Source organism: Phaethon aethereus (genome assembly GCF_964289735.1).
Source record: "Phaethon aethereus genome assembly, chromosome: 19".
Taxonomy (NCBI): domain Eukaryota; kingdom Metazoa; phylum Chordata; class Aves; order Phaethontiformes; family Phaethontidae; genus Phaethon; species Phaethon aethereus.
The window spans coordinates 8,629,589-8,917,946 of NC_138595.1; the positions used below are offsets into that span (position 1 = coordinate 8,629,589).

Below are 288,358 nucleotides of genomic sequence, written 5' to 3' on the forward strand. Positions count from 1 at the left end.
GAACAAATCCCCAAGGAACCGCGTTACGATGACCCAGGTCCACACAGCTCCGTCCCCAAACCCTACGCCAGCTGTCCAGTAATCGCACTCTTATGTACAGGAAAAAGAAAGCTACGAAACAAAACAAAATCAGTATTTTTCTTTTCGACGATTCACCCGCATTTGTCTGATAGTCGGACACATGCATGTCCTGCTGGCTTCTAGCGATGGTCACGCATGCAAGACTTCAGTCCGAGTTACAAGTTAGGGATCCTTTAGTTGGGAGCGTTTCCTTTGCGTCGTTCATTTCTTGTCCTCTTCTCCTGAAACGAAGGGGGAAAAAAAAAGAGAAGAAAAAGTATTGGCGAGGGTTCAAAAGCAAACCAGCTCCCTATTTTTGTTGTCGATGTTGCTCCGGGGGTGATCCCCGAAGGGACCTGGGATCCCGACTGCACGGAGCTGGCCTGACTGCGGCTGCAGCAGCTCAGGCTGCACACGGAGGAGGATGCTGGTCTCCGGGCGAGGAAGGGCTCAGCACACTCAGCCTGCAGGAGGTAGGGAAAGGGGTGAGCTGGAGCCATGCAGGCAGGAACAGCGGGAAGGTGAGCAGGCAGGGATACCCCTTTATCGCTCCTAACGAGAGCATCGGGGAGCACCCAGGGAAAGGCAGTGGTGCAGAGAGGAGGAAGCTCACTGCATCCCACCACCCATCCCGACGCCCTGTCCTGGCTGCAGCCAGACCGATGGACACCGCTCCCTGGGCTGACACCACTTACACACACTATAAACATATATATATTTACATCCGTATAGCCCTCCCGGACAACTAGCAAGGACCAACCTACCCATTGCACTTCCACAGCACCTTTCAGCCCTGGGCTCTGCAGGTGCCACCACATTCAGCTTTGCGAGGCTACCCGAGTCCGTCACCCCCTCTGTTCTCCCGCTCGGGAGCCTGAGGCACAGCCATCGGGGCCACGACTCCAGCCCCTCGGCAAATTGCAAAGAGCATGGGAGAAAACCCAAATTTTCTAACTGCCGGCCGCCGTCCCAGCCGCAGGGCTGCCCTCCTCCCTTCTCCCCACCCCACTGGTGGATGGAGTGGGACGTGGAAGGTAACAGGCAAAAGCGGCCCGAAGGAAAATTAGTGTTCAGCTTGAACTCGGTGTGAGCAGCCTTGAAATCTCTGCCAGAGCTTGACTCACGCCAACTAGAGCCCCAGTTGTCAAGGAGTCAACAAGCAGCATCCCCGGGCCCCCCGAGGCAGCAGCTACTCTTCAGCCCGGGGGTCGGAGAGACCCCGCTGCCAGCTCCTCTGCCCAGAACAGTTTCTTTCTGAAAAAAACAACCCATAAGGCAGCACTTTCTCAGAAAAGTTAGAAAAAAAATCACTTATCATGAACGTTTCGACCCTATTTCTCTATCTTTCATCGCTGCACGCATCACCAAAGGCATCTCGCAGAGGACTGCTGTTACTGCGCTCTTGATAAATAGGGGTCCTGCCTGGGGTTACCAGCGAGGCTCCGCGCCCGCTGCCAACCCTGGTGCCGACAAGCTTCCAGGGGAATTAATAAAAAACAGGGCAGAGAGAGAGAGAAAGAGAAAGGAAAAAAACTTTTTCGCAACTTCTGCCAAAATTTCTTTCCAGCGCTGGCTGGAGAGCCCAGCCCTCGCGTCCCGAGATAAAATTGATTGCTGCAGCGGCAGCACCCTTCTGGCTGTCCTCCGCGCCGCCGCCTTCAGAGCGAAGCGGGGATGCTGGTGACCGCGCCGCGTGAAATCTCATTGCAACGATCAAAATTCACCCCCTCCGAGTTTCAGGGCTGCCTCTTCGGCAGCTCCGGCAGCTGAGCAGTCCCCGCCGGGTGACACGCCGGCGGTTATTTACCAGCCACGGCGCTTCCCCCAAATGCTTGTGGTCGTGCAAAGGGGGGGTGGCCGTGCCATACGGCGGGCAGGGGCAGGACGGGGACACGGCTGCAGCGCCGACAGCGAGCGTTTAAACGTGGCGGGCGCTCCCCGTGTCCTGCTTGCAGGCACGATGGGGCGGTCGCGATCCGTCTGCATGCCGCCTCACACTGCCGAGTTTCTCAGGGCTGTCACAGCCCTTCGGCTCTCGCAAACCTGCAGCCGAACGACGTGAGCTCATCTCCCACAAGATCTGCTCTCCACCAGAACAGCCGAGGCTTTTTGGGAGGCTTTTCCTTATTGCTTTTGGCGTTCCTCTTAACGGGTTGCTGCAAAAGGTGATGCTGGAGGGATGCAGGCTCCAGCCGCCAGCCCGCATCACCCCCTCCGCCGAGGGAAACGCTGCAGCCCTCGTAGCTCTGAGAATTGCTCCCCCATTGCACCGGGGCACCCCGAGCTTCAGCCGGGACCCCGGGCCCCAGGAGAAAACCGAACGGGAAATCCTCCTCCCATCCCATTGCAATATGGGGACAGCGGCACCGAGAGCTTCCCTCTGCTCTCCCATTTCTGAAGCACACACACACACACACACACACAGAGAAAACCAAACAGGGAAGAGGCAGAAATAAAGAGCAAAACAAAATGCAAGGCAGCAGAGCTGCAAAATCCCATCTGGATTGGTTCCGGCACCGAAAGGTGCGTTGCCGCTCTCCTTCAGAGCATCCCACAGCTCAAGCGAACGGCTTGGCCCGTGGGGACGCATTCCTCGCCCGGCGCCAGCGCCCAGCCAAGGTAGCTCCGTGCAGAGATTACCCTACAAGGGCAGCCACGGCCGCTCGCTCCGGCTCTCCGCCGCGCCGGGAGAGGGACGCCCGCCTCCTCCACAGGGAACGCGGGCGGCTGCAGCAGCCCCTGTGCTCCCGGGGTGGCTTCGGGGGCTGCCCTTGTCCCCGGGTGCGGGTGCCCGGGGCAGATGAGGGCCGACAGCTCCTTTTCGCTATGTGCCGTAGGGTTTTTTTTGTGGCGGGACATGGAGATTTTGGTCCCTGCGGAATTCAGGCCGTCTCGGAGGGACGCGGAGCCGCAGCCGGCCCTGGCAGCGAGCGTGACGCCCTTGTCACTGCACAGCCACCCCCGCCAGCTGCTCTCCCCTGGGAGGATGTCAAAGCATAAAGATGACTTTGCAGATAAGAGGCCAAATCTCGGCAGGGGAGACGCTCACCCGAGGGGCAATCTCGCCCGCACATCAGCTGCGGTGGCAGGAGGCTGCGGAGCACCGTGCCGCCCGCCGGGGAGGGGACAGCCGGGGACAGGCACCAGGGGCGGCCGTTCTCACCGGCTGTAAGGACAAGCGGCTGCATAAAGGCTAATCTGCCACAAAACTCGCCAAGACAATTCTCGTGCCTCAAAATTTCTGATTTTCAGCGCTGCCGCTGCTGACGGGGCAGTTGCGTAGCCGTGCTGCCGAAAGCAACCTGGCCCTGCTTTTACCACGGCACGGGGGAGGAAGGGCACGCCGGCAGGGCCTGCTGCCGAACGCGCTGAAAACAAGCGAAACCCCCACGCGGGCAACGCCGACACCCGCGATGGGTTTGCTTCAGGACGGTGAAGATGAGGAGGCCCAGGGTGGTGCGGGAGGGCGGGAGGGGAGCGGGATGGCCGCGGCAGGCCGAGGGCGCACAGAGGGGCACGAGTGTCCTGTCTGGACTTTGCACCTTTTGAGAAGCACTCGGGCAAGAGAATTCTGCAAGGTCTCGGCACAGATGCCTGGGAACCTTCCTCCTGCCTGCCACGGGACTCAAAGCAACACACTTAGATGCACAGAGGACAAGAAATATTAAAAATACTAAGGCAAGAGGTCCTTGAGGGCATCTGCCCTCGTGAGCCTGCCAGCATCTATGTGTGTGACAGACACCCGAGAGGGCCTTGGAGGACACCTCCACGTTCCTGACCAGAATATCTGCAGGTCGCCCCAAGCCAACCAAGCTCGGCCGTGCGCTGTCACTCGCTGTCTCACGCTCACATTGCCTCCCAAAACCGAAACAGCAGAAACCTCAGAGGGGCCAGAGACGGATGAAGGCAGCGATACGTGCAAAGCATGCAAGATGAGAGGTTGGAAGTGACCGGGGTGATGGGGAGAGGAACGTAAGACACTGAGACCACGGCGAAACCTGAAGTCTCAGCTTTCTGCTGCTTCAAGGGCAAAGAAAATCCAACGTAATGGAAACACGACTTATCAAAATCTGGTCAAAGGAGAAAATTTTCCGTGCAAAACCTGAATCAGCAGAATTCACAGCTAGACATTTGCATCCCTCAACTGAACACCCTTGGCCATCCCTCAGATTTTGGCCTCAGAAGATCCCATGCTGGAGACCATCCCCAAGCATTGCCTTGCAGAAGCCAAGCAGTAGCCTGGCCCTGGCCAGAACTGCCACGCGGATGGCTGCTTCGTGGGATTTTTAGACCTTATTTTGAAGCAAAACACAGAGGCCAGTGTGAGAAAGGAGGCCCTGTCTGGGTACGGGGTCCCTAGGCTCTGTTATCGGCTGATTTTCCAAGCCACGTTCACCCGGACATGACCCAAGCAGGTCCCCCCCCACAAGCGAGACTTTGGAGGAAGCAGGGGAATAAGGCATTCGGGGATGAGACACGTAAGAAAGCCAACCCTTGCTCTGGAGTCCTGCAGGTTTTCAACTGGTGCTCCCTGCTCCACATGTGTCTTACCGTCCTGAGAATGCCTGGTAAAAAAATCACAATACCACATTTAAAAGTGGCTTTTTGAGGTTTTTTGGTTTGCTTTTCAAAGCCCAGAGGAATTAGGAAGATGCAAGATTTCAATTATTTCTTTCAAATGGGATGATTTAAGCGTGATTTTGCCCCTTAGCCGTGACTGAATAGCTGCATGGGAAACCCTGGATGGATGAGACACAGAGCGACCTGTGAGCATCAGCACCACCGTGACCATGGGGATGAGGGTAGCTCAGAGGACCCGGCACAGCATGGGAGGAGGAGGAGGAGGAGGAGGAAACACTCTGAGCTGGTATGATGGGACTCAAAAGGACTGTACACCTGCCAGAAACCCTGCTGTGCTCGGAGCTGTGCTGGCAGAGCCAAAGAAAAGCCCTTCCTCCAACAGCGCTGAGTTTTTATAGAGAAATGCAAAGCGTGGGAGAAAGAAGGACTCGTCCCCAGATCACAGATGGTGAAGTGAAGACTGAGAGCATGCACGGGATGCAACAGCCAGGAATTAAACCAGCTCTCCTACGCCCCAGCCCAGTGCCGCACCGTAAAATTGTCGCTACAGGCTTGTAATCGTATGATGCAAATCACTTACTGGTCTGTTGAGAGATGCAACAATTAAATAAAAATAAGCTAGAAACGATCTCTATCTGGTCTGTAAAAACAGGAGCCCCTGCAACTCTGTTTCTCAGCGGAGGCTTTGCTGAGGATCGCTGTGGTTATGCATCAGCTCGCCGCAGAAAGGAAAGCTGCCGTGAGCACCTCCAGTGCACCAGGAGCCGGTGATGGGGAGCGCAACCAGTTTCTGATCGTTTCCTCCTTGCAGTAATTTCCCGTCTCGTATTTCCAACTTTTTGCATGGTTCAGCTCCGTCAGAAACCAAACAGGGTTGTTACAATGCCCCAAATCCCTCCCTGCCAGGGATGGATGGACCTGCCTTCAGCCCTGAAATGCCAGAATGGCTTCGCACAGTTTTCTTGGGTCATTAATAAAGGGTGAAGGCAAAAGGGCGGGCTTTGCTAGGATGTTGGTTGCTTAAGGGGAGAAAAAAGATTTGAGGACGGTGATGCTGTGGAAGGACATCCAGTCCCCACACTCAGGTTGCTCATCTGCCCCCCAGGGCCTTTACATCTTCCCGGGCAAGGATGGTGTCCCTCCTGCCCTTCCTCTCCCTGCTATCACTGTCGGGGCAAACACACCTAAAAATGAATCAATTCTGTTTTCCTGAAGAGGGGCCAGCCCCACGGCAGGCTTGGCAGCCACGGCCCCACAGCCGCTGCCGGGAGAACCTGCAGGTTCAGCTCAGTGCCGAGATCTCACCCACAGCAACATCTTTTGCAAGAAACGAAAGAGAAGATGATATCATCTCTTTGGAAGGCTGCCGAAACACACGCTGTGATTTACAGCACACGGACCAGGAGCTCACGGGAGCCGCTACCCCGGTATCACAGGAGCTGCTTCTCCTCCACATGTGCCACCGGATGGATCCTGAGAGGTGCCGGCCAAGGGCAACCCCATTAAAAAACAGTTTCTAACACATTCAGCTCTCATTTGATCTTAAAATAGAGGTAGAAAATACAAGACAAGGATGGCCATAGAGGGGTGGAAAATCAAGGGAAAAAAATTAAGGATTCCTGTTAGAAACCAGTGTTAGATTTGTTTTGCTTTATAAGAGAAGGGATCCAGCTCCCAGAGGTTTGAGAGGAGCTGGATAAACACACGTGGCAGGTTTACCTAGTGCTCTGGCTCCTAGGGGAGTATTTCAAGCAGATGTAAGTAAGTACCAACTGCTCTGCCTGGCGTGGCACCCGGGAAGGATGGGGGTAGGAGAAAAAAAAATCCCTTTTTCACAGCAAAGGCGGATGAACATGCAGGCACAGACACCCTGCAAGCGGAGGAGGTGAGCGAGGTGTCCGCAAAGCCACCATGAACCCCAAGCAAAGCGCCATAACCCAGCGTGGTGCAGACCATGCTCACCGTCCAGGTGGTTGCGGGAAAGGTACTTGAGTCCTTCGTCCAGCAGGATAACGGGCAGGGAGATTTTCATTACAACCACCCACTGTGGCCAGCTCAGGGGGGTTACCTGGAAGATGAGCTGCAAGGCAGAAAGGATTGGACATGTCAATAGGGAAGGAGGTGGGACTTTTCTGGGTTTTTTAAAGGTCAGATTGTTGTGTGGCACACGTTGAGAAAGGGTCATCCCAGGTACAAGGAGGGAGGATCCAGACAGCCTGAAAAGCAGCATTTCTTCCAGGTCTATCATGATCCCAAGGTGGCTCTTGGCCAAGATGAGTCAAAAATTACGTCCTTCACCTCTCCTGCAGGCAGGGAAGGTGAGGCACAAGATAGGACTGTAGGCTCCTGTGCTCATAGCCGCTTAGCAGGGACAAGGGGCAACGTAACCTCCTGGGCACAGCGACCTGCTTCATCTTAAGCACCCTTAGGCATCAACTGAGGCATCATCAGCCTTGGGCTGCAAAGGGAGGTGATGCCTCTAAAAAAGGGGCTGAACCACCTTCTGGAGATATCTACACCCCTTTGCGTTGCCTATATGGAGAGATTCTGGCTTAGGTAAAGGCTCATTGGGGCAGGGTGACTCCCAGTCCCCACGTTGGTTCTAGCCACAGGACCTGGTCCTGAGGGCACATGCTGGGGACTACCATCCCAGAAGCTTCCAGACCCAAAGATTGCTCCAGGGATGTTCTCGCCCACAGGAGGAGCTCCTTGGGCTGCGCGCAGAGGTGGCAGTGGGCACTCACAGGCATGGGCTTGACATAGAGGATGAGGAAGTGCAGAGCCATGGACATGACGATGGCCCCCAGCAGCCAGATATTGAGCCACGGTGGCATCCGCAGCAGCGACTGGTTCTCAGAGACACTGTGAAAGAGAGGGGACAACATTAATCCCAATAACCTCCTGCTCCCCACGCCTGCCCAAGCTGAGGGTTCCCACTCTTCTCCAAGGTACAGGGTACTTGTCTTCCAGATGGTTCAGGCTTTGCTGTGATTTGGATCTGGACACCCATCTCAACACAACCAGCCAGGGCCGAACTGCTAACGGACGTGTATCCAGTCCTTCCTCCACCACTACCGACAGCAGCACACTGGCTCGGAGGAGTTTATCCACAGCAAGCCCAGCAGTCCCTGTGAGGATGTTCCCAATGGCTCTGCTGAGTCAAAGCGAAGCCCTCAGCCCACCAACAGATGCTCGAAGAGACCCTATATGAAACCGGTCATGTGTACAGCATATAGAGCGATCCTGCGGCCATCCTACCTGTTCAGGGCATTGCACATTTCGATTGTCACCAGCGCGGACAGAGCCATCGTGGTCGGGTATCGGGACTCGAAGATCTCACAGTCAATTCCTTCAAAGATGGGATTGTCCTCGGTGCACCTCATGAAGTTCCTCTGTCGGCACAGGAAACCGCTGGTAAATACACGGCAGAGCAGCAGTGTAGGAAAGGCAGGAAAGAGGAGGAAGAGGTCGACTGGTTGGGGGCACATGGTGAACCTTGATTATTTGGGGTGCAGTTCAGAGCAACTGATAAAATTGTCTAAAGGGACCCAGCTTCTGCTGCAGTTGGGCCTTTGGGCAGTTATGGCTGGACAGTGGCTTAGAGATGTTCATGTGCCGTTAATAAGGTGTTTGAGCACATGCGCATTGCCAGCAAAAATACATCTTCCATTGCACGTGACACTGGGGTGCAATGGCACCCGCTTTCATGCCACCTTGTTCAGACCTACAGTAATGTAAAAATTGATCCCTTTCAATGTGATCAGGTACAGGAGCTACTTTCAGCTCCTTTGGATCAAGTTTTCCCTGCCATGCTGGTTGCTGGCAGAAGCAAGGCTGGAAACATGAGCCTGAAGGAGAGAATTTGCTTTTATTTTAAATTATTGTCTTCTCCTCCAGGAATTTGGGAATGCTACGATAACCACAGAAGAAAGGCAGAGGAAAGACCCCAGTGCCTGAATCCATGCCCTCACCCATCTGCTCAGCGTGTCAGCCCATTCCCCTCCTGACTCACCAGCTGATGGAAGGAGACCTGCGGTCCCTCGGCATCATACAGGAACCACCAGGTCGCTGCACCCACCGTGGCCAGGCCCACGTACACTGCAGCCGAGAGAGACACCCTTACCCCCAGCACCTGGCAAGGAGCCCCTTACCCCACGGCACCCCATGCCCGTCCTCATCCTCTGCCCACTGGCGCCCACGAGGGCTCACCTCCGATGGCCAGGTAGCGGAAGAAGAGCCAGCCGCTGATGAGGGGCTCCTTGGGGTTGCGGGGCAGCTTGTCCATGATGTCCAGGTCGGGGGGGTTGAAGCCCAGCGCAGTGGCTGGCAGCCCGTCCGTCACCAGGTTCACCCACAGCAGCTGCACGGGGATGAGGGCCTCGGGCAAGCCCAGGATGGCCGTCAGGAAGATGCTGCGGGGAAAAAAACAGAGATGCCAAATTAGATGATCTCCGGGGCAGCCAGAGAAAGTGTCTGTGTCATGCAAGGGGCAGCGAGTAGGAGCTCTGGCTCCAAACATCCCAAACTGAGTATTGACCCAAAGTCCTGCAGATGAACCTGCAGCCCCCGAGTCAGGAACGTGAAGTCCAAGGCTGAATTTTGCAGCTAAGTTTCATTCCTGTTGCTATTAAAATTCGCTTTGCAGTCGAAACCTGACCGTTGATGTCCCCACGGCCACGCGGGTGCCCGTTCCCAGCACAAACACCCCTGCTGAAACGCAAGGGCAAAGGATGCCCAAGTGCCCCCAAGGCTGTGCCCACGTTGCTGAGGCCAGCACTGGTTTACTGGGAGGAATGGGCAGGAGACAGGGAGAGGGAGAGCTGCCCAGGACCTGATGCAACCGGGTGTGACCTGGTGACAACAGCCTGTGCACAAATATCTGCACCCATGGCAGACGCTGGCATGGGCTTAAATAGGTAGTGCAGTAACAAAACTGGGGGTAGTGTGTTTATAAAACAACAAAAGAAAAAAAACCCCTATCCCTGGGGAATGAGACAAGGCATAGCTGCTCCGTTTGGTACCTGGGGTTACAATTTTGGGCACCGCATGCTGCCCAGGGCAGGGGACACGGACAGGACTGCAGATCACCTGCCCCAGGGGACGTGTCCCCACCGCTGCTCCCCCCAGCGTGGTGCCCGGTGCGGGGGGCTCTCACCAAACGACCTCCCCGACGTTGGAGGAGATGAGATAGCGGATGAACTGCTTCATGTTATTGTAAATGGCCCTGCCCTCCTCGACGGCTGACACGATGGTGGAGAAGTTGTCGTCGGAGAGCACCATCTCAGCGGCTGACTTGGCGACGGCCGTGCCCGACCCCATGGCGATGCCAATCTCCGCTTTCTTCAGGGCTGGAGCGTCGTTGACGCCGTCGCCAGTCTGCATGAAGCCGTGATTAATGGGGTGCAAGGGACTGGACCAGGCAGAGAGGAAGGGACTGGTGGGTAGCGGGGCATCCCCAGGGGACTCACCATGGCGGTGATCTCATGGAAGGACTGGAGATACTCAACGATGCGGGACTTGTGCGCCGGCTCCACACGGGCAAAGCATCGGGCATCGCGGCATGCCTGCCGCTGCGCCTCGGGGGGCAGCTCGTCGAACTCGCGGCCCGTGTAGGCTTTGCCGGCTACGTCCTCGCTCTCTGAGAAGATGCCAATCCTGCGGCAGATGGCCACCGCTGTGCCCTTGTTGTCGCCGGTGATCATGATGACGCGGATGCCGGCCTTGCGGCACATCTCGATGGAGGAGGTGACCTCCTTGCGGGGAGGGTCCAGCATCCCCACACAGCCCACGAAGGTCAGGTTGTTCTGCAGGGGGGACAGCCCCGGGCCCACATTAAGCCCCAGGAATGCAACCGCTTCCCTCCCCGCTGTGGAACCACCAGGATTTCCCCTGGGAGGAAACTTTCAGGAGGTTTCCTACCAATCACCCCATGGAGGGACCCTACAGCCCCCAAAGCAATGGGACGCTCCCATCCCCTCTGCTGCTCCTCCCACCTTTTCACTTCGTTCCCCCGCTCCCCGCTCCTCTCGGTGGTCCCCGGCCCCCCTCAGCAGCCACCCCACAGGGATAGATGCTCTGTGGGACAGGGCTGTTGGCCATGGGACCGGCCCCACTGCATGCAGCTCTGCACCAGGGTTTGCAGAGGAGGAGCTGAGCAATTGCACTGCCCAGTGGCCGTGGAGGAAACAGAGAGAAAATACTGGTAGAACAGCTGGAATTGGGTGGAAAAACTTTGGGAATAAGGGAAAAAAGCTCCTGGAGAAAGCCCCTAGTGCTGTACCTCGTAGTGGACGAAGGCGGCTGAGTCGTGCAGCTGCATGGTCTCCCTGCGGACGGGCGCATCATGGGTGGCCAGGGCCAGGCAGCGCAGCGTGTCGATGCCCATGCCCCAGTCCCGAATCCTGCCCAGGATCTTCTCCCGCACCGGGGCCGTCAGTGGGACCCTGGCAGTGCCCACGCGGACGTGGGTACAGCGCTCGATCACGCTTTCCGGGGCGCCCTGTGGGGGAGCGGAGGGTTTAGGAGCTGGAGTGAACCTGGAGGATGAGCATCCCTTGACAGCACCAAAGGAAGTGCCGGAGGGAGGGAAGGCACCAAGTTTGGGCAAAGGAGAAGGCAATCTCCCCAAAATTCTGGCACGCACATCCCGGCACTGCGGCTCGGCGCGCTAGATGGCAGCCTCCGACCGAGCGCACGGGGACCGTGGCCAGGAAGGACCAGACAGCAGGATCTGCTCTGCGGGGGATCTGCAAAACCTCCGTGTCTGCCCGGAATACTCCCGCCCTGCAGATCCCCTCTCAGTCTTGGACGGGATTAGGGCCATAAGACTCCACCAAAAAAACACACTGTAGGATGCTCAGTGGATGCTTGCGATGCCTTTGCGACTCACACGTCCTTTAGCATCACAGCATCTCACCCCACCCCTTCTGACCTTATAAAGGTCCCCTGATACTGCTCTTTAATATAAAACTTGCAAACACTCTATTGCTCCTTTTAAGAAAGCTTGCCCAGGAATGGCAGGACCACAGATGCGATGGCTCGGGAGGGTCCCAACCAGGAGGACAGAGTTCACCCACCCAGAAGATCTCCCAGTGGGAACAACAACGTACAAATCTTCTCGGAGTCAGCGGGGGGAAATGCCTGCTGCATCTCTTCTCTTGGGAACAAAATGCCCTTTAAAACACTATTTTATTTCTGGTTACAGTGGAAAGCTGGATGACGCCCTTTGGGCATTACTGGTGTGCGGAGGCTCCAAGCCTTTAATGAAGACAATTGCCCAAGTTTTGCACAGGGGCAGCTCTCCCCTGGCCCCAGCACCAGCACACTCAGTGCCTTTTCCTCCCTCTAAATCATTTTACCTCCTTTTTTTTTCCCTATCAATACTGCAAAGGTTCACCTCCTCTCTGACCACACCAGCCTGCCTGCGGGCTCCCGGCCCCCGGACAGATAAGGAAGGAGACAAACTGCACAGCATCACTGCCCGCTGCAGTGAGGGCCAAATCCTGCTGGGGCATGCATGGGGAAGGGGGGTCCTGCAGGCTGCTGAGGACCTTCTCCCCTACCTTGACGAACATCTTGCTGCCGGTGGAGTTGTGGCCAGGGCCGGTGGGCGTGCAGTACACTGACATGGACTTGCGGTCGCGGGAGAACTCCAGGGTGCACTCCTTCCTCATCAGCCGCTTGATCACCTGCGGGGACAGCGTGGGGCTGAGCCGGGCCATGCCGGGGACACAGCAGCCAGCGCTCCCCGCCTTGGCTAACAAGCCTGCCGAGCCGGCACAGCACTGGTGGTGGGAGGAAAAAGGCAACCACAGGAGCCAGGAGGGACGGGACAGTGCAAAAAGCAGAAGGACCTTTCCCTATGCAATTTTTTGGGAGCATTTTAACCCCCCAACTACAGCATCGCTGCGCAGCCCACAGTGTGCCAGACCTTTAATGTATTGACATCCCCCCGGAATGCCAAACAGCTGCTACAGCCCAAGGTAAAGCCCCGTTTGCCAGAGAGATGGGGGAGAAATTCCCCGCACTGGGCTGCAGGAAGGGGAATTGCATCCCACGCATTACAGTCGAGGAGTTTGCCCTGACTCTGCACCCACAGAGGCCAGTGAGAGTGGGAGCACCAACATCACCTGAGGCTGGACTGGCTCCCATCAAATTAACCAGCTCCGGTAGCTGAGGCTCTAATTAGGCTCATTTCAGGACACGTTAATCACGCCGAGGACTGCCGGCTAGGCAGCAATGATCGCGCAGATGGTACCTGCGGGTTTGCAGGGCGAGGACAGAGCAGGGGCTGCCCCAGCGCGCGGACGCACGGCACGCTCAACCCGCAGACGGGTGCCTGCGCCCCAGCCACCCCACCACAACCCCGCCTCTACTACCGCTACTAATTAATGATTTAAGGCGCCCAACGAGGTAACAGCCAGCCCTCCTCAGACCGATCCCCCTCTCCCACATCCACATCAGCGTCATGGCGGTGGAGCCCAACTCCCAGGAGGACACGTCTTGTCCCAAAAAACCCACTTCATAAGCAGGGCATCTGGGGCTAATTCAAAGTATTTCCCGGACAAGGCAGCAGGGATGTCGATGCCAGCCTCGCTCACCGGAGCCTCTGTGGGGCTCCGCTGCTTATACGGTTATTTTTTGTTGCCAGGAGGGTGTTGCTTGCGATGGGGACACGAGCAGCTTTTTGCACAGGACTTCTACTGCAACTTAAATCTAAATAAATCAGTGAAGGGAGCAAAGGAAAAGAAAACTCCTTTTGGGGTAAAACCTTGCAAGTTCAAAGTTAAAAGGATGCTGTACTGCAGCGAAGCTGTAAAGAGGATTTGCCCCTCCAAAATGTGGGCTGCCAGCGGACCTGCTCGCTGTCTGTGGATATACCGAGCAGGCAAACACCGAGCGACTCGCAAAGGCCAAACCCAGCAGAGGGTACGAGTGCAGTGACCACGTGTAGGCGGGAAGTTTTGTGCCTGCAAAAGCAGTGCCATCCCTGCTGGGCATTGCTCAGTGCAGCGGCAAGGACACCCGGGAGCAGCCAGCCGCTGCGGAAACCCCCAAATCCCGCTGGAGGCTTCAAAGCACAGAGCCACTAGCAGAAAAATGTCAAGTAGTGAAGAAATGCTGTCAGGAAACTCCACAGAAGGGTTTTTTTGTCCCTGCCCAAACAAAAGGATAATGAGAGCAGCACAGGCGACCGAACCCAGCCTGGCATCCGAGTGGAAGGGCAGTGATGGGCGCATGTAACGAAGCAGCTACTGGACTGATGGATGGCTGGGAACTTCCATCTCCCTTATCAGTGAGGAGTCAGGAGACTTATTAAAACCTGCTCGGACCTTTCTGGGGAAAAAATACTGGAAAAAAGGGCCCTTCCTTCGAGCAAGTAAAAACATTAAAAGATCTAATGGCACGATACCAAAGCTGAATAGATCCAGACATGAAATAAAGTGTATTTTCAGCAGGAGGAGAGAGAGCCACTGGAGAGCCAGAGAGGGAGAGGATTAGCCAGCACGGGGTATTTTCACATTCAAAACAGACTTTCCCAAGAGCAAGCTCCATTCAGGCAGGCACGGCCCTGTGGAATGGGGTTTGGTCCACGCAATGGAGGACGGTTGGTCCGCACAAACCGGGCACCTAAAGGTTCGCTGCGGAGTTACAAAACTCCAAACCTCCTTATCTGCAGCCGGAGCTTCTGGCCATCACTGAGAGGGTCTCTCCCAGCTGAGCAGGGACTGGGCTGAGTTTGAGCCACGCGGATCGCCCACTCCGAAGCTCCACATGGACCCAGGTTAGTCCCCATGGCCCCGGAATCAGCCGCCCCAGGGCCGCTGCATGATCTGCTCCGAAAACAGCTCAGCCCGCGGCGAGCCAGGGAATCGCATCCTTGTGGCATATCAGTCCCTTAGATCATTGCAAGAGGTTACTGCTCAAATAACAGTCGTCCCAAAGCCCTCCTCCCCTTCCTGTCCCCTGGCACCAGCGCTCACAGGGGCCCCCCCACTCACTGAATTGCAGGCGTTGGCTCGCTCCACCTTGGAGAGTTTGCTGGTGTCGGTGTTGAAGACGTTCATCTTCTCCACCAGGCACGTCAGGGCTGTTTCGGTGGCTTCCCCCACTTTCTCGTAGACTTTTTTGGACTAGAAGGCAGATAAAAAAAGGAGCTTAAGCTTTAGAGCACGTCCTCTACCTGCTGCTCCGACCGAGGGTGCTGCACCACTCCCAGAGCATCGCCCTGGGACGAGCTGACGCCAGGGCAGGGGATCCCAAGGGCCAAACCTCCGCTGCAAAGGGGCCCGCAGCGAAGGGAAGAGCGTCGCCGGTGCCCCCCACCGCCCCGGTGCCCCCCGCACCTCGTTGTAGTCCAGCGAGGAGTCGTTGCAGAGGGCGCAGATGGTGGCCAGCTCCACCAGCCCGTCGTACTGCCCGCACGGCACCGGCCGCTCGTCCTTCAGGCTGCGGGGAGAACACACCCCCCAGAGCCTTACACTTCACCAGCTCACACAGCCACGCGACGCTTCGCTTCTCCTACGTATCTGTCCTGGTTTCGGCTGGGATAGAGTTCATTTTCTTCCCAGTAGCTGCTATAGTGCTGTGTTTTGGATTTGAGTAACGTTGCTAACACGCTGATGTTTTGAGTCGGTGCTTATGGGATAATTTACGCCTTGACTGAAAAGGCGAGGATTTTTCAGCTCCCCGTGCTCTGCCAGCGGGGAGGGGCACAAGGAGCTGGGAGTGGGCACGGCCGGGACGCTGCCCCGGCCTGGCCAGAGGGATATTCCCTGCCGTGTAACGTCACGCTCGGTATAGAAACTGGAGTTGGCCGGGAGATGGGAATCGCTGCTCGGGAATGGGCTAGCGATCAGCAGGTGGTGAGCAATTGTTGCGCTGTGCATCGCTTGGCTTTGTGTATTCCTATTATTTATTATTATTTTTATTATTATTATTATTATTATTATTATTATTATTATTATTATTATTATTATTTCATCTTCCTTTGCTGTCCTGTTAAACTGTTTTTATCTCAACCCACGAGGTTTTTCCTCCCATTCTCTCCCCCATCCCACCCTGGGGGCGGGCAGCGAGCGAGTGGCTGCACGGTACGTAGTTGCCGGCCAGAGCTAAACCAAGACAACAGCCCTTGTAAAATTTTCTGAAAAGAGGGAGAAAGAGCCCAGTTATAAAGCCCAGGGCTTGGCAATAAACACTTGGGTTTGCATTTTGTGCTTTACCAAACGGGGCAAGACTAGTTGCAAATAAAATATCACAAGAGGCAAATAAATTCTGGAAGTGGTCCAGAATAAAGAGGGCTGCAGAGGAGCTCAGAAGAACCCGGATCTGAAAGCAGGGGCTGCCAAAAGGCTGATTATGAAGATAACGGCTGAGAAAAGGGGCAAAGAAACTCCAGCCAATGGCCGCTCCTCAGGGGTCCCCAGCTCCGGGGATCCCGAGGAGCTGCAGGACTGGCAGCAAGTCCCTTCCCCTCCCCGTGATGCTGCTTGGCACTCCGGGGAGCGGGAGGGCACCCAAGGGCGCATTTAAGAGCGGCAGACAAATTTAATAACTACATTGCTGTGGCTGTTTCTAAGCAAGCAGCAAACTGTGGCCTTTGCTTCCTAAATAACAGCTCTTTGCTATGTAAAGGAGCACAAACGTGGCTGGAAAGGGGCAGCCCTGAACACCCCACTCAAGCCAGACGCTGCTTCTTGCCCGGTGGCAGAAACAGCAGCAGTGGTTTTCAGGGGAAATGAAAAAAATATCCCAACTCCAGGAGAGGTAACTGCAGGTTAGAGCTGTATAAACCCAGCCGGTCATCTGCTTGCTGGAAAAATAATTTGTCAGGCATTTATTAGGATCAGTTTATTCCACTGCTGGTTCCCAATGGAAAGAACATTTTGGAGCCCTTGTTACAGCTCAGGGGCGGAAAACAGGGAGCGGCCAAGAAAATCTGAAAAATCTGTTTGCTGAGGAAGAAGCCGCCGTGCTGGGCCGCAGCGGGCAGGGGAGAGCCGCTGCCTGCTGCCCAGAGGACGCTGCCCGGCCCCGGCTCACGGGCCGGGGGAAGGCAGCGGGTGGAGGCGGCAGCCTGCAGGCAGGCTGCGTTGGGCTTTGGGAAGGTGGAAATACCGGGGATGGCTTTTGCAGCCTGTGATCCCCTAGATGTTGTTGGGAAGGGACGGGGGGATACGTCCCCACCGACAGCCGTCTCTGCACGGAGCCGGGCGAAACCTGCGCGCCGGGAGAGGCATCAGCGAAGGCCCTGCTGGATGGGTGCTGTGCAGGGACGCAAGCAAACCCAAGGTCAAGCGGGCGATGTCCCCCACGCCGAAGCCAGGTTAAAGCAAAGCAAGCGCTTCAGTCCCACCAGCACTGGGGGAGCGGGGGGCTTCTCTCTGCGAGCCCTCGCATCCCCCTTGATGCGCAAAGGCAAGCGTGGGGCTGAAGCAAAGCTCGGCGGCTGCGTGAATTGCCTGCGGAGCCTCCCTGCAGGCAGTCCCTGGCGCAGAGGGACGCTGAGCTCCAGCGTCAGCAGGCACGAGATCAGCCCCTCAGTCCTCCTCATTTCACTGAAACGGACTGATGGATACCAGCTTATGACCTGGCTCACTTTTTAATGGAGATTCCTAGCCAAGGAGCAAATTGGCTCTGTAAATATTTATGAAATTAAGCCTGAGGCTGGGATGAATTATAGTCACTCCACAGACGAGCAGAAGGGACCGCAGTAGAGAACGTGCCCGGGATCCCACAGCAAAGCAAAGGGGAGCAGCGAGCGCTCCAACTGCCGGCTGAGCTTCTCACCTCCCTCCTTCCCAGACCTTCCCCACGCTGGGGAGCATCTCCTCCTTTCCACGGAGGGGGAATAAACAAATGCCATGGCAGAAAATCCCACGCATGTAATAAGGCGCAGGGAAAAGCCCCTGGCTTCCACTCCCCGCCCCCGGCTGCAGCTCAGCGAAGCCCCCACCTCCCCCGAAATGCGTCCTGACGTCAGCGGGATCGCGACCCAGGCACAGCGGCCATCTCGGCCAGCCCTGCCGAGGATGCGGGGCTCGGGGAACGCTTTGCGACCATTTACAAGTCCCTCTGCTCGTCACCGGCAGCACGGCAGTGGGATGAGCTGCCGGACCCGCGTCCTGCTCGGTGCGGGGGTGACGGTCACCGTCCGATAACAAAAATGCGCCAAGCTTCCAAAATTTGGAGGAAGAGCATATACTGCAGAAAGCCTCGTTCTTCGTTATTCCCACACTTGCTGTCCTCTCCATTTCAAAAGCGGGCTCGTTTTATCAGGGTTGCTAACAAAGGGAGAGCGGAGCGTGCAGGAGCCCCTTTGCCGGGCACTGAGCAGCGGGACGGCGGCAGGCAGAGCCGGGGCGCGCGCACCCCGCAGGAGCTGGCAACGAGGGGTGGTGAAACAATTGCCCCGGCTCCCACCAAAAGTGAAGGGTGGCCACCCAACGCTTGCAAGCCCAACGCAGCCAAAAGCCGGCACGCAGAGGGGATCTCCACAGGCAGCATCCAGCGTGGCTGCAAATCAACACGGAAAACCCCCTTTTCTCCCCATGCAGCGGGGTGAGCCAGGGGTTCCCCGGCCACGGCCACAAGCTCAACGCTCTCGCCTCCGCTCAGCTGCGCTGCCGGCCTGGGGCCGCCCCGTACCACCCCCGGAGCGGAGGGGACCCACACTCACATCTGTCCCTCGGGGGCGTAGGTGGAGCCGGTGACGCTGAACTCATGCAGGCTGCACTGGGTGCCCTCCACCCTCTCCATCACGAACATCTGCACGGGGGAAAGATGGAGACGGAGCATTAGCAGTACGTATCATTAGCATTTTTCGGTACAACCCGCATGCCCAGCCTGGAAACCCTCCAGCCAGTACTGTCCCAGCGATAGCCCTGCCAGCACCGGGCTCAGTCCCCTCCCCGGGCGCCCACCGCTCCTGGCCGTCCCCAAATCCTCCCAGCTCTCCTCCTCCTTCATGTTCGCCTCCTCCAGTTCTTTCTTCCATCGGAGAGGAGGGATGCTGAGCCAGTTCCTAAGAAGGTGCCCATGTTTTTCTTGGGAGCAGAGACGGAGCCAGGTCTGGGTTTCTGCTCTTGCCCCGGCCGCCCTCTGTGGGGCAGGATCTGGCCAGCCGGCCCCGCCACCCTTCCCCAGCCAGCTCTCGGCCACCAGCTCGCCTTGCGCGTCACTGGGATCGCAGCTCGCTCCGGGCACCCGCAGCTCAGTAATAAAGCCTCAGGAAGCCATAAAAGTCCCACAGGCTCTATTTTCAGTGATTTTTGCCTTTCAAACTCCTTCCAGTTTCTTTCTTGCTGCTATAGTGAGAGCAGCAAAACCAAAAAAACCTAAAATGTAATAAAAATCCCCCTTCTCCCCAAGCTCTCCCACTCCCCCCTAGCACAGCCCACCCTTTGGGGCAGCCTCCAGCAGCAGCAAGAGCAGCACCCGACCCCAGCGGGGGCGACAGTTCGGCGACATTCGTTGCTGCTTAATTGTTATTTATGACATGTACTGAAGCCAAAAAGCAACATAATAAATAAATAAAATTGGTTGGATGAATACGTTTCGCCGGCCATGATCCCCCAGCCGCAGGGATGCCTGCAGGGAAGTGATGCTCTCCTCAGCTCCACGGACCTGCTCGGCAGCTCCAGAAAGTGGGTGCAGAGGCAACTCTCCCCCTCCACCCTGTCTCAAACCTTTCCCCCTCCGCCCCTGTTTATTTTCTTCTGTTTATTGGAGATGTTCCCCAGGAGAGGGAGCGATGGCTGATGGAGAAATCGGGAGGCATCACTCGGCACCAGAGATGCTACAGCTCCGGGTACCATCTACTCCTCTCCCCTCCATGCTTCCTCCAGCAACTAACAGAGGTTAATTTACTACTATCATTAATTATTGTTAGTAATACAAGGACACTCCGACAGTGCAGTCGCGTTGGCCGGTGGGTACAAGATGTCCCCTTGCAGCCCGGTATCCCCAGGTGCAGGCTTAGGGCCAAGCCAAGCTTAAAAAGGTCAAGGTCAGGGAAGCACGTTTACGGCAGGTTTAGCACCGGGACACCTCGGCGTGTTTTCTCACCTCTGTATTTTACAGGTTTAGGCAAACCAAAGCAGGAGGTTCAAAGCGTATGTCTCCTATGCAACTGCTTCTGAGCCCAGAGCAACGTCCCATTTGCAGACACGCCGCTTGCCGGGCTGCTGCCCTCAGCTCCCTTCCCAGAGCCCATCCTGGAGGCCCCTCCGCATCCATGAAGGGATTCAAAGAAAATCACAAGCCAAAGGGTTGCAGGAGGGACGTCCCAAGCGCTCTGTGGAGGCACTGAGCTCGTCTGGCAGGAGATGCAAACACTAATGCATGGAGGACCTCGGTAACGAGAGCCAAAACGCATCCTATCTCCTGCGGCGACTGAACCTCCCCGAGGTGACGGACTCCAGGAACGGAGGCGAAGCGTGGTGCCCAGTTTGAGACAAGACCGAAAGGGACCTTTGAAGGCTGAGCATCCTTCATCTGTTTTTGAAATGCCCAATGCTACCGGCTTCCTGAGAGCCAAAATCTCCCGGTCCCTTCAGAAAATGGACTCCTGCGCTCAGAAAGGCAGACCGGACTCTTATTTATTAAAAAAAATCTGAAAACATCCACCCCAACCACCGGTGGTTTTGCCTGATACGGGCTTGTTTGTTTTCAAAGGCTCACGGCTACAAAACAATTACTACTTTCACAATAGCAACTTTCTTATTAAAAAAGGAAAAGGGAAAAAAAAAAAAAAAATCATTCCAGGCCCTTTATTTTTTCCATGCCTATTTAAAAAGGTGCCATGTAACCCACAGCAACCAGAGGTTATATCAAATTTCCTGCCTGCTCCAGGCTTGCGTGACCGGCAGAGAGAGGGGGCGGCCGGGGCATTGCAAAGGTGTTTGCAGGCGTGATGTTTCAGCAGATTTCCAGGCTGAAAAGGGGAGAGCTTTGCAGGCAGTGGAAACAGTCTGGAGAAAATAGCTGTGTCTTAAACCATAAAGACGATAAGTAAGGTTTCCATCCCGAAAAGAATACAAATAATAACAAGAGCAAGATAAGGAGGTGGCAAAGCTGCATGCCGCCGCTCGGCTGCGCGGTTTGGGGAGGCTGCCAAAGAGAGATGCTCGCAGGGGGGCTGCCCGAGCCCCTGCACGGCCACGGTGAACACCAGCTCCAGCATCCAGCCAGACCCCCCAGGGCTTCCCCCTGCTCACCCCCTGCCCTTAACCCTTTTAAAACCACGCCGGCAACTCGGGGTTTTAACGCGACAGAGAGGAAGGAAAATGTTACTACGTGCTTACGAAGAGCGCGCCCCGCTCCGAAAGGGCTTCAGCCATCGCTCCTCCTGCCCCGCAGCCCTCGCCTGGCCCCGGCGCTGCAGCACGCAGCCGGATGCTGCCGCTTGTGTTTTTTCGAAAGCGAAGGGCACTCGCGGCTGCACCGACCCCGAGCGGCACGGGGCGTCTGGCTGCAGGCTTGCGGGCCGAGGGACGCGAAGGACACGTCTCCGCATTTCTGGATTTTCTTGTAGGATCTTTAAAAGAGCTACTCACTGGAAGGCAGGCGAGGCAGGACTGCTGTCTGGAACAGTAAAAGGCTGTAATCGTCAGGCATTCACCCATCAGTCAGCCCACGGATCAGCATCGTTCTCCTCCTGCGCTGGAAGCGGCCCTGACCGACGGGCACCCACCGGCAGCCGGCACGGCCGCCGGCTTGGCCACAGCCCCTGGGAAGCCCCCAGCAAGGTCCTTCATTAATTAGCAACTGGTTTAGACAGACAAAACCGCCATATCAAGGCACAGTGTCCTGGGGATTAAAAAGCAAACAGCACCCACACAGCTCCTGGGTGGCTGCACCGGGGATGGGAGTTTGCACATCCAGGCTCCGCTACAAGGTTTATTGAAAATAATCCCCGTTCTGCTCTTGCTCCCCAGAACAGCAGCCATCTCGGGGACAGCCAAACGTCACCAGCCACCTCCCTCTGCCAGACACGGGGCACCAGCACCTCCAGCCCCGTCCCGCTTCGCCCCACGCAGCGGCAGCCCCGAGCCCGCACAGCCACGCTCATTTCTCCGCTTCGGGTCCCGACTTCCGAACGCCTGCCTCGTGCTCCCGGTGCATAAAAGGGTACCGCAACCTTGAGCGGACTGAGTTAATCGTGCAAGAGCGGAGCCGCAATGCCGTCACTCCCAGCCACACAGTTATTTAACGGTTGGGAGAAGGGTGGGCTGGGTGAGGTGGTGGAGACCCTCAGTTGACTGTGAGGTGAGTGACACGAGCCACGGGTTTAATCTGATTTACTGGGTGGGTTTGTGGCTTTATTGCGTTACTGCAGAGCTGTAACCTCTGGTGGGACTCGAGGCCAGAGCAAAAGCACCGAAGTCGCAGCCACCCCAGATGGACGAGGCCCCCGGCACAAAGCGCTTCAGCCCACAGGCATTTGGGGGCACCGCATTGCCCGTGCTGACCGCGCGGCATCCATACGTGCCCTGCTGAGCCGGCTCAGCCACGAGTCCTGGGTGCCGAGCAGGACCCAGAGCCAGCGGCGCAGCCCTTAAAAAACGACTGAGAGTGTTTTCAAACCGACTCGAAGCCTTTCAAGAGTCACTTGACAGCTCTACAGACTTGATGTCGGCAGCGAGACATAAAGGGCAAGTACCACTCAGCAGCATACCCTGTGGCTGAGCAGCTGCACTCACCCAAATTAAATGTGTGAATTAATTAAATCGTGCTCAATTAATACATTTTTCCAGGTTATCGATAGGCTTTCGTGGCTTTTTCACCCCCACGGCTGAGCCGGCCGCTCGATACGGGAGCGCATCCAGGACACCCCAACGGCTGCCCAGCGCAAATATTTACCCACCCGCCGCTTGGCAGAGCTGCTGGCAGCCTCCGTGCTGCCTGCGTCAGCGCGGGAATCCCCGCCCGTTAAACATTAACGGCCGTGTCGGTGCGTCCTGAGGCCAGCCCAGCTCTCGGTATCGCACCCTGGCAGTCAGGATTCAGCCAAGTGAATAACATGGATATTGGAAGGGGGTTGTGGGGAGATAGGGTGGAGGGATATATTGAATTTTGAATTGATTCCCCCCCCGCAAAATGTATTGCCTTGCAAATTTTAACTTGGGCCAAGTTGAGGCTGATTGATGCTAAAAACCTCATGAGCGCTGCTGCCCTACTCTGTCCTCTCCCTGTCTCAGCATCGCTAATCCTGCCTCTCCCAACCGCACCACGCTGTGGGAGACGGTGGCACTTCTGCCTCAGTTCAAGGAGTAGATCCTCCGGTAGGAAGTGGTTCGGGGAAGGCATGGTCATGTCCTACCTCTCCCTCTGCAGTCTGCTGAGCTAAAATGACCCCAGACGCTGGGTCGCCCTTTACGCGCTTCCCTGCATCACCGGGGCAAAAAAATGGACGGTGGGAACCTCCTCCTCGTGCAAGATGTGGGCAGCTTGGTCACTGCCTCGTTCCAGCAGTGTCTCGTTTTAAATCATTTACAGGGCAGAAATATCAGATGTTTCCAGTCATCTGTAGTTTGTGCTGAGCAAGCCAGTGGCCAAAGTCCATGGCCAATCTGCAGCACGGTCACGGCTTCCCACCACGCTACCTGAGAGGCGGGATGGTGGCCAGGTCCATTTTTCCCCACAGCAACACATTTTCCAAGGTTCTCCTATAAAACCAACATGTCAAGGCCATGAAAAAAAAAGCTTTCCTGAGACTTGAGGATTAATGGGCAAACTGAGAAGTACTCAGACAGTCCAGGCTTTCCTAACAAGTCACCTCTCCATACAGCCAGGAACATGGAAGCAAAGCCCTCTGGTAGACCAGGAGCCTTCAATCTCTTCGCCAAACCACCCCACTCCCTCCATCAGAAATTCTTTTCAGTCCAAGCGTAGCTGCACGCAACTGCTGACAGCAGACCTTCTGCCAGGCGAGGACAGGTCACCGAAGCACCGTTTCGACAGGTCACCGAAGCACCGTTTCACCAGGTCATGGGCGTCTTCTCTTAACCTCTGGATTTCTGCACGAGCTCGTCATGGACAGCCGGACCCACACATTGCACTGACCCTCCAAGTTTTGGCCTCACAGTCCAGGCTTTGTATTTTTGAGGACGGTCCAGGATTTCTCATTGGTTTGGTTAAAAACAAGGGGAAAATGGGCAAGAGAGCAGAGGAGGCTGATTGCATCGGTGTCTCCAGGAGCTCTGCCTCAACACCACATCCCAGCAGGAGGAAATGCTCTCTGGAGAGAGAGACCTGACATAAGTCTGCAACACAGCACCTCCAAACTGGTGTGCTCATGAAAGCGAGTTTCCTAATTACAACCATGCCAAGAGAAGCCATAAACCTTACTGACCCTGGCTGGGCAGAGAGGAAGCCCAGGGCTTCCTGCAAACCATCTTCCACGCTCACCTTCAGATCCCTAATACGACACAAGTCTGGTGAGGACAGCAAAGCCTGGTACCCCAGGATGGGGATGGAGTGATGCAGCGTGCTCAGGGGGCTTACCGAGCGTCCCCCCTGCACCCCAAAATGCCCCCGGCACTCACCCGGCAGACGGACATCTGGTTGGTGGTGAGGGTGCCAGTCTTGTCGGAGCAGATGACGGAGGTGCAGCCCAGGGTCTCCACCGAGGGCAGGCTCCGGACGATGGCGTTCTTCTTGGCCATGCGGCGTGTGCCCAGCGCCAAGCAGGTGGTGATGACGGCTGGGAGGCCCTCGGGAATAGCAGCCACCGCCAGTGCCACCGAAATCTTGAAATAGTAGATGGCTCCCCGAAACCAGGAGCCACCGTGGACAGGGTCGCTGAAGTGGCTGACATTGATGACCCAGACGGCGATGCACACCAGGAAGATCACTTTGGAGAGCTGCTGGCTGAACTCATCCAGCTTCTGCTGCAAGGGGGTCTTCTCGGGCTCAGTCTCCACCATCTGGTTTCGGATCTTCCCAATCTCGGTGTACACCCCTGTTGCAATGACAACCCCTACAGCCTTCCCAGCTGCAATGTTGGTGCCCTGGGAGGGAAGAAAGGGGACAGAGTAGATACGTGAGCATGAAACGTCTTGGCCTCAGCAGGGAAAGGGGTCACTTGTTGTGGAAGGAGAACATGAGATCTTGGTTAAGGGGAAAATGAGACATTCTCGGCTTTTATACAAACCCACCCTAAAGCAGCGGGAGACCCCTCCTGAGAGCTCTCTTGCTCCTTGAGGACTTGACTTCTGCTGGGGAGGGGCATGAGCAAGGAGGAGACCCAAACTTGCAATAGCTTTTAAGGGCATCATGTGTCACAACCCAAAAGAAATCCCATGGAAGCGGGTCCCATTTTTATGGATTTGGGGCTCTTTTTATGAATTCGGGTCTTTCTCGTGCATCCACTTCCTTTCACTGCTCAGAGATCTCCCACGTCCATCAGCCTCTTCACTTGGCGGCTCTTTGCAAAACCATAGGAGAGGTGGGGACAGGCATAAAGGACTTACGGAGAAAAGCATGTTCTTCTTGTCCTGGTTGACAGCCCGGGGGTCGGGGATGGGGTCAGCATGTTTGATCACCGACACAGACTCCCCTGCCAAGACAAGAGGGGGAAGATGAACCACCCACGTTTCCTCTCCAGCTTCTGCTCAATGCTGTCATGAGCCTGCGTCACAACCCCCAAAGCAGCACTTTGCCACCAAACCACCAAACCATCCATCACGGGGATGTCAGAGCTGGGCCAAGGCGCTCTGAATATGAGGGCTACAGAAAAACGACCTGCGTGGATCGCTAGCAGCGGCGAGCTGCGCAGGTTTGCGTGGTCACATGAGGTTTGTAGGATAGCGCAATAGGAAAGATGCCCAAAGCCCTTCTGCTGAAAGTTTGTATTTTGTTTGCAGATTTGCCCTTCTGCCCTTGGAGAGATAAGTTAATGCAAAGCCACTTTTCAAGGAGACCAGGCTCCTTTCCCAATGTTTTCAACATTTTTTCTGATCGATTTTCTTCCCCTGCTGCCGTCTCCTAACTCGATATCTTTACAAAACCATGCAAGAGAGCTGAAATACCGGAAGCCTTTTCTGTTGTCTGATCATTCACTGGCATTCCCTGAGAGCAGAGGGAGAATTTTTGAAATATCATAGATTATCAGCTTTAAGGGCTTTTCCAGTGCTTAAGAAAAAGCCTAAAATATTGTCACCTCTCCCTGAAGTCGTGCGGCCTCCCTCGCGCACCAGCAGTCGTCGTGCACAGGCTGCGCCCGGCAGGCGTGGGCAGGGACCCAGCAGCCCCTTGTGAAGCGCCACGGGACAGCTTCACCTTTTGCAGGAGGGATGCCCAAGTACCGGGTGCATCTTGCCTGTGCCATGACTTTGAGATGATGCTGGCACCTCCCCAGGTCCTCAGTCTCATTCTCCCACCCATTTCCCACCCCAGCAAAGCGCTTAGCCCAGCGTCAGCCCCAAAATTTGGCTCAGGGCAGATGGCAGAGGGAAAGCTCTGCCTTCAGCAGCCGCCTCCCCCCCATCACGCCTGCACGCACCTGTGAGGATGGACTGGTCGACCCGCAGCGTGGTGGACCGGATTTCGATGATCCGGATGTCCGCCGGCACCTTGTCACCAACTACAAGGGCAAGAGCAGAGCAGCTCCGTCAGGTGGGACCGGCAGCACCCTCTGCCCTGGGGACGGCAAACCCCAAGCGCACCAGCACAGCCGGGCTCTGCCCCAAGGCTCAGGGCCACCGGTTTGTGCCTCAGTTCCTGCTGTCTCCATTTTCTATTCCAATTGCCCGGTCGCCAGAGCAGGGACTGGCTTCTGCTGTGAATCACCGTGTCCCTACGTGACGTGGGCGCACGGCAGCACGCAGCCTGCCACAACGAGGGGTCCAGCCTGTGGTAAACCGGTGTCCTGCCCTAGGACGCCTCCTTTCTGCATTTAAAGCTTATTTTGTAAAATTTAAACATCAAAAAAAGAAAGATGGGAAGAGGCACTGTCGGTTGCATTTGGGCAGTGCAGTGATGGAACCTTGAGGGATTTCTAATTTTAGAGGATTACCTTGCACGAAAGCAGCCAGCGTGGGGAGCGGGCAGCAGCGCTGAGGCCGAGGGGTTACCCGTGCCATGCCAGGCGCTCTCCACCCTCTCCCACCGACCGACTGCACGTTCCAAGCATCACTTCCCTCTGCAGAATTCAGCAGGAGCGAGCGCTGCCCCGTCCCCGCCACCCGAGCAGAACTAACTGCGGTTCGAGTCAGGTTTGCCGGGGCAAGCAGCAAAGGTGGGAGCTGTGGGTGAGCAGAGGAGCCGAGCGGGCTCCCAGCGAGACCCGCATCCCGCCCACCCTGGCTGCGCTGTCGCAGTAACACGCGTTCCTCCGCCACAGCTGGGACCCCCCTAACCATCGCCGGCAGTGAGCACCCGCGCCCCTCCTCCTGCCGGCGAGCGGGCAGGAGCACAGGTACCTTTTCTCTTCTTTTTGGCACGGAGCCGCCGCACTTAGAGGCGCAGGCTCAAGCATCCATCACGGTCTCTGCCCCCCAGCCAAGCCCCGGCGCGGCCCTGCCTGCCGCCCCACACCACCTGCCCCACCACATCCCTGTCTCTCCTCTTCTCTGCAAAAACCCCAAAACATCCCCATTTTGGAGCAGCCTGAGCCTCCCGATGCCACTCTTTAACCCCATGTCAGGGCTCCATGGGCCAACTGGAAGCTGTTGACACTGCAAGACCCTTCGTGGTCGAGACAAACAGCTGCCCGTGGGTGTCCTGGCACAGCACGGTGGTTAGGGGTGAAACCAGCCCCACCAACCGACAGCCGCCGATCGCTGCCCACCGAGACGCATGTGCTTCCTTAAAAAAAACTGATTAAAGCTGCTTCTCCCGCTGAGTTTCCTCCTCCCAGCTCCTTGGCACAGAGCGGCTCTTCCTCCTGCGCCCTTATCGGCTGGACACAACCGCGCTCCAGCGCTTTGGAAAGACTGAGGCAGAGAGAGCCCTGGCTCACGGCGCCTTACATCACGTTACACAACGCTGCCGGCTTGGCCGCTAACGAGCGTCTCAAATCCCAGACTTTAACAAGCGCTTCCTCCTGGGGCTCGTAAAACCCCCTCGAGTGCAGTGGGAGGGGGGCTGGCATCCTTCCACCGCCCAGCCATTTATTCCAGCTGCAGATGCGAGCACTCTCGGATGCGGCGCGCAACATCTGCCGTCCGGCCGGACCCGCCCCGCTCCTCACCGCGCCCGTTTTGGGGAGGCTGAGCTGTGAGGTACTAAGCAACAGGCACTCACAGGACACCCCCCAAATGTTTCCCTCAGACTTTGCGGCTGCTCAAGGGAGCCGGAGCACCTTAAAGGGAGCAAAGAGCTCCAATTCCCCCCAGGAAGGGGGAGGAGGGTTTGCAAATATGAGCTCAAACTGCAGGTGAAAAATCTGTTGCCGGCATCCAGAGGCAGCGCCGAGCCGCAGGGGTAGCACCCGCTGCTCAAGGGCAGATCGTGCGACAGCATCGCAGGCGACTCGCACGGCGCGGGACAGACGTCCTGCAAGGACCTGGCGGCGGCCGTTAGCCAGCTGTAGGACATGCGCTGGTCACCCAGGCACCGCGAGCCTCCCCCGGGCCGAACAGCGAGGGAAAGGGGGGAAAACGGGAGGCGACGCTGCCTGGCCGCGGCCGCCGGCACTGCCCGAGCAAAGCAGGAGCGGGCAGGTGCTGCAGCACCTGAGGTTGCTCCCTGGGCAAGGCCCTGCCCGCGCTTTTTGGGCAAGGCAGAAAGTTGGCGCTGCAGCCGAATTTAATCCCCGCGCAGCTGCCTGCACAAGGACTCACCTCGATTGCCTTGTTACAAAAGGGCAAGTATCAGCTGGGTTTAAACAGCTTGCCAACTCGCAGCTCGCGCCCGCCGTTCTCCTCTTGTCGGAGCGTAGCAAGTTCGCTCCCTGCTGCCAAATTTACTGCGTTCGCACACGCAAGCAGCAGCCAGTCCCTCCTGCTGTCCCCGGGATGTCACCTGGAGGCCCACTGCACGTTCAAAGCCATTGCTCCTGGTGCGCCTTCCTATCAGGCAGCCTGACAGCACCCTTGCCGCTTGCTATTACCTCCTACACTCACAATTTGCTAATTAATTTGCTAATAATTTGCAAGCCCCTCCAGAGAAGAGCTCAGCTCTTTCCCTCCCACTCGTGATGCTGATTGTGCCGTTAAAAAGTAATATTCGGCCCTTGATGGGCAGGCAGCAAGCACTTGATTTGGGGAAAGGTGGCAGAATTTAATTAATAATGAATTAATTTAATTAGAGGCCGGGTCAGCAGCAGGAGAGCATTGCCAGAGCTGGCTTGGGCAGCTCGCCCAGCTGAGGACCTGGCTGGCACCCTTCCGCTTGATCCTCCCTGCATTATTTTTACGTTCATCTTCCAGCTGAAGCCCAACTGGAAGACATAAATAACAGCGAGCTGGCTGGGCGCAGGAGGGATTGCAGCATGTTTCCACTAGCAGGGCCACGAGGAGGAAAGGAGAGGATTAGTTTGGCGGCTCTGGGGGTTTACAGCATCGTTTAACGAACAAACAAAATGGGATAATTGAAATGTATCCTCTGGTGGGGCAGGCAGGAGAACCCCAGGCATCCTTCGCGGCATGCAAAGCCCCGACAGAAGGGTTGGGGGGACAATCCAAGCGGGGACCAAAAGCAGGTCCCCTCTGCCTCTCACCCTCCCCAGATAACAAACCCCAGCTACCGAGGGAGCCTGCCCACACAGGCAGGACCAGCGCCACTGCCCGCGGGACCGAACCCCCGCACTGGCAGCGACGCTCGCCGGGCACCGCCGGCGCGGCACCCAGCGCCGGCCCTTCTCCTGCGCCCGCTCTGGGGGATTCGCATGGGACAGCCGCTTCCAAAGAGAGGGAATCTTGCCGGAAAATTAAAAGTTCCTTCAGAAAATAAGCTCAATGGGAAGTGCTGGAGGAAACCCTCCCGAGACACAAATCCTGCACCAGAAATACACTTTTTTTTTTTTTTTTTTTTCCTTCTTTTCTGTTGTTCCGTACTGAATATGCACCCTGCGCTCGGGGAAAAGCCTCCGCAGGCTGATGAGCCCCAACTTTGGCCCAAATCATTTCACATCTCTGGATTTGAAAAGAGAAACTACAGTGTCAAGCGTGCAAACCGAGGTGACTCGGTGGCCGTGCCTCCAGAGGAGATATGCCCAGATGCTGCAGCAGAGCCCTTGTCTGCTGGCCGCAGCCAGCAGACCACAGGGTGCTTGTCACCGAAGCCCCACCACCAATGGTCAGCAGTGGTCAGTGGCCAGCACCACCTCCCCATCCCACCCCATACCCTGGGGTGATGGCACCCTACCTGCCACCTCCACGATGTCCCCAGGGACGATGTCCCGGGCGCGGATGCGCTGCACCCCGCTGCGGTCAGCACGGATCACCTTCCCCATCTCGGGCTCGTACTCCTTCAAGGCTTCAATGGCACTCTCGGCGTTTCTCTCCTGCAAGCAGAGGAGGAACAGAGCTGCTGGTCGTGGGGTTGCTCATGCCAGCAGGCTCCTTCCCACCCGCTGCGAAGACAGGATCACCCGAACCCCAGCCCTGACTTTGGCGTCCATTTGCACCGTGGATGGAGCTGCCATGTCTTCTTCTTAAGTTGCTCTGAAATGGTCCCTGCTGGCTTAAATCACACCAGGACACTGCATAGACCTTTGAGCTTGATTTTCTCATTCTTGATTTGGGAAGCAGCATATCCCACCCAGATGTATTTTTCCCCATCCAGCAACCCCAGCTCAGATCAAGCTGCAGATAAATAAATGGCCTTAAAGTGAATATACACAAGAAAAGGAGCATCACTGGTCGAGGAGTTTGCTCGTCCCCCAGCAGGGATGCAGTGAGGTGAGGGGCAGCAGCCACTGCAGCTTTCTGGTGGATGGGGTGAAAAGTTTCCCTTGGAAAATGCATTTGGCCGCAGCCAGGAGACAAGCAGCGTTCCCCTGGATGGTGAATAAGAGCAGGATACTGAACTCAAACTGCAAAAGTTGCCAAAGAAAGGTTGAAGGAATGAGCCAAGAGGCAGCCAGCAACAGAGCATCTGCGCTGGGGCATGGGGCAGCACGGTCGACATGAAAATTGAACCTTTGAGAAATGAGTTTCCAGTGGCAAGAAACACCTGGACCTTCAAATGAAGCATCTCAGCCATGCAGAGCTGCGGGGCAGGTAGAGGGGGGCTGCGACTTACCTGCCACACGCCTACCACAGCGTTGGCAATCAGGATCATGATAATGACGATGGGCTCCACAAACGCCGTCGTGGTCTCTTCTCCTTCTTCAAACCAGGCCAGGATCTAGAAGGCAAGAGAAGAGAAGGACCACAACGTGGTTGAAACAACAGGAGCCAAAATTTTAAGAAGAAAAACCGAAACGAGAGTCAACCAACACATGGTGTTTGCTGGAGAGAAGACAACCCAGAGTGGTGGCCAGCCCCACGCGGTTCGCATAAGGTGTGGACTTGCCATATCCCACTGCTGGCGCTTACCTGAGGTGCCTGCACCCTTCTGCTGTGCATTACCTAATGCCTCGAATGAGCAGGGCTGGAGCAGAACAGGGACTGACCTTGTGACTTCTCACCACCCCGAGCCCCCTCTCTATCCCACAACGACCCCATACCATACCACAAACGAAGCGTGCACGCACACACAAATATTTTCACTCCATTTAACTGCTTGTCAACCTCCTCTGTGTCAACATAGCAACACCTCGCTGCTCTGCGGCGGAGGCATGGGCACGGAGGACCTCCGACACAGGGGTTCATGCGTGCTTTACCCATTAGTGGGGATGCTGTGGCAGACTCGGCCATCAAGCAGATTGCAGCAGCTCTGCAAATTCACCAGCAAATGGGTCGCTACACGTTGTTTCGGGAATATATTGAACATCGCAAGGGACCAGCCTCTCTCCTCATCGGCCCACGAGTCGTATCCGAAAGGAAGGGACACGAGGCTCAGCTTTGCCATCCCGCTGCCAAACACCCTGAGTATACTCAAAAAAATAAGTATTTCTCCAGTAGCTAAGTGGGAAACATCTCCTCATGCAGAGCTGCTCCCAAGGTAAATTGTGGGCAAAACTGAGCTAACGGCTCAGTACGTGGGCACCACAAATAAGGCTCAAATCAGCACCCGGGGAGCGAGGAGCTGCTGGTGACGAGCACTTCCAAGGCACCACAGGGTGCAAGTACAAAGGGGTTCATACTGCAATGACTCAGTGCCACCCATAAAGGCAGCTTTGCTACCACCTGGACGTTGAGTTTAGCTGATCCCACACGACCTCTCGGCATTATTAAGCGTGGAGGAGGTCAGCAGCGCTCGCAGGCGCCGGCGCACCGAGCCTGGTGATGCGCCCGCCGCCGGCTGGGAGAAGCTGCTCTGTGCTCACAGGAGGTGCTGGGGGTGAATCATGGCTCCTCCTGGGAAAGGCACGGAGGGATGCAGCCTCTCCCCCGGGAAAGGTGGGAGAAGAGCCCCACTGGAGATGCGCCGCTGAGGAAGGACATGGTTGAAGATGAGCAGTAACACCCTCTGGGGGAGAAGCAGCTGGATGGTACCACGCTGAAGGCACCACACTGCAGTGGCAGGAGCAGCCCGGGCTGGGCTTCACTCCCTGCTGAGCACAAGGAGAACCCAATCCTAACGTGACATTACCCCAACACAGCGTCACGTTTTCCTGCTGCATGACGCACTGGGAGGCACTTTTTGTTCAGCGGGCATTCTCCCTGCCCCACACGTTGGCAAAGGTTTAAAGGGGAGCCACACGCCCTGCACTCTGCCCAGCCGTACCTGATAGCTGCCCTGAGCATCACCAGCTTGGGCATCACCAGCCTGGGGTCTCTGAACCCTCCCAGCCATGTGGCCATGAAGGGAAGGCAGCAAACAGCAGGCAGGAGGCATCTCCCACACAGGCAGCCGAAACACTGCCAGTCCTGCTCAGCCAGCGGGAGGGGAAAAAAATTTGAAAAAATTAAATAGCTTGGATTTTCATTTTTAATTGGAAAATGAGCAGAAGGGCACTGGGATGGGGACTTCACTCCTAGGAGGGCAGCCACGCAGGCTTTGGAAACACTCCCAGCCCTGTCTTTGCCTGCCTATGCAAATGTGCACACTTTAGGCAGGTGCCTGCCCCGCTGCCTGCACCCCGACGGAGGTGAAGGTGGTACGTGGAGATCCTGAGTGGGCTTTAGGCACCTGAAGCACTGCCCTCACCTCTCAGCACCCAGAACTCTGGCCAGGAAGAGTGGGTTGACGGTGGGACTTGATGATCTTAAAGGCCTTTTCCAACCTTAATGATTCTGTGATTCTATGAAAAATCAAGCCGTGTGACGTCCTGGCAGCCTCTCCAGGCATGCAGGGAGGTGGTGCCGGGACGCCCCAGCTCCCAGCACCTCGTGCAACCCTGAGGACACACGGCTTGGCCATTACACTGGGAATGTATCTGCACCGTGGACAGGCACATCTCCACATGTCAGAGACAGCGTCCTCTGTTCTGGCGGATCCTGACATGGATCTGGTCATGCTGCAACTTAATACTTTCAAAAATATCCAAGGGAAAAATAAAGAATGGGGTAATTTTCCCCTTTCTGTTTTACCATCTACACAAGTTGAGGCATGAGACATATTTTACGGGATGGAAGACGGGATTGAAAAGCAATCAGTAAGAATTGAAATCAGAGAAGGGACTTGCAAATAGGCAGTTTGGGTCCTAACTCAGTGAAGAGCCTGAGCACAGATCTCAGTCCAGACACTGGCCATGGCTGCACGTACCGAGGGCAGGAAAGCTGACAGCATCAAAAATGATGAAGGGAAAACATATAATGGATTTAGAGGGGAGCTAATAGAGATAATAACAACAGTACCTTCTAAGCTAAAAACATAGGAAACTTTGTTGATAAAAATCTTGCAGTGAGGTAGAGACCCATCCTAAGGACCTGCGCTATCTCAGGTAGGGTCTGCAAACAGTAACAGAAAACTATGGACCACAGGAAAAAGCAGCCCAGGACTGAAAGCTTTCAGCTCACCTGCCTTTGGCAGCCCTTTCACAGCCCCACTCTCACTAGGGCTCTACGCTTACTCTCTCCAAATCCTAACCCTAATCCTACGTGGTGCCCAGGGCCAACACCCATCCCACCAAAACGTGCCCAGGACTGAATGTTTCCAGGGCCCTTTTCTGCCTTTGTCTGGTACAGTCTTGGGGAAACAGAAGAAAAACCAGGTAGTTGTTTGATAGCACTTTTGGGTGGATCAGCATTACTTAAAAAAGCCTATTGTCTCATCTTTTAAGTAGATACAAGGATATTGTCACTGTGCTCCAGAAAACCACTTCTGGTACATCTCCTTCATCCAACATGCACCTTCCTCTGGCTCCTTTGCTATTTGGCTGCCACCCGGGTCCGTACGTGCCCCGGAAGGTGCCCATCCCCAAGCCTGGGGTACTTACGAATGACAGAAAAGCTGCCATCAAAAGGATGCGGACAAGGAGATCTTCAAACTGCTCCAGCACCAGCTCCCAGAGGGACTTTCCTGGTGGGAAAACATGAAGCCAAGCAATCAGTGCTCAAAAAAACCCCAGAAGACAGGTAATTTAGACCACTGAGGCCACTAAGACCAAGAGGACCCTGTTCACCGCTTGCTCTGGCACCCGCTGGCCGTGGGCATCAGCGAGGGCAGCCGGTGCTGCAATGAGGGATTTTTCTCTCTAATATTATACACCTTCACTTCTGGCATTGGCCTGGGTTTACTATGTCCATTTTTAACTACAGAAACCAAATCCTCTGTGTTTCTACTCACAGCTGGTAGCCTTGCTGCCAGAGGAAAGCTCTGCTGTCCACCCAGCTTTCCCTGGGATTAAAATAAAGATTAAAAGACCCCAAGGACTCCCCCCTCCTCCGGCAGCCTCATCCCAGCACTGCTCACCCGGACTCAAGGCTTGTACCCACCCTCCCTTCCAGCCCGTGACTTACCTTCTTCTGCAGGGAGCTCTGCGGGTTTCCATCGGCAGCCCAGCAAGCGTGACAGAAAGTAGAAAATTATAAAAATAAAAAGATTAATCAGTGATTTGGGACCAGACTGGCAATCCTTTCCCTTAGACCCCCGCAGTCCATTCAGTACCCCAAGATGCAACTTGTCCTGGATGCATCACGACAACTTATCCTCGAACTTCACAGCCTGACACCCCATCATTTCCCTGCTGCAAGTGGCTCTGGCAGCGTTTATTCTGCACTCAGCCTGCCTGAAAAATACTCGCCCCCCAAAGAGCTGAGAATCCTCAGGAGCTAACCTCTCCAAATCCAGGACACAGAGGTCCAACCATCCCATAAAACGCCCTGCCAGAAACCCAATATGGACCCGCTGGGGACTGTAACTTTCAGACCACGTTTCCTATTAATCGGTTGTACTTCACAGCCTGCAGCGCTCTAGGAAGAAATCCAAGGCTGATGCTCAGCTGGTCCAAGCTGTCCTCCTGAATCCGCGCCGGAGGGTGCGGCGCCTCCATCCACGCTGCTCCCAGCCAAACCCAAGCCTGGTCATCTGCGCAACCTCAAAAAACCCCACGGGCTCCTGAACACCCGCCACTGTCTCCCCGAGACTCCCACGTCCCCGCGGGATGACCATTACCTTCACACGCCACCTGCACCGAAGGGACCCACGGCCGCTGGGCAATGCGCAAACCGCGGGACCCGCCGAGAGCATCGCTCCTGCTTCCTCACCCGTGCAGCAACGGATGCGCTGGCCCTGCTGCGGCAAGGCTTGGCCAAGGACTGCAAGGTCCTGCGCACAGGGAGGTCTCAGGAGTGACCTCCCTCCAGTTTTGGCTGCTGATGGGTGCTGGCATGGGTGGGTGTCTCTGCACCCACTGTTTCCGCATTTGCGGTGAGCCCTTTGGCTGCCCACAGAGCAGCTCCCAGGGGAGCTGGCAGCTGGACCAAAACCTCTGTCCGGAATAGGGACGCTGCAGCTGCCTCACGGCAAAGGGAATCCGGGACCTGCTGAGCACAGCAGAGCTTGCTGGGGATGGAGAAACCAAAGCCGCAGCCTCAGGAGGGCTGTGCTGATGGCTCAAAGGCACCGCCCAGCGCTGCGAGGGCCAGCGGGGTACCAGCACCGCGGGGACGCGGCACCAGGGCACTGCCACCGCCCCTTGCGGAACACGGGGACGGAGGCGGCGACAGGTACCTGCTGCCTCCATCCTTCGGTGCTCCAGGGCAGGAGGGGACCAGGCAGAAACCCCCAGTCCCAAATGGGGAAGAATTCAGGCAGAAACCTCCTGAATCGCTGTCCCAAAGCCTCTGCTGCCTGCCACCTACTTCTGTGCCCCAAGGGGTGATAATAAACCGAGATGTCCCTCCAACTCCTTGCATTTCTGGGAGGGAATAAGGGACCGGCTGAAATTCCAGAGGAATCGGCTCAAGGCAGACACGCTCGATGCCCCATCGCTGGGCCAAAGCTGGGGTGTATCCGGGCACCCCCGGCACAGAGCCCTGAGCAACAGCAGGAAGCGAAACCTGCTCGGCTGTTTTCCACCATCTATTTTCATTCAGAGAAATGATGAAAAAAAAAAAACAACAGAAAAAAAACCCGAACCAACCACCAAACAAAACTAAACCAACCTTCACTGAACAAACCAGCGAAAACAAGAAGCCTGAACGTGTTTACGCTTCAAACTGCACCAGCTCCTCAGTGCTCACGGAGACACTTACTACGAGGTTTTTTAAGCCGTCCTAGAAAAGGCTACTCCGATCCCCCGCCATCACAAGGAGCAGACAGACCAGTACGTAATGCCTATAATTATTCCTATAGCAAAAAAAAAAAAAAAAAAAAAAAAATCTTGGAGTGGCTTCAACGTTTCGAATCACTCTGCAGAGCACGTCAGAAGGAAAGTGGCTCTTCTCCCTCTTGCAGCCGGCTCCTCTCCACCCCCGGCTTCCTCTCCCCAGCCCAGAGAGCCACCAAAATTAAAAGTAGAAGAGATCTGCTGCTGCTATTTCCATCCAGGCTCCATTTTAAGGGTGTGAACGTGTGAGGTGAGAGGGCTGGGGGCAGGTGGGTGCCCCGAGGGAGGCGGCTGAGGCTCCCGCAGGTCTCGGCTCTGCCGGCGTGCCCAGGGGTGACGTTCCACCCCAAGCAGCCACCCGAAACGCCGTTTCGGTCCTCTCGGTGCTTCTCCCGTGAGGCGTTCGCATGAAGAGCCGCAGCGATGCCGTTTGCAGAGCGGGGACTTTGCATGAGCTCTGGATTAAAGCATGAAAACGGGTTTCTGTGAACTCAGGAGGAAACACGTGCAGCGGGGCGGCCAGCCGAAATACCGCCGGTGGCAGAGTGACACGATGCCATCGCTTGCACCAAATCCCAAACATTAGCAGTGCTCCTGCAGGCATCTCAAAAAAAACCCAATTCTGAGTATCCTGAGAACGAAGCACCTCCCCTGCCATCGATGACTCCTTCCACTGCCTTTCACGTAGCAGCTCAGCGCCCAATTTTGCGCCAAATACCCAAAGAAAAAGGGCAGAAAGTCACAATAAACTCACATTTTTGCGTCTGAATCAGCCAAAGCTGCCAGAAAACAGGAACATTTTGGGGCTGCAGCCTTCCCCTCTCACTTCCAAAGACTCACTAGAAATAAGAGGGCTTGCCACTTGCCGAAACCCAAGTTTTTCGTGACCTAGCCCCGCGGCACAGGCAGGGCAGCAGAGCTGGCACCGCTGCACCGAGCCGCGGCACTGCGATGTCCCACCCCGCCGGGAAACCTGCCGCAGGCAGGGGACCAGCAAATGCCCAAATCTGCAGTGTCCTTGGGACAACACGGCGAGCGCAGACAGGCCGAAATGGAAACTCCCGGCTGGCACTTGAATAGCCCATTTTCTTCGGCCGGCGCTCAGAGCTCAGCACAGGGACCCCGCTCTGTGCCCAAGCTCCCCAATATGGCCAGACGACAAATCCAGTAACACCCCAAGGGTAGAAAGCAATAACAGTTGCTCAGATTATCCCAAAACGGGGCCACCCACTCGCACCGTAAATTTCCAGCTTCCCGAGCTGAGCAGTCCCGGTGCGGGAGCTGCGGCTTGCGGGCGCGTATCTGCGGTTTTGCCGCTCCTGCTCTTCTGCATCGCGGCTTTGGAGGGAAGTAGAGGGTGATGGGTGCCTGGTGGCAACCCCCGGAGGGAACAGGGCCATTCCCACCGGTGGGAGAGCACGCTCTCCTCCGCGCTATCAAACAGCACAGGCAGCCCCGGCTTCAGCCACGGAATATTGATACGAGATGCTCTAACGGCACGCAACGGGCAGACGTGGGGCTGGCGTCGGGCTATTTTAGCTGGAGGTTAATCTCCAGCTCCTGCCAACTCAAACAGGGCTGGCAGCTCACAAGCTGGCACCCGCAACACGGCGGGGCACGGCAATCAGGTGATGAAAAGGTAAATAAACACGGGTGCCACCCGCAAGCGAGGCGACACGGGTGCAGGCTGCTGCCCCGGGGCTCTGCAACAGCCTTCGTGCCCTTGGGGAGACCCTGCGCCGCTCTCCGGGCCAAAGCAAACAAATAAAATGCGACAGGGTGGTGTTGGGCTCGCTTTGAGGAAACGTTTGAGTTTCTCCTGCTGTAACAGGATCAGAAATCCCCAGGGCAGCACAGCCCTGCAGCAGCCAGCGTTTCTCCATTGCGCGCTGAGGTATCGCGTCCCATTCCGCTTTCGGGGAAACTGAGGCACGAGGAGATACTGCCTCCGAGGTCGGCGGATAGCAAAGCAAACCCTGGTGCACACTTGGACCCAGCATGCCACCCACAACAGCAAACATCCTGCAAGGTGAACACCAAAATACCATTTTCCTCACCAGTTCAGGAGCTTCCCTGGGATAAGATCAGATTTCCCTTCTGGGAAACACTTCTGCCACCAAGGGATGTAGGAAGGGTAACGGCACGGTGCCCGCCGCGGGGCGTAACGGCGAGCGTCGCGCCTGCGCCCAGCTCTGCTCTCTGCGCCACGTAATTTCTATGTTGTGAACTCATTTTATTTCTTTTTTCCTGCCTTTAATTTCTTTGTCCATATGCAGGGGAAATGGATGGGCAAACCAAGGGACGCAGCCGATTGCCAGACTTTGCCGACAGGCAGGAAAAAGGGCTCAAGAAAGCAGGGAAACGAGTAAGAAAACCCCCAAAATACCCGCAGCTGGGAGAGCAGCCCTCCTCCTGCGACATAAAGCAGGAACGCAGGCAGGGCTGCTCTGGGATCCTTCCACCGTCCCGCAAGACACCGGGCAGAATAAATTGTTATTTTAACTGGCTGCCTTTCCCAGGACTGGCTGCACTGGAAGGATCCCATCCCGGAGCGACGTCTGCTCTGCTTCATCCCCGGTGACGGCCGGCACCGCCGTACGTCCCCGGCGCGCTGCAAACTGCCGGGTTGGGCAATGGCGAAAGGCTTCGCCGGGTCGTTTTAACGCGAGCTCAGCCCGTCGCCTGCTTGCTGCGACCCTCGCCGGGGGAGGGAGAGATGGAGCTGCTCATCACCTTGCTCAGTCGCACCGGAGCTGCAGAAGTGTAAAAAAACCAGCGTTCCCAAACTAATCCCGGGCGTTTGAGCGTTGTCTGGGATGCCAAACGCTGAAAGGCTAATGGTGCTGATGCTAGCTGATGTTCAGGGGACAAGGCGCAGTGATCTCGGCTGTGTATTACTTAAATTAACCCACACGTTATTTGCTTCACGCCTGAGCTCCCTGAACGCCGCTGCGTCTCCGGAGAGCGCCCGGCACCTCGCGTCTCACCCGGGCCCCGAGCACGCGCCGGGGCGGCTGAAGCTCAAGGGACTTTCTGAGGTTGTTCCAGCTTCTGCAGAACAGGCCGGGCTGCGGCCGAGGTCTCGCCCTCCACGCGCCCCGGCACCCCTTGGCCTGGCTGGAGGGGAAGCCGGGCCCACGGGCACCACGTGCCGTTGCAGCGAGAGGGGGAGATAAGGACGCTGCGGAGCCAAGTTCGGCGTTTACCCAAAAAGCCCCCTCCGAACATTAAAAACCCCGGGAGCCAGCCACCCGAATCGCAGCGGGGCGGGGGCTGCCCCGGGGCACCCCCACGGCGGCGAGAGGGGCCGAGGCGAGGGCAGGGCCGGCGCAGCGGCAGCTGGGTCGGCCCAGGGGAAGGGGCAGAGCGGCGGCTCGCGCACCCCAACCGCCCACGCGCGGAAATGGCGTCCCCGGGGCGGGCGCAGCTGCGGCGGCCGCGTGTGCGCGGCGCGTGGGCCCGCCCGGCTGCGGCAACCGGCGCGTACAGCTGCACCGAGCCCCCGTGACCCCGGGAAAGCGGCAATTCGCCACGCACCGCAAAGGCCCTCGTGGGTGCAGGCGCGGCGCCGGGAACATCCCCGCCCTCGTGCCGGGAGGCCACGGCCAAGCTCTGCTTGGCAGCGCGACGCGCGCCCGGAGGATCCGGCTCTCCCCGGCGTCCTCCATCACGCCGGAGGAGCTGGTCCCACAGCCACGGGTGCTCTCCCTCCCGCGCGAAGGCAGCGGTGGATCCAGGCGTGCCGTGGCGGGGGAAGCACCCGCGGCCCCCGGCACCCCATTTGCTTACGGCCTCGCAACCGCTTCTTCCGGCACGCTGGGTGAGGTTGGGCTACGCCGGCTGCCCGGCATGGCCGCTCGCTGGGGGCCGCTTCGAGAGGAAGAGAAAAGGAAGGAGACACAACCCCCCGGCACGGCCAGCACCGGCGTTTGCTGTTCCCGTAACTCCCCGGCACTCGTCCCTGCTCGAGGCCTGCGCCGTGCCCCTCCCGGCTGGGGGATCCACAGCCCCCAAAATACGCAAATTTGGGGTCAGAGGAAGCACTGAGGATGGCGGCAAGCGGGGCGGCACATGAGGATGGTTAGCAGAGGTTTAAGGGCCAGAAATGCCCTCGCCGTTTTCCAGGCGATGCTTTAGGGTGATGTGATCCAACCGGCTTTCCGGCTGGCGCCCGGACGCCGTAAATGGCTGGCAGTAAAATTGGCCTGAAAAATTTCTGGCTCGGGTGACAGGGCTCGGGCCTGACCACTCGTCCTGCCCTCACGCTGCCCTGCCAAACCCACCGGCACTGAACCCAGCCGGCGCCATCGGTCCCTCCGGGATGGTGACTGGGTCCCGGGGGAGAATAGGGGCATTCGGGCACCCGCAGCCCCGCTGCTGTGGGCGGAGGGGAGAAGCTGAAAGGCTCGTTTGTTCCTTTTCTGGCCAGCTAAGCTTACCTCAGCAGGTCAGGGAATGGGAAAGGCAGTTATCCCGGAGGTGCCCCTCAACAGCAGCAAAGCACCGCGCAAATCCGGCCCCGCGGTATCTCCTTTTCCCCGGAAAATCAGCACGTCCCCATGCTGAAGGATAAGCCACCGCCACCATGTCCCACTGTCTGGGTAGAGGGAAACGGGGATGGAGGTGGGAGCGTGGCATCGGACCGACGGTCGAGGAGCAGTGTGAACCCACCCCAAACTCCCTTTCCTTTATTCTTGGAAATGGCTGATCCCCAAAAACGTTGGATAGCATGAGCTTCCCTCCACCACGGTGCAGGGGGTCCCGGCGCGGGGCCACGAAGCCCAGCTGGCCCCGAGCATCCTCCCCCTGTGCCGTGGTGAAAAGCAAACCGTTTCCCCACCGATAAGCCCCCTCCTTTTCTTAATGTTATGAAAACAAGGGAGGAAGATTTTGCCCATTTTGCCCCCAAAAATGAAGCCACCGCTCAGGCTTGCAGCTCCGGTCCCCACGTGGCATTTGCAAGAATAAAGTATTGGGGAAATTTAGGGGGAAACCCCCAGGGAAATGGGGCTGCAAGCGGTGGCCGCGTCCCCCCCCATCCCTCGTCGGCACCCGCAGCGGATCCCCGGGATCGTTTTGGGAGTGGGAGGGAGCAGGGCAGAGGAAACCCGTGGCTCCAGCCTGGGATGGATTATTTGAGCAAACTAAAAGCAGCGGTTTGTTCCCTCCTGCACCAACGCAGTGGAAAGAATTTCCAGCTCCAGCTCCCGAGTGGAAAAGCTAAAAATTTGCATTTAAATAGTAACAGGTTTTGGAAAAAAAAAAACAAAAACCACCAAAAAACCACCACTACAGGAGCGTGAATAAAATAAAGCTTACGCTGGGGTGTTTTTATTTAGTTTTGGGGTTGTGTTGGGTTTTTTTTAGCTTCTCCTTATCTCTGCTTTGAGCAGACCCTTTCCGTAACATCAGGGAAAGACAAGGGAGTGACTCTGCCACATTTGGGAACCTTCTGCCACAACCCCAACCAAGGGGCATGCTGCTATTTCAGTATATCCTCTTCTTGCACTCTAGAGATACCATTTTATTTCCTCCTTTATTGCCCTAAAGCTATTTTTCAGCTAATTTCCCATTGATACACCCAGTGGTAAGCGTTGAATAAATTGGGGGTTTTTTTGCCATGTCATGTTTTTTCACCCTTTTGGGCTCCTGCCCTCGGCCGTCCGCGGTATCACATAAGATGCCCGGATGCCACCCCGAGCCAAAACCCCACCGATGCAGCGCGGTGGCAGAAAAGCACCGGCCAGGCCAGGGAAAAACGCTGCGGCGAATTTGTAACCCCGTCCAGGCAGGACGGACCGCCACACGCCGCCCCAAATAAGCCACTCGCAGCGAGTCCAACACCCGGCGACAGAAAATTTAATAACATTTTCCTGGCAGCGCCGGGGAAGGGTTTAGGAAACCAAACGCTGGGAGCTGCGGAGGCGGCAGTGCCAGGAGAGCCGGCGATGCCGGGTCAGCTCGGCTGCCAGCACCCGGAAAAAGCGCACGGCCCCGGGAACCTTCAAATGCCCCAGGAGAGGAATTTGGGGTAATTCCCAAAACTTGGGCTGTGCCTTTCAGCTGAACCCTGTAAGGCTTGGGGAAGAGCAAGGAGGGACTGTGTTAGGGTTTGGGGTTTTTTTCCTAAAAAATAGGAAAAAAGGCATATTTGGGCTGAAAAGGCAGGTAAAAAAATCAAACAAGGATGCATTTTCAAAATAGGGTGCATTTGCTCCTGGAGTAGAGATGCTGCTCAGCAGGCAGCAACGGGCTGCTGCGGCTCGGTGGGGGGAATAGCATCCCCCAAAACTGCCTCCCCGAGGATGGGGTGAGTTTACACTGAGCCGAGCATCTTCGGTGAGGCCGCAAGCAACCCCTGAGGGTATCACGCTTGCACGGCATACAAAAATAAAACAATCAAATAAAAAATAAGTAATAAAAATAAAAGATAATAATAAATGTAATTAAAGTACCAAGCGCCAAGCCACGAGCCAAGCGCCGTGGAGAGCGCGGGTGGCTCCTGGTTGCCGCGTCCAGCGGCGGCCGAACCGCTCAGGCGCATCCCGCTGCCGGCCGCCCTGCTCCGGGGACACTTCTTCCAGCGCCGCGGGGGGCTCGGGGACCAGCCGGGCCAGGGGCTCCCAGCGTGAGAGCGGCCGGCACCCCCCGCCCCGAGGCGGCAGGCGGGGAAGGGGTTACCTTCCCCTGCGCCGTAACCCCCGCGCTCGCCCCGTCGTTCGGTGCCGGCCTCGGCGTGCGACACCAGAGCCTTCCGGGGGGGTTTGCAAGATGAAACCCCTCAAAAAGCGAAGCCCCAAACCAGTTACATCAATTAAAAAAACCAAAAAAACCCACACCAAAAAAACAACCAACTACAAGATATTGCTTTTAAATCCAAACAGCATTTTCTCCCCTTCCCTGCCAACATGAGGAACCTGCTCACCCTCACCTGGTATTTTGATAGATTTTAAAATATATATATGTTCATAAAGAGATACATTTGTTAAAATGCATCTATTTGTTAAAATACATCTATTTGTTGACAGATCCCGCTGCCACCCGTGGCTGAGGCACGGCGCAGGAGCTGGGCTGCGTATTTATGGATCGGGAAACCCCAAACTCTGCACACTGGGTTGGAAGGAGACCCTGCGCCAAGCTCGGGGCTGAAGGGAGCCGACTCCGTCCTAAAAGCACAGAGGTCTGGAGGTGGTTGAGGTTTGGGGTTTTTTTTTTTTTTCCTCCATTTGTTTGTTTTCTGGAGGAAATGCCTCTGCCACGGCAAACCTTTGTGAAATCGGAAAGTTTGAGTACGGCACCTCAACCCATCTCCCATCTGCTGGTAAATAAAACCAGGCTGATAAAACGCAGCCCGTGGATGTGCAGCGTGGTGCGTCCTCCGCCCCCGACCCCACGGGCGCCGATGAGCTGCTTTTCAACTCGATTAACTCAAACTGAGATGTTTATTAATTTTTTTTTTGCAGAACCGCTTGCCCCGGCTGACCTGGCTCCCCTCCCCTTGCTTTCTCTGGTATCTGTTCTCAGAGCACGGTCTATTTTCAGCAATCCTCTTGGATGGGTTTTCATGGAAAATGAAGTCTACACTGCCCTTAGTTTAGATTATATCAGAAGAAAAAAATTTCTGTAGGATAGAAAAGATCTGTTCTTCTGGATGGGAAAAAGGAGCAAGTCGGACAATTAATACTTTTCATGGATGAACTCTCTGGGGATCACACATCTCTGTGTGGTCGAAGCAGTTCCCTTCCTGCAGCCAGACACTCGGAGATCCCTGGAAGCACGAGTCCCATCCGGGCTTTTTCCATAATCTCCTTCCAACTATGTATAATATCTGTTTGCGTGTCTATAAGGATGAAATATTATATATATACACACACACACAGAGATATATAACATATATATGTGTGTATATATACACACACACACATAGATACCTAGATACATTTGTGTATAAGGATGAAATCTTATATATATATAATATATATATGAGCTATATATCAATATATATTGGAGATAGATATATATATATACTTTTTAGCTATAGATATATATAGATACAGATCTCAATCTCTCTCTCAAAACATTACTGCTTCTCTGACGGGGTTTCCATTTACCTGCAACAGAAGGTCCCTGACCTCCAAAGTGTGCAAAAGCCCAGAAAACCTGCACAAGCCGAAAGGACTCGCTGCGCCGAGGGGAACGCGCTGCGCCGGCCGCAGCGGGAGGGCAGGGACGCGGCTCCGTCGCTTCCCCCCGCCACCCCGCACCGCCGTGCCGGCCTTTTTTCTTTTCCCACTCGCTCCCCACATTTTCCTTGGTTTAGACCTGCTGTTGACTTGGGGGTCGCAAAACGGAAAAAGAAAAGCGCGAACAGGCAGGGAAAGGGAGGGTGATCCCGACCCCGGCTCCTGTCTCCCAGGGGCGGGCGTTGCCTGCTCGGCAAAATCCAGCGGAGCCGACGTTTTACGGGGCAAATCCTTGGGGATTCGGCCATCGGCGGCTGCCAGAAGGGCTGGAGTCACCGCTCAGCTAATCGGGGTCCTCCTCGAGGACCTCTGTGCTTTTGCTCCCCGCAGCGAAGGAAGCAGAAGAGAGAATCTCCCCCACCCACACACCCCTCCCAAAAAATGACTGATTTTTATCGGCAGCAAATGCAAGAAAAACTGTTTCCAAATGAGAAGAAGAAAAAAACAAAATTAATAAAACGCCATAGAATAAAGCAAATATATAACATACAAAACACAGCCCTTGCATTTGCTCGGAGGGCAAGGACTCCAGGGATTTTCCCCAGTAAGATGAGGGGAAAAAAAAAAGAATTAAAAAAAAAAAAAACGAAAAAAGGCATTTTGGCCATCCGTGGCCATCCATCCCCCCAGGAAGACGTGGGGACTGGTCCCAGCACAAGGGACAGCTTTCCCACCCAGCTCCCGGGAGCGGTACGGCCAGGGCCGGCGGCTTTGGGGACCACGCGGATGCGCCGCAGGTGGTTTCGTCGGGACGGAGCAAAACCCGCCAGCGCCGGGGCTGCCCCCGGCACCGCGTCACCCACCCGCCCGGACCAGGGCGCCCGACGCAGCCCTGCCCTTCGGTCCCAATGAACTCACATCCCTTCCCCGCCTCCCCCCGCACGCTGGCTTAAAATACACTTAGTGGCTAAATAGCAGGAAACACCCAAAGCAAAAATACCGCGGACAGGAACCCAGGGGACACGCAAGAGCAAGAAGCGGATTTCCTCCCCAAAACATTGCACCTCCAACGCCGACGGTGACCCTGCCGCGCGGCTGGGCCGGGCCGCCGGCGCGGTGCCACTCGTCCTCGAGCGCCGTCGCCCTTCGGCGTGGATTTGTCAGCTCTCGATAGGGAAAAAAACATCTTTTTATCGTCCGTGTTTTGCTTCCCCCTCCGTAAAACGGTCCAAAATAGTCAAAGGCGTCCAACCGTGGCTTGCAAATGTTAGTGTGGGGGGAAAAAATATTTTATATATAATCTCGACTGGGATACATATATATACACACACAAATAATCTCAAGTGGGAGATATATGTATTGATAATCTCAAATGGGTTCATGTGGGAGCACAGGTGGCAAAGCCAGGACCTGCGTCGGCACATTCCGCCGGATGCTGAGCACTTCCATTTTCAGAAGGTTTTGATGATCAGAGCGGAGACACCTGCATTTGGGGGTACTATAGGTCTAGACTTCAAAAATAGGTACAAAATCTCTGATTTCAGCCACCGCGTGCCCTGAAGAAGCCGGTGCCTGGGGACGCGCTGGACCGCGCGGCGCCGGGGTGCGGACCGTGGCCTGGGAGGCGGATGAGGTCGCGACCAAACCACAGCCCAACCTTGGACTTACCACCTCTGCGGGTGAGAAAGAGAAAAGGCTTTCGGAGAGCGACAACGAGCAGCCAAACCTCAAGAACTGGGAGGTTCCCAGAGCAAACCAGCAAATGCTAGTTACAGCCGTGGGTTAATGGCTGGCGAGGATTAATTCGACTTCTCTTCAGAAGAGCGACGCTTTGGACCCAAATCCGACCCTCCTTCCATGAGACGACTAGCTCGACCCCGGCAAGTCACCCACCGAGCCATGGCTTGGAAAAAACCCATTAGCACTAATTGCATTAATCCCAGCAGGAATAACGAGTCTCCTGTCCCAGCACGGCTCATCTCCACCTGCACGGTCATTGCTCAGATGCTGGCAGAGCAGGCAGCTGCCTGCAGCCCTGCCTGCGAGGGGTTAACCGCCCACGGAGGAGCCTCTGGCGCACGCTCACGTCATGGAAATACTCAAGTAACCACAATTTTCTCTATTGCTTTTTGGCTCCAGTTCTTCAACATTTCTACACTTCCAGCCCAGATCTCTGCTACCTGTTTTCCAGCGAGGTAAATCGGTACCGACGGGAGCTCGACCGAACCGCCGGTAATTTTTTTTTTTTACTATAAGTTATACTTTCTACCTCCACTATTACTGACACTAAGATATTAAAAAAGATTGTGAGTCACAATACCAGAAAAAAAAGAAATTAAAAAAATCAGGTGCACTATAATGAACGGAGGTGGGATGAGGGGTTGGTGCTTTCCGGGTTTCGCTGAGTATTAATATTGCACTGGGTTGGACTGAGCCCCAGACTCTGTCCTGCTGCTGCTTGCCCACCCGCAGCGGCCACGGGCCCCTCTCCTCCATCCCTCACACCTTGCCCAGTCCTCCCAGTCTCCCCAGAATCCGCTGTTTCTCCTGCCCGCGGTGTACAGACCGAGCGGGAGGGGCTGCCTTCGACGCCTCCACCCCATCTGAGATGCAGCGGGGGGTCATCCGGGAGTGCTCCGTGAGAATCAGGGGAAGGGGAAGGGGAAAAAAAAAGGGGGGAAAAGGCAAAAAAAAGAAAGAAAATATTAAAAAAGCACGCAGAAAACCCCATGCCTCTCCTGACAATCACAACCTGCCTTAATGCGTCCACCCTGTAACCGAGACCGCGAGTGCCCGCAACGCTTCCCGAAAACGTCAGCCCGGCAGCTCCGGTCCCGGTCCCGCTCCCATCCCGCTCCCCAGCGCCTGCCCCTCCGGAGCGCTCCGCCAGCCGGCGACGGAACCAGCCCCCGTCCGACCAGCCGGGAGACGACGTCCTGCTCCTCGCGCCGCCGGCTGCGACGGCGTGCCAGAGCCGCCCGCGCGCCTTAACGGGCTTTTCGGGGCGAAAAACGGGAGTTTTAGAGCATCCTTGCGCAACGTCGGCACCCAGCGCCCTGCTCCAGCCTTACCTGCCGAGAGAGGTTTCGCCATTCTCCTTTAGTGCCCCAATTCCCCGCGGAGTCCGGCGCAGGTGCTGCTCATAACTTCTTAATACTCATTTTAACAGCCCTGAAAACATTGAGGGGGACGGGGCACCCGCTGACCCGCCGGGTAAGCTCCACGTACCGAGAGAAGGATTTTGTGGCTGGTCTGGACGCGGCGATGCCTCGCAGGGAGCAGCGGGGCCGGGCGAGAGGCGCGGGACGCACGCGCTCAGCATCCGGCTCGAGGTTTACAAAGAATAAACCTTAAAAAAAAAAACCCCAAAACAAAACAAAACAAAAAAAATCCCACATTTCGGAGGGGCCTCAGCGTCCCACCCGCCTCTGCAAGTGCTGCGTGTTAGGGGAAAAATCAAAGCTGGCTCCTCCAGAGGTTTGAATATGTGGAAAAGCGTCAAAGAACCTCATTTTTCGGGACCGGGAAAACGAAGCGCCCCGGGGCCGCGCGGCGCCCCGCGGGGTTGCGGATGCTTTTCCATAACCGGCTCGCACGGCCGCCGCGGCTCGCGGGAGGGCGACGGCAACGCCGCCCCGGGCGCGGGGTCGCGCAGCCGGCGCTCTGCACCCCTCCTCGCCACGGCCACCCGAAAACAACCCCCCTCCGCTGCAAGTGGCCCGTGCTCGGCCCTGCCTCGCGCCAGCACGCGAGGGTCCGTGCCGGGACAGACCCGACGCGCAGGACGGGTGGTTTAGCGGCAGCCGGGAGCCTCCTGCTTTCGCACCAGCCCGTTTGCAGGAGGAGATCGAGCCCAAAGCGAAAAGGCAGCGGCTTGGACGCTTCTCAAAAATTAAGATTCTCCCCGGCGGGCAGAAAGCACAAGCGACGCCAGGCGCCGGGTGACTCTTTGCACTCAAGAAAAATGGTTTTTTAAAAAAAAAAAAAAGAAAAAAGAAAAAGAAAAAAGAAAAAATCAAACCATACTTGCAACATAAATACCAATGGTATTTTTCAGAGATTTACCCCAGAGAGAGGTGACCGTAGAAATGGGACTCAATAGCTTAAAATTGGGTCTGGTGTTTGGGGAAGGCTTAGAACACGCAGAAAGACCCAAGCTGCTAAAAAGGCGAAGAGCGGGCAAGCGTGCGGCTGCGCGGGGACGGCCCAGCCGGGCCAAAACCGCTGGGCGCCCGGAGCGAGGTCAAACAGGCACCTGAGCCGCCGGGGAAGAGGATCAGCCCGGGGGACGGGGGATATTTTGCTGCTAAAGGTGCTTTTGGAGGACCCGCTCCAGCCCCTTCCTGGAAACGGCGCATCCCAAGCCGGCATCCGGGCACCCACGGTGCAGCCGACTCCTCCGAAACCGGTGTTTCCCGCCGCCGCCAGCTTTAACCCCGGCAATGAAATAAAAATATTAAAGAAATAACACTTGTGCCCCCGGGGAGGCATCAGCACAAGAGCTGCGCACAAATCCCTTCCCTCCCCGCGCCGTCCCGGCCTCTCCTCACCCCGGAAACGTTCCCCGCCGGATGCCGCAGCATTTTAAGAGCAGACATCAGTTTTTCTGGACGTTACTCTTTATTCACAATTTTTTTTTTTTTAAAGGTAGGTATGAAAGCGTGTGACCTCAGAGGTCGGCGCAAGGATGAAAATCCCGACTTTCCTCTTGTCCAATTAGGAAAATTTTGTGTAGTCTCTCCCCAGATTTGAAGGCGCTCGCAAGGTTCCAATGCCTCAGCCTTTCTCCTGAGGGAAAGGATTTGGAGGAGGAGAAAAGAGGGGGGGAAAAAAAAAAAACAACCCCGTAGCATGTTTATGAATCAGACCGTTAAGCGTGTGTTTCGGGGGTGGAAAAGGTGGGCGATGCGCAGAGGAACAGAGAGCAGAGTTAGATGAGTCAGAAAACGCTGCTTTTCCTCTCCTTGCTGGCATCTCAGATATTTCAGCATGAAATAGAAATTTAATTTTTTTTTTTTTTTTTTTTAATTATTACTTTTTTATTGTCAAGGGAGAGTTGGAGCGTAACCTCGGCTGGCGAGCAACCGCCGGCAGCTAACGCACCGCGACGAGAGTACGCGCCGACGGACGGGCACGCGCGCAGACGGACGGGCACGCGCCCGCGGCCCTGGGGAGAGAGCTGGGAATAAATAACGTATCGATGGGGTTTATTTTGCTGTTGCTTCTAGCAAAACAGGGGCTCGGACCCGTGCTCGCGCCGAAGCGCAGAAAGCTGCGCGTGAATGAGCCTCGGTGGGTTTGGGAGGGCGGCGACACCTCACAGGCTGGATGGGGCTGGGGGACGTCTCCTCCTCCCGCCCCGGCGCGCTCGGGCACGCGCGTGCGAAAATACAGCCGAGAGCTGCGAGGTCCTGGAATAAAGCTTAGGGCGGCGCGGCGAGGCGCGCTGTGAAAGCGAAGCCGCTTCGGTCGTAGGCTTCGAGCTCGCCCAGCGCCCAAGCTGGTTGGAATAACACTTAAACCAGCCGCGACGTAACCGCCGTTACCGTTGCGCCTCGCAGCGAGGAGGTTTCGAAGAGCGTCGGGTACCGCGCCGGGGGTCAGCGGGGGTAAAGCCGAGGACGGGCGAGACCCCGAGGAGAGGTTTCCAGCCGGCGGCGGCAGCGGGGCTTCCGCTTCGGGGCGGAAGAGACGAGACGCGGGAAGAGCCGAACGCCCGGGTGCCGCAAGCAGCCGGGCGCCTGGCTCCGCGGACATCCACGGCCCCTTTAGGGCACCGATGAAGCCCACAAAATTAGGCACGGGCATTAACGCCGGCAATATCCCGCCTGAAGCGTACGCTCGCTTACCCGCCAGCGAGAAGAGAGAAATCAGAGCTACGTTTAAAACGGAAAAATCACTTGACTCTCCGCGAGGCAGCTCCAGTTGACGTCCCTCATTCCTCGGCGAAACCGAAATCACTTCAGGGCGAATTCTGCCCCTGGTTTTAAATTTAGAAAGAAAACCGGTTGCGCCCCTGCATCCTCCTTGCTCAGTCTATTATCAAATAGGAGATGGGCACTGTTTGCTCTTGTATTTTGGGGTTTTTTTAAGTCTTGTGCTCTAAACGCAGCCTGTGGAGCTCGGTGCTGGTGGATGGGAGGGATTAGAGGGCAGCGGTTTTTAGTTTAAAATTGACTTTGGAGATTCAGGATTGAGAATCGCCACGGTGAGACCGAAACGTTCCGTGGCTTCTCCAGTTTCCCTGGCAAGTGAAATGGCCATGCTGACAGCGCCGATGACAGATCTGAAACTAGAACACGAGCTCTTCCTAACGGAGAAATACCTTCCTCCAGTCCAGTAATCTGCATCTCGCTGCCTGGCTGCCAAGCCGCGAGCTGGCGATACTAAATAATCAGTATTGCTCTCTATTTCCTCCCGCAAATGCAAGCTGGAATTGAAAAAGCAATTTTAGGCTCCAAAAGAATACACCCACCCGCCCCAAAATAATATTTTTTTTTAATATAAAACATGCCAATGGCCATTGCTTCTCACTTAACGTCGGAGCTCGTTGCAGCTCATGTTTTTTTTAAATGCATCAACACAATAAAAAAAAAAAAAGCAGGCAGCGGCTCTCTGAAGTATGTCGGGAGGCAGTTTTTAAGAAAGATGATGCATTTTAGATTGTGATTCGCAGCCACACTGGCAGTTTGACTGCAGGTTTAGAAGGAAATGAATGAATGCGAGACGGGAGGGTGCGAAAATGAAACTAGCTGGAGCCGAAGGTCTGCTCTGTGCTTTCTGTGCTTCAAGCCACGCAAGATTTGAATTTTCTCCCCCCTTCTGCGCAAGCTCAAGCGAGTCACCAAACTGCCCCGCACTTGCGCCGCCCAAGCTGAATTTAAGCCTAAATTAAAACGCAATTTAATACAAGCCACCTCCACGACCCACACTCCTGCGCAAGCCCAGCTCGTCGTCCCACGCTGCTCCCCGCGGCACCCTCATCCGCAGCAGCTCTCCCAAACGGGGCACCCAAGGGTACCCCGGCGCGGACGGGGAGGTCGGCTCCTGCTGCCACCACGCAACCTGCACGTCCTCGCCGTGCTGGCAAAAAGGCTGTTTGCTTAACATCGAGGTTTTAAGCCAAACCAACCGCAGAGGGTCCCATTCTACATGACTTTATGTTGTGCTAATCTGTCCATATTTCATCCCCACCATGAGAAAAATATAAATACTGCATAAAAATTGCAAAAAATTCAGAATTCTTAAAAATCTTCGCCCACATTTTCGCTGATGGCTGCACCGCCCACGTTACAGCTCTCCACGTCTGCGCGCATCTTCGCAAGCTGCGCCGTACAGCAGATGCGGAGCTCTGCTTTGAAGGCGAAAGCCATGGGACATCCCAAAGCCAGAAGCTCTTGCGAATCAACAGCCTGCAAGAAACCCAACGCCGGATTGTATGGGAAGCAAAACTGTAGAGAGGGGCGAGCACAGAGCTGTTGCTTGCAAGAGGGGGAAGGAAGGAGGAAAAAAAAAAAAAAAAAAAAAAAAGACAAACTAATTGCCAGCACTAACCCTTTGCTTTGCACCTACGTCATACGTTCGAGCTACCTTTTCAAGGCAGAGAGCCCGGTGCCACCGAGCAGCCATCGCGCCTGACGCAGCGACGGTGATTCACTTGGGCAAACAGGAGGATGAAGCCACCGTGAGCCCCGCCGCGGCGATGCCTGTAGGTGACGCGCTGCTGCACGGCACAGACCACCCGTCAGCCCCGCGCTCCCGTGGGGCCGAGGGACGGCGCGGGAACGTTGGGAGCAGTTATACCCCGAAATCAGGCCCGCGTGCCTCTTTGTTAAGGATGAGTTGTGCGTGCAGCCCCCAAAGCAGAGGGATCGCTCCCCTCCCGGCCAACCAGACGGGTCCCCAGCTGCCCTCTTCCAAAAACAGGCCTGGCGAGGGCAAGAGCGACGCTCCGTTGTGTGCGCCTTGTGCGGAGCGCTCTGCGGCGAGAGCTCCCGGTCCAGCCCTGACCGCGCTGACTCGGGGAACGGCACAGAAGCTGCCCGGTACGGGGCAGGACGGGGGACCCCCAGCACAGCCCGGCACACGGGACTGCTCCCGGCAGGGTTTGTCCGGAGGAGGCACAGCCCTCCCAACGGAGAAAGACGCAGACAGCAATCCCACCAGCATCTAGTCTGGCTTTCCTTGGCCTCCACCAGGAGGATCAAGACGCAAAAAGCCTCGGAGGAAAGCAGATGCAACAAGCTCCAACCCAGGAGAGAATTTACACGCTTCTCTTCTTGCACGACTTCAGGAAAGGACTTGCTTCTCCAAAGCACGGGAGCAAACCCCTCCGAAACCCTCCTGTTTCCCGACACGGAGTTAACGGCCTGTCGTCACCGCCCCAGCCCACAAAACCACTATCTACCGGGGTGTGCTCCAGCACCCCGGCAAGTCCCTCCCGCGCACCCTGAGGGACGTAAACCACCAGTGATGTAAACCCCGAGTTTATACCGAACCCAAGAAGATACCCAGCTGCCCGAAGAGGGCTCCCCGGGTCCCTCGCCCTGTCTCCCCCCGCCACCCTTTCCCCTTCCACAGCAGCACCCACAGCCCAGCCAGGGCTGCGGCGAGCCGGCAGCAGGGTGCCCCCACCGCGACACCCCTCGCCCCCATTTGGGGGTTTCCTTCCTTCACCCACAGGCAACGGGGAAACATCCCCTCCCTCTCTTTCCTGGCGACATATCCACATCCCGCCCGCCGCTTTCAGACGCTCCGCCAGAGCAATTATACCCCCGGTAACTGCCGCCCGAACCCGCACGAATCACGCCGGCACCGGCAAACTGTCCCCTAATCAACAGGTGCCCCGCGGCAAATCCCCACGGCTCCCCCGCGACCCCCGGGGCAGAGGGAAGATGCTCCGGAGGCCCCCAGGGCAGCACCCCAGCCCCTTCCCGGTGGAGGGGGGGGGGTCCCTCCCGACGAAGCGTCCCAGACGCCCCCGGTGCCCTATCAGGGCTACACCCCCCCGCGCCGGGATCCTCAACCCCTCCGTCCCCACCGGCAGCATCCCACCGTCCCGTTCCGTTCCGTTCCGTTCCGTTCCGTCCCGTCCCGTCCCGTCCCGTCCCGCCGCACTAACCATTAGGGCCGTACTTCTCCCGGCTGCGGCGGACCTGCTCCGGGCTGAGCCCGCAGCTCTCGTTTACACCGAAGCGGCGGAGGACGTCGAGCACCGGGAGGCTGTGCGCCGCCTCCATGCCCCGGCGGCGGCCCGGCCCGGGGGGATGCTCGGCGGCGGCACGGAGGGCACACGGGGCGCCGCTGGCACGGCGCTGCCTCGGCACCGCTCCGCCCGCCGCGGGAAGGGGCGCCCCGCCGGGCCCGCCCCCTGCCGGCGGCACCGCCCCCCGCCGCTTGCCCCGCCCCCTGCCGGCGGCACCGCCCCTTGCCGGCTCCGCCCCCCGGCGGCACCGCCCCCCCGCCCGAGGGCCCGCCCCGTGCCGGCGGCACCGCCCCCTCGCCGCCTGCCCCGCCGCCCACGCGGGGCAGCCCCGGGGGCCGCCGCGGGCCGGGGGTGCGGAGCGGGGTCCCCCCTTGGCAGCCCCGCTGGCCCTCTCCAAACGTGCCTCTTTCCCCGCCCTTTTCCTAGCATTCTTTTAATTCTTTCCAGACTTCCCGGCAGGGACGCTGGCGGCCGGGGAAACCCCCCCGCCGAAGGGGAAACATCCCCAGGTGGCCGGTTGCGGGGTCAGGTGCTGGGAGATGTGGGAAGGGGACGCTCAGCCCCCGCCCAGGCGAAGTGTGTCCCCTCCATCACCCCTCTTCCAGCCGGAGCGTGCCCCAGCCCCCCGCCTCCCGCCCCATGGACGCAGCCCAGGCCACGGGATGGGGGGCAGCGGCTGGGGGCAGCGGGACCCCTGGAAGCAGGAATCGCCGCCTAACACTCGTTAAAACCAGCACCGACGCCGCCCCCACCGATGCTCCGTAGCCGGAGAGAGGCCCCTGCGCTGCGCCGCCTTCGTCTTTCGAACCGTGAAATGTCCAATGCCACCGCGGGAAGGAACCGAGGCACCGCGCCCGTGGTAAAACCCGAGCACCGGCCCCACCGTGCGCGTCCGGCACATCCCGGGGCATCACGCTTGACGCTGCTCGGCCGCATTCGAGCAAACGGACTCATTCTGGAGTCACTCATGGTTTTGCAACTCTTCAGCACAGCAAGGCTGGCCCTGACCCTTCTCGCCACCCTATTTAATGGGGTCCCCCGTCCCCTTTCTGCTCGGCTCAGGAGGGGCCGGCGCCCCAGTTACGCAACACAAGTGCTTTACATCACTCTTCTGCAACACTTCCTCGCAACGGGCTACTTAAACGACTGTTTCTAGCAGCAAAATCGCTGTTCCTAGCAGATGGCCCATGCAGCAGAGCCCGGCAGCAGCAGCCCTGATGTGGTTGCCCCAAAAACCCACGGATATGACTCAGCTAAGGGTCCACCACGCCCATCTGCAGGACTTTTCCACGGGGTGCACCTAACCGGGCTCTTCACTCGAGCAGTTTTCTGTGACGCGGCTAAAACTCACTCCCACTGACTGTCCCCATGTGAACAGCAGCTTCCGACTTCTCAGGTGCTTCCAGTTTTCCCACTGCACCCGCCGCGGGAAGAAGCGTGCGGCTGACGGCGACTGGCACCGCTCGCCAGCTGAGGGTGCAGAGGCGAGACAGCTGGGGGGTGACAAACCCAAGTGCTGCAGAAACGAACCCGAAACAAAGCCCGGAGACGGCGGCGAGCGCAAGGAAGTGGCAGCAGACATCTTGGGGAAGAGCTCTAGCTTATTTATGTCTACGTAGATTAATTTCTAGAAAATGCTCCCACCGGAGCAGGGGGTCCTGAAGGAAATGTAGGTTCACTTTTTTCGTTTGTTAAACTCTTTTTTTTTCTTTTTCTTTTTTTTTTTTCCCAGTTCACCGCAGCCGACAGCGCAGGAGGCGGAGGGGTGCTCTCGCTGAGCTGCGGCGCGGCGCGCCCCGCAGGAAGCAGAGCTCCCAGCCTTGCGGTCTGGCCTCACTTCACGCTCTGCCGTTGTATTCATCTGCCTCTCGTGACCATTTTGGGGGAAAAAAGCGGGTGTTTTCTGCCGCCGAGCCCCCCGGGCGATAGCGCTGCGCTTGGCTGGGGTCTGCCCTGGGACTCTCCAGCTCATGGGGCTGAGCGGTTCCTCCAGGTGCCTGGGGAGAACTAATGCAATCTGGTAGTATTAAAATACAACATGCTCTTGACAAGGTGCACAGAGGACTTAACGCAATAGGTCATCCCCAAAAGATCATCCTCCAAGCAGCTGCTTTGGCTGGGGGTTGGATCGGGCGCCGGCGTCACCCAGCCTGGGTGGGAGCCCGCTTACAGGCAGCTGCCTGCTCCTTGTTACCCTGCTCCAGGGCAAATGCGCTGCCCATAGAGCAAGGGTTTTTTGAAAGAGGGTTCTTCGTGTCCTCCTGGCTGTGACTTGGGGATGCCCCAACGCCGCAGCCTGACAAACCGCCTTCGCCGGCACCCGAGAAGATGTGCAGGTGAAGAACCGAGGTCAAGCTGCGAGACCGTGTGTGTACAACCAGGAGACCCTCATTTCTTTCCCCGACGTCTCCTGGCCCCTTTATCACGTTCCGCAACCGCAGCAGTTCAGACCACGGGTCCCTCCACCCCGGCAGTGGCTCCCCGGCGGTGACCCACCCCACGTGTGAGCCCCTCTTACGGGACAAGGTGCGGGCAGACACCTACAGCGTTTTCCATCGGCACCCTTCCAGCGTTTGAGCATTTTGCTCAGTAACCCCCAACGATCTCTCCTCCAAGCCCTTGTCTCGGCCGCCCTCAGGCACGTGCCACCTCCCTGCCCACTCCGTGCCCCCCGGCAGGGCACCCCACGGCTCTGCTCAGCACCGCGTGAAGACCCACTCCTGTTCCCGCTCCTCCCAGTTTCATCGGATGATGCCAGTCCTTGTACTGGAAACGAGCGTGAAGACGATGTCCCCGCTCCAAAAGTCAACGTTTGGCAAAGTTGGGAGCCATTGAGAACAGTTACAAGGGGAACATCTGGCAGCCCTAGTCATAGGCAGCACCATCCACCCCCACCTCTAATTAAGCAATCCATGAAAATTATTAGCGACTTGGAGCCATAAATTAGTCAGTCCAACAATCACCAGTGAGGGAAAAAGGGTCTGGAGTGAGAACACCCTCAATATTGTAAACAAAAAGCTCGAGGCCACTGGAGCAAGTCGGGCTGGGGGCAGTGGAGCCCCATCCCTGGCAGCCCCCCGGGTTTGGGGGATTCGCTTCTGCAGCACCTCAGCCCTGAAACGAAAAGCAAACCTCCTTATTTATCTTGGCTTCCCCCGTGGTAATAATTTTTGGAGGTAGACAAGCTTAAGAGGGTCATAAAAAGAAGAAAGGAGTGGGTCTAACACCTCCCAAGCTTCAGCAGAGGTTTTTTTAGGCATGGCTGCAGTGTGGGAGGGAGAGCAGAGCCCAGCTAGCGCTGCCCAAGCGCTGTCCAAGGCGTGGAAGTCAACAGCCGGTTTTAATTTTGGTCTTGTTTCTACAGAAGAAAATTGGGACTAATTCTCCCGAAAGCCGCGGCTTTGCACGGCCGTGCTCCTGGGCTGGGGGCGAGGGGAACGGGACGGCCGGAGCCGCTCCCGAGCGCGTCGGAGCCGGCAGCGCTGAACAGGCGCCGCGTTCCTCGCCCCAAGGGTTTTACAATCCATGGAAGATTAATCTTTTGCCTCTATTTTGCTCCTCGGAGATGGGGAAAAAATTATGTTTGCTGGAAAGGCTGAGAGAGCAACTCGTCTGCTGGTAACCAGCCCCCAGGCTCCCGCTCCGGCTCCGGCACAGCGGTGGATCACCACGCTAACCGAGCCTGAGCACGGGCTAACCAGGGCTTTAAGGACTGTCAGCGGCAATTATGGCTTGAAGGATGGAAGAAAATGTACGGGGCTTTCGGTCGACTGCATTTCATCCTCTTCGTTTCCGCGGCACCACGGTTTAGGGTCCACACCTGCACTCCTCGCGCAGGTCAAATGCGTCTTAATTGGGAAGGGAGTGAGGAGCGGGTGATAGCTGCGGGAGCCAGCCCTTGGCACCTGCATTTAACACCATTCCGGGCACCTCACACACCTGCAGCGGCACCGGCGTGGCGGCTGCTGGCAGCAGAGGAGCTGTGAGCCCCAACAGAATAAATTCCGGGTTAACAGCCCCAAACAGAGAGGCTAATGCCACAAAGGAGGCGCAAATCTCTTCTGTCAACAGCTCTCACCTTCAGAAAGCAACCCGGGGTTACGTGCAGCCGCCCCAGTACAGCTCCAGCACCCTCCCCTGGCTCCGGGGCCGTCACGCGACGTGGCATTAATTCATTCAAGGTGACCGTGCCACCGCCATCCGCCGTCCCTCGCCCAGGCTTTCGCCCTCCGCATCCCCCCGGTTCACGTGGAGCGAATCCCCATCCACAGGGGAGAGCTGGGAATGGCTTTTTTTCCCGCGGCAGCTTTGATATTTGCTTTTCTTATGGAGAAAAAAAAAAACCAAAACAAAACTCCTTGAAATAACGCTCTGAGGCTCTTCTAAATGTTACACGCCGGCCGACCTTTTGGAGCCAGGCTTAGGGGTTTATTTTTAATCCCCCAGCCAGGACTCCAGGCAGCCGCAATTCTGCTCCCCGAGGGCTGGGTCCAGAGAGGACTGAAAACGGGACGCCAGGGGCCGGGGCTCCGGTATTTCCACCCTTGCTGGAAATACAACCCCTGGGCTGCGTGTGCCGTGCCCCTTAGGGCGGTGCAGGAGCGTGGCTGCCGTCAGGATTCGGCTTCCTGGAGCGCGAACGCAGCCGTCGGAGGTGTGAGGGAAGCGGCAGCCTTGCCACGCACCCCGCCGCGGCGCAGGCGGGATGCGGGCTGGTAGCCCGGGGCCGCGGTGGTCCCGGCCCTGCAGAGCCCGCCTGGGGCCGTGGATGCCGGGAGCTGGAGATCCCGGCAGCACCCGGCCGGCACGGGGTGTGGGGGCAGGCAGGAGGCTACGCCGAGGGAAAACGAGGAGGAACGGCCGGTACGGACAAGGCTTTTCTGTTGGGAAGTGACACCCGGGGTCGTCGCCCCGTTTTCCAGCTCTGCTCCCACTGCGCGTGGCTACACGGAAGAGGACTCCCAGTGCCAGGCAGCATCCGCGGTGGCAGCTGTAACGCACGGGCGCCCGGGGTGCCCCTGCTCTCGTGGCCACGTCTGTCATTAAGCTGGAAACGGGGCTCTCCTGAGCGCAATTCCCCAACCGGGGCATCTCTGGAGCCCAGCTTGGAGCGAGGATCCCACGGCGTTTCCAAGCTCCCCGGAGTTTTCCCCGCAGCCAGCAGCAGCAGACTTAGGAGCCTCCGTTTATGAATCCAGACCTACACTGGGCAATTATTATTATTTTTTAAAACTGTATTCCGATCCCTTTCAAAGGCAGGAAAATACGTTAACGTCCATCGAAGGGGGAACGCTGTGACACTCGCGCTGACGCCCACGTGGGTTTTTCCCTGATGTAAAACACCTCCCGGAAAAAAACCCCTGCCTTTGTGGCGCGCCGTTCCCGGGGGTTTTGCTGGAGTTTAGGAAACGGCGAAAGCAAATAACACAACAGGAGGCTCCAAGGCAGCGCCGGGCAAGCCGAGAGCCGTACGCGTACCTGGGGCTGGGCTGAGGTGGTTAATTCAGCCCTCTCACCACGGGCAAAATTTCCCTCCGCGTTTGCCTCCAGCAGAAGCGCAAGCCAAAAAGGGAAAAACGTCTGGTTGTAACCAGGCAGAAGGAGCGATTCCGGCTCTGCGTGGGAACGCACCGTCACCAAGGGCAGGGTGCGGGCTGGCCGGCGCGCTCAGCGCTGCGCCGGCGTCCGGGGGGTTTGCCTCTCTCACATCTGCGACACCTTTTCTCTCTCCTACCAAGAAGGAATCGCAGAGTATCGCAGCGCCAGGAACCGGCCCCCTCCAGCCGCCGCTCTCCCTCGGCAGCGGACAGACACGTCGCGGCGGCTTGCAAGCCGAAAACGCCCGCGGGAGGTGGCCCCTCCAGCCGGAGGGATGCGCGCCGGCCGCGGCGCTGCCCCGCGGGATGCCCTCGTCCCTCCCGCACCCCGGCCCCGCGCAGCGGAGCCCCAGGACTGCCCTGATCTCAGACAGCAGCCGAGCTGCGCAGGGGGGGAAAAAAAAAAAAAAATTAAAAAAAAAAATTAAATATTTTAAAAATTTAAATTAAAAAAAAAAAGCCCAGGGGAGGCCAGGCCCCGTGGACCGGCCAGCGGGACGCCCTCCTCGCAACGGAGGAAGGCAGCGAGGACGTGCTAGCTTCGGCTCTTCAGCTGTGGAGACCCCACCACGGCCACCGCACCCCGACCCCGAGGAGGGGACCCTGGGCCTGGGTCTCTAGGATGGAAAATAAAAGCCAGGCACGGCCCGCAGCCGAGCTCTGCAGGGCGGCGAGCGACCCGCCTTTCTCCGTGCTCTTCGCTGCCTCCAAACCACCACGACTGTGCCACGAGGGGACACGCAGTGGCATATTTTCGGCGGCGGGGCTTGGGGAAGTGACCTTCAGCGGGGACGGGAACCCCAGCCCAGCTATTTTTAACCGAGCATCAGGCCGAGCGACGGCGGGTTTCCTTCCTCTTTCTCTCTCGTGAGCGCTGAGCAAGGGAAAACCAGATAAACCTCCACAAACCCTCCGCTCCAAGGCAGGGAAACCCACGAGAAAGGAAAAAAAAAAAAGGTATTTCTGTGCAGCAGTGACTCTACTGGTGCTTTTTTAGCAAAAAAAAAAATGCAAGCAGGGGTAACAGGGACTGGTTTGACTGGGGAGTCAAGCTGGAAGGAACAGGGGAAAATAAAAAGCAGCAGCATATTTTTTTTCCAAAAGTCCCAGGATCTTGTTCCAACACTTCCTCAACAAAAAAAAAAAAAGGGGAATTTTTCCCTTTAGAGCAACGTAAGTTTAGCTCTATTTAAGATGGGGAGGAATCCAAAATGATAAAAATGAAAGGTTTCCTTTGTTGTAGCTCCCTTTCCCAAAATTTTTTACTTGATTTTTTTGTCTTGAAAGGAGAAGCCAAGCCACCACTACCCCAGTTTGATGCCCAGACCAAGAAAATGTCTCAAGCATCTGAAAATTTGCCACAAACCACCAACGCGCACCTGCAGCTCCAGGACACCTGATTCCTCTGGGTGCATCAATCCCTCGAAATGCCTGGACCACGTCCCTGCCTGCAGGATGGGCAAGGCAGGACCGAACCCCTTGTCTTTCCCTGGCAACCACAAAAATGTTTTACATCAAAAAGCTTTAGAGAATCGGCTGCCAGTCGCTGGTGTCATGACTGTGTTTGCAGCTTCCGACAGCGTCTGTGTTTACAGGTAGTCTGCAAAAAAAGTGGAAACGTTATGTGGAGCGAGATATATATGTATTTATCTCTATATAGCTCGCAAATATATTGAGGGCTACCTACGCACAGCGTAAAAGAAATTGTTTGCCAGATACTTAACATGCTGCTGTCGGCTTCTCCGATTGTCTTCCCTGGAAAAAAAAAAATATATATATATCCTACATTAATCAGAGAGCAATTATATAGCACGACAGGAACAGCAAAGGGAGAGCACGTGCAGTTGCTCGGTGCGTTTCGGTTTGGATGCCGCGCGCAGAAACGCTGACGCCGGCGGCCTTTGCGGGAGATGCAAGGCTTTTTTCCCACCATTTTTTGCCTTTTTTTTTTTTCCCCAGCTTGAGGAATCGGTGATGGTTTCCTGGCTCAGGCGTCATGCCTGAGCATCCCTCCAAATCAAGTCGCTGTAGTTGGTCTTACCTTCTCACGGGGCTTGGACCAAGCGGGTTCAGGCTGTGCCTGTGCCCTGCGACCAAGGGCTAAGGAGGTGAAAATGAAGAAAACAACCCAAAACCTCCAGGCCTTTGAAATTCTCCTCTTTGCGTGGCTCCAGGGACCAGGGCTTCGGGAGCAAACACATTCCTGAGATGCCGGGTAGCGTCGTGAGCAGCAGCCCCGGCGCTGCCTCCGCGCCCGAAGCCCGGCGGGGGTGACCCGGGGCGCGCGCGGGCGGACGCGCCAGCTTCCCGCAACACAAGCCGCGTCTCGGCCGCGTCGGTGCGGGCCCAGCCGGGGTCCCCAGCCGAGGCCACCGCTGCTGGGGACGCTTTGCCATCCCGCAGCCTCCCCGCCGAGCCCAAATCTCATGCGAAGCCGCTGTGGCTTCCCCAAGGGGAAACTCCACAACTTGTCCTTCCCGAACCGTGGGCTCTGCCTGCTTTTATTTTTTTTTTAATTTTTTAAATAAAGGCACAGCTTGCTTTACTCTCCTCCGCTTGGTCGCCCAAGCAGAGAGGCTCGTGCGGCTGCTCCATCCCCGCAGGCTCTCTCCATTCCCAGCTTTTCCCCCAAAATAGTTCTCATCTGCACAAAACTCCCGGTCGCGGCACCGCGGCGATCCCGGGAGCCGCGGCCGCCGGGGCCGTGCGTGGATGGAAGCGGGGAGCCGGCGGCCAAGAAGAAAAGGCGCCGGCCTTCCCCTGGGCGATCGAGGGGCTGCAAAGCAAATCAGCTGCCAAAATGTCCCCTCAGCCCCCGGCCCGTTGGGCAGGGCTGAGCGGGGACTCTGGGATGGTGGTGGGATGGAGCCAGGCTTCGCTCGCCGCCCCCGGCACCGGCGCGGCGGAGGCTGCCCTCGGCGTGGCGTCACCGCGGTCGGGACGTCGGGAACGACCTTGCCACAAAAATGGAAGCCGGGAATCTGAAAATAAAAATATCACACATGATTTCAGGCTTGCTGAAAGCATGATTGACTGTTTAATTCCCCCCCCACACACACACTCCTTTCCTCCTAACCCGGGTGACTCAGCGCTGGCACCGCCGCGGAGGCTTCTCCTGGCTCCTGCCCTCGCCGCGAGGGCGGAAAACGTACCCTCTCGTAAACGCCGGCGGCGATAATCGAGCCCAGCGCTCGCGGGGCCGACCGACTCCTGCCAATCAAAACAGAGCCGGCGGCGCGCTCCCACGCTCAGCCCGGGCGGCGAAAGCACCCGCCGCCCAGACAACGCTCTCCGTCGCCCCGGGATGCTGCCGCCCAACGCCAAACCGCCGGGGCGAGGGTGCCGAGCGGCTTCGCGGCCGGGCCCGGGCATGCGAGGCGCAGGACCTGGTGGGGTGGAAAAGCCAAAAGCGATGCTGCTTAAAATGCCACGCGGCCAGAGCGCCGCCGCCGCGGGATGGCCGCTGCTTCCAGCGACGGCCGTGGGAAACGCTCCCCGTCAGCCCAGGTCTGCGCCGGGCTCCGCGCTCGGCCGGACCGGGCACGACCGGGAAATCAAACCCCAAAGCTCAAGGGAAAAAGATGAGACCCGTGGGATAACTCATCCCCCAAAGCCGCTTCTTTTATTCCTGTGTAAAGCTGCGAAGAGGAAAAGCAAGGCGACCACGCGAAAAGCATCGCTCCCGCACCGAGGAGCCGAAAAAACGCTGTTAGAGGAAAACGGGCTCCTTTGGGGCTGACCTGATGCTGGGCTGCCCGCTCGCGGGGCCAGCGGGGCCAGGATGGTTATTTTTGGTATCCATAAGTCTTCCTCACTCACTAAGCTGGAGGAGCCCGCTGCGGGCAGGGAAATACGCCGGGGCTGGCACGGCTCCCCTTCCCGGCGGCGAGGGGCCGTCAGAGATTTTAAGGTTCACCTTTTGCCAACGGCTTTGCTGCTGCCGAGCGCAACCCCAGCGATTACACAGAGCCGACCCCGTCCTCATCCCGCCGCTCTTCCACTCACAGCTCCCGGCCGCAACGCCGCTGTTCGAGTTCCGCTCCCTCGCTCGTGCCGGCGCGGCCAGGAGGACGCAGAGGGCTGAGCTCTACCCACGGCCGCCACCGCCTTTCCCCGCTTTCGCCGCTCTGTGCGTGTCCCCCCCGTGCCGGGGTCAGCGGCGTGGGACGCCCCCCCCTGCCCCCCCGCGGCTCACCCGGCGTGGGTCGGCGCTGCGCCCCAGCACGCCGCAGCCCCAGTGCGGGATGAGCGGCTTCGTGCGCGTCGTGGCGTGCTGCGTGCTCGCCTGCCTCTTCTCCTGGAAGCCTCTCACACCGATCTGGGCTTTTACGTTATTTTTACACTCCGAGTTTCTAGCTGTCGACATGCAGCGAGTGCTCTCCAACCGCAAACCCCAGAATTCATGCAGTTAGAATCCGGGATTTATTTAAAACGCCCCCAAATTCTTTGCTCGAAGGCCCCAACTCAGGGCTCTGGAGGAAGGACCACACCGAGCATCTCCTGCTCCCGGTGGGATGCGGCCGTGGGACTCGGTCCCCGTCGAGCTGCGGTGGCCGGCGGGCGCTCGGCTGCGCTGGAAGTTGCCGCGTCTCCGGGAGATCGACGGGAACCTGACCTTGACCGCCCGCAGCTTTCCACAGCGGCAGCGCGACGCCGGGCTGGGAGAGACCCTGCGGGCACGGCGGAGGTTTTCCCACCGCGAGTGGATTTTCCCGGGGGCGTTACTGCAGCAGGGAGACGTTCACGCAGCCCCGGCCAGACCGCGCTGCTCTCCGCAGGCGCCTGAAGGCACGTGGCTCTGCACGACAAAACACCCTCCAAAACTCGAAAGCGAAGGCCGTGGTGTTTCCTTTCTGCTTTCCCAGCCTGTAAAATGACCCTTGCCTATTATCAAGCTTCCCTGTGAGGCCGGGAGCCTTCTCCCCCCAGCCAGCCGGATCACACAAGATCACAAGTCCCCAAGTAAAGTGAAGTAAAACACAACGAGCCCAATTTACTTGTAAAACATAAGCATCCCAAGGCGCGTGCAGCCTAAGAGGGTTTGCAAGCCTCCCAGCCTGCATCTCTGCGAAGGCGCAGCGGAGCTGAGCCCTTGTCTCCCACATCGGAAGCAGCCTGTGATAAAAAGGAAAGAAAAAAAAAAATCAGTCAGAAGAACATTTGCTGCTGGAAACTGCTCCCGTCTGGAAGGAGCCCGTGCACACAACGTGCGCCAAGGAAGGGGACGAGATGTGACGCCTCCGCATCCGCGCTCGGTGCAAGATGCAAAGAGCATCCCCCAGTTCGGGGCCACTCTGGGCTCTCGGCCGGGCACCGCGGTGCCCGTCACGAGCACCCCGCACACCGGCCCCGCAGAAGCACAAACCAAACAGTTGAGTTAATTTAATTTTATCTCGGTGAGGAGGCGGCTCTCCGCAGATGGCATCAATACCAGCTTCGCTGCCAGCTCCATGGTGTGTCATCGGTTCTGCTCAGCCTTAAGTGATACAAATATAGAAAACAATGTCATTGTTGCTAGGATTTTTGGGCTCCGGCTGCCTGGCCAGGCTGCGAGCGCACGGTGATGCTGGGGAAGGACGGCCACGAGGAATGGTGTTATTGCAGAGGAAGAGGAAGATGAGTAACTCTTCCAAAGGTTGGGTCCCTCCAGTGCTTAAATGGCTCGATCTCAGCTGTCAGTAACGCTCTCGGCTCGCGTGGGCCTCAACGACATCGAAGCGTGGCTCTGCTGTGGGTTTCGTGACGGTGGCGAGAGCCACCCCGAGTGACCCAGCGCCCTGGGTTCGCTCAGCCCCAGCCCCACCCCAAGCTCACAGAAACATCTCAACGTCGATGCGCAAAGCGACCCGAAATCGGTATTTACAAAACACCAGACGCGCCTATTTCCCCCTGAAACTCTCCCCCGGCGCCAGACCGACCACAACGTCAGGGCCGCAACGAGGGGCAAGGCCCCCTTAAACCCCCGCCACGTCACCGCGCGGCCGACGCTCGGACGGCACCGGGCAAACGCCCCAGCAGCGGTGACCCCGCTCCCAGCGGCGCGGACACGGGGACGGTGGCTTGGCCATCGCCTTTGCCGCAGCCTCGCCTCCCCGCATGGCGTCCCTCCTGCCGCGGGAGCCGGCCCCTGCCCCCAGCTTTCCCGGGGCGCTTCCCGTGCCCCTCAACCCAGGGGGGCACGGAACGCACCCCCCGCCCCGCAGGGCCATGCCAGCGAGGCGGGTGCACAGCCCTGGGCTCCGGGCAGGCTGAGGACCGGCGTTTCGGGGCTATTTAGGCAGCCGCGAGGCTCGCCGCGCTGACGAGGCTCCGTCTTGAAGCGCCTAAAGCACCTGCGCAGGGTCCAGGGGAGCTGTGGGAGCCCAACCAGGCACTTCCCGGTCCCCGTTTTGCAGGGGGAGTTGTGGGCAACGCCATCACCCCACTGAAAAATGGGATTTCTCTGGTAAAAGCTCTGTGCCCGATGACTACCGGCTTCAAAACCACTCAGGGCGGGGGGCACTCGCCCCACGCTGCCCGTGGCAGAGCCCCTTGCAGCGCAAGGAGATGCCAGGAAAACTAATTTCCACCTAATTAACCGAAGACCCCCTGTGCAGGCTGGGAATAGCTGTCAGAGGCTACTTTGCCTGGGACCTGCAAACCGTCTCGCGCCATCCCGCGGCAGCGGGATGCGGGGCGTCCCCGGCGCGGGGCCGAGGGATGGGGATGGGGATGGGAAAGGCGAGGGGAACGGCCCCGCACAGGAAAGCCTGCGAGCGCTGCGCCGTCCAAACCAGCCCCAGCCCAACCACCTTCTTGTCCGGGAAAATACACAACCGTGACCTATTTCCAGGGAATGCGAGCGCCCATTTAAACAAATCCCTGACAAATGAAGGGAAGAAACCATTTCCTCCCTATTTCCTTCCATTAGAAACGAAACACTGCCATTAATCACCAGTAAAGAAATAAACCCCCTGAACGACCTGCTAGCGACTGCACCAGGCAGGTCCCCCTCCTCCAGCTCGCCGCAGACCTGACCCCAGGCACGGTCGGGCTGATTCTGGCTGTGCTGAGCCAAACCATCGCTCTCTCCTGCCGTCACTGCGTTAAAAAAAAGAAAAAAAAAAAAGGAAGATCCGTAGCTGCTGTCCAGGGGATGCCAAGTGCCAGCGTCAGCTGATGCTCAGCCCTGTGTGCGCCCCTGCTTTATTACTCCAATTAATTTAATTTTTTACTCCAATTAATATTATTTTTTCCTCCAGGAAAGCTTGTGTGCAAGAGGACCTTAGGAAAAAATCAGGCCCCACGTCAAATATTAGGGTCTTTTAATAAGAGCTGTTGTTTTGCGAATCCTCCGGCCGGCTCCAGCCACAGCGACCCTTCCAGCCCGCTCCCCTCTAAAGGCGAATCCCACCTCCGAGACGGCAGCGAGCGAATGTCCCGGCGGCTGCGACGGCATTAACGGGGGAGCAGCCGATCCCCGGGACACCGTGTCCTGGCCACGCGTGGCCGGGAGCAGCTTGCCGGTAGACGGAGCAATTATCTCCGGCGAGGAGGAGGGCAGGCGCTGCTTTCCAGAGGGTGCGGGAATTTTTCCTGCGTTCGCAGGCTCGGCTCGCGGCGCTAACTTGGGGCTGGTTTGCTTTTATTTGAGCCAGATTAGGGTCTTCCTTGCGCGCCACGCGCGGGGCCATTTACTAATGGGCGCAGCCCGCCGCAGCCCGCGGGGGTGGGTGGGTGCAGCTGCCGACGCCGGCCGTGAGAGAGGGTGCAGCGTCCCGCTCCGACGTCAGCGGCGGGGCCGGCGGGGCCAGAGGGGTCTTCCGCGCCCCAGCGAGCGCCGGGCGCTGGGGCATCGCTCGCTACCCGTGCAAAGCGGGCGGAAGATGCCCTTTCCCCAGGCGGGTGGGCTACCGGCAGCGGCGCTGCGGGCACCGGGCGCACGGGGACGTCCGTGTCCCTGTCGCCGGTCAGGGCGATGCCTGCGTTCCCCTGCGAAACGGGGGGACTCGTCTCGCGGGGGTGAGCGCGGCACAGGCCGCGGGGTGCTCACGCCACGACATTTGCCTTTTGCCGGCGGGGTCGCAGCCGCGAGGGATACGTGGCCGGCGGGTGGGGATGCTGGCAGGTGCGGCCCTGCCTGCTCCTGCTGCCTGCCGCATCCTCCGGCCCCAACAGAGCCGTTCGGGGACCGTCCCCAGGAGGAGACCTCGCAGGGGAGCAGGAGACAAACCCCAGGGACATCCCCACCACCACCATCTTGCCGGCGAGGAGCTCGGGCGCTGCCCGTCGGCTCCCAGCCCCGCCGTGCCGAGGAGCCAAAACTCGCTCTAGCCCAGGGCAGCACGAGCCGCTTCCTGCCCCGGCCCTTATCGCCGCGGCCAGGCGGCCTCGAGGAAGCCGAACGCCCTCGCTTGCGCTGCGTCTCGGCGGCTGCCGGCCAAGGGTGCGCTTGCGTTTTGCACAAACGCGGCGGGGCCGGGCGCCGCGGGCACGGCACACGGGGCTGGGTCGGCGGCGGCCCTGGACGGCGGCGGTGCCCCCGCCGGCAGCACGGGCCGAAGATAAATATTTTTGACCTGATCGTGCTCTTACATCGCGCAAATCCGCACGGACGCTTCCTCGCCAGGCACCCGGCGGTCCCGGCGCTCCCCCGGGGAGGGCCCTTGGGGGACGCGCTTCGGGGCGTCGTGGGTCTTGCGGTTCGGCAGGGCCAGCGTCCCAACCCCCGTCCGCTTCCCCGCGCCCGGTCCCTCCCTGGCCTCCTCCTCGCGAGCGCTCCGGCGGACGCCAGCGACGGCTGCGGGGCGCAGATCTGCCACCGCCGCGTCCCGGGGGGGCAGAGGGGTCCCTGGAGAGACCCTCACCCAGGGCACAGGCAAACCCCCAAAAACCCCAAAGCTCCTGGGTGAGCGCTCTCGAGGGCGAGGAGACGACCCGGCCCGCGTTGCGTCCCGCATCCCCCGCTAACGAGCTCCACGACCCACTTCTCGGCGGTCCGGCAGCGTCGCCCAGACCTCGGGCAGCTCACGGGTCGCGCGCCCGCAGCGCGTGCCGTAGCCCACAGGTGGATCCCGCATCGACGACGTGCCGAGCCCCTGCTCCCGCAAAGCAAGGCTTGCTCTCCCGGCGCAGGCGCCGCTTACCTGCCGCACGTGTCCGGCCTGCGCCCAGAAACCCCTCCTGGGAAATGAGCTCGGTGCTGCTCGAGCACGTGGCAGCAATATTACAGCGGCTCCGACCGACGGATGGACTGACGGCCACGGGGAGTCCCCGGGGGTTCGGTCCTGCCTCAGAGCGCCGGGTGTCCCCAGCCCGGGGTGGCTCCCCGGCGAGGCCGGCAGACCCTGCCGCGAGCTGCTGAGGTCTGTCTCGAGGTCGTCCCCGGGACAGGGCGCCGGAGCGGCCGTCCCTGCCGACCCCCGTCGACGCACGCGCGCGTTGCTGCGGACAGGGTGGGAACGCCAGCAGGAGACGTGCCGAAGGCAAACCCTCTGCTCTGCGGGCGAGATCTGACATTTGAGGCGTCACCCCCGGGCAGGCGAGTGACACGGGGCTGCACCCCAAGCTGCTGCAAAGCCTCCGGCAACCGGCCACGCGCAACAAACGAGCACGAGCCGCTCGGCAAACCTCGGCTGACAGCTCAGGGACGGAAATAGGGAATTTGCTGAATAGATTGTACCGGGAGCCGCTTATCTCCGTTAAAATAACCACGCACAGGGGATGCACCCCTGCAAGGGTCCCTCGCCCCCGTGCCACCGGCGTTTTGCGCCGCGCGGCCGCCCCCGAGGCGGGAAGAAATGCCAGGAGCATGCAAAACCTCGATGAGGTCAGCGGGTAGGAAACACGGCCGAAATCCTTGGGTCTCATCAGGGGGGTTGACAATAGCCCGGCCAGCTGCCAACTTTCCTTTCACGCACCGAGCGACAAGTGCGCCCGGAAACTTCAGGCTCTCGGCAATGAAAAGAGCTGAAAAGAAAAGAAATCCCGCTGAAGGAGGGAGTTGGGGGAAGGTTTTCTGAATTTCAGCTAGTTTTATTGCGGGACGGTGAGAAATGGCCCCTCCAGCGCGACCGAGCCGGGGGCTGCCCTTGCTCGTCCCCAGGTCGGGAGGGAGCAAAGGCAACAAATACCACGAAATGCAAGAGCAGAGGGGAAGCACAAAGTTTCTGCCCCAAGATTTAAGCCTTGCTCTAACCTCCCAGCTGCAACGTCTCCCACCGCAGCCGGGCAGCTTTTGCATTTCAAAGTTGGGATTTTCAATGCAAATGCTGCTGAGCAGCCAAACCCGGGCCCTGCCGTGGGCCGGGGGACTGCGGGTGTAAGGGCACCCTCGGCTCTGCTGGCCACCGGCCATGGGTTTTGCTCGTGGGGAAATCCTCAGTCCTGCCGGAGCATGGGGTGGAGCTGCTGGAGCATCCGAGGAATTTGCTCAGGGAGGTGCTCTGGTGAAGCCGTTTCTGGTCCCTAAGGGAGATGGGGAGCTCCGAGGGTTGGAGCGGTGATCGCACCGCTCCGCTGCGGAACAGGCAGCTTTAAGCCGAGGGTCTTTAGCTAGCAGCAGAAATGGGTGGAAAAAGAAGCGTGTTTGGGAGCTGAGCTCCGCAGCAGGTTTGTGCCCTCATAGCAGCCCCAGCCCCAAAGCCCCGGGGGAAGCATTCGGGCCCCTGGGAGGATGCATGGGTCCCGAAACCCTCCCTGGGCTCCCTGGCTGGAGGCATGACCTGACTTTTTGGGTAGAGCCAGGAATGGCCACGGGGTCACACTGGCCCGTCACCCCCAGCGGGGACGGGCGTCCCATCCCGCCCCTTCCCCGGGCGGCAAACAGCATCCCCAGCCCTGGCACTTAGCGTCCGCACGGGTCGCTGGGCTCGCAAAGCATCTGGGATTCGCATCGGATTCAAATTAAGTGCTAGGAAAATAAAGGCTCAGCGGGTCCTTGCTGCCGCGGGGCCAGGGCGAGGTCCAGCGGCGTGACCGGCGCGAGGGACAGAGTGGAGACGGGGAGGACAAAATCCCCGAATTTGCTGTAAAGGGGGGTGAGGGCAGGGGCTGGCGCCGGGCCGGGCCCCACGGAGGCTGGACGCCAGCCAAAGCAAGCACGCCCCACGCTCGGGACGACGCGCGGAGCTTGTTGGGCTTTGTCCTCTCCGCTTCGGCGCAGAATTTGTATATGGAAAAAACATGCCAGGCGCAGGACAACAGACCCGCTGGGTCTGGATAAATCGTTAACCGAGTAGTCAAAGCAGCTGGTGCTACGAAACAGCTGCTGGGACAGGAGGCAGCGGCGGAGGAGAAGCGTCGCTGGAAAAATTGGGCTGGGAGGAAGGAAGCGCTGGGGCGAGGGGATGTGCCGGAGGGGAGGAGGGAACAGGCTGCGGCAGACAGCCCCGCGTGAGCCGAGACCCCCGGCACTGCCAGGGCACCCCGGTGTGCCCCCCCCGGTAGCCCACCTCGGGCTTTGCCGAGCCTCTTCCCCGGAGCATCCCGAACGGGAGTGCTGGCGTGCGCGCCCCTGCCCCGAGCACGGGTGTCCAGCTTGGGGCTGCCCACAGGGCGACGGCGTGGGGTGCCCCGCTGCAGCGTGTGGGCGCACGGCAGGAGCCCCTGTTCACACCCTGCCCCTCCAAGAGCTCGCAGGGCTCCCAAGGAGACGGGCGCTGGGTGCAGCTGCACCCAGGGCCCCCAGGCGGGTGCCCGTCTGGAGCCCTCGGGCGGGGCAGCATCCCGAAGGGCTGCACAAGGATCCAGGGGTCTAGAGAAGCTGCTCAGCGGGAGGGTGGGAGGCAGGAACGGGAGATGCAGGGCGGGCGCGACGCTGGAACCCCGGGAAGCAGAGGGGGAGCTTGCTGCTGCGCGCCGTGCACCCCGGGCAGGACTTCCCCGGGGACGCCGGCTCCTGCGGAGCGCCATCGGAGGGAGCAGCCCTCTTCCCTCCCCACGGACCAGGCAGGGCTCAGCCCTACGCCGGGCACCTGAGCCAGTCGCCTGCACCTGCGAGCCCGGACCGGCTTCCCCCACCTGATGCACAAAGGGCCCGTTTTCACCAAAAGGGAAGGTGTCACCAAAAGGGAAGGGTTTTTTTGACCTCGTGGTCAGCGCGCTGCCTGTCCCCAAGCCCCACAGCCCTAGGGCAGACGCGAGCCGGGAGCCGCGGTGCCCCTCGGGGCTGGCTTCCCCGCAGCGGCGGCAGGCACAGCCTCGCCGGCCGGCACGGGCCACCAAGCAGCTTCCGCAGGAGCCGGGCAGCCCCGGGGAGCGCGGGTCGCCCCGGCCGTGACGCCCAACCGCGCGCATCGCTCGCCGTGGGACGGGCCCAGCGCCTCGGCGGTGACTTTTCTCGAGCACGTCCCCAGGGACAGGGAGGTTCCCGCTGCTGAGAAGGGGCTGGAGCCTTGGCGTCAGCTCTCCCCCTCCCCAGACCCCCTGCAGCAAAGCTCCCGGGGGGGACGGCTCCGCAGGGTGAAAGGGACGGAGCCTCCCCTCGCCCATGGGTGCCGGGACGTGTCGCGACACGCTTCGGTGGCGGCGGGAGAGAAGTTAGGGCCGGAGGAGTTCGGGTGCGCCAGAGCCGAGGGAGATTTTGGGAAGGAAAGGTGCGGCGAGCATCGCAACCCCGGGGCCGCGGCCCCGGGGCCACGTGTGGCATCACGGATTTTGGGCTGCGAAGTACTTGCGCCCACCTTGCTGCAGCCCGCAGGAGGGTCACGGGGACACAGTCACCTCGGTGGGTCTCAAACCCACCTCAAAGGAAAACCCCAAGCTGAGGCTGGATTTTGCCCTGACGTGGTATCGCGTGGCTGTCCCCGAGCCCGCAGCCTTCCCGCGACCTCGCCCACCCTTCACCCCTCATCCATGAGAAACGTGGCACACGTTCCCGGCGCGGGCGGGGACGCAGCCGCGCAAGCCCTGGCCCGGCCCCGGCCCTTGCGGTCGTATTCCCAGCGCTGATTCCCAAATCACTCCCACCCTCTCCCGTGCAGGGGAGAGAACCACAGCGGTTCACCCACCTGGAAGGAGGTTACAGCTTCCACCGAGGGAGAAAACGCACCGCGCTCGCCCAGCGAGAGGCGGTTTTGCAAGAGGGAAAGATTTTCTTTTCAAATGCTACTTGCGTGGTCTCCAGGCGCTACCTGCAGCGCTCGTTTATTAATGATTTCTAATTGATTTACTAAATTACAGCAATGCCACCGGCGGGAGCGGCAGATGCTCCGGGTGGGTTTGAGCAGTGGTAGGAAGCGTCGCAGACGGCTCCAGTCCTGAGAACCCGGCAGCGCGAGAGCCTCGGGGACGACGAGCATCGATTTAAAAATTATTAAAAGATTTATTAACCCTTCAAGTATTATTATTCTGTGCTGTAACGGGGCAAACGGGGACGGGCAAGAGATCGCTCTGAAATTTCCAAGTTGGAAAAGGTCCTGAAATGTCAACGTTCCATGGGAAAATTAGGAAAAATATAGTCATTCTCCTCTGGCCAAAACATTGTATTTCTGCAAAATCACTTTGTTTTCATTGTGATTTTTCAAAGCGTGGTAACAGGGTGCAATGTAAAACAAACGATTTCCAAACAAGAGTAACTTGAAAATGAAAAAAATGTAAATATTTGTCCTGACGGAGTGAAAAGGACTGCTCCAACATTGTCAAGATCTTCCCTCAGCCCTGCTCCCCCGCCCAGCGTGTTTTGCTTTAGTTTTTGTGAGAAATCAACAGCTGGAGAAAGCTTTTGGATTTTCCAATGGAAAAGAGCTGGAGGGACGCTTTTTCGACAAGTTCCGCCAATTAACGCCTGGCTCCCCAGCCCCGCAGCTGCTGTGAATTTTCCATTGCTGGAAATCTTAAATATCAAAACTGGATGTTTTTCTAAACGAGAAATCCGACTGCGGGCAGGTCAGCAGCCGCTGCCGCGCCGCACGCTGCGCTCCCTCTTCCTTTACAGAAATATCCAACCGAGCGTGACCGATTTCTCCTGAAAAGCCCGTTTTCCGCCCAAGAGCAGCTTGGTTTTGTCTGACCGCAGGGCGACGCGCAGCGGGAGAGCCAGACCGTCGCTGAAATGCTCCAGCTGTTCCCTCTGCCCTTCCTGCTTACGCACCCCAACGCCGCTCCGTCCTTCCCAGAGCAGCTGCCCAGATGTGCCCGCGCTCCAGATGTGCAGCACCCCTGCAAACCCGTGGCAGCCCTCGCGCCCGTCCCTGCACCGCGGGCGTTGGGAACGTGGCTCCTGTTATGGCAGAGCCTGCGCGGTTCGGCTTTCAGGCACGCTGTGAGCTGCGGCGCAGCGCTCGGGGTCGGCACGAGCACGGGGGGATGCCCAGCGTGGGGCCGGACGAGGTGCCAGACCTTAGCGGCGTTGCTAAACCCAGCCTTCTTCTATGAAGAGCATTGAAGGGTGGGGTTTTGGGTTTGTTTTTTTTTGTTTTGGGGTATTTTTTTGCAAATGGTAACGCGCGCACCACGTACCAAATACATGGCGTCGATCAAAAAAACAATTCCCAGCACATTAAATATTTAGAAGCGACGCCAAAGCAGCGGGGCAACAAATAGCGATAACAGGCGCGTGAAATAAGGAGGGGGTTTCATTACGTCGTCGCCAGCTTGCGACAAAAGTAGGGCCAAACCCCGGGAAGCTGCTCCCTGCCTCCAGTCCATCCCGGCACCGGGGCCATCACGCCCCGGTGCCTGGCTGGGGCTGCGCGTCCCCGGCGGCTTCTCCCCGCTCCCATCCAGCATCGCTTTGGGTCCCGGCGGGAAGGACCGGAGCTCTGGTGCGGTGGGATTAAAGCTCGCAGCCCGGGGGTGGATTTCTCCGCCTGGCTCCCGAGGTTTCTCGGCCATCTCGGCATGGCGGTGAGTCAGCCGGCGGCGGAGAGCGTGACTCAGACGCGCCGAGGTTCCGCGCACGAAGCAGGGAGAGCAAATACCGGGAGCGTGGCTGTGCCGAAACGGCGAATCCCGCAGCCCCGGTGCCAGGGACAAACCTCAGCTGCATCTGGTGGGGGAAGAAATAAAAGGCAGGAAGACAAAAGCAAGATCTTTATGGTCAGGTTGCTCCAGTAAAGATCAAGATAAGCCCTCTTTGCTCATGGAAATGCTGCTGATATCCATCGCAAATCACCGTCCTGAACCTGTGCAGGGGCAACACCCTGCGCAGCGGCAAGTTTGCAAATGAAGGGAATTCCCCCGGGGTCATTCCCGCCGCTGGGCGGTTTTCTCTGGGCACGCAGCAGCCACAGCTCATGAAGGCAGCGTGTTTTCTGTGTTTTCTGGTTTTAACGGCCCCAAAGGGTGACGCAAAGCCCTGGGAAGGCTCCTGGTGCCGGGGACAACGCAGGGCCAGGGTGCCCGGGGCGGGGAAAGCCTTCCTCCGTGCCCCCGGAGCTGCGCCAGCTCCTGCTGCCCAGGCAGGTGCGTGAGGCCAATACCCCCAAAGCACTAATTTTGGGGGGTTTTACCCATGGGGGGAAAAAGCATTCCGCGAGAAAACCCCGTGGTGTATCTGCGAAATCCCTGGTGACAGGCTACCGGGACGTCACCGTTCCCTGCCCTTCCCAAGGCGTCCGCTTCGCCCTGGGACCTCGTCGCAAACCGCGCCGTCCCCAGCCCCGCCCTGCCCCAAGCACAATAAATTTGTGGAAAAAACCCAAAATAGCCAGAAAACGAAGCCGTAGCCAGGGGCTCTAGCCGAGCGGGCCGGTTGGGGCCCGTTGCCTGCAGAAAATGAGCCCCGGGGCAGCGAGGAGTGTCCTGGGCCGGGAAGGGCGGCCGGGGCGCAGGGCCGGGGCAAGGCTTTTCTCAGGGTTTTTATTCAGGTGGCAAATAAATCTGAGGGCACGAAGAAAGGAGCTGGAAAAACAAACAGGCGTGTCCGGCAGCAAAGGGGCCGCAGCTATAGCGAGGGGACAGGCCCTGGCGACAGAAGGCCGCACAAAGGCCCTTCTTTAGAGGCGAAGAGGGGTTTGTTAGCTGCCGCGGCTCCCTGGGAAGGCCGGGGCTGGCACCGCGGCCGCTGGAGCCCGCAGCGGGAAGAGCAGGACGGGAAGGGGGCCCGCGGGGGCTTCCTCGGTGGTCTGCGGAAGCGGGGTGCGGGGGCACGGGGCTGCTCCGTCGCCGCCAGTGCCGCAGCAGCGTCCCGGCTCCGCAGCAGGCGCCCCGAAGGGAACGGCTTATTTTGGGGATCCCCCCAGCTCTGCTCAGCAGGACGCCGCTCTTCCAGCGGCACCGTGTGCAGTCGCAGCCTGGGGCTAACGCCTGCTGGCTTTTAGAGGTCTCCAAAGAGGGGGGGCGGATTTTAAGCGCTCTGCGGGGTGCCTTACCGGGTGCCGTGCCCTCGAGCCTCCCTCGCTCCCCTCCCAGGCAGCGGGAGAGGCCAAACGCCCGCGCTGGGCCGTGCCGCCAGAAGGGAAGGCCGGAGGGCCAGGCTGCACCGTTGCGAGGGCAGAGCAAGGCTCGGGGAGCCAGCGGCTTGCTGCCGGCAGCGCGGGCGGTGGGACCCGAAAACCAGCCTTGGCCCAGAGAGGTTCACGCCCGGGTCGAGTTTTGCCGCAGGTGAGGGCTCCTGAGGGCTGAACTGAACCGCTCACAAGCTGGGGCTGAGCTGCCAGTGACTGCTTGGGCTTGCCTGAGACTTGCCAAAAAGCCTAGTTTGGGATTAAAGCCGCGGATCCGCGCTGACAGCTGCATGACTCCGCACGCAGCCGCTCGACGCCGCGTCAACGTGTCTGCAGCTCGCGGCAGCCGGGGGCAAGAGGCTCACCAGCAAGCAAATTTTCGATTTCAGGGCTAGTGTGGGAGCCTGAGGGATATTTGAGAGAACAAGGCAGTGGTGGTGCCTCTGCTTTCAGGACCTGGCAGCCGGAGGGCTGCCCGCAGCACAGCAGCTCTCAGCGCCAGAAGATGCTGCGTGGGCAACCGCGGGAACGTTGCGGGAACCGGTCCCTGAAAGAAAGAGGAGACCACAGGCAGCTTTATGGGTGCAGCAGGGATTTGCCGCCTTCCCCCAGGAGCCTCCCAATGGCCTTCTGCAAGGGCGGTGTAAAAGCCAGAAGTCAAGTTGAGATGGTCACCGGCAGCTTACGCCTGCGTAAGCGAAGCGATCCCCGTGCTCTGGGCTCCATGAGCTCAAGCCGGGCCCAAGTCTTGCTAAACCAGGTGAGGCTCTGCCGTTCTCTGAAACCCTCAAAGGAGAAAAAGTCTTAAAGGAAGAAAAAGCCAACGGCTGCCTTGGGCAGACGACGGATCACAGGCGTCGGCAGCCCGTGGTGGCATCGCGGCTGCGTCCATCGGGGCAATAAAATGACCGCCCCACGGCGGACCCTGGGCAGCGGCTGCTGGAGCCGGGCAGAGCTGGCAGCGTGCCCAGCGCCGCCGGCAGCCGCTCCGGGGGCGGGCGGGCCCGCCGAGGCCGTATGCCACGGTTGTCGCCGTACCAAGAACAGGCTCTTCCCGGTCCCCGCGCCGGGACACGCTGTTCCCAGCCAGCCGTCCCTGGCGCTCGGCTGCCTGGCAAGGGCTGGGGATGTGCTCGAGGCAACGATCTGGGAAGTAAATGCCTGATTTTTTTGCAGAAGCAACCCTCTAAGAGCAGCAGCCGCCGCTCAGCCGGTGGCAGGCGAGAGCAGGCACAATCCCCCGAGGAACCGGAGGGATCTTTTCTCGTGCCCTTCTGACACTGATTTTGGCTGGGAGGAGACCTCGTGGAGCAGAGCAGCATCTCTAATTCCTATAGCGCATGGCAAGCGCAAGCGCGGGGTCGGGCAGCGGGACCTCCTGGACGTCGGTCCACGCTCCTCATCCGTGGATCCCCCCCTCGCCTCCGTGCAGACTTGGTTAAAGAGAAGCTATAACCTCTCCGCAGCAGGCTCAGCTGGTTTGAAGCATTATTAGAGCAAAATTCAGGAGGGATTTGCTTTACTCTCGGAGAGCCTTTGAGTTTCTGGTAAATAAAGCAACTATTTTCAGCTCCCCGGGAGGTTTGCCTCCCTCGACTGAATGAAAAGGCAGACGCGGCAGCAGCGAGCCGGGGCGCTGGGGAAGGTGGTGAGCAAAGAGCTGAGACATCTTCTGCAGGAAAATAAGGTGCCCAAGATCAAAGGAATCACGCTGTATTTCGAGACTGGCAAACGAGTGGAGGAAAATGCAATTTTTCAGAGCAACTCAAGAAGAATAGTTATTGAAGGTAAAGCGATGTCGTTTAAAATCCAGCAGCATATCCAAACTTGACCCCACGTAGGATGAAACACTCTTTTCTCTTTAAATATTAACACTCACAGTATGCAGGAAGAAAAACATTTTAAAAAATAGAAAAATACAATTGGCAGGGAGAAAAAAAGCCCAACCTGCTGCTCTGAGGAATATAAAACCCAGGGTGTGAGCAGGGGCGGCTATTTCTGTGAAACCATTGACACTTTTGATTAATGAGTTTTCTGTGGGTGGTTTATGTAAAGGAGAAGGGTAAGGAACGCAGACGTGACTTATTCGCAAGCAAGCCGATGAGACTAAAGGTCTCTTGACTCAACAGTTCTCCTGACTGAAGAATTCATCTTTTTTTTTTTTCTTTCGCCTTTGCAGATTTTGCTGGATGCAAGAGAAAGCCATACAATTTGTGAGCTTCATATCAACGGTGCGATCGATTTAGGCTCCAAAGCAACAAAACCAATTTAAAGCCTACCTCTAAATGCTTGACTAGATGTGTTTAAGATTACATGTTAATACTATATTTAATTTAATCTAAGATAAGCACCATGATGAACTGAAGTCCTAATAAATGTCGAGCTACATACGCATATTGCAGTCCTCCTATTGTAGGGGTCATACCATAGGCGATGACTTATCGGAGAGAGAAAAATCTGTATAGGGTGCTTTTGCTGATTATGAAAATCAGCAAAAGAAAATATGAAGTCATAAAAGGAAGCATTTCCCGTGATTCCTCAGGCATTAACATGGGATCTTTCACCCAAAAAGTCAGACCGAGCTTCAGTAACCTGCGGTCAATGGCCGCAGCCCAACTCATAGCCGCAACCCCCCCCCGAGCGGTGCCCAGCAGCTACCCAACAGCACAGAAATAACTCTGTCACACCGTCTGAGGAAACTTACTGGCTAAAAAACACACAGGGAATATATTTAAATAAAATCATTACCAAAACACGCTCTGCATCACTTTGCCTCTTGGTTTAGTGGGCATGGTGGTGTTGGGTTGATGGTTGGACTTGATGATCTTAAAGGTCTTTTCCAGCCTTAATGATTCTGTGGTTTTCACTTCGTTTCACGTTTGTCCACGTTCCTGATGCAGCAGCAATGCCACCAGATGAGCGGAGCAGCACCTCCTTTGGAGTCCAACAAGGTGTTTTTGTCGGTTCCTAGAAATTTTATGTCGTCAAGAAGGTTAAAACCTTTGGGTGTCTGAAAGGCAGCGAGGTGAGATCTGAGCTCCCAGCCCACCTCCACAGAGATGCGTTAAAGATACGGGGAATGACTCATTACGAAGAGCTGAAATTGATTTTGCCTGTCAGATACTAGGCATGAGGAGTTAAAAAGGTGTGATGTTTATCACCGACCTTACCAACACCTCCTGGAAGAGAGCAAACACCATCCGAGCGCAGCAAAGGGCCGTCTCCAGAAACCACCAGAACACCCAAGCTCTGGTTCTCCCTGTATCCCCAACACCCCACATCTCACCTCTGCCAAGCGAAGGAGCCACGAAACGCGGCTTTGTGGCAACTTGCAGCAAAGCAGGTTCCAAAAGTAAGAGACAACTGAAAATGTATTTCTACAGTCACTGCCCAGAGCCATCACAGAATCACTAAGGTTGGAAAGGACCTTCAAGATCATCAAGTCCAACCATCAACCCAACACCACCATGTCCCCCAAATCATGTCCCGAAGCGCTGCATCCACATGTTTTTTGAACACTTCCAGTGACGGTGACTCCACCACCTCCCTGGGCAGCCTGTGCCAATGCCTGACCACCCTCTCGGTGAAGAAATTTTTCCTGATATCCAATCTAAACCTCCCCTGGCGCAACTTGAGGCCATTTCCTCTCATCCTGTCGCTGGTTACTTGGGAGAAGAGACCAACACCCACCTCGCCACAACCCCCTTTCAGGTAGCTGTAGAGAGCGATGAGGGCTCTATCAAGAGGAGGGAATACAGTTGAGCTCACCACAATTAGCCAAACCCCAGCCTTTGGCAGGCAGGGACGCGGAACGCTCCGTGCCCGTGAAGGGAGGAGAGGGCGTTCGCTGCCGGACGCGGTCCGCACCGTGCATGTGAAACAGAGTGTCTCGTCTAGCACGGACTCATGCACACGCAGATACCAAAACGGGTCAGGTCAGGCACCAGGAGATGCTAACAAAGCGTTTCGGAAGTAAGCCTGCGAGAGGAGCTACTGCTGACAAATATTTGCACGCGCTTTAATGTTCTGTTTCTTTAGTTTTCATAAAATGGACTTTTTCCATGCAGTGCATGCTTAAGTATTTGTTATTTGCACCGCAAATGTTAAAAAAAAAAAATGCAGTAAGACTTATGGAAAGTCAGACAGCGAGGTGGGGAATGGAAGCAAGAAACCAGCTTAAAAAAAATCGTTAAAGTTGTCAGAAAAGCATTAGTAGGCAATTTGCTGGGGAGTTTCTCCTAACACTTAGGAGGAAAGACCTTCTCTCCAAGACATCCCAGTTATCCTTTCTCCACTTCTTACCCTGTGTTCCCTAAATCCAAACATCCTCAGCCCTTGAATATAAAAAGAACAAACCTCTAAAAGCTACGGACCACTACAAACCATCCGAGATTTCCGTCTATTTATCAGAAATGCTTGTTGATGTTCCCAGGTGGAGGAAATAAATGAGGTTTTGTTTGGGTTTTTTTAAGTGTTTATTCCTCCTTCGACTGCATACCCATTTGTGAGCCCCACCACAGCACTGCAGCCCGGGTACGAGCCAGGTACCAGCTTTTTATCATCGGTGCTCTCTCAGGTAAAAATCAGGAAAGATTACTGCAGACTAGACCTGATTAAATTAGACCTGACCGTCACGGAAAGAATGAGCTTTAATCTCATTTCCTTCACCTCTTACTTAATTCCTTCCCTATTCACAGTGGATTTCTCTCTTATTCTCTTGAAGCGGAATTGACTTTGCTTTAAATTCAGAGGTGGGCCAGATTGCCGTTTCCCCCGCAAAGCCCAGCACAGTTCCCATTTTTCCAGGCCATTTTACCAATACTCATTCTTTGTTCCGGTTATTCTCCAGCCTGACCTCCTACAGACTAACTGGCCGAGGGTCGAAAGGCATCTTCTTCGCTCACATTAATGTTTTCCAACGTTCTAGTAGCTTTAGCTGAAGACCAGGTGACGCTTGTTAGAGGCTCCGCTGGTTGCGGGTGGTGTTTGTCCCCTGAACACAAGGTACGACGCTTGTGCTGATGGCTTCCCCAGCAGATACCCACCACCACTCATGGTTGCAAGACACCAGACGCATCATTAGAAAGGGAAAGTAGGGAATGGGGATGACTGGGCCTTGCTCTGCTCCAGCGTGCCCCGTTGATAGCAGGGTACCCGCAAGGATTTGCGGACGGTCATTCCAGATTTAAAAGGGCAGGTCTCGTCCCAATGTTTGCAAAGACACAAGACCCACGGGAAATGCTACTTCTGAGCTCGGCTGTGAAAACTCAGGGCATTGCGGCCAGTTCTGTTTTAAACATGTGGTGTAGCCTTTTCCTAGAAGTAGGTTAAAAAAAAAAGTCACCCACTTGTAAGGGAGCTTGCAGCCTAATTTGGAGCAGTTGGAAGAAGACAATTTCATGAACTGGTTCTGAAAAACAGTGGTTCCCAAACATCGTGGTGATGACCTGTTACATTCCAATGCCTCTGACCACACTAAATTTAATCGCCCATTAAACTGAATTTGTTAGATTTATCACCTTGCTCCCACCGGCTGAAACATCAAACCTGCTTGTGTCAGGGAACGGTCCCCACCCTCCCACAACTTCACAATCACACAATTCAGTCGTATTTAATAAAATTACTTAATAAGACCATTCTCTGAGCACATGGAACCAGTGGAAACAACTTACAGCTTTAGGTAAACAGAGAAAGATGTCAACCTCCTCACTTACGCTTCCCTGAACAACCCTCCCCTCGAGCCAACCCAAGGTAAACAAGCTTTTAAACTAAGCCCGTTGGACGAGGCAGGTACAAGCACCTTTCTGGCAAACACCACTAATGAGAATGAAGAGACACTAAGACAAATCTCAGCTTTACGTGAGACCTCTGGGGCGACCCCAGATGTGTTTCAGATGTGAAAGTGAGCAAACACAGGCACTGAAACCAATGGGTATCCGCAGGAAAACTTCATTTTTAGGATAAGGCCACTGGAATGTAAACAGCAGGGCTGGAATTTAAGAGACGACTGCAGAAGTATGTATCCTGCGCAGTTCGATACCGTACCAGATATACACTAGCTGCATGAGGAAAAGCAGGTTTGCTTACAGGCATTAAAAATGAAGATTCTTAAAAACCCTGGATCAAGGATTTAACATTCAGTGAGGAGATGCGAAAAGCAAACAAAAAAAAACCAGACACTGTGTTGTACTTCTTTGTTTTTATAGAATTTTTACAATATATTTATCTTCATTTGCATATTTTACCCACATCTGTAGCTTTCTTTTTACATGTTGAACTGAACTGGAATAAATCTAAAGGTCTGATATATTTTAAACAACTGATAAAAATTGCAAAGTAGTAAACCCGTAAGAAAAGAAATTATAAAACTTTAAGTGTTTAATGAAGGCAAGTCAAATGTATCATTAGGAACAATATGGTTTGTCTTAATCACCTATGACGTGTTTCAGGCAGGACAACTTTTTGTTGGTTTTTTTTTTTATATTAGGCACATTTTTTTTCAGCATACCTGTTTTCTAGACAGTTTTATTCTATTCAATAGTATCATCCACATCTACTTGAAATTGCTGCAGGATTTTAAAAATGTGATTGATCATGAATATTCATGATTGGTATTCTCTTCCTTTCTTTAAAACTATCAGAAGAAAAAAAAAAATCAGTGTTTCTTGTCTCTTAAAAAATCCATAATGAATGATTGAGTTGTAAGGCAGCAACAGATTCAGTGTCAACTCAGGTCATAGTCCTTCAGTTCCATCTAGTGGGTAGAAATTATATTTAGGGGACAGTGTCCCTAGACAGTCCCTTCAGGGCAAGGTGACCAATTCACAAGGCCAGTTACTGCTGGTAGAGTAAGTTAAGTGGTACACCTAGCAAGGAACACTGGCCACTCCTGTGTCATCCTTGCAGCCTCATGTCTTCATACAGAAAGCAAAAAGACAGTCCAACGGGAAAAAAAAACGTGAATATGATAGAGCCATGACAGGTTCTATGAATGGTTTATTTACAGTCTTCATCCCTGATGTGACAAAAGAAAAAAGCCTTCTTTGACTAAAACAGGCAGATCTCAGCAGCATGCTATATGCCTTAGCAAGTCAGCCCATCGCAGATCCTTGACTGCTTAGCCATGGACTCACAGAGGCAGTGAAGAGAAAGTCCTACTGCTCAAGAAGAGCAATCTCCAAACGCTCACCTGTCCCATCAATACAGCTCCCTAAAGTAGACTTAAGAATGTCTCATTTTGGTGGAGCAGAACCTGTTCACGCTATTAGAACGTGTGGAACAGTTGGTTCCTCAGGGATCTCTCAGACACCCCTGCAGTGAGATTACAAACTCAAATACATTACTTAGATTTGGGAACAAAATGATCCACGCATTAAGGATATGCCTCAGCTTCGATAATTCCCTTCCCATCGTGATCTCGTTCTGGGAGGGAGGAGGGCTTTAACCTTCCACTGCAGTATACTCGAGGAGGTATTTCAGAGCACTATGTCTATGCCTCCTTTCAGTCTTTGATAAATAGTACAATTTTCCTGAATTTTGGCACTCTCATTTGCCAAGAGGGCCACTCCATTCCTGAAGGCAATGGCTTCAGCATCATGCTTCTTGGTCTTCGGTTTTAAGTCTTTCAGGCAGAATAATCACATTCTGATTCAACATTATCCCCTGAAGAAGCATTCACCTTACACTCACCTGGCTGAACAGAAAGAAGTCAAAACATCTTTAACTGCAGCACTGGAGGCCATCCCGAAAAGGGCTGTATTACTGCACATTTCCCTCTCAGGAAGAGCGTGGACCACCCTTAAAATTCCAGCCCCAGCTGATAAGAGCATCAGTTCAGAGGTCATCCCCCAAAGCAGTGCTCCTGTGCACATTGCACATTGCTATTTAGGCACGACTCACCTTTTGGACAAGCAAGGCCAATAAGCATATCCCTGCCTGACAGGGCCACTGCCTTTTCACAACTCACATTTAGCTATCACTAAAGCTTTTGGTTGCCTTTTTTTCACATGCTAATGTTGAGGTGAGGAAGGGAAGGAAAAATAATTAGCTCTAACTTCATACCTGACAAAACCAGCTCTACATACTGTATAACGATATACAACATACACGCCCAAATCCTTCTATGTTCTTTTTAACTCTTTGGAAAGCAAATAACCAGCATAGCTGAGCAGGAAGAAAGCCAATTTATTTCAGCATAGAAGGTCTGCAATTCATTCCATGTGCACTAAGAGTTATGCAGTTATTGCTCTATTAGGTAAGACTGGATTGATCATTAACCCTCACCCTGAGTGCTGGGAGTCTGGGTTCCCAACATTGCCAAGAAGGACTTCCTAAGCCAAGAGTATCAAAACAATTAAAAGAAAAAAAGCCTCATGAATAATTTCTGGTAAAAGACGTGACCTTCGAGAAACATGGAAGTTCCTCAGTTCTTCATATTACCACTGCTTTGTGAATGGAGGCCAGCCTTCGCTCTCTGCACTAGAATGACGTATTATTTAGAATAACACTTTGGAGATAAATTAAGGTAAGAATAGATGATCCAGCTGATCAAATCAAAGACAAGGAGAAACATGAACCCCTTGCACAAGAATGCTCTGAAACTGGAATCCTCTAACTGCTATGCGAATCACCCAGAATTTGTTTTACGACCTGTAGTTTAGTAAGAATTAAAGTTCTTTTCCTTGGGTAGTAGCCTTCAAAGCGAAAGCAAAACACGACAGGATTCAAGTGTGGACCATTTCTGCACCAGCCCACCAGATTCTGGTTTGCCTACTTCACTTCAATGATATATAATAAATGCTGCTGACGGCATTACTCTGAGTTCAGCAGTATTTTCAGAGCTGTCATGTTCCAATCAATCAAGTTTCCTTGGGAGCAGATGATACCAACGTAGGGGCCTTCCATTCTCATACTTCAGCTACCTTCTTTCCTTTACTTCCTCTGAATAAAAAAAATATTGTTCTGTTTACTCTAACATGCTACAATATGTGCATACATAACTGTAGGCGACGCGTGAGTTACTTCAAGATGTGCTTTTTCATTGAAGTGCGCTTTTACTTTTACAAATTCTACATCAAGGTGGAAGGAAGGAAGGCTGCAGAGTGCTCATACGCTGAAGCTGAAGGAACTTTTCCTGAATGAAGTTAAGATGTTTGTTCCAATGTCCTGTGGACAAACTACTCTATCCCATGCACTCCGGCCTGAGCCAGTATTAAACATTCCAGAAACTTGTTGATTTGTTCGGATAGTTAATGGCAAGACTGATAGCAGCAATGTTTTTCAGGGCCTAGAAGAGAGAAGTAGAAACCAAGTCACATCAAAGATTCTCCTCAGTCCAAAACTGTAAAGCTATCCTTGTATGAAATTAAGCAGAAATAGATAAATAACCGTCCTGTTTCTGCCTGGTTATCTCCTGGTAGTGCAGCAATTGTCACGCATCCAGGCAGTTTCAGCAAGGCAACTGCACTTCCCGTTGCTGAAAGATCATTCCCCTTCCCTGTTTCCATGTTTTGGCAGCTGAGAGGTCAATTCAGTAAAACAGACACACCCGATTACACCCAACAGCCAGTTTGTAGCATGTCATCTGACTACTAGAGGAGAACAGCACTTGTGCATAGTTCATTCACAAGTTTCAGACGCCTGTCATGGCATTGTAAAGCCCAAGTACGTTTGTATCTATTGTATAAAACTCCACTGGACCATTAGGAATCGTTCATTATCTCTGTCTGCCAGGAAAGTATTACAAAACCACACATCTCTGGGGTTGTGCAATCTTATTACCTGTGCTGTGCAGCGATGCAGATGATCTTCAGTATTTAAGGCAAGCAAATACTCTTGTAGAGATCCAAGCTCCTGCAGCCAGAAAGCATTCAGTGAACACCAACGTCAACATTAAAATGCTGATCATTATAGCAATCCCCAAGAATCAAAGGTACCAGAACCACACACGAAACTCTCCTGGACACAGTTTGTGACCACAGAAATCCGTTCATTACAGACCGTTCATCTGCAATGTTCCAAATCAACTCAAGGAGAACCACATACAAATACCTTTAAATTAATTATTAAATCAGCATTCCTCTCAGAATAAAGAGTGGCTTTAGGGCCTACTGCCTCAATCACACAAGGAAGAGCCATGACTGACTTAAGGTCCCATGATGGATAAGGCAACAGTATGCCCCTCTAATAGAGTTTGCTACCAGACTCCACCAGAGAAAGTTGTTAATGTTTCTGAAGCATCTAATGTTTCTAAAGCTCTGATGAACTTCGCCAAGATAAAGGAAAGCTACATTTACTTTAACACTGAACTGCGTATCATCCCCAGCACTGGAATGTAGGAATACAGGAATACTGCTTACGGTAACTCTGTTTTCTGTAACAAAGAAGAGTTCTGCAAGCGCACGATGAAGAGGAAGGAGAATACCAGGCTTGGTCATGTCATGACACAAGTTGTTTTCCATATGGGTGAAAAGCTGCCAAAGTGGCTTCAATAAGGTGAGGTCACAGTCCCTGAAAACCAAGTAATTTAAATGAAATGGTGAGTAACCATGATCTTACACCTTTGGGGAGGGGGGAAGGGGGACCAAAACCAAAAAAACCACCCACAAACCCCCCGAAAAAATTTAAGAGAACGAAACCATACATCTAACTGTCAAAACTGTATAAGTGAAGGAAGAAACACAAGAAGTATTTTAAAATCTAAATTCAGTCAGGTGTTTCAGCACAATGAATTTTATTCTGAAGCAGTGAAGTGGAAAAAACCTCATACCCATGAATACGTCTAAATGAATTTTCTGAAACTGAGTGGCCTCCTGAAATGAGGACTTTAAAATAACTATATACATCACTTTGCTAAATGCTCTGGCTCCACGGCTTGAAATTATACAATACGGAACTACAGTACTGATGCCCTTGTATAGGGCATACAGACAAAAATTAATATATAGCTTTACAAACAGTTCCAACCCTGCCTCCTTCCTATTCCTGAGCTAAAGCTAGCTAACCCAGATTTCACTTATCATACAGACAGGATGACAAATATCGTTCAGTAGGAAGGAAACTCAATTTCAGAACCTATCATCAGATTAACACAAGAAAAATATTAAATATTATAAGCACAACAGAGACTTGATTTTTCAGCAATTAAATTTGTTGTCCACATGACAAAGCAGACATTGTCTGATGAAAAAAAACTAAGAGAAATTGAAAAAATAATATATCTGTGATTATAAGTAATACCAAAATCAGTTTTTCAGACTTGGATGCAGATTGGTGTATCTAAAATTTACAGAGTCAAGCAATAGTTCTATGTAATTGTCCACTTTTATTACTACATATGAATATACTTTTTGGCTTCTCTTTATCAAAGTAAGCTAGTAGGATGCTGTTATTTTCATGATTTTGCTTGTTCTGAACTAAAAGGACATAACTGTGATACGTGTCAGAGTTCCTGCATTGTCGTCTTTGTTTCCAGCATTTCTACCGAGTTAATGTGACTATACACACTTGCAAAACACTGTAAAAGCTCAACGTTTTTTTGAATGCATATTTTCTTAAGAAATGCCCATGCCATACATACCTAAGCATTAGCATACCTATCCCTTCTAAAATTCAATCACAGTCTTAGTGGTACAACTAAAAAAGTTATTTATTTTATAGAGAATCAGATCATCTTTTCACCAGTTTATTATTCCATCCTCACCTTAGTTCTGAAGTACGACTAATACAGAGAGAATAAATTTCTAGAAAATTAATTTCAATCTCTTCCTCGTCCTGTTGTGGGGTGATTTTTTTTTCTTTACAACAATATTTGAATTCACTGGACCTTTTTTAAAAGCCAAGAAAGAAAAGTTTTTTTAAAAAAACCCTTATAACCAGTTTCTGCTATCACGGCAGTGTGAATTGTATCCGAAATGCAAATTAAGAATACCCACTTCAAATCATGGTTTTCTGGCTTTGAAATAATATCAGCTTAGTCACTTTTTCTTCTCCTGCCCTTTGTCTTTTAGTGTACAACTTAGAACAGTGCACTCACCTCTGGGCCCTGCACTGCACTATCTTCAAGAGCAAGTGAATAGCCTTCAACCGCTGGTGACCAGTCTGACGGCACGCTATCCCCACCTGCCACTCCCAGATTTTGGCCAGTGGGAGGTGAGGAACTACCCTTTCCTCAGAAAGCATCTGCTTTAGAATTTCAAACCCTGCGAAAAAAAAAAATCTGAATAGATCTTACTTTTGTAGGGACCCATTCTGTTCATATATTCACTTTTCCCTTTTCCATATACTAAGTATCACTCTGGCAAGCAAGAAATAATCAAAGAAAAACACCAAACAAAAATCTGAGATAAGTCTAGGTTACATCCTGACACCAGAAGTCTTTTCTGGGGCAAAACTTAAATAAAAATTAGAAAGAATCCTATCTGAAATTAAAGTTTTGCCCCAGTAAGGCAAACAAAACACAGGTCCTCACTATTATGTGGTATGCAGTAGTTTTGCTGATTGGAAATCATCCACCAGCCTCAATTTTATTAAAAATGGTTAATCTCTAAAATAAACTAACAAAACCTTTCATGCTATACCTAGAAATTAGATCCAGAACCAGCCTATTTTAATGGATAAGTACTTTTTAAAAACACAATTACAATTATTTCTGTTTCCAATTACAGCGCCTTGAAGTGTTTACTAAATTCCGTGCGTAATTACTGTCATGTAATGAGACTTTGAATGCGAATACCATTATCATCATCATTGTTATCTCCAAGTCTCAGATTTGGTATTTCTAGCATAAAGTCACAGCAAGTAAGAGACATTAGTCAACTTTCAACTTGGCCAAAACTAATCGCATCATTTCCAAAACACTGGAGAAAGCAAATTCTGAGTCAAAAAAAAGGGATAACCTCAAGTCTGTCAAAACTCGGCAAAATAAATCCAAAAAGTCCTTTCCAACACACTCTGAGCAGTGCCTACCTGTCTGAAACCTTCCAAGATGACCCGCTGTCACTGTAAACTTGTAGCCCCACTCGGTGTTACTCATGTCAGAAGTAAATCGGTAATAGAGCGTGTCTCCTGTGTACAAGGGAAGGAAGAAAATCCGCATTACTACCTTCTGAGTTACTTTGGCTATCACAAATACAGCTCAAATGAAAAGACTGTCATAAATTACCCCAAGATACTGTCATTCAAGAGATGCGACCTTTTACTTTTTGGTAATTGTGAAATGCTCAGAACAGTACGATAAACAGAACTGCTTCCACTGTATAAAGATACTCACAAGGATAACGTCTCTTACATTTTTGTCACCTACATAGAAGGGGGAATTAAAGAAACTCTATACTGTACACAATTAAACTTCACTTTTCCAATTGTGTTATGGATCAGTTATGATTTATAAAAAAAGAACCTCCGCATAGGCAGCCAAGTTCACAGTCCATTAAACAAAAGGTTAAAAAAGTGAAAGTAAAGTTGCACTGATTTTACATGTCAGAAAATTAAATCACACTCTTCCACTCTAGGAAACAAAATTGTTAAACTTCATGACTTAAAAGTGAGAGAATGATCAAAATGTTTGACCATTTTACAATCAGGCAGTAGAACACCCAAGAAGTTCTTGTCATTGTAGCATCTACAGATTCACAGAGACAAACAGTGGCAGTTAGCTGTAATGCTAAACAAAACATATCCTTACCTACTGTGCTCTGTAATATTAGATCTGGTTAAAATTAAAAAAAAAAAATTCTGCAAAATTCCCTTCTATTCCATGAAAAATCCTGTCACCCTGGGCAAACATGCTAGTTTTCATTGGGAAGCAGAATTTTCAAAGTTTCACAAAGAAGAAAAATGTTTGAAAACATTTTTTAGGATTTAAAAAATAAAATAAATATTGAAAAACGTGTTCCCCTTTTCATCATGAAACTGAGCCATTGCTCTCTCCTACTCCTAGAAGTCTTGAGAAAGCCCTGCCATCAAATGAAAAGCCCAGAAGCTTTCAAATGCCTGGTTTCAGCTAAAGCCTGCCGAGTGAAATCAAGAGCCATAGCCTAGACAGTCTTGGCTGGAAATGAAGTTTCACAAGGTGAAACTCAAGTTTCACAGCCAAGGCTGCTCCAAAACAATGGGCCTCAAAGTTCAGTTTCTTGGCAAACCTCTGCAACTATTTAGGAGGAAAAGGAGGACAGAAAGAAGTACATAAAAATCCGAAAATATTTCTAGAGAGCACACATTTGTTTTTAACTAGCAACTTGTAACCTTTTTTTTCGCTAATAAAGTTCCTAAATCTATTTACAGCTACTGACAGTACTCGAAGTCAAAAGTTTCCTGCAATGCCATGGCGCTCAGGCAGTTAAAACAACCTAAGAAGCATGGGGCCATGTAGTCCTTCAGCTCACTGGCATTTGCTACTGCATTATCAAAAATGTGCTTAGAGAATATAGGTTGAAGTTGTCAGTCAAACGACTGATTTTTTCCAGCTATGCTCTGTGGCAACAACTGGAGACAAGGCATTGGCACACACTCTTTATTTGCTCTAAGCACTAGTATAGCACAGAGACAACAGATAAGCCTATCTTGGGTTTTTGTTGGTTTTTTTTTTTTTAAATGTGCTTCCTGTGGAAAGTAAGACAAGGCAGAAACAATGTAAGTGAATATTGTGCAGAACAAGGACTGTGCTGGAACAGAGTCAAGATCAAAATTTATTTCCAGTAGCTAAGTTCATGCTTTGACTGAGGTGTGGAAAAAAAAAAGGTCAAGTAGCAGAACAACAGATAAGCCTACTTTTAAGAAACAAATGCAAGAGCAGCACGTCAGAGCAAATAGACTGGAACAAGAAAAGGAGGGTTTCTCCCCACTGCTCCATCTCAGGAACGTCCACATTTAACTCTCATCTTTCAGTTGTTTCTCTCAAGAGTCCCAGACATTAGTAACTCCCCACACATTTGCACTTTGAAACACTGCATATTCACCTGGAAGCTCAAAATCATTCCATTTCTGTGGAGACCCACTGAAGCTGTGCCGATCCTGCTGGAAATCACTGCTGCTGGACATGAGCAACTCATCACAGCCTTCTTCTGTATTACACTGGGAGTCAAACTTGATTGAGAGGTAGATAGCACCGGGAATGTGAACTTTATCCTGAGAAATAAATATATGAACTTTGTATACCGTATACCGTGTTACCAAACAGCTACTTAACTGTCACCATACAAACAAGGGAGATATAACAGATAGTACAGCAACCCCATGGGAAAAAACTTTGTTATTTTTATCAGAAGCTAATTTAATAAATGTAAAGCATGGCCTATGGTTTGCATTAGCTGTTAAGAGTGTAAAAATTAATTGCTAGCAAAGCTTTGCTTTTTTAAAAGCAGTAATCATTGCCGATATTGATCTCATCGCCATATCCTAAAAGTTTATACACATTTAAGAAAAAAAATCAGAAGAGTAAGAGCTGCAGGGGAAAAAAAAAAAAAAAAATCTCAAGACTGCCCAAAGGCAATAATTACTTACCGAAATATATTAGAAAAATGCTTTCAAACTATACCAAGAAAAGAAAAATCAGAAGCTGCTTGTGTCAGAAGATAGTCTAAAAGGAGGAAGACAAGACAGGCAGACTCTACTCCTTGCGTCTAACAGCACAAGCAAGTAACAAGCCAAGCAAAACAGACCTTTGGATGAAAGGGTCAAAGTATTTGCTCATTAAGGCCCTGAAACCATTTAAGTATACGATCTGCTTTGAACACAAGCATAGGAAAATGATTTAACTTACACACTTTTCACATAATTGAATCAGGACTACATTAGAGTGCCTTATTGAACATATTTCTTTACAGGGCAAGGCTTCAGTCATTTGGCATCAGCCTCTTCAAAAGCAAGACTGAACAGGTATTTCAGAGCTACTTCAAGCACAGAAGTCCCACCGGGATACACATGGAACACTGTGAGACTTCTGCTCCAGCCACCTTGACCTTTTTCAATTAGTCTTCAAATCACGCAAATCTGCTGCACTGCAATACATGTATAACTTACCTCAAAATTAGTATTGTTGTTGTAAGGGTGTTTAGATTCACGCATCTGGACTGCCATACCGGGTTCCTCCATGAACTGGCAAGCTGTCAGTGCCATTGTTCCTAGCATGCTCTCACTGCACCCATGCAGTACTTTCTGTAGAATCTGGGGAGAAGCAACACGTCATGTACATACAATTTGCTATCAAAACATTTACAACCTTACATGCTGATGACCGAGTCATTTCTAGCCACACATTTTGGAAAAGAGAATTGAGCTACTAACAAGAAACTAGACAAATGCACAAATGATGTCTGCAAGTGTCATCTCCATAAGATGTCCTCTGTTTCAGATCTTTCAGTCTTTATCTGATAAAAAGAATGCCAGCTATTAGCTACATCTCTTTCCACAAATGTTAGAATCAAGGTTAATCCATAAGGTAATTATCAGTAAACTAAAGCTGTAAGCAAGGAAGATAAACAAGTCTGTTAATATACTAAACAGACACCTTTACCTTCTATACCTACAGGTTTTGATTTGAACAGAACATGTCATGTTTTAGCCTTCAAAAGGTACAATTCAATGTATAAAAAGCAACAATCAAGTATCAGTTAAGCGGCCGCAGTGTTTGAAAGCACTGGATGCATGAGCTCTGTCTTTAAAAATACAAATAAGTGTCATTTAATTTATCAGGACACACTAAACGATAATTCAGAACAACCCTTAGTCTCAATTTTTTTTCTTAATTTACAAAAGTGCAAAAAAGCTCCTCGTGAGGAGTCCTGCTAGTCGAGGCCCTTTACAGGTCATTATAGCAATGTATTACATCTCTTCATCTGCAATTTTCTCACTCCTCCTATGTAACGCAAGCTCAGACCGAAAGGTTCATCTCTGCATCAGCCAGAAACGGATTTCTTAGGGAAGGGAGATTAAAAACCAAGAGGCAGTATGCAGCATAGTTCCCTGAATGCATTCTTTGCCTCCACACACTTGCAGAATAGCCCAAGACAAAGGCTATGTCTTTGTATTTAATATGCTTTAGGAGATTTTTATTACATCAGTTCATCCTGTCCTTTTCTGAACCTACATAAACACCCTGTGGCAACAATCTCAATGGCATACTGTGTCCAGAACCAGTTCTTTTGGTTTGTTTTGGACCTGCTACTTACTACCTTAATCCGACACTCCTTTGTTTTCTTACTGGGAGGGACAGTGAATAATACTTGCTGTTTAACTTCTCTATGCTGCTTACTGTTTTAAAACTACAGAGAAGGAGGCACAGATTTTTTCATTACTCCTCCTCCTCCCTCCATGCCCACCCCCCAGGGCAAAGATCCGGGATGAAGAAAACTAGTTGGTTCCTCATACTGAAGTTATTACATGGTTATAATAATTCCTGTCACTCTTCTCCAGACCTCTTCCAGTTGTACTGCATCTTTCCTTTTTTTTTTTTTTTAAATGAGATGAGGGAGTATGGTCACATGCTGTAGTCCAGATGAGAGCACACTCTTGGTTCAGTGGCATACCAATGCCTTCTGTTTTATTTTTAATTCCTTCTTTCAAGATTTCCAGCATTTGATTTGCTTTGACTGCTGTGAAGCATTGAGTTGACATTTTCATTGCAACATTCTATTATAATCCCAAGATCACTTCCACCACGGTAACAGTCAGCTCAGTGGAGTAGCAGGTATTACAATACACACACTGAGATCTAACAAAAAGCAGCTCTCAAAATGGGACTGCCTATTTTACCAATTTCTCTGTAAGGTTTATTTTCCCATATAGCCCTTTCGTAACTGAAATTGTCTCCAAGGAGCCAGTCTTCCCATTTTCTGTTAACAAAAGCGGTACATTAACACACTGACAGATTCCAACTGCTTCTTCAGAACTAATTTAAATTTTGGAGTTTCAATTTAGTTAAAAAAGGAACAGCAAGTCTTTTTGTTAGTCAGAGTCTCATGGCATGTAGGCACAGGGCTTATTCGCATGCATAAGTGAAATCCACTTACTTTTTCCCATAACTGCTTTTCCTCTAGCTGCATAAGCATGTCCAGTATGTACGTCATATGGGCTGGGCCACTAAGATCCAGGATTTCCTCATTTATTGCCACATCATCTGGCCACTCAGCTAACAACGACGCCAGCACATGCCTGGCATAAAGAACAGCAGTTGCTTCATTTACACGATACAGGTAGTCCCTCACAGCCTTTTTACTTCTCGAGTCCAGCTCCTTGTGCAAGAGTATTGAACTCTTAGTGCGACGTTGCTTGGCATAACTAAGCTGTAGATCACTCTCTGTATTGGTTATAAGTTTCTGGGCGACCGGATTGGTTTCTTCTGTTGCTTTATCACAGAGTGCAGGCTTTGACTGCAAAAAGAGAAATGCAAGTTTGAAAATAGGCTCTCAACAGTTTACTTCCTTCTGTTTCAATATCTGACCAGTCCATTGGACAGAAAGCTGAGCTTACAAATCATAGGATCATAGAATAGGTTGGGTTGGAAGAGACATTTAAAGGCCATCTAATCAAACCCCCCAAAATGAATTTGTCTTTTACATACTGAAAATCAGATGCATCAAAGAATACAAGAGTGTGATCACTCATGCACCTACGGGGACAGAATTCCTCAAAAAGACTGTTTATGTCAGACTTCACTGCACACTGACGCATTCATGACTGTACATATGAGCAGAAACAGCAGTTAAATTAATGCTTCAGGTTAGAAATCTAAGCTGACCTACAGAAGTAAAGCAACAAAGTGTCACGCTATTTGTGACACAGAATGAGGCAAGCTGGAAGGGACCTTTGGAGATCATTTGGTCCAAATCTGGCTTAAAGCTGAGCCAACTTCAAACTCAAGGCCTTGTCCAGTTAAGTTTGGAGAATTTCCAGGCGTAGGTATTTTACAGCCTCTGTATAAGCTGTTATAAGGCCTAATTTTTTTTTTTTATTTTTCTTATAATTACGTGAAGCTACTTGAGGAAGCCCTTGATCCAGTTTGCTATGCCAACTGATAGACAACTGTGCTGGTGAGGCCAGACAGCCAGGAATCAGCACCCAGAATAAAGCAAAGAGCTGTGGAACCATGCTGTTGAATGGAAAACATCAAGCTTGCAAGTGCAGTGCCTACTTTACAAGACAAATTCATTGCTTCCTTGTTCTGCTGAAGTTACTGTACGATAACAATAGTATGGTAAAACAGTAACACTTACGGCATAAGCTTACAGTAATTAGATACAATCTCTCTTGTATAAGGAGAGGAAATTACAGCATGCAATCACAATTTGTTTTCCTGATCTGAGAATCAAGCTCTCTTACCTCCTTAAGGAAGAAATTACGAGGAAGAAATACTTGGTCTTCTTGTACCTGCTTATTCATTTTGACAGAAAATATTAACAACAGATAATTTCAGATGTCAAAAAAACCCCACTCAGATTTGAAGTTACTAAACAAAACCAAAGTTATTCAATGCCTAATTCTTTCACAACTACTTCTTTTTGTTGAGACGTACATACCAAACAGGGTAAGATGATCATATCTGTATCTACTGCTTTTGAACTCTGCTCCTCCAACTTCAAACGCTTGCTGGGTTGCCACTTCTGAGCCAGTGTTCGGATCCTCTCATCTGTTGTAATTACATCTCCATCAAACCTTAAAAGAGGCAAAAGAAAAAAAAAAAATACACAAACGTGTTTTGAAAGTAATGCAAACTAAATTAGTGCAATTAAATGCAAATTAATCTTCCCACCTTCTGTTTTAGAAAGATTCATTAAACTCTACCTATTTTTATCATATTATGTTAACTAGCTTCCCTGTTCTAACACGTAAAAGGTTTTACATGTTATAAAATTGCTCATCTCTGAGGACACGGTGGCTCCATGACATGCTTTGATTACTAAAAGCCACATGTAAGCTCTCCATTCTTCTTCACACAGGAGTTACCATACTGAAAAGAACGTGCAACATATTTCAGAAGATGGTGACTTTTTTCTGTAAATGCAGCTTAGGAGTTTATTTCCTTACTTTTTCACACAGGAAAATCAAATCCTATCCTTGGAACAATTTCTATTCAGCACCTATTAGATTTTAGGTTATTACTCACACCTAGTAACCTTGGTTTTCTGCTGGACCCAGACTTTCACATACATCTTACCTCTTTTGAACTTCCAGGAAAAAAGAATCTGTTCTTTTCATTTGCAGCTCATACATGGCTCGAAGAATATGGAGAGGTGCATTAAGCGCATCATGTGTCATCTGGGCAAGGAGAATTAACAAAAAAAAGACATTACAGAGGAAAAAGACAGACAAGTGCCTTTAAGGATGACCTAGGTATTATTTTCCCACCTATCATAGAAGTAGAGAATTAATGAGCTTAATATCTGGATTAGTAAAAATGAAAAAAGAATTTAGCTAAAAGCTTTACAATGACTTTGTAGTGTTCATTACTGTAGTCCCAGTATGAAGTTCTATTTCTTTTAGATAACAATACATTGAAATTATAAACCCATATTCTGTAAGTTTAGAAGAAAATAAGTCCTATAAGCTATCAAATATTTTATGCAACCAGCAAATTCACAGTAATTTCAGAAGAGATAAAAACAAGTACCAAGAAGCATATTTTGGTGGCTTCATCCAAACCCTCCAGTGGATCAAGTTTGTTCTGCTCTACATCAACAGGACCAACAATGAGTTGCTCCACATCTTGATCTTGCTCCCTTTCTTCCAGTTCAGTATCCTCACGTTCAGCCAGGGAACTGATTTCTTTCTTTGAGGAATACAGCATTATTGACAAAATCTAAACAGAAAAAAGGTGGCATATGGTGTGACAGCTGTAGATATTATTAGTGTATCTGCAGTCAGCATTTTATAAGAACATTATAAGACTTGGACAATGCTTAACACATGCTATTCTAAAAAGAAGCAGCACCTAAGAAAAAGGAAAACAGCCCAAAACACAAAACCAAACCATTTCCCACATGTGCTGGTTTTGGCTGGGATAGAGTTAATTTTTCTTCAGAGAAGCTAGTATGGGGCTATGGTTTTGATTTGTGCTGAAAACAGTGTTGATAACACAGGGATGTTTTCGTTATCGCTGAGCAGTGCTTACACACAGTCAAGGCCTTTTCTGCGTCTCACTTCACCTTGCCAGTGGGGAGGCTGGGGGTGCACAAGAAGTTGGGAGGGGACACAGCTGGGACAGCTGACCCCAACTGCCCAAAGGGATATCCCATACCATACGACGTCATGCTCAGCATATAAAGCTGGGGGAAAAAAGGAAGAGGGGTTGTTCGGAGTTAGGGTATTTGTCCTCCCAAGTTACCGTTAGGCATGATGGAGCCCTGCTTTCCTGGAGACGGCTGAGCACCTGCTGGCCAAAGGGAAGTTGTGAATGAATCCCTTGTTTTGCTTTGCTTGCATATGTGGCTTTTGCTTTACCTACTGAACTGTCTTTATCTCAACCCACAAGTTTTCTCATTTTTGCTCTTCCAATTCTCTCCCCCGTCCTACTGGAGGGAGGGAGTGAATGGCTCTGTGGGGCTTAGTTGCCAGCTGAGGTTAAACCACAACACAACGTCATAAATGAGTTACAACTTCCATACTGCTACAAAGACAATTTAAGTGATTAGCCAAAAGTGTAAAAAATTGAGAAAATAATTATTTAACCATTTCAGTACATCAAACGTTTGAGGATTCTTAGACAAGGACAGAGCAGAGATGACTATCACCAAAAAGCCAGCGATGCCCCTACACACTCTTCTCCTTTGAAAACATACTTTTGGCTTCAGCACAGCCAACAACACTAGCACTCGTAACAGGAAGAAAATAATGTTACACACTTCCTTGATCCTCCAATTTCTGTCAGCCTCTGAGGAGTAACACGGGCAGAGCTACGGTGAGACATTACAGTGCTTGGGGCAGACCACTTGGTACGGTGCTGCCCAGAAGAGAGGAAGGTGGGACACCTCCGAGTCAGGGCTGGGTCTCTGGCTGTAGGTCAGGAGGCAGCAAGATCCCACAGTCCAGATCTGACTCTGCAGTATTTCTAATCAACCACTTTCAGAGGAATTCCATTATTTTCTCTCTCATTGTTGCTACAGTCCTAAGTATGAATTAACACAACTCTTGCCTATGATAAAATATAACTAACAGTTGAACCACACTTATCTTCCAGCAATTAATGAACATTCAGAAAGACTGTGCCCACATACACATTGATCTCCCCATATTGCACTGTGGTAACACTCGCATTACTCACTGACATGTACAAAGTAATGTTTTTCTTTGAGATTAATTATTGTTTTTTAAATTGAAGAATGGAATTTTCAAGAACAGTCTAAATAAAATTCATAAAAGAAACCAAGTAGGTGATTAATGCCTCATCGTGCAAATTTCTTTCAAATACAATCAGATTAATTAAAATCAGCGCCTGCTCTAAAGAAGCTAGACTATTATCTACACAATTACGATGGACAGAGAAAGGCAGATGCAGGGATACAGTTAAGTGATCTTTTTTTATAAAGATGAATTAGAAATACTCTTGAGACTTTCTTCACAAGAGGGAAGTGCAGTGCCATAACCTTTCATCCCCCTGTGTGAAGCCTGACTTTTTACATAACGTAACTTATTTTTCTACCTCCAAGTCTCTGAGAAGCCAGGTCTTACTGAAGCCAGTTCCTTTGCTACATTTCTTCACTAGAAGCTTGAGTAAACCAGACTGGAGAAAGGCAGCTTGGATTTCCTTAAAACCATGAATCTATACACACAAGCAGACAGAAAGACACAAATAAATAAATAAATAAAAAGGGAACAATGCATCACAATGTTTGCATGGCCTTATCACATGGCCTCACATAAAATTCCTGCTCACATGAACTATGGTAGGAATTATTTTTTTCTTTCATTCCCCTAAAAAAACCCACCCCAAAATATAGACCTCCATATACCTTAAGAGTATCATCTATGACATACAGAGTAGGACCTAGATGTTTGTTTTGCTCTGACAGTCCAAAAAACACACAAATTCCCTCTGCAAATATTTCAGCTGTAAGAAAAGGCTAAGAAAGCTTCACTCCATGAAGTGTTATCCTGATAAATTTCTTCTTCAGCTTTCATGAATGGTCCAGCCCCCCAAAGGAAAAGCAATCCAACTTTCAACTCAGACTCAAAAATGTTACTTAGAGCCTAGCAACATTTTCAGCCAACTGCGAGAGAAATGAATGAACTTGTGTTAGTTTCTTGATGTGCTTAGTCAATACTTAAGTTCCTGTTGTGCAAGACAGAATACAAACTTTTATTTATCTATTCTATATTCTATGTGTCAGGCAAAAGATACCTTAAGCGTTCTGTAAAGTCCCTTTAGAGCGAGTGACAAGACCCAAGTTGCTTCCACTGCCTCAGTGTAGCTACTGTCCATGCTGGTTTGCAGAAGGTGTGTGGATATAAGAGCAAAGTGCTGGAGGTACTGTCTCAGCTGGGTCTGGGAATCACTGCCTTCTTGCCCACACTTCTGAATCAACTGATAGTCTTTCACTGTAAGAGAGAAAAAACCATAATTCACTAGGTTCATCCTAAAAAGTTGTGAAATCATCTCCTACCAGTAGATATGAGTAGGCTGAGACACAAACATGATCCATATGTGAAGTACATTCCAATACCACAGTCACACAAGAAAGATTATAAAAGAACTCCCTTATCTGCTTTGCTGTGGCAAAATTATGCTCTTGTTCTGAAATTATCTCAAATTTCTTGACTATTCAATGAAATATTTCATTTTTCAGTGCAAGTTAAAAACCCCTTGGGTAACTTCTGGCAACAGCTGACTGCCTGCACATATTTGAACATAAACAGCATACAAAACAGCACGTGTTGTATTTTACAATTAAAATGGGGAAAATTCTGACCTGCAATTGATATGCTGAAATGATGAAATAAATCTTGCTGATCTTAACATTTAAAATGTCAACAGTAAAAAAAAAATAAGCTTTTATATTCAAATCTTTCTTCAATATCAAAAGGCAGTTTAGTCTGTTGATTTTTCCAAGTCTCTTTTAAACAACTTCAATAGTCAAATCTTAGGACAACCTTTGTTTTAGTAACTTCACAATATTAGGTCACGTATGCCAAAGCTGAAAGCCCCTGCTTCTAGAAATCCAACCGATTTGTTACATGTTGAACGTTTGGCTTGACTGAACTTTTAAACAAGGTGAAATACAGGAAGAAAATTCTCCCTGGTACTATGAATGGGACTCAGGAAACAGCATCTAGCTTTGGGTTTTTGTTGTCGTTTTCTGGTAGGTTTTGTTGGTGTTGTTTGTTTGTTTTTTTTAATAGCCTTTAGACACCATAAAAGCCAACATATTCTACTGATACGTCCTAGAATGGATTACTCTAAAATATCCACACACATTTCCTGGAAGATACTCTATTCCATACTGTGTAACTCTCTTTAGACTTTAGTCTCAAATTTTAGGGGCATCCAAACTATACTGAAAAGTTCTTTCAGACAGGACGAAAGCAGAGAAGATAGACTCCTGACATTTTATAAAGCACATGATTAAAGAAGTTAGGCCTGTCCTCATGGCATACTTTTTTACAGGACTAGGAAAGTCAGCCAACACAGCATCATTTCAGAAGCACCCAGACAATAAAGGGTATGTTTGTGTTTGTTCTTAGTCTTCATTTGCCAGTAGGTAGCACTTCTTTCCCACAGATGGAAATAGGCACTTCATAAAAATGCAGAGTGTTTCTGGAGCAACAAAATGGACCATGCCAAAAATGTTCAGGCTCTGAGTACCTTTCCTTTATGTAGCAGCACTTAACTACACAGAGGCAGCATGTGCATTTTTTAAATTTGCATTTGTTTTAAAACATTAAGCACATGTCTGTAAAGGAGAAAACACAAGCAGTAAACAAATCTCAAAATAGAAACAACTGCTTAAAAGCCTATTTCGGAGATTTCTCAATTAATAAAATAGTCAACAGTTTCCTAAGTCCTTTTCTGAAGAGTTTTAAAAAGAAAATGAGTCTCTACAATCTTTACTGCAGAAACTTCACAATTTGGTTTAACCTACGAGCAGAAAATCAGGTGACTTACTAATAATGGAATTCAAACTCTGCAGACCTGCATAAAAGCAGTCTAGTCAAAATATGCTTTTGAGTATCCATAAGAAACTGTAAGGAAATACTCTGTGATTCTTTGATAAAGTAAAAATGTCACAGAACCTGTTTTTCTCTTGCGGGTTTTGATGTCTACAACAACTGCCCTGTTTTTCTCCGTGAAATGCTTCAAGATGATCACATTATGAGGCTCATTAGCATTATCCACGTACACAGAACGAGTCCCCATACACAGCACCTGAAATTGCAGCAAAGCTTTCAGTTATGATTTGGAATACTTTTTTGTAAATACACAGTCATCTTTTATATTGGTTACATTTGCTTACTGTATTTTTTAGCTGAACAATCTGCTCACTGCCAGGTATTTGCTGATCTTTAGAAAATGGCAGTTCACTTCTATAAAAAAATGCCTACAACCACCAACTTAATGCTACATAGGCAATATATCAGAGTTATTACTACCAAGAGCGAGACTGGATTGTTTCACTTGTATAAAACACCCTTTTTAATACTCAAACATACTAAGCTGGTTTTCTTGTGTTAGTTGTAAGTAGCACTCAAAGAAACGCAAGGCAAAACCAGCTACATTATTCTTCATTAGATAAACATTAATTGTGCGCAAGTGGAAAGATGTGAACTCTGACATACACCGTGTTTTGACAGTTTATAATGGATGTCCCCAATTGATGAAATCCGTAATATTTAGAAATAGAAACCTAAGAGCTCTAACCAATTTCGTGTCCTTTAGTATCAATAGGCCACTTACCTCAGGAAACCCAACCAGCACCAATAAAGTGAAGATATTGGTGTGCTTTAGCTGGAAGGGCAGTTGCTTAATGCAATGGTCAGTGAAAGCAGCGATCACATTATGCCACTGCGCAGAAGAGTTCAAAGATCGAAGAATATCTGCCATGGAGCTTGCCCAGTCCAGACCTACACGACTGGAAAGCAAGAGCAGTCTGTATTAGGAGGGCTGACTACAGACTTACCTGAAACTATTTTTCCTCAAGACAGCGTATCGCTGTTAATCTGTCATAGCTATAGCTTTCATATCATTATATAACAATTTTTCCAAATATTCGGAACTTTCATTGTCAGCCAACACATGAATTCTGTTTTGTTTTTCATCACTACAGCATAAATACTACCCTGTTTTCTTAAAGGGTTTACAGTCCCAAATCAAAGTGTGCCTGAACATTGTTAATCCTTAATTCCTAATTTTAGTTTAGGGCTCAGAAGTTTTTCTTCGCACAACCGCGAATGGTTTATTTACCACGTATGTGACTACCTGCTCTCTCTCTCTTGGACTACACAAATAATCTAACAAGACTGGCCTCCTGGCTCTAAACCTAGTCTTTGAGAAAATCCTTTCACTCAGCTGATCTTGTGGATATTCTGCCTTTAAATTTCATATACTTTTCTTATGGAAGAAAAGGCTTATGGAAGCCTTAAGAACTTACGGAAGCTCTTAAGGAAGAAAGGCTTACGGACCTTCCCTATAAAACATAGCTACAATGAAAAACAACACTGTCATATTTTGCCGTTTCCAGTGTAGTTTTACGATACAAAAATATCTTTCTCTAATATTCTTACATAAAAGGGCCAGATCCTAAACTCAGTACCGGTGATAGTTACCACATGACACACTCTCCTCCTTTCCCAAGTTACACAAGAGATAAGTAACTCAAGGGAGACAATTAATGCCATACAAAAAAAAAAAAAACAGGACTGTACTTCGCTTTTCCTTGAAGTTTCAAAACCTTACTTCTTCCACCATAACATGCTACATAGGTAAGCACAGGAAATCAAGTCACTCTTCAACAGACAGCCTTCTTTTGGAAGGAAATTAAGAGATTCTCACTGTAACAAGGGCTGCAGATGCTAAGCCCTGCCCATGATCAAGGTACGGCTTTAATTGGCCTTCTATTGAAAAGCCCCTATGCATGAGGCACACGTGAAAGAAAATCAGTATTAGTCATCAGAGGGCAACTAATAGGTTTAAAGTAAAAAGCACCTGTCTAAACACACAGCTCCCAAACTGAACAGAAGATGAGTTGTCTTCCAGCCTTCTGGCACCGCAGATCCATCTCCTGCCGCAAACAAATTATGTTTGGCTGAAAGGACTTTAGTCACTGCAGCATCCACTTCTGCAGGCGTAAGTCTCAGGATTAACTGGCCCAGAAGTCCCAATGTTAAATGATAAGTTTCATTTAGGTGGCCAGCATTTGAGATTACAACCTGAAACATCAGTGGAAGTATTTGTTCCAGGTTAATCAGAGACATTGTAGAGCCCTGTGGAAAAAGAAAAAAAAAAATCTCAGTAAGGCAGGGAAAGAAAACGAGACTTTTAGTCATAGAATTATAGCACATACAAAAATCTTCCATTCTAATGCTCTTTCAAATGGGACAAAAGGAAGTGAGAAACTAGGTTCCTACTTCTGTTGTTGACCTGTTAAGCTGACCTGACACAAAAACCCAAGCTTATGGTTTAAACTTTGCAGGTGTTGAACACTCAAGATAGACTGCTTTAACAGCTAAATTAAAATTCCCTTCCCTCTCCCCCCATGCAGGAACGAGCCCTTACATTCTTTCGTAATGTGAAATGTCTTACGACATTATGATTTGCATTTTGTAACATGTAAACAACAAGAGCCCACCTCCCACATTTAATTCGCTATGAAGTTTATTCATGTTATTTGTGATATCTAGAAAACCACACAGATTGAAAGTAAAAATAACTAACTGATTTCAAAGGTGGTAACATAGCTGCCAGCAATCCTAGAATCCTCTTCTGAGAGCATTCAGCAAACACTTGCTCCTGGCTAGGTATTAAAACCTTCTCTGCTTGCTTCTGGGCTAAATCTTCGGACAGGCAGTCATCTGCTTTTTAAATTAAAACAAAAGAAGACAATCCCCAAAATGACGTTAAAAATCAAAAAAGTGGTACCTTACTTTTTATAAGTACAGTCTAAGCATAAAAGCCCTTTTTAAAAAATGATATTAAAATTTGAAAATCAAGTCTTTATAAAAGTATATAAACGATAGTAGGTAAAGAGATGTACACCATCTATTAAAAAACATGAAGGACAGTACTATGGACAGATCCATTTTACTATCATAATTCTAACAATACTAGTCTTTATAGGACACTTAACTTCTGGTTCCAAATACAAGTATTGTATTAGACCAACAGGAACTATAATCTCTATAAACGGATATATAGTAGTGGAATTCTGCTCCCATTTCCAGCATCCTTTAAACTAATTGCAAGGTAGCAGTTGTTCACAGCAGTATGCTTGGCAGGTTTTTACAAAGCAGACAGCTCACTTGCATTAAGGACATTTGCAAATACACAAAAATGAGTTAGGAACAAAAAGAAACAGCTGTTTGCTTTGCATATGAATTTCTGTGACAGGGAAAGTGAGAAATAATCTTTTACCTGTTGGAGAAACATTATCGTCCACAGACAAGTCTGACTCTTGTCTCAAAACAGCTTTCTTTGCAAAGACAGCTTTGCTTCCATTTCCTTGTTTTCCTACTTTATCTTCTTCAGGAAACTGGATTTCATTGTGAGCATCTCCTTTCCCCTAAAAATAAAACAAAGGCACTAAAAGATTAAAACAAAACTTAATACCTGCAGAAACAGCCATGGAAAGAAGCAGCCAGTCATCTGCATTCGACAAACGTTTTTCCACAAGTATCAAAACCCTTTATTGGTTAAGAACTTCTTGATGTGTACATGTCTTAAGCTTCCATACAGTGAAAATACATTTTTCTATTTTTCTCATATCTCTATGCATAAAATTATTACACTGTAAGAGTTTTATACACTGTATAAAACTGCAGGAAACTAGTTCTCCTACCTAAACAGTGCTAACAACTAAGGGAAACAACAGTCCTTCCAGAAAGTATGTGCTTTGCCCCTTCCCTGCAATGCTCTTGTGAATCAGTCGCCTGTAAGAACATAAGGTGATGCCTTCGTCTTTGATCAGCTGGATCTAAGAAAAAATGAACCAACCAACAACTGTCCCCTTGCCCCCCAAATTAAACTACACATGAAATCATTATGATCCATTATTTCAGTTACGTATCCAGAATAGGATGCTTGAGCTTCTGAAGATCACACATCTCATTGATACCAGGGGCTCTGTGAAGAACGGGTACTTACATTACAATGCATAAGAGAGCCTGTGTTTGGTTTCTCATCCCTTCCCTTCCCTGCATTATCACCAGTATGACTTTTTGGAGCATCGTCTGTGGGAGGACTGACTGAAACAGTGGTGTTCTCTGAGAAGGATTCACCTTCTGGTAACATGCAGAGGAGAGCTAAATTTTTCAGACCTGAAAGCAAGAAAGATATAAAAGCCATTTAGCTGTTGAGTGGCAAGATAGGCCAAAAGCAGAACTGAAACATTTTGAAAGAGAACTGCAAACTTCCCCTCACATTGCTTTTGAATATCAATTCTACCAAAAAGATGTTCCTCATCATGTTCACTTAATTATGTAGTTCAATTAAATAATATTGTGATGAACAGGTGGTGACATTTTCCACCTCAAAGACATCATCCGGGTAGAAGTCTTAATTTAAGAAAATGTTAGAGATATGTTTAATTAAATTAAAGTTCATTAAATTATGAAAGGTAAATGAAATTTGTCTTAGCTTTTAATCTTCTGACCACTTAAATATTTAAAAAGTAGAACTGTACAGTAAAAAAATCAGATTAAATAATGAGTACGCGTAAGTATTTGGTGGTGGTGGTATTTCAGCTGTATTAGAGCTGATCAAAAAACCCACTAGTAAGTTTATTTGAATTTGAGCCTAGAATTTTTGATATATTCAACACAGGCCTCTATTGTATCACCCTATTTTCTGTACTGGGTCTTAGTTCACGGAAATCCTCATTTCCAAAGGGACATCATCCCCAGAAACTTCTCTCACACCACAAAAAAGGTTAAAAAAAAAATCTTGCTAAGAGATGCAGAACAAAAAAACATTTTCCACCAAGTTATTTGCTTTCCTTTAAGTCCTTCAGTTGCCAGTAACACATCAGTAACAGAACGTGAAGCTATATTGATTGATCCCTTTACAACATCTATGATGGAAAAAAAAAAAAAAAAACACACCAAAGAGTTGCCAAGTTGTCTTCAATATTTATGTAAGCATAAAATTAATTTTCTCAAGCACCCTATTTTCCATGTTCCAATGACCCTGAACAACACTTGTTCTACATTTGCTTTCTACATAAACAGTTATTCTCAGTGAGGTACACAGTAGCTTCCCCTTTCCTTTGGAAACTTCAAAGTGAGTAATGACAGACTTTTCTGACACTTGCTAGAAACCATTGTTTCAGTGAAGGAGGAGCTGACTCACCTTTTCCGTGCTGTGCTTTCATCAAGCAGTCTCCGATGAGCTGTATGCACTGATGTTGCAGAACTCTGGCATGACGGAGGACCCGTGAATCTAGTTTCTCTCCTTCTACTTCCTCCCCATTTGCCAGATCTGCACTGTAGAGAGTCAGAGCCGCAAACAACAGCCAGGAATAATTGTGGACATATGGCTGGATGAGCCTCTGCCGGTCACTGATTCGAATAGTCACCATCGGATACACTGTGATGCTGTGAGTGGGCAAGTGACTGAAAGAAGAAGATATATAATTTTGAACTGCAGCCGCTTTCTTGCTAACCAATGTAGTTAGTAACACACAACACCTTTACAGGAAACTCTGAAAAACCCAGCATATTCCGGAGTTTCAAACTGTAGACTTTTTTTTTTTAAAGATCTTTGGTGTCAAGCACTGAAACCTATGCTGTTAACCACAGCAGTGTTCACTACTTCTATCCTGTCATTCAGGGTTGATGACTCTCCTCCGGCAATTTTCATAGCCATGGCTAGAAAACAAGTGCTACTAAGTTACTTCAGAGGTTGGGGCAGGTTTCCAAACTGCAGAAATTTTTGCTGAACTGGTCCTATATTCGCTATGTTTCCCTAGATGTTCTGATGTCAGACGCAACCTTGTGAGAAGCAACATGTGAATGACTGATTGTACTTAGTCACTAATTATTGCTTTTCTGCCAAGTGAAGTGGGGGGAAACAAAATCACTTATTTAATACCTGTCAGAGTATTTCTTTGCAGAATAGCATCCATAGCAAAGGTCAAAGTCATCACACACGTTGCAGTTCATTCTCCGGCCTATGATAACTCCTTGACAGTGATCACAGGCATACTCCATGTTGACCATTTCATGGTCATCCTCATGTCCTTCAGGTTTAACTCCACCTGTAAAGAAAAATGTAAAATTTCCTGGTACATCCTTTTTGATATAGGATCTTTCTTAATTTCAAGTTCACATTCAGATTAGGAAAAGAAAAGCTTAACATTTCTAAAATATCCAGAAGAAAAGATTTTCACCTTATTTTATGTATAATTTAGAAGACACTGTTTTGCCTTCAAATATAGGGTTTTGAGGGGTTTTTTAGTGATTCTTACCAAGAAAACAAGTTTTACAAAGATCCATGTCATTGCATTGCAAACAGCGGTAGCGATGCCACGGTGCAATTTCATCACAGCCATCGCAGGATATGTCCACATTTAACAGGTCACAGTAACGAGCAACAAACATGTGCATCTAGAGCAATATACGAACACAATTTACTTGAGTATTATCTTCTGACTTTGAGAAAGCTCTTTTTAGACAGAAAGCAGAACACTTTCCCCTGCCAAAAAAGGATGGGGATCTTTTCATCATTTTAGACTTTTGAAGGCCTACAAAGGAGCGAGGGATCCAAATCATTAAAAAAAAAAAAAAAAATCAGTTTAAGCAGGATTCCTTTCTCTCCTTTAGGCTTTTAAAAGTCTCCTATTTACCCCTTCTGCAGGTAAATAAGCAAATCATGAGGTCACCTTTCTCTGCTTCTCTGGGTCAGCTTGAGCTATCTTTTCATACCAGGTCTCAAACATTACATCCTGACATTCATCCATCCATTCACAGTTTTGCTTGTAGTCTGCAATTTCATCTTCTTCACTCCACTGACTAAAAGAAAAGCAAGCTCAAAATCATGTTTGAATGCAATCAGGCTTCCCTCTAATATAATTGGGGTACTATTTTTTTTTTTTTAAAGAAAGAACAATGTGCTATAACATCTTAATAAAAACAGAATTGTTGGAACTCCAGTTCACTTGGTTAATAAAGGACCATATAGACAAGTGCTTCTTGCCTCTGTGACAAATTCTTAAACACATATGGGGACCATAATGCAAAAAAAAAAAAAAAAAAAAATCTACTTACAAAACTGCTTTTGGTAATGCTAGCAGATCAGGTAAGATATTTTAAAAGCATTTTGGGCTTCACATTTGCGCATGTGTAAGAAGTACAACTACCACAAAATTGCAATATGCAGGCGTTAAAAACATTTGATATTTATCAAGAGACAGCATTACCTACCTCCTGCTACACTGCTAAACAAGTGAAGTATTCCAGCAGTAATCAGGTTAAAGATAAAATTTTAATAGTTTTTGCACTAGTAATGCTGCAAAAAATTTCAAATACTTCAGTTAAGCCCTTGGATACTGGCCAAAATTATGCCATACTTGTTAATAGTACTTTTACTGCTTGTTCCGGCACAAAATTCAGGAGCCTTTCTTGGTAAAAATAGTGTCAATAGTCAGTACTAAGTGAAAGTTGCATTCCTCCTGACTCACCAAATGACACTGTCATGAATACTTATGTTTTCTTGTGATGTAGCCACAAGAAGATGTGGTAACTGAATCTCAACAAAGAAGGAAAGATCACTCGGTTCCCAACTCATATCCAAAAGGTGAAGGAGAGCTGTCTGCACACATGATAAGGCAGGAAGCAATGATCTAAATAAAAAACACAAGACAATAAAAAAATGACAGCTCTAACCTAAAGTTGAAATAGCGTATTTGGGGAGCAAGGGCGGACAATCACTGGACACTGATTTCCAGGCATTACTCTGCATTAAATTAACTACATGGCAGAAACTCAGGTTTGCTAATGCATAAACTTACAAAATTTAGCAAGAAGCATAGCCAGTACAATTTGAAATAAAAATGCTATCCTCTATGGATCCAGCTGAAACAGAGCTCATGCTATAGCCTGAGTATTAGCAAGAGGGTCTGTTTCTTCTCTGCAGTACATTTTCTTGATACTTGCAGGAACTTGCTCCCTTCGAAACCTTTGCCATGTTCAGTTTAAACTGGACAAAGGACTTGGAAATTATTAGGAGGGAAATGGACATTATACTCACAAGATTCTCATTTCTTTAGGACACCTGGCTATAAAGCCAAGCAATTCTAACCAGAATGTTACCAAAACATGAGCTTTAACGTTAATTCATGGTTGCAGAATTGTGGTATTTCTTGTGGCGTTATGCTCACCAAAGTATTCCACAATTGCTGTTTCTAGTATTGTACCGCTAAGCTTCAGAAGCACATCGCAGAATGACAACTGCAAAATGCAGTAAGTCAAGGTTTTAACATTGATAAATTTATTGTGCTTTCCTGCATAGTATTAATAAAAATGGAACCTGGCATTTTTGATCATAAGATCAAGGCTCCTTGTTTAGTTCTGTAAATAATGCAAATTATAGTCAAACTTAATTAAGGAATTAAACAATAAATAACAAGTTACATGGGAAGACGTGAGGAAGAACAGAAAAAAAGAATCTCACATAAGTAATGCAAGCAATGTACTATACCTGTCATTAATAGTACTAAATCCCTTCACAGAATTTACCAGGAACAAAACAAGCTGATAGTAGGACTCTCGAATCTCTTTGTGTAGCTCAGCGCCACAGCCTTCCAAGTTTCCAAAGTAGCTAGAAATTAAAGACTTAGTTTAGTAGTCTAGAATTCACTACATTTTAGGTAGCATGGTTTGTGCAAGTTTTACAAAACAGACAACCTTTTAAACACTCCCCACAAGTGGGAAGGATATTAGTTCTGTTTAAAATGCAGTCTGCCACTTCCAAAGAAAGATAAAAGAATCCTGTACCAGGAATCAGAAGTTAAGAAACAAAACAGGCAAAGGGAATATTCTCACGGCACTAATGAAAGAATATTCCTTCAAATTAAAAAGGTGCTTTACAAAAATCTAATCAATATCTTAAAGGAAATCAGTGCCATAAAAAGCTCTTGGGAAGTGAGAAAATCAGCTGACAGAGTTCAGACAGCACTGTCCAGACACACAGCAGAAATCAGACCTAAATTCACGAACCAGACAGCATAGTATTAGCTCCTGCTTTGAGATAGTGCTTTCTAGTTGTACATAAAATTTGAAAAAACTTTCAAATTATCTTTCCTTGCTTCAAACAACAGCGTGCATATAATTGACATGATTTTTTTGCCTCGTGTGTGTGTGTGTATGCGCATGTCCTATAACTGGCACATAGCTAATAGCACTGCAGACCTTAGCTCTCATGTCCGCCACTTTAGCCTCTGGCACACGAGTGGAATGTATCACCCCACAATAAAATTTGTCTTGTACAGGTATCACATCCAAAGTTATGAAAATTTATGAATAAGCAAGTGCTTGACTAACAAGATATAACATGCACCATCCTTGGAGCTTAGTTCTTCTGCCAGATAGACATTATCTTGATTTACAAAGTAAGTTCACAAAAATTATAAAGAAGCTATGCTACATAAGTAATTACAAGTTCAATGTGTTAGATCACTCCAGCTTTACTGGACAAGAAAGAAACCAGTCTAGAATTAACAGGAACTTAAACTAAAGCAATAATGGAAGATACTACAATCTTCTTGAGTTTGTTGTGATCTGGTTGGAACTGTAAAGATACTTCTATGTAGCCATGCTGCGATTCAACCACATGATACCCACTGGCATGAACAGATGTACAACTAAGTCCCGCTTGAAAATATTTCTTTTTTTTTTTTTAAAATGAAGCACAGAAGATATGCATAGCAGACTAAAAACTAATCCTCAGGTCATATTTTTATTATCCACATGGATTAAAACCCAATAACTTTCTACCGCTTTCAATATACATGACTGGGAGAACACAAAGACTAATAAATACTAAATCACATGGTTGCGGCTTGTCTAAATAATTACTTACTTTGTAAAATCTTTCTGACAGGCTAGAAGTTCTAAAAGAAAAAGTACACACGGTGGATGAAAACAGTGTGGCCGCCCAAGTGAGTCTAGGCACCGGTGAATTATCTTGAGCACTTCCATAATACTCTGCCCTTGGGATTTTCTCAAAGCAAGAACCTTTAAAACACTACAAAGAACAAAAAACATCTATGAGGACTTCAAAACATTGTGCTTAAAATAACCCAAATAAATCACAATACAGGAAGTATTTGACTAGTTAAACAAGAGTTTGGTATCTAAATTTGCAATACACCAGTGCTGAAATACAACTGAAGTTGGAGTGAGTGATAAAGCTTCAACCAGAATCCAGCACTTCCTCCACCAGTCCAAGTTTGACAGCCTAAAATAGACAAGCTGAGAATTGGAAATCTCTCTTGATTTACATTTTCAGAATAACCAGTAATTTAGTAAGAGATGCAACTGCTCTATATTTGGTATCAAGGATTTCTTGTACCGCTGTACCATGTCTTCGCTCTTTGTAGATCAGAAGCACAATGCCACTGCAAACAGATCTCAGAAAGCAAGACAAGTAAGAGCCAACAAATTGTTTTTCATATTCTGAACGTCTACATGGTAGAAGCGAATCAAAGGAAACAATACTCTCTACACAACCCTACACACTTCTGTATAAAACTTCAGTTATTCACAAGTCTGACAACTATTTATATACAAAATGATTTTCAATGCTATCTTGCAGCTAAAAGATGTTTTATTCCACATGAAGAGGTCTGAAGACAAGTTTCTGTATTTTATAATTGGCAACATTTTCAATTTCCTTACCTTTCATGTGAAAGTGATTGATCCTTAATAAAGTCTAGTATGTTTTTCAATATAGGATATTTCTCCTTCACAGTAGGCACAGGTCTTGGCTCTTCCACTGATCTGAAAGACAGCAGCCTTAGTCTTCCACGGCTGAACTGAGATTTTCGCGTAGGAGTGGAAGGAGGTGATGATATATCTTCTTGCTGTGAAACTGTATTCTCAGCAGGCTTAGTATGAAATGCAGATGCTTCTTCTGTTTGGAAGGGGTCTGGAACTTGTTTAATCTTCGTATCGTATTGTGTCAATTGTCCCCCCTCTTTCGAAACAGGATGAGTTACTCCATTGAAAGATAATGAGTATGCTGCCTGGAAGTCCGTGTCCACATCAGAATCTTTTCTTTGGCATTTATCACTGATATAGTGTTGGACATAATCAATATCTTGGGCTTCTAGACTGTCTGAAGCGGAATCTTTCGTCTTTGCTCTTACTGGCAAAAAATTCAGTAACAAAAGGCTCTTCTGCATACAAAGTCTTGCTGCAGCATAAAAATTGGAAGAGTTAAAATCACGACAATAGAACACCAAACTTGCTATCTTCTGCTTAGGAAGAAAGTGATTTTATCTTGTTTCTTCTGAGCCAAGAGAGCTAGAAAATACTGTTTTTCTTATTATATTGATCAAGATGCTATCAGTTACATAATTATAGAATTCCAAATGCTAAATTTGAATAATCATACTGAACCATACAAAGCACACAGTAGTCAATGAGAACACATTTTATTCTAATAACAATCAGCTACTATTTTAAAATCAGTTAGTTGTGGTAACAAGTATCTACAAAAATAGATGAACCTAAGTTGAGAACCAGGTGACCCCAGTGAGAGGTCACTCCCTGCAGAATTTTCTCATGTACTATTTTCTGCAAAGAATAGCAGAACATGATCCCAGACAGTTCATGTAATGTATACTAGTTTATCTCTTAAAGTATTAAAAAGTAACCCTAGTTGCTAACTTACCTTTTACAGCAAAAATAATGACTAAGATTTACAAGGCAATGCTCTGCTAAACTGCCTGGAATGCGAATACATTTAGAAAGGCAACACTTACCAAGAGTTTCTGGGTTCACTTCACTTGCTTCTGTGTTCTGCTTCTCCTCAGTGTCATTTCCCCTACCCATCAGGGACTTCTGCTTCATTTCCAGCTGTAGACAGGATGTTACAATAGTTAAAATATGACTCCCCCGATACATACAGCAATGCAGTATGTATCTGCATCACGTTAAAGGAATTTAATCTCAGGAACAGATGACAGTATTTACTACTCCCTACTGTAGAACAAAACACACAGTAGTCTAAAAAGAGCAGGGCCTAGACTATCAGAGCAGATAACCCAGCTTCATACTGAGATGCTCTAAGTTTGTAGGCTGAGACCCTTCCCTGCCTTGTGACTGGATGTGCACCAGCCCTCCAAGAAAAAGGCGGCTTCCCCTTTAGCCCCACCTCTCAGGAAAAGATATACATCTAGTCCTGAGATAAGATTCTCCAAAAGCATCGTGTCATCTAAGTAGCAAGTAATGTCAGATGCAAACATCACCCGTCATGCAATGGGTACAATGCAATCACTCATCTCCACACGTATCTGCACTCATTGCATCTCCTGCGTACCAAGCTGCCAGGAACTCTTGCAGGCAGAAAAGAGGGAGGAGGTCACAAGGTACTAGAACAGGTAAGTTGGCTGGCCCAAGTCTGAAGGGCTCACAGGAGTAGCAGAAAAGCAGGCCATAGACTGAATTAGCTGTTCTCAAAGGCCACATATTTTTTAGCATTTAGAAACTCCTGCAGACTAGTGAAATCTAAATGAATTTTGGTCTCTGCAGCTGCAGGTGATGACACAGACACCTCTCACCAGGCTGTGAGCTGATGGCACCAGCTCTTGACATAAGGCTTATGTTTCAAGGAAAATGGCACGCAAAAAAACATACTCTGAACTGAAGCCAGTTACTTGCTTGTCAAAGTAGCAATTATTTCCTTTTCTGCTAGCACTGTATTACTGTGAGAGTGTTGTTTAAGACAGATTTCTTTCTATGCTGTATCTCAAAAGAACTCCAACTGCTATATAAGAACCCTCCTAATTAACAACACACATTCTTGCTGAAAAATAACAGAAATTTAACTGATTTTGAGTCAAAGTCAGTCCTAAATACTCATAATGACACATCTGGGGCTGAGGACAGGAGGCAAGTGTAAGAACCCATTTAGATGTTTAAAGTTCTGAAGTGAATACATGTTCTTCCTAAGTAAAAACAGTTGACCTAGAATCACTGAAGAAAAACACAGTTCCACCCAACTCCTGAACATTGCATTATAAAATATTAAGGTAAATGACTTTAATAGATATCCTCCTGAGTGATCTTACCATCCATATTCTAATTGAATCAGCCAGGGAATATACTTGTGCAAACTCATCACTCAAAGGCACCTTGCCTCCACTGTTGACTGAAAATGAGAAAGAAGAGTCCTGTTTATTTACAGCTCCATTTTTTACACAACTCGACTACTTAACTAAAATTATGCTAGAGCCTTCCCCTTCATCCCTTAGTCAATACTTGGAACTATGCCTGTAAGAAAAACAGGGAATAAAACCTGCGAACTTTCAGATGCCTTAAATACATAAACTGCATCTTGACAGAGTTATTTGCAAAGTTAAATTATGAATATCTTTCATCTCTTCCCAAAATTGATGCCTGCAGTGATGGCTGATATCAGAATAATCAAGAAGTGCTTAGTATTAACTTAAAGCACTATATATGTATTTAGTTATCCAATTTTTTTTCCCCTCTTGTTTTATGCTATGAATTCTTGGAATGGACTTTCAAGGTTCACAATCAATTTACAAAAATTAAAGACCTGACAAAACAGTTTTCATCAAAACTGGGCTGACAAGGACTACTGAGAAAAAGACATTCCTATTCAGGGTCTTCCCTCTCCCATTCCCCCTTTTTTTTGATTCTTATTTTCAGCATCATTTGTACGTGAACATGGTGTTCATGGTGAACATGGGTCCTGAAATCAGTCTGCCCCAGCAGGATCAACAGGTGAAGCTATTAACACAACAGTAGGATGGAGATCTTACCCACTCATTAATATCTTCCGAAGCTACCACAGTTTTCAATTTTACTTACAAAATTAGATCAGTTGTTAGACATAGACAAAATGGCTAAAGGCAATAACCACTTTAGTCATCAAGTCAGTCTTTGTGAGCTATGAAGTTATGAGTAGAAATGATTGACACAATGTAAGATGTTTAGCTTCAAAATTGTGACTGAAAGTGAAATCCTTCAAAACCAAGTAACACTTTATTATCCAAGACTTCAAACGTATCAATAAGCTTAATGGAAGCATGGTGCAAGTTAAAAAGTTTTTCATTTTACCTACTGAAAATATATAAATTGTAATACAATGGACATTTTACAAGCTAGAAACAAAACATTACCTTTTATTTTAAAAAATATATATGAATTTTTAAAAGATTACATATTTTGAGGATGCCAGGGTTAGTTTCTGCAGTATACCATTCTGTGAGGCAATTCACACCTCCTCCAACTCCAGCATTTAAGAACATATATAAGTTGGTGCTGGCTTTTTAGAAAAGATACAATGAGTGGAAAATTATATAAGAACCTCTAATCACTTGGAGCCACATTGTTCCGATTTAAAACCCCAGAAGATATCACTATTCTCTTTGGGTGTATTCTTGTAAGGCTTAGTCAGTAGCTTATGATGGTTATTAGTATTTGGACAGACCTCAGAATATAAAAGCATATATTAATAAAAAATAAACACTCTAGCGATAAGGCTACTTAGAAGATAGTAGACTACAGAGAGTCTACTTAAACGATTACTTCTTTATATAGAACACCTTTTTAAAAATTGTCACAGTAAACTGATCTTTCAAAGTTTATAAACTGAATTACAAGATAGCTTTTTACAAACTCTAAGTCTTCATTATTAAGATAGTCTGATATTAGAGTTACCGTATTTTTGAAGCTTCTCATATAAATCTGGAGTGAGATACACCAAAGCAGCAAATGTTGAGTTCACAGCTTGATCAACAGTAGAACCAGCAACCGTATCTGTCTTTGGGGTCTGTTTTTCACATGCCTGTATAAGTCCTTTGAAAAGTTCAGATTTTTGCCCACTGAAGTCCTGGGCAGTATCTGATTTTGCAAAGTCGACAAGAAAGTTACGGCAGTCATCTTGGCGAGAGCTCCTAGCCTGGAAAGAATGTTAGAAAACATTTACTTTAATATTAGCTGAAAAATTGGTGCAGCTCATTTCTACAATTAAGTCAATTAGCAGTATATGTACTACAGTTGAGCAACCCGATCTAGTGAAAGATGTCCCTGGCCAAGGCAGGGAGATTAATTAGACGATCTTTGAAGGTCCCTCCCAACCATTCCATGGCTCTATGAAAATGGAAACTAGTAAAGGGCACAGAACTACAGTTTCTTTCCTCCTTGATACTTGAATTAAACAGCACAAGTGATGACAACTTTAGCACAATAGCATACGCTTAAGGACATATCAACTAATTAAGTCTGAATGGAACTGTGTGATACATAGGGATTTCATGCCAATGAGACAAAACCAGGGGTGCGAGTACCTCCTTTTTATCTTGGTGCAGTCCACTGCTTTGACTGGCTCCCGGGAGTGCCTCAGGACACATCTGATGCCTGAAGACAGGTTTCCACAGAGGAGAATTAAGAACTGATGTTACTTTCAAAGGAGGCAAGTCTGCTTCACTGCCTACTTCTGCAAGAAATTCAGAACAGATACTTCAGTTACTAAATATTTTTGTTCTTTTTTACAGATGAATGAAAATAATAAGTGTTAAACATCCAAAGGGGGGGAAAAAAGGTAATGCAAATAGGCTGAACAAGTAGTTTAGTAACATTTGTTAACTTCTGTTTCTCTAATGTGGTACAGAAAACTGATATACCCTTTCTTTAACAATAGCAACAATATCTTATCTTACAGTGACAATACATTACATTGTGGAAGGACTTGAATTTAAACATTTTCACTGTACTTATAACCATAGAAACTCCCCAGTTTGCAAGAGAGTTTAAAAGCTTTTTTCCTACTAAAGACATAATAATTTGCTATTTGTAAGCATGCTCATATTAAGAAAGGAAAAAAATATTCTATGATGAGAACACTTCAATTCATTCTCTACGTTCACAGGTAAGTACCTGCCTAATTTTCCAAGTTAAGTCCTGACCACCTGATTGCAGCATGAACTCTTTAACCTTGTTTGATTTCTCCAAAGTCATGAATGAATTCAGATTTAGGAAGCTAGATAAAAGCGTTCTGGTTTTGACCTCTTCAGTGGCCAAAAATCCCAAGTGTACTTAACTTCTGGAATTAACCAAACTTAATTTGTGAATTCAAATTTAAATCAATACCAAATGCTCATGGGAAACTAAGTAATTTGTGTTCCAAGCTCTTTTTTTTTTTTTCTCCAGTTTGCTGGCTCCATATTCACACCACCAGTATTGGGTGGATCATAGAACTAGGGAACAATTTTAAAAGAAAAAAGAACAGGAAAAGCAGAAGATTGGGCAAACTCTCATATTACTTCACAAATGTAATTCAGCCTAGTATGATTACTTCCAGGTGTCCATGTCTCCCTAACATTGGCTTCTGAATATTAGAGCAATCACAGTGAGCCCTGTGATATTCTCGGAGTAGTCCCACAGAAGAGCAGGCAGGCTTGCCACAAGAAGGGGGTACAGCTCAATGCCCAAACTTTGTTAAGTGGTGATACATCAAGTCTTCCATCTTCGGTCAAGAGATAAATCAAAAGGAACTTCATTTTCACAGGGGAATTGAAACACAACATCTTTGTATCTCCCTTTTTTTTTTATACAGCATCACAACTTCTGGAGCTATTAAACGCACTCACCTCGTAGAGATTTCAGTGCCATACTTCGGGAAGCCAAGCGCCCCATCAACCGGGATACAAGAAGCTGTAAATCCAGGCCCCAAGAAACAGCAACATCTGGTAGGCCATAAGCAGTGACGGAAAACTTGTAGCCCCACTCATTATTACTGCTGTCAGAGTGAAAGAGAAACTGCAGCCGTGGGCCAGCCTTAAAGGTCACTTTCTACAGAGCAACAAAACAGTCATTTTGCCAAATATACATGACAGGAAGACGTTTCAGGGTAATGAATTTCCTTCAGCAACTGCGGTTTTTCAGTACTATGTTCTGTCCATAACAGATCTAATCTCCCCCACCACCTGAATGAGAAACCCACAATACTAAGCAGGTAAAATTTCTATTCAATAGCTTAATGAGAAATTTTATAGATGATTGAGCTTTAGAAGTCGGAGCCATAAAACAGTAGAGCAGCATCCCACTTGAGTAGGTGTCATTGAAGAAAGAACGTAGCTGCAGGAAGCATTATGCTTGTCTCATGATGTAAAAAGTTGTGAGGGCAGAGTGTCAATGACTAAGTTTTACCCATGTAATTACTGGCAGCTAAACATGATTATTACTTTTCGTTTTGACTGACTGCTCATTTGATAACCAAGAAGGATTCTTTGCTCATTCACTCCTTTTATTTGCATCACTGCAGACTTTCTTCCTCACCTCCTGCCCCCCACCTTTGAGAGGGAACACACACACACACACAAGCACACATCCTTTTAGACAGTGGGTTTTCCACAAGAATCATAAGTTTCCTAAGATGGGATATATCGCTTAGTTCAGAATTTTAAAAGGTGCTCACCTTAGGCCACTTCTCAGTGCCAACCTTTGTATCGTAACGAGTTTTTGCACCTCTGGCATCAGTAAACTCGAGGTAATCATACCTGTGAAAATTGCAATTCATTACTTCCAAATTTACTTTTGAAGTTTTGGGTGAAAATGTTTGCTTTTGGATTGTCACATGTACTGCATCTCAGTGTACCCTGTCACATCTTTCTGAACCGCACCTGCATTGCCTCACGTGACTGTTAAGGAACTTATTTCATGTTTCAATGTAACAGTCAGCTAACACAGACCTGCTTTCCTGCAGAACTTTCCCACCCTTCAGAATTGGTAGTGGGTGCTAATTTTAACACCTGGCATATGCCTTAACTAAGCAGTAGCCTGCCATGCTACCAAGAGCAACCAAGCCAATAGTTCTGTCTAAAGAGGGCAAAATAAATACCACAAGCACAAACTGTGGGGGTGACAGCAATATTACAAAACAGATCAAGGCCAAAGGAAGCAAAATTCACACAAACAGCATGTCTGTATATTTGCCAGAAGCGGCTTTCAACACAGGAAGTCATTCAAAATAAACACATTGTATATTACACAGGCAATGAAAAAATTAAAATGGCATGCTTGGAGTGCAAGAAGTATTCCTTGCACACTGAAAGATGAATTGCCCCTCTGCAAACAGATACTGGAATCTAACACAGCACAAGATTAAACTACCTCCTTTCAGTTTCACATTTTTCATCGAATTCCACCTCAAAGTAAGTTGCCCCATGACATAGGAAGACTGAGACCTCATGGCAATTATTTTCATAGTTATGAGGAGATTCCATTGTCCATGTTCGCAATACTACAGGCTGTTCTTGCTGCCAGCTTTCCATTTCCACCTGCAGAACAAAAATGTATTCTTGAGATACAAATGTAAAGCATTTAAAAAGAATTACCACACTAGGTTTTCATGTCTATATTTTCAAGTTGCCAGATGTACATACAAAGTGGCATTTAAAAGGCTACAGCATTGATTTACACCTAAACTAGTTATAAAGACACCCTTGATAATCACAGTAAGGAAGCTTTAGAAAGCAAAACACTCATGTAGTCTGCTGGGGGAGGAGACAAGTCTCACCCCAGAAGTGCCTACAAGTCTCCAATGACAACAAAAAGAGAGTCCGGGTGACTAATGCAGATTTAAACATCTACACTACAGACAAACAGATTTTTACTTCCATCACCACAAGCCATGAAGCTGAAAATGTTAAGCGCATACTATTTTTAATTTATTGTCCTCTTTGTCCTCAGAATCCTTCCTTTCTATCTACCTTCTAGGGTTCTCATTCCAGTTGCACTTTCTGGTCACTTTGCTCATCTTCCGTATCAGTTCGGATATATTTCTAGTTCTTCACTCAACATTTCATTACACATCCCATGCTTTTAGAAGCTTTCCAGCTCCTTTCAAATGCTCACCAAACGAATCACTTGAGTTTTCTATGTCTTTCTTGCAATTTTGCTTTTGTTTCGCTGTACTTAATAGTGCCTGTATCTTTAGTTACCTTATGAGGCTCACTACAAAGGCTTTTCAGTGGTTCTATCAAAGTGCTGAACCCCTGTAGCAGAGTACAGTATGGAATGTCTAAAGTGCAAAAATCCAGCAAGAAGACGACCTAGGAGAAAACACAGGTCTCATGAAAATGCACGTAACCATAGCCATGCTACCCGGGAAGAGTACAAAATCCCCATGTTCACTTACCAGCTGACGAGTTGCCATAGCAAAGACAGAGTTACTTATTTTTTCTACTACTGTTTTGCCACTATATTGAGATAAAAGTGACTGCAAAATCGTTCTGATATTTGACAGGAACTGGCCCACATCTAAAGAGAAAAAAAACCCTTAATAGCCACCTTAAGGATTTGCCACCACAACCTGCTTTATCAAACACTTAAATGCATGGTGATGTGCACAAGAAGAAAGACAGCAGGAAAGGCATCTGCTGCCCCAAGGCAGTGACACTCAAAAGTGAAAACAGTTCAGAGAAGTTTTCTATGATATTTCTATTGTGGAAACAAGTCATGCTTATCAACAATATTTAAAGAACACAAAAGATGAGTAATTTAATCAAACACTCCAAGATTGTTCCAACAATCTGCGTACCCAGTAGCCTCCCTACATAACTAAGAAATGCAGCTTAAGTAACATGTGAGACTAGTAATTTTTAGCTATAGCCTTATGCCATTTTTAAATGTAAGACAGGAACACAAACTTATTTATACACAGATACTATAAATATGAAGTAGTTTTGCATAAAATTACATCTCCGTTAAGTACTTGGCCCAATCTAACTACTTAATACTGAGCTGCTACATTAAACAAACAAACAAAAAACCCACTGTAGCAAAATAGCCCTTAGAAGCACCCAGCTTCTTAAGAAAGTTCCTTTCTTCTTGCTATCACAATCACCTAGGGAAATACATATCACCACACAGAAGCTTATAAAAACAAGGGACATTTAAAGAAACCAAAATGTTCAAATTAAAGTCTAACTTTGTTGTTTGGATTTGGGAGGGGTGTGGTATGGTGGTTTTTTTTGTTGTCTGTGTGTGTATGTCCCGCCCCCAGCATTTGATAGCCAAAACTTACTGAAATGTTCTATGAAGATTGTCCCAACATAAACTTATCGGTGTGGCTAACATTCTCAGTTGCTCAATATGCCTACAAATTCCTTCCTGGAGAGATTAGAAATCCTATGACAGTTATGAGTACGCCTCAGGCAACCACCGGTGAATGCTTATTATACTGCAATTTGCAAAATCACATTTTAAAGTCTGGTATTACACCATACTTAATTCTGTATTCAATCCCAGCACTTACAGTTTTTAAGTATTTCTACAGCAAGATCCTTGGCTGAATTATCGCTACCCTTAAGTTGCAGGTAGCACCATGAAAGGAGGCTACCTTGAACAGACCAGAACAAGGAAGACAAGACTGTGCCACTCTCTTGTTGTGCAACATCCAGCATCATCATTTCACACTGAAAAATAAAGAATGTAACAAAAGGATATCTTCTGCTGCTGCAGAATGACACACAATATGTACTAAGCAAACTGTGATGGACATCCCACTCACCCCACAAAAAAGATTAAATGCAACTGAGCAGCAGCATATAACGCCATGAAGCAACTAATGTATTTTGTTTTGATAAATCACAATTTTATGCAGGAATAGCTACATATGAGTCACTCTGTTCTCAGCACATTTTTTTCTGCATATGTAAATGACCCTCCTCCATTTACACCTCCCTTAGTGGCATGACCAATTCTAACCTCTCAATATGGGATGATTACTTCTGCTTCCTAGTGTTCATAGGTGCTATAAAGTCTTCTCAACGCTATGGAAAAATACCATATCTCATACATTGCTTACGTTAAGCATTAACATTTCATAGTAGAAAAGTAAAAATACCTCAATCAACTGGAAAAACCTAACCCTACAGATTTGAGCAGCCATGAATAGTTTTATGCAGAAGGACAGGAAAGCTAGTTCTTTAGGATACAGCTCAGGCATGTAGCTTGTGTTTGAACGTATACAAAAATCATGGCAAAGCAGGAAGAGGAACAGTGCAAAGACAGTTACCTCTCTTGCTGCCACCAGCAGAAGGGTATCCATAACCGACAGCACTTCATTTATGTCAAAATTTGCAGAAACTCCTTTCTCTGGTAATAATAGGAGTCCACTTGGATCTTGATCACTGCAAAACAAAGATCTTGCTAACCAAGAAGTCGCACACAAGGTTCAAAACACAAATTTTGTTATCTTTGTGACTAATCTGTAGAGATCCTACTGTATTTCTACTATACAAATCAAAAGTTTGGATTCTGATGACTCGACTGATCAAATCAACACCAACCATCACCATGGACAATCACTTACAAAATTGGAAGACGGCCTAGGAGAAGCCTAAAAGCAACATACTCTGATTTCAGCACCAACCTTGGCCAACGTTTTATATAGCTAGTCAGTTAATAAACATGTTCAGTAGTAGTATTCTCCCTTCTAAAGCACAGTCAGTTGATTATTTTGGAGAATTATTTTCCAAGGCAATAACATTTCTAAAACGGACTAAATATGAGCTTATTAACAGATGTGGGATATCAGCAATTATTCTCAATTTCAGGACCCCCTACCTGAAGTGGGTACACAAGGATCTGAAGACAAGATGTACAGATTGCTTATGTTCTTGCTCTGTGATGTTTTTCTAGAAAAGGAAAAAGATTTATTTTTATGATATGTTCTGTTTCCCTCCTCTGTGAGAAAGAATTCTAATTTCTGTGTTCTACTATTCATTTTTGGTAAGAAAGGCAGGGTTAGCTCCTCTTTCTTTGGATAAGCTGCAGAAAGAGAGAAGGGGGAGGGTAAAAAGAGGCAAAGAAAAAAAAAAAAGATTGTTTTTACTTTAATGGGACAAAGTATACATTATTTGACGACAAGGACTCAGATTTGTCCTCTTTCCTGCGTAACAAAAGCAGGTACTAAACAATCAATTTCTCATTTAATGGTTTACCATCATGGTGAAGAGCTGGTGTCGCCTGGTCTGTCTATCTGGGAAAAAGATTGCTGCTCCACCGAGTAAGGTGTTCTTAACTTCCTCTTTTAGCACTTTCATTGGCATGAAGTTACTGTCCCACATATCCACTACTGCTCACACAAAAGGAAACAAAATTACAAGTCCAAATTAATACTCCATCTAATAAGTTAGAGGCATAACTGAATTAAATGTGTTATTCTACACAACTTCAAATCCTTGCAATCCCATTATACACACAGATATGAGGGAAAACTTTTTGACTTCTAGCAAGAAAGATTTTTCCAAGGATATATTTATTCACTGAGTAAATCAATTCTAGGAACATTAAGACTTGACAACTATCAAAGCTAATAAAGTCTTCAAGATGTGACAGATTCTATATAAACTGATTTATCTCTAACTTGCTTTTCAGGAGACCGTCAAGTAATTAACAAAAAAAATTATACTTGAATAAAGAGGGTACCATCCTACTTGCAATGAAATTTATTAGTGCGTAATTCTCATTCTCTTCACTGGCTCCAGAATCTTCCCTGTGTTTCTGTAAACCTTACAGGCTCCTTGTAAGACCATTTATATTAAATATCAGAAATTAATTAACTGCAGTGACACTATAGCTAAAGGATCACGCTCCCCGCTGGTTCAAGCGGGTGACACGTTTGAAAGAAGAAGTTTTCTGCTGCAGCTGTTTCCAGACCACACGTTGTCAGAAAGTCTATAAAACCATTTCGTAGGGTCAAGGAAAGTATCACTGTGATAAACTAATTAGCACACTCTGACCTGAAGAAACAAAAGGCACAGTAGCTGACTCAGCCTGTAGGAATAAATATCTTTTCCCAAATTGTAACTATAACATACTTGTAAGCCAGAACAGACAAAACAGTTAATATATTCAATAAAAATTACCTTCACACAAATGTCTATAAAGCTCTTCTGCAGCTTCTGTGTCACCAGATGTTTTGCTCTGAGAAGTTTCTTGAGGTTTAGCAGTTTTATTGTCTCCAGTAAGCACAGAGAAGCAGCTCTGGAGAAGCCGCAATAGCATTGTTTGAGCAAAGATGCATTCTTCCCTTCGGCTGTAAGAAAGCATAGAACAGAAGCTAAAACTAGAAAAGAGATCTTCTGCACCAAACAGATAGTGCTACGAAAGTCATTATCTCAGATGGATTAAAAAAAACACTGAGTAGAGAGCACATAGCCAAAAAAATTATAGCTACCAGCTAAATTAATCTACATCTCAAGCTTCTACATAACATTATAGTTAAAAACACACATAGCAGCAGTAGGAAAATGTTATTTATGTAAATACGTAGTTTAGGAAGAAGAAACCGCTGCAACTAAACTAAGCATAGTTTATTTATACATACACACACAGATTCATGCTTCACCACACAGTAAATAAGTGACTTACTCTTGGTGAAGTTTATTGTAAAAATTCCAGAACAGCTGCAGATCAAGGCCTGTGAAATCTAAAAGCGACTTGTATTTTAATCCACTCTCCTTCTGTTGAACCTTAAAAAGGCAAAGAAAATGCAGGATTGGAAAATTAACTTTATATAGAACACATTTATAAAAAGTAAACCCCTGAGCAGCCTAGTTTCCTATAAATTTGCAGCTAACGTGAATTCCAGTGTAAGTTCTTTCATGGCTATTCCAGTGTCTAAATGTGATAGTTCATGCTGAGACCTTCCCCTTCAGAGCTATTAATAAGGACTCCCTCTCCTCTTTCCATATGTCTAGTCCCCCATCCCTGTCCTCCACCACCAAAAGGCTTTACAACCTCTACCTGTTCTTCTAATTTGACTGAAAGTAAGTAACAGCCAAAATGAGACTGCCCACGGCTCAGAATCAAAGTTGAAAAGGCACAGATGTATGCACTGTATGAACAGCACATGCTTTTGACTTATATCCTCAGAAGTAGGGTACATCATGCTGACATACATCAGCACATACCAGCCATATGTCTTAACTGTGTACGTCTCACCCTAGATATTTACAGAATTATTTCAGATAAAAAGAGGACATGTTTTCATCTATGGAACTCGTCTAGCTACCTCTCCAAACAGTGTTCTCCACGCTTGCTTCAGGAAGAGCTACGTTATCTAATAGACAGTAGAGCATCTTTCTGTTGCACGTACTTCACCCAGCACTGTTAACATGATGCTGAAAAATGGTTCTTAACTCTCTTCTGGACCCAAAGGGAGCATATTCCTAGTCAACTTCAGGAAACAGACAGAGAATGCCATTTTTCAGAAACCGTTTTTTCTCTCACAGCACGGTTCTAACAGCTACCCAGCAGCAAGACTCTTCTTTATCCATTGACAATTGCCATTAGTATAGCCTTACTGCTTTTAGCATGGTAAATACACGCTTAAAAAGAACTGAGAAGTAAAAATACCAGGTCCTGTGCCAGCTGCTGGATGAAATTAAGTGTCTTCAGGAGAAGAGTTGCGCCACAAACTGTATCGTCACCAGTTTTCCCGCACTGCAAGCAGTTCATGCTCCTATTGGGCTCATTTCGCATAGGCCGAAGATACCCAAGAATATTCAGGCCTTGAACTCCGAGCCGTTCTGCTGTGTCTTCTCTTGTGCACAAGAACTTTATCATCAAGTACTAGAAGGATATACACACAGCACAAAAGCTGGTTTTAAAAGTTAATACAAATTTGGCTTTTAAAAGGCAGGAGTGCACACGTGAAGATGGGGAGGGCAAGCCTCATTCCCTGTCAAACACACCCAGAAGTTTAAAATACTGAGCCTGAGATTCAGGCTAAGCTTGAACTCTCCCCATATCCAAAAAAGTCACAGTGATGGTTCTGTGACCTCTACAAGCATCTGCAAAGTTAGTTAATTCATTTATCAGTTTCATTCATTCTGCATACTCTGTTCCTTGGCTCTGTAATTACAGCATTTTTGCAGGTTAAAAAAATATTAGCTACACTTAAAAGCAAGCAGAGGATCAATTTGTAATATTTAAAACATACTTTTATGCAATCTGTCCAGTGAGGTACAGAACACAAAGCTGATGGGAACAGCAAGTTCTGCCATCCAGATGTACCCTGCACGCTCGGGAGTCTCGGGGACTAAGGGTTACACAGACAACAGCAGAATGCCTGAGCAAGCGGTGACAGTTTCAGAAAAATTCCCAGGTGACTTACAACTGTGCCACCACCTCTGCTAATTTCCACAGTACAAAAAAGGGCTGAGGATCTACACAACGGCTGACTCCAAAAACAAGATAAATGCAGGGTCTGAAAAGCAAAGTTTCCTACTTAAGCACTACAAGTCAAAACCCATATTGTGCCACTCTTGAAACAGAGAAGTCCCATATTCCTCAAGGAAATCAACTGAACTGATGGAACCGTTTAGTAATTTTTTGTTCCTTAAAACAAGGGTTGAAGGACCTGACTCTGAAAGAAGAAGTGCTACAACTATGCAGTAGTTAATTTGGCTAGGTATTAGAATAAAGCAACAATCATGTCATCCTTTTCAGAAATATTTCTTCATGATAAAACCACTAGTCTGCACATTATCACCTAATATTGCATTCAATTTGATCCTGAAGAACCATTTAACTGCAGCTATACATGTGTACATACAGAGAAAAAGACTAAAACTCAGAGGACAGAAGTCAAATCATTCATTTAACTAGAAGCCCACTGACTTCTACCTCTAACCGGAAGAGTCCTCCTTGCACAAAAAGTTGTGGGTTTTTCAACTGGCATTACAACAACGCACAGAGATGAGCCTCTGCTCACTGAGACTGGGCCAATGGATTTTCATGAATTCTTACTTGGGAAATTCGGCATTGCTGCATTTTGACATCAACTTCATCCCATTCTTCTTCCACTTCAAACCAGCCAATAGGATCATCATCTCCCAAATGATCACAGGAAAAACTGCTCCTATGTATAAAAGGATGTAACAAACTTCGTAAAGAAAAAGTTTAAAGCAACTGTAAAGCTGTTGATAGGCTACCAAAATTTGTTTTGCACATTATGGCTATAAAGATAAGAGAGATGACAGAAACTTTCAGACACCCGAACTCCAGCACATGCAAGGTATGAAAATTAAGGAAATCTTTTTAGTCATGGTCCCTAACCTCCCCTCACTCCTAAGCAACAGTTTTGAGAAAGTAATTTAATAAAGGCTAATTAACATATGATCTTCCTATAAATTGTTTGTTATCAGTGACCTGCCCCTCAAGTAGAAAGTTTGCTATATCCCTTTTTAAATAGGTCTTTAAATCAAGAGGCCGAAGACAACAGCTATACACATATTTCCTCAAACACATCGCATTGAGGCTCATTAAAAATCAAACAAGTAACAATTAAATGATGCATAATTTAAGTCATTTGGAACAATTCTCAGTAGTTCAAATGGCATTGGAAAAAGATTTAAGATAACATTTATTTTCCATGTATTCATTCCAACAAGTCCACCTATACCTGTTATTTAAAAATTCTTTGAATTCCTGCAGCTTCCATTTGTCATAGCTTTCAAATCTTTTGAAGTGTTCCTCTGCGTGGAACTTCTCCGAAGTACTATTATAAGCAAACACCAGCCCACACTGGGCCCCAATGGCACCTCTTCGGACCTAAAAGAACAAATACAGAGTAATGTATTAAAAATTTGACAATAAAAGGTGTTGCTTTCACAGAAAAAAAGTTGTTGAAAGTAACTGAATACTGACAATATTGATCTCTGTTATGAAAACTTTTGTAACCCACTGAACCAGGATCATGTACATGCTTAAAATTTGCTACATCTATCACTCTGCTACATCTATCGGCCTGCTAGCACCTTAACATTAACTAGTTCTACCTATTAATTCTCATTCTAACTTTGTATACTTTATTTAAAAAAAAATAAACAAAACTAATATTGTGTATCCCAGTACCAATATACTACAACACAGCTTAGCTGCCTCTCCAGCTCCAGTTAGAATTTACTTGCCAGAAGTCCATCCATGTTTAATTCTCTTTGATATTGAAATGCGCATCCTTATTCCAGGAATTAAATTACTGCTTTGTCTTAAATAAAAAAATTCCGCTGCAGAAATCTCACTGAAGTTTTGTCCCAGACATGAGATTTAATCACAAGATCTTGCTTTTAAACCAGATAAAAATCACACCAAATGTTCAAATTACAGTGGTGTCTGTAAATAGAATTTGAAAGACCTACATTTAATCTGAACTCACACGCTATGTATCTTGAAACCTGCTATTTACAGAGGCGAGAAATTATTTTAAAATGTAAGATGTAAGATAGTACATGTAAATCCATGCTCTTTAGAGAGAAACTATGCACCTAAGAGTCAATGGCTTGAGTAGATTGCAAGATATAGAAAAAAGCAACATAAAATAAATGTCTTCACTATATGCTTGTGGCACCTTCGCACATTTTAAGGCCTCCTTTTCCTTAAGTTCCCTGTGACACCAGAGTAAAACCCTATACTATTTCATGATGAATTTAGAGTTTCAGTTCATAAAAAAAATACTCTAATTTAACTCTATCACTAGGGGAAAAAAGCAAGCCTTCTACTTCAAAAGCATACAGGAACCACATACCTTTATTCTAATTTGGGTCACTTGAAATGAAGATTCAGTTCCCGTCGAAAGGATGATACTTGCTCTGGTTTTCCCAGTTTCAGTGAGAAAACCTAAAGCAGGAATTGGAATAGAATGAGGTTGGAAGGACTGCTAGTGCAAGCTGTTTGAAAGAGAACACTAAGATTGTGGACTAAAGGGGGGGAAAAAACCCCCACAATGTTTTTCTAGTAAAATGCTCAGTAGTAAATGTTTCCAAATAGAATAACAGACAGGCAAAAAGACTGTATTATGTTAGTATACGCTCCCACAAAAGCATACACTGATCTCTCCAGCCAGTGTCTCTCTGGCACCTGCAATATCTGTAGCAGTTTCAAGAGTGTTTCCCCATTAAAGGTTATTAGTAGCTCCCAAATATTACTTTGGCTTGTGGCTTTCTTCACTGATAGAACTCACTGTTCCCCAAACCACAGAACAGAAGACAATCCCCAAGATAACTAAAAAAAAAGTTTAAACAATACACACGAGCAGAGGGGTAAAATAAGCATTTAGAATATGCTATATGGTTTTTCTATCACAGTAGCTTTTATTTACCAGTAGCGCTGCACAATTTTTCTAAAAAAAATTAGGTGGCATTTCACTAAAAAAGGTCAAGAAACACAAGTCTTTGTTTAGGTTGTATCCAGTACATAAAAACATTGCATTAACAAAGACAGACTTTAAAGGAGAATTAATTGTTATGAGCAGCCAGTGAAAATTTCAATTATTTCTACCATATCTCTCCATCAATATTTGGGAAACTAGCAGTAAACGATTTATGACTTCGACCCACAAACCGTGCTCTAGTATAATTTTCTTTGTGACAGCTCATTGCTGAGTTCCACGTAGAATATCAATAATCCTCCCCAAAATCCAATGTTATGTTTTTGTTTGTTTTAATCTGGCTCCTGAGAAATCCATCTTGTTGTAAAATAGAATTTACATATGGGTTTTTTTGGATTTCTAGTTTTGTTTTTTTGGGGGTTTTGTTGTTGTTTTGCTCCCCCCCTTTTTTTTTTTATAATTACAGATCTTCTGTATCTTAAAATTACTGAGTAGCACCAAATATATATAAATATATACGGAACAGCACCACAGCCTTGTTAACAGCTTTTGTGTCCGGTTGAATACTCTGGATTTTAAGTCCAGGCTCTTACCGTCCCCAGTCCATGGCTCCACAAGGAGGTTTTCAGGCCCTGATTTATCTTCTTTTCCCTTTACATCACATGCTTGCAGAGTTAGTTGTAAGGGTTTTGCTAAGTAAGAAAACCAACAGGTTTATCAAATCCATTAAAAAACCTGGAAAATATGCTTTCTAAAGTTCTTCATACAGAAAACAAATGGAAAAAATTACGATGCTGTAAGATTTTTACCATTGTCAGACAAAAAAAGGCAGAAGAAATTGGAGTGTAAGAAATACGTTAACCTAAAATAGCTTAAGTTTTCGATACTGACTGAAGGACAAAGAAAATAACAACAATCAGTGTTCCTTCAACTGTCTGCACACTTTGGAATTCACAATACATGAAATACCACTCTCATCTTATAAAAAGCAGCAGCTACGCCGGGAAAAACAAAACAATTTTCAAAACTTTTGAAAGTAAATACTGATATTATAATTATAAAATAATTAGTGTATTATTCGGCAGAAGCAAAGAAGTCCTGACAAGACATACTAAAAAGGCAAACAAAGGAGAAAATTCTTCATGAGAGACTAATGATAATCTCAGAAGCTGACACCTGAGAAAATACAGATTTGTCAAACAAGTATAGTCAACACAGCAAAATCTTATCAGATTTACTTATGCCAGACCATGCACAGCTCTACACTTATGACATACTCTTATTTTCACTTCTGTAAATTAATCTAAGAATTGTAAATAGATGCTAATGATGTTACATTTAAAACACATCTTAAATTTGTACACATGTCTGCAAGAGAGACCACTTACCGAGGCTAAACATACAAAAAAGTGTGTTATTGGAAGAATATAAATAGTTGATGTCATTCGCCTTTGCTACAATACAAACACTATCACCGTCTTGATATAGGGGCCACTATCTACAAAGTTCACGTTTTCTCCCTCAAGGTGATGCCGCCTGGTTCAGTTCTTAGATCACAGAAAGCTGACCTAGCCAACTCTTAGGGCAGTTCAGCTCCTTGGTAACAACTGGTAATTTAGAAGTCTTGTATAATTTTAAACCCCAGCGGGACAACAAGTAAACCAACTCACAGCTGCAAATTGTCCTAAGCATGGACAGTAAAGGATGAAACAATTATTCATTTACCGTATTTATACAGCAGGTTCTGTCTGACTGTCGCCATGGAAGCGATAAGGGATGAAGCCTTGTACGGAGTGTCCAGATGATCAGTGATCGTACAAAGAGAACTTAGCACTTTAGCAACACTCCCCCTGGCTAAGGCAAAGGCCAAGAGTGTAAGTTCAACCTCTGGAGTAGTACAACAACTGGAGAGGGGAAAAAAAAACAACAGTATGAAAACAAAACTCAGGACACTTCGTTTTTAAATAAAGACAAATAATGCTCACATGGAAAAATCTAAAGTTGCCTGTTTCTTAATGCCTTTGAATTTTTCAAGATACTAAAAAAAGAACAGGCGACTAAAAATGAGATGAATTTGCTACACAAATTCTTCTAAACCATTTTCCACTGCATCAAAATACATGAACACAAACTCACCTTGTTATTCTTATAAGGAAGCTATCTACTTCTTCCAAAACATTTGGAGACAAGAAGCTTGAAAAATCTATAGAGCCCGGTGTTAGGGATAGAGGTGGCATGTGTTGCAGTGCTTTCCTAGTAAAAAGGACAGAACACACATCAGAAAACCAGACAGAATCAGAGAAAACAGCCTTCTAAAATTAGACATTTGAATCTTCATGCTTTTTGTAAGCAGGTCTCTACGAATACCTTCTGAATGCAGAAAATCTCTTCAAAAAGGTAAAACCAGTATTGCATTCCAGGCAGGGAGAGTTCAACGACTGCTAGGTGATCTTGAATCGGGTCTCATAATCAGATTTTATGAGACAAATAAATCAAGGGGGTTTGAATTAAATCTGTGACAGCATTAGAAATAGCGTAGCATCCAAGTACTGCTTCATTTTAAATAGTTCTAGAATTGAGCAAGAGTCCATTAATAAAGGGAAAATTGCTTTTAAATTGTTAGCTCAGAATTTCGGCTTGATTCCCGAAGACAATGTAATAACCACTGAAAATAGGAATTCTTAAGCAGTTTCATCAGTCATTTTATCCAATACTAAAGTTTGGGGTTTTGCTTTATAACTCCAAACACTGAGTCTGTAATTCCTGAAAGCATATTTTTAGTCAAGATTTCTCCATTACAACTTTCTTAGGCTTTATTGACTCGGTATTCATGTTATATTAAAAAAAAAAAAAAAAAATCTCTAAACTGGGAAAAAACTGCAGGCCCTCAGTTTTAATAAAGCTTGCAACTATGAACCTTCCTCAGACACAAGCATATATAAAGTTATCTAAACTATAGATGTTTCACAGATGACAAATTAAGAGACAGGCTTAATGGACTTTAGCCTACAGTATTCATTAACCTAATGACAGCAGTGCTCTTAAGCATGGTGGCATCATGCTAACTAAGCTGCATAAAAGTTGATGTGGGAGTGTTGCAATTTTATTAGGATTCCAATCCTTCCAGTCATCGAGCAGAAGTGTTTGGCAGTCAAACAAGGAAACATTACACAGAAAAAACAGCCAGTCACCACAAGCAAACATCTGCACAGAGAGATTGCATATACCCAACTATACCCCCATGTAAGGCATCACAAGGCACTACACAAGCAAAAATTTACTGAAAATTAAGCTAAATTAAGGTCCAGTCATAAGTAGGTGTCCAATATTCATAATCAATAAAATCAATAACAAAAATTAATTCATTTTAGGCTTCTCAAAATTATTACAAGTCAAAGAATAGGGAAAAAACGTATTTTTCAGTCATGGCTTAACAATTAGATTAGATACAACAGCTAGGAGAATTACACTTGTTCTAGTATGTACAAATGGATAAAAGAGAAATAGAAAAATTTAAACAGCATGATAGCTAAAAAGACATTTAAACACATTAATGGAGGGAGTGGAAACCAGTTACACAAGGTAGATTAGTTTGCTAAAGCTAGAAGTATTTAAAAAAATAATAATTAAAAAAATTAAAAAAAAAATACACACCATAGAAGTTTGGTACTTACTGAGTATTTTGTAAAATAGTGTGAACGAATGCTGGATTTGTTTCCATGGAAGCTGTTACCAGAGAGGTCAGCAGAGACCAGTACCAAATAGCCGAAGCATCGCACACCGAGACGCCCACCTTCTTGACTCTTTGATAACCGACAGCCCTGAGTCCATGGATTCTAGTGTCACATCCATCACTAAGGCAACGCTTGATGTTTATCTGTACATCTGTCAAAACACAAAAGAGATGATTTTTTTTCCCCATTTCTTCTGCTGGATTAGATTTAGAAGAATCCAGATATTCAAAACAATAATTACTGCAAAACCTCTTAGAAAAATAGCAGCAGATATGTAACAGTACTCCCACATATAGACAACTATACACATGCGTTTCTTCACTACGCACCCTACGATTTGGAAAATTTAGCCTTTGAATGGCCTGTGTGATCCATTACATATTGTACAGCTACAAATTAGGATTAAAGTAGTAAAACACCCTGAAAGCGGAAAGCAGATTATAGATTATTTCACTAGTACCTTTTTACCTACATACGTAGGAAGTATCTTGGGAGTGGTAGTGGAGAACACAGGAAAAAAAGAGGAAAGCCTAAAAGCAAATTTTTAAGTTACATAAAAATTTTCACGTATGTTCTTGACCATGTTGCATAGCTAACGTCCTAGTTACTTTTGAGGAACAATATCCTTGCTGCCTGCTTCTGTGGCAGCAGAAGCTCAGCTTAGTGAAAAGTGCCTATTTGAATTGAAGGGAGAAAATTTCTGAACCTGCAGAAATCATCTTAGGAAGAAGCAGCTTTTCTCTGCTTGATTCCAATATAGCACCCACAGATCCACCAGACTTAAAAATAGCACTACTTAAAAATCCTTACCATAAAACCTGCTTTACAAAAATCATCTGACCAACTTCAGAGTTTTGCTACCAAAAAAAAAAAAAAGTTGCTCAGACGCAGATTTTTTGCTAGATACTATTATCCAACATAGGCTTCTACTCTGCAAGCAAAGATACTTTTAAATCACCCAGTGCCTTCAAACTGAGAGGCTAAAACTGCATCTTTAGTCATTCTAGCTCTTCAAACATTAGCCCAAGTAGACAGATGCCATGGGAAAGACTCAGGAGACTCCCTTACAGGCTAAAAATCAAAACAAATTTTCTGACTCAAGGACAAGGTCAAAAGTTTCTGCTCTCATCACTGACATTTCAACACATCAGTCTATGATCTACCCAACCTTTCACCTTCAGAAAAGCAGCAAAAAATAATATACCAATGGTATCTTTATTGACTCACACATCTGACTAATGTTAGCGTTTTCCAACAGTGTTACGTAGCCAGTGATATTGCTTGGAATGTGAACGTCTCGGACCTCCTGAAGACTGCTGGCATTCCTTCCCACCGCCACTGTAACTTGCTGTGGCATGTAACTCTGGTCATTAGCTGCCACCGCAATGGACAGATGTCTCAAAACAACATCTGGTTTCATCTTTAAACTGCAAAGCAAAGAAGATAAAACAGTTCTTGTAAAGAGAAAGTAAGTCAAGCACTTCACTTTTAGCTAAGCTTCACTCAGTTTCCACTTTTAACACACACAAATAAATCCACTAGGATTTATTAGGAAACTACCTAATGCGTCACAGGCATTACCACCCTCGTATCATGGTGGATGAGTTAGAAAACTTGTTATTAAGAGACAGTCACCTCCAAAAACGAGAATATAGAATTTGCTGTTGTTCAGCTTTTCAACTGAAAATTAATTCCTCAGGAATAAAAATGTAGTGTCAAACGAGATGTTTGGGTTTTTTTTTTTTAAAGTATACATTCTACACATACTACCAAAAAAACATTAAACATTTCTATATCATGAAGCAGTAACTTCCTAGACAGTGGCAAAGCACTTCTATTCAAGTACTAACCACTGCATCTATGATACAGTTTGGAAAGCTCAGCTGCAGAACAAGGGTATGTATCAGCATGGAAGACGCACACCATTTTACAGGTGAACCCTTTTACTTGGTGATTAGGCCTTCAAACTTTATGCAGAGATTAATGACTTCTGCTTTCAACTATACTCATCTGTCACTCAATTCCACAATTTTTTTCAATTACACCTCAACTGGCTGTAAAACCTAAGGGACTAACTCTCCCAAACCTCAGCTGTATATTGCTGTGTCGCTCACCGTATCCAGTGTGAACGAGCACTCCCATCCGACTGCCAGAAGGATGTAGTTTCTCCATTTATCATTTTGTCAATATCAGCAGAATTGGATGAGGTTTCTATGTGAGTGTAGCACTTTGTGACAGACTTCAGTTTGTCCAATTCCTGATTCCCACTTAAGTCACTGGGGTATTCTGCAAAGAAATAATTCATAATATTCTTCTTTTGCTTGTTTTGAGAATTGTTATACCTTTATAACAACTATCCCGCATAAATTAACTTGTCAGCCCAGGACACAGCTCCTGGAAACTGCTTCTGACAGAAACTAGAAGACAGCAAAGTCTCATTTCAGGTGAAATTGCAATAATCTCTATCTACCACTTGCAGTATGAAAACACCTATTTTGCCTGGAATTCAATAGCCTGTATTGCCTCCTTTCATTACTGGCCTCATCAGTGCTTCAGCTTTATTATTATTATTATGCCAAAACACAAACAGATGAGAGGAAAAAGTAAGATACAATGGAGAAAACCTCAATTCAGCTATTCCAGGGCAGGGACAAAGCAGACTGTTTCCCCAAGTAATGTCATCAATTATTTCACTAGAAGGGCAGAGATCTGAAAATACCAAGTCAAGCTGTGAAGAAAAGGAGCCCTCCCTCTAGGGACACCACCAGGACAGTCCCATCTGAAATACAGTAAAAGATTCACTACCTCCACCCCAAAACAATAAATTATTTTTTAATACACAGTCAACTTCATAAAACATTCACCTCCACATGGAAACTAAGTTTCTAGCGACCGGTAGAGATATTTGACTGAATAGAGAATACCAAAAATTAGTAATCATCATTCTGAAACAGGTCAGGAGAAAGATGAAGAACACCCCAGTGTGTTACTCAGATTGCTAGGTAGTCAGGAAATCAATTTATGCACCTCAAAAAATCCCGCAAAAAACAAACACAGAAGCATGGAGATCAACTTCATAAAGAGTCGTGTCTGTTAAAGATCAAAAAGTAACGAAAGCTTTTAATTTTACCTGTAATCTCTTCAAGTTTTAGTTACACTACTATCCTAAAAAAAAAAAAAAAAAAAGGGATATTTACATACCTCTCTCTCTCAGGAGAAGTCGATCTAAAGAATCCTTCAATACAGAGGACCGCATGGTACAGATATTGTTGAAGTACTCCAACACTGGGTAAGGGATGGCAGTACTAGAAATCCGATTCCGGTGCAAGAACCTCAGTATCATCGAAGCATGAACACCAAGACGCTCTTTTGACTCAGAAAATATATCAATAAAACCTAGAAAGAGACTTTATTTCTATCTTTGTTGCAATATCTGACTTGACCAAGTCATTATTTTTGCCCTCTACATCTTATGGCTAGGTAAATCCAGATTAGGCATGGGAGCCAATACTGGAATTCCACCATATGAAGCAGCTCAAGTTTGCAACCTTTACAGCAGGACTGTGAAAGGTACAGGCAAGTATTTTTGCCAGTTACTTTAAATGCCTGAAAGGGTTCAAAACAATTACCAGAAATCTTAATTCTTACGCTTATTTTGGCATCCCAAAAGTTCCAAACTCTTGCCTTCAATATCTAGGTGAAACAGATACTGCTTGAGCTGAGGTACTCGTACCACTCGCCTTCAGCAACGCTATGCATCTCGCTTTGGCGTTGTGCTTCATTCCTAAAGAGGCGCCTAATGCTTTCCACCAACTTAATAAGAAATTTCAGAGTACAACTGTTCCAGAGCTGAATCACAGTGCATTTAGGCGCATAAAATACTACCCTGTAAGTAGTCTCTTCTGGGTTATCTATTAGCCTACTCTAACACTTCTTGTCTGATCCTCTAAGGCAAATCCCCTTTAGCCACTTATCATCAAAAGCTTGGAAGGAAAGCCAGTAACCGATACTCATCCCAGAAATCAAATTCTGGAAACCAACACTTTCCAAACTACATGCTATAAAACATTAATTATGTTTGAGCAGTATTTCAAATGCTAAATGACAATGTAATAATAATAAAGTATATGACTCGTCACCTGAAACAGACTCAATGGAGGATTTATTCCTCCAGTTATCAAGTACAAGACTGCATTAGCTAGACATCAAAATTTTGCAAGGAACTGTTTTCTGTCTGTGAGATAAGCCAAACAAGGATAAGAAGCTCCCCAGTCACACAGAGAAATAAATATTGGTTATTTATGAAAGTAAGTTAGATGGATGTAATTATGAGAAGTTTCTAATTTACAGCAACTTCACTTGTTTGATACTAGACAAGCAAGAATTATCTGGACTATGGTTTTGTGAAGATTAGTGCAAACAACACTATTAAGGCAACTTGTTGAAGCAGCACTCATTATATAGTGCAGGACTTAGGAAACCATTTGTTTTGTCACTCTGTTCTCATACCTGGAACTAGCGAACAAGCTTGCAGTTGCCTGATTACATGGCTAAGCTCCCCTTGGAGATTCGCTCCACTAGAATTCTTCAGGGCTTCCAGCATATTCTCCACATCTACGGTGCCATCTCCTTCAGCATCAAATTGTGCAAAGGCCTGAAGAGGAACAAAAAAAGAAAATTTATTTCAGCTTATTTACTTCAAGCAGAAATTCAAGGTATTTCATAGACACTGTAGCAGTAAACATTATAACACCATGAAATAAGAAGCAAAAAGAATCTGTTTTCCATAGTATTGAATTTATGACAACAGGAAACAGCCTGCTGGGAAATCTGCAGTCTTTAGCAAGTTTTAAGGCATTTGCACTGCCTGCCTATAAAAGTTAACTGTTGTTATGCTTAGGTGGAGACAGCACATCATCTATACCAGTGAATCAGCAGTACCCATCCACTGACACCTGGGACTATGAAGAAGGTGCTCAGAAAACATTAAAAAGCTCTTCCATTAAAGGGTGAATTAGTTCTAAAAGCCATACCATCCACTAGTCATTACTGCTGCAGCCATCTCACATTGCATCCGCTCAAATTCTTTCAGGTTTTAAATATTTTCTTTATTTAAGAAGCAAAATAGTTTTTAAAATTTGTTATTTCCTTCCATATACTGTCCTCCTACACAAAATACCAGTTTAACATAGTTTGTTAAAGTATTTTTGAAAGCAATGGAGAGAGTTAAAAAAGGTTTTTTTCTTCTTATTGAAGGGAACCATTGCCAGCTTTATTAACTTTGACTGTAATATAAATTTTTAATATCAAAACTTGTGTTGAGCATGTATAAAAAGTAACTCACAGCTATGCATTTGACATCTTTGTAGTAACTAAAGTACAAGGAATTGTAGTAAGTACAAGATATTTGTATTCAGTTAAGGCTATAAAACAGAACCAAGCTCATAAACGTAAGTTTTTTTAACTCGTTGCTTCAGACAACTCATGATCCAGTGACATGCTACTATGGAAAAAAAAAAACCTTAGCTATATTTTCACAATCATATTTCATTTTGAAACAAACTTCTGTTTAATTGCAAAAAAAAAAAAAAAAGAAAACGAATGTACCCCAAAAAGAAATGCAATATTTCAGGAGCGCCCATTTTTCTCATATGAATTGGGAATGCACTTACAAGAGATATTTCTTAACAAGCAAGGCTTCAGTCTCCCAGCCCTGAACTTGGTATTTCAAGTTCAGCTACGTAGCCCAGTAAATGTGGCCTCTAAGAACAGATCATCTCACAAGTGCCGGACAGACTCAAGAAATCACTGTTGTTCGGGAGGAAGCGCATGCCCGAATCTCTTCGTTTTCTACCTGATTATCAAACTTGATGTACCATTAAAAGTACTATCTTACAGAGAAATAATCCAGAATTATTAGATCAAAATAACCAAAATAAAGCCAATTAACCATGACATAATTATACCACTTAAATGGGAGCAAAGATCTCAGAAGACAACAGAATCAAAATGCCATATTTTAGCTGACTAAAGTGCCAACGACACCTCTGCAGCACAGAGCTGAATTTTAACTTAGTACCTTTATAAACTCTTGTTAAACATACAGCTGAACCCATGCTAACAATGACCACCTTTAAAAAAACTCATTCTTAGTAGCGAAGAGGACCCGTGCTGGGCACCAGGTAAATACCGAAGCAAAAAACTAAGACCTTTGCTCGAGGACAACAATACAGACAAAATGAATTTTAACAAACACAGTGCAGTTGCTAAAACAATTCAACATACAGTTTCGCACCACGCCACTCTTGCCATTATGACTTTTTCTCGTCATATTTGAAGTCAAACTGTGCAATTACTAAAATATGAAGTGAACATGACAGCAAATTTTGTGATGTTACTTGTGAACTACTCGTGAGATACTTTAAACCAATTTCTTATACTTTCATGTAAGAAGAGATTACCACATACGTGCTTTCCTCTGCATCTTAATTCAGTATTTTGTTATTTTATTTTTGAACTCTTCCTATAATCTCAGGAGATTGCACCAATCCTAGAACTCTAAGATTATTTTTTTCACTGTTCAGTATAACTTAAACTCTAATATTTGACACAAAACATACACAATTTCTACTGCTCAGACAAGCCGCCCTGTGCAATGAGGGTATAAGCAAAAGAAAAAAATCAGTATGCAAACCTGTACTCAGAGCTTTTGAGTTGTGTTCATGACTGGGACATGATACAAACACAGTAGCAGCTCTACCACAACCCAGCTACGTTCTACTCCTAAATAAAAGTCCACACACTTCCTACCCAGTTCAACCCTGAGCACGAACAAACATAAAAAAAAGGTCTTTCCTGGGAAACGATGGCTAAGGCGATCACTAGGAAACACAGAGCGTGGACAAACCACCCCTCATCTCACAGACAGCTCAGGCATTGGACAGCATGACAGAGCAGCTGAAGTGGGACTGAGGAAAACTCTCTACTTCATCCTTTGCTCTCAGTAGAGCCGCAGCATTAATGTTTCAAGCGAAAGACGGACACACTGCACGATCGCTGCTGAAACACTAACGAATAAAAAAAAAGGAGAGGTTCAGTTTATCTAGAAAATAGATATTGCATTTAAACGACGGTTCATCTTGCCCGTAAAGCATTCAAAGTATGTGTTCACAAGCCGCACACTGAGAATAGAAAAACTCAATGGGCAGATCAGAACTTAGTCTGTGCCAGACAGGGTTCTATAAACATTAAGAAGTGAAACCTATTGACTTGCCACCCACAAACTAACTTCTCATCAGTGTAAAATACACCCTGGAAATCTAAAATACTACAGCCCATGGGCTAGCGCCAGTTACAGAAACAATGACGTCAAGGTTTTCCACACAACTCACAACATCCCAACTCCGCAGGATAGACTAGATGTGACCACATATCCGTATTATGATAAATCCTTTGACAAGTTTTTTTCCCACTCCCGAGAGCAGGAAAAACACCAAAACAACTACATTCTTCGTGCAGAGGAGGATGTGCAATACAGACAATCCTGAAAATATTTCTGCAGCCTGCAAAGCTCAGTTGTTTGTATTAACAGAAAGAACCCCGATGTACTAATTTCACTTAGTGGTGTTCTATTCTGGCTCTTGTAAAGGAACTGGAAATGGAGGCAGCATTTTAGCTTCTTGTAAAGGAACTGGAAATGGAGGCAGCATTTTAGCAAGCTACTTAGAACAGTCTGGCATAAACATATGTATCTGTGTAACAAAATTAATCTCTTCCCAGTTTCCAGTAGTCTCGCTAATACATCAGCACTGATTTCAAGGAGCGTATGTGCGATTTAACAGTTTACCAAGTTATTCTACTATTCGGGAGCAATATGAAGACAGAAGGAAGTCACGGATGAGCCTCAGGAACTGCATGCAGTAAGAAATTCAGACACAACCACTTTCTCAATTGAGTGTGAAATTCCCAACAGGGTATTCTATTGCATTTTTAACGCCAGCTATACGGTAAAGCTAAAGCTTAAATGTTCTAGATGTTAAGATCCCCATATCTCTTCCCAAGCAGGAAGGAAACTGTCCTCTCTTCTACCATTAAAGTCTTAAGACCTTCTGTCTGCGGAGAGGGAACTCTGTTACATTACTTTCTTACAAGTTTTCCAAAGCTCTTACTTTACAGTAAGTAATGGGATACCAATGAAATACCTGACAACTTCGCTGCTGATTTTGAAAAGCAGCGATAAAATTAAGTCCAGTAAACTTAGAATTGCTGATACTGTTAAGAAGTATCTCAGAGGAATTACTTGTACAGAGTTTCCTACCTGTGGCACCACCAGATGAACTACCCATAGCAACAGCAGAAATATTGTTGTAAATAACCATTTTATTCACAAGTGGCTGTCGAGCACGATCACTGAAAACAGGCATAAATTTAAAAACAGAGATACCTATACGTTGGCAGCCTGCCTATCAGGAGCGGTAGCCACTTTTTTAACGTGCTGCAGAACCCTCTGGCCCGGCCTTGCCCCAGTTACCAGGAAGGGGTGACCGAGGTCTCCACGGTCGTGTCAGAGGCCACGCTGCTCGGGCCCGCCGCCACACTGCAGGCCCGGGAACACCCCCGGCTCCGGGCGACCGGCCTCCAGCAGCAGACCCCACCGCCGGCTCTCCCGCCGCCCCTGCGCCCACCCCCCTCAGCTGGGCGGGCAGCTCTTTCGGGAGGGAGCGCTCCTCGCCGGTACCCGCCCCCACGCAGCCCCCTCCCCGGTTGCCGCCTCACCTCCTCGCTCTCGCCGCGGGAGCCGGCTGCCAGGCGGGAGACGCTCTCCAGCACCTCGCAGAACTGCTCCAGGCTGACGGCCTCGTCGCCGCGGCTGAGGCGCTCCTCCAGCCAGCGCACCAGCGTGCTGTGGTGCCGCGACACCAGCGACTCGGGCAGCGCCGCCTCCCGCAGCCGCGCCGTGGCTTCCCGCAGCTGGGCCTGGTCCAGCAGCACCTCGGCCGGGGGCAGCGGCGGCGCCGGGCCGGCGGCGACGCAGGGCAGGAAGGGAGCGCCCGGCTGAGGCGCGGCGGCCGCCCCCTCCATGCCTTCCTCGGCGCTCTCCTCCTCCTCCTCGCTGCTGTGGCTCGCCGCCGTCCCCATGAGTCCCCCAGAGGCGCCGGCGCTACGACCCAAGGCTCGGCAGAGCCGCTTCTCCTTCCCCTCCTCCGGCCGCCGCCGCCGCCCCGGCTCCGCCCGGCCCGGCTTAGTCAGCAACTTCCCCGCCCGCCGCACCTGTCAGCTCCCGGCCGGCGGCGGCCGCGCCACACTGCCGCCAAGCGCCACCCGGCGCCGCAAAGTTCCACCCCGCCCCGGAAAGGCACGGTGCAGACGTACCGCGCGACACTCGCCGTAAAGCGGCGCCGTGGGAACACTCGTCCCTGTCCCACACACACATATACACCGCGCTGGCCACGCTGCCGTCAGCCGCCGCCACGCTGCCGTGCGGCGACGAAAGTGTCGTGAAAGAGCCGGGCGCGTTCGTGGCGGACACGTGACCCGGCCGGCGGGCTGGCGCGGCCCCATGCGGCGGGGCGCGGCGGCGGCGGCGGCACTTCTGTGCCTGGGGGCCGCCTGCCTGCTGGACCCCGGGTTCGATCCCCGCGACTGGCTGCTGCCGCCCCGTCACCGCCTGCTGAGCGCCGCCGAGCTGGCCCGGTACCGCGGGGCGGCGGACGAGCCGGGACTCTACCTCGCCGTGCTGGGCCGCGTCTTCGACGTGGAGCGCGGCCGCAGGCACTATGGCCCCGGCGGTGCCTACAGCGGCCTCGCAGGTACCGCTAAGTGGGGTGGGGGGGCGGCCGCCGGGGCCCTGGGTTTGGGCCTTGTTAGGGGCTGGCGGGGGGCTCACCGCCTGCCTGCCCCCCCAGGGAGAGATGCCACCAGGGCGTTTGCCACGGGGGACTTCACCCAGGCGGGGCTGGTGGACGACGTCTCGGCGCTGTCGCCGGGCGAGATGCTCGCCATCCGGAGCTGGCTCTCCTTCTACGGCGACAACTACGATCCCGTGGGTAGGTGGCTCCGGCCGGGGCGCCCTCGCGCAAGGGAGACGCGGGTGGGCGAGGGCCGGCCTGCGGCGCGGCGATGGAAGGCGGGGGGACGCTGCGCTACGACACGTCCACCTCGGTGAGGGTCTTCCACCCGCACTGCGGGTGGCCACCGGAGACCAGCACACTGGAACCTGCTAGATCGGACCTGGCCTGAGGTCTGCGTGCCTCTAAGGTGAAGCTTAACCGTTTTTCTGCCCTGCTTATGTTTGTCTCTACTGAGCAAAAGGGATGGAGCCAGCGCCACGAGTACTGAAATTAGCAGGACTCAGGACGCTGGAGGAGCAGGAGTGAAGGGAAGCTATTTTGGGGAATGTGGTGCCTGGGTGGGAAAGACTTCTGGGTTCTGCAGCTGAAAGTGGCATTGACTTTCTCATCTTTAATGAGTCTGTGCCTAAGCTTGTCCTGCGTGGATTTATTAATGTGGGTAAATTGTTGTGTGATCCAAGAATGGATGTAAGCTGAGTTCAGTTTTAAAATCGAGTCATGGCGAGATCCTCCTTTTTTTGTCTTTAAATAACAAATCTAAAAAAACCCAAAACAGAGCTATTCATTTTCCTTGCCTGGAAACACGATGGTCTTAACTGATTTTCTCTCCCAGGGAAGCTGGTGGGCAGATTCTATGATGAAAACGGGGCACCCACAGAAGCCTTAAGGCAGGCCGAGGCTGCCATTGAGGAAGCTCTGAAGTTCCAAGCAGAAAGCGAGCAGAAGAAGCAGCAGTTTCCACCCTGCAACTCTGAATGGAGCTCTGCTAAGGGCAGCCGATTCTGGTGCTCCAGACAGAGGTAAACTCTGCCTTCCTGCCATCATGCTCAGACCCTTTGGAGCAGAGCATTTCTGCTCTTTTTTTGGATGCTCTGAGCTTGATCATTGCCTCTCTTAGCAGGAGTGGCATAAGAAGATGTCCCAGCTCCTGCAGCCACCGCATTCTGTAGTCTGTAGGTGAGCTCTGCTGACTTCTCTGCAGAAGGGCGTAGGTCCTACTGTGCCGAGTGCTGTCACGGCTGGAACATGCCTGGCATGGTCCCTTCCCCTGTCTGCATTCCTCAGGCTGTGCTTTCTGACAGAGGCAGGGCCAACCTGCAAGGAGCAGCGGTGCAGTTCGCCCTGTGCCAGGTTGAACCGCTGCTGCTGTGTGAATCGGAGTCACTAGATTTTCTCTGCCAGTACGGCAACCGCTGATAGCCTCCGCCCAGTCTGGAGTTGCACAGAGGTGTAGGTTGGGCTAGCGAAAATGTTTTCCAGTCTGAGGTAGTGGAGGGGAGCTCTGCTCGCTGACCTGGTGAGCAGGTAAAAGGAAAAGAAGGTTTCATTCTGATCGCTGATACTTTTAGGATTTTATTTCTGAGACAAAAACTCTTCTGTCACACTGGAATCAAAATCAGGTTTCAGAGTTTGCCACACGGGCACGTTAATCCTCCTGTTCGCAGGAAGAGAGGACAGAAATCCCACTAGGACCGTCTGCTGCATTTGAGCAGGTTTTCTCACCTATCAGGATGTAAGAATTAGCTGATGTTTTTCACGCAGTCTCACAGCCTGTCTCACAGGCTACTGCCACAACAGTTTTTACTTAAAACCACATAAAAATGAGGTTGAACTTTAGACAGTGATTTCCTACTTGTAGTAGTTAGTTGTATCCCTCTCTCAATTTAGGGACTATTTTGTTTTAAAACAAAATCATTTCACAGGCTACATCGCAAAATGCTTAGTCTTGATTTCGGTACCTCAGTACCACTGTGTACCTTGGGGGATCTGCTGCTATGTGTGAGCGAGCTTGGGTGCAGCCGTGGGACTTGGGTGCTGTGTGGCAGTCTCTTGTGTAAGCATTTACAGGCTTAAAAGATGCAGTAGTTAGGGGAACAGGCAGGATTTGGCCCATAAAGAGACACTATGAAGTAGCTGAGGAAGTAATGGAGACTTTTTTTTTCCTCTTTTGCCCTAGTTCTCAAATTCACTGTGTTCAGTCATGGCACAGAAGGCGGTGTGTGGTTATCTATGAGCAATTAGCTACCTCAAAAAAAGCATTTTGCCATCAGACACGCTGTGCTACATGAGGCTATGATTCCTTTTCCGGCAACAGAAGCAGAAGTTGGTTGCCCCGAGAAGGGTGAAAGCATGTAGCAGCACTGACGAAACGAGGTTCAGGCCACAGGTTTCTGAAGCACAGCCCATAAAAGGGATCAGAAAGCTGTGGGATGTTGGCTGACGGGAGTGAAGTCTACCTCAGTGAGTGTACTGTTAGTTCTAACTCACCCAGGTTGTCTTGTTTTTTATCTAATGATTCCTAAGTCGCTGGAAACATTTGCACAGATTTGAATTGTAATTTATTTTAATTTTCCATTCTTAGTGGGGGAGTGAAGAGAGACTGGACGGGAGTCCCTCGGAAGCTGTACCGACCTGGTTCGCATGGGAGTCACTGTGTGTGTGTGAGGACTGCTGGTCCCCCATGGGGCCAGCCAGACTCCGCCGAGCACAGCGACAGAGGTGATCTGGATAATCCTCACCTGGAGGAATACGATGGCTGCCATCCGCTGGCCGAGCAGTGTGTCCTAATGGCATGACTCTGAGTGCTGGGTCCCAGGCGGGCGTAGAGGCCTCCAGCGAAACGTTGCACTTGGGGTGGGCAGTTGCAGCTGCAGCTCCGTTCCCTTCCATCTGTCTGCGCGAAGGGAGCGGTAACAATTATCTGTGACTTTTTTTAACATGTGGAAATGGAGTTGAGAGAAGGAAGAAACACTTTAGCCAAGCTAGTGGCTAAAAAGTCAGTAACGGCATACTTTCTTAGCGCTTTATTCCTATGGTGCTTTTACATCTGGCAACAAACTGTAAGATGCACAGCCTGTATTATATCTAAAAACCGATTTCTTGTGCAGTCAGGAAGCAGATGCTTGCGTGCGTGGTGGCGGGTGCAACGTGTTGTGTTGTAAGGCAGCAGGGTAGCGAGCACAAGACCTGCTGCAGCATTGCCGACCTCAGTTTATGCACGGTCCTCCAGTCGCTTGAACTCTGCCTACTGCATTGTAGTGCTAATGCTCCTTCCCAGTCGCCTGGTTTACTCCAAAGAGGTTAAAGGTAGCAGGGAGAAGCCCGAATTTCTCCTACAATTAAGTATGTAGTATCTAGGAACTTGTGCAGTACCAAAAGCAAAGGTCACAGCTGTATGTCCTCATTGAGCGTTTGTGTTGGATACTCTCCAAAGAAGATGTTGGACGCTACCTGTGAGGATCGTTGTTTTATATTAACCCCACCATCCTGGTCCTCTGATTCACTGCTTTCAAACTACTCAGATCAGGAATTGGTGGTTTATAAACAGGCAATAACAAAAGCTACATGACAACATCACCATCACTGCTATAACCTGGCTATTTCCATTCTGGTATATGAGCTACTCGCGTCTGGTACGTGTCCGTCAGACTATAACCTGAGGCAGGAGGTATCCTCGCAAGGCCCAACTCCCTTAAAATCCATACGTATTTTATCCCAGCAGGCGACATTTGGTAATACGAGTGACTCCCAGAAGAGCCAGGGAAGTTATCACCATTTCTGTACAGGGCCAAAAAGGACAAGGGAATGCCTGCGTAGGGCCTAGGTGCTGTAAGCCCCAGGCTGCAGGGAAGCAGTTGCTGGTTTGCTACGTTCTGGTGTAGCTGCAGCCTTAAGAGAGACACCCCAATTAGAGTCCAGCTTACAGAGTCCAGCTGTGGCACAGATCCATGCTGAGATGTGTTCAGTTCTTTAAGGCAGCACCTATTTATAAGGCATTTATGAACTTCCTAGTTTTGAGCTACTACCACCTCTAAAGAAAGTCCCACAAATCCAAGTAATGACTTTATAACTAGTAAGAATACAGGAGACCTGGCAGCATTGCTGCAAAGCAAGAGTAATCACTTCATTTCAGTGGCAGCAGGACACATTACAGTGCTTTCCACCTGTGATGTTAGATGAGGCTGCAGCTGCCATGGGTGGGAGCCACACAGCCATTTAAACATACATATGCTTATTGTAATAAATATTTGAGGGTTTGTGACTGTTGGTTTTGTTTGGGTTGTTTTCACCTGCTTCTGTTGCTTCTCTTCCACAATAATCTGGAAGATTTTTTTTCAGGCAGCTGTGCCAGCTCTCGTTGGTCAGGGGAGGCTGGATGCGTAGATGAAGGGCAGCGGAGCCATCATACAGCATCAGTCACGCATTTAGACATGGAACTGGGCCACGGGCTTGTGCCACCCTTGGGATGGGAACAGGCTGCTCACTTCACGTAACAACCCTACAGATAAGGCTGTGTAAAATCTGCAGGAACAAGCTGCAAAGCAGCACTTCATTGTCTCAACAACTTAGCAGGCATTGCAAGTGCCAGCATGTCATTTGCTTTTGGACACCCTCTTCTTTAACAAGAACTTCTATTTAGCAGTCAAACCATCCCCAAGAACTATTGGCAAGTGTCTCTAAAATAACTTTAAAAGTTGCAGCAAATTCCAGATCATTAAATACTCTAAAAAGAGCAGTCTTTTAAAAGGTGGAGTCTTAGAAAAGGTCTATCAGCTGTGTACCTTCTAAGGAAGTTTCATCTTGCTGCATGCTTGAGGGGAGGCCTACACCACATGATAGCAGCTGCAAGAAGGCAAGATGGGATAGTGTTGCTTTCAGTTAAAAGTTAGTTGAAAACTAATTCACAGCTTATTGCTCAGTTTAGTGCTTGGAAAGACTGCAGGGTTAGAGTTTGTCTCACACTAGGAATAAGTCACCTATTAAAACAAACAAGGGCCTCCCTTACTGACCTGAAGTGCTCCAAGATTATCTTACTTCTACTCCAACTCCAAAGCTCAGTTAGATTTGCCCATAGTAGTACAGGGTGAGAAGAAAATAGTGACATTTACACAGGCATCAAGTCAACACTAGACAGTGCTCTAATAAAGCTCACCATTCAACGCTTTAGTAAGTTTTATTAATGAAAGACTAACGCATCACAGTCTCACCAAGCTGTTTTGGTCAGTTTTGCTCATGCAATGAAGCTTTCCTTTTCCTGAGGTAAAGCTGCAGCAGTTGCATGCTCTTGCAGGAGGCAAAGCTGCCTACTAGCATACAACTGAACGCCCAAGTCCGCTTCTCCCTTTAAATGCATCCAAGCTGAGAACCGATTTCCTGCATTAACCAGCTCTGGCCTGTAGGAAGGACTATAGAGTATGAACTAGAACACCAGACCTTGTCAGCCAAAAGAAGAGGTATAGCAGTTCCACAACATTCAGATGAATACCTGGAAGAATTTCAGGACAAAGAATGAACTTGTCATGCCCAAGTGAGTGTTACAACCCTAGTTTTCCTTGTGGCTTGTGAAGGATAGCTTGCAGAGGGGCAGCTATCGCTGCAGGAGAGGATACTTTCTTAACAAGGTTTGCACCTCACAATGCATTATCTAGTTATGCATTTTATTACAAGAAGAATCGTTACACAACAAAGTAATGCATATTGGAAAAATACATTTTTACAATGACTCCAGACAAACATTGCAGATAAAATGCCATTGTTCTAAGACTTCCTTTTCTATTTCACAGAGGGTAGTAAAAGGTTCAGAGTTCTTTGTCACTCATACAAGCTTTGATTTTTCTAGAGACGAGTTCCCAACTGCAGTACCCAACTTTGCTGGTTACAGGAAAAAGAGGACTTGCCTATTAACATCTCATGTAAAAAAAAAAAAAACAAAATCCAGCCTTGGCCTCCCATATTGCTACATGTTAATTTAAGCACTAGGTGAGAAGTTGAACAAGCCATTGGTCTCCAGCACAGGAAGTCATTAAGGCATCCATCAGCTTTTAGCCAGTGACTTGCTATGCTCCGACTTGCTATGCTCCGTTAGTACCTTTAACACTAACATTCTCACTCCACTTAGTGGTGTGGAACAGCGACTACACCTTTTTCAGATACACAAATTAAAACCCAAGCCAGACCACATTTTGTGCTTGTGTAAGAGTGCTGGATGACTGCAAGCAACAGGAATCCAGTCTCAGAACAAAAAGCAACAGTAGGAACCACCACAGACTTTCCACACAGCTCTGCTGAAGCATCTGAAGCCTGGTTTGACAGCATCACTTCCCAGGGACAGCAGCTAGTCTGTTTTCCATACACCCTTTTGTTCAATGCTTGTCAGACACGAGTCTCAAGTTAGTATCAATACCACTTAAAGACAGCAGGGATAAGAGGGGTGGGGTTTTTGGTCACAACTGTAGCATGCTACAAAAAGGAAGAGCCGTTGTTTATGGAGTTAGAAATGTGTTGACCACTACTACATTACCAAGTGCCTCCATTCACATTCATACCCTGCAGTGGAGCATTGCCAGCAAAACTCCCCAAAACTGAGAGGTCTGAGTGTTCAGACCACTACTAGGCAGAGTGCATAAAGGACTGAGCCCCACCAGTTGCTTGGTGGGGTCAACCCCTTTAGTTGACCTAGAAGAGAACTAACTTGGGTTTTGGTTCAAGTTGTGAGCTTTTTCCCCTTTAACTCTGGCAGAAAGCTATTTAGAGTTTCCTTCCAGCCAACTATGTCAAAGGCACTTTAAAATGATCAAATTTTCTGAATTTACTTGCTTTAAATTTAATGAACACTTCAGGCTGTACATTAGTTTATCAATAACCTTAACTTTCCTTTCAGACTTCAGTGAGAAAGCAAGCTGGTACAGTATTTATTGGCTGTAAAAAGCAAACTAGGAGCATTACATGTGATTTCACAGATCTCTCCCAGAGTTTCAGGCTGATTTAATTAATATTCTACATTTAAAAAGAGCAACTAGCCAGCCTTAAACTTGCCATTCAGTTAAGCTGAATTTTCACAAGATCAACATTTTTCATCATTTAAAAGGTTGCTTATTGTGTTAGAACTGAGCTCTCTGTTCCCTTGCCCCTTCCATCAGAGAAGTCACTGAAAAAGTGATGTTTAAATGCTTTAGCAATTACATGTTTTCCAATGAAGTTGGAAGTCCATAGGCTGTGGCCTCAGAAGAACACTCCTCTACCATTACCTTTCTGTATTCTGAGCACACACTTACCACTCCACAGCACTGCAGCTCCAAACCAGGAAGGAAGTCAACATGTTACCATGGGATACACTGTAGTCAAGACTTCTTTCACCAAATGCACTTTCTCTCCATCATTGTTATCTTTTGCTGCTAGAGACTTGCAGCCAGTGATATTCTGAAATATCAGAAAGCAATGGACTAGAAGTACAGCGTTTTCCATCATCTGTTTCATTCAGATTCATTCATAACCAAAACATAGCTTGCAGTTAAATGCTTTAGAAACCATGATTTTCCACCTCATTCACCTAAAAGCCTAAAAGGCAGTATACAAAGTATTATGCCAGAGATGCACTGTTTGTATTAGTAACTGTGTTAGAGACCAATTGTGTTACCCAGGGCATTCTGCTGGAACACGACAGCAGCAGACATTAAAGAGTGTGACAAATCTGTATTATCTATTATTCTTCTGTAGTGTTACAAGGGTGAGATTCCAGTTATAATATATGCATGTTGGAAGATCAAAGTGCAGATCAAGTGAGACCTGATGTGAAATTCATCGTGCAAGTGTCAGCAATTACACCCTCTCCCATCCTTTTCTTGTACCAGTTTAAGAAAAACCCCAAGCAAGTTTCCCATAAAAGCTGTGTGGCACCAACTTGTCCATATTGTACACTGGAGATAAGCCATTAAGTGTTCACAACAAACTTCATGGAGTAGAGATGAGGACTGCTGAGTTGAGTCTAAACTAGGTTCATCTCTTGGGATGAAAACAGCCTTAACATGGCATGTAGTTTTGCTTAAGTATGTTTTTTTCCTGACTGAAGCCTTTGCCCACCAAATCGTAACCTCATCTATCTGCAAAGTACCTTCCAGTTTACCTAGACAACGTGGTGGTGTATTCTTACAGATTCAGCATGTTTAAGAGAGCACAGCCAAGCTGGATTAAAATACTGCAGCTTAATCCAAATGTCTGCCACCGCACTGCCAGTTCAGAATCCTTCCTTCAAGGCCAGAGGCTTACTGTTATAACAGGAAGCCTCCAAATACACTCCCACTCACCAGCAATCCTGCTGAAACTGGACCCAAGTTTAATGTCTAGAGGTGCAGTATATTCTATACTGGTAGGGTTACCGCCCCTCCTGCAGCGCTTAACCAGGGTCCTTAAACTAAAGGAAAGTGCTGCTGTCCCTCATGGGATTCATAATGCACTTCAGCATTTATTGCTGTATTGAGTCAGACTACTTAACCAGTTTTAGTGTTTCTCCATTTAGGGTATGCTTAGGCCTTTCAGCACACTTGAGTTCTTTCCTACCAGTTTCACGAATTGGAAGGACTGGCAATGGAAGTATGAAAGTGCAACAAAGTAGACTTTGACAGCTCTAGCAGGTATGAGCCAATCTCACACTTCTCTTGAACATGCTAAAGCTAATGAGACGTTTACTGAGGAGGTATCAAGATGTGGATCTGCAATTCTGATTGCTTCGCATCAGATGTTGTAAAGCTTTCTGTTGTAAGGCCACAGTTCTTGAGCTATGCTTAGAACTACCCCCTCTTTGAAGAGTTTCTTGAAAAGAACAGTGGTTGCAACAGCTCAGTCTAGCTTCACAAGAAGTCTTCTCTGGAGAAAGGGAACATTTATCTTTAAGACAAAGCAGAGAAAGATACCTGGTTACCCTGAAACTTAATGCCATCTCTACTAAGAAGCCTGAAAGCCACAGGACTTAATAGAGTTGCTCAGTGCAAAGCACCATGTCAAAGACAGACCTGTTTTATGTCAATTCAAACATCAGCTTCACAATTTTAGCTTTCATACCCCACTGCAACTAGAAGAGGGTCTAAATTCTTTTGCCACTTGGTTCCAACAATCCACTTGAATTCCTAGTGAAGTCTATCACAGCCCAATACATTTACAGTCATACAAAGTCATTTATACCAGAATATATCATAACAAGGTCCTTAATTAGTTCAGTCTATTGCAGAAGACATGTATAGGCTTCCTCTTCCCTATCCAGAGGGCTTGTAAGCAGAGCTGTTGTCAGGAGCACTGACTGGGAATCCCTTTACTTCCACAGCGTACTAGGAGACTCCTCCCAGAGTCAGGACATCAAAGCAGATGTTGCAAACTCTAACTGGCTTGTTCAGATCAAATTTTATGATAGGAATTTCCTTTGTTGAGCACTTATGGCAGAGCAAGCGTCCACAGTGTCGGCTGTTGATAGAAGAGGGGTGGGAGAAAAGGTGAATTCACTCAGTGAGCACCAGGGTTTTACTGTTCGATGTTCTTTATCAATGATAGTGCCACTACACGGGTACAGTAGCAATTGAAAAGCTACATTTTTCTTGTATCTTCCAGTATCTCTCACGTAATAATTGAATACTAATGCCAAAACCACATACAGCTTCTATACTAGTCAGTCACCTAGTACTACTTCAACTGATGTATGCGGTTTCTCTGGAACATTGGGCAGTCTCACCTGTGCTAAGAGAGAAATCTTGGCTTAAGATCCATCTAACCCAGCATATTTTGTAGAAGTTCAGACTAGTTAAGAAAAGGCAGCTCATGCCTACACAAGAGCAACTTGTGCCTACACTTCCAGTCATTTCCACATTACAAACAGCACCCTTAACCTAAGCTGGCCGTGGCTGCCCAAATATGTCACCTGTTTCAGAGCAAGTCAGCTCCACTACTGAAAGTGGGCATCTAAATCCTCCATTTCACTACTGGAACTTTAACATGATTTCTCATTTTCAACAAATCAGAATATTAAGTACAATTTGCTTAAGATGTGATTTTAGTCAGACCACAAGTTACTGCTCTCAACTAGGACAGGGTGCAATGTTTGAGCTGGATTACTTGTTATACACCTATGTTAACATGGGGGTTTCCTAAACCACCAGAAGGGACAAGCCTAGCTATGTTTGGAAGACATCCGTTTCCTTGTAAGCACAGCAGGATCTGTCATATTACCAGTGATGCTTTCTTGTTGTGACCCCAAATTTGGCAGTGCATTCATAGCAGTTGGAGCCATCACACCAGGGGGGTTCTTTGGTCAGCATATCTGTTCAAAGCAAAAAAAAGCTACATTTTAATTTTTTTTTTTTTTTTTTAAACAAAATGGGTTCAGGCACTTCTTGAGTACACTGTAATGTTAAGGAGGCTTTTTTCAAGTTTTAGGTTGCACCCAGCATTTAAGTACTCGTGCAGTAGCTGCAGTCTTGTTTGCAGACAGTGTATAGTTGCTTTCACCAACATCGCGTTACCCACAGCAACTATACACCACAAGTTAAAAAGCTCTATCTAGGTTTTAAACTGTATTAGACCACATCAGCCAGGATTCTCCGTGTCTATTAATCCAGAAAAAGTAATATTTAAGTCTGGCAGGTCTGCATTGGGGAACTTTTCAGTTGATCATGAGAAAAATGAGTATTTCTATCTACCCCTCACTTAAAGCAGTAGAATATTCAGAAGTTCAGTCCCTCTGGAATTACTGTCATCTAAGTCAGATGTCCAGAGTTCTTTTCTTCCACCGAAGTATGTCAGAAGCATAAGCTAAAAAGACTTTCCAACAGCAGCAAGTAGTACTTACCCAGGAGTCTGAAGAGAAGCTGTTTTGTAGCAACTTGGTAGTTGAAGATATTGACTCCTTGATTATTGTTAACTCCAAGACGAGCCCCAGCTCTCACTATCGCACGACACAAGTTAGCATTTCCCTTCATGTAAGCCAAGAGGAGCACTGAAAAATGAAAGGCAGACACTCTCCAGTTAACAGAATGGTAGGTCTTGTGTTACACTCAGTCCAGAGTAGAATTTCTAGTACTTTTAAGTAATGTTACTTAAAAGTTACTAAAAAAAAAATCTTACTGTATTTAACATACTACTGCAAATTATTCCAGCTTTAAAGGTGACATACCATTAATATGACTTGAGTGACTTTCAAGTTTAATAGCTCTTGAATCTCACCTACCTGTGTTTCCTTCAGCATCAGGTTTGTCTAGAGGGTATTCTGGCATACACTCCAAGAAGAGGTCACAGATGGCTGCTGCATTATCTTTCCCATATTGTCCCAAAATATGCATTGGTGACTGGCCTCTGGGGAAAGGAGTTTGTTATCCTGATCAAAGTCTGCTGCTACTACAGTTACTCATTCAACTCTCCTTGTTTTCACATTAGGTCTGGTTCAGACTTAAACAATGCTAAAGTAACTCAGTACATCATACAGAATGTCTGTCTACTTTAACTTCCTTTTCTTGGTATACACAACTTCCACACAATTTCGACACAGCATGCTCTGCATGCTTCACTGTAAAATTAGTGTAGAAATACTATAATCCAAGTCAAATCTTTGATTTATCTAGTCATAGAAGCACACAATTTAAATTACATTGTAGTTCTTTTAGTCTGTTAAGACTACACTAATTACCTAATATTAAAGGCTTCTGCATCTACATTGCACTCTGTGAGGAGGACCCGGATATTGTTTAGACGGCCATGCATCACTGCCAGATGAAGAGCTGAAAAGTAAGAGAGAAGCTTCAAGAATCTGAAGGAGTTAATGTCAGCAGTAATTACGGACTGATAAAATTAGCACTGCCTTTCCGCTTCCCCCACCAAAACTCCTTCCACCAGCTTTGATTTCCTGGACTTTCATTCTTTTTCATCTTTGAAGAGTGAGCCCATTCAGTGGGCTATCTACCACTAGGAGATATCATTAACAGACCTACTGAAGTCTTTACATCTACTTGTAGAAATTCAGAAATTTACCATTATTTCCATTTTCATCTGCAGCTGCGAAGTCTACTCCATTTTCCAGAAGGACTGAACAAATGGTGGGCAAATCCTGCTGGGCTGCTAAGTGAAGAGCAGTCTGACGATGCTTAGTCAGTTCATTCACCTGGGCACCTGCAAGCAGCTGTCAAGATGCAAGAAGGAATACTTTCAAAGATGTTTTCAGGACTACTAGCCAACAGTTTATTTCTGTGAATGAAGCACACAAGACTCCACTGTACAGAGATATTTCTAAGCCTCCAGCATACATGAGCTGCTATCATTACTGAGCTGCTGCAACTTGTTTTCCAATCTGCAGAAAACACAAGGTAAGGCTCTTCCTCTGAAGTGAGCCACATTACCTAGCAATTGCTGCAAATCACCATGCTCCTACAAAGGCTACTGATGCAGCTCAGCTAACAATACAAGCTAAGGGAACCTTATGCAAGTCCGAATTGTGTTTCAGAAGAAGCGGTGTCACCTTCAGCTGACTTTTCCAGCCTACAGGCAATGTGCATTAAGGCAGAACATGCATTTTTTAACTAGAGGAAAGATGACTCTCCACTACATACCAGATTACGCACAATGATCTCTGAGCCAGCTTGTACAGCCAGGTGGAGAGGTGTTAGTTTGGAGGCATCCTGGACCCGAGAGTTTACATTAGCCTGTACACTTATCAGAAACAGCACACTCTCAATGTCTGAGTTCTGAACAGCTACATGTAGGAAATTCCGACCTTTATTATCAACCTGTGGCAGAAAGGGCACATGAAATGAAATCCATTACTTCTGTAGAACAGCAAGTTGTTATGCAGTAGGACATTTTCATCAAGTGAGACTTGGTGAGCTGTAGGGTCTTGTTCCTTTCACTACTTAATATAAAGAGACTTATTTGATAGAAATGACCATCAAATAAACTGAATTGTAAATTATCAGCTGCAATGGCTCACTCTAGTCTGCTTCAGACTACTTTATTTCTACTGCCTAACCTTGTCATTTCTTGACCATACACTGTATTATGACAGACAAAAGGTCAACAGCTGTTGTAGTAAATACTGAGCCACAGTTAACAATAAACTCAGTTAAATGAAACAAACTTGAGTCAATCCAGCAGTTAACACCAGAGAAGGAAGCAACACAAAATCCTGGCACACTGATGGAAAGTGTATTCATCTTTTGACTTAATACCAAGTGAAGAAACTCCTGAACAGCTGCCTGAAGTGTCACACCAGAAGCCTGAAGATACAGTTGGAGGTTTTACAGTTCAGCAGTGCAGTGTAACATCTATTATTCAGTTATTTTAGGTCAGGGTTTCTATTTTGAATAGCTTTGGGAAAGCTAGGTAATACAATATTTCCACACTAGTCCAGCACAAGACAAAAGTAAGAACCGTCTCCTTATATACACATAGGCCTGTTTCTCAATGTAGTACTGACAAGATGAGATAAGGTTTGACAAGACACTAACCCTTGATGTTCTTACTCACATACAGCAAGTACACACCTATGGTTTCTCAAGTAAATCCCGCTATGGAAAACTGGCACCTGGCAAATGTCATTGCATCTAAAGCCACAAAAGGATAAAGCAGAATTTGCTTGTGGAACACCTGTTACCATGAACTAGTTGCAGTAAGACGACCAGCATGCTTTGAGTACTCCCACCTTACCTGTTCAGCAGCTCCTGGTTCCCTCTTCAAAATTGCTTCAGCTGCTTTGTTATTTTTATACGTCATAGCACATGCAAAGGGAGTCATTCCTTGCCTGTCACGTACATTTAGCTTAATATCTGGATGTGAAATCATAAGCTGAATGATAACATTATGTTGGTTGCTAATGGCAACATGGATTGGAGTTCTTCCTTCTGCATCCTAGAAGGAAACCAGGAAGTTTGTTATATGAAGATTCAGTAATACACGAATCCTTCCCTAATTTTTAAGAATCGAGGAAACTTATTAGTTTAGTTGTATGACATACCCAGCTGCCTTTGGCTGGGACAACAAATAGTTGCAGTGGGAGTTCAAATCCATAGTGTAAGTGAAGCAAATTGGTATTTGTTTCTCCAAATAGGTTGACCTCAATCCTGTCCTATACAGCCATTTAAGTAGCTCAGAGTAACATTTTCCATGTAGTCAGACATTTTGGAAGCAGAGATGAGCATTCAAACTTAAGTCTAGCAAATTCAATTAAGGTGTTTAATCACTTGTCTGTCTCAAGCAGCAGTTTACAGCCATGGCTGCTTTGTGACTGTGTTGTGTCATTCATTTTGATGTCATTCTCAATAGCATCAGGATGTAGAAGTGTTACGCATTCATTTCTTTTGTTGCTACTTGTCAAACTTCTGTTTAAGGATTACTGTGTAATGAGAAGTGAAGCGTAACTCATACTTGCATCACCTCAGTTTACTCAGTAACTGAAGACACTTCCCAAACATACTAAGTAGGGTATTCTGGAGTTTTAAACTCCAGCTTAAAGTAGTAGTGATTAATTGCAGCAGAATTTAATTTTTTAAGTTAATTCACACTAGGGACAGAAGAGTTGAATTCCAGTCATTACAGAACTAACGCAGCAAGAAGTTTTCTGTATCATTATTTTCCCTCAGTATAGCTTCCTGAATTAACCCATTGTATGGGCAGGTGAGCACTAGATCTGGTAACAAGGGACAGGAAAGAAAGTAGAACTGAAGGCCATCATCACACATTGGCTCAGCCATAGCAGAAGGATGTTCTTTTTCCTATCAAGCAAAACACAATACCAAGAGGGAAGTTTGTTTTCACTGCATTGGAGGCAAAGAATCCACTCCAAAGAACCTGTGCACAACTCTTCTACATACCTGAGCATTGACATTGGCACCAAACTCCAAAAGGCACTGGATCACCTCTTCTAATCCCCAGCAGGCTGCCAGGTGTAGGGGCGTCTGTCCATCATGAGCTTCCTCTTCTCCTTCTCCATTTGGGCCTGGCTTTCTTGGACTATTCACATCACAACCACTAAAACAAACACCGTACAGTCAATTTAATACATTTAATCCAGACTTAAACAACTCCAAATAAGGGTCAGAAAAAAGTTTACAAAAGCTGATCCAGCAACTGCGGACACATTCTACATAAACACAAGTTCCTGGTTTTAGTTGGACTCTTGTCATCAAGAACATGATGCTAATATAGATAACAGAATGCATCTTTAAGATTAGTCAGAATTCTGTAAGTGCAATCCACCCACCAAAGTCTAACAAAACACATACCTGTTACCGGCTCAAAATAGCATTCAATTAATTTATACCAGGAAAATAAGTACATGCACATTAGAACATTTGTTTTTTAGAAGGGGGTCTGACCTGCGAATAAGAAAGCATGCTATTTGTTCACTGTTTTCATCAATAGCTCTATGAAGAAGAGTTTGTAAGCAGCCACTTGGTCCTGACCCCCAACAGGTTGAATCACAGCCGTGCCTAACCTGGAAGGAGAAGCACAGTGAGGCAGTGAGATTTTTTTCCTCTGTCTCCAGCAAGCTCCAGCAAGGACTTTATATAGTCCTTGACTAATGCTTCTGAAACATTATCCTACCCTTAGAGGTAGAATTTGAGATGCCTTATCTAATCTTGTGACAATCATTGAATTTCAGGAAGCTACTTTCATGTCTTCTGGACTGATGTTTTACTGGTCTAATACATAATACGTTAGCATCTACTAACAATTCAGATATTGACCCATATACCCTGAACAGACAGATCTATTTGGGTAACAGTTACCTCACTTTCAGCAGTGACAACCACCTAAAGCAAGTCAAGTAGCATCAGCAGGCCTTGTCTTTGAAGGTCTGCCCCATTTACTTGCTTTCCTATACATTCAGTTAAAACAGAGATAGAAATACAGTTCCTGGAAAAAACTAATATTTACATTCTTCTACTACAGAACTACTTACTCAACCAATGTGGCACTTACATAGGACTTGTTCCACTCCACAAGCTATTTACAAGGTTTATACACTAGTAGTTTCATTGTTGACTCCATAAAGATTCTTAGCCAATACCAGCACAGTCAAGTACGATTATAAGATGTATTTCTCAGCTCATCAGCACAGCTTTCAAATAGTTGTCTCCAGCAGACAATAACTGGGTATCAAAGACAAAGCTTTCAAGTAACTTGCTTATGAAGGAGACATAAGGGGGTCTACTTATGTCTAAGAAGTCTCCTGCTGGATCACCTATGCCTGAAAGTAAATAGTCTTAAATATAAGCCTTTAAAGGCCTTCTTAATGGAACTTTAAGATACAATAAAAACCAGCACATACTCTAAAGCATGTTCAGTTTTATTCAAGAAGCCTATCATTACACAAGTCTGGTATGCCACAGACTGATGTTTTCAGTAGGTCCTTACTCGTTCCAGGATCAGGATTCCAGATAGCATATTCTATACCTTTATTACAGTGGCTGCAAGATATTTGGCTGTGCAGACTACAGTGTTTCTAAGAGTCTTCCCAAGAAAAAGGAACTTCTGGTGAAGAAAAACCTCTAGAAGTTAGTGGTATAGGACTATCTCTGGAACTATACTCTGTTCTTCTCATGCATTGAGCTTGGTTTTGCTGATGAGCCCTTTGTTGCTAGCAAGACGCACAAAAGTGGAACTAAATTGAGTCAACGGACAGTCTTACCAGAGTTGATGCAATATCTTCCAGGTTATTTTCTAAGGCAAGCCATAACGGAGGATTTCCTTTCTCATCTGGCACAGACATGTCTGCTCCCCTGGTACAAATAGCATCAACCACAAGAGGGAGCTGGTTTTTTATAGCTAGCTGTAAGGCAGTCTCTCCATCCTGTGTTCTGTAATAGGTACAGTTTGAAGTCTGTTACTACTGCATTATAAAGTTAGGCCTTGCGTTACAGTAGTTTATTGGCAAAGCCAAGAATTATTTCCTCATGTGTATTTTTGCCTTAGTAAGACCATAGCTCTACAGCCAAATGCATCATGTTAGTTTTTCATCACAGCTACGTAGTTTACCTTTCTCCCCCGCCCTTTAGTAGGAAGTGATTGATTTCTAAAGTTTGAAAAGCACATTAGTTTTAGCAGCTCAGAGACACTGCATTTCATCATTAAGTGCAGCCATTATTTGAACAGATTTCCTAAAGAGCGAGTCTATTGCCACAGAAGTAAACAAGTTTGTCTACACTGTGGTAACACTTCAAACAACAGTCAGAAGTACCAACTGTTAAAAACCTGAAGTTACAACAGCAGCATTTGGCAGTTTGTACCCCTGACATTCATTCATTACAATATAGCTCGCCAAACTTCAAAGACAGCCTGTCAATCACGCAAGCAGATGTCGTCTTCAGTCAAATGTCAACTTGTCCAAGAGATACTCAGGAGGCAAGTTCCACTGTCAGGAGGCAATCTGACACTTGAATCTTGTTGCTGGAGCTACATCTAATTGGTTTAGGTTGTAGAAAACCTGCAGCTCCAAGCTGACAAATAGATGAAACTATAGAAGTTCAGTACCATGCCTCTAGGACTCTAGAGTCTGAGGACTTGAGGAGGTACTGCCCAAACGTAGGTCCAAGTTCACATATGTAATCCCTCAGCCATAAGTAGTGCCATAAAAAAAGCATCAAACACATAACTAAGCACAAATCATGATTTGAAACAAAACTTCAAGTCATTATATAAATAAATGGCAGTCGTCACTACCTGCTCTTAAATACAGATCCAAGTGAGAGTTGTATCAGTTAAGATCTTACCTGACATTTATATCTGCCTGATGTTCCAGCAAAAAGAGCGCACTTTTACTATCTTGTCTCTGTATTGCCATATGTAGTAGAGTCTGTCCGTCTGACATGGTGTCATTGATGGATGCCCCAGACCCAAGCAACTGAGCTGCTATTGTGTGCATGCCTAAAGAGTTAAAACTAGTTAGTATTTCACCTTCAGTTCTATACAAGAGACACTGAAGATTAACAAATAAGCTTCAAGCTTCCAATTTTCAGTAATTACAGTAAGAGATGCACTGAATCAATGCTAGAGCGTATTAAAATTACATACATGAGCTAAGCCAACTCATGACTTTACCGAGCTTGAATATTTACTTACAGACTTACTGAATATTGATTGAGTCTCTATGTCTTTAAAGACACAAGATACGGTCTGGTATATAGCACAGCTTTCCCATTAGTTCTGCCAACCTAAATGTAGTAGAGTCCTCCTTAACCATACCTAGCCTAGTCTTTCATATCACTTCAGACTTCTGTCCAACAAACATATTAACTTTGGTACTGTATTCATAAGCTACTCCCTTGAATATTACTATATTAGATGTTTAGCTTAGTTCCTCCTTTATCTCACAAGCAGATAAGGGCAATGTCAGAGAGAAAGCTACATTTTGGTTTCCTCTCATTGTTAAGGAAAGTGAAAAGCCTGGACAGGAAAGACATTTGTTATGCATGGATGACATCTTGCATTCCTGTACAAAGCAACATCACTAAGCATTCTGCCTCTGAAATCCAGAGTAGGAGTAGTCATTCCCTAAACAGTTGCTTTTTCTATCTCAATAGGACCATACTTAAATTGATTCAGTAGTGACCACAGCACCTCTTTTGACAGTGTGCTAATACTGTTGAAACATCACTTTGCTGCAAACAAAAATATCTAGTTTTCCCCTAATCATTCCCCTCCACATTTCAGACAAGAAAACATCTCCTGAATCAGTATTTCAAGTTCTATTCCCCTTAACAGCTACTTACAAGTAGCTCACCTTCCTTTTGTAAAGGTCAGCATCACAGTATTAAGCAGCGTCTACAACAGAGTTAACCACAAACAGACAATATGGTGATCCAATATGAAAACTACCAGGGAGTTCACAGTGGAACAATTCCACAGAACTGCACATACAGTTGTGGGCAAGAGGCTTCAGGCTACCTGCTAGTGAACAAGGGAAGCTATAGGGCTAGAAGTCTTATCAGTACATCAGATGTGATAATTCACTTTTAGAAGCTGAATAATCATCTAAAGCTCTCCTTGACAGCTTCTCACTAGCAGCACAAGCCAGGACGTGAATACACAACTGCTGTTTTGCCTTTAAAAATCTTCTCTGTGTCACAGCTTCCATACCTGTGTAAATTCTCATCTTGTTTTGAAGGCACATACCTGTCCAAAGAGCCAATCCCAGCACAGTCTGGTCCCTCGAGTCCTTTAGACTGAAGTCAGGAATAATTTGCAAGTTGTTGGTAGCATGAAGAGCGTTAGCTAGAAAAGAAAGCATGAGGAATTAAAGCATTCTTGTACTTGACCTGCACATTGAAAGCTAGCAGGAGTAGCAATGCCACATTTTGGAGGCTGTTCCTTGAGCAGTCAGTTTGAAAGATCTGAGCAAGATACCTTCAGTTTCTGCAGATATGATACTGCTTTGGATTCAGGTAGTATTGCCACTACTGCCTGATCTTAATACTTACACTAAAAACATTCAACTTTCTAGCTAAGAGGCTTAACCTGCCCCCTTTCTACCTCTACTTCCAAACAGAGTGGCCTACACAAAGCTCTGAGAATGAAGAGTGTAGGCTGTACTGCAAGATGGTGGCAGCATCCCTCCTCCTCAGCTCCCTGGGATGGAGGATATTCTCCCCAACTCACCTACTCCCTCTAAATGCCACTTATGGTAGGAGACAAAATGGGCCTTGCTTCAGCTGTCAAACTCCTGCTGCTAGGAAGAAGCTGAACTAGTAGCATTTAATAAACTGTCATCTGAGACTCAAGTCTGCTACAATACTAGCATCACTCTGTACAAAGTCCTCTTACTGAAAGAGTTGAGGGAGGCAGAAGTCTTAACCATAGGAAGATGCCTTTATCTATATTTGATTCCAGCATTCACCTGAACCAAATGCTTTGACAAGGAGAGAAAAGGGATCTCAGTTGTACAGCTAGAATACAACCTGAGGCTAAGTGTTCAAGTCCATTAGCTACAGTGGAGAATTTATCAAGATTTATGGGCAAATTAGATGATTTAAGACTATGTTTATCCAGTCTCATTAACTGCTGTCCTTAAAGTTTACAGAAAGACATGCTTTATTAGTAGTTTGTCAAAACACAGTTTAGAGGCCATCTTGACACACCGATCAACTACAGCATCAATACAGTCTGAACCAGAAAAAACCTACCTTTTTGTTCCAGGATGACTGACACCACATCTGGGTGATTGTAAGCAATAGCCATGTGAAGGGGAGTTTGCAGATAAACGCTCTCTGCCATTGGAGAAGATGCATCCTTCTGACCAAGCACTGCTTCTGCAGTCTGGATATTTGGATTGGCTCCTTGTTGCAGAAGTTCTGCCGTCAGGTTTGCTAGGCCATGCCTACAGGCTGTATGCAGTGGTGTTTCTCCCTTTAATAAACAGAATACTAGGTTGACTGCTTGAGACTAAAAGCTACTTCTCTTCGGGGTTTTATAACTACTGTGCCCACAAGAACTGGTGCAAAGAGCTTGTGTCCTAGTAGTTGAAGCTCCTTAGGACTGTCAAACTACATTAGTTAGCATATATTAAGGACTTTATTACAACAGGCACTGAAGGAAGTGTTAAAAGCATGTTAACAACTAGTAATGCTGCAGGAACAGTGCCATGAGAATTGCAACAGTTATCCAGCCACTACTAAATACCTGAAAATATGCGAAAGGCTCAGCAGGTGTTCCAACTTGCTTTAAGCTATAGTTAGCAATGAGAGATCTCTGCTACCTTATTTCTGAAGAGAAATAAGGAAACTTTCAGACTACAGTCTACAGGTTTCTGCTTTTACCCATTTGTTTTGGTGGTTGACTTTTGCTCCATGAGTTGCTAGGAAGAGAGAAGCTGCCTCATTTCCTGCACCAGCTGCCCTCTGAAGCAAGCAGTTTCCTACAGAAAAACGATGAACACTGTTAGAGTGCTACTCCAACCACACTTTGATACTAACAAGTGTGCTAGTACCTTCCCCACTACCTTACAACATTAAAATTTGAAGCCAAGGAAAACCCTACCTACTAGTAGTCCCCTTGCAATGCTGGACTGTCACACGCACTACCATTTAGGAATTACACATTTTGAAACTGTAAAGGGGATGTTAGGACCTGGCAAGGAGTCCAGATTTTCTGTCCCTTCCTGCAAGTCAGGCTCAGCTTGGGACCTGTCAGCATTCCAGCTCTGGGTAAAGCTACTACCACCTACATTTATTATGTAGCAAGTGCTGTTGAAACCTCATTCAGCTCTTCCAAGTGCAGTTAGCATTAAGCAATTAACTTACAAGCCTTCCACCTACACAGAAATACAAAACTCTGTTTTACCTGTTACTGTGTCTGGAGCATCTGTATTGCTGCCTCGTTGGATCAACCTTGCTGCAAAACTGTTCTCATCAAATGAGGTTCCATTTACAACAGGGGCATCCTCAAAAGGGTTTACAGATTGATCAGACGATACAGTGATATACTGAACTGCAAGCCACAGTGCCGTGCTTCCTTCATGATCCTTCAGCTCCAAGTCTAGTCTAAAAATAAGAGTTAATGGTCCCCAGTTTATACCTTAAGAAGTGGTCCCCAATGTAGCTTAAGTTTCAAGTGTCTCAACAGGTGTACTAGTTTATCTAATACCTCACTGACAACTTTTGCTTGCCAAGAAGCCTACTTGAGTTACTTCAGAGAATTTGTGAATACGCTGAAACAAGCGAGACACCTTTTAGTGACTACTAGATTTAAGCTCTTTGCTCCTAGGAGAAGCATGGACCTGGTACATTTGGGCTCCCACTAAATGTAACAGACACACATCCTCTTGTATTTGAGTAAATTGTGTACAAAAACTGCAAATTCAACTACAAAAACTGAGACAAATGAAGTATTCTGCTTCATCACCATAAGCAGTCGCTTGTATTAGCTTTCAGCAGAACCCAAGTTGAACTCAAGAACGTATTCAGACTTTTAAGAGTCTTATTACTGCACTTAGCTCCACTACAAATAAATTTATTGCTACATTATTTCACCTGGCCCTCTGAAAAACACTGAGATACAGTTTGCTTCCTCTTTACAGTAGGGCAAAAACTTACTTGGCTTCTGGCGTTGTTCTGGCATCTTAAGTTATGCAAAGCTTTTATGCTTTTGCATCCCAAGCCCACTGCTAGCCTTATAAGGCAAAAAGGCATAGAAGAGTTGTTAAACCAGTTTTCATATCTTTGGTGTACAAGGTAAGCTCGGTGTATTTTACATTTAAGTGAGACTTACTGTTTGCACTGGAGAAGTTGACTGAATACAGGTTCATTCCTGACCACAACTGACACATGTAATGGGGTCCTGCAATCGGGGCAGAGTACAGTTACATTAGTAATAAGAAAGATGCTTAAGATTTTGTCCATGATCACCAACATGCCCCTACAGATTTATGGGGTTATACCTGCTTTCAGAATAAGGGTACAAGCACATCTTGAAAGAAAGAGCAATCTACCCTTTTAGTGGACATGATACCAATTAACTTAGTAGTAAGCAACTCTTTACACTAATGTAAGAGCTAACCTTCAAGCAAAAAGCACAAGAGCTTGACCCATCAGAATTGAGTAGCTGATATACACAAAGTCTTCGATATCACTTTATGTACTTGTTCGCCAGCCCAACCTAACCTGTAAAGCAGTTTACAGGCCCTACACTTCAGATAAACACACTGCAGATAGAGGCTCCTTGAGATAATTTCAGTTTCACTGATGGCTTCAAAGAGAAGTACCTTTCAGGAATACTATTTGTCATCTTAGTTCGCCTGCTTTACTGCACAGTGATTCAATAAAGGCAAATTAACTGTGTGCCACGTGTTCCAACACAATCAACTCACTCCAGCTTTCTATAGCTGGGCTATGCTTAATTTGCCATGACAGGGTGCCATTCAGCCTGCACAGCTTTCTGCTTTGAGTGCTACCCACAGGTCTCAAACTGGGTCGATGAATTCACCTTTCCTGCTTCCAGTATCACCTGTGCTTTGCTGACAAACCTCAGCAGGTTCCCAGGGGGCTGCACCTAACCACTATGGTTTTATCTGTTAAACTGGTAGCAGAGTTTACTTCACCCGGTATTTACCTTCCTTTGTTGTCCTGCATATTCGGATTGGCTCCTGCCTGTAAGAGGGACTCCGCTATCTGCGCCATCTCTGCCATGACATCCGGCAAATGCTTCTTGGGGCTGTATGATGCCACAAGGTGCAGAGGAGTCTCCTGGTCTGCCAATGTAGCAGCATTCACACAGGCACCATTTTTAATGAGAAAGTTTGCAGCAAATTTATCTCCTTTTGTGAAACAAAACAAAAAAAGGGTTATTTATGGATATGCTGGAACCCTATGTACTTTATAGAAGTCCAGAAAATAGATACACATGATTTCCCTCTATACCATACAATCATTCCAATAAAAGTGTCAGCTCTTAGAATGCCTTAGCAATAGGTAACTTCAAGAACACCTCACTGTAAAGTCAGGATTAAAATATTTCATAGCAACCACTTGGAAAAAGTGTTTTGCCCAGAGGTTACACGTGACTCAAGTTCACACACTAGTTTACTTGTTATGGTGATAGTGACTTCGCTAGTTCCTCTATCAAGATAGATCCATCACTGCTTTAATGCACAATTGGACAAATTGTGAGACTAAACGAACAAGTAGTTTTTAAACAAAAGGTACTATTCCAGGGCATCAGTCCAAAGTGTGTAGTTGAAGGTAGTCATCATCTTTCAGTATTGCTACATAAACAAGCAGTAACACAGCCCTTGCTCTTGAAAGTTTAGGCCCCATTATATATAGGGTAAGGGCTTCAACAGTTAGGACCCACCATGCATGGAATTCCCAAGAACGCCCTCTTGAGAGCTTCTCAGAAGTCAGAACTTAGGCTCACTTCACTACATGAAACCTTGGACTTGAAACACCAAGATGCAGAGACTGACTTCAGGATAACACAAATCCCCCTTATTCCAAAGGCTACTTTGAATACATGTATTCACAAGTTGCTTGTCCTGAATGCAAGACTGGACAAAGACAACTGTTTCCCTGTATAAGCTATATATAATATAGACTGCTATATTACCTATACCAGCAAAAAACAGAATCCCATTTTCTGATTTCCATATCTGGCATTCCCCAACTCTCCAGTGATCATAAGAAATAAGAATCATGTGGCAAGTTCAGACAATTTGCTTTAGCTCCATTTCCAGAACATGCGATTGTTAACAGTGATTAATCCACTGAAGATTTGGTTACTGAGAAGCAAGCATTCATTCTCAGAGCTCTAGCTTAAGACTGAAAGCAGACACTAGAACTAGAGGACAAATGCTAGTCTTAACAACAGCCTGCTCCAATCTTTCTAGTGCTTTACAGGGCTGCAGCCATCACAACACTGACCTATGCCTAGAAGGTCTCCTACTCCTGCTGCTGAAGTTTCCTTCACAGGATCAGACACCAGCATTACGCTGTTTAGATATGTAGGAGATTAAAGGAAGAAGTCGGGAGCTGTATTTTGAGCTCACAAAACTTAAACTAATTTTAATAGCAAGCTCTTCTGGACTCTTAGAAGTAAACTTATGCTTTTAATTTGTAGCACTACAATATCCATGAGGTCCAGTCACCGGTAAGGTTCCTGTTTTGCATGGCTTTCTGGAACAGAGCCAAAGATATGATCGCGGGCAGCTAGCAGCAAGAAGAACCCTGTACAGATTTTTACCAGACCTTGGTCATAGGCCAAGATGCTGCTCCAAAGCCTTCAGAGTATTGTGGCCACAGCAACCAGGTCTGCTTGTGCTCCAGTTCTCACAAGATGCATTTTCCACTCTAAGGTGGAGAACAGCTCAAGATAATAATGTAGTTGTACTCAGACACCATCCTGATAACCATGTACTATTCACCAGAGCTTCGGAGATATTCAGACTGGCATAGAAGCATCTCCACCTGCTCCTCATCTTCTTCCAGGCAGTTTTTCCTCCCCTAAAACCACTGTCCAGTAGCAAGAACCCTTACTGTTAACCATAAACAAAGCACATGCTGCATTCAACCAGGTCTAGAAAAAGGCTTCATCTCTATTTGACTAGGCTGTCATGCTTGATTCAACTACATCAAAAGACATTGTGTTGTCAAATTTGAATATTCTCAGTATCTCCCTACATTTCTTCCATTAACAGACAATACTGGATTGCTTCAGGATGTCATATAGTGTAAGTTTAGCTCACCAGCCAGCAGGCTAGCTTTCAGATCCCAAATAAAAGGTTGTTTGCTTTTAAGTTTAAAAAAAACCAAATAGGACAGAGTTCATCCTTACCCACAGTTTTCTAACTGAAGCATCAACTACAAAGTGATACAGGAATACCCTTTGGAATATATACTCCACACTGGGAACAACTGCAAACTAAGAAGGCTTCATATCCCATTTACTTACCTCTCTGGATGGCTTTATGTAATAGACTCCAGCCTCTCTTGTCTGCCCTGTCTACATCAGCCTTGTAGTTGACCAGTGTAGTTGCAATACTCTCCAATCTTTGGGCAAGGGCTAGATCCAAAGCAAGATCTCCATTGTGATCCAATTCATTGAGCTTCCCAGGAAGCTACAACAAAAATTCAGTCAGCTGACATCAGAGGTATGCTCACCAGCCCAACATAGTTTTTTAACAGCCTGTTCCAACTACCATAACATTAGACCTTCATCTCTAATGCTAAGTGCATCTTACACAGGAAAACAATTAGAAGACTAGCATCACTACATGCAAGCCTACCCAGAGGACTGTTCAATGAGAAAACAGGAGTTCTGTTTGCAAGCCTTAAATCACAGGAAGCAAGACTAGTACACTCTTAAAAGATGCTGGCTATACAGGCATATTCAACCTAGTACTAGGAAGAATTATTCAATTACTCCTTGAAGATACTGGAAATCCCAATTAGATTAGCACCTAGGGGTGCTAAATACTGCTACAGTCCCAGCTTCCAATTAGAATCTGAGGCATCTTAAAGCACTAATTGAAGAGTTCTTGATAATTAATACTTGAATAATTCTTCCTTCCCCCTTTTTGGGATACCACTCATTTGCTACTTTAGAGTGTTCATCCAAACAGAACAAATGCCTGTTACTTCAAACATTCAATATAAGAAGAAAAACATTTGTTCAAAGAAGTAATGCTTCCTGAACTGCCATGAAGCAGCAAAGTTGACTGTTATACCATTCAACTTTCAATGTGCATAGCAATATCATAGAATCTTTGGGTTGGAAGGGACCTTTAAGGTCATCTACTGCAGGTATTAGATTTTATTAGATACAGTGTGCTGCATGCAAGATGTTTTAAAAGCATTAAAAATGACTTTTGAATTATGTGTTTATGGAGCCGTTACCATTAGACCTCCACTACATACACAGAAGTAGCTATAGCAATGACAAACTTTCAAATAAGAATTAGTGACAAAAATCAACAATAAGGTTCAGACTGGTAGGTAGAAACTAGTTATTTGAAACACCACGATGACGACAGATCAAGTCAGTCTCACTATACCTGTGAATCCATTTCAATAAGATACAAAAAGACTACATCTTCTCTCTCCACTTTAATGGCCTTATGCAAAGGATATTCCGTCTTTGACTTGAACATTTTATACAACAACTGAGCACTCATGCTGCTGAAGTCTTCTTTACGCAAGTCATCCTAGAAGAAAAAAGAGGCTAAGCAATAATCCCTACAAGGCATTGCACAATGTAATTATGAAGTTCACAAGAGAAGTTAAAGCTCCATTTTGATAACATCACAACAAGCAGGCACAATCCAAGATAGCCTTTCAAGACCAGGAAGAAACACTCAAGAAGTTTTACATCTTACTTTTTACTTTCACGATGAGTTATGAGATTTTTCTTCCCTTTTGTCTACAGACATAGAAAACTAGTGTTTTACCAGACGTTACAGTAGATGAACATCTAGTCTCTAGAGTAATTCTCTATCTGGACTTCAATCAGATTAGAGTTTTCGGACAAAGAGGCCTACTACTACTGAAGAAGGACAACTCCACAGAACTTTGAAATAAACTCTGAATAGAAGGAAAACAGAAACTTAAGAGTATAAAGACCTTACAGCTGAGTTAGTGCTTATTTGACTAAGCAGAAACAATGTCATTGCCAGGTAAAATACAGTGTCAAAAGCTAGGAGCCAGAAGCAGGAAAAAAGGTACAACACCTGACCTGCAGGTTCAGATACAAGGATTTTTTTTTATATATTCAGATCAAAGCACTCCCCTCTGTTTTGGCATTAGTCAAACAAAGGAACCCCTATACCTGGATAATGCATTTTAGATTTAGAATAACATAAATCATCAAGCACCAGTCTGCTGTTGACAAAAGTCTTATTTCAAAGGCTAATCCATTAGACAGTTAATCAAACTTTCCTTAAAATAAGCAATCAGAGCAAATGAGACTTGCCACTCCCTCCTTTACACAAGATAAACTCTTCCCTGGATTATTTTTAGAAGTAAAAATAGGCCTGGGATTTGTGATCCGTATGGAACAGACACCAACTATGAATGAACTTCTAAACAATTCCAAGCCCAGATCTGATAAACAACCCTCTTGCTTATTAGAATACAGTTCCTTTGCTTTGGCTCAATGTTTAGGAAAGTAACATGCTGTTTACAGGGAAGTATTTCCCATGAACAGAACAGTTCTTCAGGCTACAAGCTACTTCCCCCCCAACTCAAGACATTCACACCAAGATAGACAATGGACATAACCTTTAAAAGACAACAAAAAAATCTTAGAGAAAGAGCCATTTAATGTGCTTTGTTTCAAATATATAATAAAGAATTAGTATTGTAGAGAATACCAAATAACATTTATCTTATAAAGATAATGAGAAAGATGGGAAGCAAAAAGTCCCTCCAGTCTCAGAAAACCACCCTTCACTCATTTGGGGCAGGACAGGCAGATTTGACAGCTTTAACACTGTCACTCCTTGCAAATATGTAAGGGTCAGCATAACTTCCAGTGACTAAGGTGACCTGTTATCAGGAACCCATGTAATCCCCATCCCAACTAGAATGCTTGAACACTAGCATACCAGGAGATACAGTAAGTTAAGCAATATTCTACTGATGAAGTTCCTATACTCTGCAAACATTTTTCCTCTTGCTTCCTTCTGACAGTACTTACCCAGTGACTAGCAATTATCTCAGCACAATAGTTCAGAAGAGTGCCAGCATTGAGCTCCTCAGCAGTCTGGTAGAAACGAATGCAGTTCCTGACATTAACTAGTGACATAACTCCTTTTTCACATCTGTCAAAATAGGAAAGTCAGTGTTCAGTAATCAGGAGACAGCTTTACTGTAATCACTCTCCCATGCTTTAACATGGTTCTATATAGTCCTTTTCCTAGATGTCAGTAGAAAAAGGCTTGGCTTTGCTTTACTGTAAGGCTAAGCAACATAAACATACTTTAATCTGAAGCCCTGTAAGAAACTGTAAGACAGTTTCCATAAGAGCAGACTGCTATTAAACTAGAATCTAAGCTAAGGTCCCATGAAATACCACATACTGCAGAAGCCTGCAAGTGGAGACAGACATCCTAGTTCTCCAATGGAGCAAACTGCAGTTCATTCACTGTTATGAAGTAGGGAAGATGTCTATCCGTACAAGTACTACAGTGATCACAATGAGCTTTTGTGTCAAAGCTAAAAAGAGGCATGCCAAATACAGACATTTGTTTCATGAAGAGAAGAGACAAACTTTGACAGCAGATCCACCAAATCTTTACAGGTGTTAAGCTATTAGAGTTGATGGGAAGAAAATCCAAGTACCTCAAAATGAAGATGAAGTTAAACATGCCAGTGACCTCCAAGCAGATATTAAGACATAAAAATGGAAATACACATTTCCAAGTGCAGATACGTACCAAGACGTCTAATAACTACTAGTAGCATACTTTATGTGGACTTGTCACTAACCATGAACAGACAGTGAGGAATGCTTAGGTAGTACAACATGAAGACAGTTTTAGGCTGGTACAAAGCCCAAAGGCAGTTTTAGCATTGGCCTTACACACGTCAACTTCTTTGATTAGAAGAACTGACAGCAATTTAGTTTGCTTCACATTGAGTCACATTTAAATCATAGATTAAGAGTGCTATGTACTGCTACAGCCCCAGATACCCCTTGGGCAAAATATTATTCTATCAAAGGGTACTGACTAAATTGAAGGCTTTGAAGTTGTACAAAACTTGAAGAGGTTTCAATTTGTACACTCAGGCTTCTCACCAACTCTAAATGGTTATTTAGGGCACTCTATACATGCAAGATAACAGTCTAGCCCCTACTAGAATGGCATAACCATAATCTCCTCAAAATGGCAAAGTACTGTACTGTTACATTCACCTTCTTTATGGAGAAAAGTTGCCACCAAGACACACAGAAGAACAGCTGTTTAAGTTAAAATGTTTTCACCTGTGGCATTTTAATACTGCCAGCTACTTGCCATTGACTCTTCCTAGCATTCTCTAACAATTCCTTCCTTGCAACTCTCCGGAGCTTGTTACTAATATACTGATCTCTACTTCCTCTCAATGCCAAATTAGGGTTATTAGCTTGACTGGGAGAGGAACTAGAAAGTGAACATAAAAGCTATGAGAAAAACTGCTACAGTTTAACTGTAGTGCAAGCTTCATTTCCTGTGATCAGCTGAATGTCATGCTGTATTACTGAAAACCTCAAGACTTTGAAAAAAGCAAAATTTTATCCAGTGGCCAGCAGCTATCACATTTCTATTCAAACAAGGTTGAAGAGTTCAAGAAGATTCATTTTATTTACCAGGACTCACCTTTCCCTAAGCAGCTGGAGCTGAAATTTATTAGCTAGTTTCATAAGCTCTGTCAAGAAGATATCATCTTCTCTTAGCTCAAGTTCGTCTGTGTAGATCCAGTGCAGCATTGCCATGGTTACCTCTGGGTCAGCATCTGGTACAGGGAGCAACAGGGTTTAATAAAATACTCAAAGAACAATCACCTATTCAAGTAGTTGCTATTCCTCTGACTGTTAATGTCACAGCTACCATCAAAAACGATAGCCTTTTTGAAACTACACTGCTTTAGTTCAATAGAAATGTCAAGACAGTGGCAAAACTGTCCAGAAGTTGAAACAAGTAGCATTGCTGGCACCTAGCAGGAAAACCTTTTTTCCATTGGAACACTGTGCAGAATGCAGGGAGCCCTATAACATCCCCTACTTGCTACACAAACATTGCATATTTATGGGCCAGTGATAACCCTTTAAAGTCTTTGGTCTCCCACGTATGGCTAAATCCACATCTACATTTGACAAGCCCAAATCCCCTTTTCAATTTAAGAATTCTCCCTCTTTTATATTATAGCCATAGGTTATGAACTGTTGCATTCCAATAAAGGTACTTACACCTTGGCAATGACTACAAAACACTTAAAACTGCTGGGAACCATTTCTAGGAAAGGTGCAAAAGAGTCAGTACAAGAAGCTGGTTAGATTTCAGGTGTTTACAACACTGACCAGAAGCCTGATGTTTTTTTACACAGCAAGAAAAATAGAAACCTACATCACAGGACACAAGACACACAAGCCCAGTGGCCAGGGACCTTTATCACCTAGGCAGAAGCATAGTGACAAGCCTACTTACAACTCCACAACGTAAAATCAAACAAATTACAACAAAAAGTACCACTCATTTAGAAAAATAAGTACCTTAAGCTGGTTGGTTTGTTTTAAAAACAAACACATACATGTTTAAGACACTGAAATACCCATCCTAAAACATCTCCTTTACATGGAGGGTTGCCTCAGATTACTTGCAGAGTACCAGACAGTACTTGGCATAGCATGTAGACTGCCTCCTAAGAAACAGGAGGTTTTAGTAAGGCCAAACTTGAAGTAATCAGAAAACCTACTTGAGCTATAATATCTGCTCTGCCTTGGCAGAGATAAGAGCTCATTTTCTTCCTCCCAACAAGAGAATCTGTGTTCTTCTCTTTCAACTTTTCTTAAAGAGCAGAAAATTCTGCAGATTACATGAACTCTAAAAACACTCAATTCTAAATGCTGCATGTATTTTGAAGTTAGGATTCAGGCAATCTTAACTTGCAAGTTCTTAAGAAAACAATGACAGATTTTAGGGAACAGCTTGCTGCTTGCTACAACTATTTCATAACCTAATCTCTGTGCCATTTATCAAATTTTCTAAAAAAAAAATCAATTTTACACAGCAGAAAGTATAATTTACTAGCACTTATTTTAAGCATCATTCTGTAACAGGAAATATTTGCATTGTTAAACATGCAAGACTGCAGTTACATTTGAGATTCTCAGACTAGCTTAAGTGTGGAGCTCAAAATGCTATGGGCTGCCACTTGCAACAAAACTACCATTAACAGAGCTTTTTGGTAATAATCTGCCATTAGCATAGCACCAATTTTAAAAACTCCTTGGCATCTGTCTTCTTGTGGCTGCAGAAAGGTCCATAAAACCTTTTACAAGAAAGCCTATGCTGTCTCATAAAACTAGCTTGCTATGACTTGCTTCTTTCCAGTCTGTCTGTGCCTAGGATTCAGGATAAGATTAAGCACAGAAAGAGAAGCCAATGCTGAATATTCAACATGCCAGCCAGTAAGCCTGCTTAACTTCATGCCTGTTTTTATTGCTCACAAATTATCCATATAAGACTCTTCTATACTGTTAAGCACAGAAGAAAAGCCTGTCAAGGGGTTCCACCTGCAGAAATATTGCCCAGTATTACACACACATGCAAGAAACAGCTACAGCAAAACAAACAGTCCTAACAGTCTTTTAGGAAACTTCTTACCTATTTTGCAAAGGTATCAAAGTGCCAAAGCAAATAACTTTTTAATAACACATCAGTATTGGTATTCTTTTTCCACACACACTCTGTTAACAAGCGGCAAGGTATTTCCATGACACACTTCAGAGAAATTATGCACACTACCTCAAAAAGCCCTGTCCTTAGAAAGGAAGAAGTCAAGCTCCTCCATATAGATTTGTTTTTCATTATGTTTAGTTGACTCTAGAAAAGACAAACAGGCCACCATTCTCAACCCCTGTTCATTAAAGAGAAAGAAGGTAGGTTATTGATTTAACTAGCACTAGCACCAAGTTCACAAGCATACTACCCTGTTTCAGAGACAAAGCTCCCTAATTAATAGATTAAGTACCACTTTTTGTGGATAGTAGTAGTCTGAAAGGTACATAAGGAACCTCTTCCCAACAGGCCCTTTCATGAGTCACCCTAAACACAATCAAAGCATCGTACATTACTAAGCAATAACTGACCTGACAGATCCAGCTCCTCTGTTGAGGCAAGGCTGGCAAGACTCCATGTATCACTGCGTGCCGCCAAGACAAATTTGTGAGCACTGATGTGCTTGTCCCCAACCTTTATCTTCAGATCACTGATCGGAGAAAAAAGCATATACATGTGTAAGGGGCAGGCTTCCCCTGTGCTTAGATATGTACAGATTCAGCATCTTCATAGTATCTATATCACGATACCCACATTTAGGTTCAAGTTGTTTGAGACATCAAAACAAATTTAATTAGTTAAGTAAAACATGTTGCCAAATGGCACAATTCTTATTTTTCTAGGGAGAAATGCAATGGGTCAGTAGTATTAAAAGTGTTTGGGTTTGGGGTTTTTTTAACCCTTTTGGAATAAACTGCAAGAGAATTATTGTAGAAGACAGGAAAATCCAACAGTCTTGGGGTTAAATATTTATGTTGCAGTGTCCATACTAATACTGTCAGCTAAGCACCAATGTTTTCAGGCAAGACCAGCAAGATAATAAACGAAGTTTGACAGTAGTCCAAGTACAAGGCAGACTCCCAAGAATGCCCAGCTGTCAAGAATACTGATTTCATTCTGACCCCTTTAACACCAGGTTATTCTTTGTAGTTAGAAAGAACCTGCCCTGTTTATTTTTAAATCCCGTAGTTTGTAAGTGTTCTGACTGTGTAGGTGTATTTTCCAGACTGTTTTCCAAATCAAAGCACTGCTATAAACTGAAGTACAAAGTACAGATATGTTACTTAACAAAGCTTGCATTAGTACTTGCTTCCTTTCTCCTTTTATGACTAGACCACTATTGTATGCCTTAAACTCAAAAGCTGAACAGAAATCAAGTGATCCAGTTCTCCTGACATATGCTACCTAACAAATCTTTTACCCAGTGCTGTAATAAGTTCTTGCCAGACACACAGCCTTTTCTCACAGAAGCTCATGAAGAGATGTTAGGGGAAGGAAATCTTAATCAAAACTATGTATTTTCCCCTTACATGACTGAGTTCCTATACTACATTGGCATTGCTTTCACTAATAGCAAAGAAATTGGTGTCATTGTAGTCTCAGAACTACATCAGTTAAGGGGTCTAGAGTATTGAAGGTGATCCCTCATGTGCCTATGGAAGAGAAAACATTAAATGTCATTTTGTGTTGAGATTCAAAGATGCAATATCATTTATACCACTAAGTCACACACATCACTGTCTAAGATTTGTTACATCATACAACCAGACAAGCCAATTTAATCAGCCTTCTTTACACACAACAGGTGAACAGAGTGACTTCAAGGACAAACCCTTTCAAGAAAGGAGGGCTTTCCAGTTATTAGAAAACCATGGTGTAATTCACCAGCTAGGTAGAGATGAGTTTAAAATTACTTCTGTTCAAAGAGAGCTTTGTTGTTGACAGTGAAAACTGTCAGTTTTCTTTAAACTTGTCTTAACTGTTAGTCTCAAAGATGAACTACTTAGAGCCCTTGATTCAAGAATTGGATTCAATATGCTAGATCTTAGCACACTCTTTCAACTGCAATTGCACCTCAGAATCCTATTCATATCAGGCAGCAGAGAAAGAATTTTCCTTGTCTAAGACTAGTACCTACTGCAGTCAATAAAGTCAAAGGTTCCTGTAATACCCCTTTCCCCAAAGGAGGATTTCTTACCTGTACTGCTCCTGCTGATAGAGTTCAGCTACAATGGCAAGAAGTCGACTGATGAAGGTGTCACTGGCACTGTCTTGGTTAGCCTGGGCAGCCAGAAGATTGCATCTCCTTTCTGTATCAGCTAGTTTCTTCTGCAGCTTTACATACTCCTGGCGGAGAAGCATCAGGTGCTTTTCCAGCTTGGCCACCTCCTCTGCAGAGGCACGCAGTGTTATTACAAAGTTGAAACGTGCACACCTTTGTTTTGCATCTGAGGGTAACTTAACCCCACAAGCACATTACACATCTAGTTTAATCACAGAACACTCCAGTAAGAGTCTCTCCTCTTCCACATTACTTGAGCACCTCATCCTAAAATATTAAACATTTTATTTATATGATTGCTAGCCAGAAACACAACAAAAGTCATCAGAACAGTGATAGAAGCCATTTACAAAGAAAGTTCCTGAATCCTCTCCAGTCAGGAATACCATAAGCTTTCTAAAACCATGGAGTCCATGATTGTGGGAATCATGGTGGGGTAGAGAACTAACTCTTCAGATCTTACCTACTCATTCAGTTTAGTTAAGATGCTGTTTGACTTCACAGCTGAGGCATCAAGCATAAGCAAGTATTAGAACAGTTGCACATACCGTATCTACCTCAGAGTACTTAAATGACCCGTTTAGAACTCCTTCACTGCCAGCTAAGAAACTCCTTAAGAAATGGCCAGAGTGGAAAACAGATTCATCCCAGAAACTGTTTTAAAGGCCAGTCAAAAAATATATAGAGGTCTGCTTACCACTGGCACACACACACACTCCTCCACTGCAGGCACTGCACTTGACAAGGCATCGCTACGCAGAGTCAGGCCCATGGTGGCTATTTCAATTCAGCAGTAGCACCACTGCAGCATCTGTGAATTTGATCCCTGACCAGACACTTCCATCCCATTGCAGAACCTGCTTTTCTGCCACACTTAAATGGTCACCCCACAACACGTTGTGTTAAGTTAGTTCACTGAACTCAACCCAGGCCACACATACAAGAAACCTCTGCTTCACTGCTGGAAGGAAACAACTGTACAAGTGCTTAAAAACAGTACAACTTATGAATAGCTTATTCAAGTAGTCCATAAAGTATGTAGCTATGCTTGTGCTTAAGTGTTTATTCCCCACCATCATCAAGTTGGTTTTCCAAACAAGGTACACATCCAAAACCAGTCCTAAAATGAGAGGGGGCAGGGAGGAGAAATTTGGAAGTTAACCAATGATTTTAAGTGGGAAAGTTCTTACAAGATTACTCCGTACCAGCCAGGAATTCGTTGTTCAACAATTTTTCCTCAAATATTTACTAAATGTAAGTCACTACTACAAACAATGAGAAACTGAGCTCTGTTGACCCATGTTTTCTACTTTCTACTTCTGTAGAAAAGTTCAACAGCAGAGCTGACCTTGGCCTTGCTCCAACTCAGGTCCCCAGGGCAAAGCATCCTTCTCTAGCTCCACTGAAGACAGAATGCCTCATTTAGTCTTTCCTCTATGGACTTGCTGCAGCAAATGCTCCCTCATAAGTCTTTTAAACTTAACTACTGTAACAGATAAACAGAAGGCAATTTATCTATTTTACTCTTCAGTTAATACTACTTAAACAGGTTTGGCAGCACACTTCCTTCAACAGCCATTTACTTAGCTTCATCCTTTAAAAGTTAATAGGTATCACCTCCTTTGGGATACTTTCCTTAATCTATTGAAACACACTATGATTTCAGAATTGTGCTACCAATACTACACTAAGCCTCAAAGGGGGTCTAAAATCTGCCCTGGTATTTCTTTCTATCTAAAGATAAATGCAGTTTCAGTGTTCCCACAACTAGAAGCACATGCCTCTTGAACAACTGCTCCTTCCCAGTTGATTCATAAGGAAGGTATCAAGGGTAGCACAAAGCAAGCCCTACTGTTAGAGCAGGGAGAGCAAAAACGATCACCAAAAGACACTTTGAGAGCAACATCAAAATTAGTGTATGAACACCAGCACTGTTCATACAGCGAGATTTTTTAGGTGCCACACAAATTTAAATGCTAGGAACAAGAAGTTGCCTGCTGAACCCCATAGCATACATCATCCTAAAGAAATACCACATCTTCCAGCCAAGCAATGAGAGTGTGAAGGTGGGAATAAAGAATCAGTACCAGAAGGTAACAGCAAGTACTCTCATTTTACTAAAGTCAACTCACTGGCTCCAGATTACTCTGAAGTCAACAGGACACAATGCAGAGCTACCTTAAACCCCCAAACAGCAGCAGCTTAAGCTTCACGTATAACTGAAAATCAAGTTTGTTACTGCTGCTTCCAGGGCAATCCCAAGACAATCACTGCTGGCAGTGAAAGTACCTCAAAGAGCTGAAGTTTTGAGAAATCTTGTTTTCAGATTGATGGTATATGCCTCCTGTAACCTCAGGGGATTGACAGGTATTTGCTTACTGTAAGAATTACAAACGTTGTAAAAGAGATTCTCTTATTCTACACAAGAACATGCACACCAGTTGTTTAATAGTTACTACTGCACACTTGAAGACAGTATTTGATCTTACAGCACCTTTCAGGTGCACGTTCAAGAGAGCCCTCAATGTCCACTTAATCAACATACACTATAAAGGAGCAAAGCTTCAAGTTTTCCCTGTACACTGTTTACAGCTCATATTGCACTGTTGCATGAAAAGCAAAACCTGCTCAAACTCAGGTAACAGCCTCAACCTCTGTTTAAACAAGTAAACCCGGAGTTGTGGTGCTACTATTTACAGCCCTCAAATTTGGAAAGGAGGGGACGGGGGGACAGGACAGTGCTCATCACTTTAAAAAAAAAAAAAAAAAAATCAGTGTAAAGTGACCACTGTATCTCCAAGCTGACAATCATTTTGACAGAGCACATACTATTGCCAGTCCACATTAAGTACAATCATTCCTATGGATGTCTTCAAAGTACAATGTACAATTACTACATGCATACACACATCTAATGAAGATCCTTGCATGAAGACACTGAAAGGACAGCCTCATTGGAAGATACCAGTAAGTCTCTGGCTAAATATTAATCCACATGCATCTGAAGAGGAAGCCCGGGTTCAGCAGAGCGCCATACACAAAATGACTCCTTTTCTGAGCCCATAGTCCAGGTATAGAGTTAACAGATGGCTAGACAAGAAAATAAAAGCAGTGTTAACAGCTTTCTGGCAGCTAGGCTAGCATCCCATGAACTGGCAAAAGTTTATGTTCTGTATCAAAGACTTTAAAGAAGATTTCAGAAAAGGCTACTGTCATTTTCTCATAGAAGGCAAAAAAGTTCTCAAGAGTAACTAGATAGCTGAATCCAAAGAGATAAGTAGGGAGGCAACAGGCAATGGGGTGACAGATAGCATGTACCAAAAACTAGAGGGAGGGTCTAGTGGGATCCATTACACTGCCCATCCCACTCATCAAGAGTGGTCACAGCAGCAAACTTTTGTTTACTTATCAAGGTGACCAAAGTGAAATACTTCAGAAAAATACATTATTTCCTTACCTCCTCAAATTAGGCCCTTTATCCACTGCTCCAGTGACCCACATCTCCCCAAGGCTATGCAGCTTACTGCTTTCTTGTTCCTCCTCACTTTTGCACATTTATGCTCTTTACCCTGACAAGCATCCTAAAGTACTACAGCATACTTCCTGCTGCTCTAGCATCAATCATTAATCCAACAATTTTTAGCCATGTCTGCATGTAACCTCTACTCTCTGGTATTGATGGTACAAAACTCTTACAGAAGTTACAAAAGCAAGCTTGGCTCTTATCTTTACCAATTTGTAGCTAGTAATTGCAATAAATCTAATTCAGACTTCCGCACACGGAGACAACACTTCCATAAAAAAAGCACCCAGCTTCTGAGCAGATGACCAGCTTGACAAGCTCTCTTTCTTAACAAGCCTTCAGTTTTCAACTGATTGTATTGGAGTCAGCTAATACCATTAACTAGGAAAGTGTTGCTACAGATCGGAACTTTGAAGGGACAAAAGGAGCCCTCTTCCCAGATACCATTAGCAATTGGAGAGCTACAACTCCAGCTTATTACTCCTGTTCATGCAGCATCACTCACTCATCACGTGCTTTCTTTAGCCAAAAGATCAGAGAATTACTTAAATTAGGGAAGAATCTTTGATAAGTACACATGTCCAAAACAAGACTTGCATCAATTGCATGTTCATTCTGCAGAGCAGCACCCTGAACCAGAGCCTCAGATCCTTGAGGGTCTCAGTGGGGAAAGTTTCATCAGCTGAAGAGGTCTTTGACTTTGAATGCTCACCAGAACTGCCTCATCAAGGCTTAAAAGCAAGCCTAAGAGGCTGGTCAGCTAAATATGAAACAGCAGTACTTCAGCCCAGAGTTAGAAGTTGCTCTAATGATTTATTAAACCAGCTTGACTGCAGCATCCTCTCGACAGATGCACACCAGATCAGCATCTGACACGTCCTAGTTAATCTTCCACAAGTGGTTTTAAAATGCTACCACTGCACGAGAGTTGCACTTCAAGAGTTGAAAGCTGTGCTTCTAAGACTAAAAGTTAGCGCCTCTGTTTCCTTTGTAACTCGGGGCAGTTTAGCTCAGTTTGCCGACTCAGTTTCCTCCAGGGAGGAAAAGAGGAAGCTTCTGCCTTGCAGAAAGGCGTAGGACTGTAAAGATCCAAGTATTTTTTTCAAATTCCATTAGCTCAGTTACATTAATTTTTGAATGGTGTAATTGACAGCCTCCAAGCAAAACAGAGGCGGTCTAGTTCTGCTGATCTCTTCAGAGCCCAAATTCGACAAAACGACTACCAGCTGCAAGTGGCCAGGAGGCTGCAGCACAGCCTCTCCCGCCTTACTCTACGAAAAGCCGCCGCCCGCAGCGACTCCGACAGACCACGGAGGGCTCTCCCTACCCCGGCAGCCCCGGGACAGGCAGCAGCACCCACCGCAGCTCCCGCCTGACTGACCAACGGCGGTGAAAGAGTCGGCGGGGTGTCCCGACGGGCTCCCCACCACCCACAGCAGCCCGGAGCCACCGCCACACCCAAAAACCCTACTCCTGTGGAGTCAACGCGCCCGTGCCAAGCCCATCCTACGCCGGGGGAGTTAGCCCGCGGCCTCAGGTAGGGCAGAACCCCCCCCCGCGCCATTTCACGTTCACCTCGGGGGCGGCCTGCCCCACCCGCCGCGGGCAGGGCCGAGACAGTCCCACAGAGGGGAGCACCAGCAGCCCCACACGGAGACTGCCCCCAGTCCCCCACGAGTGGAGAAGCCACCCCGGCCAGCGGCGTTCCCCGTGCACCCGGCAGCCGCGGCCCCGGCCCCGCCCGGCCCCTCGCCCGGGCTCCCCCCCTTACCTTCCGCCATGTTGGGTCTGGGGCGCAACTCTCGCGAGAGCCGCCGCCCGCCCCACAGCCCGAGCCCTGGCGCTCTCGCGAGATCAGTGCGGCACGGCACAGCACGCGCCCCCCCCCGCTAGCCGCCGCCTGCGCTCAGCGGGAGCCCCGGGTACACAGAGCCGCGCTGCGCGCCGCGCTGCTTTATAGCGGCGGCGCCTCCCCGCCTCGGCCGGGGAGCGGCCTCTGGAGCCGGCCGGCGGCCCGGCCCCGCCCGCTCCCCGCTGGTGCTACGGGGAGGGGCCCTCCGGCCCGCGGCTCTGCGCCTGAGGCGTTTCGCCCGGGAGCGGCGGGAGGCAGCCGGCGGGTGGTCTTAACCGCCGTGGGGTTTCTCTTCCCCCCCACCCCTCAGATAAGGCGGCCTGCCCGGGTGATCCCTGCGGGTGCCTCCTGTCGGCTGCCGGAGGGCGCGACGGCCGCGTTTGCAGCAAAACGCCGACAGCGGAGCGGGAGGGCTGGGACGGGCTGAAGGGAAACGCCTGGCCCCGGGGTAACGCGCACCCGGGGGCCGGAGCGCGACCGCGGCCTTCGCTTCCGCTGCGGTTCGACCTGCCGGGAAAGCCACGGCCACGCACCGGCTTTGGCACAGCCCAAAAGCAACGTGCGCCTGTTTGCCGCTCCGCCGGCCCCGTACTGCTCAGGGACGTGCCAACACGGGCTTTCAATCTGATGGGTTCTCTTCAGCGCACAGTTATTGCTGGTGTCGTCCGTCCTTCAGCTCCTGCACGTATTGCTGTTGTTTCGGAGTCAACAGTCCTGGCGACTGGATCAGTGCCCGGTCAGCAAGAAGCGTGGCTGAGAGGCGAGACAGGCAACGACCAAGTAACGGTAACACGATCATTTTCTCCAGCCATGTGTACAACATAGCTGACCCTCCACTGTTTTCACTACTCATGTCTTTCCTGCCTGGATGCAACAGAAATAACAAAACAATTCTACCGCTGATCCAACAGCAATTTTTTTGTTTGCTTTAAAGAGCAAATTTCAAATAAATGTTTGAACACATTATGCACAGTATGGTTTTACAGACATAATTTTCTCCTGACTTTGCCAGTAAGTGATCTTTGAAAAGTTGTTCTGTCTCCTATCTTGGTTTTCTGTGCCTGTGGATGAAACAGTGAAACCAGAACTAGGCCTAGACCTAGGAGAGCCACAGACTGTAGTTCCTAGACATGCCATTAAACACGACCCGTCTCATTTTTCCCAGCTCAATGACAAATGTGTACAACTGCTACATAGCTAACTTACACCCCTGCCTTATGGGTGCTATTGGTCATCTTGAGTAACTGCGAGGAAACAGTTATTACTGCCTGACCGGATTTAGTCTTAGCTGAATGTCTGAGTAACAAGAGAGATCAGATTTCAAACTACTGCTGTGTTTTGCATCTGGGGAATCGGCAATCTCATCTTCTGTTGAGGATTTGCCTGGGCAGGAAGCCATGTTATTACAGCCTCTCTTTAAAAGCCAAACACCTTCTGGTTTGGTTTGAAATCACTCGTATGTGCTTCGGAAGATGCGCAGAATTTGTAAGACTTGCGGTGCTCCATTTGCATTGTGATGCACCATACCAAGAGCAGTGCACCAGATGGTACAGACGCAATAAGACGACCACCCCCCATCGGCCTACAAAAAAAGCGAAATACACTTAAAATCACTTCAGAATTAATGTTCTCCATTTATTGATCATGTAGTTTCAATAAGCATTTTCTAGGCATCACAGCAGGGAAGAATTTTAGCGTGACAGCTGAACAGCCCTTCTGATTTTTACAGAGAACTTCTCTGATGCATAAGGGGCAGCATGGAGAAATATAAAAAAGGAATCAGGATGGCCGTACTATTTTGATATTTATTGAAATTCCATGCTTTTTTTTTTTTTCCTTTACCCCCAGTGATGCAGTTATCTGCAAAGCAGGCCACCATGGGTTGGGGGAAAAAACAGTCACATGTGGGGCAAGAACAAACAAAAAGCCAACTGTGATCACAGAAAAGTTAAATGGGCCATTTCCAGGCCTGCCAGAAGCTTTCAACGACCTGGACATTTGGCACCAGACCCTCAGCTGCCTCTTTCGTTAAGTCACTGGGCATTAGCCATACCTGCAGCTTGTACATCTTAACAGCATCCCACAGTAATGCTCCTGCTTTTGGAATATCTGGGTCATGTGGGATCACAAACCATACGGATAAGCCAAAAAGAAGTGGGTTTATATCTGAATAATTTACAAAGAGGTGAACACACACTGCTGTGGAACTAACAGTTCTTCCATAGAACTGATGCAAGACTAACATTTTCCCTTTAAGAACAAGCAAGCAGCTCTTCTGGAGAACAAATGAGAAAAATAAAGCCTTAAGTTATTTTGTCAAGTTTACAGATGAGTCAGTTGTGAACTGTATGTGTTACTTAGGAAGACAAAACAGAGAACACTGTTGAACTTGCTGAAAGCAGCAAGTACCAATTATCTTGAATTGCTGCCAGCTCTTTAGATATACTGTGGAACGGGAAAAGGGCAGCCTGTGGTGGAAGAATGCCACTGCTAGGTTTAGGAAAGAATAGCTTCTTCCCAGTGTTTTGTTTATGGAAAGAATGGCACCATGCCACCGAGACTCTGCACAGTCCCACTTCTTAGATAAGGGCAGGCAGCTGATGGGCAAGAAACCTCCTCTGAAGCAATTTTAGCCAAGTACTCAAACAGGAACTAAAATCAGCTACTGTGTCTGGGCACTAATAGCTCTGAAGTACTGCACACATCTGCCTACCTACATGAGCAGGGTATCCTATTTAACTAACGATTTCTCAAAATAATTAGTTACAAAATATGTGTATGTGGACATTAAACACATTTATGGTTATCTAAACAACCTGTAGGAGGAAGTAGTACCTTTGCTTGTAAGTCATCGTAGACTTACTAAATGGCTTTTTTGTCCCATGTGGCTGTCTTGCCACTATTAACTGTCATCTTCCACCCCAGCCCACCCCTCAAGAACCCTGCTGTTTAGTATATGCAACCTGAAATGAAGTCCAGCCCGCTAGCAAACTGGTACTGATGGCTTCTTACAAGATGACTCTCTAACCGTGGAACTCTTGCTTTATTAGTGGGTTACTCTGTGCTGTTCAAAGCTGTGGTAAACCTGCGACAGAGCAGAGAACAGTCAAGTAGTTGCAAGTTCCTCTATAAAGTTTCTTTGGCAGAAAGGTAGTTCAGGCAGGCTTGGAAAAGTCTTGTTACCAGACACTCCAACATTAGTTAGCTCACTGGTGGGCCAAAGATGGTTACAAGAGGAAGAAAGGTGCATGTTTTGTTTGCTTTAATTATTTCAAGATGAAATACAGTATGTCAAATTCAACAAACGTGTCCTGATGTTATGTTGTTGAAGATGTTCAGGTAAGTTGTGCTCCAACTGCAGCTACCCTTCCTATTTAAATACTCAAGACAGCCAGTTTGACACATCATTATTGGAAAAAATTATATTTTGGAAGAACTCACTACAGAAGGTGACAGAATTCCAAAAATCAAATTACATGAAAATATACATCGCAATTTTCTTTGTACATTAGGTAAGGAAAACTCTGAAGTAGAAGGCAAAGAATATGAAGGGCCACAGAAGAGAGAAAAGGGAAAAGGAAGGAAACTATTTCTGATACCAAACCCAGAAGTTAGTCATTTGAAAGCCTACAGATGTGCATGCTTGAATTCAACCTTGAGAAAAAACAAGCCTCCCACACACACCCCCCCCACAAACAGGCAATGAAAAAGGCAAAAAAAAAAATTTCGCCCATAAAAAGCAGCTCATTCCTATCTTGGACTAACTTAGTCAACTGAACTTCCAAATGAAAGCGCTCAAGTGCCTTGGAAGTTAAAAATCCAGCAGGCTGCTCAAGGGTGCTCCATGGCCAGTTTTATTGCTATACCCAATTCAAGAAGTATGTGCAATTGGGTTCAAAAATAGGGGTGGGAAGAAGGGGGGGGGCGGGGAGAAAGCACCTTTGAGACTACAAAGGTCATCATAAAAGAAGACACAAGTAATTGACAGCAAATCCTTTCAAGATTTAATTAGGAAAATTTTAAATTCTGATGGGGGAAATAAAAAGGGAACATTTTTCAAAAAAGAAAAGATATACTAAGCTTTAATAAGCAAGAGATTTGAATTAAGCCTCAGTGGGTCAAAGGAAAATTGAACTGGGGGGCAGGCGGGAAGCAGAAAACCCCCAAACCTTTATCCTAATTGGTTTTAGTTTGACATGCTTCATAAGTTGTTGTGGTTGTTTGGTTTGTTTTTTTTTTTTTTTTAAGTCATAGGAAACAATGAATAGGGAGAGAAAAACCTGCTAAAATCTTTAGAATTTACACGATTCTATTCCTAACTACAGACAGCATTATTTGGTACAATGTGTATTTGTGGATGTACATGAACAGTATATATATTATCCGGATCATGTTGTGCTATGTACACATCTTTACAATTCTTCCTGAAGGTTAAAGCAGTTCATTAGATTTCAAAATGCGTAATCATCTTGTGTTGGCACTTGTTAGGCTCTTGTCAGCATTGATAACTGGCATGTTTTATTGCAGCCCAGTTCCAGCCAGTGTTTGCCAACTTGTAATAACAGAAGTCCAGCAATAGGTGGGTAGAGTGCAGGAAAAAAAACAGTGCCATGTTTCTCAATTGGAGACCTACGAAGAAATCACAGGTATTAAAATAAACTCCTCATCATCCTCAATTATTTTAGACACGTTAAATAGTGTTTCAAGCTCAAGGCAGATAATCATTACTTGTTCAAGAGCTTTACATACCTCTAACCAGAAGATGCATAAATCCAAAAATCACCTGAGAAAGACTTGAGTTAGTTCAGAATACTGTGTATCCAAGCTCAACTATCAGACTTTGAGGCTCCTGTTAATCTTGTTCCTTGTCAAGTGCAGAGTGTAAACGTTTGATTATGCACACATAGGGCTACAAACTTTTAGATTTATCACTGAAACTTCCATGTATCACTTAGGTGAATGATGGATGCTGCTTCAATAGCAACGTGCAGTACAAAACAGCATAGCAGTGCTTCATTAAGCCACCAAGTCAGACTGCGCTCGTTTGAAACCAGCTATATGGCCCCTCCTCATCCAATTCATCGCCCTTCACTTAGAAGGAGTCGCCAGGACTTAGAAAAGCTTTCACCTTCCAAAAAAGCAACACAGCCAATTACTTAAATGTTCGTCATGAGCATTGTTTCACTATGGCCAAGTTCAACATGGCAACAGAGCTGAGGTTAGTTAAGGGTACTCTGGAGTGTTACTCAGTTACTCCCTTCCTCTAAGAAAAAAAACTGTCAGCGGCATTAACAATTCTCACACTGTAGTTATAAGCAGTTGTACAAGACATTCAGTTCCTTTGCTTAGTCTTTTTATTAATGTTAAGCATTTTTCATGCTTTCTCTGTGGAGAAAGTTCTGTTCTATCAAATCATTTCTGCACAAGAGATACTGCAGTACTAGTTTGTCACAGATGGAGCCTTCCGCCGCCCCCGAAATTCATACAAAAGTGTAAGGAGGGGAGTATCTCCTGTATATAACTAGCTGGAGTATTTAGTAAGCTGTTCTAGTTGTTCAGACAGTACAACCCCTTTAAACTACATGCAGTGCCATATTTCTCCCCCCCCCAAGTTTTGTATGCTGAAGCTAACTAGTACATACGGTTTTGGGCTTCTCCAGCCAAATGGGTAAGAGTAGTTTATTTGCCAAACCAACTGTTAAGAACAGGCAGCTTCTACATGAAGCTGTTTTGCTTCAAAAAGCAAGAGTGGGAAATTATTAGCTAGTTGAGGAAGTTTTTCCTTGACATACCAAGATTAAAGAGACCAAAGGCCAGGTATTTAAGGGCCATGTTTTAATATAGAGCTTTCTACAAGAGCTTGTTGTAAAGAAAAAAAGAAAAAAGGTCCCATTAAAACTAGGATGGGATTCTTCAAATTAGAGTATCTTAAGTCAGAAGCTCATTTTTAACAGGCTGGCATAAAATGTAAATACCGTATCAGCTACTCTCAAGTTAAAACTTATCCAGGCTGTCAGATAAGCTACAGTTCAGTTTCTAAGGAGAATGTAGCTGTTTTTCTGAAACTATTCCTAAGCCTTCCCCAGTAAAAAAAGTTTTTTGGGCTGCTGAAGAGAACACTACCTTTCTTGATATTATCAATGGGGAACATCTCAGCTTGATCCTTTCTGATATGCTGGTAGACTTTCTACTAAAATTCCCATAGACACCTGAAGCAATCCTTTCCAAATGGTTCCTAACAACCTCACTGAAGTCTTATTTAAAACCTACATGCAGCATGCCACCCACATCTGCAAGATAAACTCCATATATATACACACACACACACACACGTGAAATTGAGATAGCAAGACAGGATGCTTTTAAGATTCAAACAAGTGTTCTTCACAATAAGGAACATGAAAGACTGATTACTCCCTCCTATTACAGCTCTAATAACCCTTAAGCACTATTAATAAAGCAAGATGAATACTGATAAAGATAATTTTAACTTCTGAACAGCATAAATGCAAGAGCATTAGAGAAGTTCCCCAAACTTGGCAGAAGGGGCTGTTACTGCATTTGGAAACTCTTTTAGTCTTCAGTATTGCATACAGCCAAAGAACTCCACTGAGACCATGCAGCTGAGAAGAAGAGTTTGGGGTTTTTGTTTGCTTTTGAGGAAAAAAGAAAAAATTAGTTCAGCAACACTTAGGCAGGAAATCCTCAACTCGGGTAACTGACTTGTCTTTAGAAGGATACTTACCCTGAAAAAAAGTGAAGCTACTAGCTGCTGAATAAGTGTCACTCAAAAGCAGTTTCTTGGCTTTTTCTTACACAGCGGGCAACTTTTCTTTTAAATTCTCCATTTCTGTCTTCTCTCCATTCTTTCTGTAATTGAATAGATAGCTTTCAGATGTCAGTCCTATAACAATGTACAAGTTCTAGGAAGACTCTTGGTGTTTATAGTTTTAGACATTAGCCATCTAGTCAACACCTAAATTTGCTTACAGTCGTTAAGCTAGTCACTGAAAACCTCCGACATTGAGGAATTCTGAAAGCTTGCTCTGGGTTTCTACGCAAGCTGCTCCCAGGACAGTGAGGACGCAGTCTTTCTCCCTTGGATTTTAGGCATTCACCAAGGATGTTGCTACCAGTATTTCACAATGTCTAGGCTGAAATCTATTTACTCCAGCCCACAAAGTAGTAGCAAACTCAAACTGTAGACCGCAAGCTGTTACGGGTTAGAGAAAACATCTTTAACTGCAGTGATGAAAAAAGGTACACAGCTGCTATGGAGCCAGTAGTTATTCTGAGACTTTTAGGACAGTTTCAACCTCCGCTCAATCTAGCCAGGACACTTCCAGGATAGAAATACAGAACTCTCAGTATTCAGAAGAGGCACAGCAGTGTCCTTAGAAAGAAAACACCTCCTAGTTAGATATGGCTGAAAGATACTGGCTCCATGAGAAAGACCTTAACAGAATACTCAGCACACCTATGGGGACGGTCTCTGTGACAGGTATCTGATTTCAGAACTGTATAGATGAAGAACCAAGATAAAGATGAACAGGAAGATAACAAGAGGTAAGTCTGAACCCAGAGATGTGCACACCATGGTATCACAAAAACCCACAGGAAAAAGTGCAAGCTAGTTTGAAGTTTTTTGTGGCAGCCCCATGACGAGCTCAGATGAAAGCACAGAAGCTTGATACAATATAACTAGTGTTGGGTGCTGCCATATAGTTAGGCACAAAGTGGTGGGAAAATATGAAGAACCCCTTATTTCATGCAATAAGCCCTACATTTCTTAGGTTTATGATATAAGCAATATCTTGTTACTGCAGGGGTGAGGACAGGGGTTAAAAAAAAACAAACCCACCCAAACCACACTGTTTTACCTGAAGTAACCTAGCACAAAACACTTTTTCACCCCCTATTTGGAGTGAAAGTTGTAAACTGGCATACCCTAACATTCACCACCTCCAAGCTCACCCAGCCAGTCAGCATGCTGGAAAGCCCAGCATGTCTTAAAGCACAAATAAGGCTACTAATTAATTTGGTTTTTTTTCAACAATTAATACAGCAAGCATTTGGTTCCTTGGACTGGGACATAGGACAGCTTATGCAAGATGGCTCAAGGCCAAGAAAAGCACTGAATTTGCGCTCTCAGCTTCAGACTCTTAAGTTTTTGTTTTTACCTTTTACATTTGTAGTTCTATGAAGCAAGTATTCAGAATTGCATAGCAAGCGAAGTTTCCAATTTGACAGCAATCTCTCCAAAACTCTTATTTTAGTTCATGAACTGTTCTATCTGCTTCTCATAATATGTATTCAGGCTCCCATCCCTCATTTTTCTCCCCCACTCCAAGAGACAGTACTCCAACACACATAGTTCATTTTTCCAGGAAGCAGGTATATCCCCTGCTCCTATAATGCTGTGACCTGCCTGTTAACACCCCACTCTCTAGACTCACTTAAAACCAGAAATTAATGAAAGCAAAGCATCTTTTAGTAACTGCCAAAGACTGTTGCTGCAGTAAACTCATACTTAATAAACCAAATAGAAGACATCTTGACAGCAGCCCAGAATAAAGCACGAGCTGCTGATTCTTCATTACCCTGATGAGCACGTTCTGGTTAGTATGAAGAGGACACAGTCAACAATCCAGCATGAGATGCTAAGCTGCTCAAGCAGCACATTAAGTTTAAGAGTTACTTGGAACATCTAATACCTCTGCCTTCAGTCATATTTGGATGTAAGTTTTTGTGCTCTCCAGCTGGGCTAGAAAATGCTGTGCTTCCTTAAGATTTTGTCAGCCTTTACCCTAAGGTTTAGGTAAACAAATGTATAGTTTTCTATATAACATCTCTGAGGCAAAAAAAAAGCCCAAACAAACCACTCCTGAAACAGCTGGCAAAAGTAGGGCACAATACAGAAAGATTAAAAAGTTTGGGATGCTAGGAAGGTGACAAGCATAGCTAAAAGTATAAGCTTTCAAGCTACAGAATTCTAACTGTACTTTTAGCACTTCATTAATAACTTGCTCCTTCCAGTGCTCTCAGGTTGGTTTGCCAGCAGAAAATGTCTATGTGTCCTGGGGATTTGTTTCCACCAGTAACATGACACTAGAAGGGGAGGTCCAATACTCAAAAGAATGTTAAGTGGGGGAATTCTTCACTACAGCTTTTTGAGTTTTTCTTCCCATTAAGTTTGATCCACACAAGACCATTCTGATGATGACTTTTGAGCAGAGCTGAACCACCTTTGGAAACACTAACAGCTTTGTAGATCAAAAGCTTCAGGAAACTAAACTCTCACCCCCACTTTGGGAAGGTACAGCTAGCTTGACAGAGCAGGTTAACACTCCTCTACAAAACTTTGCACTTTCTGTTTACCATCTCCCTTTTCCTCACTCCCCCAGTTAAAAGACCCAGAAGTTGTCTTTTGTGAGAGAATAGCATTTATTAGTCACTGCTGAACTGCAATTCAAGAGTAATTACAAGGAAAGTACGTTAGTGTATCGCAGATGAATGGGTCCTCAAGTCTGTTCCCCTACCCCCCTAGAACTGAGAATTTTTTCCCTCCCCACCACAAATGGTTATTAGTCTAATTGCTATTCTGCGATAAATGCAGCTCTTCTAGACAGCTGATAGCTGTGTTTATACACCCACGCAGAATAGGCCATGCTCCAGAAACACTATGCTGCATGAAACACTTGCATCTCACTGCTGACAGAATCCTTACTGAAGATTCACCCTGGTCTTCTACCTTAAACCAGGCCATTCTTCCTCACTCCTTCACCAGTCATTCTGGCCTGGGACAACACTTCCTCCAGAGTTGAAGGCCAGATGCCCAGTGAAGCTTTCAAGTACATTCTCAAACCACAGACCTACAGTCAAACCTGCTGCTTTATTCCATGATCCAGGAAGACTGCTGTAGAGAGGTGGATGTAAAAAGTCACAATATAATTATACTGAGGGACCTCACCACATTTTCTCCTTCCATTCAAATCAATAATCTGTTAAAAGGTTACATAATTACCAAAACAAAAATTTTGGTGTGTTATACTAATGACATGCTAGGAGCCAAAAAAGGTTCCAGAATACATTAACTTCTGCAGCTAAACTTAATGGCAGTTGTAACTGCTGTATGTATATAACCACACAGGATTTTACAGCCAGCTTCCTTCAATTTTTTTTTTTTAAGACTAAAAGAGCAGAAGTTTATCCATTAAGTATCTCTGTGCAGAAGCCATTTACCATAAATAAATGCATTATTGCATAGGAGAAATTAAACCACTACCTATGATATTTGACAGCATTTTTCCTTTACAATCTGTATGATACTTCCCAGGGCTAACTAGTAATTCTGTTTCACAATATGATGCTTTTCCCAACAAAAAGGTAGCCTTAGCCTGTGATATAAAAGGTTCTTCCAAAAGTTACTGCATTGTTTGTCCAACTAGAACCAAAACTCCATTGCAAGTTTAGGTTTCTACACTGAAGACAATTGGCAAACCAAGAAAAATCTTACCGCTGCATCAACATTAGCAGGAGAATCACCATTGGGATCTGCCAGCATAGAAATAACACTAATCATTATAGTTTCCACTGTGTGAATGGGAAGCCAGCGTTCCTCAGGTTTCTCATAGCCATATTTGTCTTCTCCAGGCTCATGAAGTATTGAAATGCAGACATCGCCATTCTTGTCAACTACAAAATAGAACAAGGCATAATTCAGTAATGAACAACATGCTGGCATTTCTTCAGGATAGTTATGGACCTGTTCATCTTCACTCCAGCTAGTCTGAAAACACTTCATAAAAAAAGCAAAGTAATTAACTATTACAGAACTCAATCTGTAATAAATAGGGCTTGGTGGAACTCTGTTAACTATGCCTGGATTTCTGGCAGAGAGGGCACGTGAGGAGAAAGAACTTAATTCTAATATCATGCTGCACCTTTCAAGGCTAGATAGGCTCCCACTAAAGCTTTTTCTGTTAAGTTCAGCAAACTAGAGTGACTTTTTTTTCTCCCCACAACACCAGCATCAACTGGATATTACCGCAATATATTGGAATATGATTTAAGCTGCTGGAATTAGAAACTGCCTGACAAGTACTCCGGTTTTTCCAGAGCTGCAACTGACACAGCAACAAAATATTCCCTCTGTTCCTTATGATGGGAGCACTGTGCTGGTCTCCTCCCAGCTTTCAACATCTACAACTTCAGTAACAACTTTAGAAGCTGAAAAGCATTCCCCCTTCCTATTCCTAAAAACTCCTTCCATTTTATTTTGCCCTCCCATCTATGTCCAGCAGTCGATAAATAAATGAAACATTAGGAGTCATCGTCTTTGTAGGGACTAAGAGATGCTGTTATTCCTTTCATGCTTCACTGGAGAAGGACAACCTTGGGCATTCTGTACTGAACTGCCAGGTTAGTAATACTAAGATGAAATATTTGAAGGTACAGTAAAAGGCAGCTATAGAAGTCAACTTCCTCCTCAGACCAGGATTTCACACTTAGCGGGGAAAAAAAATAGCCCTGAACAGTAACCAAGAATTCAGTAGCTTCTGAAAATACTTTAGGAGCAGTCTCTCAGAGCAGCACTATTAAAAACTCTGCTATGGTTATTACTTCTTTATGAAGTGAAGATTGTAAAGTAAACGCAGAGTTTCATATTTCTAAATTGAACAGAAATGTATCCATTTGTCTTCACCACATTTTAGTTCTTAATTGCAAAAAGAAATTGAAACTTTGACATTTCTTACCATTTGGATGCCAGATTTCTGTGATGAATTTCATTTTTGGCGGCCTCAGTGGATAGTCTTTTGGAAAAGTAAGATGAGCCTTGAAAACACCACCTTCACTGGGGAATCAAAAATACCTTAGTAGATTTTCTTGTAAGCTTAAGCTGAAGACTGGAACTTACTGATGTATCAAAAGCTCTAAGTTTTACCCTCACACAGCTTAACATCATGTTGGTAATTAACAGCACCAACATTTCCATATGCAGTGAAAAAGTTTCTAGATTGAGAAGATCCTGTCACAAGATACTGCCGGCTCCCCAACACTGTATCTTTTTTAGAATTCGGATGATGTTCCAGAAGGGAAAAACCACACACACACACACAAAAAACTGCCAAGGCATTCACCATCGGTAATTACAACTTACATTTTTCCTCCCAGTACTTTTATTAATAGAAAAAACACCCAAATATTACTAATAACTCCCCTTCTCAAGTACGGCCCAGCAGATACCTATTTATTTTCCTCCTTTAGACACCTCAGTCCTAATTTCTTGACATCAGTCTGCAGCAGTGAGCCTCAGTGAAAAGTTACAGAAGACTTTATACTGTGCCTATAGCATTACTTTGTAAAAAGACTTCCTATACTACCTTTGCAACACTAAGCTAAAGGGACTGAGACATGACAGTGAGGTGTTCTGCATTGTAGTTACCCACTGAACTGGAAAACAGTAATAAACAAGAGACATTCAGTTTTTATGTGGCATTACAGGCCCATATTTAACTAAGGTAATGGTTTGTTGTTTGGTTTTTTGGGGGGAGGTTTGTTTTTTTTTTTTAATAACTAGGTTTCAATACCCAGGAATAGTCCCTTTTGAAAAATGTGAAAGCCTTATAGGTGGAATACTTCACTAATGTAAGTACTGTAACATTTGGCCCTGCTGCTGTCATGTCTTGTAATTGAAGTCTGTAACAAAATTTGAAATCGCGAAGGCAGAGATTACAAAAACTGGAACATAACCTCCAAAGAAAGTGGCACAAGATGGGCAGTATGACAAGCTACTCCTCAGTAGCCATGCAGACAAAAAGAATTGGTGTAGTAAAGACAACGCTGTTCAGTGCAAATTTTTTTTCCTGTATTTGTGAAGGAGTAGGAACTAGCATCCAAAGCCCACAGGCTACTGAGAAAACAACAAATTTCACCACCACTAACCACAGATACACAATTCTAGCAAGTGTCTCAAAAAAACCTCCCGAACCCAAAAAGCACTAGATCTAAGTGACTTTGCTCTTAAAGCAGCTGAGGGGATCTGAACCCACAGCATTCATTTTCCACAAGTTTTAGAGAAGGCAGGCAGTTTCCAAAGAATCCTTGATCCTGGAAAGAGTAAGAATTCCAGGAACACTGGCTATTTCAACATCCATGCAAGTCAAGACAAAGGAGAGTTAGATTCCATTTGTTGACAGCCCCAAACCAGTTAAGGCTTTTCTTTCGAAGTGAAAAATTTCTTCTTTCAGTTTTTCAAGAAGCAGATCCTAAAGCCTCTAGGTTGTATGGCATCTCTAATTGCCCCTCATCAGCTACATATAAACACTGCTCTAGCTGGATACACATTAGAAACCAGTTAATGAAGTACAGCTACACATTAAGGGACATTGGTGCCATTTTTAGCAATACTGCTGATAAAGGGGTCTCTGTCAGTAGAGTCATGCACTCAGTCTAAAGTCTTTTTAGGCAAGCTCAGAATAAATAAAGTGGGACCAGGAATGAGACTAAAGTTAGAAAATTTTGAACTGCCTGGTTAAGTTAAACCATTATGTTCCACTGTCATCATAAAATGGACCAAGGAGGAAGGATTCAGTATAATACTACCTTGAAAAGCAGCAACTAGGGACTGCAACAGAAGAGAGCTTCTTAGCTAGAAAGCCTCAAAACAAGCTCAGCACCTTACTGAAGTGGGGAAAAATGCTATTGCAGTTGTTAACATATAAGAGGTTCAATTAGAAGCAGGTATTTCTTTACTGACAGTATTTATAAAATGGCCATGAGAATATAATGGAGCTACTACAAGACTGTTCAAAAGAGGTCAACAGAAGTTGGAGAATTCATCTATGCAAGACTTGAGAATCACAATGTAGTGAGCTTAAAGAGAAGCAAAGCAATTCAATTACTGTGCTTAAGTACTTGTTCAGATGTCTGCAGACAGAGGTATATAACAACTTCATGTTGGATCCAAAATGGACCTCAAGTAAATGTCACTAGGCTTTTTGTATCAGTAATTTACCACGGGAACAGCTTAATGAAGAGAAACAGGGTTCATCTTCAAGAGCTACACTTTAAACTGACCTCTTCTAGGCATAGAACTTTTTCACAGGAGCTAGAGTAGCTGATCATATATAATCTCTATGAGAAAGAGAAATCATTCCCTCAATTAGCCAGAGTTATGCCTTTTTTAAAAAGACAAGAAATGCACTGCATGTGCCAGAGTTCTTCAGTTATATAGCAATGCAAAAACCGCAATGAACATGAAGTCCAGGAAAAGAAGTTACTGTATCAACTGCATAGTTTTGTGTTCAAATGCCAATTAAAGAACCCAGTCCTTAGGATAAAGATAAGCTTTTTGAAGCCCACTGTGCAAGATTTGCCAACAATTCAAATTTGATCAACACTGAAGTACTCTACGTCACACTAGGAAGTTCTCCCATCTCAAATCAACAGGGCTTGAGGCCAATTCTATGCTCTGTTGCAGTTTCCCCAACTATATCCCTCTTGAATATTTTCCTACAATCATCAGCATGAAGTTGTAATGGTTTAAAATTGTATTATCAGCTGAACTAGGGCCTCACAGCAGTAACAGCAAATAGTGGATTATACTTGCCTTACTTAATTGCGTAAGAAAACAGAAGCTGCCTCTACGTATAGCCTATTCTCTCTCATTTCTACACAAGTTCAAAGGGATCAGTGTTGCATTTTCCAAGGGGAGCAAAGCAGTTTAGAACTTCTATATAGCAAATTCAGCTGTTTACAGGTATTTTACTAGCAACAGAACAGCATTAGCTAACTTAGTCAGTATGAAGATGTAGGTTAACTTCTACTCACTTAGACCAAACTAGAACTAGTAAATCCGAGTTCACTTAAGTTTCTGAATAAGTATCAGTACTTACTATAGTGTATCTGGAGGACCAATAATAAGGACTTCCCATCGATAAAGATCATTGTCATCTATTAAGCCCGCTGAAAAGCCTTCCACTGGATTTTTGTTGAGCTCTGTGTAAGAAAAAGAATTTAAGAGTGACTTCAGGTGTCTATGATATGCATTCGCCGTTTTTGCTTATGCCTCTATGCGCAACCAAAAAACCCCATGACTTTCAGTGATTTGGCACCTACTGATGGCCTTATGGCCTGGTCAACTCCCTACACAAACAACAGCATGCTGCCAGAGCCGAGACCACCAGTCTGACTAAAACTATCGAAGTACATCACGAGTAGGAGGGCCAGAATAACTCAGAACTATGGGACATGGTCTCCTAAACTAGGCACCAATAGGGGTGTGTGTGTGCACAAGTCACAACACAGATTTTCTACAAATAAGAAATCCATTCTGCTTTCTAAGAACCCCGACAAGCCAGATTAAACTAAAGTCTATCTTTAACTCTAGGAAGTGTTAACAGAAGAACAAAGTCACATTACATTTTTATTTAAAACTAACATCCTACCTCCCTTAAATTATTTTTTTCAGAATCTGAAAGCATTTGAGACTTGTGCCCAGTACATTCTAGAGATAAATTATTTACTACATTCTGAACTACTAGAAGCAAGCATAGAAGATAAGCTGTTATGCTGTTTAGATTTGGTGATTGCTTCTTGGTTTCTTTCTCTTTTGTTTCCACAATTTTATCCACTAGTGATCAGCAATACAGGGTTCCAAGTTTATAGGCTAGTTCATATAGTTACTGCCAGATAGAAGGCTTATCTGGAAATAGCTATGCAGAAGTCAGACAAGATGTAGACTCCACTGAATGTCTGTTTTCAACCTACTCCAGGAAAAAGCTAAGACTTGGAAATAAACACCTTGAATGAGTTCTGCCTAAAATTCAACTTGGGGTGAAGGGAGGGAAAATGTCTCTTAACCAATAGCTTCATGTCAAAAACTAATTTAAATACTGTATTGATGCCAAATTGAAATTCTTGATCCAGCATTTCCAACAGTACATACAAAGTCCTGATGGATCCTGGGTATTTAAGGTAGGGGAAGGGGAGAAAGTTATTCCTGCACCTGGTCAGTAATTTCCAAATTAAGTCAGGGATTTTTTGTTTGGTTTTACAATTATTACTGCACTTATTTAAATCCTGTCACATATTTTACAACCCCCATGATTATATTCTACAGTACAGCTAGTCTACATAGTCCCTCTCTGTAAATCAATAGCTGTATTTTGTGTTGATTTCTAGGCGTTACAGACTTAAAGTTCAGTGGTCCTTATAATGTCCTTACATACATGCAGAAGAACTTCAGGTGAGAACCTCATACCTTTATGGAAAAAAGGCTACATTAAGTCTACACTGATTTGCCCATAAGCTTGCAGTCACTGTTTGCCAGATAAGAACTTAACTATTTAAAGCATGGTTAAAAAAAAAAGGCAAGAACAACCAATTCAAGCCCTACACAGAAGAGTAAGTCCACAGAGGGAAAAGAAAGCACTCTCCTCACATGAAGGACCAAGGTACTGAAGGGGTAGATAGCAGGAATACAGACTTTGTTTGGCCATAGGTAATTCAGTCAAATTTATCCACATAAATGACTATGCTAAAATATCAAGAAGAGTATTGGAGGGGCTTTTCTTAGAAGCTACTCAGCAGGGGTTTAGTCAACAGATGAGGTCAACCATTCACTCTCCAAGTTGCAGGACAAAGACTTAGGTATTGAACCAAATCATGTTTTCTCAAGACAATGCCTGAAACAGAAGGTAGTATCACAGGCTATTTAGCCAAGATGCAAGCTTCAAAACCAGAAGTCTATAGCACGGCCACACCTCCACTAGGCAGACCAGTTTTCACCCTCTGGCAACTATCTATGAAACTTTGTGGAAACAGCTGCATGAGCTTGAGTAACAGTTCTATTTAATTTTACATGAAAGGGGCATAATAGTTAAGCGTCTCACATGAAGTGAGGACTTCACCAGTCCCTTACTACCTCCCTACTACACACATTCCTCCAGCATCAGATATTAAAATATGCATCACATTAGTAGTTAAACAACATGCTTTTCATGCAGGATTTTATTTAAAAAAAAAAAGGCTATTGCTTGTGCAAAAAAGCCACCTCCATTCAGGACACTGTTGTGGTTTAACCCCAGCTGGCAACTAAGCCCCACACAGCCACTCGCTCACTCCCCCATGGTGGGATGGAGGAGAGAATCAGAAGAGTAAAAGCGAAGAAACTCATAGTTTGAGATAAAGACAGTTTAATAAAGAAAAAGCCACACATACAAGCAGAGCAAAACAAGGAATTCAATCACTACACCCCATGGACAGGCAGGTGTTCAGCCGCCTCCAGGCTCCATCACACATAATGGTTTCTTGGGAAGACAGACGCTGTAACTCCAAACATCCCTCCACCCCTTCCTCCTTCTTCATCCCAGCTTTATATACTGAGCGTGATGTCATATGGGATGGAATATCCCTTTGGCCAGCCTGGGTCAGCTGTCCCAGTTGTGTCCCCTCCCAGCTTCCCGTGTACCCCCAGCCTTCTCGCTGGCAGACCAGCATGAGAAGCTGGACTGTCCTTGACTGCTTAGCAACAACTCAAAACATCAGCACATTATCAACCTTTTCTCATCCCAAATCCAAAACACAGCCTCACACTAGCTTCTGTGAAGAAAATTACCTCTACACTGGTTGAAACCAGGACAGACACTTAAGTCATCCTTTTGGATTTTGTATTAGTATTGTTAATACCAAATATCCAGCATAACAACTATGGGAGTCAACAGAAAGAGTGCAAGTACTAGATTTGAGTATGTCACCTTAGGACTTTCAAACTTGAATTTAAGGCTCCAAAACACAAGTTCTCTCATTTCTGCATTTCCACAGGGAGAAAAGGGTTTATGCCGAGTTCTGTGTAAACTGCTATGACTTAAGCATTTTCTTCTTTAAGTCTTGATTCATGCTTTTTCAGTGTCTTTTTACATCTGTCTCAGCCTCCAAATAACTTTTTTTATCTTTAAGTCCTCTGAAGGATTTTTCATGTACTTGTTCCCAGTGAAAGCCAGCTCTTAGACTCTGACTCATACCTAAGACCTTGCAGCACTATATTGCAAGAGACCTTGTGAGAAGGAATAAGATAGTTGGATGCCAGCTCTTGTAATGCAGAAAACCTGTCAACTGTATGAAAAGGATAGCCACCAACAAGAAGCTTCTGTTACAGCAGCTATGGAAATTTGCTTAGTGGATGTTGCCTATACAGCAAATAGCTACTTCTTTTACAGGAGGTGGTACTGGTCTCTGCTTGTAACAGGTTCTCATTTTCCTTCCACAGTAGCGATACTGAGCATGGTTCAAATGCTTGCACAAATATTTTAACTTGAGGTAAAACAATGGATATAAGCTCAGGCACCTTCTCCACTGTATGTATGTAGAATTACTACAGGCAAGTTAAAATGAGCTTTTCCATCCAGATTTATGATAAACTGAACATCAGCTGCTGGCTGGTTGGCAGACAAAAGGGAAGTCTCAGGGAAGTTTTGCACTGGGACATGAAAAACATCATCCTTGGCTGCTTTATCATGGATAGCTAGGAGCTGCTACTCTTTAAAACTTGCAAACACCAAAGCCTAGGGTTTGTTTAGTTTTGGGTTTTGCCCCTAGATATAGCCAATGCTGCATATCAGAAAAGTTAACTAGTAGCACCACCTATCCCTTCGTGATTTGAGACTCACACAGTAGTGGAATTGACGCACCAAAATCCCGAATGAGGAATGATGCTGCCATGGCAAGAAAGGAGCACGCACACACTATGCTCAGCCACAGAAGGCTGCTGCTAGGCAGAGGGACTTCTGCCCACCAGCCGGAGCCTCTGGTGACACTGACACTGCACTCCAGAACACGGGACACCTGTTCTCCGCATCTGTCATTCCCAACCAACTACAGCAGTTAACTACTTGCAGCCTAAACAGGAGTTTTCCTGGATGAACGCACAGATGATGAATATGCTTCATAAAGCAAAGGATTCAATTGACTCCTCCAGGCTGGGAGGAGAACAAGCTCTTGGTGCAGGTCCTCTACAGAGCCCTGCTGAAGAGCTAGCCCACAAGTCCTAGAAAAGCAGAGAAGTCAGACACCTATAAAGAACTGGATCCTTCCACAGTGTTTTTGCAACACTTAGTTTTCCCTTGAGATTTCTAATTTAGCTAAAAACATATGCTGTAGCTTTTAAACCTAAATGAGTACCTTAACACATGTCCATACCTAAGTGCAATTTACTTGCTACTACGACATATTACACTCCATGGTTTAGTATTTTTGCCAATATTTTCTGCATTTCTGATAGTTTAGTATCATAGAAATTTTTCTTCCCAGAGAAAAAAAAATTCTTACATTCAGTCTAGAAGCAGTTTCAGGTAGAGTCCTTCGCAGCTCAAGCAGCAGCCGACAGCCAAAGCAGCACAAACCTGGACAGCTGCCAAGCAGCCACATACTGGGAACAGAATCCCGTGGCTGCTTATAAATTAGACATTCAGTTCCTTTAATCCCAGTCCTGAACCAATACCTGATTTGGGAGGTGCGGAAGACTAAAAGGCCCATAATCCAACAGAGTTGTTTAAGTCTAGAACGGACTTTAATGTCCAAGGCCTACCCTCCCACACGCTCTGCCAACACACAGTGCTCCTTTAGCGGTTTAGCTCTTACTAAAGCAGAACTAAGTTACCATTGCCTTAAACTTGAGCCAACACAGCACCATAAGCTGTGCTTCCAGTTTCAGTGTTTAGTTTACACCAAGCTACTGATGTTCCCATACTCACTAAAACTGCCTTTATATAAGCCAAGAGACTTTCACCAATCCAAAAGCAAAACAGCATCAACAAAAATGACTAAGCAGAAAGAGCCCCATGGCTACATGTAGCAGCTATGTATGGCATCTAGACTTTTCAGCTTGATGTTTCACCCAGCCAGCCATCACATGTGAACAATTTAGAGTATTTTAAGCTACATGACAGTACAAAGTCTTCAAAAAATATAAGCTTCTACATTATTTTTAACAGCAGCCTCTGTAGTAAGTTACACAGTGGTTGAGTTTGGTGCAGCCAGTGGGTTGAGTCCAGCACAAAAATCAGAGACCAGGCAGCCTAAGTCCTAGCTAGGGCTTCTGGAGAAATCATCTAGCTGACTTACACACAGTTCCTAAAACAAGAAGGCCGTACCAGAGCTTTACATTAGCTACACATAAGGCTTGTTTTTTCTTGGTTGCTTTTTGTGAGTCTCGGCAGTAGTCCAGGAGCTTCTAACAACCACACAGGCTGAAAATCCTCATTCTAGACTTCTCCATACCTCAAGCTGTGACTTCCATATAGTTATATTACTTAACTGACGTCAGTTATGATTTCTAAGACTTTTCTTTCTGCCTTGCAGACCCAGCTGGAAGTCTCTGATTCTAGAAGATTAGGGCTGAGATAAAAGTAACATGATCTCCTTGCACAGATGTATTGCCAGAGCTCTCCATATCATCTACTTTCATCATGTTCTGTCTTGCTCCACAAGCTCATCCCAAAAGTTCAGAGAAAGTGTAGAGTGATATGCACACACTCCTGGTAGCCACTTTGGCGGTGACAAATAAGCAACAATTAAGACAGAACAGCTTTAGTCTCAGAAGGACACTGTAATTATTTTTGGAGTGAGACTGAAACAGTCAAGACAAACGTGTCTCAAGAGATTCCACGAGCCAGTTCAGTTGCAGCTTTAGGTTTGACTCTAAACTTTAGCCTGGCAACTGATTTCCAGTGCTCCATGCATCATCCCCTGCTGGTAAGGGCAGCATTACAGACTTCTGTAGATATAATTCTCTTCTCAGTTCAGGGAACTTGTAGGGACAGTTGTATAGCGGGCATTAACAGGCAGGTTGCTCACAGAAATCATCCCAATGCACTGCTGTATCAACATGCTTTGCTTGCCATCTCCTCAGCTATACCCCTAGAGCCTTCCAAGGATTTGCACAGTAAAGCAGGTTTTGGAAGGATAGAGGACAAGGTTGGGGGTTTCTTGTTTGATTTTTGTTTGTACTCCTGATCAGCTTCCTAGCTAGGGCCACAGCTCAGCTCTGCAAACAAGAGGACAGCAGCACTAGCCTAAAGCAGAAGCTCCTCTAACTGACACTATAGGTCTGTGGATTATAGTACCGGAGAAACTTGACTAGATAGAGAATGGAATTCTTGTACTAGTAAGGTGTCACATTACTCCAGACATAAGCTAAGAATAGAGTTTCTTGATTGTGTATGTTCTGTAGCTCCATGTTCGCATGAGTTGTGGCATACCTGAAGACAGACAATTGAAAGTTCACGTTAGCTACTTAGTTGAAAACTGACTCTTAACACACTAACCAGAAGCTTGCAGGTCCTTTGGTACCATCTTGGTTCTTAAGGAGTTCCCCATAGTCCCTGAAGTCCACAGAGGTGGCCACCAATAGACATTATCAACACTCCTTTAGACATCGATCTCAACTTAAAGGTCTCAAAGCCAGCTCTCACACAGCCTCAATTAGACCACAGATATCCAGCTACCAATCTGACCTGGCAACCCAATTTACCCAGCCCACAATCTGTTCCCATGCACCATTTTACCCGAGAGTCATAAAGACAGGCAAGAATAGGGATGACCTATTTTGAGACATTTGTTCTCTGCAGCACTCTTCATACATTGAAGCCTTCTGTGTACACACACTCAAACCAGTCTTTTTCCAACATACCACACTTACCACACACGGAAGGAAGGTCTCTTTTCCCCTCCCCCTGATGTATTTGCCATTAAGCAAATGCCTGAACTCAGTAACTTAAGTAATTGCAGACCACAGTGTGCCTATGAAGCCCACAAGTCTTTTCTCAAGACAAAGGTCGTGTTCCAGTTACTTTCTTGTCTGAATCTGCTTCCGCAAAACGCTGGAAATACAAAACAGACCAATGAAAACCTTTGAATTCCATAGTATTGTTTAAAGTTTTGAAATAGTTATGCTTCCAGAATTAAGATTCTCAGCAGTAAGTTTACAACATTAATATCAGTTCAAATTAATAGGACATGTAATTTTGGTAGAAATTGAGAGAAACTGTTTCCTCAAGAGCCCTCTTCCTCTACACTGCTTGAAGCATGCCGTGTATCCCATCACACCTGAATCTAGCACAGTTACATCACCCACGTTAAAATGGATGTTGAAGAGGTTTGTTAAAAAAAACCACCCCAAAACACAACATTCCCACTAAGGAATTTTTGGGGGAAATAGTATGAAGAAGGGAACAACAACAATAGTTAAAGGGATTAGAAGAACACCGATTCTGAAGTCCACATCTGAAAGAAAGCAAGTATCTCACCAGGAAACATTCAGTGGTTTACCCATAAAGAGTCAATGGCACTACAGGTCCGTATTCATCTATCACACTCACTAGACAAGAATTGCCACCTTCATTTTGTTCTCAGTGTCTGAGGCATCTTTCCACTCTTAAGAGTCAGGCAAATATTAGTTAGGTGGGTACAAGCATCTGCCTGTACTTGAGATGGTCACCCTCAGCAGCATTCAGTAGAGAACTCACCAGGATAAGCAGCTCCTGAGACCCCATGATCATCTCATCCCAAAACAGATATCAAAACCAAGTCAGATGGATCACACTCTACACATACATATTTCTCGCACCTACAAAGGAGCCTACAGAGCTTCAGATGCCAAATTCTAGCATTTGTATGCAGTAGACAAGTGTCATCCTAGGTGCCAGTTGTATTACTGTGGTTGAGTTTAGAATGGACAGCAGGAAAGTTTATTTCTTAACAGCTGTTTGCAAGTTACCAACAGACTAAAGCTACAAAAAAATTCCATTCAAGTATCTTCTGAGCAGTCATAAAACAGCACTGCTGAACAGAGCTAAGAGCTCTAGGGTACGTGTGGTTTACATACAAGAATAAAACACGATTCTAGAAAATCCACTAGAAAGTCTGTATCACAAGACTATACCACTGGGAGATGTTAATGTCTGAAGAGTTCATCAGCTTTCCTCATCATATGCATAAGATGTTGTGCAAGTCAAGGGTACTTTCACAGCTTGTTTTTCCTCTCTTGCTTAAAATATGAATAACAGGTCTGCATATCCTAATTTCAGCTACATTGTTATTCAGAATTGTTTTAAGACATTTGTCTTAAGTGACTCCTGACAGCATCATCTTTTACATCAACACCAAATGCAAGCCAGCTAAAAAAAAAACAGCCAGCTTGACCTACTAAGTGTAGTGATGACTGCATGGAAATAGGTTTCCCTTAACCAACAATTCACATACAGAAAGACTGTATATGAAAGCCTTTACAAAGGGTTTCCATCAAAGAGTCTTTACTATTATTCTAAACCTGTACAAGTACTACTAACGTTCATGCCCAGGAGAGCAGTTATTTTTACAGAATCCTATTTCAATTAGATTGCTATACTTAGCGTTCTTACAAGGTCTGGATATCTGATCTCTGTTCCAGCTGATATGTCTTGGACCTGAAAGTAGGAAGGAGAAGCAAATATGAATATTTGCACTTGCAGGGTGGCCTAAAGCTCAGACCTACTAGATTCCTTAAGTGAAGATCTTGCCAAGATCAGTCTACTGAGATATCCACACACCACTAAAAAACGAAGCACAGAGCAGGTGCAACACAGTGACAGCACAGGCCTGCGCATGAAGCGCTACCCAGATTCTGTTCCTGTATGCTGGGACAAAAAGCAGACAGTGCGAGTTTCAAGAGTCGCATGCCCTCTTCCTCACCCAAGCCACCTGCTCTTCCTCCTCCAGGCACCTAAATTTTCACACTCATTTTAGTATTTAGTTAGTTCACACTCTCTCAGAATGGCAACGCCCTTTCAGTTCAGTTCCACTTCATTAGAACCCAATCTCTATGCTGGAAACAAAATGCTGTATTTTAGATTAAAACAGAGGTTGCATTAAACACATTAGAGGAAGAAAGTTCAGCAGAAGGCCTATTAAAGGCAAACAAGTTTTACCTACGAAGTTCACTTATTTTCAAACTGTTTAGAATAGGGCTTCGGGGGAACTAAAAAACAACTCGTACCAACCATTAAAGGCAGTATGTAATCCTATCTGAGTTGAATATGCATGTACTGTTCCAAGTCTTTCTTGCATTAAAAACAAATAATCATTAAGAGATATAGAAGAGTCAAAGCAGAATCAGTTATCATTACAAAATGTGATTTTATTTGAAGACTATTCACTCTACTTGATTTATCCCAGATCAGTTTCTCTTAAACAAAAAAAAATTCTAGCAAATAACTTAGTATTAAAGAGTTATCTGCTGCAGAACTGTAAAGTTGGAATCACCATCAATCACACAGACAAGATATTTCAGCGAGATTTGGGTGATTTAGTATCTCCAAATAAATACTTTTTTTCAATAAAGTATTTTCTCAATAGGTATTAGTTTTGCTCCTTATTCCACAAGATCACCAGCAGCATTCTCCCATTCCACTATTCTCTAACTGAACAGAAAGAAACCACTTCACTGTCAGAACCACATATGTCCATACTTTGGTGTAACCTCCACTACCTTGTTTGCAGGGGAAGCAGGGAAAGGAAGAACTCATAATTTATGGTAGGCTTGGTTCTTTCCCTGACCTAGCCAGAAACAGCTGGCTGCGACTGTAGCTGCCCCATCAAGAAGTAAGCTTCTAAAGCAGGTTGTTATTGCTTCATCCTGTTCAAGCAACTGGTTGAGTCATCAAGCCCCTCCATTCTGAGGCTTAGCTAAACCTCACATTCCAAAACTGCCAGCATCCCTGAATTTTTGCTCTTGTGACTGCTGTCATAAATACTCTTTTCTTTGAAGAGGCAGAGTTCAGTTTATTTCTGCAAGAGGAACATTTGAAAAACTAACATGTGCAGCTAGTAAAGCTTGCCACAAGTCACATCCATTATGTCATTTGCAGTGCCACAGAAATTCAGGCTGCTTGTACTGCTCAGACTCTAGTCACTGTAGCAAGGCATGTGTTTTAGCAATGATATTATCTATGAAGTCAGCATGAGCAAGGTAGCTTTGATGATTCTGTCAACACATCCTTACAAGAAACAGGATTATCTTATCTGCTATAATGGGGCCCTACACTGCAAGAGTGTTAAGGTGAGTGGTACACTCATGCTGTACCTAAGCATCCCAAAAAGCATCAGAGCAGTGAAGACTGATGGTTATTTAAGAGGACTCTCATATTTTTAGAAAGCATGCAGGGAGGTTATAGCATTTTAAGTGATACTGAGGTAAACTTTGACATGTGCAGGACCTTGGAGTCTTAACCATTCAGAATATTACTGACCATACAAACAGACCTCTCCAAGGAAGCTAGTAGGCAGACTAGCATCAACTTAATACTTCAGATCAGTGCCACTCAAATGATTACCTTGTAGACAAATCTACTGTAAGCCAGTAAATAGCCAGTACTCAACTCTAAGCAAAGGCTTCTTATACCACCAGCCACCCAAGAGATATGCCATCTCAGCTTCGACCTATAAAGTGATTTTAATTCCATAATTCCCACAGAATTCACTAAATATTTTAGAAGTAAATCCTATGTAACTCCCAGAAATTCAACTAGCTCAACATTACACTGCAAGATTTTTCCACACAAGGAAGTAAAACTTGTTGAACTGTCATATTAAGTATTTAATGCAGTTTCCCACCTTGTTAATTTTTAATTAGACATTTTTTACTTTGAAATAGGAGCTGTGTACACTTTAAATTGAAATAATGCCATGTTTCTCACGTTTGAGAAAAAGATTGGTGTGGGGTTTTTCTGTATCCTAAGCTGGAGAATATTTACAACACAGTACAACTTTGCCCAACAAAGGCATGGTTATTCCCCTGTTTTCAGTGATCCATGTTTATGTTAAAGAGGACTTGCACTTCTGGTTCCACTGTGCGCTACCAATTTAACTGCATCCTCCCTACATGATTTTGCTGGTTGAACTAGACAAGTCTGCCTACTCTAACAAGCCTCTGTGTCAGCAAGGATTTGGCAGAAAGATGAAATAAAAACATTCAGAGAAATGCCCCAGTCCACAAAACCCTTGGGACAGCTCTGGAGACTTGAATAGAAGCTTTACACTCGTTTGTCTCCTGCCTCTCTTTAAAGAGCATAAAGTTTCGGGGCTCTACAGAGAACACAGTTTATCCTCCCCCCTGCCTCCCTTGGAGGGTGAACTCTGCTAATCTAGTGATATACCAATCAATCTAGTGATATACCAATCTACATACTTGCTGTTAAACTTTTTTAGATGTTCAGAGGCACTTCATTCTTTTAGTTTTCCCCGCAACTTACCCCTAAGAAATGGACAGGCCATGGCTTCTATTTCACATTATTACCACTCCACAAAGTGCCTTTTTCCTCAAAAAAAAAAAAAGGCTATCTGTAAGAACAAATATGCTTATAGAATTTTAAGATATTTCCAGAAGCTGATAGAACTTACAATTATGTTGATTTAAGAAGGAATAGCCATTTAGCTTCACAGATATCCATTGAGAAGAATGTCCCTTCAGGTCTAGCCACTCTAACTGGCTTTGGTATTCAGAGATCCCCACTTACTACTTCCTTTAAACACTTGGAAAAAAAAAAAAACCACACAGAAAACAAATAAAGACTACCCAAAGTTTATTCGAACTGTTCTTGTGCTTAAATGGGGGCAAGCACATGTCAATAAAAACCCCAGCTACTATACTAATTCCCTGATGATATAGCTCAGTATTTGATTAGCAAAGGCACTGTGAAGCTACTTAGTATTAGGGGGCAGGGGAAGGGACACCAAAACAAAACACCAATCCACATCTAACTCAAAGTCATATTTTGCAACTGTCATTGAATATGCCCTTCTCTTAGAGCATTATTAGGACCCAAAACACGCCACCTTAAGTTGACAAGCATGTTGTATATATGGTGTTGTGGTACTAGTTACCTGCTCAAGTTACAATACAAGCCAGCTTGCTCCAGAAAAAAAAAGTCTATCTTCATATGCTTATTGGAGCAACCTGGGATTACGTTGTCAAGTTTTGTTCTGTGCTTTGATAAGACCCTTGGTTTTAAGTCTCACCAACAACCAAGACGACTTACCAGTTGACCTCACTTTAGCCAAGTCTAATGAGTTGTTCTAATTCTTGAAAAGTGCTACATGCCATAGACACCTATTCTCCCTATAATGCCTTCAATTAAGAACCAAAGCATATGGGAGACAAAACAGGTCATCACTCTGAGAACTACTGGTTTACATTCCTTTCTCCTCCTGTCATTGTTTTTTTACTCTCGGCATTGAAGAGAGCCATCCAGGGTCTCACCCATTAAAGAATTTTTATATTCCTCAACTGCTCCACCATTATATGTGTTTCAGATTCCCCCTTCAACCTCCCTCCACTTCTGGATGTCTTGCTCCAAGTCCAACAGCTCCAACTTCAGATTTCTTGTGCTTGAATAACGCCAATTCGACAAGCGAGTGATCTACAGCAATTTAAACTAGTTTACATCACGTAACTCAGTCACTGCCTGTTCACTGTCCTCCAAAACCCAACCACTAAGTACAACCCAATGACTCACCACACTTGATATAACGCAAAAGCTGCATGTAGCAGAAGGACTGAAGCATCAGCCCCACCAGGGGAAAGAATACCACAACGTTGATTTTTGTTTTGAGGTAGAACAAGTAGTGTGAGTGTAAACAAAGGGATACATTGGAGCAGCTGAGACTTGGAAGACGACAGCAGTAGGGAAGGAAAATCAGTCTCTGCATTGCAGCCTGCCATCAGAAAAAGCAGTGTCAGAGTCTAGTTTCAGCTCAGTTAAGTGACATCTAAGGTTATCACATGTAGAAAAAAAACTATTTTCTTTCTCAGACCAGTTACTCCAGATAGAACTTTGGAAGAGTTCAAGACTTTTCTTCAGTACTCACCACACACTTCAGTATCCACACTCACAATCACTGTTTATATGGTTTCAATTTTTTTTTTTAAGAGGATACCAAAGGCACTAATATTACATAAAGCAAAAACCCCACAAGAGTTGCATGTTACATGCAAAGGTTTACAGTACAGTTGAATCAGTAATAGGGACAACTGGAAAACCTTACCAGTTTTTACCATGAAGCCTTCAGAGAAGAGTGAGCAGAAAGGTAAACAGAAGTTAACGCCGAAATCTAACAGTCAACTTACATATCCAACCAGTCTGTGATTACAGAAGGTCTTATGACCTCACCAGACAAGTAAAAAAAACTACACAACAGAAGCTGACAGCTAGTACTTATTATTGAGAGACTTCAGCTAGATGTCAAACTTTCTCTCACAGAGCACAATTAGTCGGTTAAAAGAGAAATTCCTGACAGCCAAAGAACTATATTAGGTTACTAAATGCTCATTTTTATCCATTTAGAGAGCAACTGTCCTACACTATTGCTTCCCTAGAGGGATCAGTTATTAGGAAAGAGAAGCTTTGCATCAAATACAGTCTGGAGTTCCTGTAGCCTATACCTCGTGTTATTAGCATATCTGAACATGCAGACACCTCACTGAATGTCAGTAACAACTTCAGTAGTTACTAAAGCATCAAGAGGTGCATGCTTATGTTCAGAGTACAGACACAGTATATATGGTTTGGGTTTTTTTCTTTTAAAAAGAATGTCACCTTAAAGGGGTAAAAAAAAAAAATCCTGTACTAACAGTGAGCTATACTGAAGTTTCTCAAACTTACCATCAACTAAAGATTGTGCTGGAAATGCAACAAACACATCACCTAGCTTACTATACCTGGTTACGCAACTTCACCTCTTAGCTGCTAACAACGTCGTTTTCCACCCTTACACTTTCAGAGACATTACTGAAGTCTCAGGCCAAAATCCTCCTCCAGGCATCCCTGTGCCACTCAGCGAACCCGTCCCTTTGTATGGCTACTCATCAAACTCCAGCCAGCGCTCTATTTGCCCGAGTTTAGGTACACCTAGCACACATTTCCTTATCTGGGTATGAAGCAATTTTTACGTAAGGGACAAAAAAGGCAATCAGATCCACCCAAGGTGCCGGGCAGACCTGTGCGATTTCTCCAGGGGATTACTTTATGCCGGCCGCGGAAACCCAGCAGGCAGAGGACGCGGGGGAACCGGTGGGAGCGGGGAGGGAGTGGCGGCAGGCTTCTCGCCGCACCCGGCTGCCGGCTCGTTTCTCTTTAAATCTGGCAGCCAGCGACACATGGAGCTGCATTGTGCGCCCCGCCGCCCGGGCGGCCCCGCGCATGCGCGCCACCAGGCCGGGCCGGGCCGGGTCCCCTCGGCGGCGGCCCAGCGCGCCCGCCCGCCCGGGACAAAGGGAGGAGGCGGGGGCGCGGCGACGACTGGCGAGGCCGGAGCCAAGCTGCCACCCCGCTCCCGCCTCGGCGGTGCGCCCGGGCCCGGCGCTCCAGCCTTTCCCGAGCCCAGGCTCCAACTCCTCCCTCCCCGCACCCGTCCCGCCCTCTCGCCCCTCCCTGCGGGCTCCCCCCGCAGCACGCGGCGGGCAGGGCAGGCCAGTCCCGCTCGCCCTCCCCAGGGCCGGGTCGGTTCCTCCGCCGCCCGGATCCCGGTGCTGCCCGGTCCCGTCCCTGCCGGCAATGCCAGCAGAGCCCCCGGCTCGTCTCCTGACAACAAAGGGGGAAGCGGCCTCCCCCTCCCGATCCGCCCTCCCCGGCGCGGGGCACGGGAGGTGAGGGGGAGCCGGGGAGGCGGGACGGGGGCACCCCGGGTGCCCCCAGGAGGGTGCGGGCCGTGGGGCGATTCACCCCGGACCTGAAGGGACGTTTCCAGGGTGGGGGGCAACCCCTCCCTCCTCCGCTTCTTTTCGATGCCTGGCAAACATCCCCTCGCAGCACGGAGGCTTCTCCGCACGCATCCCCCACGCTGCGGGGAGGAAAGCTCCGGCTGCCTTCTCCCCGCCCCGCGAAGACAGGGCCGCAAGAGAGATCGGGGAGGCTGCCAGGCACGGGGCGGGGGGCACGCACACACACACACGCGCGAACACGGCCGCTGCCAGCCCCCACTTCCCTGACGGGACGGGGGCAGCGGAGGAAACGCTCCCCCCCGCCATGACGGCCCTCCGCACCCCTCCCCCCGGCTCCCCTGGCAGCGATCGCCAGGCAGGCTCCCCCTCCCCCCCTCGGCCTAGTTCCCTCCGCTCCGGCTGGGCAGCGGAGCGGCGGGGGGGCCGTAATCTCCCCTTCGCCCTCACACACACACCCCCCCACCCCGCCGGCCGCCCGCCCCCTCCCAGGAGCCGGCACCCTTCCCCCACCGCAGGCCCCGGCCCCGTCCCCTCAGAGGCCGGCCTCCCTGCCGCTCCCCCACCCCCCGCGGCGGATCGCCTCTCTCCCTCCCCCCGGCGGCCCCCAGCCCGGTACCTGCTAGCTGTCTCCGCAGTAGCAAGGCAGACTGGAGCTCCGTCATTCTCTCCCTCTCTGCCTGGGGAGGGAGTCCCGGGGACGGCGCGGCTCCTGGTGCTGTGAGCGCCCGAGGCGGCGGCGAGTGGCCCTCAGCCCGCCCGCACCGCGCCCCCCGGGGGTCTGGCTCCGCGCCGGCCGCCACCACAGCACGCAGGGTCCCTGGCAGGGGCGCGCGGCCGTGGCTCCGTGCTGCCCTCCTCCTCACCGCCGCCACCTCCTCCTCCCCCCGCCCGCCAGGAATTTCACTGCACTCCGGGCCGCGGCGCGCAGGCGCACTCCGACCTGACCGCCGGCCCTTCCGCGCCGCCATCTTGAGAGGGGATGTGGGGCGGGGAGGCGGGGCGAGCCGTCTTTCGGCCGCCATGTTGAGAAGGTCCTCTCCCCCCTACACCCCCGCCTCTGTCAAAGCCTTAGCCTGCAGGGAGGGAGGGAGCGAGCTACCGCTTAGGAGAACTTTCTTCAGGAGGGCCGTAGCGCGCTGTCCCTCCACAGCACTATGGTTGTGCTGCTGGCTGCTGTCCTGGCTGCCTCTGCTTGGCACCTCACTGAGGGCAGAGGGGCTTCGGAGGGTCGGCTGGCTGCTCTCTGAGAGAGACACGTCTTCCCTCAGCTACCACACTCCACAAGACTGTTAGATATACAGGGCAGTAAGTAAAAAAGCTACCTGGGCATTTTGTCCCTCCTCAAAGCCTAAACAGAAGAGGCTAAAAAGAGTTGGCAGCTGCTGGTTGAAAGTTGCTCATGCAGGATTGCTGCAAAATGTAGCAGATTTTTGTCTGTGGGTGTGATGGGGATGCTTGTGTGAGGGGGAGCTGCCGCTGTGCTGAAGATGTTCCCCGGAAAGATTAAGGAGGCATAAAAAGCCTAAGTCAAACCCCTCGTTGTGCTTGTGAGGTAAAGGGCCTTACCTGCATTAGTTTATCCCTGAAGGACGTAGGCTTGATTTTGGATTTCCAGCAAAAGCCTTCAAAAAAGGAGCTTTTGGAAGATGACTGCAAGTCTGGGGAAAGGCACTGTTGAGAGGAAGAGCTAAAAATTAGGATAGTTTATCACAAAGAATTAATTAATTGTCCAGGAAAGGACTGACAAAAATACAAATTGTCCGCATATTCATGTGTTGACTGTGAAAAATACACTGTCATAAACAGTTGTGTGAAACTCTAAAATAAAAGGTGTGGGCTGCTCTGCTCCTCTGCCATAGGCTTTCAGTGTCCTGTTGGATGTTCAGAGTTTACATTTTAATTCTCAGGGAAATGCAGTTTCTGCCTAATTGGATCAACCGTTATTACCAGTGACAGAAAGTAGGAAACTCACTGCTCTGTTGCAGAAAGAAGTTACTACAAAGGGATTTATCCTGTATCAGTTTGCCAAAATGTTCAAATCCTTTAGAAAAACAGCTCTCTATTTTCTCTACTACAAGGGGTTTATTTTGTTTGTGAACACCAAACTTGGCTTGCAATGAAGGAAAGAGGACTAGCCTATAAGAGAGATGTTTTTAGTTGGCAATGCTAAAGTCATTTCCCATGTTGCAATTTAGAAGGCCTAGTATAGTCTGAGAGTTTCATTACTATGGTAGTACAATTAATCAGAATACTATTCCCAGATATTCTTGCAGTTCTGATTAAATCTGTGTCCTCTTCAATGATTAAACTAGGATGATACAAGACATCCCACAATGTATGCTACTATTACTGAAATTCATCTCATAAATTGTGTTCTTAGCTGAAGACAGTACTTGTGAAAGGCTTTCTGCTTTGTAGGTTGACTCTAATTCCTAAATGTATTTTGTATTTGTATTTTGTATTGCCTCAGTCAGGTTCATTCAATCTTAAAAAACAATCTATACATTTAAACATAGAAGGCTATCATGTGCAAGTGCGTTTTGTACACTTATTAAGCTAAGAGATAGTCACCCAGATTGGAATTCAGGCGTGTTGATGGGAAGTGACACTATTGTGGATGGTATTTCTCTTTCAGGAATAAAAGGTAGGCTTTGTTCACAATGTCAGTTAAGCCAGCACTAAATTCACTCACTCAACTTTCTGTACCTGATGTCAGTTCAAGCATGAGTATGCTTTTGTGACAGCTCTATTAATAGAGGACCTAACTACAGCATTGAAGACTGAAAGGTTATATGAAACAACTCTATTTCTTACATTCTATTAATCAAAATCACCCTGAACTGCTCACCATTAGGTCGCTCACTGGCAGTCATCTTACTTAAGAAGGGAAGTTTTCTATGGTCTGCTACGGCTTGTGTACATTTTCCTTGTAAGGAACATAGGAGGCTGTGGGTTGGGAGAGAAAGGATATGGTTTAAGCTGGCACAGATGACTTGGATTCCTTTATTCTGGCAGCAGATTCAACCCTAGTTTGTAAAAGTAACATGTGTTTCATTACAGGAAGCATTGGCAACTTAAAGTACTCTAACCTTGCTCTGTCAAATCACCTTATGTGCAGCTGCAAAATGTAGAACATGGCTACTGCTGGTGAGGGCAGGCGTCTGACTGAGACATAAACTAGTTTAGTGTTTCCTTACAGCAATAAAGGCTCCGTGGAATCCCGTCATCAAAATGAAGCCATCATGCCACAGCAGAGTGGGAATTGTTGGCTCACAGTTCACATTCCCTGTCCTTAAACACAACATGGCATCTGAAAAGAGCTAAAAGCCTTTTCCTGGATAGATGAAGTGATCTTCTTCTATGTTGATATCTACTTTCTGTACTCCCTATGCACAAACACCTTTTTCTACTGTGCTGAGGCAAGATGCAGTACATTTTAGGAAAAGATCTCAAGATAGGAGAGATTGTTTTCTTAAACTTGTTTTACCATCTCTGTCATGGAGCCTCTCTGCAACCATCTCTCCCATCTCTGCATTAAATGGAAGGGCAATAAGAATTTAGATTACTGTCTCTTTCCTGAGACCATTTCTTGTATAATGACTGTTCAGATCTTACAGCCATTTGCTGTGGTCCTTACTACATTAATCTTTTCCCCTGGCAAGGGTGTATTATCATAATTGTTCATCTTGTGGTTAGAATAGGAAATCCTGGAAGTTTTTCTGTCACCTTAAAAAGGATCAAGGTTTCACATTCAGCATCTTACTTTGCTTGGATATGATGTCTTTCGTTTGACTTTCTCCCCCAATTCCTCATTCACGACACAAATCACAGATTACACTAGTACATAGTTCAGTAGAGAGTCTTCCAGCTGGATTCACACTGTTAGCAACATCTGTTCCCCTACTTCAACTTCTTGGTAAAAACAAAGAGCTGATGGTAAGACAGACATAGCTCTCTATAACGTGTTCTGCAATGTTCATCTAATTTAAATGCTGGAGTCAGTGAAGAGATATTTTAAATGGTAGCAACGTCAGGTATCAGTTTTTTGGCATAAAAAAAGTTCCTATTGGGCAAACAGGGACCATTTACATCTTTATTATAATGTTTGCAGGCTTGAGTTTCTTGCAGTTTCTATCTAGCAAGCAAGTTGTTTTCTTGACAGTAAAGGCTAAGTATTTTTAAGGGCTTATATTCTGGATCCAAACTGTCACCAGGAAAAAGTATCAGTTTGCTGAGCTGTGATGTACCAGTCTACCCCCTTACACTTGTTTTTGCTGTGCACTCGCTGATACAGAAGTAGTTTGCCCTAAAGAGTCTGTCTTTGAATGAGCCTTGACTGAGTTTGCTTGTGAGTAGAAAAATCCAAGTTACTTCTTCATATATTGTATGCAAAGGTAACATTTGGCTGCTACCATGGACGGGTATTGTAAAGGCAAATGCTCTGAAAATTCCTTGTTAAGAGAGAATTTGGGAAAAAGGAGACAGCAATTCACTCTATTTTGTCTTCAATTCATAGCTCCCTGCTGGCTTGAGTAAGAGCATAACAAGGACTAAAAGCTGTTTTGTTTCCAATTAGGTATAACCTATAAATAAAGTAGGGGACTAAACCTGGGCTGAAGACATCAGTCTGTCCAGAATTATTTTGCATATGTTCAAGGCTAATCCTTTTTCAAAAGTTTAGCTGTTTACTCAGATGTTGTTGGGCTCATGTTTCACTGGGAAGTGGATGTGTGTGTGAAGAAGGGGAGTTTCCTGGAAAAAATGGACCAGTGAATCAGTTGCATGGCAAACAGAGAGAAACCTGGTACAGGAATTGCTGCAGCTGCTGCAGCACATCTCTTCAGAACATACTTCCACGCAGAGTATGATGAAAATGTTTATATTTACTTGTATTGTAGCAATGTTTAGATTCTCCAACTAAGATCAGAGTCCCGCTGGGGTAACACTAATCCTGGATTATCTCCTGAAGAGGTAAGGATCTCCATTCTTCTGTAAGAATACAAATAGTTAGGATGGACATGTGTGGCAGTCCATGGTGCTAAAACGTCTTGCCCAAGATGCCAGAGCAAGCCTGTACTGGAGCCAGAAATAGGAGCTGGTCCTGACTTCCATTCCCTGATACATGAAACCACAATGGCTTTAATGTTCAAACCTCGCCATGTGTCTGTCTGTCATTCCTTAATAAATCCAGCAGTATTCCACCTAGGTCACTGACAATAGATAAAGGTTTCAGTTGTGGCATGAAGCGTGGAAAATGATTGCTTGAGCCAGGGAGACGGTATGTAGATGTAGACTAAGTTGTTCACTGAAGGGTGACACCTAAACAAAGTACTTTGACGTGACTTCTGGATAAGATTTCTGGAATGAATCAACCTTGACAGAAATGGTCATGATAAAACAGTCTCTGGAACTGCAGGAAATCCTTATGGATTCTTATGGTGGTGTTTACTCAGACTTTTGGCAGGAAGGCGCTGTTTAAGGCCTTGGGTAAACCAGAGTGACCTTGTTCTAAATTTTATTTGCATAAGCTTAAACTATTACTTAAATAGCATTCTCAGCTGGGAAACAGAGACTTTGCCTAGTCATCAATGTTAGGATCAGGGTAAAATGCCCACCTGAAAGGTGTTCACTTTACACAACATGGACATAATTTCTTCAGAATACATTGGATTTCTTCCTTCCGTATTAGTAAGAAACAGTTGACTTCAAAATAAGACAGCAAACAAAAGCAGCAGAAATTAAAGCAATGATGAAAAACTGGCTTGAATGCCAAAATAGTTAAGAGAAGGGTTAAACTAAAATGAAAATTGCAATTTTCTAGCTCATCTTTCTAAAGAACTGAGTGTAAGAAATTTTTGTTTTCCTACCTGCAAGGCCTGACCTAATTGACAATCAGTTTAATATACCTGATGAAAAGCAGTCATGAGATCCACCGCTGTGTCGGTTTTCAATCCTTGGAACAAATACAAGGATTTGAAATATGAGGCAGGTAGTAACTGATTTGCCTTTTCTGAAACGCTGGCATGTTACTGGAAGAAAATACACATCAGTATTCTTACTTGAAGAAAACAAGAACATATATTTGAGAATGGGTATTTGTATATAAATTTGGTGCCAGAAGTTAAAATACTGTTTTCACTACTTCTGTTTTCTATTGTTGGCTTAAACCAGAGATTTAAATAATTGATTTATGATTTAAAATGGCAAGCAGGAAATCATAATTTACATGATTTATTTTAATCTTACTTTACATTTATAATTCTTAATTCTTTTCTTAAATAAAAGCGATTCTTTGTATTTGGCAGGATGTTACTTTTTGTCAGTCAGAGGACAGGAGTAGTCACTGATTTAAGGTATGTCAACATATTTTTATTCAAACTTTTGATTTTGTTTTTTAAAGTCATTAAGTAATATTTGAGATCTTTTCTTTATGAGATGCTGTAAGCTTTTAACTGATTGTTTCTGTTAAGTTACATTAGATGGGATTCAGTTAAAATGCACAAAGGGATCATTAATGAGATGAAAATTTGGTTTTAGCTCCTCCAGCTTCCAAGATATTAATACTATCAGATCTTATCCTCCCACAAGTTAGAGCTAATAATTCTGCATCTTAATTTTGCTTAGAGTTTGGAAAAGGGAAAAACAAGCTGGCTTCCTTCTTCATATCCCCGTTTAGTTCTCATCTCTGAATGAACCAGTAATCAAAATGAACGTGTTGGATAAACTGAAATGAAGAATTCACTTTCTTTCTGCACCTGCAGATGAAGCTAGTGTTGTAAAAAGCTGGTTCAGCACTCAACATGCTATTTCTAGCCACTTACTCAGTAACACCCACTAGTTTGGTGTTTTGACTTTCTCTGAAATTTCTACAGCAAGCCTGGACTTCTTGTATATTTTGTACTTAGTGATTCTAGATTTCACTGTAGTCTAGGCTGCTCTTATTTCACATTTTATTTTAAATAGGGCTGTTTTTAAAAGGATAGACAAATTTGGTTTAAAATAAGAATGACACCTTAAAAATTTATTTGCCTTTTAAACTGGTAAATTCTTTGCTTTTGCTCACATTTTGCAAAATGTATCACAGTTGATACCACTTAGCTCAAATTGTGGCTGATAATTGTTGGTAGGAGGTATATAAAGTACTCTGCAACAAGGTTAATTTTTTCCTGGAATCGTCTAAAACAGTAAATTTGCAGTTCTTTGAGATATACTCGTATTTGTACGTGACGTGTTCTAGCGCCTTTGGTAGTACAAAATCAGTACAGTGCACAAAAAGGAAGAAAATATGTATGCATGACAGGTAGGCATTTCGTAGCAAATTGCCATAGAGATTAAAGGAGCAATGAATATAATTGTAACCCGCACAAGGACTGTACGTGAGCCTAAGCAACATGACATATACTGGTATGGTTCAAGTGGCAAATCCCTTTAATGTGAATGCAGTTATACAATATATGAGGATTAGTCCCATATGGGAAGCAAAATAGGTTAAGATGGTGTAACTACAGACATCTGTGGGCTGTCGTGTTATCACAGAATACAATATTTGCCTCTACTGGAAAATTATACTACCATAATTCTTGTAATATACAGAGGTACTCTAGCATTGAATTTCATTTCTACAGAAGCCCAAGGAAAAACTGGGCTTTGAAGCAGACAAGGAAATACCAAGCAGGCCTGTTGCTGGAAACAGGTGCGTGGACAAAAAGGGATGAATGCCTCTGACTTGTGGAGTCTGGTAACTTCTTGCTGCTATCTTTCTTGTGATGGAAGAAATCTAGTCATCAGGTACACCAGTAAAAGTGAGCTAGAGCTAAAATAAAGGTAAAGGCAAAAGCAGTAAAACTGGTTAGCAAAACAGTATCTTTGGTGCATAGTGACTATAATGCCTCACTTCTCTTGACCTCCACGAGCTGTTCTGTGCAGATAAATCTCAGCTAGAAGAGGAAGCTCTGTTCCAGTGATGTGCAGCTTCCTCCTTTGTCTGATGTTAATGCAAAATGTTCTCACTTGCAAAGAAGGTTTTATCTTTTTGGTTTTTTTCTTTTCCTTTTTTTTTTTTTTCTTTCCCAAGGAAGAAGGAGGGAACGGTTAATAGAATTGGAGTGTGTTCACCTTTTACTGCTGTGTGATTATGTGCTGGAACTGTAATTTCTTCTGCTATATCTTTTGAGGCAGAATTATATGGATACGACCAAGAAGAATGTTACCTGTGAAATGAGTTCTTTAGGTAAGCATCCCAAGAAATTTTTCATAAAGTTGCAGTTTGTTTCCTAATTAAAAAGGTGTAGAAGAATCTGAACTAGCCTCCCTGCTGAACCAAATGCATGATCTGCATTACAGGAAGTTTAAAGTTATATGTAGCTCATTTGTCAGTAATAATTTTAAAAGAGGATTTTACAGTATAGAGTGTGTAAATTTTATTTGCTGCTATCACAAGGCTTAGGTATGCTCATGCTGGATCCACACTGTGTTTTGTGCTATTACCAAGGCAACATGAAAGAAAGCATTTTAAAAGGAAATTCAGGCTGAGGAGGTAAAAAGGATGCAGTAACTAAAAATGTAGTATTTCTTGAAACTCATAGAATGAGAATTTTCCAAGCAGGTATTTCCAATTACGTGTATAGTGGAACAGGTGGTCCAGCTGGTTTTCTTTAAGTTTTTTGGTAACAAAAGACTGCTCATGAAGTGTACTGGACTCATAAAGATTGCTAGTCTGGATGGTTCAGTCCCTTGCTACATATTTGTTCCACAAGGTGTGTGCAAAGGCAAGAGACACACCAATTGAGTAATGGCTCACACTGTTAGTTCTGTCTGCAAAGGTCTGAAGAAAAACTGTTGGCAATCTAGTCTTGATTATTCAGCTACTAAATTTTATTCTAAAATACTTTTTTAGCTTATAAATATTCTAAAATATTTTAGCTTATTATTATTATAAGAACTCATTAGCAGTTGCTACCTGAATGTTAATCATGACTATATGTGGCCACAAGCACTACACAGAGCAGATTCAACAAACTGCAGGTGCAGAATTTCTCAAACTTCCATTGGAAGGAAAGCACTCAAGCTCCCTCCCTTCTGGCTTGTACAGACAGTATAGTCCAAGGGAATAACAATTTGGCAAATGTGCATCAGTCCAGAGGACTGAAATGCAAGAAAAATATGCACGTTAGTAGTTGAGTCATCCCTGGAGTTTTGCAGTATGGACTTTTATGAGAACAGGATAGACTATTGATTGTATAATGTATCTGAAACTGAAAATCATGCTGAATTTTACACATGATTACATTATTTGAGTAGACTGCTCTCATGTCAGGTCGGTCACTGTTTGGTTTAAACTGTATGTCAAACTGCCATCCCTCCAAACATGCAACCCAGATACTAACGTCTAGGTCCAAGGTTTTTTTTACATTTTATCATTGCAGACTGGGTTCAAAACCAAAAGTGATTTATTATGCAGCCTTGGTTCAAATAGAGACCACAGTGACAAACCTTAAAAAACCCCACAGCCTCTTACCTAAATCTCTATCACTCTGCAGCTCTTTTGTAGTCATTCTCGTTGTCTTTGAATCTCCTTGGAGTGGAGCATTTCAGGTAGGTCCAGACATGCATTTATGAAGCTGTCTGCCTACCAGAATTACATTGAATTTAATTTTTCTGATCTTGTCAGACACTGAAATTACTAAGTCTTGCAGAAATCCATATTTCAATTATTTGCAGAATCTCATGATTTATGAATTTGCTTCCATTGGTATAGGTTTAAAATACGTACACCTCAAAATGCAGACCTTTCCTGTTTGTGCTTGCAAATACACAGAAGCATGTATTCTCTTTTGGCTACTTTATGTTCTCTGCCTGTGTGATGCATGAGAGAGGTAAGATACCAAAAGCAGTTTATTTCTTTCTTCCTAAAGTCAGTATTGGTAGGTCTAGTCAAGAATGAATATTATCTCCATATTCAATTCTTTCACAGAATTTGTTGCTGTTTGCTATTCAGTGGGTTAATAAGGTTCTTTTTGTTAGAGGTATAGAAATGGTTGATCAGGATGAGAAGATATTCTTCAGTGTACATCTTTCTGACAACTTGGTTCACTATTAATGCCCCTTCTGAGAAAGCTCTAGCAAAACCTCCAAAGCTGTTCATCAATGCGGCAGCATCCAGCGTTAAAGGATATTTGGATAAAGAAATACATTCAAGGGCATTTTGTAGTAAAGACTTGGAAATCCTTTCAGGGAAAACTGGGAGCTCTCACATCAGTTGTCTGTAAACAGTCCTGTCTGGATTGCAGGCACGGCACGTTCGTTGGCAGCGTCTCACCTGGGTTTAGTTAAACGGACAGGAATGCACCAGCGGCTGTTAGGCATGCTGCTTCCACGAGTCTTAGTGGGTTGACATAGCCCCACCTTTCAGTGCACAAGGCACCTCTTCATTAGCTGCCTCCTACCCACACCGATGGCTTCTCTCTTGCTAGTAAGAATAGCAGCACAGGCCAAGGTTGTGGCCGAGAAAGGGTAGTTCCTCCATCTCTCAGGGGGAACACCTAGCACGGAGTGAAGGCCCGGCAGGACTGCTGCCCAGGTGCTGAGTGGGTGCCTAGACAGACCGGATGCCCTAGATGAGTAATAGCCAATTAATAGCATTTGAATGCTCTAGTTGAAACAAGCCAGCTTCCTAAGCACCTAAAACTCCCATGGCTTGGCCTGCTGAGTATCAGCCAACCAGTTCTAGCTATCACCAAATGTGCATGTTCATCTGGGTCACCTCAGTTGCATTTGTCAGGTTCAGCCGTCAAAACAACTTTTGATACCACAGCCAGGTTCAGAATGGTGTAAGAAAATACGTTGCTGTGTGTGTAGACTAGTGCCAAATGCCTAGAATAAACAGGTTCTGACTTGCTGCTACCATAGAAGGATTTAACTGCATGACAGAGCTATGAGATCTCATGCGTAAATGAACCGTCAAGAGAACAGAGCTGGTGAAGGGAGTACGATACGGATAAAAAACTACTTTTTATATTGCATTGGCACCTGGCACTCCTAGCGGAAGCTGTGTAGGCAAACACTGCACTTTGTTTTAAGACAGTCAGTCCATATCCTCACTGACAGACATGAACAAATAAGGGGAAAAAAAAATTGGCTATAAAGAAACGAGCTGTAATCTTGCCTAACAAAAGTTGACTTGTATTGTACAGTGGCATTCTGTAGCCCACACAGCAAAAGGGGATCGTGACAAAGTTTTGCAGGAATTTTTTGGCATGGCATTGTCTGCATGAAGATCTTAATCAGAGAAAGGGACAAATAAGCAGTTAAAGGCAGGATAGCTATCAAAGAATGATGTCTATAAAAGCTGACACAGTAAGGCTAAGTCACAGAGGGCATTTTAGAAGCGGCTGCAGTCTTGTACCCGTCAGTGAAAAACAGAGTGGAGGGAAAGATAAGGCTTGTGACACTGGGCTAAGGGCAAGGAGGGGTGATGCAAAGGGAGGGTGATGTCTGGCACCAGTAAGGGTGGCCAAGGTGTGGTATATTCAGCAGTCGGGTCCCACATGACAACCAGGCTCACAAGTTTGGTGCTGCAGACAGAAGAATGGCCAGCTAGTATAGCATCAGAAAGCATAAAGTGGAAGTGATGTCTAGAGGCTTTAATGAAGAGCAAAAGGGGAATCAAGAGTTTAAGAAGTGTTCAGAACTGGTGGTTTGGTGTTCGCAAGGAAAGTTTTCTGTTTAAACTGACTCTTGTCTTTGGAAAATGCAGAATTTGGAAATTCCATTTTAGGAAAGCAGAACTGAGTTCTTGCCATAACAGTATTAGTTAAAAATCTGCTTTTAACTGTCTATAAACATCAACTTTAGCAGCAGATGTCAGAGGTTGAGACCAATATAGGATGTGTCCCAGAAACTCAAAGGACATTTGGATCAAGAGATATTTAAGCTATCCAGAGGGAGAGTTAAATCCTGACGAGCTGCCCTGTGGGGCCTTCCTTACAAGGTCTGAGATGTGGCTGGGCATCAAATGTGGAAAATATTCCTGCTAAAGGATATAGAGCCCAGATGCACTACTGCCGTGCTTCTGAAGAGAACAAAGATTAAAAACCCAGCACAACTTGGGCTGTTTCACTTCCTAGTGCTAATGAACCTCTCTGCCGCAAGCAGCTAAGATTCATCAGTGTGAGTCTTCAACACCCTGTTTAGGCTCTACCTCTGTCTGCTGCTGTTGTTTTTTCTTTAAGAACAGCCGAAAACCAGACAAATAACGGGTTTCCCGGCGGGCCCCGTGGAGGGCTGCTGGCACCGCTCAGCAACAGGAGCCGCCTGCGGGGGCGGGGCCGCCGGGCTCTGCCCGCCGCCGGTGTTTGAGCGCCACCTAGCGGCGCGGCGTGGCGCGGCAGCGGCGTCCGGGGGCCGCCGGCGAGCGGCCTCTGCCGCCGCCCCCGGCTTGGGCTGAGGTGAGGCCGAGCTGACGTTCGCCTTGCCCACCTTTGAAGGCAACTGTAATTCTGCGTGATTTTAATTATTTTCTTGCGGATTTTTTTTTTTAATCAGCGATTGTGGATGTAGGTAACGTTTTTAATGTCTACAAAATCGTGCACATTCTTTATTGCCTCCAAGTATAGTCAAGTCGCAACTTCATTGGTTTAATGAAGCAATGGGATGCATAGATAATTGGACATTTACTCAGTGAAGGGTCTACAGTCTATAGCAGAGAAAAAGGTAGTAGTGCTGATACTGAATAGAGAGCAAAAATTGCTTCCTGATAGCAATTTGACACACTCTGAAATGCTTTCAGGCACAAGCTGACTTATGTGGAGCTCCCTTGAGCAGGAGTAGGGAGAGATGCCCATAATCGATATCTAAATCCTCCCTTAGAAATTTGAGAGGTAAGATGTTACAAAGATATTACAAAGATGTTACAAGACCCTTCTTGAAATAAAATTAATACAGACTTACCCATGATTAAATTAAACATGCCTTCTGGTTCATGAAGAACTAAATCTTCAGGAAATGGGGATAGAATAAAATACTACAGTGTTGAACACGCAAAAGTAAAGGAGTCTGGATTTTACAAAATGGCCAAGAATACTAGGTGCTATTTTTGTTTTTCAGTTTAGTCTGAAGTGTGAAACACACAGTTCTTAAAAAAAAAAGAAGAAAAAAGACTTGTCTTCAAGCATGACCAGTACTTGTTACAATTAGCAGCCTCACTCTTAAACTCTTACAGTTTACTGTTAATTTTCACTTTCAACTTTCTTAACAGGGTGCAAAAAATAAATTACCTTCTGAAGCTGGTAATCCACAAAATGGCTCAAAATACATATGACTAGTCATGGTTCTAAAAAATAGTTAATATAATAGGAAATCTGATGCTGGAAGAATTAAGCAAGAATACTTTTTCAAATCTGAGTGGCCAGAAGAAAGAAAGGGAAGAAAGGTATCTACATACCCTGAAAGAAAAAGAACGCCTTCCTGTGTTCTCTTTTCTTCCCCTTTCAGACCCCTTTTTGGGGGAGGAAGGGGAAGAAATCCCATTGCACAATTCAGAACTGTGGAATGTGCACAGTTCCAGCAGGGGTGCAGAAGAGTGTGGATGTTTTCATCTCCCTTTCTCTGCCTAGTGTAGCATTCTGGCTTGGGGTTTGTTTGTTTGGTATAGCCACCCTCCAAAAAACCCCAAACCAGCAAGTAGTTTGGAGTATGAATCTTATGCTTAAATTGCTTATTTGACCTAAAAGCTCAGGATCTTATTGGAAAGGATTTTGTTCTGGGGGTAGATCTGGCCAGTGCAAAGCAGACAGGCGGTAACAGAGAGAAGTGACTGGTCAGATGGCAGGGACAAGGCTAAGTAGCTCTATTTTAAATGCCGGGGGTGGGGGGGGGCGTGCGTGTGTGGCAGGAATAAAGATCTGAGGTGTAGAGAAAGCAAATGACTTGTCCAGAACTGCACAAGAAGTCTGTGGTAATGGAGGGCTCAAGTCTAAGATAGGTAACTGGTTTAGCAAATTAGCTTTTCTTTTGTTTCTTTCCCTCTCTTCTCTAGAAAGGCTATTTTTAGCTCTGCCAATTCACTGAGACCTTAGCAAAGATTATAATTAATTTTGCAGATCCAATTTCTCTGAGATCATTGCAAAATTGTGCACTTTTATGTCTTGGAGGCACAATGGATTATTTTGCTTATGTTTATGTTTACTTTTCCTTGTCTTCAAAGTATGGCACTTCAGCACTTTTGCTTTTGCAAAAACACAGTACTGCAGCTTCTTTCTTTGTAAAGTTCTTCCTGCTGCAAGGAACATTTAATTTCAGTTCTTAGTGGCTGGGCTTCATTGCCGGAAATGACCGTAGTGATTGAAGTTCCTCATAGCCTGAACACAAAATTGCCTTGTAGCTTGGTGCGCTAAGGAAACACTTGATAATCTATGGTGACTTTCTGTGCTGGGAAACATGCAAAATCCCAGTGCACATGCAAACACAGGCTTGCAGTCCCAGCCGCCTCTTGAGGAGCAGAATTATGGAGCTACTGCAGCACATGTGAAGCAAGGTCCATTGGTGTCAGTGTCAAGGAATGGTCAAGCAAAGAGAGATTACCTGATAGCTGCTGTGCTGTGCTATGCAAATTTAATAAATTTCATGGATTGGTACATTTTACCAGGTGAGAGCCTATTTTCTCCTCCTAAGGAAAAAGAAATTTAAGTTCTCAACAGCTCTACTTACCCTGTAGTTACAAATGTTTTCTAAATTAAGCATATGCTTTATGTCTTTTTAATATTTCTCACTTACCTGCTTTAGCCTGTTGGTCATACTCTTAATGAAACTTACAATTATAAATCTTGAAAGACCAATAAATGATATATGTTATTAATGGTTAGTAGAATGCTTATAAAAATCACATCTATTAAATGCTTAACATTTGTATTTTTAAGTCTAAGTCTTTTACAAACAAACTTTAGCATACAGAGCAACTAGTCTACTTTGTGTGTCTGATTTCTTAGATGTGTCTCTCATTCTATAGAGATTTGACAAAGAAGCTTCCCTTTATTGTGTACAGCAGCTTAACAGACTTTCTTTGGATCTAGTGGATTAGATATGGCATTCCCTGATCTAAAGAACAGTCATGCCATTCCCCCCATTAGAAGTACAAAAATTATGTTATCTTATTTTTGTGCAAGTTTGGGAGGCTTAACGTCGTCATAATCTGTTGGAAATTGTGTGATTCCTGCAATGGAGAGTGTAACATGGTTGTGTAACGAGAACAGAGACTCACTTCCCTTAGCATCACCTATCAAATTTACAAGTTGTTTTCTAATAAATACTATCCTTCTTCAAAATGTGATTTTTTTTTTTTTTTTTTACCTAGCCATGAACAGCAAAGCATTGCTTTTAGTAAACTGGTGGGAAATCTTTGTTTAAATTTTTCTGTTTAGCATCATTCCTAAGCATCTACCAGGGATCCGATTTATAAATTAGGAGGAAACACTTGTTATGAGCTTACTGTATTTTACTTCTGAGTGGCCTGGAAATAATAGATGTTTTAAAACACTGAAAAAACAGAAAGGATGGATTATTAAATCTGGACTTAATGTGTTAGTACACAAACTATTTATTTTTACTACTTTACTACTCAGAAATTTAAGACATTTGGTCAGTATCTTTAAAAATTGAGAGGCTAGTGGGTTTAAGAGTTTAAGTTTTTTCTTTTGAATACTTCTTAACCACACTTATAAGAGGGAAGGAAACAAGTAGGAGTGCATGCCGAATGATACTGCAAGACTGTTAGTGAAAAAATTCAATGTATGTGTTCTATTGTCAAGTAATTTTCCCTGGAGAAGGGCAGGGGACAGGAGAGGATGAAAATATCTTCCAGCAAGAACTGGGATACTAGGAGGGTATGCACTTGGAAGTAGTAAGTACAAGCAGTCATTTGGCTCATTCCAGGCTTTGAACTATTCTTTGGCTCCCATACATCTAAGAGCTTGAAATTTTCAAGAAGGCCTGTGAAGTAAAGTTTGTCTACTTGTTAACATGCTCACTCTCTGGTGTGCGAGGTACCTCCAGGGACATTTAAGAATTCAAGAGCAGTGGTGGGGATACTATCCAGCACTCTGAAATATCAAACATCTACGTTAATTACAATATATGACTAAAACACTTTTTAGTTAACTCTGTGATGTCTTGGGCCATGGGGGAAGTCTGTAAATTACAGTTTATACCACAGCACTATACTGTTCGTCGGCTAGAATTCAGCTGCATTGCAGAATTCTTGCATCAGTACTTTTGAGTTTGGCTGTCCATATGTATGAACATATTGTTAGATATAAGTTAACAGGAAAGTGAAGGAGGAGAGGCTTGAGCGTTTCTTTAAAAGTAAGCTGGTGGCAGTTATGAAGTTGTGGTTTCCGGGCAGTTTTGCTCACAGGCTTTGAAAGAGTTTGCATCAATCTTCACACAGAAAACAAGCTCTTCCGCTTAGTTGTCTGCTGGAATTGAGTCTTCAATTTGTTAAAAATGGTGCTTATGCAGACTTTTCCCCCTCTGATCTGTTACCCTGTTCCAAGCTGTTCAGATCAATGCTTCGTAATGTGCCAATAATTTTTCAGGCCAGTTATTTCAGTTGTGTGGAGGGGATAACAGTTTAACGGTGCTCAGTGTGAAAGTTAGTTTGAGATGAAGTTGTCGTTCAGCTCAAGTCTTGTGTTAGCTGCGATTTGTACTAAATACTCTATTAGTCCAAAACTGAAGTTCAGTATTTCTATGTGTTGATAATTGGCTACCAGAAAGAATAGATACAATTGATTGTCCTCTTTTAATTATGCGAAATGTTCTTTCCTAAGACAGGCCTTCAGAAGGTATTTGTTATTTTGAATGAAGTCACTGACTTAAACTTAAACTAGCTCTCATAAGACCTATATAGTGGAAGATCATGAATTTTGTCTATAGTGGCAAGAATTTTAATTCTCTCTGTGTCTGTGCTTGTGGTAGAGTAATGGTTTAGCTATAAACTAGCAAACTAAATGTGCTGCAGTTCCTGCAAGCCCTCTTCTTGAAATAAATCTTTGAGTTGGCAAATGAGTAGAATTACAAGGAATCAGTGGGGTACTTTACTTTGCTGTCATTCAGTGTTTGACTCTGTTGCAGGGACCCTGTTAGATATACAGAAGTACTTCGAGCTTAGCGATGGGGACACAGGTCTACTGCAAACAGGTAATAAAATATCTTAAGTTCAGATAGTTTGGTTTGCCTTATATCTATTTGGTCTGTTCCTAAAGCGCAGTTTAGTTACTTATTTCTTCTAGTTCCTGGTCGTGTCTGGTGTTGCTCACTCCCACTGGTGGGCAGGCGACTATAATGCAAAACTGAAAGTCTTTGGTTCAGGGAAGACTGGAGTTGAGTCCTTCAAAAATCCCACAGTGTGTGAATCACAAAAGATGAAGGAATTTCTCAAGAAATACAGAACTTGAGCAATTCATACATTTTATTTTTCTATAGGTTTTTTTGAATCTGCATTTTTCTTTTTCTAAATATCAGTCTACCTACTAGTTCTACAAACTCAGCCTGCCTTTAACCTCTGCCATAAAAAATAACCTGAGTTTGTCTGAGGCGCGAGGAGTATGTACAATAAAAATAATCTGACCAATATTGTCTTTGCTCCTTCTTGGATTTCTAGTTTTCATCTTGTGTTACATGCTGGCTGCCCCCATCTTTGGATACCTCGGTGACCGGTACAATAGGAAAATCATCCTTGGAGCTGGTATTTTCTTCTGGTCTGGTGTAACATTAGGCAGTTCATTCATCAGTGAATTGGTATGTTGCTTTTTTAGAGGGTACTACTAAAATCATCTGCATGCATCTTGCAGGAGTTGAGAGAGTCCTCCTCTGATTACATTTGGAAAAGCTATCAGTGAGCATTTGCTCCTCAAGCCTGGACTAAATAGACTGTGTACAGCGATGCTTTATGGCATGGTGGAGTCCAGCCTAGGCAATGGAGAACCCGCACAGTGCTGTTGCAACTGATGGGTTCTTATATTTGTCCCGAATGCTTTTTGATTATGACCTTTCAGTGCAGCAGCTTGTTCGGCAAGCTTGTGGCCTGTCAACCCTATCCTGTAATTCTGTCTGGTTGTCACTCTACGGAGTCGCTAGTGTGCAGAAAGTAGAAAGCACAGCAGCGGGATGCGAGGGAAGCAGGTGGGAGTGGAGGGAATACAGACATATGCAAAAGGCTGTTGTATTCTTATTTTCTCTGGTACATTTGATCCACTAAAATGCACCTCTTTAATAGTAAGCTTTCTTTTTTGCATGGGCTTTTTTGGACTGTAACATGTCTTTTGCCTGCAGTATTACTGGATATTCTTTCTTTCACGAGGACTAGTTGGCATTGGTACAGCCAGTTATTCCACAATAGCACCTACCATCATTGCAGATCTGTTTGAGGAAGGAAAAAGGACCATGATGTTATCTATCTTCTATATCTTCATTCCAGTGGGAAGGTTGGTTTTCTTGCTAGTAACTGACCCACCTTTTGAAATTCTGTCTGACCATGCCTGCAATTCAATATACCCTGAGCCTTGGTTAGGCAGATTTTGATGTGTGTCTGCACTGGCTCTTCCAAAAGGATTTGTCACTTGCTTAGCATGTTTAAATAGAGCTGGTTAGGCTTATTTCTGTATTTATGTATTTTACTTTGAAAAAAAATTTGCTTTTTCCCCCCAACATTTTTCGGGAGAACCTAAACTCTGAAAACTGATGGGCTTTGAATAAAATACTGAATCATTTCTAAAAGAAATATGTGCATAGGGGTAGGTAATTTACTTCTGGGTTTTGGAAAACAAAAGCTTTCAGATGTTTGTTTACATTACAAATTTTTCAAGAACCCTCCATTAAATGTCTCCCAAGGAGAAACTGGCACTTCCCACTCCTCTTTTAGTTAAATTGACAGTGTGTCTGACGAAGAGGTGGAGAAGGTTGTTTTTTTAAGTGGCTTGGAGACATACTCTTTAGGCAGTCAAGGCTGAGCCCAGAAGGCAGATTAAAACTGAAGGAATTCCTACAAGGCTTAATTCATGTGGCTAGCACAGAAAAGAGTAAATAATAAATTGCTTTATGGGCTGTCTGATCTAGGTTTGCAATGTCATTCTACAGAACATGTATTCCAAGGGGAATCTGGGATATTATTGCCACCATCTCAAGTCTGCTCTAAGGAGGTTAGACTCTCTTTTTAATGCTGGCTGGCAAGTAGCCTAGCATAGACCATGAGGGTTGTTTCTGTTTATCTGTTTTGAAAACTATGACAGAATACTTCTCTGTGCTCTCCTTAGCTGGAAAGACATGTCATTTCAGCCAGCAAGAATTCGTTGGTACTGACTGATTATTCCTTTCTGTTGCTTACAGTGGTCTTGGTTATATCCTAGCAGCCGGCATGGCAGATGTCACAGGTGACTGGCACTGGGCATTCAGGGTGAGTTACTCACTTCCACTCATGGGGCTGAGCTGTTCACTGTAAAATCAGAATCATCACTGAGGTTTGGCTTACTTACATTCATTGTGTTAGAAGAGGTGAGCAGTGGAGAGACTTTCTACTGTCTGACCGGTCATGAACTTGGTGTTCATGAAGAGAACTCTTCATGCAGGACAAGTGGAAGATTTATGCCTAGCTCTGGCAGAATGAAAGCAGGCATAGGTGAAATTGTACAGCAGCCAGGGCAGGTGCTGATGTTCCTCTTACCTGAGGACACACTTGGGATGGTTGTCAGCGCACCAAGGCCTCCTTAGACAGAGGAAACTGAAGGGAAAATTATCATTATACTGGTAGCACCAGCATAATTCTTCAGGAAAACAAAACCCCAACTCTTCTGGTCATGTTATGATGTCTCTCCATACTGAGCACCTAGCGCTTTGGATGTACTTTGTCAGATCCTCCTAACTTATCTATAAAATTAAGTAGCAAGTACAGGATGAGTGGGGAAGAATGTTTTCTGGAATAACAGTCTGATGTTATTCAGATAACAGTGATGACTGCATCAGTGATTTTTGCATTTGTGGTCAGAGTATATGATACAGTTTCTTTCTTCACATGTTTTTCTTCAAAATCAGAGGGAGTGATCATGTATCTGTATGATGAGGAGGCAGGATCACCATAAATCACCAAAGTTACTCTTCTTCTTTAAAAATATGACCTACAAAACAGCAAGTCACACCTATTTCTGAACATATCTGCAATTCTCCGATATGTGATTCTATCACTGCATTTGAATTGCTGTGGAGTTTTCACTATAAGTAAAAAGGTATCCTTGATCTAACCACCCTTGTGTCTACAGATAACTCCTTGCATGGGAGGCCTAGCGCTGGTTCTTCTGATTCTGCTGGTCCCCCACAAGACCCAGAGAAGGACAGCAGCACACAGAGCGCTGAGCATCTCCGGCACAATACGAGTCGCAGCTGAGAAACCAGGTGTACAGAGAACTGCCAAGACTACTTGGTGTCAAGATGTCCTATCACTTGCCAAGAAGTAAGTTATTTCAGCAACAAAGGTTCCCTCTGTTGAAGAACGACCATTCCATTGTTAGAAATACAGCCCGTCAAATCTTCTTTGTATCGCATGCTGTATGCAAGATGATTGAAACAGCATTAATAAAAATCTTTCTTCCACTCTTTTACAGCAATGCTGCACAAGAGATTAAATTTTTCTTTCCTCCTGCTATCCTCCCATTTTGAGGAGGAGGAAGGAGGCGAAGTTATGATGGCAGTGTGTGTCTATTTAAAACAAACTCTAATAAGTTTCCCCTTGCCTCTTGCTTTAACATGCAGGGTAAGCGAGATTGGTAAAAGTGCATATTTTGCAGGCATAACTTCACCTGTAACTCGTAGTGCCTGAGGGAGGTCGGATCAGCCTGTCTCGGGCAGACATTGTACGGTATTTGTGAGCCTGCTGTGCCGCTGGTACAAGAGGTCAGAGCCTGTAGGACCCCAGTACGGCGGATGAAGTAACTGCACACATGTTTCGCCCAGCTAGCCTGTTAACCTCGTAACCACGCAGCAGTCAAAGTCGCCGCCGGCCGCGCCGTCAGCCAGAGCCCTGGCCGGTCCGGGGACAGCAGGTGCCGCTGTGCCGCCGCGCCAGGCCCGGCTCCGCGCTGCCTGCGCCCGCCCAGCGCTCGGGGCTGGAGGCAAGCCCCTCTCTGCTTTTTTGCGGATCACTCCGTCTTTGCGGCATTCCTTTTCTGGAGGATACAGCGCTTCCTAACTGACGGCTAAACCAGCGTCTTGTTTGCATCCCGAACAGCAAGTACATTAGCGATCCGGTCTGTTGGATGACAGCTTGTAGGCAGTATGGTCTGAAATTAATAAAAAATGAACTTTCCTGAATCAAAAATGAACCTTTCTGACATTCCAACAACTAGACCATTGTCAAAGTTGCTTTCCTACAAAGATGTTCCTTACAACCTCAAGCAATGTTGTAAAAATATATTTTAATTTTTTTCCTTTAGCAATTGACTTCCAAAGCATAAGAACATACTGCCAAAAGCCAGGTGATTCCGCTTTTAATCAAGTCCAAGAGCCCTTTAGCTCTGGAAGATGAAGAATTAGGTTCATATCTTAAAAAATCCTTTAGTGTGGTGGTCACCTGGTCATCTGCAGCGCTTTCATTTAGTCTTAAGATTTCATACCTCCCCACTGACCTCAAAGGGGACTTTCTCCTGAACTATTAACTAGAAAGAGACCAGTAAAAAGTTACTTTTCTAGAATAGGGCAGGAAGGAGATGAGATTTGGGCAGTTTTTTAAAATGCTTCTCCTTTTGTCTGAAAACTCTCTGTGCAGACTGAAAGTCTACTTTTAGTTACTCAGGTAGAGTTAAGGAGTGCTTCAGCTGCTGTGTCTTAGCAGTTTGGAAGACCTAGAAGTTACTCTCATTTATATTGGTTCCACAAACAACTTAAAACCATCCTGAGGCATTTAGACTTGCACATAGAACACTTTCATTTAGCTACTAAGCCATTAAATGCTTGCCCACTCTCTGTTGTAGTTCTGCTATCAAAAATTTCACAGCAATTGTTTTAGCAAAAGTTGGCAATGAAATCTGCAAGAGACTCAGACTGGGATTTAACATGAAAACAGTAAGTCATACTCTTTGCTCTAATTAGTACTTTACTGTTGAAGTTCATACATAAAACCTCATGAAAAAACATATCTTCAAGGGAGTGCATTTTGATTAGAAGATGTCTGAATGAATTGTTTTGTTATTGCTTGAAGTCCTGGATAGTGCAAGTAGGCTTCCCCTTTGTCCTCACACCCCATTCTTTCTAGTACCTCTCATTTCTTTCTTTTAACTTTCAGTTGGAGTTTTGTCTGGTCCTCGATGGGTCTGACTGCCATGACCTTCATTACTGGAGCCCTGGGAACGTGGGTACCGCTGTTTCTTTACAGAGCTCAGGTTGTCCAGGGCATTGTATCACCATGCCTCCAAGAATCATACAATTCATCTAACAGGTGAGGTGCGCACAACTGTGGGAACACACTTGGAAACACTGCACAGTGCTAAGTCACAGTTTGTTTCCAAAGTGAGAAGGTAGGATGTGACTGTGGCCACTTCTTGTGAAGGCAGTTGGGTGTGAATGTTAAACTAAATTGCTTCCAGGTATGCTGAATTTGCCTATGTATACAAATATGCGTATTTGTTTGTTTGTGTATTATCACTCTGTTAACTGGAAAGATGCTGCCAGCCCTATTTAGGTAAAGTGGAAAGGAGCAGTAACAGGAACACTTCTGGGAAAAGGAGCAGCTTTAGCAAGGGGACTTTAGTTGACAATCGACTGTGCCCCCCAAGCTACTTTAATATCCATTTAAGTATGTTTAGATCCTGTGTTTTGGTAATTTTCCTTTATTAAGCTGAAGGTGTTAGCCTATGTTTTGTTTTCTAATTCACCTTCTGAATTATTATTCCACAGTAGTGTTGCTAGAGCAGACATGGTCTTCAAGGAAGTAAAATGGAGCACCTGATTGATAGTTTAACCTCATGTACTGCTTCTTACAGGATGCTTTAAAAATAACCTTGGCATAAGCTCATGCCAGAAACAGCATAAGGCTGGTTTTAGACTGTTATTCCAGGAGGATGTAAAGAAACATAATATAAACAGCTATGCAGACCTGTAGCTGATGGTACTGGAAGAACTGAGCTGCACATTTCCAGACCTGCCCAGGGATACTTTAAGGACATTTTCCCCTCTGGCTGTTCAGCAGTTACAGGCTTTGTTTAAGGATCAGGGCTGTGTCACTCAGACTCCCTGGAAACACAAATTCAAATGGCACAAAGCTGACTCAGGTCTCAATCCTTTCAAGGTAGATAAATAGGCAGTGTGAAGTTTTTATTCAGGTCTTTGTGCAAACACTTTCAAACAGATCAGACAGATAAGTGAGCATTCTCAGACCCTAAAAGATCCCATAGAAGCATTTCCCCAGGACTAGGCTTCTAGGCTTTCCTACTCCCTGTCATCTGAACTGTACTTGGATTTAGTTTTGTCTGTTCCCTTCTAGCCGTAGGTTTACTTCAACTGCAGTTTACAACACATGAATCTTCTAAACACAATTCCATGAATGCTTTGCCCAACTAATGTCACCTTGGAACTTGCCTCGCCTGGACAAATCTCTTAAGATAGTTATTCTGCCTAGTGACAATCTGTATTGTCACTACTGTGAGTGATGATCAGAATTCTGAAGAACTTAAAGGGAGAGTACAAATATGCTTAAAGTTCGTTATCATGTATAGCAATACTTTTATACTTTTTTTTCCATGTAGAATTATTTATTCTTCCTAATCAGCCAGAAGGAAATTTAAAAGTAGAGGGACTGTGGTTTAAAGTAATAGATAATATCCTAGCTGGTTACTTTGCTTTGCAAATGTAGTGGACTTCCATGTAGCATGCTGAAATATTTAGAAGCACTTGTGCTCAGAACAGAATGCTCCTGTCCTCGTTTGCCTCAGGAGAATTATGATGCATTAAGCGATCAGTGGCACCACTGGTCTTGTTGCAAGAGACTTGCTTTGTCATTAGGATCTAATTTGGGACAGAGAGAAAAGCATATATGGAAGGCCCTTTGGAAGCTGAATCTTCTAAGCTATTCAAACACATACTTTTAAAACACGAATTTGTCATTCCTGGAGAACACATTTGCATTTGCCGACGCACAAAGCTGAGTAGCATTTGAAATTCTGCGTTCAGAAAGTACTACATGGACCTCCCACTAGTTAACTATTGAGTATTCTTTGAACTCTTTTGGGAGGTGGTAACTGTTTCCCATGGTCATAGAAGTGACTTGTCTCAGCTGTGCTAACTAGAGGATAATAATTTAGATGTATGTAATTCCATGTGATTGGTTCTCTTCCAAGACAGCAGATAGTGATACAGAATTATTCCATGAGTGTTTTAGGGATGACTGAGTAGATAGTTCATAGGGTAACCAAGATGACTGTGTCTCCTCTAAATCACTGGATGTCCAAGCCAGATCATAGTGAGAAGAGTCCTCCCTGAGCCTGGGTGCATACCACCTGCGCTGTAAATGGGAAAATATCTGCTCCACAGGATAGAGCCTCTGTTGCAGAGGCATGGCTTCAATTGAGGTTTGGGATTAAATCCATTTAGAAGGAGTGGGAGGGTTTGATCAAGTGGAATAAATTTCAAGTTCCCCATTAAAGATTCCTCTGAAACTAAAGGCATAAGCTAACGCCATTTTTTTCCCTAATGTATGGTCTTACTGTGCTGAACTGAATCCTTTGCTTTAATATTAATACAGCCTTATATTTGGAGGCATCACCGTTGGGATGGGAATCTTGGGTGTCATTGCTGGGGCAGAAGCTGCAAGAAGATTAAGGAGGAGAAACAATAAAGCTGATCCTCTGATCTGTGCCACAAGCATGTTCCTTTCTGCTCTGTGCCTCTACATAGCTCTGATGGTGGCCCAGACGAACATCCTTTCCACTTTTGTAAGTGCCAATCTGTCTATCATTAGCAAAATGTCTTCTGGGGTCCTGCGGAGAAAGGAAAGGGGGAGGAGGAGGCAAGGGGTGGCTTTTGGAGAATTCTCTGCAATCCTCTAGACCTTGAAGAGGTTTCAGTGGCTTGCGACAAGGTGGCCTGCCAGCTAAGCACTGTGCATGTTGCTCTAATACTGCCCGCAGCTGCGGTCTCTCCTGTGAGAGCCACATTGTGCATTGCTTGGCCCAGTAAAAAGAGCCGGCTGTCAGAGCATTATAAACTGGCCCTCAGGACCTACAGAGTCTGCCCACACCAAAGAAGAGCATAGTAAGCCTATGTAGTTAGCTGCATGAAGCCAGTGTCCCTTATCAAAAAATGCAGTTAAAGGAAGTCTCAATCCTATGTTAATTTTTAATGCTATGTGACTGATTTAGTATTCTTATTTATTTTTGCTCTCGGATTACTTAGATTGGTGTACTTGTGACTGTACAATATGCATAGTTCTTGCTAAGAATAATTTAGCCATCACCTTCAAAGCCCCAAATCACTACTCGATCTTCAAAGTCAAGCTTTTGGCAATGCAAACTGAAGTATAAATCACTTAAATTCTGTTCTCAGTAAAGGGAAAAACAGAAACTTACTAGGAATGATGAATAGTTCCCAAAAATCCCTGTAAGAAGGAACTGAATGTAAACCTTATTTTAACTATAATCTGGTAACAGCTAGGGAAAGACTCCAAGCTTTTTCCCTGTGACTCCATAGCCACAATTACCATGATTAACATAAATAAGAGGATCCAAGTAAAGTTAATTACAGTAATCAACAGTTCTCTGCAAAAGTGTACTTTTGCAGTTTTTTTGCTTCTAAGAATAACACTTTTTCAAAGAGGTTTTCCTTTTGACTCCTCAGGAATGTGTATTCCTGTGGAATAATGCCTTTACACCAAGGGAAAAAACAAATGGATTTGCATGTCTGAGTGTGTGTACACAAAGCAAAATGTGAAACTGAAGATTATTTTTAGATTCAAGAGTGGAGATCTGAGTGCCAAAAGAATTAGCCATTTTCTTTTTCTGTTTCTCAGGTTCCCACATAGTCCTGCTCTGAGTATGTTTTTCAGTTCTTTTTTTGTCATTAAAGGTAGAGGACAACAGTTTCATTTGCCAGTCTGTGTTAGATGAGTGAATCAATATATTGGTTTTGATTTACCAAAATATACCTTTTATTAGGACTGATAAAAATAAATTTGTTTAAGATCACAGAATCACAGAATCACTAGGTTGGAAAGGACCTTTAAGATCATCAAGTCCAACCATTAATCCAGCGCCACCATGTCCCCTAAACCATGTCCTGAAGCGCCACATCCACACGTTTTTTGAACACTTCCAGGGATGGCGACTCCACCACCTCCCTGGGCAGCCTGTGCCAATGCCTGACCACCCTCTCAGTGAAGAAATTTTTCCTAATATCCAATCTAAACCTCCCCTGGCGCAACTTGAGGCCATTTCCTCTTGTCCTATCACTAGTTACTTGGGAGAAGAGACCAACACCCTCGTCGCCACAACCCCCTTTCAGGTAGTTGTAGAGAACGATAAGGTCTCCTCTCAGCCTCCTCTTCTTCAGACTAAACAACCCCAGTTGCCTCAGCCGCTCCTCATAAGACTTGTGCTCCAGATCCCTCACCAGCTTCGTTGCCCTTCTCTGGACACGCTCCAGCACCTCAACATCCTTCTTGTAGTGAGGGGCCCAAAACTGAACACAGTATTCAAGGTGCGGCCTCACCAGTGCCGAGTACAGGGGCACCATCACTGCCCTGCTCCTGCTGGCCACACTATTCCTGATACAGGCCAGGATGCTGTTGGCCTTCTTGGCCACCTGGGCGCACTGCCGGCTCATGTTCAGCCGGCTGTCAACCAGCACCTCCAGGTCCCTTTCCGCCGGGCTGCTCTCCAGCCACTCCTCCCCAAGCCTGTAGCGTTGCATGGGGTTGTTGTGGCCAAAGTGCAGGACCCTGCACTTGGCCTTATTAAACCTCATACAGTTGGCCTCTGCCCATCGATCCAGCCTGTCCAGATCCCTCTGCAGAGCCCTCCTACCCTCCAGCAGATCAACACTCCCACCCAACTTGGTGTCATCTGCAAACTTACTGAGGGAGCACTCGATCCCCTCATCCAGATCATCGATAAAGATATTGAACAAGATTGGCCCCAGAACCGAGCCCTGGGGAACACCGCTTGTGACCGGCCGCCAGCCAGATTTAACGCCGTTCACCACAACTCTCTGGGCTCGGCCATCCAGCCAGTTCCTCACCCAGTGAAGAGTAAACCCGTCTAAGCCACGAGCCACCAGTTTCTGCAGGAGAATGCTGTGGGAGACGCTGTCAAAGGCTTTACTAAAGTCCAGGTAGACAACGTCCACAGTCTTTCCCTCATCCACTAGGCGGGTCACCTGGTCATAGAATGAGATCAGGTTGGTCAAGCAGGACCTGCCTTTCATGAACCCATGCTGGCTGGGCCTGAGCCTTTGGTTGTCCTGCAGATGCCCTGTGAGCACTCTCAAGACCAACCGCTCCATAATCTTCCCCGGTACAGAGGTCAGGCTGACAGGCCTGTAGTTCCCAGGATCCTCCTTCTGGCCTTTCTTGTAGACGGGCGTCACATCGGCAAGCCTCCAGTCTTCTGGGACCTCCCCTGTTAACCAGGACTGCTGATAAATGATGGAGAGTGGCTTGGCAAGCTCCTCTGCCAGCTCTCTCAGTACTCTCGGGTGGATCCCATCAGGCCCCATAGACTTGTGGGTGTCCAGGTGGTTTAGCATGTCCTTGACTGCTTCCTCCTGGATTATGAGGAGTACATCCATCCCCATCTTCCAGCTCAGGGGGCTGAATACCCTGTGGGTACCTGGACTGGCTATTAAAGACTGAGGCAAAGAAGGCATTAAGTAGCTCAGCCTTGTCCTCGTCCTTGGAGACAATGTTCCCCGCTATATCCAGTAGGGGATGGAGATTCTCCTTGCCTCTCTTTTTGTTGTTAATATATTTGTAAAAAAATTTTTTATTATCCTTTACGACTGTGGCCAGACTGAGCTCTAGCTGGGCTTTTGCCTTTCTAATTTTGTCCCTGCTTGACCTAACGAGATCCTTGTACTCTTAGTGAGTTGCCTGCCCCTTCTTCCAGAGGTGATAAACTCTCCTCTTTTCCCTGAGTCCCAGCAAAATCTCCCTGTTCAGCCAGGCCAGTCGCCTTCCCCGCCAGCTCTTCTTATGGCACATGGGGACCGTTTGGTCCTGCGCCTTTAAGATTTCCTTCTTGAAGACTGTCCAGCCTTCCTGGACCCCTTTGTCCTTCAGGACTGTCTCCCAAGGGACTCTCTCAATCAGTGACCTGAACAGGCCAAAGTCTGCCCTCCGGAAGTCCATGATAGCAGTTTTGCTGACCCCTCTCCTTACTTCCCTCACAACTGAGAATTCTATCATGTCGTGGTCGCTAAGCCCAAGACGGCCTCCGACCACCACATCTCTCACCAGTCCTTCTCTGTTTGTAAACAGCAGGTCCAGTAAGGCATCTCCCCTGGTGGGCTCACTCACCAGCTGTGTCAGGAAGTTATCCTCCACACACTCCAGGAACCTCCCAGATTGTTTCCTCTCTGCTGTGTTATACTTCCAGCAGATGTCCGGTAGGTTGAAGTCCCCCACAAGAACAAGGGCCAGCGAATGCGAGAGCTCCGCCAGTCGCTTATAGAATGTCTCATCCGTCTCTTCATCCTGGTTGGGTGGCCTGTAACAGACTCCCAGCAGGATATCTGCCTCATTGGCCTTCCCCCTCATCCTTACCCACAAGCACTCTACTTGGTCCTCACAATCTTTGATTTCTATGCAATGAAAACACTCCCTAACATACAGAGCCACCCCACCGCCTGTCCTTCCCTGCCTATCCCTTCGGAAGAGCTTATAGCCATCCATTGCAGCACTTCAGTCATGAGAAGCATCCCACCATGTTTCTGTGATGATGTTTCTGTGAAGATGTTTCTCTCCTTGCAAACAGCATTCTGTTTTCAAGCTCTGTGTTATCTGGAAGGAAATTCTGAACTGGGATATGGATAAATGTGTTCCTTAAGTTCTTCCCATGGGCAGCCCAGCTGGTCTTTTACCAGAGACTTTGCTATTTTGTCTTTTGTTTGACGTGCTTGATTTAGGTGCTCCAACATGTAATGTCAACAATGTGCAGTTGGAATAAATGGTACATAATCTAAGTACCTGATTCTTCTAGTACTTTTACCACTACAGCTGCTTAACTATTCGCTTCTCTGGCACCAGCCGTCTGTCTCCTTGCTTTCTAAACAAGATCTGACACTAGTCATACTGGTGTGAGAATTGGAGTGCCGTGCCAGCTGATGCATCTAATTTGAAGATCCCACTGAAACAAATCTTCCATTTGTGTAGGACACTAGCAGGAAACTGGCTTTCCAGTCGCTGTCTACTCAGGCACACTGACGTTAGCAAACCTGTCTCCATCACTTCACAGTGTGGAAGCTACTGAAGCAAAAAAGCATATGTGCATCAGTGCGCAATTACAGTAGCTTCTGGATGGTATTTTCCACTGTCTTGAGTGGATAATGAAAGGGAACAAGTCAGGTTTAATCAGCTATGGCCAAAGCTGGAAGAAATGTTTCAAAGCACAAGAATTCTTAAGTTAACGTGGAAGTATGGCAGGACTGCCAGGGTTTCTGTTGGGGTAGATGGACTGAAATGCCATGAGATTTCTCTCCTCTTTCTGGACACCCAGTTCTTGATTTCAAAGATTACCTTTGAAAAGACAGAGAAAAATTACCTGCCTTTGTTATCTTAGAGGAGGCTCTGTCTAAATCTGTTCCTATCTCCAAAACAAGATGAAAGATGTGTGTTCTCTGCAGTGCAGCAGGTGTTTTGGAAAGTCATCACTGAACCCTATGACTGGGACCCTTGGACAATATTTTGTGTTGTGGTAACTTATATTTAAACAGACATATCTTTGACGGTAATGCTGTATCAGGATGCAGTCTTGACCTGCAACTTGCCTTTGAAGAGGGCATTCTGCAGCTCTTGTCTCTGACCAACTTTAAGTGTTGTCTGTTAAAAAAGTTGGGGATCCTGGAGAAGGTGATAGCAATAAAATTCAGTGTTTCGCTCTTTTTCTAGGTACACTTAGCAGATTGGAATGGGCATGCCACAAATACAATTGCGCAAATTTATTGGAAACCTTTTCTATATTAATTTAAAATAAGAACTTGAGACATTATAAGGAGTGTTGAGAAATGGCAAGAACAGAAGAATACACTTTAAGTAGAGCATTACTCTATTGTTCTCCTGCCATCCTCAGCCCTTCTCCCTAGCCAAGTACAGTACTTCCAGGATGTCTCCACCTGTTCTGGAGAAAAGAACATACAATTCTCTCCTCTTTATTGATTGCAGTTGTTTTGCAGTTGGATGGCTTAGTATGCCAGCTATTCAACCATATTTCATTTATTCTGCATGAGAAAGTATAAAATTGATTTTGGTTTTAGACAGAATACATTGATACAATCTGTAGAATAATTTATTACCTTCCAAAATGGTCTGGGTTAAGTTTTTCTGGTGACCCTACAACTGCAATCAACACAAGACCTTAGGAAAGAAAAGAAAGCTAACAAAGTTGTGTCTCTCATGTTAACACAATTCTGTATGAAATAATTACTCTCTGGAGTATGAGGCCTTAGCCACTGAATATCACAATTTCTTATCAAGGATAATTTTTCATTAATTCCTATTCCTACGAACTCTAGGTTGAGAGCATAACTTATTTCCTAAAGATAAATATTACTTTCTTTTCTTGCACTGGGCATGACATACTCCTGTTCTTAGGGGCTTGTAGAGACTAAATAACTTGGAAAAAGCATGAAGAGAAAGAAAAACGGGGAACAACACTTTAAAAGTACTAAACATCAGAAGTTTCCTGTAAGGGAGGTAGACCAATATCTCATTTGATGTATAAAGGCATCTATTCCATTAATGGTATCTGGGAACAGTTTGGAAGTCTTCAGAACCTTCTGCTCTAAAGGTTGTATTTGCATCTTGTTATATCTAAAGAATAAGCCAGGATTTAAATAAATATCTTTGTTCTTTGTCTCCATCGTGTTTCACTTTAACCTGCACTATCTCTTGCTAGCTATGGCACAACTGACAGAATTCTCATACGTTCATGCCATTATCCCTGTATAGCAGGGTTCAACTGCACTTCTGCATTTTCCTGTAACACCTCTCCGAGTACTGCTTTGATCACTTCACAGGCTGCAATTCTAAGTTAAGCAATAGCACATTTAAAGTTTATTTGTATGGAATCAGGGAAAAAAAAGAAAGGAAGGTCCTTGTTGAATTTGGATCTTCCAAGAGAGTTCAGAGTATTAGCTTGAAATAAGATGATGAAGGGCTAATATTTTCTGGTGGCTGCAAGATTTGACCTTGTTAGTCCTTATTGCCAGGTGGTTTGGCAGAAAGCTGAACTGTGTGATACTGCTACCCATGTTAATGAACATATTTCATTTTGTGTTTGGCCCAAAGTTCTCTAATAAAAGGTGTGTCACTTGCTTTCCAGCTAAGACTGGCATGCAGCATCGTTTCTGTAGCCTACAGACTTATTGCAACAGTCATGGAATTGGAGAAGAATGACTGCATTCTGCCTCTTGCAAGGGCAAGGTCTGCCAAGGTTGTATCAGTGGAAAGACTTTGATAGTGGGATGCCTAAATCCAAGAGCTAAGATGTAGTCAAAGAGTATGTGAAATGAGTGATATTTGTTGTAAAACTGAAAGAAAAGTAATTACTTATGGAGGAATAGATTCAGCTCCAAATTAGAAAACCTGTATAATGCATTTTGAAGGAAAAGATGCCTGGATAAAGGTCTCTACTAAATATATCTGTACTTCAAGGAACTTTTTCTCCAGACTGGTTTGGAGAAGAAAACACATGAACAGTACAGGCAAGAAACACAAAGGAGGTAGGGGTCTCATAGGATGATGTATAATAGGTCTGGTCTTCTTAGGAGAGTGTAAGCTACCCCTCTGAAAACATCTGATAGTTTCCCACTGCACCTTTCTTATGACTGCATTTTCATCAACCAGATACAACATCTTGACTAAGACCTTACCGAACAAGACGCTGGCACCTGTTGTTACAATGGGTTTTATTTCCTAGGTGCCAGGTGACTTTGCAGTCACTAAATAGATTCTGCCTTCTAGAACTGCTCCAGTTTAATAGCGTAGCTTTAATGCTTTCGTCAAGTATTGATTAGTCTGCTCAAATCTATGTCCCGGGCTCACTGAAAAGGGTTAATCTTTTCTATGATCACAGCTGTAAGAACTGTTGGGGGCCCTACCCCTTTTCCTGATGGCTGGGTCTCCATCTGTGATGAATTAGGGCATTCCCACAGGGCATCAAGGCTTTGAGGCTGCCTGTCTCTTGGAGTCCATTTCATTTTGGAAGTTACCTCTTTGAAGAAGCCTTTAAGAGTTACTTTTACCAGCACAGAGCTGTTACATTGGTTTCATTTGGAAACCCAAGCAAAGGGATATCTTTGATCACTTTTTAAACCTGTGTGGAATGTTTCTTTTCACAGTCTCTTGCTTTTCTCTTCTTGGGTTCAGCAGTTCGTTACAGTTTATTTGGGAGGGTGGTATATGTTACCTGTTTTGGCTCTTCTGCCGAGGATTTGTGACATAAAGCAACCCACATAACTTCCCTGGTCCCTTTCCCCCCTTTTAAGATGAAGTTAGTGTTTGTAAGCATAGACAGAGATGTTTAATTTATAGATTGCTATGTACACCAACTCTTACATAGATAAGCATAGTCAGTGAGACTGCCTTCATCTTCACAATAAAGAAGGTCAATGCAGTATGTATAGTCACTGCTTTCTTTTTTTTGCAGATTTTTATTGCTTTTGGAGAACTGTTTTTATTTGTAAACTGGGCTGTTGTGACAGACATACTGTTGGTAAGTGCTTGTGAAACTATTTCCTTATTTCGAGTTTTTTCAGCTTTTCTCAATGTAATATTGTTCATAAGCCTGCACCTTGGTGGCCAGAAGGACCTCCGCCTCCTAGGAAGAAATGAATGAACTCTTACTACGAATACCCTTATTGGTACCCTGTCAATGTTAGGGATGTAATCACGTGCCACGTGTACTGCTGTGCAAAGATGCCAGTAACGATATAGGTCCAGTAACAATATAGGTGTGGTAGTGCAGTAGTCCAAGCTCACTGTAAGCCCAGAAAAGGGATGTACTGATTTGGATGGAACTCATGCAAGTGGAAGTATCTAGTGCTGCTAGTACCGACACTAGTTTGGATTTTCTGTACAGCTTTGTGTTGTTGGATGTCTGCTAGAAGATAGTCTGCACCAGAAAAAGTGTTGCTTCTTGTCTATAATCAGAAATTTTATATTTGTACTCCAAAGCTTTGAAAAGATAATCTAAATGAGGGAAAGTCAATATTCTATAAACTAAAGCTAGTGAATCCGTTAGAGTTCATCATTCTGTGAACTATTAGCCAGTTCCCTTATTCCAGAATACAGTGCAGATGAATTCCAGCACTTGCAAGTCAAATTCGTAAGTGGTGCTACATTGCCAAAGTGTTAGGCAAGCAGCGATGCTTGAGACTCGTGGGGATTCCAGGACTGGTGCCACAAGCCCAAAGAATAGCAGTGCCTTATTTCATTTTAATTCTGTCATCTGTCATTTTCTGTAGAAAGGAGTGATGTGAAAAGCACACATTTTCTGGCACAGTTGGTCTAGGTATCAATGAGCAGCTAGTTCTTTTTAGCATTCCAAGGGCTTTTAGGGTTAGTAATTTTTTAATGTACTTGAGTTTTTACTCAAAGAAAAAAATTGGCAACCTTTGGTTTATGCTGTAGCTCCACAGTCACTAATCAGTGTCTATGTAAAACATGGGGCAGATACTGTTGTTACTATCACCGAACTATGCGCATCATCACAGTCTTATGAAGTAGTTTATATGACTTTTGTTAAAAAAATCCATAGTATGAACAAGCTGAATATAGTTTATCAGCCAAATACGCAAGGAAATGGTCTACCTTGTTCATATCTAGCAATCAGACTGCAGAAAGCTGACTGAAGTACCAAAGCTAGAGCTATTAAAACGATTGGCAATCCTTTTGTTGCTACCCATGGGCATAAGACAAAGCATTTAAATTGGCACTATCCTTTTCTACACAGAGTAGAGGACTGTATCACAAATGAAACCCAGACTCTTTACTTTGGGGGATCTTATTCTGGGGCTCACCGTGTTGCAGAATGGTGGGTGTGACTGTAGCACAAACATTTCAAGCAGGATGCTACCTGAGAGACAGTGAGTGTTGAGCCAAGTGTGGCATGGGCAAAGTGCTGATGCAGTTGGTACTGACAGAAAGCAAAGTTGGGAAATTGTGTAAAGCCATCAGGACAAGTGAGAGAAAACACAAAAAGGCAAAGCAGAGCAGAAATCTCTGACTGTTTCCCACCCTCAGCCTAATGATGGAAAACCAGTAGCTGAAGAGAGCCTAAGCAAGATTCACGTGAGCATCTTCCATTTTATGTAATAGTTTCTCATTCTAAGGGCAAGTCTATTTGCAGATTGCTATTGCAAACTCCACTGTCACAATAAAACTTTCATATAAGAACCACAGCAGATGCATTAATATGTAGCACAACATGCAGTGATGCACAATAACATGTCACAAGTAAAGAAAACTTGCAGCCTGTGGCTCGTGTGGAACACAGCTGGCCACAAGGCTGTCATCATTGCTTGCTATCACAAGAACTGCAAATATACAATTGAGGTTGCTGTCACTATGGTCTTCGTTGCTCAGATACGCAACTTGCTTGGTATTCCTAACAGCTAACTAAAAACAGGTGGTAGAAAAGCTGAGCAGAGATAAAAGTCTCTCTATTACAGTCTTCTATGTAAAAGGATGTGAAAGTATATAGCCAAATGCTGAGCACTGTCTAGTGACAAAAGGTACTAGCTGTGAAGCACTAGGGAACTCTCATTCCATTGACTTGTCCTTGCCTTGTTGACATGAGCCTGTTTATCCTCACACTTCATAGCATGAAGAATCTTTCTTTACTTCTGACTGAGATGAAGGAAGGAAGCAACTTATATATCACGGTTCTTCAGCAAAACTCTGCTGATATTGACGATGGTGTTATGTTCTCAAGTTACATTTTCATGGTACTGCTGTCTACATGTCAGTTTTCTGCACTCTGGAATTTTAATTAAAAAAAAAATTGCAGTCAGCGTTAGTGAATTGGCTGCCTGCTTAAAACCTCAGCCAGCAGCAAAAGGGTTTTGTTTCTTCTTTGACTCTCAAAGAATGGTCAGAGACAATTAACCTATGAGACAAGAGCTTTAGCCTTGAAGCAGTGAAGAGGTGCAGAAAAACTATCACTGGCCCAAAATGAAATTTTTATTAGCTTCTATTTCAGTTTATTTTGAAATCACTAGGTTTTTGCAACAGAACCAAGTACTATTACAGTTAGCATTCTTTTTACATCAGTTGAGGCACCACTGAGGATTTTTTTAAAGTTTCTCTATTTACTTTTCATTGAACTTTTACATCTGCATTTTAATTCTCTCCTCTGTCATTGTTAAAGAGGAAGGTGACATCACTGAGTTAGATCCTGTTGATATACAATGGGGAAGGTAAGGCAGGTGATGCTGTCAAGTCTTTCCTTCAGTTCCTTTCTGAACCTAAACTGCAAAGTCTGCAAGGAGCTGTGCTTTCAGTCAGTTCAGTTACTCAGGTCTCAGCTTGCTCAGTGAATGCTGCATCATATTCCAGCCTGCAGGATGTCTATTGGGAGTACCATTGCCATATCCTGGATCCATGTAAATCCAGAAAAGGAGGAAGTTCTTGTCTCCTGAGTGACTGACACCCCTCATTTGTATTTATTTTAGAAACTTTTGATTTTAGGTACAAGCAATATTGCATCAATTGGCAACAAGTGGGAAGGTGAAAAGTTTGGTGGAACAGAGCTCTGTAGTGGCGTGCTCCCCCTGAGAGCAGACGTTGCCATGAATGTGCTTCAGGTTGGATCTGTTGAATTCTAAATCTTACTAGTTGTTTTTTCAAAAAAATGATGGAATTCAGCTGAATTTGTGGATGTCTGCTCATTTAGTGGCAGTCTTATTTGGGAGTTGTGTTTCATCCTGCTGAAAAGCCATGGGTACAGTGTACGACTGCTATTACATTGACTGAAGGGTGCTATAGATAACAACAGTAATTTCTGTTTTTGCATTGTTTCCCATGTGAACTAGTAGGATTTCTGATAATGTGGCTGGATTTGCTAATGCATGTTCTCATTTTGCCATGACAATGACTTTTCTTTCTTCCCACATGGCACTACTAGCCAGACAATGTAGCTAGGAATTCATTTATCCTGCAACCTGTGGAGCTGAAGACAAAGGAAGATGCTGACTGAATGATAAGGACTTTCTTTCTTTGTGGCTAATACATCAAGATGCGTTGCGTGTAGCAACCTTTGTGCCTCTTATTCAACTGTAAACATGAAGCTATCTACTGTACAACTACAGTCACAATGTGCAAGTGGAGAAGTGCTGTAGCTGCCTTGCTTACAATACGCTGACTTACTGGGAGGCTGTACATGGAGTGTCCCTTATCAAATGTGTTTGCCATCTGTGAGGTAATGGGACTGTGTCTTTTAGGTTTTTGTCAGCTAATAGCATAGATGCTGGAACTGGAAACTAATACAAGGTTTGGGAAGGTTACCAACACGTCCCTGTCTTTGTTTGGAAGTGCTCTGGGAGGTATAGGAGCATTTACCAGCCTGTCTGTTCCATCTGCTTTTTTAGCTGACAGCTCTGTCACACAGTCTGCAGGAGGATCTCTAAAACCTCCAGAGACAGCACGACAGGGTTTGCAAACTGTATCAGCTTGGGGCACCCTGCTTATCTGTCAAGGCATCTGGACTGGGATCTCCTAGGAGATGACAGTATGTAGGGTGTTGACGTGGCGTGGGTAACCGGGCAGTCACTGTGGCCGGGCAGGATGCTATGGCTACTTCAAAGTCCCTGTGTGTGCGAGTGTTTGGTTTCTTCTTTTCCTAGTGAATCCTACAGTGTCTTGAGCTCTTGCATATGATTTCCACTGTGCAGAGGAACCTGAATAATAGCACAGGCAGAGTTTGTGTGAGCCTCATCACCACAGAAAACATCCTATCCTTCCATTTTTCTTGTTACAGCTTTGTTCCACGTGCCTCTTATTGTTACAGATGTGACATATTAAATAAATGTGGTAAGGAGGTGGTGCAGGTTACTGAGAGAGAAAGTGCATTTATCTTTTCTTATGCTTGCAATGCCTACAATGTATTAAGTGCATAGCAATATTTGATTTGTATTTCTCAAACACAGCCTGTCATTATCAAGAAAAGAAAAGAAATCTGCGTCTAGGACAGATGACATGATATCCTTGGAGAGCCAAGAAAGCCTCCAGTCGAGTACAGTCTGTCATAGCAAGGTCTACTTTCCAAGCTCAGAGTTTCCTGCTGTAGTTTCTCTACAAGAGCCTGTTCACAAAGTGCAGATGCTCAACTGGTACTCCAGGCAGGTTCTGAGAGAAAATAAACCTAGGGTAGACTGCATGCGCTCAGTCTGGGCCAAAGTGTGCCATGACCACAGTGAGGAGGAGCTGTTCCTTCATCCCATGGATGACAAGGATTTCAGCTTCCAGATCAGCCAATCTGACATGACTGTTCTTACACTGGCAGGGGACTGGATGCAGTGTGATGGCAACATGACATTAAAGTGGTTTTCTGTAATTCTGAAGAGATCTCCAAGACACCCCTGTTTTAATATTTATTATTGTTGAAGCACTCTATTTAAATATCCCTAATGAAAAATGAATGTTCCATCCATGGTTAGAAATAGCTACTTTGGAGAGACTAGGAAGGGAAAGGGACACAAGCTAGCTGTATGTGTACAAAGTAAAGAAGGATGTTGTGTCTTTTAATAAAACTGCGTTGTATAGAGTGCTTTTACTGGGTGCAAAGGTGCTGTTTTAAGATGTTGAGTGATTTGTGTACCCAAGTTTGTGGCCATTTCTGGCTAAGAGGCGCACTGCCAATGTGGACTGTTTCTGAAATTGGTTGCAATATGGGGTAAGCAGGACGAAAAGGCTCCCGCTGAATGGAATGAGTTACATGAGCTCTTGAGAAACTCCCTCTCTGAACAGAGAAAATTTGGCTGTAGAAAAATGGACGTCACTGCTCATTGCTGTGTTTCTGGCATTCCAGCAGGGTGTAAGGCATGTTCCTGCTTAGAAAACACTGGCCACAAGAAGGGTTTACTAGGCAGAGATAAGAGGACAGATAGCCAAGTTGGCTATAATTGTGCTGGGGGAAATCTGTCTATTTTTTTTTTTCTCATTTTAGATCAAATGTTCTGTTAAATCTAAACGGGATTCATAGCCTCACTTCCTAAGGAAACAAGACTTACTAGAATCTGTGTCCGCTTTCTCTTTAAGTTTTGAAACCATGGATTTCAACCAAGTTTGATAAAGAGTTAGACACCTCAGGAAGACGCGATTTCCTAGAAACCTTGTGAAAATAGGTGACCTTGTCCAAATCGGCAGCCCCCAGAAGAGCTGCGTTTTAGGGAAAGACTCCGCAGCACATACATCTTGTCTAACGTAAGAGAAAATGATAGAAATAGGTATGTGAGAGAGAGACATACAGCACGAAAACCATAGCAATAGAAAAAAGCTTGGCATGATACTTAAACTACAGGATGTAAATTGTGCATTATTCTATGAATGAGTTTAAAATAATGTTTTTTGGGTGTTTTGATTCTATATGTGCTCCAAGAATGTATGTCATCCTAGCTCCTGCAGATGGGGTGCTTCAAGAGGGAAAGGAATGCAGTGCTACAGAATCCTCTGTCGATCCAGTCCTGAATGCAAACCATTACACTGATATAGCTTATTGTCCTTCCTGTTTCTGCATCTGTGCTATGGACTTGTAGTTTCAGTATAGTTAAAATGCTGTAACTTACTGGTATTGTATGGGTCCCAACTGCATGTGGCACTGAAGTATTTTTTGCTCTTATTCTCACAAGAGTAATTAACCTTGGTGTCTTGGACAATGTTGCTTCCTTACCCACCTGTTTTAATGCCCATTAATGCAGTTCCACTCACCCTAAAGATGTGGCATTAATGTCGCTACTGTGACACAGCTACATCTTAGTGGTAGGTAAATATTTTTTTATATAATATCCAGAGGCCTCTTTAAACACAAAGAATGGTAAAAAACCTCCAAGTTAAATGTGAGAGGAGGATCTTTTTCTTCTTCTGAACCCCACTTGCCATGCATGTTAGTGTTTCCTTGAAGGCAGCTATAGAGCCACAGTATAGGTTATGTACCTTGAGTTTGTCTCTTGGTAAAACAGCAGTCACCCTTTTAGTGTTTGAGACGCCCTAAGTGATGTTCAGATCAGTTTCCAAAAAAATCAAGTTGGGGAATAGAGGACTGGGAGAATACGACACATTTTGTCTCTGATATGAGCAAGTCGTTGGACAAGGTATAAAGGTTTAATATTGCTCCTGCCTTATTCTGCCTGTGAATGCTTTTTGCGTAAATGTATTATTGAAAGACAGAGACACAAATTATATAGAATCATATTGTACTTCTTCAGGCACAGTTCATCTTCAGTAGCACAGACATGGAGCCCTTATTACCCCCCAATTACTATATTTCATTTCAAAAAATAGTTCTATGTGATGCTTTGTCGTGTTCCACATGTGCACCACATCTCCTTCTCAACTTGTTATTTAAACTGTATGCACTCAAAAGCATAGTAATTTTGAGGTATTGTTACTAGACTAGCTGTATCTCAGGTGCTATCCAGTTACAAGCAGCAAACTTCTGCCATCAAAGCTGTCATCAAAGCACCATCAGCCACCTTCTGGTCTGGCAGGTTGGATCCCCTCCCTCTGTCTTCAGGTGGTCTGCAAGGTCTCAGCTGACATCCTTCATAGCCATGGTGACTAATTCATGTTCTGGGTACCCATTTTTCCGCCCCACAGTCTAGACCATGCCTGCTGACAGAGTGTCATACGAGATTTTCCTCAGAGGCTGTCAGTGCTGACAGTACATCAGTAGGACTGCTAGAGGTTTCTATTAGTTGCATGACCAAGGGAATCTGTACAACCTGCTGTGAGTCTACAAATGGAGGCAGGGGAGTCATGTTTTTCCTACTTTATTGTCATCTCCCCTTGTGTGTTGCTTTCTTGAAAGGTTTTTTCCTCAACAAAACATCCGGTGTACTCTTTCGCTCAGAATAACTTCTCGTCTCTAAACTTGTAAACAGTGTTTGAATATGAAATATATAAAATTAATATATTCATCTTTCTAGGATGTTACATAAGTAGTTGGCCATTCATGAGACTCACTCTGTTAATATTCATTCTCTTGTGGGTTGTGTTTTTTTTCAGTATGTTGTGACACCAAGGCGGCAGTCTACAGCTATTGCCCTGCAGATTTTGGTGAGCCATTTGCTGGGAGATGCAGGCAGCCCATATCTCATTGGGATTGTAAGTGAATTCTCTACTTATTGAGCTTTCCTTAGGATAAAACTTTTAGAAACTGGAAGACAGACATTCACAGATTGTAGGCACTTCCTGGTCCAAAATTAGAAGTTACTCAAATTGGTGGTCTTGATACTAGAATACAGAAAGGCATTCTTCTAACCATTTTTACGTGCATGCAACTTCTGGTCCTGTGATACTGCAGAATATAATCCTATCCCTGTAGGTGTGAGTAGTTCCACGCAGTGCGTGGAAAATTATTTTTATTTTAAATTTGAAAACTCATCAATTTTTGAAGGCATACATTTTTACAAAGACAGTGTCGTGAGTATTGTGCTTGGATTTACACACTTTCTGCTAAGTTTGTGAGGAGTTTCATGGAAATTAATCAAATACCATTTTATATCTTGAAACCTAAAACTCTTATTTCAAATCTTAAGGCTTGAAATTTTGCAATTAGTCAATGCTCTCTTGAAAATCAGAACAAGAGTGACTGCAAGAGTTGCCTCTTGATACTATTTGGCATTCAGAGCTCTGGTCTCAAATTACCTTAACCTTGGATTCCTGTATTGCTTGAGACCTGAATTCTTTGCCCTTCCTACATTTACTTGATCTTAGGTGCTTCTGGCAAAGCAGCCTAGTATTGTTTTCTCCTTGCAGTTCATTTGGTTTAGTTCCAGTGGATGATATCTGTCCGTGTTGTTTCCTTCCTTCATTATTTTTGATTTAAGACATAGTCATTCTGCACACAGTAGCTAACCGATCACACACTTTGATTTTTCTGCTTTAGTGGACATGGAAGAGTGAGCGAGTTGTTGTTGCTTTAAAGTTTTGTTTACATGGAAGTTTATTTTAAGAAGATCATCTCAGGAATATCTGTTCTTTCTTTATCACATGTTAACAGTGTTAGGTTTAGATAGAGCCAGACAGAAACGCCCAAGTGAGCTGAGCCTGCAGGCACAGCTGCTGCTGGTGCAGCCAAACAGGAGATCCCCCTTGCCCTCAACTGGGTGAAAACTGGAGTCTCAACTGTGTAATCTGTCTGGCAGAGAAGACGGTCCTCTCCCACTGAGAGATTCCTCCTGCTGGCTCTCTTTTTTTGGCAAATGAAGAGATCACTTTGGTCATTGGTGTCTATTATGAAACTATTGTCCTTACACTGATTTGGCTGTATGCATGGCGGAACATAATAACCAACATCCCTGTGTTATGAAAAATGGCTGAAAAGATATACAAAAATGGGAGGTACCTTAAAAGCTGAAACATGTCTTCTGCATTCTTCCTTCTTTGACTATTCTATTGATTTATGCTTCCTGCCTGAAAGATGAAAATGTTTGTGTACCTTATCCGCTGTTCTTTGCCATCTTTGAGGCACAGACAGAATTGAGGCTCCCTGCTGAATGTGCTGCTGCATCCTGCTAGTAACTGTGTGCAGAATACTTCTGATGCAGTACCTTGCATGCAGTTGCCTTAAATAGCAGCTAGTCGAAAAGTGTGAAGACAAAAAAAGCTTATCTGGATGAGATTAACCTCAGGTAACCTTGCAACTTTGCGAAGAACAGAGACAATAAATCCAGGAATAAAACTGCCGTATGTCCAAGCAGGGTCCTATGCAGTGAGCACAACACTGTCTTCTGGAATGCTTCTGTGAACCAATACACCAACATTGCCCATGTCTGCTGTTGATTGATTAACCACTGAATCTTCTACATTCATGTCATGCTATTGTTTACTAACCTGCTTCAGCTAGTCCTTTGGCTTAAAAACTGGCTGGAGAGTCAGGGAACAGTCTTCAGAGTCTGTTTTTCTCCCCTTGGTGCTCCAGAGATTTTCTTACTAAGCATTATAAAATTAAATGCATTAGGTTTGTATTTTGGCCATTATGCTTGCTGTAGACTCTTGCCCATTTAGAGTTGATCTTGCTCTTATCTGCCTAAACTGTCATAAATAATCATACTGAACCCAGCAAAAGCTGTCTCATATTTGTGTATTTCAAGTCACATAGTGTATTCTAACCATCAAGAACAAATGTGGGAATAAAAATGACTGCATTCAACATTCATCTCTTTGTTTATGCTAACAAGAGATTTTAAGTTTCTGGGTTAAGTATTGAATCTTATTGAGTTTCATGAAATCAGCTTTTCTTTCTGTCTACAAAAATAAAATTAATGTGTATCATTTATAGATTTTACAATATTATCCTCCAACCAGTGCAAAAAGCAGCTGCCTTGTATCTTTGTCTTCCCAGTTCCTCATAATGTCGCTCCATGACTCCTCAAATGCTGTTTGGCTCCAAAGCAAACTCCACTCTTGTCTCAAATTAATTTCCAGCTCTCCCCTTTTTAATGAGTGTTGCTGCTTGTGCCTGTGTTGCTGTTGGGATGGATAAAGTTATCAGATAACATCAAGAAATGATAAAGTTAATTGCCAAATGCCTGTCCTGCGCTAGCTATCTGGAAATGGGAAAATGGGAAAATGAATTAATGTTTACCAAACATTATAAACATTGGTTGCAGTATTTCCTTCTCTTGTGACTGCAAGCACTGAAGGTACAGAAGAACATGAGATTCCTTGACCAAATGGAAGCTGGGAAGCAGTGAAGTATAGGGGTACTGGGTACCGGGTTTGACAAACTTTGGTAGCAGGCTTTTAGCCCCTATCTGCCTGGTTTTATTCTTTTCAAGGACCACACTGCAAACAGTCTGCTTAAACCAAGAGAGGAAGATGATGTTATCCCAGATTAATGACAGTTTTGTTCACTCACTAGATCTCCGATGCAATCCAGGCCAAGAACGCTCACTCATTCCAGTGGAGTTTCTGGAGCATGCAGTACAGCTTCATCATGTGTGCTTTTGTTGGTGTCTTTGGAGGAGGTTTTTTCCTCCTGACATCTTTCTACATTGAAGAAGATCACAAGGAAGCGGAGTGGCTTTGAGGTTTCTATATGTCTTTATAACTTTTAAACCTGTATCTGATTGCTTCCCTGTTTGTACACTAGCCATGATATCTGTATCTGTAAAGTTAAAACACAAATGTCTGCATCATGTTTCTAGAAAAAAATAAAAGCAAAATCCCAGGTTAAATTAATCCCAGTCTCAGATTAAACAAACCTCCCATATTGAGCAAAACAGAGAGCAGAACACACAACGTTCAGGGAAGTGCTATTATTGACAACTTCAAAATGCTGCAGTCTACGGAGGTAATAAAACAGCTTTACTGTTGGTAATGCACCATTACGGATTTCATGGGGGGTGCAGTTCTTTTTCTACTCTGGTCTTTCTGAGCCCAGTAGAACCAGTCCTAGCATTCTCCCTCTACCCTGAAGGAAGTCATATTCAAAGTGTACAAGTCTTAAAGAAAACCTGTTGAATTGGACAGAACACTGTCCTTAATCACCTGGATTCTTACAACCTCCTTCTGCTCTGACTTGGTTTTCTACGTACCAGAAATTAATGCTGTCTTTCAAATGAAGATGAACTCTGGGGCAAGTTTTGCAAAGAAGAAAAGAATGTCCTCCCCTTTTTCTTCCCTTTTTGCTTAATGAGATACAGCTAGAGAAAAGGCCAAATAACAATTCCTCCATATGGCAGAAAATCCTGCTTACTGACTTTTTTGGATGCTTTTGACTGTGAGTCAAAAATTGGTATTGCATTGGCATATGGCAACCCTCCTCCATCTGCAAAACAGGCACGAGTATTCTGTGGGGCTGAGGAGCTCCAGAAGGTAGTGTATAGAGCTGTCACAGGCACGACTGTGAGCCTAAACAAGACAGTAGCATCTAAGGCAGCATATCTCACGGAGATGAGGAAGGGAGGCCTATGAATTCTCAGCAGGATAAGATTTGCCTGTAGAATTTGGAAAATGTAGATAGTACAAAAAGTGTTTTCAGTCATCTGAAATGAACAAGAGAAGAAGAAAGTATCAAAGTAAGTGTCAGACTCAAGAGTGGAGGGTTGTGATCATTTTGTATGTAATATGTTAACAGCCTCTTTATAATCCTTTGAAGCTCTTCAGTGTATCCTCAGGCCTTGGGTAAGTATCTCCTCTGATGAGTGAACAGCAGTAGCTGTAAAACCACTTAAACATGATGATCCATTCGAGATCTTATCTCTAAACTGCATAAGGCTTTGGATGTGGTATCTATTGTCGTAATTAAATGCCAGGTGCCAAACAGGACATGATTAACGTGGCCGACTTTCATCGTTTGAGATGGTGTCGTTCCCAGCAGCACCTTAAAGCCAAAGCCTGAGGAAGATATTAGCAAGTGAATTGTGAAGTGTTCAGAATCTCGCCTGATTCTCCCAGTAAATCACAAGGAACATGCAGCACAATATTCCTGTAACGACTGTGAATATCTAATATCATTATAAATAGCATAATTCAGCAACTGCAGTTTTTTTTCTCCCTCTCTCCCCCTCATTTTTAAAAAATCATTTCTGAAACCTGACTTAAACCTGGGTAGTGAAATTTGGCCAGAACTTATGCCATTACAGGAAATAATAGAGAAACTTTTTTTGTGGTACTCAGTAAAAGTGTAATAATTGTCTTTAAAATAAAAGTTGGTATTCTAAAAGCCTGAGCAGCTTCTGCTGCTTGTAAAAACTTAGCCAAAGCCATTATACCACTGACTTTTTGGAAATTCATGTGGATTTCTACTATTGGATACAGACACACCAGCTTGTAGAGGTCCTAAGTGCTTGTCTTAACATTTTTCAGGCTATTTTTTTAAGCTACCTGGTAGCAATGTTTGGACTGAAGCCTCTTGCTTATATTTGGCAGACCTGGTGAAATTTGTAGCATTTGTCTTCCAGCTAGAGGGAGGACAGTTCACTTCGCACCAATGCCTCATCATAGGATGAATTTGGGAGGTCCAAAAACATTCTTTGAGGCTACCTCAACTCACTGCATACTTGAGGTTGGACTTGCAAGAGCCTGAGATTCATCTGGTACACTGTTACTGTACCATGTGTGCTGTTTGTTGATATCCACATGCCTCGCAAACAGCGGCTTTGTCGAAAAGTTAAATTTTGAGATGAGGTGGAATTCACCAATGCAATATGTTGTACAGCAGCACCTTCACTGGATAGCATTTACTGTTACATAACTTTATGCCCAGAAACTGATGGAAGAGTTCTGTGATGTCAGTATTTGATGCCATAAAATTATTTTGATTTTGTTCAATTCTATGATGTTTGCTAGTGACAACTAGACACAACAGTGCCAGAACCTTCCTTAGCATTTTACCAGTATTTCTCAGAGGCTGCATATAAGCGTACCACCATAAAGATCTCCATTGTGCTTCAAGTCTCTTGTATACAATATATAGACATGTATATTATGTACAGCCTAATTCTGAAAATGCCTGGGAATATCGGTATTAGGTAATGATACAGTTTTTGTAAAGGATTCATTCTATAAGGTAACCTGATACTATGAAAGGAGTTGAGCTTGGATTTACAGAGCTCTGAGAATCAGTAACAGAATGACAATAGTCTACCTCTGTTGCCAAACTCCAGAGATAAAGTTTGCAATTGCTAAAATCGTCTACAGCTGCAAACCAGATGCCCCCAACACCACAGCTGATTCCTTGAAATTCAGGCAGACAGGTCAAGATCTTGAGAACAGTTTTCCCCATTATTCAGCTATAGCAGGATTTAAGCAGCTTGATAGTACTTCTCTATTGGTATGTTCATGATTTGCCCTGTAAACAGATGATCTGTTTATCACTTTTGTTAAGTCAGCATTAAATTCTTCTTAAAAAAAAATCAGAAACTGTATCTGGAGTACTGCGGAGGCACTCATTTGACATATGAGCAAGAGATGCCAAATGCTGTTCTGTAGACGGTACGTGAAGTTCGTGACAAACTCATTCCTACTCCTACTCTTATCTCCTTTGTGAAAGTCAGTGCCTAGAAATTAGCAGGATCACGCTGACTAGTTCAATTCCATCTTTTCAAATGCTTCTCTCTTTTCTTTGCAATGTAAGGGGAGAGGACTTTTATTTTTGTGGGGTTTTTTTCTTTTTTTTTGCATTTTAGCAAGACTAACATCCAAGCCAAGAGGTTGGATGCTCTGAGCTGTGCCCGAGCCTCGCTGGAGCTGCACTGTCCTCTGTTTTGCTGAGAACTGCTGACTTAGAGGTCATGCAAAGGTGCACTGCCTGTGTGAGGCAATTCGTGCGTGCCCTGGGAGGCTCTGCCTCCAACACAGGGAAACTTTCCATTATCTGTTTGGCCCTCTGACTTAAATAACGATAAAACTTCCTCACTAAGATATGTAAAAGGAGTAGAATTTCTTAAAATCTTCTGCATGTCTTGAATTTGCTTCTTAGCAGGTGGCACCAAATTCTGCACTGAGGGGTTAACACAACAGTTTCTTAGTGCTGGAGGGGGCTGTTGTGCATTGTAGCTATTTAAGACATCGCACTTTTTGCGTGCCACCAAAAACCTGTATCGGAGAAAGTCATGGAGTCCTTTCACATAGCCAGCGAAGAAACAAAAGTTCTCTTTAGGCATCAGTTGAAATACCAGTTGTTTTTTCTATGGTTCCAACCATAGCAGAAATAAGAAAAAAGTGGAGGGCTTTAATAAGTTATTAAATTTGCTGCTCTATCTAGATTTGAAAGAGCTGCTGCTGGAAGCTGCTGGTTATTGAGGTAGTTTGTCTGCAGCATTCAAGCTGCCTGGAATCTGTGTCCCTTGCATCAAAGGAATGACAATCCAACAAGTTGACAGACTTGTATTTTCTGTAAGTGTTTGTATATTCTCCTCTTACCTTTAACATTTCTTCTTTGCTCTTTCCAACCAAAATAGCAGGTAAGAGGCACTTTGGAACAGCTCCAAAAGGTGTGATTTTCTAAGTCCATTCAGGTAATGATTTTGATCTTTTCCTCCCCTTCCCTCATTCCCCATGGCAGGGACGGGTGATTGGTACTGACCTTTAGTGCTGTTTATGTGGATATGTTTTTAAACAAGTTTTAGAACTCTGCTTGGCATAAAAATTGCCTTCAGAGTCATGATTATTTCTAGCTTCTGCTAAGTGCCTGTAAAGATACCAAGTGGGCAGGACATGTCTAAGGTACAACAGCACCATGGTGTATAACTGTTTCTCCAGAGTGATTCCTTCCACCAGTGATGTTGTGTGAAATTGCTATCAGCAGAATTTTAATTGTCAAAGATGTTTCATGTAACTACTTCTCTCCCTGCTCCTCTCCTTCCCAAACAAGTAGCCCTGTGCGCTGCTCCTGAAAGGGGTTTCTATCTTCTGTCTTGGCTGCTCTCTCCTAAGAAGATCTCGTGTTTTATTCCTCTTTGCCCTAATCACTTATGCAGCTGAATTGTCTTTTAAAAAATATTTTGCAGAACAGCTGTGATCCTTTATAATGCTACTGACGTAGCCGTGGGTGTCAAAAGCATCATTTGCATTTGAAAAAAAGGCTCAGGGTTGCTGCTGGCATTCTGAGGGACCTGCGCTGAGACTGGATCAGTTATGACAGTACCAACCCTGATGGCTGGTTTTTTACTAACTCATTCCTAACTTCCACTGAAGAAGACTTTAGCACCTTCCTAGGTGGCCCGTGTCAGTACTCCATCAATGCAAAATTGGCAGTTTCCCCCCAATCATTCTATTGCAGAATGATTGGCCGAATTCCGTCTTGCTCGTCTCCCCTGTACTTGTCTTCCCTTGTACTCCCTCCATTGTCTAGTGACTAGAGATTCACCTAGTGCCTTTATCATGAAGCATATATGTCCTCTTAGTTTAGAATCTGTAGTATAATTAACTGATTCCTGTTTAGAAAGTAAGCTGAAAGAAGTAGACACGGTCCACCTGACAATAGCATAATTTGAATACAGAAAGGCCAGATCAGCCACATTTATGCTGTAGCTGGTGTTAGCTTTTCTTAGCAGCACATTAAAATGCAGATGCAGTGTCTGCTGAAATAAATTATGAAATAACTAAGAAACCTAAAAATCCTCCATTATCCCAAAACCTTTAGTTTTTAGGCAAAAGTTTTCCTCAGAAAAGATCCTTCTTCTGTTCTGCAAACATTGTTCACTCTTCAGGCCTTTGTCGAGTACTGGGTTCTCCTACCCTGCCTGGGTTCATCTCAGTTCTATAATTATCTTCACTGTAATCCAATAAAGCCTTGGGAAGGTTCTTAGAAAGCTTTTTGTTTATAAGGGAAACAAAGTTTGATACGAAAAGACTCTTGATCCTAATGCTGACAAAAATTGTGTTGATCTTGCTTTGTGTAATTTAATGTTTTCATAACAGTTTTGTTATTAGTATGTAAATTGACTATGTATCCTGCAGTAATAAAATGGCCGTAATTTTGAGAGATTCGTGTAAGTGCTGCCAAATCCCATTGTAGAAAGGTCCTTTGTAAATGCACTGTTAAATGGATACAGATTTGGAACATGACTGAACCCCAGTAGGCCTACCCTGCCAGTGGAGCTAGAGCAGGGCTCGAGGAATGCACGCTGCCTCCGTAAAATCAGGATTCTATACAATGAATGAATCTGGCCTGTAGAGGACTTGTCTCATATTGTGGTACTAAGATCTGACTTTATCTGCTCATATACTGTGGGGTTTTTTTTGCTTACAGTTCATATTTTTCTATATTATTACAAAAAATGCTTTTAAATGGACTTGAAAGATAAATTCATGCATTCATATATGCAGGTATATCTTTCTTTTCATTTTTTATGTGTTGGGCAGTAGGCTTGAAACTGATGTAAAAAGGATGAAGGTAACCATTTTTGAAAATACAGACTTCAAGCTAGCTGTTTAATTCCACCGTAATGTACCCTAGTAAGTGGCCTGACTTTCTTCTTTCTTCATTCTTTTTTTGAAACAGCCTTGCATCCCTCTGTTCCTAAGGAAGGCGGTCTCAGCAGCTGTGTGTTCAGCACTCAAGACAATCAGGCCATTTACTTAAAGCCTTAATTATGGGTTTAGGAACCTAATCTTAGGCACCTAATTTTTGAAATCTTGGTTGCAAGCATTTTTTTCAGGAATGTCTCTACCCTGCTAAATGAAAACATCACTTAAAGAACTGCAGGTCTGTGAATACTTCTTAATCTTCAGTCTGGTAGATTTTGCAACTCTTAACTTCTTCATAGTTTTTTGCCTTTATACTTTACATTTTCAGTGAATGCACTTGTTCTTTATATGTGTTGACAACCCACCGCAGAGGAGTTCCGCAGTCACTGGAACTGGTACGTCAGAGCTGGGAGCAGACAGAGCTGTAGTAAAAGACGACATGAAGTGGAAAAGGACACCTGAGTTCTTGCTGAGAATATTCCCCCAGTAAAACCAGGTGAAAAGATGTTTCTTCAACCCATTTGGATAGTTCTGTGGATTCACCTGCTGGTGGAATAAAACGCAGGTTGCAGTATAAAGGATCAGACTTCCCATCTCTGGTTTTTAAGAGCATTTCAGGAAGACAGCCTTGTGATATGGTGTAGGAGAGATATGTGGGTATGAGCATAGAGGTGAAGAGGAGAGGTAATTGATGAAAAATGCTGATTAAACAATCCGGTTCTTTTTATGGTAAACATTTTGATCTGGTTTTTGTACTAGGAATGACTGGATATGGCTCACCTAGAGGATGGTTAATGGCAGCTAGTACTGTTTAAGCAATATCTTATCCTAGAAAATTATGTTCTTGATCTAATTTTCACCACAAAAGCCCCTGCAAGCCAGCAGTCTCTTAGTTATCTTTCCAGTTAATCCAGGTAACCTAGGATAATTCAACAGGCATTGCATGGTAAGCTCCTAGGCAAGCGAATCCTTTTTCTTTGGCCTTTTTATTTGCTTGGAAGTCATGGAAGACGGAGCTGCTTGCCTCATCTGTAAAAAAAATTGCAGCTCTATTTTGAGAATTGTTTTAATTGGGCATCAGATATGTGTATCTCCAACTTATTAACCTGGTCACAGTATGTGGTCTGATCCTCATCTACTAACATCTGATTAAATGTGATTCATCATCATCTCTGCTAAGTGCGTGCAAGTGGGAGAACATCAGTAGTGAAGCAAATGCAGCTGTTTTCATCCTAGCTGCTTTCTCCTGTAAATGCAGTTTGGATGGTCAAACGCTGTCCTGTTCTCTTAGGGGGTCTGTGTCTCCTGACAGTGCGATGGCTGATGTTCTTTGCTGCGCTTTACCAGAGGCTCAAAGTGTTCCTGGAAAGGGTGAGAGTGGCAGAAACGACAGGACTGAAGCATGGACATCAGTTATCTGTGCCTGGGGGAGATGAAAATTTTCACGCTTAGCTGGGGTTGCCTGGACTTGCCAACCTTATTAAGGGACTTCCATCTTTTTTAAGGGCAAGCTATGGGAGGGAAGGGGAAAGATTTACGTTTGCTGATGTTCCATAAAAAGCAAATGTTTACCCAAAAAAGGCTTGTTTAAGTGAAGAGAGAGACCTAGTAGGGAGCTTGCAACTGCCTAGAGGAGAGGTGTGGCCACAGGCTGGGGCTGCTTCAACAGGTGATCGGCTTTTTTGTGATCCCAGCAATTCCAGAGCAGACTCGCTACACGTAGGTACATCTCAATTCTTGAGCGTTGCAAACTTGCCGTAAACCCAAGCTGAGCTGCTTACTTTAAGGGCCTGTTTTTCTTCCTGAGATGAGATATGTCTGCCCAATGATGCTGCAAAGGTGCAGGAAAAGGATCCAAATGCCTGCTCCTGCTCCTAACCTTTAGACTTTATTTCTAATGGCTGTGGAAAGCCAGTGTTAAAACTCATTTGTTCTGAGGCAGCATTCGACAGAGGGGCTGTAATATCTGATTTCCAGCAAGCACCTGCATGTGTCAAACACGTTGTACATGCTGAAGGCAATGGAGATTGCTAGAGAGACAGTTCGTTTCAGCTGTTTGTATTTTCAGGCTTTGCTCCATCCTCTCTTCCACTAGCCAATGGCTGTGGCAAGGGATAACGAGGGGTAATGTTATTCTATTCTTTATCTTCAGGCTTCTTTCCAGTCTGAGGTGCCTCACTCTTCTGATGTCAGCTGAGGAAAGGGTGTTTGACAAGGAGACAGGTATCTCTGCCTACTGTAAGAATGTGTCTTTGCTTTTTTGCTCTCTTAAGGCTTGGAGTCGTGGCTATAGGAAATGTAGTACAGTGACCAGGGAGCGCTGAGAGCCCGAAATGAAGTTGTCATCTGTGTCAGCAGACAAGGCTGGACGAGAGCTGGCACTCAGCAAGGATGTGGGTCAGAGGGAGAGGAGGCTGGCAGGCATGCCAGGAAAGCAGTGGGGCAGGAGGGCAGGAAGCAGCTGGCAGTGTAGGATGAAGAGAGCAGTAATGGGAATGAACAGGAGGAGCGGTAGGGAATGAGGAATGTCCTTGTTCGTGTGCTGATACCCAGCATCCCATTCAGCAACAATGACATTAGGATTTCAAAGAAACGCCCAAATAAATTTGTTCCTTTAAGGGATTTATTTTAACTCTTTATTAAAATGGGGGATACATGCATTTTCCCCTCTGGCCCACTGTTTTAATAGGATTACCTTTAGCATCACCCCCTCGGCTCTTTAATTCTTCATTCCAAATCTTCTATGTGAATTTGTCTCAGCAGATCCAATCAGGTATATCTCATTGCTCAACAACAGAGAGGAAATGAATTTTTCTGATGAGGGGAAAGCACAGTGAATAGCTTGATTCTCCCCAATACCATCTGCAATCAGTTTTGTGCTGCAAATGAAGTCAATGTTTTCCTGGGTCAGAGGTGGCTAATTATTCATAGCACTTTCATTTCCAGCAGTAGAGTCGTCGTATCTCTGCCAATCATCATTCTATTTTGTGTTTGGTTTACTTTGCATTGCTCTGAGGTTTGCAAGTCTAGCTGCTATCCAGACTTGTACTGTTCTTTGCTGCTTTTCCTGGGCTAGTGCCAGTGGTTCTCTCAGCTTCTGATGAGACTGACAAGAGGACTTTGGCTCTGGGATTGTAGTTTTCTCCCATCTTATGAGATCATGTCTGTTTAAAGAAGAATGAAATGGGAAGGAGGGAAGAATATAACACTCAGTTCACTTGTAACTAGCCAAAAAACGCCCAGCTGAGTAGTATTTCACTGAGATGGATCAGTGGCATCCGTGGGTTTTTTAATGACAATAAAGCCCAGAGAAGTGTATTAGTCAAGGTACAGCTGGGATTTGAACTGGACTGTCTTAACTCTTAGGCTGGTATGTTCCCTGCTAGTGATTAGTGCTCCCCTCTAATGAGTATTCAGAGCTCCCGTTGTTGCAGCAACCACAGGTAGGTTTACAGAGTCCTTTAGGTTTGTCCCTTGCAGTTTCGCCCTTGGATTTACAGTACTATTCCTAACACAGGTTAGATGAACAACTGAGTGTTACTGCCCATTTGCTGCAGCAAATTGACTGCTGCATTGGTAGGGATGGAAACCCAAAGAAACTTCCATTTTCATGTAGTAGTAAGGTGCTCTTTGCACAGATCTGTTTAGAAATATTTTAAAAGGGCTCCAAAGTAGATGCTGATAATTAAAATGCTAATTAAAAGTGTTCCCAACAGTATTCACTGATAGTGTTGCCAGAGCAGGTGAGATTTCAATTATGTTCTATTCCTTTCAGAACTAGAAAAATGTCCTGCAATGAGTTAAGATGGAGTACCTAAGCCATCGTTATTTCATAGCATTAAGTGCTGACTTTCCTCCAGATCCTGAACGTACAAACCAGCCACCTAGGGAACCTGAAGCCTATGAGCCTCACAGGGGAGTGAGCGAAGCCACACATCTGCCACACAGATAGCTTTGTGAGACCTGCTGCCTCTTCTCAGAGCAGAGTTGAGGAGAAGACTGTTCTGAAAGGCTTTGAAATAGCAGCCACCAGGCCAGGGGATGTGGGTCAGCGAAGGGCCAACAGAGACTGCCATCTTGCAGATCAGATCTTCACAGAGACTCAAGTAAAGCTTTCAAATGCTCAGTTCCTACAGCCTAAACCAGCAGAAAACAGGGGAGTTTCCTCAGGAGGACTTACTGGTCTGCAGTTTTAATTGGCAGGAATTTAAACATGCCTAGTGCCATAAGACAGAAGTAGGAAATGGCACAGGAAGCTAGGACTAAAAAAGAAAGCAGAAGATTGGAAAATAAAAGGAGAGATGATAGGATTAGGGGCAAATAGTGGGGATCCACAAAAAGGAGAAAAGCAGCTACCAAATGTCTGATTAAAAGATGTTCTGTAGTCGGGTAGAAAGCTACTGGCTTTCACACGGGAATACTAGGAAAAAGACTTGACAGCCTCTCTTTCTCTTGAGCGTAGTCATCTCTGTAACCAGGGGATGGGGAAGTTTCACCAATTTTTTTGTTGACTAGATCCTGTATCATGAAGGATGTGAAAGGGAATTCTGTCTAGCACGGTATGTAAATTTAAATTTTAGAAAAATGAATTTTCTGTAGTCAAGATGAATCCTGCTTTCAGGTTTCCTCTTAGAGGGTATCTTAGAGGGTGCCAGATGAAGTATTTCTGAATCAGCATCTTTTAATGGTGTAGTGTGCAACAGGTGGTGAAGGAAGCTAATGACGGTGTACAGGAAAAGCATTCAGGAGGGATTTGACAGATGAGGAAAAAACGCAAGAGTGGAAGAAAGTGAGCATATGCTAAACCAGAGTGTCTGAAGCTAATGTGATGTAAAACAGCTTGGGCTAATGAAGCTTTTCATGAAATAAATTTCTGCTAAACTCTACCTGGAATACTGCACTGCCTCTTCCTTAGACCAAAGTAATTTGTATTCCTCTGATATTTATATGTAACAGGGAAGAATGTTACAATTGCTATCCAAACATTGTTTTACTTCACACCTTGCGATAACCCCAGGCTGTATTTGTCTTTTAAAAAGTATGATGTGTGTGACACTCCTTTCTAAAATGGTGTAGTAAGTTTGGAGACAATTTAGGTCTGTTTATAAAATCAGGGTGTTGTGTAATAAGTGTCTGTTACTGGTTACATTGTAATTTTACGGGTACATAAAACATTGCAATCTGATGCTTAACATATATGCATAAAATGTAGTACTAAGAAGACACCTGGACTTGAGCCAGTGGAATAGCTGTAGCAGTAAGATACATCTGTACCCGCTCACTCAAGATATCATAGACTCACAGAATCATACAACCTTTGGGTTGGAAGGGACCTTAAAGATAATCTAGTCCAACGCCGCTGCCATGGGGGTTCCACTAGACCAGGTTGCTCAAAGCCACACCCAACCTGGCCTTGAACACTTCCAGGGGTTGGGGCACCCACAATTTCTCTGGACAACCTGTGCCAGTGCCTCACCACCTTCATAGTGAAGAATTTCTTCCTTAGTTCTAATCTAAATCTACCCTCTTTCAATTTAAAGTAATTTCTCTTTGTCCTATCACTACAGGCTGTTGTAAAAAGTCCCTCTCCAGTTTTCTTGTAGGCCTCCTTCAGGTACTGACTGGCAAGCTGCAATAAGGTCTCCCCGGAGCCTTCTCTTGTCTAGGCTGAACCCCCCAGCTCTCCCAGCCTGTCCTCACAGAAGAGCTGTTCCAGCTCTCAGAGCATTTTTGTGGCCTCCTCTGGACCCGCTCCAACTGGTCCACGTCTCTCCTGTGCTGAGGGCTCCAGAGCTGGATGCAGGACTCCAGGTGGGGTCTCACCAGAGCAGACGGGCAGAATCCCCTCCCTCAACCTGCTGGCCATGCTGCTTTTGATGCAGCCCAGGATATGGTTGGCCTTCTGGGCTGCAAGCGCACATTGCTGGCTCATGTTTAGCTTCTCATCAACCAACACTCCCAAGTCCTTCTACACAGGGCTGCTCTCAATCCGTTCTCTCCCTAGCCTGTATTTGTGCTTGGGATTTCCCCGACTCATGTGCAGGACCTAGCATTTGGCCTTGTTGAACTTCATGAGGTTCGCATGAGCCCATCTCTCAAGCCTGTCAAGGTTGATGGCATCCTGGCATCCCTTCCCTCCAGCATGTTGACTGCACCATACATCTTGGTGTTGTCAGCAAACTTGCTGAGGGTGCACTCAATCCCACTGTCCATGTCGCTGACAAAGGTGTTAAACAGCGCCAGTCCCAGTACCGACCCCTGAGGATCACCACTCATCACTGGTCTCCACTTGGACATTGAGCCACTGACTGCAAGTCTTTGAGTGCAACCATCCAGCCAATTTCTTATCCACTGAGTGGACCATCTGTTAAATCCATGTCACTCCAATTTAGAGACAAGGATGTTGTGTGGGATGGTGTCAAATGCTTTGCACGAGTTCCACATAGATGACATTAGCTACTCTTCCTTTAGCCACCAATGCTGTAACCCTGTTGTAGGAGGCCACCAAATTTGTAAGGCATGATTTGTCCTTAGTTGAAGCCACGTTGGCTGTCACCAATCACCTCCTTATTTTCCATGTGCATTAGGATGGTTTCCAGAAGGACCTACTCCATGGTCTTGCTGGGCACAGAGGTGAGATTGACTGGCCTGTAGTTCCCCGGATCTTCCTTTTTTCCCTTTTTAAAATTGGGGGTTATCTTTCCCCTCTTCCATTCAGTGGGAACTTCACCAGACTGCCATGACTTCTCAAATATAATGGACAGTGGCTTAGCAACTTCATCTGACAGTTCCCTCAGGACCCATGGATGCACTTCATCAGGTCCTATGGACTTGTGCACCTTCATGTTCCTTAGATGGTCTCAAACATGATCTTCTCCTACAGTGGGTGGTTCTTTATTCTCCCAAACCCTGCCTTTGCCTTCTGCTACTTGAGTGGTGTGGCTAGAGCATTTGCCGGTGAAGAATGAAGAAAAAAGTCGTTGAGTACCTCAGCCTTCTCCATATCAGGTCTCCTGTTTCCTTCCGGAGAGGGCCCACATTTTCCCTAGTCTTCCTTTTATTACTGACATACCTATAGAAGCTTTTCTGTTGCGCTTGATGTCCCTGGCCAGATTTAATTCTATAAGGGCTTTACCTTTCCTAACCTGATCCCTGTTTGCTCAGACAACTTCTCTATATTCTTCCCAGGCTACCTCACCTTGCTTCCACCACCTCTAGGCTTCCTTTTTGTGTTTGAGCTTGTCCAGGAGCTCCTTGTTCACCCATGCAGGCTTCTTGGCATTTTTGCCTGACTTCCTCTTTGTTTGTATGCATTGCTCCTGAGCTTGGAGGAGGTGATCCTTGAATATTAACCAGCTTTCTTGGGCCCCTCTTCCCTCCAGAGCTTTATCTCATGGTACTCTACCAAGCAGATCCCCGAAGAGGAACCTCTCCTTGTTGGCTCCTCTATCACTTGGGGAAGGAAGTTATTACCAATTATCAACTCCAGGAACCTCCTGGGTTGCTTAAGCTCTGCTGTCTTGTCCCTCCAACAGATATCGGGGTGGTTGAAGTCCCCCATGAGGACCAGGGCTTGTGAACGTGAGGCTGTTTCCATCTGTCTATAAGAGGGCCTCATCCACTCAGTCTTCCTAGTTGGGTGGCCTGTAGCAGATCCCCACTATCATGTCGCCTGTCCTTGCCCTCCCTTTAATCCTGACCTGTAATACACATGGCAAGTGACAAATTTGTGTGCATCACGCAAATGCCAAAATTATTCAGAAGAGGTAGTTCCTAAATGGTTGTGACCACTTGCTCTGAAGAGGAGACAAATACGAGAAGAGTGATAGGGCTGGATTTATGCAGTGCCTGATAGAAAAAGATTCTCTAAAACTTTGCTGCTTTATCTCAACAAAGGTGACATGTTTTACAGGCTTCACCCACCCTCCTTCACAGTAAAAGAGCAAGGAATCATGAAAAGATGAAATCACAGAAGGCTATCAAGTTAAAATCCAAGCTGTTTATTTTGTCCTTGCACAACTGGCTCCTGGAACTCTGTTGTCCAAAACTATTGTAAGATTTCTTGAAGCAAAGCATTTCCTACCACCGAAATAAAATCAAAAGAGAAGACCACTGGATACCTTCCTATGTACTAGCTGTACAGAGAGTTAACTACAAAGAAACATTTCCAAAGGTTTTGGTGGGCAACAAGAAAAAAATCCATGAGATGAACAACAGTTACTTCGAAGTTTCTTAGGGAACTGTTTTACTACAAGATTAGACAGTAGTTTTAAACCCTATACAGTGTTTCTTACATTTTTTCCTGAAGTAACCCAGGCTGGTCGCTGATGGAGGCCAGATACTAGTTTTTTACTGGTCTGATCTGATAAAGTTACTCCTGTGTCTCCCCTGATTGAAGATTGCTGCCAAAATTTCAGTAGAAGCAAGTTTTTTTGTTAATATCTGCAAAAAATGCTGATACACAACAATGATGAGACTAACATTGAATTCTTGTATATTGTCATGGTCTGGTCGGGCAATGTGCAAGATCTCACTTTAAATGAATCTGACACATCAGGAGTATACAGATTTAACCACTGGAAAACTCATTGCACTATCCCTAGGAGCTACCTAAACAAATGCTGAGTTTTCCCAAATATTTTGTATTTTCAGCTGAGATTGTTACACTTCTGGCCAGCGTTCTTACAGGATGGTTATACTGTGGGGAGTAGTTTGGAAAATCTGGTCACTTATTAATGGAGGGGGAGGCAGAGGGAACTGGGTCTTGACTGTTGCTTCCAAACAGCTGGAGCTTGAGAGAAGCATACACTTATTTGAGTTTTACATCGTGCTCAGAAGGGCCATCTGTCTTTCTGTGACAGCAGAAAAGACATAGGGAACACAGAAAAGTGTCTATTGGCCAGACACAGCTGCTGCTTTTAAAGAATCTAATCTAGTGAAAATCAGCCTTAGAAGTATTTTTGTAGAGCTTCAGTGGCAACAAGCCCATTTTCTGTATTACAGGACAAAACACACATTAAAGGACACGTGTTGTTTACTTTAAAAAATAAATATAGTGACCTGGAGTGAAAAGGGAATTACTTAAGTAAGTGGAAGGATGAAATATGAATGAAGATTCATTTCCATAGGTGGCTGGAGTGTGTCTCAGTCTGTCAAGAGTAAACAATCATGCATGCAGGGAGACTTGCCAAACCCAGCAGAAGGTGTTCACTGAACACACTGGTTTAAAAAATAAGACTCTTGATCTGCTCTGTGGTGAAAAGGCTTGTACTGATTAGAGGCAAAGGAAAAATATATCCACCTGCTTTTAAAGAGAAGACACTAAACTGGCTATAAGGGAGTGAAATAGCTACCCACTCCTAGCAAGCTGAGGGTGGTGTTATTTTAACATCGCTGTGTGAGTCTGTCTGTCTGTCTCTCTCCAGGGTAGGAATTACTCACCTGGGTGATAAAGTCCTGGTTCAACTCCTGGCCCAGCACTGCTGAAGTGGGAACTCTAAATTCTCTCTGTCACTGAGAATCTCCCAGGGAGAGACAAACTCAGGGGTAACAGTGCATTACAATATTTCTCCTTAAAACAGTCATTCACAGTGCTGCCAGACAATGCAGTTAAATATGTCATTTACTTACACTTCACCTCCAAAAAGTTCCATGAAAATTAATGTTACATTATGTTTGTACCAGAGAAACCAGAAGAGGGATGTTAAACTCCTGTTACTAACATCCACAGCCTAACCATTTCAGAATCCTAATCTCTTTGACTTAGTAGGGGAGTAGCAGGAATGGGGATTCAGCACTGATCTCTTTGTAGGAAAACTGCTGAAACCAGAAGTGTAACTTTTAATACATAAATTACATATTTTAAATACTTGTCAACTATATTTGGGGCTATGTACTTTGCCCGTAGTTAGTGTACCTTCATCAATTGCTTTATGGTGCACTTGCATTACTCCTATTTTAAAATTTTATCAAACACACAATCTTGTCAAATATTAACTTTTCTAATGTTTTATAAAGGCACATGGTGCTCACACATCCATATTTTCTAGTTTACAAATGCTCTAAATGTTACAGGTGACTTCAATTATGCCTATTACTTTTTTAATAGCAACCATGTGTTCCCTCTCATGATAAATCAGACCACTGCAGGCTTATTTCAGTCTTGTCCTGAGTACAAGTAGTCTAAGAGCTCAGTTTTTAAGGTAGGTATGTCTTCCTTAGCAGTGTTTTATTATAAATGACAAATATTTTAATGCTGCTAATGCTGATTTGCTTAGGAAGCTTTTTCTGGTTTGTTGTTCTCAGGATATTGCTAGCTAGAGTCTCCAGCAACAGGTATGCTCTATCCCAGCAACTGGGATGCTCAAGGCTAGTTTTAGATATACCAAAAAAAAGGCTGAAGTATTAAGACAGATTTCTGTAACCATAGAGAAACAGCAAGTCAAACAGCTCCAAGTTCTCAGCCAGCTGTATGAGACAGAAGGTGTAAGAACCGTTATGGAACAAAGAACAGTCCTGGGAGGTAAGAAAAATAAAGCATTCTTTGGGGAATGTATCTCTTTAGCTACAAGAGGACTGCTGAATGTAGAAGAGAACCTTAGCCATTGATGCTGGTAAGTTTTTGTTTGTTAACTCTGCTTTGAATAAGTTGTTTGCTTGGGACTACTTCATCTTGAGTACAAAAACTAAAATTAGATGTACAATTGTCTGTCGTGTTTGGGAGGGTGACCTTACAGGTGCTTATGCAAGAAGAGTGCACTGGTTCACGTGTAACTTCTACGCCCCCAGGAGTGTTACTGGTTTCTGTCCCCCATCAAATTGGGTGCTCTCTTTGTCATTGCTTGCAGGGGTCTCAGAGGAGCTTTCATCTGGATAGAAGGGCTTTAAGTCAGACGTTGCTGCTACTCTTGGTTGTGTTCTCTTTATGCCTAGTGTAAAAGTAATACATAAGGAGTAGTACAGTGAGGAAAACTAATATGTGCCTTGGAGGGACACCCAATCAGCTTGCCATTTGTCAGCTGAAAGAGTAAACTCTGTGCAGAGCATTTTTTGTCATCTACTTACTCTAACTGACAACATCCCTATCCCTGTCTGTAAACAGGCTGTCCGAACATGCCTGTCACCGCTTTGGCTTTGCGGAGCACCGTGAGTGCCAGCTGTGCTGCCCTGTTCAGCTGGAACGGGTGTCACACCACAGCTTCTGCCCCGTGCAAGGGCTGCCTGCTCCGTCATACCCACCCCTGTGCTGCTGTGGGTTGTCTGACCTTCGAGAGTGGGTTCCTCCAGGCCTCTTCCTGCTGCTGGCACACTCTGGTTTGAGTATGTATTCCTGACGGACAGAAATAAATGTTAACTCTGAGAAGGCAAGTCCTAAGATATGAGAGATGATAATATTGGTGCTGAACCAAAAGACCTAAAAATGTAGAAACCAAGTAAGTGCGGGGAGATAGCAACTGTCTGTGTATATGTGCATATTGTATCTGTGGTTTGCAGTGTGTCCTTTGTAAGACTTTGTCATGAAAACTGTATTGGATCACTTATCCTTTGCTGATGCCAGATTGTTTCCTATAGTCTTTTTTCCTTAAATGTCATGTCTGCTTATGGCTTTTAATTATCTTAGTTAAGTGTATCTGTAGTTTTAGTAAACAGCGTTGTGGATTTTGCCATGAATTTTCCTGATACTCATAATTCTCATAATTTTAATGTTGTCATACAACTCCTATGTGTTAGCCTAAATATTTCCCCATATACCTTTCAAACCCTTCTAGTTCTCCCTCGATCACCAATCCCTCTAGTCCTTTTAATTATATTTACAGTTTGCGTATTTAGTTTGTCTATGCTGCTGTAGAACTGTCAGAGTTTTTGGTGGCAATCTTCCTTGGACTACAGCTATCAAAACAGCCTGCCAGTTTCCCATCTGCTAGGGAGCTTTCCTGTCATATGTAGATCACTGTCAGTAGGCTGTGTTCAAGAATTAGGATATTGCCTGAAATCCTTGTTTGGCTGACAAGCCCATTTTCTGTAACATCTTGTTTAACTTCTGCTATAAGTGACATTATCTAAATGAGAATACATCGTGCAATGGAAAGCATCGCACACTACATATGGTACAGCCTTTGTTTAACTCTGTTTCCTCCCCAAAGTACTTTTCTAATAAGTGAAGGGCTGCTTGTGGTGGCTTGGGAACCGCTTCTCGTGGAGGTAATTCCCCCCGCTCCTGTGATTTACCAGGGACTTGCTCTGAACATAACTTTCTGTAATGAAGCACACACATATCAAAATGCTTTTGGTTATGAGTGACAGCAAGGTCCTTGAAGGTCAGGTAATGAGCTGAATAACATAAAGAAAAAACCCAAAAAGGGCATTTCGCAGCTCTGTAAGCTCTGGGTCAACTGGGCAAAAAGGCTGGAGAAGCTATACAAGCAGCTGGTATGCACCTTCCCATTGGGGAGCGTAATGAAGTGGCTGGTATATGGTCTGCTCTGTGCTGGCTGCATGGAGATTAACTGGCAGAGCAGGCTGAAGAGGAAGATGAAATAGCTGTGGCATGACAGCTACTTTAGTTTTGTATCTGTCTCACTATGTCAGCTATCACTGTGAGAGTCTCTCTTCTCTAATAATGAATAATAATAGATAACTGGAGACTAAGCTGCTTTCTACTTCATCTTGAAAAAGGACTTGAAGCTAGCTTTTCCACAAAAATTCATCCATACGCCAGCTGATGCGTGCTGCTCTATATGTGCTGTCATTTAACAACAGGAGGAAAGGTGATGCTGCTGGCTGGGGAAATGCGCTAGAATCCAGGATTCCTGCATTTATTTTTTTTTTAAGATTAGCTACCAAGTTTATTGCGTTTTTCTTGCCTACTGAAGAAAGATAGTGCTTCCTGTTCAGAGGCATTACACCTGCCTACAGTTTGCGAAGAGGTCTGATATGCTGCTTTAGGAGAAAGGACTTCAGCTGCGGAGTCTCTTATGGATTATGTAAGGTAGATCCTCTCCAGATAGAATTACCAGAAATGAAATTCCATTTTTGGCTCTGCCACAGACAACATATGTGAGTATTCTACACGTTGTTCAGCGTATTGAACAGAAAGATCATTTTGTGCTTAACAGCACTATTCCTAGACCTTGCTGCCTCTCCACTGCTATCTTTAATCTTTGTGTAAGTGAGCTGGTTGCAACAAGCCCACGCTTCTCCTAAAACTTATGTCAGGTAAATGCTGAAAAGTAAATTTTAACAACTGTGTAGATTTGGGGGGGAAAAAAAAAGGGGGGGGGGGAAGATTAAAACCCACTGCTATTATCAGACAGTGAATACAGGTAGTGGAGCTGTTTCCCTATCAGGCAGGTCATGTAACAGAGTCTAAAGGCTTTACAAACTTTGTCACTACACTGATGCTCATCTCATCTGTGTTTCTAGCAATAATCCCTGCAGTGAATGCCATCAGGATGAACAAAAAGATTCCCTTTAGCATTCATGTAGTTTTTGCAACTTCAAAGCCTCTAATCATGCATTGCTGAGGTGGGTCACTAGTCCTCTGAATCTGCAGGGATAATGCTAATGTGTTTCTGTAGTAGATAAAGGATCCTGAGGCAGATGCAAGTAGGACCATTCCCCAGTCATGTTTTTAATTGCTTTGCCCTGGATCCAGCTTAATTTTGACTCTTATCATAGTGCTATAAATTAAGTATCGGAGACTTGATAACTCCCTGAGTGTCACATTTGCATTGGTTTTGAATACAGGGCAAAACAAGCATGTCTTCTGTTAAGCTGATGGCTCTCAAAATGAGTTAGGCATCCTCACCTGACTGAAGGCTGCAATGGCGAATTAATTCAGGTTGGGGTAAAGGGTGCTAGTACCCATCTTGTGAAGTTCACACCATGCAAAGCATGTTCTGATTGAGCTGTCAATGTGTAGCCTACTTCTTACTCATCAGACTTTTCTTTGAACTCCATAAACAGTTTGAAACGAGCTGCATGAGAACAGCACTGAGCAATCTCAGATGAGTCTGGGCGCACTCTAACAGCTGTAGGTGCAAAGAGTTATGACCACAGTGAAAGTGCTCCGAGGCGTGTTGTTTATTCAACTTTCTCTACTACTTGCTAAAAATTCCCTGCTTGCTGTCAAACCTCTGGCCAGTGAAGGGAGTTGGAATGTCTTGTAGTGATCCCCAGCACACAGGAAGACAACTGGTGGACTATCTGCTGGTGAAGTATAAGCTATTTTTGGGAAGCAGAGAAGTAGCACCATCTTGTTTATAAGAGCACCTAGTACCTGGCACTGAGAGATATCTAACCCAGATTGGTGCCTCAGGATACCACTACTGAAAGGGTAATAACAGTGAGTTAAAAACTGGAACAGTTACTTTTGCAGTCTTCCTCTAATGTTAAACTGATGTCTCAAAAGAGAAAATAAAAATTAAACTTGCATTCTAGGCTTCAGTTGAAAAGTGAAGAAGCTGTTCCATGTCATGCATAAGATTTTGTTGGCAAATAGGCCAAATGAGAATTGGATTAATCTCCTGATTTAACTTTTTTGTAATCATACAATCTCTCTGAAAGATTGCAGTGCCGCTTCCTCCTTCTTTAATTGACTTGTTCTTTCTGCAGCAGCTTCTCTTTACACAGTCAGTCAGTAATGCTGTTGCAGGATTGAAACGAAGCATTGCAATTGGTAAACAAAGGTTTTGTTCATCAGCAAAAGATCATATGAAAGAGAACTGATTTATCCAGAGCTCTCATGTAATACCTATTACTACTTATTGACAAAATGTTGGATGCTACTCCATGAGGCTGCTTTTGAAGCAGTCCAAACAATTCCATTGTCTGACGTTAGCTTTAAATGTTATTTCCTGGGCAACATCTGAGTAATTTTAAAAATTAAATAAAATTAGATTCCTGAAATTGTCAATGACATTCAAAAGCTCTGCTCAGGAGGGGAAGGTCTGACATTCTAGAGCGCAGTTCAGCACACCATTCTTGTGGATTTGTCTTCTGGATTTAATAAAAACTTTTTTTTAAGTTTCCAAGATTAACTCAGAGGTGAAATCCTAAAGTGAAATCCTAGGGTCAAATCTATGATCAAGAAGAGAAATAGCAGGAGTTTGAACCAGAATTTTCTGTCTAGTACCCTAGCTAGTAGCTAAGTGGCTACTTTGCATTGAGGCTGCTTTGTTGGCATTCCAAAGCCTTTGTTTTATTTCAGGTCAGGATGGAAGCAAACATGCAAAGCTGAATTCTTACGTAGTTAATGTCACTGGGTCCCTGCTTAGAGGCAAATGCTACTGACTGTGGGAGGGGTCTTATTGTTTAAGTAGAATAAAAAGAGTTAAGAACAGATGGCCAAATCCCTAGTGTATATAGAATCACCGTACAAGATTTAATACTCTAGCCCCTGAGCCACCAGAAGGAGGTGTCTAAACAGTTAGCAAGACACTTTCTCCTTTGTGGAATGTGTGTGCTGTTAAGTGTCTGTACCTGCTCTTCTAGTCTAAACAAGAAGAAATTCATACCTGTCTGATACAGCACTTATTGCGTCATGAATTTACTGTACTTCCAGTTCATGCTGATTGCAAGAAGGAATCCTTCTGTGCACAAGTGGCTTGAATACTGCTTGTCCAGGCACACTCATGTCATTTTTAATACAGTTAATGATAATAGCAACTTAGGAGAGACAGCTCTTCAAAATATGTCTACCCCTCTAATTGTGGTTTGGAGAAAAAGCACACCCTTTTCTAGGGCTGTATTATCTATCTCCTGTGGGTTTTCTTCTATTAAGCATCGGACTTCGGTAGCTTATAGGTCTGACCTATGGTGCTATTCACAAACCTTCTGATATCTGCTCCCCGTGTTTTCACAGGAAGGTGTAGGAGTTATCAAGAGTGTAGCAGCTGCAATTGGCACCAGTGTTATGAAGATGTCTTTTCCATTACTCTAAATATGTGCCAGGTATTTTCAATAGTGTAGCATATGGAAAATGACTTTTAAAGGGTTTCCAACTGCAAACCTTCTGTGATGGGTTTGGAGAGTGGTGTATTTTTTCCCTGTCACCCTTGGGAGGGGAGTGGAGACCTTTAGAAGAAGTGACAATCTAGAGTTGCTGTTAACTTGTCACACTAACAGCGATGATTGCCTTTAGTTTCGTGGAAGAGCTGGGCTAAGTAACACTTGTCTTGCACAGAGTAAGCGTTTCCTTTGATCGTCCAGTGTGCTAGAATGCTCCTGAATTTTTCTCCCATTATTGTTAGACTTCTGCCTTCCTACAAATCTGTGTTTGTGAGCCTCAGGGGCTTGCACAAGACTGATACTGAATGTCAGGACACTTCTCCAGCCAAGCTCCAATCTTTGTGTGCCTCTTGCTCCTCAGCAGATGGTACTTGTCGGCCCGCACTGTTGGACTTAGGCCTTTAACCAAGTGCTTGTGCTCATCGCATGCAGGTTGCTTTCTGAGGGAGTAAGACAGAGTGCTGTCCTGAAGGGAATGGAATAAAATATAAATGAAGCAGACGGCACAGCAGGAAGCAGGCTTGACAGCTCAAGATGTACCAGCGTGCTTTGGAGGGCTGCCTGCTCACTAATGAATAGCCAAGCTAGACCCAGGAGGGAGGGCCACTCTCCCCTTCTCCAGAGCACTGAGTATTTACATCTTCTTCAAACACATTTAAAGAACAAAGTTAGATGGAAATACCTCCTGTTCCCTTCTGACGTGTGCTTATCTGAGCCTGCCTCTGCTCTCTTCTCTGTGGGAAAGGCTGCACTGCCAGGACTGCACCACGCTGATGTAAACTCGCGTTATAATCGCACTGTTGGCCAGCAAACAAAACCAGCCTGTGTTGTGTACCTCATCATACATCTTGCCTTGCAAATAAGAGAAAGATGTGGCCTGGTACAAGTTAAATATACTCTCATCTTTATCTGCCTAAAGTGTTTAACAGCTGAGAACACAAAGTTTAGTGCTTCATTCATCATTAATAACACCTGAGGGGTTTGAGGGTGTTTTGGCAATGGAATGATGTATTGTCACAGTCTATTGGATCCAGTCTGGATTGCTAGACAAATGCGTGCCCGTGCTAAGATTCTGAAATAAAGATCCTTTTTTTGTGAAAGAGAGAAGCAACCACCTTCAGAGAGCAAATCTGGCGAATACCTGCCAGTGTTCTACCTGTGGCAGTCGCTGGCATGCTTAGTCAGCAGCTGTGGTGGAGTCCAAAGAGCGAGAAGGTCACAGAAAGTGCAGGGAAGTGTTATTTACCTGGTCAGGCATGCACCCAAAACTAGTCCTGCTTTTGCCTGCTCTGCAGTTCCAGTGTGGAAGCAAAATGGATCAGAGACATCAGATGCCCCTCAAAAAACCCCCAAACAAACCAGCCCACAGTCTGTCCATTGCTGCTTTGTAGGTAGCTGTGTTTTCCTGACTGCCAGACCTGTGCGTGCCTCAGAATACTAATCGAGCTGACTCCAAAACCACAGGTAGGAACAAACATTTCAGTGCGTTGGAAAATGTAATTTAGAACTGCGTTTCAGAAGGTAATCTTCGGTTACCATTTCCACTTTCATCATCCAGAGTCAAACCTTCTACTTTACTAGGATGAAATTGCTAACTTCTTGGCAAAGATTTGAGTAATTCTGGTAGCAGAGGGCACAGATACTAATAGATGCATAGATTGCAGTTGCATATGCCTTATTTCCCTTGTAAGCCTGGCAAAAAGAACCTTTTTCTCGTTTCTAAAAAGGAACTATGTGTTGGAGTTGAACCTTAATAGCACTATGGTAAGTGGATTAAAAACAAATAAAATCATTCTTTAGTGACTTTATTTCACCATTATTCTGGTGAATTTTTTTAGCTACAACAATCTGGTGAGGTTCTGCCTTCCTTGTTACAGTGAAGGGTTGCAGACAAAATGTGTCAGACAAGCTTATTCATGCTAATGACAGCCATCCGTCTTTTCTTACCAGCAAAGTGCTCTCCTTGCACAGTTTTAATTTAAATCCATGAAAAAAGCCTTTCTCTCCTGAGTAATGTCAAAGGCCTCTCCACCTCTATTTTTATTTCTTTGTCCTCATCTTTCATTCTCTAGTAGTATAGGTGCATCTCTTTCCTTTTTCCTTTGGTGAGTTTCAATGGTTTTTGACCTCCAAATGGCAAGGGTAATAGAAGCTTGATCTTCCATTGCAAAACATATCCTGTTACTGCATCATTTTTTCCATTCAGACAGCAAAGCATACTACTTATACATGTGGCCTCATCTGCCTGTGTGGTAGAACAGCTTTGCTCTTTTAAAAATTTCTTCAGTTTCTGTTTTTTTCTGATTTCATCATTTTTATTGATTAGTTTGGTTAAGATTTGAAGCCTTGGCAAGTCTTGCTTGCAGAGTAGGTTTTGGTGAACACTGAGAAAGCAGTTTAGAAATCTAAACTCTAGTCTTATTTTGGCACTGATTTATCTGAGTGACAGTCAAATTCACCTTCTGTCTTTGCTTCCCACAGGCTTACCAGATGGGGGTTGGGGTGGGGAGTGCATTGAGTGTTGATTTCTCTGCAGCACTGGGAACACTATGAAAGCTCTCAAGTGTCTGAGATGTGGAGAATCTAAATGTGTGGAGAGTATTGCTTGTTATGTCAACAGATGACTCTTGCCTGTTGCATTGCTTCTGTGGTTGCTCAGTCACTAAGCATAATCTAAAAGCAGTTCTTCTCATAGGGAGATATAGAAGGCTCCTGCTGTGATTGTTCTGAAGGGAAATATTTTTTTTTCCTTCTGCTTATGATATCAGCATTCCCAAATGCTTCATAAATATGTGGAGAGTGAAGGGGAAAAAAATCAGTATTTCTGAAGATCTGCCTTGTGATTGATTCTGATGAGCTGCTCCTGGGCCACAGATAAGTTGGCACCACAGCAATCAGGTGTTTGCAAACAACAGCAGCAGAGAGAATGTGTGAATCAGAGCATCGCTAATAAGGTGTCCATGTAACCAGCTATAGAAGCTCCTTGACCAGTTGCTTAGAGCTGTTGCCTTTTGTGTGCAGAAGGGTGCAGTCCCTTTCTGTTCAGCTATCAGCTGTGCTAAGAGGTGATTCCAGCCAAACTGGGTGGCATACTAGGGGCATGGCAAGTTCCAAAATGCTGGTATTGTGAGGGCTGCTATCCTCCCAGTTTGCAGGAGAAATGATTAAATCATTTCATGGTCTCCCAATGAGTTCTCACAAGTTTCTTTCCTTCTGCCCAGAAAGATGTGTATTTTCCTACAGTTCATGGGGAAATCGATCCCGGAGCAGCTCAGAATAGCGCTAAGAGGAAAGCTGTGGCTGGTGCCTCAGCAGTACACAGATGAGTGAACACAATGCTCCAGAAGGCACAGTAGTTTGGTGATTTGCCCCCTTGAGTGGTCATCTTCTGTGTCAATGCTGCAGTGCAAAGCTACTCCGGGCTAGGGAAGAGCAGCACAATGAAGCCATGTCTCTGCTATCTTGTCACTGTTTCTTGGGGAAAAAAACCTCCAAACCCTTGAGAGAGTGTCTTCTCTCCACATGTACAGAAGTTGGGCTCTTCCTCTTTAGTGTTCACAGCTGGCACCTGCGCAAAGAAAATTGAGTCGCCTGCTATACAGTAGCTTTTGTTTAATCTCTACTGCAGTGATCAGATAAAGTGCTTCAGTTTCTTCTTTGCCACTTACCAGCTTAATTATATCCAGATAAAGATTATGCTGGAAGGGCAGTTGTTGCAGAAAAAACCTGGACGGTAAAGACACAATCAAATGTGTTCAAACATAGGGAGCTTTAGCCATTTTGTCATTCCTCTTATGTACAGGCTTCCTAACCTTGTTGTGCTGACTAAAAGATTTAAGACAGACCAAAACAGGAATTGCCAGGGGCTCCTAGGATATAATGTTGATACTCGGTAGTCATTAATAACTTAAAAAATGTTATCAGACGTGATTATGAAGGATGTGTCCATACTACAATGTGCCTTAATCCCGGGGGAGAGTTGCAATAAGAAACGCCATTGCAGTGCTCAGCACTAAATGCCTTACCAGCTCTGCTGTTTTTCAAATTTACTGAGGAAAGAGTAAAGCAGTTTGCAAGTTATTTTAGCTAAAATTGACGAAAGGACAGAGACAGCACTTTTAAAATACCAAAGCATTTTGCTTTAAGACTGTCAGTTGAAAAACTGACTTGTACTTGGGAAATGTGAAATTTGAAATGGAAAAAAAGTTAAATCTTAACATTAAGTGTTACATGTTACAAAGGCAAAGTAAAATACTTCATTTGGGCTAGACAGATGCTCTTTGGTCAAAAGCTATGGGCCTTTTTTGGAGCATCTGGAAAAACTTCTCTGCTTGTTTACTGCAAAGCAAATCTGTTCCTCCCCACCCTGAATTTTCTCTCTCACCCCCCCAAGTTCATATGTATGTGCAATTCCACTATTGAAGCAAAAAAAGAAATCCTTTATTTGCTCATCTCTGGGTCCATAGGACCTAAAGAAGTTAATCAGTATTCATGTCATGCTGACACAGTGAACTGATTCTGTTGCCATGGCAGTGTTGTGAAACAGTGTCTTGTGGCTGGTTTGCCAACCCCCTTTCTCTGCTTGGTCCCATGTTCATTTTGAAAAGAACTACCAAGTCAGTTGTGCTGAAAGACAGTGGCAGCCAAAAGAACCCTACTTCTCTCTGAGGTTTTCCTTTGCCTTCTTCTGATACTGCATGGAGAGAGAAACAGAGCTCAAATAGTTTCCCTTTCATTTACTATTGCATAATTTGGGGTTTCTGTCACCTTTCTGAGTGATGCCTTATGGAAACTTCGGTGATGGAATCACACAGCTTGTTATTTTTCACCTTAAAGTAGTTTTACTAATTGTTCTTGTCCTGGATTGTTGCCATCGTTTGGGTGGATTTGCTTTTCTCCTGTAATTTCTGCGCTTATTTGGAGGAGGAGGAAGTGTTGTCAAAGGAGTCAGGTTAATTCTGATATAAACCCTGAAACATTTATTTCACAGGTTTCTGTGTTTGGAAGGTGCTATCATGCTGAATTAAAATAAAGCTATTGCAATTCTGGGAAACGAATGTTGAGTGCTCAGCCCAGATTTCCAAAGAGTCTCTATGGCCTTGTCTAGACTGACTCAAAGAGACAGTGTCTGTACTAGGTTGCTAAAATGCATTAGCAGAGTTAGAGCATACTTTAATGCATGTGTTAAAACATATTTTCTTTTTCTATGCTAATGTCAATAGTCTAGCTACCACCCCATACATTCCTAGTCTAGACAAGCATATGTTCATTGATCTATGTGCCAGAGGCAATGGGTGAACCCCAAAAAGCTAGCGTATGTGACTGTTCCTTCACATCAAAAAGGAGAACTTTAACTCAAAACTAAGTGTAGAAATCCAAGTGGATGCAAAACCTTGGTAAACGTGACTGCAGCTAGCATCAGTGAGAGGAGTGGGGGCTTATGTTTGGCTTTAACCGTTTATGCTGAACTCTGATCAGCCTGCGCCTTTTCTCCAGCATAAATTGGCACAGAAATATAAAAGTACCTCTTTGCTCTAAAGACAGTGCGAAGGAGTAGTCTCCACAAGTTGTCTAGACCATCCTGCAAGATGTGTTTAAAGTCCATTAGCTGAAATGACTTAATTATCATATTAAAAAGGTGAAGCAGGCAGGATGATTTGTATTCTGTGGCTATAGCCTGAGAGGGCTGGAGTAAATTCTGGCACTGGGGAACCTAAGGGCTCTACTTCTGTGTTGGAATGGCCAACAGTTCTGTGCAGAGACCAAAGGAGTCCAGCATCTGGAGTTCACTCAAATCTTGGAGAAATCAAAGGATACAGAATCAGAGTGTGCATGTAGCTGTTGCTTCTGAGCATCAGTTAATAAATTTAAAAGCTCTGTTCATTCCCTACCATTGCAGGTTGTTAGGTCAACTGGCATTTTATGGCCTTAATGGCTTGTGAGCTTGCTTAATATGTCAGAATTGGTGGAACAAACTGTGTTTTAAAATTCAAATAATCAATTTTCATATGAAATCTGTGTGGGATTTGAGCAGTGTCCAAGTTAATGCATGGTACATTTGAATACTGACTAATTAGACTTTACAAATAGGTAAGGACTGGGCACTGGTGAGAACTAAATCTGTTAAAGAAACAGAACAGCAGTTTATTTCTTTAAAAATAAATTTTAAAAGCCCTGATGCTTTATGTAGTGTTCTCCATTCACAGAGATTTTGAAATGCTGATTAAAAATGCAGTGACCTCTGGGATAAACCTTGGCTGTGATATGCAGAGCAGCAAGGTAGAGTTTGAGCTAGCAAACAGCAGCATTAAAGTCCTGACTGATAAAGCGCAAAGCTTAGGTCCGTCATTGCTGAAAGATTTGTTTTCCAGACAGTAGCAAGATAAATGAAGTAATTACTTTAATGACAGAGAGGCTGTACTACTGATGTTTTAAAGTGATCCTATGCATCCTTCCAGGGCATAGTGAATATTTGACTCCATGCTACAGTAGGTTGTTTAAAACATCTGAAAGATGTGGTCCAAGGAGTTTTCTCCACTGAGAAAATCTCAGTGATTTTTGCAATGGTTAAATTCTCTGTCTAATAGGAAGTGCCCTGGGACCCAGCATGAAGTATAGCAGGGAGAAATCAATGGAAAAAGACTTTAGTAAAGCTTCATTTTCTGATATTAAACAACATGGTTTTGGGAGCTTCTGTCAGAAAGGTGTCTCGTACCCTGGATAGGATGTGTCTGAGGCTGATTTACTGAAACTTCCTTAGCAGCAGTCCTGTAGGAGGGGGTTGTTCTTTGGAATTGCACTGCTCCAAATTGTGAAAAGGAGTTCTATATCTAGGTATCCTCCACGTTTCCAAGAGGAATGTTTCAGTGATTTTCTTGCTGTGTCCCATGTGTCTAGCATTTGCGCAAGAGGAGGATACCTGAGGTGTATCAGGGGACAGGGAACTGGGTGTGGCTGGAAAACAACATCGGTGGTTTGACCATATGTAAGATGAGTTGCAATGCTTATGTGTAAAAGCACTTGAAGATCTGAAGGAGGAAAGAATACATAAGCAGTAGGTATTTTTGTAAGGATGTTAAGCTGAGCTGCTGCTGTGTTTCCTTGCCCTATAACCCCTGGAGGTTACAGGATTGAAGAGGTTGCAACTGCACAACAGCATACAGAGCAATAGGAGCTGATGTGCTTTCATTCTGCATAGTTTTCAAAATGCATCCCATTGACTTCAGCAATGTGTTTGACTGGTAATTTGTTTCTGAGGAGGCCTGGCTGCAGCCAGGTTTTGGTCAGGGAGTGAAGTTGCCTTTTTTTTTTGTACTGCTGTCCTGATTTGCAAAGCTGTGAGCAGCCAAGTCATTCCCTTCCAGCTGCTTCTCATCTGCCACATGTAAATACTTTGCTATCATGAGCAACGTGGAACATTTGAGAATATCTACATTATGTCTAGAATTGCAATTTGAAGTGATAGTTTTTTCTTGCTGAAATTAACTCCCTCTTGTTGCATTTATGTGTAATTTAGTCCTTCCTGCTTCCTAATAGGAAGTTGGAATTAAACTAAATTAATTAAATACATTAAATTAAAACACCATTAAATACATCATTCATCTGACTGACTAAATGTTGTGACACATAAGTATTTCAGACTTTTATTGACTGAGCATGACTGTAAAATGAACTGTGTCTAAGGAGCAATCGTCTGAGTCCTGACCAAGGCCTCTGTCTTCCTTGTGACAAGGAGGTTATATGACTTCCAAAAAAGCATTAGAACAAGATGAGAGTAAAACTTGTGATGTGATAGGGGCATTTCTTTGAACCATGCTTTCTGCTTTTTGGCTGTTTACAGGTGCTCTAAATTTTGGCATCCCTGGTGGATCATAATTGGTGGAGGCAAGGCAGGAGACTGTTGGGTGTATCCCATTTTAAGTGAAACAATCCTAATAGAGACGCAGGTGAGTTCTTCTGAAGGGTATCTGGGATTTCTCTCCACATAAAGTGGCAATATTCCTCACTAGTCTTGTGAGGATGCAGCTGTGCATGTGTAACACATTTGCATCGCTACAGATCATTACGGGATGGCAGAGGAATACAGTCCATTCTGTAACTCCACCCAAAGTATGATTTCTCAGAGATTATTATGCCCTAGTGACAGATGTGGATGTTCTTCCTACAATCCCTGGTGGAGCCACTTATGACGCATAAGAACAAACGCAAGTGATGGGATCCAAACAAAAGGCCAGAATTTTCACCAGAATGCTTCCATCTGTGAGGTAACCCTAAGAGCTGAACAGGCTTGCTCAGCTCTTCTGCAAAAGAGGTTAATTTTGCCCCAGTGAAAAGGAGAACTGTGGCCTATTTGTCTTGCCTAGACACTGTTCTGGTTATCTTGTGAGGAAATCAATTTTTACCTACATAAATCTAATTTCTTTCCTTAATGCATTTTTTTTAAATTTTGCCACCCTGATTTCCCTAGGTGAGTTAAACGATGTAAAGAAGTATTTTATTTCACATCAAAGGCAGCTGCCTTTCAGCTTCAGAATAGTCAGTTTAGCCGTACATGTGCATTGGAAGGCCCTTTTCTACCGGACTGTAACATCAGAGACATAGGAGGATTTCATGCTAAAGCACCCCAGGTTTTCTTGGAAATTAAGTTTTTCTGATGGAAGTTACAAGGAATGTACAGTAAGATGACATGAAATTTCTATTACATTTCTGTTCCCGAGTATTTCCCAGAAGGCTAAACACAATATAATACCAATCTGAGCTGTAATCATAAAGTCAGTAATTGCCTTTAAGGGGTCAACACATTTAAGCAGTGCTTGCAGTAAGTATTTTCATAAATACAACCATATTATAAACTAGTGTTCTTCTAACAACTAGTCTTATTACCAATATGTAGAGGCATTGCTCCTCTGTCAAACTAAGGATGCCCATGATGTACTTTCATTTGCTTTTAAATATAAATGAGCCTATTTCAAGAGGATAATTGTGTAGGTTTTGCTTGCTCCCTTGCACAGAACTCAAAATTGGAGCAGTGAGTGCAGTGAGTTTTGGAGGACACCATAGGAAAAGAAATGTCCCCATTGTATTTAACTTTGTTAGGTACCTGGAGCTACAGCTGGGCTGCTATGTGATGTGCAAATCAGAATTTTCAGTTTTGCCTTGGGTAAATCTGTTTCCAAAGCACATGTCAATTATTTGTTGGGACCCCACAACAGATGCCTTAATGAAAGTAAGATACTTCAGGATTAGGCAGGGCAAAATAGTTGGAGCATGAAAAATATGGCTTTACAAATTCAAATTATATAAGAGAAGCAGAGCAGGTAACACTCAAGGTCATGAAGATGCAATGGAGGAATTTCATACATTATGTATGCAAATAGCTTGTAATAGGTTTTTGTAACAGTTTGTGTGCAAATCAAAATATAATAGGAACTTTTTTTAGGAATAAAAACTTGCTTATTTATAGAACTTGGCTTTAGAAATGCAGAGACACTGGGGAAAAAAAAAATCTGTGAACTAAAGCAGGTGTGATACTACACCATCCCTCAACTGGCATCTCTCCACAAATGCACCGTTGTATCATGGGGAGTGCTGGAGGATGTTTATGTGACCTCTTTGACAGTCAAACACACACTTACTGTGGCTTCCACTCATGCCATTAGTTGCTTTGAAGCTGTAGTTTCCTGCAGAGGATGCCTTCATCACTGATAGCAGAACATTGATTTTTGAGTGAACAAACACTATGTGTTATTGACTGGTTTCCCTGGTCCTATGGGGCATCTCTCATCTGACAAAGATGGAGCAAGTTTGCATGCACAGTTTTCAGGCTTCCTTTTCATAAAGAGACATTTGGTCCAAACTTTTCCTTATAGCAGGAGGTCAAGGGATTATTCCTTTTCAGTGAGGCACTTTGTTTATATGCACCCGATCTAGTCAGAACCTGGATTTTAGTCAGTCTGCTTTGTCCTGGTGTGTATTTTTCATAGCTACAGCCCCAAAAACTTGGATGTTACACAGTAGAAAGATTTGTTTTCTACGTGATCCTAGATTATTGTTTATGTGCTAAGGTATTGGAATGGCTTCTCTCCAGAAATTGAGGCAGAATATGTCTGTCTTCCTGCCACGTTCAGGCCAAAACCTTGAATTAAATGCATAAATTAACTGGCCATTAGTTGACATATGTGAATGCAGAATTGTTCCAGCATATGATTCTGAATAAAAGAAAAATGGAAGTGCTCAACTCTTCATGCATTCTCAGTATAGGTTGCCACTTTCAAACTTGGATGGCTAAAACCAGACACCTGAAGAAGTGGGCTTTATGAGGATGCTGGACTCCTACTGTTCTGTGATCAGTGGGAGGTAAACAAAATGGTCAAATGTAAGTACGTAAGTCCCATCACCCTTCCCTTCTAGATTGGCATACTCCACTTTTTAGATAACAGAAACCTGACAAAGCTAATATACCCTATTGGCTCTGACCTGAGAGAAGTATCCAGGCTCCCTCAAATGATGTCCTGGCACTGTGCAGCAATCCAGTAACACCACACAATACCAGCAAGTAGTACTGCTTTTTCTTCACTTAAATTTTGGTGAGGAGTTTTGTTTGGTTTGGCAGGTTGCGGTTTTTTTGCCTTATGCCTTTGACATGAGCAGAACTAATGCTTTAGGACTAGTTCAAAAAGCCTCTGAGTTTTGATCTAGTGCAGTCATTTTGCGATTGAGATCTGTGAATGTATGTGGAAATTGAAAACATAGAGAGGGTAAGCATGACAGTAAAATATCATATAGCTTTTTCCCAAAATGGACAAGCCAATTATGCTATATAAAAGACAAATGTGGAATCCTTTGCCCTGTAAATAATTAAAGATGCAATTGGGGATATTATGTGCAGGGACATTCCTCAGACAGACTTGCAGAGTTGTGGTAGGATGTCCA

General features: G+C 45.6%; 6 protein-coding genes across 6 annotated transcripts; 2 read left to right on the forward strand and 4 right to left on the reverse strand.

Moving 5' to 3' along the window:
* Nucleotides 1-226: 226 nt before the first annotated feature.
* ATP2A3 (ATPase sarcoplasmic/endoplasmic reticulum Ca2+ transporting 3) lies at nt 227-53,834 on the reverse strand (the record flags this gene model as incomplete). The annotated part of the gene is made up of 22 exons (XM_082008513.1): nt 227-302; nt 4,553-4,625; nt 6,604-6,721; nt 7,386-7,503; nt 7,900-8,033; nt 8,654-8,739; nt 8,851-9,053; nt 9,797-10,017; nt 10,110-10,445; nt 10,922-11,140; nt 12,204-12,329; nt 14,643-14,774; nt 14,988-15,090; nt 18,323-18,411; nt 24,192-24,656; nt 25,119-25,204; nt 26,150-26,230; nt 29,956-30,094; nt 30,835-30,939; nt 34,079-34,161; nt 34,602-34,619; nt 53,717-53,834. The coding sequence occupies 22 exons, from the start codon at nt 53,832-53,834 to the stop codon at nt 227-229; spliced, it is 3,129 nt and encodes a 1,042-aa protein (XP_081864639.1).
* Nucleotides 53,835-84,975: 31,141 nt separating this feature from the next.
* ZZEF1 (zinc finger ZZ-type and EF-hand domain containing 1) lies at nt 84,976-142,145 on the reverse strand (the record flags this gene model as incomplete). The annotated part of the gene is made up of 55 exons (XM_082008792.1): nt 84,976-85,050; nt 85,545-85,616; nt 86,123-86,273; nt 87,799-87,964; nt 88,731-88,829; nt 90,722-90,890; nt 91,785-91,928; nt 93,773-94,132; nt 95,279-95,414; nt 95,917-96,017; nt 96,370-96,558; nt 98,398-98,517; nt 99,097-99,293; nt 100,986-101,118; nt 101,647-101,821; nt 102,895-103,172; nt 103,624-103,763; nt 104,320-104,467; nt 105,049-105,221; nt 106,252-106,514; nt 106,993-107,158; nt 107,369-107,507; nt 107,783-107,912; nt 108,581-108,742; nt 109,600-109,719; nt 110,980-111,144; nt 111,798-112,314; nt 112,886-112,979; nt 114,194-114,273; nt 115,812-116,052; nt 116,441-116,589; nt 117,743-117,944; nt 118,570-118,651; nt 119,265-119,431; nt 120,095-120,205; nt 120,292-120,413; nt 121,411-121,570; nt 122,173-122,287; nt 122,724-122,794; nt 123,101-123,234; nt 124,028-124,197; nt 124,533-124,633; nt 125,520-125,735; nt 126,915-127,026; nt 127,570-127,718; nt 128,692-128,783; nt 129,867-129,965; nt 130,999-131,177; nt 131,410-131,526; nt 132,948-133,158; nt 134,235-134,434; nt 135,122-135,293; nt 136,209-136,403; nt 137,517-137,661; nt 141,783-142,145. The coding sequence occupies 55 exons, from the start codon at nt 142,143-142,145 to the stop codon at nt 84,976-84,978; spliced, it is 8,937 nt and encodes a 2,978-aa protein (XP_081864918.1).
* Nucleotides 142,146-142,566: 421 nt separating this feature from the next.
* On the forward strand, nt 142,567-145,653 carry CYB5D2 (cytochrome b5 domain containing 2; the record flags this gene model as incomplete). The annotated part of the gene is made up of 4 exons (XM_082008755.1): nt 142,567-142,816; nt 142,913-143,053; nt 143,691-143,877; nt 145,440-145,653. 4 exons carry the CDS (start codon nt 142,567-142,569, stop codon nt 145,651-145,653), a joined length of 792 nt encoding a protein of 263 aa, XP_081864881.1.
* A 6,525-nt stretch (nt 145,654-152,178) lies between these two features.
* On the reverse strand, nt 152,179-177,679 carry ANKFY1 (ankyrin repeat and FYVE domain containing 1; the record flags this gene model as incomplete). The annotated part of the gene is made up of 25 exons (XM_082008756.1): nt 152,179-152,311; nt 153,071-153,161; nt 153,690-153,836; nt 154,068-154,192; nt 154,524-154,614; nt 154,865-155,012; nt 155,440-155,616; nt 156,533-156,733; nt 157,696-157,852; nt 158,200-158,318; nt 159,516-159,684; nt 160,597-160,750; nt 161,999-162,097; nt 163,006-163,228; nt 163,639-163,736; nt 164,162-164,361; nt 165,089-165,157; nt 165,929-166,133; nt 168,263-168,428; nt 169,365-169,514; nt 171,005-171,128; nt 172,665-172,800; nt 175,157-175,275; nt 176,824-177,083; nt 177,605-177,679. 25 exons carry the CDS (start codon nt 177,677-177,679, stop codon nt 152,179-152,181), a joined length of 3,636 nt encoding a protein of 1,211 aa, XP_081864882.1.
* An 11,386-nt stretch (nt 177,680-189,065) lies between these two features.
* UBE2G1 (ubiquitin conjugating enzyme E2 G1) lies at nt 189,066-212,699 on the reverse strand (the record flags this gene model as incomplete). Its single annotated transcript, XM_082008495.1, has 5 exons — nt 189,066-189,152; nt 192,799-192,977; nt 194,039-194,136; nt 197,180-197,282; nt 212,654-212,699. 5 exons carry the CDS (start codon nt 212,697-212,699, stop codon nt 189,066-189,068), a joined length of 513 nt encoding a protein of 170 aa, XP_081864621.1.
* A 13,774-nt stretch (nt 212,700-226,473) lies between these two features.
* Nucleotides 226,474-255,530, forward strand: LOC309411864 (protein spinster homolog 3-like; the record flags this gene model as incomplete). Its single annotated transcript, XM_082008619.1, has 11 exons — nt 226,474-226,681; nt 229,165-229,230; nt 229,694-229,830; nt 230,365-230,516; nt 231,418-231,484; nt 232,344-232,534; nt 234,362-234,514; nt 236,816-237,005; nt 244,929-244,994; nt 252,503-252,601; nt 255,363-255,530. 11 exons carry the CDS (start codon nt 226,474-226,476, stop codon nt 255,528-255,530), a joined length of 1,497 nt encoding a protein of 498 aa, XP_081864745.1.
* Nucleotides 255,531-288,358: the final 32,828 nt, after the last annotated feature.